Here is a 288,358-nt window from a genome sequence, read left to right as displayed (position 1 = left end):
TGCTTAAAGTAAAGCTTGAGTACAACCATGTGTCTTGAAGCCACCAGCTATCTGTTACCATGTAATATAGTCTGGTTTAGCTTTGCAACTGCATTGTTTGTTTCAGTGTAATCACTATGGAGAGATTGCTAACCAAACCTGGTTGTGTAGTTTTATGCTAAGAAGGAAAGAGTTGTTTAAAACTTATGGTCATCAAGGAGACTGTACAGTAGCTAAGGAGGCCATTGTATAGGTAACTGATGAAACAAATTTGAGTTCTCCTTGCGGTCTCCGTAGAAGGGAACTAAATAAGATTACATGATCAGTCAGCTGCAACTATAGGGTTGACTATTGTTTGACAGCCCTTAGAAGACTCAGAGATACCTGGAAGGAGCATGTGTGATGCTTAATTCACATAGTACTGCCTGTTGAATGAATATGTATGATTTTTCCAAGAAACATAATGCATAAGCATAAGTGTAGACAATATAATTTTGTTTGAATGAAACATGGCATTCACGTCAGGTGCAACGATCCCCCGTGCATCCAGTGCTGTAATAAAGAATGCCTGCTTCTTAATGCTACGTTGGTGTTAAGGAGTTTTCTTATTCCCAATTTCAGTGACATATCCAGGCGTTGAAAAGTAAAAAAGTGATGCAATTTCTTGTTCTGAAGTGCATTCTTCATTTCTATGGTGCTTTGGGAGCTAAAATGGGTAGTCACCACCTAAACATCTTAAGTCAGCTTTCCTGTCTTGATCCATGATCCCAGGAATGAGTCAGCAGTGCTAAAGACGTTACTGGCACTCGAGAAAGTCATGTTGCAGTGGGCTGTGTCTCTTCTTCAGAACTGCTTTGCTTTCAGGGTCCCTGCCAGTTGCTGACCTGGTGCTCCTGAAGCAGCAGCTGCCCTGACAGAAGCACACAAAGAGTACAAAATGTCTGGGTATGAGCTGAAAAATTTTAACTGAAAACAGAAGAAAACGTGGTAGAAAAAAATGACATGAATAGCTTCTTGAAGATTTCTTGCAGAAAGAAGATCTCATTTCCTAAAGATCCATATCAATCCAGCACTTCCCTATCATAAAAATTAAATTACTTTTCAAGGGTGCTTGTTTCTATAGCTGGTATTAGCAAAGTTTTCCAGCAGGATACTGTCATATTGTAGTATGACTTCCACTTTGCAGATAGTTAAATGAAACTGCCCGACAATAGAATGTTACAGCTAGGATAAGTTTCAGGTCTTCAGAAGAGGGTTGTATCCTGCTTAACTTTAGGTAGCTACAGCCACAACTGTTTTCAGTTTAGAGAATTTCAAAGAACACTTCTTAAATTTCAGAAGCAATACTCATAAACACAAATCCATCCAATAAGAAAGCCCAGCTCTAGAGTAAGTCAAAAACCTCTGAAGTGTATTGGGTTCCTTCCTATTATCAGCAACAGAAATATTAAAAGATCTTGTGGGAACATCTGAATTACACAAACAAAATATTTTCTTTTATATTCCAACACTGACAAATCTTCCGATTCATGCTTATGGAGTGCTCATTAACAAATGATCAGTGGGGATTCAAGGGCTTCAAAAGTGATTTTTTTCATTATCAGTGAAGCACAGCGACAGTAGGAAGAGCAATATGAATTGCTATTTGTTTATCAGAGCACTCAGATTTGCACAACAGGAACAATTCCACCAGAACTGCTAAACCAAAGACTGAGAATACAGATCCTAATGACCTGATCAAAAACAGGGGGCAAACAGGCATGGAAAAGAAACATAAATCAGAAAGAGAAAAACCAAAGTCACAACTTACACAGGTAGGAAAATACAGAAAACAAAAGTAACTTCAAAGCAGGGGACAGAAGGATTTTGTGATAAAGTCAAGATGAAGCATGAGATAATTACTTGAAATGCTCCTGCAATTTGATAAAATCAAGCAAAATTTGAATGAGGAAGAAGGTGCCTGTTTAGCCTTTGGTCAGTGCTCCATTATCTCTCAAAGTCTCCAGCAACCATTTTGCTGGAATTACACTTCCAAAGAGGACTAGGAGTGAAAAAATTTTCAGTAAATCTGTATTGAATATGGGGGTGGGGAGGCAGAGAATAACAAAAAAAAAAAAAGAAAAAAAAAAGATTTAAACATTTATTCTAAAAGGACTGAATTATATTTTAAAATGGGGACTTTAGGTGTCTATTTTGTTAAATGTATATTTTTGAAGTATTAATTTCTGATAATGTAGAGCTCTATATCTACATGAACTGCAGATGTTGAGCTGTATGGCAGTTTGGGCTGATATAAAGATACTGACATAATTGAACATACAAGAAGTATTTACATTTTAATTGCAGAAATACTGGAGCTAAAACTTTCACAAGATTTAAAAACTGATTTCTCCACGTTGGTACATTGGCTCTTGGAGGCTGACAAAATTTTGAAAAGCATCATTGCAGACGCCCTTTCAGGGAAATATTTTCTTGCCAAGCAATATGAGCATTATGAAACTTCCCATAATCTACTTCAATGACCCAGTCTGAAAAATAACATGAAATTAAAATTACATGGTAAAAAAAATAAAAACAGCTTTTAAGGCTGTTATTTTTTTAAGGAGTCATACAATTCTGTGAATATTAAAATGTTTTAATCTTGCTCCACAAACTAACCTTGCTTTATAAATAATAATTTGAATGCCATTACCCACAATTCTTTGCAGTAAGTTCTTGCAGTAACTCTGAGAAACTTTTGATTCTGATTATACCTGAGGTAATATTCAAGCCTGTCACTCCCATATATCTTGAAATATTTTCAGCAAGAAAAACAAATGATCAAATGTCCGTCTTAGCTTTGAGTGACAGTCCCTACACTTATTAACTATAATTCAGGATTTGTCAAAATTAGAATGAGTAATATTGGATCAATTTTTTTCTCATCTTTCAAATTGACAGAGCCCACACAGAAAATATCCATAAAAAGACTATGGAAAATGTCTTTCCCCCCCAACCATCTTTGTTGGCTTTTAAGGCAAGTCTGTTGAAGATGGAGACTACTTATTTCTCTGAACTGTATCTTTAAAAATAAGTTTGGAGAAGTAACTGTGTCATTGTGAAATTAAATATCTGAGCAAATACAAAGTGGAAACAATGTTGTGCAAAAATTTATGTTTAAATTTATTTCCTCTTCTGAATTTAGTATCTGTTTGTGAATACACTTTGATTTAAATAAATATACTAATTCAAAATTACTCAACAGTTCCATGCAGGTAAATTTCTTCCTATCATTGGCTCATAAAATGTGTTCACTAGAGTGTCACAGGTCATATGTATCTGAGAACAGAGTGAATCTGCATTGGGTGCTGCAAAACTCCTGGTTTATGTACAGCAGGTTGGTACTGGGCAGTGAGATAAAGCAGGTCTCTTGCAAATACATTGAACAGTGAAATCAGATTTCTTCTCCCTGGAGTTAAGATACCCAGCCCAAATACCCGAATTAGGAGCCATGACATAGGAATAGTGTGAGATTCTGTGAAGGGCTGTGCATTTCCATTTTTAAAGAGGAGGGGTCCACACTGCAGATGAGAATAACGTGGTAATTGCTATCTTATGGTCCAGCTCTCCCCCTTCAGAATACAGCCTTGAAACATAACCGGTACAAGAGTCGATAATGTTTATTGATTTAGCAACAAACTGCTAAGAAACTAAAAAATCAAAAAGTCAATAACCTAATTAACTAATGGATACACTGCTGTTATCAATTTACAATTACATCATTTTGCGCATTATTATACCCAATTATAAAGCTATTTATCACTCTTAAATCTTGTTAATGGCACACAGCTGCTATTAAAATACAATTCTGTCACCCTTTCCTCACCAGTCCACTTAGTATTAGGGTGCAATTCTGTCCATCTTTGCTCCACGCCCCCCACACCACCACCAAGCATTCCAGGCATGGAACTGATGGAGAGCCCAGGGGTTACCCATTGAGGTTCCCTCTGTCATCCTTGTCAGCTTGAGTCTGCAGGTCCACAGCACTGCTGCCAGTAGGTGTTCGCACCTCTGCCACCAGAAACTCCACCTTCCTTTCATGTTTGGTTGATTTTACACCTTATTCTTCATTTTCCCCCATATCCGCACACACCTTTTAATTGCTCTTCTTCCCTTTTTTTTGCCCAGTCTCCTCAGAAGTAAGCTATATCCTTCTAGTCAGTTTTCCCCCACTGATTCTAATTTTACTGCATCTATAACAAAATTTGGCATTTTGGCTACCTTTAGCTGGGCAATCTGCATCTTATATGATTAAAAGACTCCCCAGCTCCCTTTCAACTACCCATTTTGTGCTGGTCACATATGATTTATCTTACACATTTGACGGTAACCTTAATTCCTCTAACTCCTATTAAGTTTGGACACTTTCTCATCTTGTATGCAGACAAACCATACATCAGAGTGACATGTTTTTCTCACTCTGTGTATGAGAATACTCAAGCTCCTGCTCTTGCATAGCTGCTGAATTACAAATCATTGGCCTTGATATGTTCATCAGACAATCTCCTCTTTTCTTGCAGGGAACTTTGTGGTTTATGGAGTCCGATAGTCTGGTGGGAATCTCTTGCCCACAGCAATAAAGTCAAACAGAAAAATAGCATGCTCTCAACTTAGTGATTCAGGACTGTCATATGTGTTGTTTTGTTTACTTTCATATTACATTATGATTTTACTGCATTTGCTATAGAGCTCTTCTCCTTTTCTTTAGTTGTATTTTTTTAATGTATTTGATTATACAAATATAGGCTTCAAGATCTTCTCATTCAGTCAGTGACATGAATCGGACCTTAACAGATGAAACATCTTCCCGATACTTCTGACATCCCCACCGAGGGGTCTCTGCTGTTGACAGCTGCCCCAGAATCAAGCACGTGAGTGTGTGAGCTTGTTTCCTGGATGCAAACACAGCTTTAGCACCCTTGGTTAAATTTAAATGAAAAACAATTCTTGGAAGTGGCAGCAATCCAAAGGAGGAATCTTGGCAGAGGACAGCCATTTTGAGACAAGGGTGGTGATTCTCTAAAGGAGTATCAGTTCTACTCAGCAGACCTTGTACCACAGCAAATGTAGAGCCCTGTCTCTACCCACACTCTGCTGAGGAGAATAAATCATTTGATACAAAGAAGAATAAAGCGTGGGGCAATCTGGGCAACACAAATTGATGGAGCCAAATGTTTGGCTCTTGTACACCTCAGAAGTGCAGTTCATGCTATTTATCTGAATTGTTGCAGCTTTATGTACCCTTTAACAAGTTTTAGTGCAGGCATGCTGCTGTTGATGCTGATGAGAGCCATGAAATACTGTGCAGCCCCCACTAGCTGTAGCCAAGCCTGTACAGTGTTGAGAGAAAGCAGCGCAGGTGAAACAGCCGTGTTTTCCCCTGTAACTTCTGAAGCCACATTTCAGTATTTTATACCTCTGTGATCATGCAAGGCATTGAACTAGAGAACAGCTTTATCCTCCGCTAATGTCCTTTGTTACTGACTTTACATCTTTACGAGGCTGTAAACATTTAATTGACAGAAAAAGGAAACACCTCATTAAAAGAAACCTTACTTCAGATAAAAGACCCCACAGTTCCTCTGGTGTGGTTAACAGGGTTATGAATGGCCATATCTGGTTGGTTTACTGCAGTTGACAAGAATGAAGAACAGAAGCCATGAAACAGTTTTTCTAAAGGAAAGGGGATTCCTTGTTTCATTTGGTACTAGGATTAATTTTCTTTAACATTTCCTGGAGTATGTAAAGCTTCTGTGGGTAATCAGCATGCCATGTAGCTAACCCGCTGTGAAAGCTCTCTTTCTTGGATCTGTATTTCGTTTCCCTTTTCATTATTCATCAATGTGTCTCAGTCTGGAGTATTACTCTGTGTTCTTTTTTAATCAAGTACGGTGGTGCTGTTAGGAGCAGATTCCTTCCCCTTTGTACTGATAAACATAGACGTGCTTCGTTTAAAATCTGAATCAAAGCACTTGAATCCTTTGTCTCTTGAGAGCTTCTGAATATTACTGAAGACAAATATTCTCCACAGAAAACTTCAAGGAGGATCAAAAAAGAGGAAGACTGTACAGTTGTTCCTTAACAATTATTTTTTCTTTTTTTTTTCATTTTCTTTTTCTTTTTTCTTTCTCTTTTCTTTTTTTTCCTTCTTTTTCTTTTTCTTCTTCCTCTTCTTCTTTGTTTTCTAAATTTTTTTCTTTTGCTTTTTCTTCCTATTTTTCTTTTTCTGAGGATTCCAGAAAAGATAAGCTAAGGGATGGTTTGGGAGTTTTGCTACCACTATGTGACTTCAGAAACCTAAACTTCACTCTGTTGCAGCTTGCTAATACCTGACTTTCAAAGGTACATGGACAACTGTTGTGATTCTCAAAGGCTACTCAGGGGAATGAGTACTTGAATTAAAAGAGTTAAACATCATAAGTGTTTTCAAAAACATGTGAACATATTGAAGGTTGATTCCTGAAACTCCACATTGTCTTTTTCTTCATATCTGTATTTCACAGTCTCCAATTTATCATGTAGGTAAAACAGCAGTTCCTTATCTTGAGTGGGGGCTGGATATAAAGTTCTGTCCTATGTTTTTGACATCTTCTCAACACCGTGGTCATATGTAACACTTTCATGACATTGCAAGAGTCTTTCTGTAGCCCACATCGGGTTCTTAAATACATGACTTCTGTGCCAGTCACAGCTAGTGACAGATGCAACCTATTTCTAAAGATGCCAGCCATTTCTGAAGGCTTTGTGTTTGCTTTGAGGAATGTATACCTTTTTCACCAGTTTCCTTTGGGAAATTCAAAACAAAAATTGAATATTTATGGAATTTAATTTCTAACCAAAACCTTTCTCTGTGTTAATCAGACACTGGTTTTTGAAAGATGTAAAGATTCTTTAAAAATTGGACTGCAGCTTGGAAATAACAGTAGTGCAGACTATTAAGTCAAATGCAGATATCATAATTATGAGCTTCCAAGGCTAAGTCGTGGCTCCTTGTGCCATAGCATGTATGACATAATGCAATGTATATGCATAATTTGATATATCTATGTTTTCTCACTCAGTGCACAGTATCAATACTGGTAAGCTAGCGGATATATTCTTATCTTCCTTACTCAAAGGTTATTTAATACACACCATACAGAACTCCAACTCTGCAACAAATATAGACCTGAGGCTCAAGACTGATAAAGCATGCATGACAGAATCATTATGTAAGGCATATAAAACATGACTGATTAAAAATATTCCAGTACAGCAACATTTTCAGTATCCTGCAGACCTGGAAACTTAGAAGGACTCCTCAGTTCTGATACATCTTTTCTAACAAAGGACCCATAATGTATAAACAGATTATATCCCTGTTATCAAGTAATACTATGATTTTAAAAGTTAGTAAGTTTTAATACATGAACTAAAGGGTTAATTATTTCTTCATGTATATGCAGAAGATGTAATATTAGCAAAATGTGTTTGGGGTACTCAGAAGAATAAACTTTTTATCTGTTTGGACTGGCATTATTTTTTCTAAAGTCTTTCTTTTCTTGAAAAGTCTGCTTATCAGCCAGATAGCTGAAGGATAACGAGAGCTAGTCAGACTGCTGTATGGCTCTTATTTGCCACATACAAAGTCCTGTTCTTATTTATTATCAGTGAAGAAATTTTTTTGAGAAGCTTCTTTGTGCTGCTGCAGTGTATGATAGATAATTAAGTCACCGTGACGGAGAAAACACAAACATCTCTAGCAAAGCGACGGTAACATCCATAAACTTTAATCCAGATCAAACTAACAAACTAATCCATGTGTGACAGAGTTATAAATAAGATAGCCTGGGGATCTTTTCCCCCAGGAAGAATTAAACTTTGAATGAGGCAGTACAAAATAATAAAGAAAACTCAGTACAGAACTTGAAGCAAGTCTTTACTTTCTGATGTCCAGAGTCAACTTCTGCTTATACTAAGCTTCCTGAAGGAAAACTTTTATTTCATGTACTTGTGGTATAATCTCTCTTTCACAAGAGCTGAGCTTAATTGCCTTTGGTAGAAGTAAAACATGGGAATTATATGGTAGAATAAATTGTTTTTCTTTAGATGACATCCAGTCTTGAAGTGGTTTTGAATCGGAACAAAAACCTGCTGAAGAGCATTTTATGAGGGAAGTGTATGTTGGTCTTTCATTGTGACAGGTTGAATTAAGTAACAAGTTATGGTAGTAAGTATAAAAAAAACCAACAAACCTAGGTGAAAGGCTGGTTTTGTAACCCATACTCTAATTCAAAACCAGTTGAAATTACCAGAGAGCCTCCTTATGCCTTTATTAACCCTTGACTCTGTCTGTGAGGTAGGCCACTTATACTAAATTCCTCTCAGGGTATAGAATAGCACAGAGCAAAACCAGAATATTTCAGTTGTAAGGTACCTACAATGATCGTCTAGTCCAACTGCCTGACCACCTCAGGGCTGACCAAAAGTTAAAGTGTATTATTAAGGGCACGGTCCAAACGCCTCTTAAACACTGACAGGCATGATGTGGTCTGACACCCCAGGATGCAGTTTGCCCTCTTGGCTGCTAACTCATATTAAACTTGCGTTCATCCGGCACCCCCAGACCCTCTTCTGCAGGGCTACTCTCCAGCCACTCTTTTCCCAACTTATATTTGTGTCTGGAATGACTCCATCCCAGGTGCAGAATCCAGCATTTGTTCTTGTTAAATTTCACATAAGCTGATCGGATTTCATCTGTGGAAATTGATGAGAAAGGTAGAGATGAGAACCATATGAATTTAAAACTAATACTAAACCAATTAATCCTCATTTAATTTTTCACCTATATCAGGGAAAAGATAAACAGCCGCAAAACATGTTTTCAGCTACAAAACAGTTTTACATCTCCCAGTCAGTGGGACATCCTGTTAAATTTCAGGGATCACTTCCCCTTTCTTTCTCCTGTCAATCAGCTCAGAAGTGAAAGTGAGAGCTAGCAGAGCTGTTTAATACACTCAATTTCTTCAGTCCTGGCTAGATGGCTTGAGTACATCATGATGTCAGGTCATTCCCAAAGCAAGCACAGGACAACTCTAAACCTGTTCCCTCGTGCAGATAAGCCCAAACAACTCACCCTGGCTGAACAGACTACATGTTTGCCTCACACTGAATTCTGAAATGGACACTTCAAAAACAGTCAAAGGGGTCCGAGCCTAGATAGCTTGCTTACAAAGTGTTTTTGTTAAAAAATGGCTTATAATTCAAATAACAAAAGTGAGTGCTCTGTTTTAATAACTTGCTCCCTTTATTTGACATTCAAGACAAAAAATATAACAACACACTTTAATAAAACATTAATGAGAATACAGCACTAAAATTATCAAAAATAATGACAATAAAGCTATCCTGGGAAAATTCCAATTTGCTCCATTGTAGTATGTCCTTCAAGTTCATTGGCTTCTAGATAAGATTCCAAAAAGAAGTATGACCAAAGCATAAAAAGATATGTTAAAATGTTTGGGTTAACATCACCAATAGAAAATCACATTAGGTGGGAGAAAATAACAATAATTGCTATTTAAATGAGAAGCAGAAGTTAAACTGTAAGTCAAGTGTAAATTGTTTTCTTTTTTCATCCATTGTAATAGCAGCGAAATTGAGCCTAAATTTGTGAAACTTTTGAAATATTACGTGGTGCAATTACTGTGGCCAGAAAATCTCAGATGGGAAACCAGATCTTTTTGCTATTTTATCCCCCTCCCACAGCTAGCCCCTGGGCAGGAGGTGGAAGGAGCCAAAAGCTGGTTTGTCATTCTGCAAGGATGCTCATCCCAGTTGTGAACCCAAGGTGGGTGTCTGCAGTCAGTCCAGAAACAGAGATAGTGTGATGTTTCTATCACAAGGGTGATAGGAACTCCTGCTGATGATGCCCTGGAGGTTTTATGCGTGGGGTGAGAGAGTGCTATGCAAAAAGTTAGGCATCAAAACCAGAAGCGAGATGCAGAAAGCTTCTGCCCAGGGGTAAATTTCATTCTCCACTTGCATCTGATCAAGTCATATTCACAGATATTTCTGATGTGAATTTGTGTGAGTGAATTTAATTATTTGGGATGCTGTTGATGGAAACCACAAAACCAACAAAACAAATAGGGTGTAATATGATCAAAACAAATCCACCTGAAAATAAGGACAACATACTCATATACATATTTAAGAGATCATTTGCACGTTCCTAGTCAGTCTCTCATGTCTACATGTGCAATGAGTAGGTAGTAGCCTAGAGATTATTCAGACTTTCCTTCCTTTTACTCATCACATCCCTGAAATGGCAGCTGTGTCGGGCCAATGGCAACCCTGTAATGCAGTATATAAAGTACCTAACTCAAAAGAAATCCTGCAGCTCTTTTGCGCAGAGAAGACCAGCTCACTGAGGAGAATGGTGCCATACCTCTTCGAATCCCACTGCATGGGCAATGCTTCCTAGTGGTAATGCAAAGTAGAAAATAAAGTAGACTCAACCAGGACTCCAGCTGCTTTGCAATAATTACGTTGCCTACTTCTCAGTTATTTAACAAAAGACTACTCACTCAGGCATATTTCTTTTGCCACACTTCTCATTCCTAATTGTACTCTCTGGACCTGGTTATTAATTTGAGGTAGACACAATTATCCAGCAATGCAGGGGTACTGCAATTTCTTTACAACTCAATTTTATTAGATAACAATAAAGTTAACTGATGATCCTTGGGGGGTGGGGGGGCAGGGGGGTGGGCAGGATAAACCAAACACAAAAAAACAAGCAGTGATAATTATTGCCAGCAGTGCTATGTCTGTACCATTTCAATAGTTTGGATTAGCTGAGAGAGAAGAGGAAGAGCTACGTAAAAATAATAACAGGATAGACCTGGAGTCAGAGACTTGAACTGCAACAGCAATTGGGAAAGTAGCTAAACTGTCTCCTCATGGTAACACAGTAAGGAAGCAGCAACATGGCCTTTCTGTCCAACAGATGGTAGGTTTACATCCAAGCATAAGCAGATCGCACCATCCATCTCAAACATGTGGACTGCACCTTTGCTGTGCTCATTGAGATGTGTGACAGCTTACAGCCAGTTTCTGCATTAAACAGTCCTCTCCCCCAGAGGGCATGCCTTCTGCAGGATTTTCCTGCCTGACTACAAAGGATGTTATAAGCTGTGTCATCTATATATTTGCTTTCAATCCATTAAAAGTCATTATTTAATTCTGACTCTAAGGTTCTGTGCTACTGTGGAAGTGGAGTCCCTGCCTGCAGTAGAGGACAAAACCAAAGCCTAACAGACGGCAGTTGAGGAGACTCAGCCACGTGTGGGAAGCCACATGGATTCTTCACAAAGCAAACACTGGTATTGCCAAGTTAACAGCATCTTGCAGGCACATGGCACGCCTGCTGATGTAGTGTTTTTCATTCAGTCAAAAAGACAGTCAACAATTCTGAAACGTAATTTCTTCTTTGACCACTAATTTTCCTTCAGTAACTCATTCATACTAGCTCCTTATCTGTGTATCCCAGAGGCTTTTGGGGGTTGGATAATAGTGACAATGAAAAATCAGCCTGGTGTCGGCCACTTCCTCTAACAAACACTTATCACTTGGAATATGTCCACGCTTAACCCTCAGGAAATTCAGAGACATACAATTGTCTTCCAACTCATTGAAGTTACGCATGTAAGTCAGAATTTAGCCGCCTGACTCCACTATATTCTTTTGAAAATGTTTTCTCCATAAAAAAAGTACATAAAGGTCACAAAATTCCATACGCTTTCTGAAACTTCCCTTTGGTGTCCATCTCTGATGGCTCTCGTTTGATATTTATGAAGCTAAATTGTACACACAGACACAAGCCTGATCCTCTCACCAAAGCAGATAATATCCATAATTTCCTTTTATTCCTTAGAGTGGTAATTAATACTGTTCTGATAGGAGAAGAAAACAACACTCTTCTGGGTCGCCCTGATACTCTTGCTGAGAAAAGGTAAATTTTTTTTATCCCTTCAGCCTGCCTGGGCACTGGGGCCAAGGAAGGGACAAAGATGTGCAGAAATCATTTCTCATTTCCAGATCCTATGTCCATACAACTCACATAAGGCTTGATGGCTTTTATTCTTTTCTGTGGATAAATAGTCCAAGCTGTTCATTATTAGTTTTGACTTTAAAGTCCTTTAAAAAAGTAATAAAATGTACCAGTAGTATGATGTAAAAATATATTTATTGATACAGCACAGAAACAGATCAGGAGATACATCTCTTCTCATGACCACAGCCATGGCTGAAGATGAATATGAGCAACAACCACTGTTTCTCTCTACCCCAAACACCCATGAGAATGGAAGAGATTTGCTACTTTGCTCTGAAAGTGTACAACTCTAGTTATTTTCAGATGGCATTGGCAAGAATTCAAAAACAGGCCCTCACAGAGAATAGGTTTTGCAAAATAAAGTTCAGCAAGGTGCAGGGTGAAATTTAACTTCAGCTTTTTAATTGTCATAATCAAATAATAGTTATGCTCTTGGGCTTTCTCCTTGTAACTGTATGCACATACAGTACCGGCTAATTTTTGCAGCTTCTGAATTGTCAAACGTCTACTAATTGCTTGATTTTTACAGAGGATCTGTGTGCACTGTTCAGATAGACTTGTGTGTATTCATTGCCTTTGCAAATCCAGCCAGATGTTTCAAAGGATCAGACCAGCCATGCCTAATGGAGAGTACTCCCCCCAAAATACCTCCCATAAGGTTGTTATATCTCAACCATTTAACTGAAACCTCACATCAAGGGAATATTTATGTCTAAAAGTGAACATTACATATTGTACAAGAGAGAACAAATGTAACTGAGACACTGAAATACTTAAACTGAGAGTATGTATTCATTTTTTGTAACTGTGGTTTGGGGGACATGTCTAGAAAAACAGTGCAGTCCAGTCTGAAGTGAAACATGCATTGCATTTCTTTATCATTAATAAGAAATGTAATTTTAAAAATATTCAATTATTGATTTAAGCAATTCTAGCGCCAAAATACCTGAAGCTAGGGGACAATTAATTTGCACAGGTCCATTTTATTTACTCTGGTGGTGTCAGGTGGGTGTGAATTACATTTATGTGCACTTTAAAGCTGACGTGATTTGCTAGTGCTCTGCTCTGCACTGTGGCTGCAGAAAAGGCCTCAGAGGGTCAAGGAAGCTAATCTTTTGGACAGAAAGTCCCTTTGAATATTGAAGAGACAGTAAGTTTCAATTTGGACAGTTTAGGAGAGCCTGATTCTAAGTTTAGTTCGTCTGCTCTGTTGTTAGCCATTTTGACCTTCCCAGTGAAAGGGATAAAGAATCTGTTTACATATTTTCCCAATGATGCAAAAAGAGGTAAGGCTCCAATAAAGTCTCTAATCCGGGGGGCAGCAATATGCTATGAAGGAAAAAAAGAAACCTGTTTCTGCAGCTCTTTGAAGTTGTTAAAAGGTTTCAAATGCTAGAGGGTAAAGCTGCATCAGTGGGCAAGGTTGAGAGAAGGTGATCAAAGGTGGAAATTAAAGCACTTCATCATGTAATTCTAAAATTTATTATATTACTAATATCGCCACACTGCATCTCCCAACTGCAACGCAACTGAAGCTGGCAAAGAGCAGCAGTAGATATCATGTGTCATTCTAGAGCAGTGTGGATAGAAGAGAATTTTGGCAAGGGCAACAGGCAAGCCTTATTGCAGCAATGTTCAGAGATGTTCATTGGACAAAGCAAATGGACCTCAGTTACTGCAGGCTTGTCTGAAAGCATCTATGTATTCAATTTATCTGATCTGGGAGGAAAAGTGCCTAAGACAAGCCTGACAACATTTCAAACTGTGGTGAACAAAACTGATCTGGCAAACTTGCATGCGTACTTCCAGTCTGTGTGCTTTTGTTTATCGGTCTGATTTTTTATTTTATGGGAGATGTTGTAGCATGAAGTATTACTTCATAACCTATGCTAAGCTGCACTGAGCAACTTTGATACCTTTGTCTTCAGGTGATGATTTTTGAAAATGCTTGAGAATGGGCTCGCAAAGCTGATTAGGCTGGTAGTCAAAGGGTGGGCTGATGCACCCTGTGGTCAGTGGAAGCAGGGTAAGTCTTGGCATCTCAAATGCCTGGCAACATCTCTCTCTTATATCAGCATCATTCACCTTGTGAGCCACTAGAGCATTTCTCACTGGGTTATTCCACTTTTACATACCTTTTATTTGTTCTTTGTGCGAGATTAAACTTGTACACACTACTATGCTACATCCAAATGTTTCAAGTTCCTGAAAAGAATATTACCTCACTTGCAATGCATAGACTATAGTAGGAATACGGTCATTTGTGCTATTAAGTTAGGTTTTTTCTGCTGTTTTTCATGTTATAGTAGTTGTGGCAGTGTCCAAGAGAGTGAGGCAGTCCAACACCTTTTATTCCTTTTCCTCTTGGCAAGAAAACATGTGATCAGAATATAACAATCCTTTAACTCATATTAAACATTAGTAGACTGTCAAAATTACCACTGAAGTACTGTAGGTTAATTTACATGGAAATTATGTGTTCTACACTTAAGTGAGCCTTTTACATGGAAATTATGTGTTCTACACTTAAGTGAGCCTCTGGTCAACAGTGTGATGGTTAAGGAGTGGATGAGAACCAGTGATGGAGTTTAAGATTTCTGAAAAGCTGGATTAATTGAGGCAGCACTGAAGTCAGTGAAGGATCAGGTCACTTCCAAAGCTAAATATACAGAGAAGGAAAATAATTCTTCACTGTCACTCCAAGAAGGCTAACAAGCCATGTCGTCAGAAAGGGAGCTTCTCCTAGTGAAAGAGTCATCATGAGAAGGCCAGCTAGGGGAATTTATTCACAGAACAGTGAGCAGATTTGAAGATGCTATCTAATTCTGTCCTTATGACCCATGGGATCATGGGGACAGGTAGTTCTGCTGCACTAGAAATTCATACTCATTAGTTATCTACTCAATATGGAAATGAACAGTGATTTTTCTATTTCATTCAAAATGCAAACAAAACAATATATTTTAATTATTAAAAATGTTTAATGATTTTCAGTATTCAACACTGTTAATGTTTAATTTAGGTTATTAATCCATTTTTTTGTAACTCTCTGGTTTAGGGGATACCTCTAGCAAAATAAGGCAATCCAGATTTAATTGAAAAATAAAGCACATATTATTTGAAGATTCAACATTTGTTCTTAAGAAACTTTTGGAGTCTTAATGTAGCACATATTGACAGTGACAAACACGCAAAATTAATGGCATGAAAATAAGAAGTAAACATTTTAGTCAATTGGACTAGAAAGCCTTAAAAATTGAAAACATCGATAACATTCATCTGTGCTCTGCGTGACACTCACCTTAAGGAAGCTATTAATATATTTAGTGTAGGTGGTGTGTTGAAAATTACTTGCAGAGTTACAGGGTAATGTATTACATTCCTCACCATAGCTTCTCTTAAAATAAAAGGAAAATATTTGTAATACATTAATTTCCATGGCAGTTTGAAATACATATAAGTTTCTCTCTTCCTTTAAATAAATATTTTGAAGAATTCACATTAATCAATGACTGCGTTATCATTTCCCAATAAAGAAAGAAAACATCAAAACTCAAGCTTGTACTGCACAAGGCGATCACGTGAAGTAATTTATATTTTATCACATCTATCTCTTAGATTTAAAAGGAAATTAAGAATGTAAACATACCTTTTCAGTGTTGATTGGTGTTAGTGGGATCTTTTCATGGTCATCTCCTGACAAGTTCTTTGCTGTGGATAGGCTTGCATCAGACACCTGTCTTTTCTCCCCATTCTTCCTCATGTGTCCTGCAACTGTGCTAAAACATCAGAAGTCTGAGCCAAAGCAAGGTTCTTTGTCCAGAGAACTGGTCATGGCTAGAAGCAGCGCAATCTTCTCCATCTATGTCCCTGCACACCACACTGGACAGATATATTAGAGGAGTAAAGGCCAGAGGCAAGATTTATTAAGAAAATGAAGTGTTTTCTGCTGATTACAGTAGGCTTCATTAAGCCTGAAGAAAATAAATGTGGCAGGCTCTGAGTGTATTCCTTCCCCCATTCTATGCAGAAGCCACTCGGGTGCAACTGCCATCACTAGTGACACGACACGCTGCCTGCTTTTGGTCTCCTTTTTAACAGTTAATAGGAAACCTAGGGGCCAAACCTACAGCAGATCCACAGCGACAGCAGTGCTCTGCTCTTGGCCAGGAGTGTCTTCCACCACCCCCGGGTCTTCTGTACCCTGCAGCCATAGACCTGCAAAGCACCAGCTAGTTCTTGTAGACTGAACTGCAGAAGCACTTCAAAGTGTTGAAGATTGGGGTTGTAAAGAGTGGTGACAGCTGATTTACATTAAACAGTATGTCAATTTGCCTCGGCCTTCTGGCTTCCTTTCTGAGAAAAAAAAAAATTTAAAAGGGCAAAAAAATGTATTTCTCTCTTTCTCCCATGGGATATATATGGTCCATGAACACTGAAATATTTAAGTGAAACATTTCAAAAGACCAACCATTCTATAACAAGCTTTTAGCACCAGTTGAAAGTGGGTCTTACTCAGGGATACAATTGGAAGTCCCCAGATATATCCTATTAATTAACAAGAGAACATCATTGCCAGCCTCTCTGAATAATTGATCCACTCTATTAACTATTTTGATTCTAAAATTTTTGTAGGTATTCATCCTCTGTGAGTGATTGCAGGAAGAACCTTGATGCTTTAATAGTGGTATCGATCACTTTTATAGCACTCGGCAGTGATTCTTGGCACCAACTCATAAAACTGGTGGAACAAAATGATGAATAAGGACTTGCAAATTCAAAGAGCTGCACAGATATTAACTAATCACTGCAACATCATGGTGGATCACTGAGCCAATATGTTATTATGCTGATAGGAATATTAACATAGAGTGACTTTCTATATCTTGAAAATCAGAGCTCATGACTTCCCACTTTGTTCTCATTCTTTACCATGCTGCTTCTGCTTGACACATGCTAATATTCAACGATAACAACCCAGTACTGCTGAGTACATGCAATAATTTAAGGGATGTCCGCCATCTCTGAATCTCCCATGGACCTTGCAGAGTGTTTAAGCTCTCAGATGCTAGCAGCCATGCCAACTGAGGAACTGAAGCAATAGACAGTAGATTGTGTTGATTCCCCCAGACACACACACACACACACATATCACTTTGTTGCTCTCTCCCGTACCCGCATCACCTCACTTTTGATATAGAGGGAGGAGACGAACACTGCATTGCAGCAGCTGAAGCTGGAAGGGTGGGCATTGAGAGAGGAGGCAGCAGCATGTCTCCTTGTGGAGGTCTAGGAAAATCCCTTCTTATGCCACTGTGTTCAGCACATGTGATGGATTTGTAGGGTGCCCGGGGGGTGACCAGTGAACTGCCAAGGGCTTGAGGGCTCTGGACACTGCGGGGCACAGACCCCCAGAATGCTCACAGGCTGCTTTTCTTTAAACAAATGCTCTGCCAATTTGTCCTTACAGAGCCAACACCCAGAAATCAGACTAAAAATAGCATTAGTATAATATTCTCACTCATGAGGGTGCCTTCTTCATCACTGCTTATCCTTTTATCAATGATGAAAGTGATTCTGTCTTCACTGATCCTCCCCAGCTGGGACTGGTAGTAACAAAATTGAACCTATCATGAATATGACTGCAATCTGGAGTAAACAGAGTTGTCCTGGAAGGAACTGGCCTGTGTAGCAGGGTTGGTGGAAAACTTTATTCTCAAACAAAAAGTTATCTTGTTTTGCTAGCACAGTAATTAAAACAGAATCCACAGGATTAGAGTGTTAGAGATTGAAACTCTCAACACTTGCTGAAACATGTAATGTCCTTCGATGTCCCATGTCTGGATTCCCTCCACAGCAATGCCCAGGATATTGCTTGCTTCCTCACTTTATCACAAGAGGTACTGCAGGTTTCCTCAGACAGGGACAAATCAGGGCACTGACTGTGTGTTATGGTTTGTAATCAAAATGCACCTAGTTGTGGAAAAGACTAATCTACAAATTAAAGGCCTGAACTGTAGCCTCCTTAGGTGACTAGAAACCTTTACACTGGCTTTAGTAGATATTAAGTCAGGTCCTGTGGGACCAAGCTGTACAGATAAATATATATTCATTTCTCTGGGCTGTGGCAGATCTTGATTCCACAACCTTTCTTTGAAAGAGATTCAATAACTCAAGATGTTGTAACTCTAATGCTAAAACACTGTGTGAGTGGATGGTCTAATTGGCAACTCAACGTCATTGCTGATGTGAGGTGAACAGAGGTGAAACCATAAAGGAAGTGACATTTGTAAAAATGATATTTATACCTGTCTTCTGGTGGCAGATACTTCTGTCCTATGAAAGTTTTCAACTTCATATATGAATTTTCATATATGTAACCACTAATGATTAGTTATTGTGTTGGTGATTCGGTTTACCAAAAGATAATTCAGTGCTAGTTTAAGCCAGAGGAGGGAAACAGGACCTCTGGTTTTAAAAAAAGGGAACAATGCTCAAAACCGGCAGTGAAGTCAAATGCAGCAAGAGGTTTTCTCAATGGTCTACTGCATTTTACCTCATCCTAGATTGGGAGCTCTTCTCAGCTGAAGCTCTTTCTTAAAAGCCCAAGTCTGGTAAACATGGTAGAAGAACAACAGCTTGGCGGTGAGCTACACTGAGCCATAGAAACTCTACAGGCAAAGTATTTGCATATAAAACACACAGTCCCGTGGTGCACAAAACAGATTTTGATAGCATGAGGTTTTACAATAATAGAAAATTGGTTAAGGAGGTCATCTAATCCATCACTTGTCTCACATTCAAGCTAGCTTATTAATAATAAGTGGAATTGTTATGCATGAATAACTCAGATCACAGAATCTTTATGACACTCATCTATTTCCTCTGTGTTTCTCATATTTTTGCAGCCACAGGCTCACTTGGGGATCTGCAAAGCCAAGACAAGTGCTATACATTCTTTTAAAAAGGTAGGATGCATTTCTGTCCAATGGTTTAACATTTCCTTTATTGTAGTTATAAAATAAGATACAAATTTAAATATGTCCATCCTGCATATTGTACTATCCCACACATACAAATACAGTATGTAAAAGCACATCAAAAGATTTTTATTAAAGTGGGAAATTCATTACTCAAAATGTAATGTAGGTTGTCTTAACCTGGTCTATTTGCCCCCTTGTTTTATGGTACAACCTTCACTGCATGATAACATTCAATTTCTTTCTATGTGCCTGATTCATTGCTATGCAGAACATCATTTTATTTCCATTCAGCAGTTAAGTTTTGGTTAAAGAAGGGTTATAATAGGAAGTGTTTAGCAACTTTTACAGTAACGATCACTGCCAGCCCAGCCTGCAGGAAGGGGTGGCAGTTTGAGCAAACTTGGTGGTTAGCATTGTAAAAGTAAGTGCTGGGAGGAAAAATAAGTAAGCAGACTGCAGGGGATGTAGATTAAACAACATGAAAGGTGCACGGTTACAGCAGGCTCCCTAGTTGTCCTGTATCACTATCATCATTCCACGTGGCTAACATTCCCGTAATTGCCATGGCAGTAGTAATAAGTGTTGGATACATAAACCCCCCAACTGGTTAGAGCATAAAGCACTGCTTCTCTCAATACTTTCTCACATCTTTAAAAATGTGTGATTGGTTTTAAAGGCTTGGTGCACCTATTTACTTTTTTTATCACTGAGTGGAAATGGGAGCTTAATACCTGTCATGCATCCCAGGGTTCTTATACACAACAAAATAAGTCTCTGCTGCTCTTCTTATTTGTTTCCTTTTGTCTTTCAGTTAACTTTGCTCTTTGCACTAGATGTAAAATGAACCCAATAGGTGGACCACAGAAAACAGGATGACTTTGTTCAGTAGCCCTCTACATCTCATAGTGATAGTCATGACCAAGACGTTACTTTGCCAACTGCCAGCTTGCTAATATAGGCTAAGCATACACAAGCTATATTGCAAATCCTCAGGGAGGATCAGGGAAACAAAACAAAACAATATAGATAAAAAGGAAGAAAGAAAAGAAGATACATAGAAAAGAGAAAATATTACTAAAAAATCAGGCATCATGCAATAGATAGTAATGTCCTCTACTGTGAAATTGTGTCAGTTCCTACTGTCGCTGTCCACCAAATATTACTATTCTAATAACCTGTCAGATCTAATCAGAAAGAGCCAGTCAGCCTACCAAAATGTTCTGTGCAGCTGGGAGCTTCATGTCAGGACCAATCAGGCATTACTGTCTCTGTCACTTTATCATACATGTTGTAAATAAAGCAAAATAAACTCTCTAAGTTGTTTTTTTTTAAGATTTTGTTTGCTTCTTTGTTTGGGGTGGGGGGGGGGGGTGGGGGTGGGGCACAGGAAATAATTTGGTTTTGGTAGCCAAAAGTTCTGCTATTGGTCAGTAGCCTGAGTGTCATTAGTGAGGTAAAAAAGCGATGAGAATGAAAGGAATAGTGAGACTCCTTCTTAAAAAGTTTTGGTTTGTTTTGTTTTTTTCTCCAGAGTGGTACAACTCATTTGCATGGCTAGGGTGATACAACTCATTCGCACAGATGTATCTCCCTACACTGTTTAAAAAACCACCACATAGTAAGTAGAAATCAAATGTAATTTTTTTGGTGCTAAGGATAAACTTGATATAGTGGCCATTTTTATAAAAAACAAATATAAGCATGAAACCCGAAGTTCTGGCCAGGATGATAATATCTTCTTCTTGGTAAATAAGCATCTTAGAGCCACGGCACACGTAGACTCTAGGAGAGCATACTGAAGGGCATCGGCTGATACAATCACTATATTACCACTACCCCACACAGCTTTGGAACTGCTTGGCTGTGAAAGAAGCTAGCCAAAGTTCAGGCTCAATTCAGCTTTCTCTTAACGCCCTAGATACCCAAAGGACTGGAAATGTTAATAAATACACTGGTAAACTGTCCAAAAAAGCATAACATAAAGTAATGACTGGATAAAATAAGGCACAAAACAGGTGCAGGGGAAAGTATAAGCAGCAGAAAAATGAATTTCACTCTGTTCTTGTATGAAGACTTACCCTACCCCTCCTGAAGAACAGTTTCTGTAGCATTACAAGGTACATCATATCCATTCTTTTTTATTCTTGCTTCCATTTTAGAAAGTTGCCTCCTGAAGCTTCTCCAAGAAATACATTTTTGTCTGGAGTATCTCTTCCTTATAGTCTTGAGTCGTAGTATGAACATTTGGCCTAAAAACTGCTAATGGAAAAGTAGCCCATTGGCAAGAGAAGAAGGAATAATTTAAAACAATTAATGAAATTAATTTATTCCAACTTTTTTCTTCACCTATAGATTACAAAGTACTCAAACTTGCAATTGCTTTTGTTTTTTCACAGATTTTGGTAAACAATTTCTAGTGAAAAATTCATTTAGGAATAGTTAATTTTGAATATCTGAGCAGAAAAACAAAAACACAGCCCCTCCAGATTATTCAGCCACAGAAATATCATGCCATTATTCACGTTCCTGAGCTTCAAAATTTTCCTTTTTTAAAAACACCCTAGCACAGTAGCTGTCCTGTTCTAAGTAATCCATGAAGATTGTAAGCATATTAAACTGATAACAGATTGATTAATATTTATAGTCAGATATTTTTTTCTTTTCTCCAATGACTGTCTGTGGAAGGTTCAGGAGAAATATACAGGGTAAAAGTCAGTCTGGAAAAAACCTATTAAATATCCCTGTCTCCTGTGGATAAAAGATCACTTACTTTCTGAAGCTGTTTCCTACAAAGCCTAGAAGATGTCAAGAGCAGGTCTATATGAATATTTAAGCTCCAGAGGAGGTGGGTAGGAGTTGGGTACCTCAGCTATTCTTTTGCTACCTCAATGCACCAACCTTACAGAAACTCAATGTCATTTCTCCTTGAAGTAGTGCTAAGACATTTATTATTATCCCCTTGCCCTCAACAGCCAGAAAGGTATTTCTCCATGCCCTTGCCTTGCCCCTCAGCCCCTTCTTAATCCTACTTCAGGTATCAGTGAATACATAGGGTATTAGAACCCAGAAGTGTGTTACAGGAGCTCTTGTCTGCAAAGACTTCTGCACCTGACATATGAGTGAACTGAGCCATGCATGAATTTGGGAAAATAGCTCATTTGGAACAGTTGTGTCACCAAGTGTTCCTCAGATCTATACTACTTCAGAGAACCTTTTTTCAACTACATCATTAAAATGGAAGTATTTTATCCTCAAAAAATATGGATAATTTTTGCAGAAAGCTGACCTTCTAATCTTGCATAAGATGAACCCAACTCCTGATTGAAAATTGTACCTTCCATTTGACTCTGACTGTACAAGAAATCTCTCTTAATACTTTATCTGAGGGACCCTTAACCTCTCCTCTTTAAATATTACAGATGTTTCATTTATCAGCTTTCTGTCTTTGTACAAGGCAAAAATACTTCAACTGCTTCCTCTGATTACTTGGGGGAGATCAGATTTTATCTTTCTAATCTTACACAGAGCCTTTTATTTTATATTTCTTAAATATCTCTAGTAAGTTTCTGTAAATCAACACAAAAAACCTTTCCAAACAAAGCCTACAGAGGCTACATTTCCCTGCCTTTCCCCAAAACTCCTCTGAATTCTAGCAGGACAGCACACAGCCACACTTAGCTGTCCTCAGAATCACAGATGCTCTGTTTCCATGACAGTCTAGTAAACAGAGAACTTCAATCACAAAGGGGAAAAAAGTAAATTATCATCTAGCACTGCATAGCATTTCCATTTAGAAAAAACTGATATGCTCAAAAAACATCAGCTTAATGTTATCTGATAAATTTTCAGAATTCCTATAGAGTGTAGGAGCTTAACCTTCAATGTTCTTATATTCTTTGAAGCTTAGACGCCTTTGAAAATTTTCCTGGCTCTTGTAGGATTGTAAGAACTCTTTCTCCTATTTTGTCTATGAATGAACTCAGACAAAGCAAGATGAGAGATGGTTTTTTCCTTACAATCAGGCAGAACATGTAGGATTTCAAAGAATTTTCAAAGATGACTCTTAGTCTTACACCATTTCAAAAGATACTGACCCTTCAGAGGTTTGTGATCAGTCTTGAAACAGCTGATGTTAGTACCGTGAGGCATGAGCAGTCTGACAGTGAAGAACACACAGATCTCTCCTTCCTGAGTCCCTTCCTCACAAGCAGATGTTAATTGCATTGAAAAGGCTCAGAAAATGTATTTATGAAATCTCATTAAGGATTCTTGGTGGGTCATAAGACTGAACACTGAGCTCTCTATGGCATAAGCCCAAGTACAAAACTAGAGTATTGGCCTGGGAAAAATGTATTAAAATCTTTCTTTTCCAGATAGACCTGGGCAGGTGCTCAGAAATGAGTTATTCCAGGGCAGGATAACGGGGAGAGCCAGTGGGAGTGCTCCCATCCCAGCCTGGTGCTGAGTGCTCTGTAGCTGAGCTTCCTTAAGACAGTTACGCATGCTGTTGGAGGATTGCAGTTTATGGTGATCCTCCCTGTCAGGCTCATGTTGTTAACTTGTCATCTTTAATAGTCCCAATGTGGGGATTCCTGAAATAATTACACCAAGCTAATTATCTGAAGTCTGAATCACCGCAGATGATGCTTGACTGGTTAGAGTATAGCACAAACTCTTCTTTCCAGCAGCCCATTTGTCTAAGATGAGTCAAGAAAGCAGTGATCTCATTACCCTATTCTGGGATATGGTTTAGTCATAGGGATTATCTTTTTTTCTTTTTTTCTTTTTTTTCAGAAGGGTTAATATGAACAACAAAGACAGCATAAATGTGGTTTAATTTGGGTCCATGCCATCCGAAGAAAAGTCTTCAGGTAAACTTGTCAAAAAGAGGTAGAAAAAAGTAAACTTCTGAGTCACGCCCACGATTTTGGTTTCAGAAGCTTATCTCCACACACTTTCTTCAAGACGTTAGGTGTGAGTACCTTTCTACATCAGATTAGAAACATGTGAATTACTGATTTTTCAGCTCAATGAATGAACCACACACACACACAAGCCAAAAAAAAATCAAAACCACTGAAAAAGTACTCAATTTGAAAAAGGAAGTGTATCCACTAGGAAGTATCCATGTGAAACCCCATGAATTACTTGGTGGCACTTGGCTGACATCTGTGTGGTGGTCTGAATCCTGCATCACACTGAAGAGACTTAAGTGGACCAGGTAATAAGACAGGAAAAAAGATTTTCCTGCCTGTTCACATGTCCAATGCTTACATGCAGATGGTGAACAGTACATACAACTTCTCCAAGTCCCTTTGGAAAGGAGGTGATAGAGAGCAACGTCTAAGCCGAAGACTGAGTGAGTAGTAGAGACAGATCTAGTAACAGGCTGCTCTGCCTTTTTCCTTTGGCAGCCGGAGACTTCTTAATAGTGATAGCTGGGACAGAGAGCATTCCTTGGCATGGATAAAACTGCTGGTTCTGGGTGTTCTGGCAGTACCATGCATCTTCTTACCCCAGTGTTTGGCTTTCTGGATGTTTTGATACAAGCTAGAAGGGGTGCAAAGAAGAATGCCAACTCTGTGTGTGTGTGTGCACGATGTGTGTGCACGTGTTATGTGTTGTCACCACCCTGTTAATGGAATGATCACCAAGTTTTACAAAAAGTATTCACGTCTTCAAAGCATTGCTACCATGCAAGCAAACCTCACAGCTGATACTGTCAGATTTACTGAAGCTTACAGAAGCAATGAAAGGATTTCTTTCTCCTTCCTGAGTATTATCCACAACCTGCAGTACTCCAGTATTTGTACATCCCTTTGAAGTGATCCAGATTTGTCTCATTCTCTCCCACACTCCTTTTGGATCGCACTTCCTATTGCCAAGCATAAGAAAACAAACAATAACACAATTAAAAAGTGAGAGAGGGAACCAGATAAGAAATTGCACTTGGTGACCAGGTGAATTCCTGTAGCTACTGAATGGGTTTCTGATGAATACTTTAGTTGCATCAGTAGCTGTGCAAAACTGGAAGTTGTGCAGTATTTTAAAAACACTGTATTTTCCACTGCCAGGAACAGCACTCTGGGTAAACTTGGAGTAACGAAATCCATATAACGAATGATCTGAGTCATGATAGATTCTATGATACGGGTGTACATTATTGTCATTCCCTAACTGCCTTTTCCTCTTTTTAAAATTTTGATTCGGTACAGCTTTTGAAAGGTGTTAATGTAATTTAGGAGAAATTCCTGCAATTATCTGGTCTTCGGCAGCAGTAAGAATTCTCCCTATGAGATTCCACTGAGGTTAGAGTGGATATCAGCTACTCCTGCTCTTATGCACCACAGCTGGCCAAAAAACAGGTACAGGTTCTATAAAGCCATTGGCTCCAGATTCAGATTCAGAGAGAAGAAAATCACCATTTTAAAGGTTTTGTGGTTTTGGTTTTGCTTTCAACTACTTCTGATATATGCTTAATTTCAGGGCAGGCCCAAACCAAGAGACAATGATGTAAGATTTTAAGGCTCTAGTGGGAAATAGCTGGAAGAGGCTAAGCTCTGACTCCTAGCCAGTTTTGTTAGCTCTCCTGATAACACATCCAAGGCATCTGTAGACATAATATTTACAGAATACCATCTCCTTTGAATGGATAGCTGCGTAACCCTGACACTTAATTTAGAAGCAGCAGAGTAAAGCAGTGTTGAGTTCTCAAACTTAAGTTTTAAAACAGCTGCTATTTCCAGCTTTAATTTTCTATTGTTCATTCTTGCAGATACAAAAATTATCTTCTGTGTTTGTAGTTTTTTCTTTTTTCTTTCATTTTCTTCCAAGGGACTTCTACTTCTCAGAGCTGCAATAATTCAATTTCTCATCAGTCATGTAACTGGAGTCTTGCATGGCATCAGGACTAAATATAGACCCCACTCCTACTTGTCCCTCAAGTCCTAATCCCCATAGTTTTTAAAAAAAATCTGCTATTTTTCTCTGGAACATGCCAGTTCCAACAAAATTTTCACCCTGAAAGTTTCACTGTCTGGATAGTGGACGGAAGAACAGAGAATTGGTAAAAGGTGGCTATATCAGGTATTTGTGCTGAATACAATGGTTTGCAATCCCCATCTCTGACCTGCACTGTACTTCCACCCCATGCAAGGGGCCTTTCAGGCCATTGTCTGCTCTCAGCATCTCTCCACAGAGTGGTTTCAGTGTGTTTCACAGCATTTCATTCATGTGCAGCATTTGGTTGGCAACAGAGAGACCATCTCTGTGGTCTCTTGTTCTGCGCTTCATCTATGATGCAGAAACACGAAGGCTGCATCTCTCAACCAGGGAATATTATTGGGCAAGGACAGTAGCTGGAAGGGAGATGTAGCTGTAGGTCCAGGGAGCTGGGGATGGTATTTAGTCACTTGATGGCATTTTTCCATTTGAGTCAAAGGGAACGAATGGCATGTAAGGGTCTGTCAGCCCACAGTGGGAAGGGGAAAGGCCTTTGTCAAATCTCCTCAAAGGAAGAAAGAACCCACATCTAAAACATCATCATGGGACCAGGCCAAAACAAACATTTCACCAGCTGGTTTCATCCATTCTGCAGCAGCTAACCAGGCTACCAAAGTATGTAATTACAAACATCTGTTATAATTCTTGCCAGATCATTTCCCATGGCAGGATTTTAAGCACAAGCAGTTGTTCAATGACCTGAAAGTTCTTCATCACACACCAGCCTTATCTCAGATTTCAGTAGCTGCATGGTACACAGACTGATTTGTTTCCACCCACCTTGCCTTCCAGCAGCTCTGAGCTGGAACTAAAGGTTCTCACACATTTTACCCTTTTTGCCCGTATCTATGTTCGGTCTGAAACTGGAGCCTGCAGATCTTATGCTAGCTTCCATTTTTGGCCATGCATTCTCTTTGATGAAGTAACGCTTTGCTGCATTTTCTGATTCTCTGGTAGGTCCCTCCTTTTATAGCAAAGGGGTTTCAAGACAAATATTAATTTACAACATCACATTATGCGGTTGAAGAGCTTGTTAAATATTTAAAGAGTTGTCCCTGCTCCAAGAATGTCACAACCTACAAACATAAAAGGGATGATACATATTTTTTATCTTGTTAGAAAGATGTCCATTTAAATTATGTTTGCCTTATTCGGAATGACATTTTTTATACTGAACAAGAGAATATGAAAATCCACTATATATTAAGGAGCTTGTAATTGTTTATTTGCTGTATGAAAACCAACATTGAGACTATTCTGAAACTCATTGAATTCAACAAAAAAAGAGATTGAGGAACCTTGTGGACTTTTTCTCGTAACTTTTTCTGGGGTGGTAATGGTAATCTCCTAAAAATGAGATCTCAGTGTTCTGGATTCTGCAGTTCTGTTCCTTCACATGACCAGTTCCATCTCTCTCGAGTACCTGTGCTAAGCTAGGGTAGCACCCATGACAGTAGTAGTCCGCATTGCACCTGTATTCAAAGGGATGGTGAAAGACAAAAATCTGTTGAAATGGTAGCCCCACCTAACCTCTGCTGCATCAGAAGTAGGTGTTGTTCAGCAATCGAGTTGTCTAAATCTTGTTTACAGTCAGTGGATAGACACAGCTTCAGAGAGTGATTTATCTTACTTATCTAAACACCTACCAAACTCAGGCTGGGAGTCTTCCACCCATCAGCTATTCCTGTCACTTCAAGTGCTCCAGAGTTTTACTTACACAAGATATTCAGCTGAAATATCATTCTTAATAATTTTAAAGCAAATTGGCATCTTACCTTATTTCCACCTAAAAACCTAGTTTAACCTACAACACAGAGAAATTACACCAGTGTGCAACATAGAGCTGGTATTCCTCAGGGCTACAATAACTCACTCCCTTGTTCTATAAATAAGACCAGAGGCAAGGCAAGGTAATTTGTCTTTGCATTTGACAAGCACTGGTATTTTATAACTGGCAGAAGCTAAGGAAAACACCATTTGATTTGCATGATGAGTGACAGTGTTACTGGGGCTAACAAATTCATTTCAATAGAAGTACTCTGAGCTGAACAATACATTCATTAAAAGAGCAGTTTCCTGATTAGACAGTAGAGCAAATAGCGTTTTTTTCCCATTTTGCTATCAGAGCTGCTTTACATAAGCAATAACAGAGAACAGGGCGTATGTTTATTTGGCTGCCACTTGTTCTGTGGGTGTACAGTGACAGTGTTACAGCTTTTCGATTCCACAGCAGGGTGGAAGGGGTGATGACACTAGATCTGTGCACTCGCAAGTATACAGTAAACAAGGCTGAGTGATTTTACAGGCAAGGCTAATGATTCAGGTCAGCTGGATTTTTCACCCTTCCAAATTACTTGACAGGGCAATTTTAGCAACAAGAACATTGCTAGTATTGAAATGAATACAAGCAGGGTCTGGAAAAAGGAGTGTTTCACTTGGCTATACCCAGTATTTGCTGTTGCCCTTGCAGCCATGACCTCAGCATTAGGTGATTTGCTCACAGTATCTCTTGTGGGGATTTATCTGCCAAAAAACCCTAGGTGAATGGCAGATTCTTTACCCAAGACTATAAGAATCATCATTTGAGCTGATTACTTACTCAGGATTACCTGTGCTCACAGAACGTGTGAATCTTGCTTCATTTTGATGGGACGAAGACAGTCTGTCCATCTTTTAGTGCATTTTATTATAAGGAGTGAGTGAGGAAATAAAGACTTAATCCACCGTATTACTGACCTAATTTCTGCATTTCACTAAGCTAATTAAAGATGAAGCAACATAATAACCACATTTATATCAAATTTAAATCAATAGATTCAAATGATTAAATCTCCAAATTAATGCAAACTCTAATGAGACTGAATGATGTTGACAATTCAAAGAGAATGTTTTACATTCAACTTGTTTTGCAAAAAATTCAGAGCAGGATTCTTGTTATCCAAAAAACTAACAAGCGTCTGGACTTGTGGAAAGCATTTGACACCGTGCAGCACAACATCCTTGTATCTAAACTGGAGTGACATGGATTTGATGGATGGGCTACTCAGTGGATAAGAAATTGGCTGAATATCACATTCAAAGAGTTGTGGTCAACAGCTTAATGTCCAAGTGGAGGCCGGTGACAAAATGGTATTCCTTTGGGGTCAGTATTGGAACCAGTGCTGCTTAACATCTTTACTGGTAACATGGACACTAGGATTGGGTGCAGCCTCAGCAAGTTTGCCAACACCACCAAGCTCTGTGGTGTGGTCAACACGCTGGAGGGAAGGGATGCCATGCAGAGGGACCTTGACAGGTTTGAGAGGTGGGCCCATGTGAACCTCATGAAGTTCAACAAGGCCAAATGCAAGGTCCTGCACACAGGTTGGGGCAATACTAAGCACAAATACAGGCTGGGTGGAAAATGAATTGAGAGCAGCCCTGAGGAGAATAACTTGGGGGCAATGGTGGATGAGAAGCTCAACATGACCCGGCAACGTGCATTTGCAGCCCAGAAAGCCAACCATATCCTGGGCTGAGTCAAAAGAAGTATGACCAGCAGGTCAAGGGAGGTGATCCTCCCCCTCTGCTCCACTCTTGTGAGACCCCACCTGTAGCACTGCATTCAGCTCTGGGGCACCCAACATCAGAAGGACATGGAGTTGTTGGAGTGAGTCCAGAGGAGGGCCACAAAGATGATCGGAGAGCTGGAGCACCTCCCCTATGAAGGAATGCTGAGAGGGTTGTGGTTGTTCATCCTGGAGGAGAGAAGGCTCTGGGGAGCCCTTATGGCAGCCTTGAGTACCTCAAGGGGGCCTACAAGAAAGCTGGAGAGGGGCTTTGTACAAGGGCATGTAGTGATGGGACAAGGGGTAATGGTTTTAAACTGTAAGAGGGTAGATTAACTTTAGAGGAAGAAATTCTTTAGAGTGAGGGTGGTGAGGCACTGCAACAGGTTTCCTGCTGAAATTGCAGATGCCCCATCCCTGGAAGTGTTCAAGTCTGGGTTGGATGGGGCTTTGAGCAACCTGGTCTGGTGGAAGGTGTCCCTGACCATGGCAGGGGGGCTGGAACTCGATGATCTTTAAGGCCTCTTCCAACCTAAACCATTATACAGTTCTAGGATTCTATATGATGGATAGTATGATTCTAATCTTGCATACACAGCATGTTGACCTAATTAATGGGGTATAAAGATATTCATACAATCTATTTTTTACACGATAGAAATATTCATTTCAGTTGGGGCTGGGGGGGGGGGGGTGGGGGGGGTGGGGAGTGACCCAATGCAACTACTCAAGAACCACTACTTCTTTCACAATTACCACAGATCACCAATATCAGGAGGTCCAAGGTCATGCCAGTTGCTGAAATCTGTTGGTTTTCCACCCACATTAATATCTACTTATTTCAAACCAGTCTCTCAGAGCAAGATATTGTTTTTTAAAAATATTGAAAATGGGTAAAAACCCCATGAAAATTTACCACTCGGAATCAACATGATCAAGAAGGGAAAGAATCAGATAACAAGTGAACTAGCTTTCCTTGAGAAGCCTCAGAGTAAGCTATTTCCTTAGAAAGACAAAGAAGGACTGCAAGAGGAAAGAAAGCATGGAGTGCAGAAGAAGAAAATAAAAGGTTTAGAAAAATAAAGAATTTTTGTATGAAACCACTGAAGAAGGCAATAGAATAGGAGGAACAGAGAAATGGTAGTAGCAAATAGAAAGGAAAAGAATCCAAGGAAATTATAGGCCTGCAAAAGATATTTTTTTCTTAATTAAAACAAAAGAAAGTAAAAAAGGATAAACGGTGGCTGGAAAAAGAAAATTGCATTGCTACCTCACCAAAAGAAATAAAAAAAGAGAGAAAAGGGCAATGAGGAGAAAACATATGAAAGTGATAGAAAAAGAGTAAAAAGGTAATAAAGAGGTGTCTGCATTTTACTATATCTCCCATTTCTTCATGGACATCCATTGCTTCTGTTGTTCCCAGTGCTGACCCCAGAGCTGTCATCACCATCACCACAGGTTCTCCACAAGCCTTTATGGCACAGAAGTAGTTTCAGAGGTTTGGCAGTGGGATAGCATTGTGCAATTTTTTAAAAAGAAATGGAACGACCTGGGCAATTATAGATCTGCTTAGACTGATATAAAGCATTGACAGAATAGTGGAATGACGAGTAAGGTTCCCAACTGATAAACAAATTAAATAATTTAGAGAAGAAAAGATTCATCAAACTGACTAGACATGTTTTGACAGTACTATAAAGTTAGACAGCAAGAGCAAAAATGTTGATGTAACATACTATGGCAGAAAGAAAACATTTGACTTGAATCTGCAGATTTCTTAATTAATCAATTGGAATAATATAAAATCAACAAGTTAGATGTAAATGAATCAAAACCTGCTTAAATAATAGTTCTATAATATTCTTAGAAGCAGGAAATCTTGCTGAGCTGCTGTCTCTGCTGTGATCCCATAGGGCTTGGGTCTTAATTGATCACATTTAACATTTTTTCTCATATTTAAATAAATTAACCTTCTGTCATAATCTTGAAAGATACCTGTAAATCATGTTAATAAAGTTTTCAGGTGATATAAAATGAAAGAAAAGTAAAATAATGTCCAAAAGAAGTCAATGACATAAAATACTGAGATACAAACTTTACCATGAGGAGGCAAAAAATGCAAAGAAACAAAATTTCTTAGAATATGTCCAAGTATAAAATCATTCCTGTCATAAAAGAAGGATACAAGACATAACTGCAGAATAGAAGATCTTATCGTAGGAAACACTGATAAAGACTTGATGTTTATAATGGAGAACTACAGTTCCCAATATAACAAGAGTGGCCAAAATGGTTACCAACATCTTTAAATGTGCAGGTGGGGAAGTGCTGAGTAGGAGAATTTACATTCTTTCTTGCAATTAGCACTGAAGTGACTGCTATTGGATTACCACATCTTGGTATGGGCCATCCTTTAAAATGGGTACTTAAGAGGCTGGAGAGGGTTCAGAGAATATTAAGAAAAATTAATGAGTTAGAGGCATGTCTTGGGAGTTTAATCTATTTAGAATTCCAAAAAAACAGCTATGGGTAAATTGTTTACAGTCTATATACTTAGGAAACAGATCAAAATTAGTAGCAATTTGGCATTCCTATTAATTTTGCTTTCTTATGTTTCATCCAAAAGCAAGGAGCATCTTTTTTATAGTGTAGCAGGGAAGATTCGAGCAAGAACAAAAATGGTATTTTTAACAACAGAAGTATTCAGTCATTGTAGCAATGTATCCAAGCAGGTAATACATTCTGCATCACTGCAAATATATATAGGAATATTTGATTTGTTCCTCAAAGAGATATTCTAGCTCAAGGACAGCTAGTGGATGTGAAGTGGGCATTAATAAAGGGCAATCCAATGGCCAGTGTTAGGAGGAGGTCAGACTTGCAGAATGTGATGTGCTTTCCTGGCCCTGACATCTATTACACCCACATAAGCACATACTGCGGAAAAACTTGACATTGCCATTAATGCCTGTCTGCTAAAAGAAGTCAGATGATACATGTTTGTAACTCTGTAATACATGTATAGTGCTATAGATTAAGGAAATGCAGCAAAAGTCTGATAGAAAAGTAAAAAATAAAAAGGGAGGTGCAGTCTCCTTGTCCTTGAAGCTATCAATTCATTTTAAAACATGTTAAAAACAAAGGCTTCAAGGCAAAGGCATTTGTCAGACTTGGAGTAGTAAAGAAGTGCTGACATTCAGGACCAGTTCTGGGGATGCAGCATGGACCTCGTGCCCAGGCAGATGTCGATGGACCATGTACCTCTCAGAGTATCTTGAAGATCAGATCCCACTGTTAGAGCTTCCCCATCCACTCAAAAGTCATGGTAAAACCAATGTACATTTAAAATTTGAATCAGTAAATACTGCCTAAATCAAAGGTTCCATACCAACACTTCTGCTGCAGGGAGAAAAATAGGAAAAATATTTATATGGTATAAATAATGATACTTTGCATCACTGATTCTGAAGCTTTGCTTTGAGATTTGGGGGAAACATCCAGAACTTGCCGTGACTTTGCAATTAGGCAAGAGGGACATTTGCATGAGCCTGACGCTGAGAGGTAGTGCTGCTCTGCAAGGCTTCCTGCCTTCTGTCAGTGAGGAACAAGGATAAAGTATTCCCTATCTTTGTATCCCTGGGTGTCACTGGTCCCAAGCTCTCTCTGGGCATAGTTCTGAAATATTGAAATGAATAGTAACTTTTGTGCTTTGATTCATTTTCTCCTTGTAGCATGCGTGTGTCCTGTCTCCCTCCCTCCTCCCTGGGCAATTCCAGTGTTACTAACTATTGGGTTTATTTTCTGTCGGGATCTGGTGTCATTAAAATTAATTTGGACTTTTACATTGAATACTGTGGGCCCAAATGACAGACCCTCCTGCCTTCCCTGCCTCCTTTCTGCAGGGAAGGAGGCAATAATCATCTCTTTGCCGTGCACAACTTAGGCACAGACTGACTATATTTAAGAAGGGCAAGGGTTGTTCCGGTGTCATACCCTCGCAGGGAAAAGGGGTTTGACTTCAACTGTTAAATGACCTCCCATGCCTGTGGCTTTTTCTGTTCTCTCCCTTCACACTAAAGATTTAACTCCAGCCTGCATCACATCCAGCTGACTGGCAAGGCAGTCAGATAGCAAGCAGATATTGTGCTAATGTATCCTGCAGAGACAGTTTTCCATCTGTGACTGGTTTCACATCATTTGCTGAAGGTACTAAAACAAACCACAGCACCTCTCTGCCTTTTGCAAAAAGGTTTTATTCTGCTTTCTGTTAGTATGGTGTAGCAAGATGCCTTTTAAAAGACTGCAGGAGGAAGACAGGATGCTATGCAAACTTTTCCCAGAGACTGTAAAGCCATTTGTATCATTATTTAGGCACTGCCATTAGAGGTTATTCACTTGGAAAATTATTAGCTTCAGAGAAGCCTTAACATGGCATAAAAGTTCCTATAGTCAGCAAACTGTTAACCATATGTACTCCACCTTTTGATCTCATAACTGACAGCTGCTGCTAAGATTTTTGGTTATGTGATACTAGGAGTAGGGAAAATTGCCTGACTGAGGAAGACACATACACCAGTATGGTTTAGGTCCTAGAAGTCCAGAGGTGATCTAGCAAAACCAACTCTGTTCAGGAGTTAAATTCAGCTGCACAGCTGTGGAGGAGCCACTCTGTCTCTGGCCTCCTAATGTTATGTGAGGGACATTCAACTTAATGGCACACATCATAAAGTGTATCATTACTAGTGCTTCATTAATAGTTCCCACTCTTAGTAAATGCCATCCCTCATTTATGTCCAGTCACTGGTGTCTCCACAGGCATAAAGCTAGCAAGTCATTTCAGCATGAAAAGATCAAAGCGATGGAATTCGGAAACAAGCCACCCCTTCTCCTGGCTGGTGCCTATGGGGAGCTGCACCCCACTTCAGCATGCAGCTCCCCTTTCCAGTGTTGGCATGCAAACACATACAGAAGATTAAAGGACCATCTGGCTTCTGGCATCAGACAGAATTTTGTTTTGTTTTGTTTTGTTCTTCCCTGCACTGAATAAATCTTGAAAAAATTAAGAAGAGAACTTTTAGTTCACTGCTGTGAATCAGACACACCAGCCTCAGAAAACCAGACCCCCCGCAGCCCACCTGAGTGCTTCATTCACTCGGATAGAAAATCAGTTTTTCTCCAAGCCAATGAATATTAAATCATTTATTAAAATGTAACTGCTTCAGCAAGAAAGACAGAAAGGGGCACTCTGTAGTCTTGTAGTTTTGTCAGTTGCTTGGAGGTGGCAGAATCGCAGGTCTTGAAAACAAATCATCAAAACTTGAGAACAGCCTAAATAGTAGACTGTTGGCATTTACATCTTGAGACTCTCACTCTTTGATTTTTTTACTAGAAACATTATCTTCTACCATAGCAATCTTTTCCTGAGGACACTTTCATTGAAATAGTCACAATCTTACACAGGATTTTAATTGAATCAAATCAGTGTTTTCTGACAAAAAGCACTCTGTCAGGAAATGCTGACCCATTTTTGCAAAGACTATTTTTTTCAAGGTTGAGATTAAAGCCTTTTCTGTCAAAAGAAACCTGCTAGGAAATAAACCTTTAGTTGAAATCAAGTGAATCCAGAATCCCCCTAGCTTTAAAGAAATCTATGAAGTCTGGTTTCAAAAAGGACCCCACACCTCCATTATACTTCATTGAAACTATTTTCTACAGAAGAAACAACAACTAAGCCAACCAAACCAATACAAATTAACATTAAAACTTTCTTTAGATTTCCCTGGAAAATTGCTAATGCCACCTATTCTTTGTAAGTGTACTCATTTTTATATTTTTGTTTAGGAGTCTGCTAGTTCATCCCCTTATATCTGAGGATCCTGGTGCCACAGAGCTTCTATGTTTATGCTCTTCAGAAATCTTCCTAGGGAGCTGCTCTGAAGTCACTGGCTTTCCAGAGTTGAGTCTGGTCCTGACAGGATAAATGTCAAGGCTCCTCAGCTAAGCATGACATTTCTGTCTTATGTAAAAGTCACATTTCAAAATTTACTGCAGAACAGAAAAGACAATTTTTATAAAACCTTTGAAAACCAACAAGGTCTCCACAGTGCTGGTGATTTTGTGTAAATCATCAGTAAAGATGATGTTTAATGTATCTTTACTCTTGAGCATACAGCGGTATTACTTTAAATGAACATCAGAAAAGGGGAAATTTCTGCTCACCATTGGTCCCCACCTATGCAGATATTTGTACGTACCTGAGGCTCGCGGTAGATACCGTACAATGGGCATTTCTTGCATGCATCCACCGATCGCTGCCTGTGTAGTGGTTCAGAGGCTGTCAGAGATCATTCTTAACTGCCACAGCAGAACCGGAATTCAGCCCAGATGCTGGAGAAACCTCTGGGTTTATCATATAGCCTATAAATAATTTGCGCAAACACTGCCACATCGTCTGTGCACAATAGGATGTGGGAGAGCTGCTTTGCCACCGATGTAGCAACCATTTCTTGCACCAGGCACTGATTGTGCGGCATTTGGGGAGTGCTCTCATGAATGTCACTTGCTTTGCTTAAATCTGAAAGATGAAGCGCTGGGATTGCCCATACTTTTTCTGCTGCAGACTTTCCACTCCTGTGTCCTGCTTTTCCAGGCAGAGGGGCCTTATACTTCCCAGCAATCCCAACATAAATAGTCTAAAGACTTTCTGTTGCAGAATATGGTACAGAATACTGTGCCTAAATGCTATCATTCAGGCTAAACATGCTGTCTCACTTTGAAGCTCTGCTACCTAGTGAATGAAGGACCATAAAAGCTTCGTATGTAACCCTGATTCTTCTACTACTTCACTGTGTAGGTTTCAGCAAGCAGCTTATTTAATGTTTTTACTGTGCTGCCTATTAAATAGAGCTGGCAGTACTTGTATGTCTTAAAGACATGTGGTGAGGTTAATTAGCTGATGTTTGTGCAGTGTTTTGACAAATTAAAAGCACTATTTACAGTCTAAGTGGTGTTATTAGTGTGTGTTGAAATTTCTACATAAAAGACATTTTCACTGGAAAATACAATTTTGTTGAAAGAAACATTTTCCTTGAGAAGTTATTCTATTTCTTCTAGAGGATGTAACAAAAGAGAAGAACGTGGCCCTTTTCCTCTGTGATGAAAAACAGGGGGGAAAATCAGTGTGTGAACTACAAAACATGTTTCCTCCCTGCAGATCCTGCCCGTCTGCTCCCTGGATTACAGGTGGATCCGATCCTGTATCACACTCATAACCAGCCTCAGCTGAACCCGTTACAGAGACAAGCATCAGAGCCAGCCAGTGTGGGGAAGGTGCTGGAGAAAAGCCTCAATTACTTGCATAAATGGGATGGAAGATTAAAGTTTGCCTTCTCCAAAGCTGTGTGTGACTCTAGATATTTGAAGAGTGAGCTGGGGAAACAGTTTTCTGTTTATTACATAACTGTATTTGAAAGTCTGAAAAGCCCAAGTAAGAAAAATGGTGCCTCTCCAAATATGTGGCAATTCGTCACAGGTATCCCCACAATTTTTTGATGGGATGATGTAGCTACAGCTCATCATTTTCTTGTTCTAGTGTGGAAATGGAATAGAAAACAAAGTTATAAATGGATTTTCCACTGATAAAATGTTCACTAAAAGTTTGCCTTTGGCTGGCTTGAGTGGCTAATAATAGAAAAGAGCTACTTGTCTTGTTTACTTTTCAAAACCTAGAGGCAAACGTTGAATTCCTTCATGCTCCTCCTACCCTCACACTTTCTATTTTTACCTGCTTCAATGAGACTGGAGGGGAATCGTAATTTTTGGTGTGACAGGACAACAGTGCAAAGGTCTTTTGACCTATGAGAAGTTTGACTTCTGGTTATTATATTCAGTTTTACAGACATTAAAAGGATGCCTAATTTTATTCTGACTTCACATAGCTCTAATAGGGATTAAAAAAAAATGGGGGGTAATTTTTTATTTCATGTTTTGACTTTTACTGAAAATCCTTACTGAAATATAAGTAGGAATAAAAAGATAGTAAATTAGAAACTTTAAGAATGTTTCTCTGCTTCCCAAACAACTCTAACTCAGCTTTTCTGGCATATAAACATTCAAATGAAAGAAGAATCTGTTTCCAGCAGAGTTTGCTTCCAGGTTTTTTTCTCCATAACAAGTACGTTTTCAAGTGGATACAGGGAACAGATCAATCATAGACATCTTTATAACAACCTTTATGGATTTCAAGAAACTTCTTTCCCTTCAGCCTCAGAATTCTGTTTTCTGAGCCAAACACACATGTTCCTTTCTGGTTTTTCTCACAGGCTATGGCTGTTGAACTGCTTGTAAGATTTGTTGATCTCGAGAATCCCTCCAGTTTTTCTACAGCTTTTGTACTAATGATGCCCCAAAGAGGACATCCCACTCTAGCTGAGCCCTGTGCAGAATCGACAGGAGTCCATTAATTATTTTTTGTTTATGCATCTCAGAATGATGGTTGCTTTCTCTACCACAGCATCATTTTGTTGACTCCTGTTCAGTCTGGGATTCATTATAAGACCTCCATTACCTTTTTTTCTGTCCAAACAGCCTTTCTCCATTTCTCTTTGTGCATTAGTACTTCCTGAATATTGAGCACTTGTTTTTTGTTGAATCTCTATGCTAAGTTTAAACTAATATCTCAAGATAATTTTAATTTTAATTCCATCCTCCCAGGTGTTGACAGTCTCTTGCAGCTTGTCATTCACCCGCAGTTTTGTAAGCATGCTGTCTGTTCGGTTCTGCAACTGAATAGAAATATGGAATTCAGACTTAAATACATCCTTTCAACTCACAGCTAACAAGTCTTCCCAGTTTGTTTGTAAAGCACTTACGGTAACTCTGATACTGATAACCATTTTCAAACTCTTCTGTGTCCAGTGTTCATTTGATAAGACATATTATAGCCGTATCATTTGGCACATATTCTCTAGAATATGGACATAAAGACAGCAATTTGAGTGGCTCTTTTTTAAAAAATAAACCATGACATCTACACTTTCTTATGTAAAATATTATTCTATTAAGTATTTTTCATTAACTAATACATCTATTTGAGTTTTTCTTGTGGCTTAATTTATAGGGGGAGTCTATAATTCAGTTTTAGGATAAAGGAAACATTTTTTACAACTTCTGTTATCAATAATACTGCTATCACTCTGAGACCAAGGGGGTAAAAATCCTGGGGTCTGGGAGAGACTTTGAGTTAAATCTTGTTATTGGTCAGAGTCTCAAAGGCTTTGGTTCCCCTGCGTTTCAAAATTTGTTTTACAGCTGTATTTAAGAGCAGTAAAAATATGGCTACAGGTAAATTATTTTGCACTCTGTTTAACCTGTCAGGATGGACAGAGAGAAGCCTTATTAAAGCAGTATTTTCAAACCTCCCCTAGACTAGAGGTATATTCTTCACTGCTCCTCACCTTGTGCAGTCATCTGCATCTTTGTGCATGTTCTAATCCATCAACATTTCACTTCCATCTTGCACCCACTGAGACAAATCCTTAGCTGGGCATTATTGGTAATGCTTTATTGCCTTCAGCGGAATAAAACATCTGTTTTAAGCTGGCTGAGGATTCTCTGGCCCACTTCCTTTATATTTTGAAAGTAGCACCTATATCACTCCTTGCTGGGGCCAACACCCACCTATCCTAGCAGGTAATTTTGTTGTACAATCTGTTTAGTAGCGAAAGCAAAAGACTGAGTAACTTCTGATCATTGCTTTACATAAAAGGGAATAGAGTAGAGGAGAACACTACCTCTTTCAGTCCTAATTGCAGTGTAGATCACCTGGATTACTGCCTCTAGCTGAATCTCCTAATTACCAAAAACGTTTTAATCATTATTTTCTTTTGAAGTGAACACAATGTTATGACAACTGCTTCCAATACAATGAACGGCAGCTGAACTGAATAACCACTGCATGGAACAAATCCCTTCAATGACTTTGTTCCTTTCATCATTCCACTCCGTCCTTTACATCATGACTAGCTCAGGATATTTTTTTCCCCTCTGCCAGCTGCTGTTCACTTCCAGGAGGTAGTTGCTGGTGGGATTCGCAGACAGGTACGGTCACCTTTGTACAATTGACTGTCGCATTAATGCTGCCTGCTTGCGCTGCTAGTGGGGGAATGCAGGGAGGTGAAGGCTGAGATCTGCCTTGCTGGAGGGAAAAGTGCTGCTGCCGTTACCCAGAGTGGACCTTGGTTGTCTTGGAGAACTGTGTTAAAACCCACAGGCAAATATGGGAAAGATGTCTCTAAAGAGAGACAGCCCTCATGACTGCACTTTTAAGCATTGATTTATATATTGTTAGTGTTCAAAGCAACAATTGTGGACACAGTAGGTGGTTTATATCTCTTAAAAAAAATTTACGAAGGACGGATACATGCCCCCTTGTGCCAAGATCTACTACATGATACATCTATTTTTGCAACTCTGCTCCTGCAATTGTTGACCTGTATTTTCTTATAAGCACTATTAAATGTAACTGACATGTCTCTTATGACCAGAAAGGTATAAAAGTGTGGGAGCTGTTATTACAGAGCCATTCATGGTGTGCAAGCTGCAAGGATGAGGTAAAGACCTTTTAATTCTTCCCTTAAATAGAAACAAAATAATTTGTTTAATGGGAAAAAATTGTGTTTCTGGCAGAAATCTAGTTGCTTAATTAGGTGGTGAGAAAAGTACAGCTTGATTCACTAAAGGCACTGAACAGGCTGTGTACTGGGGATGTGTAACTTTACACCTGTAAATAGAACTGCTGAAACCAGTACTGACATAGACCTATCTACTGTGAAGTACAGGAACTTGTTTCATTTTTTAGAAAAGGTCATATGAAGGATTAGTGGAAACTGCTTAGTCACTTGCTTTATATCTAGGAGTTAAGTCTGCATGTGCGGTGCCTTTTCAAGCCTCCTTATTCTGATTGTCTGATGTGGAATTGCTCCTGTTTCTCTATAACCTGAGAACAGTGAGTACAGTGCACAGACTATCATTCTAACTACTGCCGACATTGTCTGAAACATATTTTATGCTTGTACTTTGAAACAGAAGTCCAGAGTCAAAGCATTAATCTGGAAGATTGTTCCCCAATAGATTTTACCAGGCAGTGTTTTACAAAGATGTCGCTGAAAGGTCAATTACCACATCATTCTGCTCTGGACCCATCATTGAGTAATATTTACTTTTACTGAGTGCTTCTCTGATCTAAGGGCTGCAAAGTCATCGTGGTTTGGTTGTCAGTAAAGTACAAAACATGTTAAACATCATCTGTGTATTTCATTTTTGGGGGGGAGTGCAGTGCCTCCAAGCAGATAGAAGGGAAAGGGGCAGACTGACTCTATGGCTTCACCCCTTCCCTAGCATCTGGGACAGGAAAATATCCTTGGCATTTCCACAGCAAAGGGAAGATGGTCTTCTCAGACTCCTGTGCAGCAAAGAAACCCCTTCTCATGCCTCTGTCTTTTACATGTTTTTTAAAAAAAAACCAATATGATTTGAGCTCAATCTTCCCAGAAAGCTGAGGAAAGCAATTAAGAAAACTAGCAGATTTTTGAAAAAGAAGGAGATAGCTTAACATTTAATAAAAGACAGTAAGTTGAGTTACTTGATATTTGCCACAGGCTAAGACTGTGTGGGCAGTCAGGTCCTGTGCTTCAGCTGACACATGCTAACTTGGTAACCCACTGTAATTCAGCAGCATATGGGGGTGAAAGGGAAGAGAGCAAGCAGTACTAGGAGCATGTGGAGGTCCCAGAAACTGGGGTGGAGCTGAAATTTGGTGCTATTAAGGTTAATAATAAAAAATCCCAGTGACCTATCTGCAGCCAGGATTTTCTTCTGGGTATTCAAAATCAATAACCCATGAGCCAGGGAGAAGGACTTCATGTTCATGCTTTTACAATGTTTATCTTTTGAAATTATGGCACTGACTGGATGTGTTGGCATGCTGGCTTCCTCCTGACACCAGGCCCGTGCCCATGTCCTGCTTTCGAGTGCATCACTGTCATGGTTTAACCCCAGCTGGCAACTAAGTACCACACAGCTGCTTGCTCACACAAACACATACGCACACTCACCTTCCATCCCCAGTAGAATGGGGAGGAGAATCAGAAAAAAAGTAAAAGCCATGGGCTGAGATAAGAACAATTTAATAATTAAAATAAAATGTAATAATAATAGTAATAATAGTAATAATAGTAATAATAGTAATAATAATATAATTTTAATGAAAATGGAGACAACAAAAAGCGAAATAAAATGCAAGAAAGACAAGTGTTGCGCAATACAATTGCTCACCATCCACCGACTGATGCCCAGCCAGTCCCTGAGCACAGATCAGCAGCATCTCCTGGCCAACTCCCTCCGGTTTATATACTGAGCATGACATTCTGTGGTATGGAATATCCCTTTGGCTAGTTTGGGTCAGCTGTCCTGGCTGTGCTCCCTCCCTGCTTCTTGTACATCTCCTCATTGGCAGAGCACAGGAAATGGAAAAGTTCTTGACTTAGAGTAAGCACTACTTAGCTACAACCTAAAACATTGGTGTGTTATCAACATTATTCTTGTACTGAATTCAAAACCACAGCACCGTACCAGCTACAAAGAAGAGAAAACTCTATCCCAGCTGAAACCAGGACAATTGCCTACAAACCACATGATCTTTCTTTACACTATTTTTGTATCTCTAAATTTTACTGACATTCACTAAGCCTCCACAAAGTATTAAGGCTTTGGATTTTCCTTTCAGAATCTGAACAAGGTGAGACAAAAGTGTCCTGAGACAGACAGAAAATAAGTTGTCTGCAGAGCCCAGGATAGAAATCAGGTCTGGGAAGTCTTGCTGCCCCCCTTCCTTGATCTCACTATATTTTCATTTATTGAAAAAAATGCTCATTGAAGCCGTCTGTGGAATTTGTTTAATTTGCACTATATTAATCATCTGGCAATATAAACAAAAAAGCTCTTGCAGAGGAGAATATTAGACTCTTAGAGAACAGCTCAGAGAGGAAATTTTGTCAGGGAATATGTGTAGACTTTTTTTAATTATTTCTGCAGAAGATTCTTGAAATTCTGAGACACTCAGTTTTTCTCCCTCTACCAGATACTCCGCAGCTCATGACCCAGATGCAGCATTGCAGACCCCCAAGGGTAGACAAGAAAAACTGTTTCTGAACCAGTTCATTTTGTAACTGCTTGAAAAATGTGTAATAACTACCCAAGCAAATCAGTTCCTGCTATCTACTACTCGCTGAATGAAGCACAACTACAGACTTAAGCCCCTTGAAATGTCAACACAGAATCTTAACAACAAGGTGTAGTGGCTTTCCAACTAAGCCCTCTGTGTATTTTCTCAGAACTGCTTTGATGGGCCCATTTTTGGGGAAAATGACTCTCTCAAACCTAGTCCTAGGAAGGGCAATGTTGTCTGACATTTTTGAAATAGCATTTAGACTTGAAGCTCTGGAAAAAATCTGTGCATTTGTTAAATTCTCACTGCTCTTCACAGAAGCATAATAGTTATATTCTGTTAAGTGATCTCTTACTACAGTGAAATCTACTCTTATTTATCAATTCATTTGTAATTATTATTTTTCTTGTACAAAATCATTCCAATACATACTCTTCACTTTTTTTGGTTGGTTTTGGGTTTTTTTTTTTCTGTTGTTTTCTTATAATAAACCATTAGATTTGAACGAATGACATGGTAAATGCCCAAACAGACAACCTGTGAACCCCAGAAGGCAGAGAACTGCGGGGACAGAATTTAGAGGCAGCAGCAAATTACAGGGAACTGAAGACCCGATCTTCTCACACGTGCTCATGCTCTTCAACTCCTCTTGACTTTAGTTAGGGTTGTAGGTGTTCAGTGTTTCTGAAACCCATCCTCACACATTTGTAGGCTGGGGATTTCAGTACTAGCTCAGCTCAGAATAGATCTCAGGAGGTCTGACTCATGGTCTTTTGCTCTAATTGCTAGATGTTGTAGAGTTTGCAGGGAAATTACTATTGTTATTCAGGAAGGCTGTATTTAACTGTATATATAGATCCACATGCTTGACTAGTGTAATTCCATTCACTTCCACCAGCTGAGAATCTTGTCTTTACATTTTAGTAACTATTCACATAAACTTCTGACTACTTTAACAGAAACTAGTTTTTTGGTTTATGATTCCCTCTCCCATCATTCTAACTCTCCAGCCACTGTAACCAGGTATAAATAAACACACCATCATGCTTACCAATTAATAACTGCCTTCTGAAATGAATTCACAGGTATGATTGGAATCTGATCTTGATATCACAGCTAATAATTACTATCAGAGAGTAATGAGTGTGTGAGTAAGAGGAATTACATAGGATATTTATTTTTTCTTTTCTTTTTTTGTTTTTTTGCACCTTGTGTGTGGATTGATTATTTAAAATATAAGGATGAATCTACAATGAGGAGGGCATTCTAGCTTATAGGACCACACACACATTTCTAGCAGTAGTTCTTTAAGTATACAAATAACTGTTTGCTGTTATTGATGTACCAGTTACAGAAATGAGGACTGATGCACTGAAGGGCTTTGGAAGGTGGAAGCCCAGAAATCATAATCATTTATTTGTATTTCCCATTGCACTAAAAAAATACACTGTTTTATATATATATTTTGTAATAAAATGTGGTTGTTTCTCCTTTATCTTGGATGGGATGCTTTCTGGTGTGATTCCCATTTCAAAATAAAAATCCAACCACATATTTTCTTTGAGACAATAATTAAGTTATTTTGTGCAACATGAAAGCAAATGCTTGCTACTGGCATAATGCAGATCACTGTTGCATGCAATATTTTGGGTTTGCTCATGTTAGTCCAGGAAACTTGGAATAAAAGACTAATTTTTAACAACTCTCTTAGCAAATACAAGCATAAGAAACTGCCCTGCAAGCAAATTCTGATTAACAAATTACTGCCAATTCTTCCCTCCTCCTCACATGTACAACTTCAGCAGAGATTGCATGGAGAACAGCTAAAGCAGCTGCCGAAGAAATGTCACACTCTCTTCAAAAAGGCCAAATGTTGAAGTGAGACCAGTTTCATCCTAGGTAAAAATACAACCCAACTATAAAGAAAGCAGTATTGTTTCCAGAAGGTATGGGTTACTGCTGTTCACTTTCCCTTTTTCATGTCAGCTTCAGTGTGCCAGTATAGCCTTCCTTTCTGCACCACCACCCCCACTCCCCCCATTTTACAACAAAAATGCAAGATGTACTCTGTACTGGCAATTGCTCTGAGAACTACAGTTACAGATTATTGTCGTTACAGCAGAGTCAAAGTTGGAGTGCAAAGATCCGCTTTATTGCAGGTGGAAGAACTGGCTTGGAGAAAATAAAAACAAGCTGACTTCTACATCGTAACCCAAACCAAATGCAAATTCTGATGTTGAAGAAAGCTAAAATACATTAAGATTTAAATATTGCCAGACCTGACCAGAAATAAATTCCTGAGGATTATTTTATTACTAATAAGAAGTATGTGTGACCGTGTGTAAGTATGTGTGTGTGTATGTGTGTAAAGGCAATAAATTAAAAAGTTAGTTTTAAAAAAAATTCATAACCATCCTGCTTTCTTCAAACCTTTTACTGAGTTTTGCTTATTCACAAGGTTTGGGTGAACAGCCTCACATTTTTCAGCATTAATCAGAATCAAGTATCCATGCCTTCTTACAATTCAGGCTATAATCACTTTTGAAGCAAAGAATGGGATCTAGGTGCCTGGGTAAGACCTCTGGGCTTCAGCGACCACTCAGTCTTGCATAGGTTATGTGTCACATCTGTCAGCCTTGTGGACATGTCTCAGACAGTGTGCAATGATGGCATGAGATGCCTATGTCCGGGCATCAGACTTGTTCTCAAGGTGTGCAGACATCAAGTGTCACTACTATTGTCTCCAGGGAAGGGGTTGTGATTTTTCAGGTTTTCCTCCCCTTTAATGTTCTCCACAGTTGTTTGATCAGTATGTCCTGATGTTTTTATGACATTTATTCTTGACGTATAGAATTTTCATTTCAATGCTGGCCTCAAACAGTTTCCTGTAAAAGGTCTCTCTGGATTTATTGTTTGACTTGTAAAAGCTGTTGCTGATCACTTCTACACCTTGACCCTGCAAGACAAAGCCTTGTTTCCGGCTGTAGTAAGTTTTTGTTTTGATTAATCTTGGAGATACATATATAAACATTTAAAAATACAAAGATTGGGGTTCAGTCCTTCAGCATTGGGCTGAGTGCTCAAGCTCAGTAAATTTCTCTTTCTCTTTTTGTTCATCAAGCCTCAGTGTTCAGCCTAGCACTACCTAACAAGCAGTCTTCAATTCCTTAGATAAGTCCTGAAAACTTGCACTTTAATCAGGGCATTGAGAGCACGGTGGTCTGAGAGCAAAATTAGTATCTGGGCTTTCCTAAATTTAACCCCAGCGGTGACACTGACTCCCTCTGTGACCTTGGAGAAGTCATTTGGATCAATGTGCCCTTGGATTCATAAGCATTTAGGTTATAAGAGGCAAGGCTAATGGCCCACATGTATCTGTCAAGAGCAAATGGTGCAAAGAAAATGAGCCATAATTTACTCTGACAAGGTACAGACTTTTGTTTAAAGGAGAAGCAAAAGATATCTTTGAGTCTGGTAGGAATATCAGGCAGACCGTCTAGACTGCCAGTAAGTTTGAAAGTTCACAAACAGCTATACTTGCAGAGTAATTACCAAGTAGGTTTCTGCAGAAATCTGTCCTGAACCTCATACTGATCCTTATTTTTATTCACATGCAGAGTGGTGACATAGGGCATATGAATTGGAGGAGGAGAGCAAATTAGGAAGAACTGTGAGTACATCAGAGGACAGGGGCCAAATTTAGAATGTTTTTGACTAACTAGAGAAAAATGATGTGATTCACCATGTACAAATACAATCTTCTGCACTTAGGAGTAACTGTTTGCCAAAATGCAGAGTGGGTAATGAGTCACTGGGAAGTAGTGTTTCATTAACCTGGAATATGGTGAGCAACACAACCTTAACACCATTTAACAATGTTGCAAAAAGGGCAAGCACTGTAAAAAAATATGTAAAATAAGTATCTGCTACAAGCTACCTGAGACATCCGTTCTTCTTGTGGTGCTGGTAAGGCATCATTTGGATCACTGTTCAGTTTCAGGCACAGGATGTGAAAAAAAGGATGTATGGGAGTAATCGGAGTCTAAATATTATTCCTATTCTAATTGATTGAAGTGACAAAGTGTAATGGATAAATATTTTAAAGATTTTAAGTTTCATCTCCTTGTAGCTAACTCAGATGCTTTCAAAAATTAGCAGATCTTGGAAGGAGAACTGGGAATTCTCCTCTGAATCTGCCCACGCTGCATAACAGGCCCTTTGGACTTTACCAAAATATGTAATTGATAACTTTGGGGAAAAGTGAAAATTCCATTTTAGGAACATTCACAATCCTTTTTCCACAGAGATACAACCGATCCCCAAAATGGAAAGCGGGTGTAATAATTTCATTTTTCAACATTTCCTTTTGATATGTATATTACTTTTCACATCTAGAGTTAATTGGTTTAAAGTGTGATTTTGGTCTCTGGCACCACAGGGACTCTGTGTTTATTGTCTCTCTTTAGTTCTAAAAGCAAATTTGAAAGGGAATGAACAAATAAAATAAAATAAAGAAATCTAGCTGTCAATCACACAAATTCATCTTCAGTTAAGATTGGCTCTTTTATTTCTTTCTGGCACATTATTACTGTTATCACTACAACTGTCAGTCTTCATCATGCTTCTTATTTACTTCTTAATTGCCCTGAAAGGTATTCAGTGTTTTGCAAGAAATCCTTTCCTTTGGTTATATCTCATCATGTACAGCTACCTTGACCTCTGGGTGATGCATAGCAAATGAAGTTGAGATGTAACCTTAGGAAAACCTTATGCTAACATCATAAGAACTATGAAGTACTAGCAGATATCTAGCAGAAATGGAAGAGTCTCCTTCTGTGACAAAAGAAAACAGACAAAATGGCTTAGGAAGAAGACATAGAGAAATCTTGGAGAAGAGTAACATTGGTACTCGCATTGCCTTTGCTATTAGCCTGAGGCTTATATTTTCATTGAAGATAGTCACACGGTCCTTGTACGACTTGTGTGCAAAGAACAAAAGCTGAATAAGGCAGAGAAAGGCTAGCGTCAGGCATGAGGCTCTCACGTCATTCCCGTGGCACTTCACTGGTAAGACCCTTGAGGTGGAATCATAGGAAAACACAATCTGGGTCTTGCCAAGTGCTGGAGACTTTCTGTGTGTCACTGACCAACAATCTTTCATGATGATGCAGGGCTAAACAATAGTGCAAAAAGGCAGAAATTTTTACAGCAACATATGAGGCAAATTTTAACAATATTAGATGCTTACTTTCCATGTGTTTTTTAATTACCTCTGAAAAACTCCTCTAAATCCCCATTGTGCCAGTTCTGAGCAAATTCACCTGAAACAGAAACGTTTCTATTTTTCATGGATCCCCTGAACCATTTAAGAAGCTTACTCTGGAGCTGTTTCAACATAGTATGTGACAAAATATCTTGATTATCTGACAGAGTATGCAGGGATATAGTACAAATGCATTTTCAGCTCTTGTGGTCAAATCAGAACCTCTTTCTTTCCTATTACTGGGAATATAAATTGCCTCTTCTGTGTAGTAAAAAGTATAAGTCTCAGGTAAAGTGGATCCAGGAATTTCTAGATGAAAGATGAATTAAAAGGGTATGTTGAATAGTGAGGAAGAGCTTAAGACCATTAGCTCCTAGGCAGTGGCTACGAAGCTTTTCTGAGCTGTCACTACCAACAATTTGAGAACACATGTTTTAATCTGAAATTCTTTTCAAACTGAATGTTTGCAAAGAGCAAGAACTTCTGTTAGTGCTACCATAGTGGAGATGAAACCAGGATAGCACTCAGTCAGTACACCTTGCAATTTCTAGTGTTACCATTGTCCAGTCACTTTTACTGCTGGCTGATGCCATACTGGATTCAGATGAAGGTGCCTGTGCCTGGTGTTGATAGTGCAGTGCAGTGCTGGGGGTGGTAGGGGTAGCTGCTGCACTGTAGGAAGACGAGTTGTTCAGAGGACATATTAAATTAAAGATTTGTTTGGTTGCCCATGTGGAAATTAAAGATCCCATGGCAAGTTTTGAAAAGAGTGGAAGACAAACCAAGAAATGATTTGCCTTCAGAGCCACTGGACTGTTCAGGCATCAAACTCATTTCTTTATAAAGCACATGGGAGTACTTGCACAGTGTATGAAATGCACTAATCTCTCCATTTTTTTCTATTTTTATTACCTGGAACTGTGTAGGTTACACAATCTCTCAGCTCAGTCAGTTTGTTAAGCTTAACTTCTTTCTGAGCAGACAGGAGCCCTGCTAGCACAACTCGTTCAGGGTCTCTCTGGAACATGGAGGAATGTTCAGGTTGAACCACTAGTTTTGCAGACATAATGGTCTCTTTTTTTTTTTTTTTTTTCTGTGTTTGTCATTTGAGAGCAGTGATACCCTCCATAATCACAGCCGCACTCTCATGACTGTCCTGTCTCACACGCCCTCCCACAGCAGGAGCGGTGGCCGATGTTCTAGAGCCACTTACAACTAGTTTCAGTTGCAGGTGCTGAGTACAAGCCAGACAGGTACTGCTCAGCTTCGTTTTCTATTGATTTTGTTTCAAGGCACCTACCCAAAAGAGACTGAAGCCTCACAACTGAAATAAGATGATATTGACCCTCCCTTTTTAGAAAATAAACTCCTATTTTTCTTATTTGTATCGCATTTTCTGGGGCAGGAAAGCTGGTCATTTCATAATTTTTGTCCACACTTTTAAATTTGGGGTTTTTTCCTTTTTCTGACATTATATTGGAGTACTGGTTCCAGACCATCAATATATTTCACTTCCACAGACTAAGATTTTGTATTGGAGATATATATGATGTATATGAAAGGCACATGAACGAACATCTCATAAACTGATAAACAAAACCTGTGGTCATAGTGAAAATGAGGGTAGCAATGGAAATGGAGCTAAGAAATGGAGGTAGGTTGATTCTGTGTACTCTTGAAGGCTCTAGTAAGAGAAAATAACCCTTGAGGGCCAGGGACAAAACATGGCAGCACACTTGCACTCCCTGATGCGTCAAAGCATAAAGGCAAGATGTTAACTGTTGCAAGGCACAGGCTGAAAACCAGGCTGGTTTGGAGAAACAAATGGCAGCAGGTTGTGAAGGATCCTGAACTCTAATCCTCATAAAGCCCACCCTCGTTTTTGTGGGTTGCTTTTAAGAAGGAATGTCGTATGTATTTGGAATGTCAAAGACTTTATTATCTGTCTCCTAAATTATGGAGATAGCTCTTGAGCAACTTAGGGACAAGTTTTAGTTTTACTATGCACTCCTTGAATTCTAACCTACAGAGATTTATGTAGTCATTCTAAGTTACACAACATTAAAGTACTTGACAATTTTCATCATAGAAAAGCATAGAAGTTGAACAAAAATACCATAAAAGTTAATTAAATGAAGAAAAATATTAAAATGAGAAGGCATCATGAATAAAATCATCAGGACCAGGGAAGCAGGTTAGTCACTATATGGAGACAAAACTCTTTAGAAGACATAAAAAATTAACTCATGAGTTACTGGAAAAGAGTTTCCTTCTTAGACAGGATGAAGAGATAACGACTGTACTCTAGGTCAGATCTTTTTGAACACAAATCAGAAAATTTTCTTTGGCTCAAGCTGAACTATAATTACTTGCTAGAACTGACAATCTGTTCCTAATATTTTTTGAAGTGAGCTAAGTATAACTTCTGAAACAAAATGAAATTATTTGTTGTATATATGCACAGTTTTATGAGTTTGATATTTTGTGAAAGTTTGTTTTCTAAAAGATGCAGCCAAAGGATCCCTAGGAATAACTGTGTGACCTCAGGACTGTCTAAATAGTTCCCATCATGTAAGAAATGACATGAAACTGTTTAACTCACTGGACTGACCCAGAAAGACATATTTGGATATTTTAGGATTGAAAGCATCGATCCTAATCATTGTCTTTGGTGAGATTTACACCGCTGAATAGGGAGCTGGAGCCACTGGCAGCATCCAAGAAAATACAGAGCAGAAGAAAGTAATGCCTTTTACACAAAACCCAAAATGTATTGCAGAGAAATAAAGGTATTGTTAATATTTTAGCTGCATCTAAACACTTACCAAAACAGCTAAAGGGACATGGTGGAAGGGACCTGTATTGTTGTACGCTGAAACAAGAAATTTCAGGGGACTATCCCCCTTAAATATCTTCTGAGCCCAAAGAAGTCTGACAAAGGTTGGATCCCACTGTACTCTGTACAAGAAGAATGCCAGCAGAGTAACTGTAGGGAGGTAGTTGCTCTTACACTTATTAAAATTACTCATGTTGTAGCGTAGTCACAGAAATAATAAGATATCTTGATGTGTGTTTATTTCCCACTGGTACGGTATGTTGTACTATGATAGCTTCGCAGTTGCAGTGTGCTTGTTCTGGTTGAAGAAGCGCATTCATTATAAACCCTTCTTTCAGATGCTTATAAACTTCTGGAAAAGACTAATCCTTTGGCCTGACGTTTCCTTTGTTCCTGTCAAACAAAAGATGCTGATTGTTTTCACTCCTTTTCTTCTGTATTTTTTAAGACAGATTTGTTGCTTTGGGGTTAAAAAGCCAATAAAAAATATCCAGTTTGCCATCACATATTCAAATAATATTTTTACCCATAAATAACCCCAAATTTTCTGTATTTTAATATATTATATTTCAAGTGAACATAATCATCAGGACAAGCTGTTTGGGAAAATCCAAAGAAAACTGAAACAAGGCTTGTAGTGATCAGAAAACCCTCATGCTAAATGTCATATAAACTTGATGGAGGATTCAGCCAGTTTCAGTCTTTCTTTCCAGTCATAAATATGACGTTTCCATTTTTACAGAGGACAAATTTTGTTGACTTAAATGAGCATTTAGCTTATAATCCCTACTAAATGGTTTTACTGAATAACTGAAGCAAGATTTTTGAGGCTGAGTATGGCTTTCAAGGTCTGTTTCTGTTGGCTATTATTCATCTGTGTTCACTAGCTACAGTGCTAAATTCCCAATATCCAGTATATGCTTTGTGTGCCTGCCACTGCTGACACGTCTGGAGCATTGCTCTCTGAAACACAACAGCAGCTCTTTAAGAGGTGCCATTTAGTCTGTCCTAATATTAGCCACTCTTGACCTTCTGCACACAGCCATCCTTCCTGTGAAGCCCCGCTAGGATGTTTAGATGAAAGCGTGATGATCATAGCTTTCGTTCCAATCAACTTTTTCATGCTTCAGGGCTCTGTATCCCACAGCATCCCACAGCCTACGCTGTATGTGCGTGCCTGCCTCAGACTTCACCTGGGCATTCAGCAGCAAAAGGGAATGAAAAAAAAAAAAAAAGCCTGGCAGATCTGTTTGGTCCACCATATCAATTCAAGACTAATCTGCCAATTTCCCCATGCTGCTGCTATGAACTGAGTAATGTTTATTAAAGCTGGTGGTATTTAGTAGACTGAGGACCAGCAGAGAGACTGAAGACCAGACCAAACAAAATCTGGACCCCTGTTTTAAAAGTTTCTGTGGTTTCCTGTGGGAAAAAAACAGGCACGTATGCAGTTCAGATTACTTTGTCCTTGAAATTTAGGACAGCAAATTTAAAATGCCTTGTATGTTGTACTTGCTCTTGAGATCCTAAAGGAAAGGTTTATATTCAAATACGTATGGCCGTGCCTGTTTAAAGACATTAGACATTTACCTTTTAACATGGGTTTCTGAATTGCACTTGTATTTAAATATGCTACCTCTCTTGTTTCTTGAAATATGCTGAAGACGTTTTCTTCGTAAATTCAGGGGTATTTCTATAGCTGGCATGAGCTGTCATAGCTTTTCTGAAGTGAAAGGGACTATGAAAATTTACAGCAGCTGTTCTGTAAATGTCAGTAGTACCTTTCAAAACTACGTTCCCTGGCCCAGATTTACAGTTACCTTGGGAACAATTATTCTGTATTGTATATTTAGATTCTCATTGTCACATCTTCAAGCACTGAATCCCAGAGGTCACTCCCACTGTAAAATCCCCAGTATGTAAAATGATAGCAGACATGTCCCACAGCATCGTCCATGAGCAACAGAATAAGGGGAAATTGCACAATCATTTAGAAAAGGCAGTTAGAAGGGTCTGACATGTAAGGACAGAACTCGCACAATTAAAGTAAGCAGATGTTCTATTATTTGCTTTAGTAGGAACAGGAACGTACTCCTTGTGAAAGATCTAAGGGTTTAAAGACATAATCAATATAACAGTACAAAAGGAGACAGAGACAGAGTCAGAATAAAAATGGAGAACGATGCGTTGTAGTGAATAATATGGATGTAATGATCTCCTCAAGGAAGGAATAAGGGGATGGTACCCCTGCTTCCCTCCTGCCTTCTGACATCAGAGCTCTGATACACAAGCCTGGTCTGACAACAGTATTTGAAATTATAATGAGGCTGAGTATTAATTTCAAGAAGTAGCTTTGAGAAAGCTTCCCACATTTGTGAAGTCCAGGAATCTGAAAAAAAGTGTGTGTATGTTTGCAACGTACATGGAGGTTCCCCTGCAGGATTGTGTCTAGCAAAAAGAGAGACTGGTCACACAACAAATGCAATGTACAACATTCTGCTGGCGCATAACTATAATAAAATACCCACTGCTCCAGGCTGCTTGGATGGGAGCTATGTCTTTTGAGACTATTGAGCTCTTTAACTGACTAAACCTGTTTGTACCTTACAGCCATGTTACAACATTCTGAATTTAATCGAGCCACCGGCTCTGTATCCTAATGTTCCACCATGAGACAGATACAAATTAAATAGTTGGGAGTTACCAATCTTGAATCTTTTAAAATTGGAAAGCATTCCCACAAAACTGCACCCCTGTTTCCTGTGTGGAACTTTGATATTTCTGGATGGCAGCTGCATCGCCTCATGGCCTCGTTACCTGAGTTATCTGGATCAATATACATATACTGCAGATTTATTTCATTATTCCACTACAGAAAGAGCCAAAAGGCTCAAGGGAAGAAAACACATTGCCACAGGTATAACACATGTTTAACACGGTTAAGTGTTAGAGTGTAGCTGTACCATTGCCCAGAGAAGTAAAGGACAAAGTTGGGGAAGCTGATATATTTGAATCCTATCCCAGAAATCAGTTTTAAGTAACCCTGGGTTATAATCTGTGACTGCCACCGTTTTTTGCCAGTATTATTAAATTTGATTTCTGTGGCTAATTGTTCTTTTTTTTTCCAATGTACTGGAGTAGCTTTTCTTTGAGCAAATCATGCCTGGTGTACATCTATCCAACTTTCAGAGCAAGTTAGCTTGATGATAGGGCCTTCTAGAGATGGGAAAATGTATTTGGAACACGAATTTCATGGTTTTCTGTCCCTGTTTTAAATGCCGTGGAAGTTAGAGGTAACTGATCTGTCACCAGATTGGTACAGCTTTAGATGCATATCAGGTGTCTGGTCTTTGTCTCAGTGTTAACACGAATTTTCAGAGCAGACCTGGATATCACCACTAAACTCGCAGCATCAGTTTTCTTTGTAGGTAGTGTAGAAGTGAGTATAGTTCCTTGCCAACTTCTGATCAGGGTGAGTTATGTTTATAAAGCTCTTTATAGATCAAATGAGCTATATGAGCTTCACAAGGGCTAAGGCAATGTTCCTTGACTGTGGATCCCCTCAGGAACTGGAGGAGTATGATAAAAACATCTCCTCTTTGTCACGGTAGTAGTTTTTGGTGCTGAAGCAGACAAATAAGAATGGTCTCTCTCTCCAGATCGTACTTGACTCTGGAGGTCTGGTATTAGAAATCCAGCCTAGAACTGGTATTTACAAAAAATTTCTCATGGATGCTGTGATTCTGTTTTCAATATGTAATTATAAAACACTGCTTACCCCCTGCCCACCCTGAGGACAGTGACAGGTAAGTTTCTGCCCTTGGAAGGACAATGGTGTGGCTTTTTACATTAAGGAAAACAGCCTATGACCTTTCCAACTGTCCTGTTTTGTGAAGTGGTACTGAATAGATCATCCACATCTGTGATGGTACTGGCAAGCAAAGGAGGGCCTGGCAGCCCTGGACAGTGATTTACTGTAATGCAAAAAAGTTGGATGTTTGCACTTCCAAACTGATTATACCATACATCCTTTCTACACAAACCTCATTTACATAATAGAATCATGAAGCATCTTTGTGCTAAAGAAAGCTATTGTAAAAGACCACCAGAAAATAGTTTTTGCCTACCTAGCTTGCTTTCCCTTTCTCTCTTCTTTTTGAATCTCTGAAATTAGTTGTGAATTAGTGTTATTTCCCAAACCCTTCTTCGGAGGCACAGTATCAGGAATACCACTCCTCATTCCCTTACTTTTCCTTTTCTGCCTGCCAGTGATTTTTCCTCTTCATAAGCTCCTTTTCCATCTTTGCTTTCTCGACACACCCCTTGAACAAAAAAAGCCTCAGTATTCTTCCCCTTGCTACGCAAGCAAATACCTTGCTTGGTTAATCATTTATCTGCAGACTTCCCGTCACAACACCTTTTTGGTTATTTATCCCCTAATAGCACTTTTATGAGATTTTATGTATCTTTCCAAGCATGAAATAAGTACATGCATTTCCAGGAAATACATTTTACAGACCAGTGGGACAGATATTCTCACTAGGGTTAACAGCTCTATTCCAATTTTGACTCACTGTTCGTATGGTACCAGACAGCTGGTTTTCATCACCACAGTTTGTTCTTCTTTTGTTGTTGTTATTTTTTAATGGCAGTAATATATGAATTTTTAATTTCACTGAAAATAGCTTGAGAATGGTCATTTTAACTTTAAATCCTAATGCCCTTAAATGTATGGTTCCTTATCTTTTTTTTTTAATAGAACAGTACTTGAAGGATTTAGAATTTAGTGAGGCTAAGCACTTTTTAGAAGTGCTTTTGTGATAAATGGGTCAAATACTCCTCTCTTTCCTATGTAAGAAGATACATCTGAGATATTTTCTTTAAAATGCATTCAAAATTTTTAAAGATGTTTTTAATAAACTACATGTCAGGATTTTCAAATCACTTGCCTAAAAATAATAATAATAATCATATATGACAGAATGCATCATAGATATCTCCTCCAGTGAAAGCAAAGCAATGATGGAATTTTCAATTTAATATACTAGTTGGAATTTTGTCTGCTGCAAATTTCAGGTTATCCTTCTGGAAACTAAGGGTCTACTCTTCAAATAGCAAAACCAGTAGAAAAGAAGCTTCCCATCAGAAAAGAATTTGAAACAGTCTGAGACAATTTTTACCTCCCAGAAAAAGCTCTATAGTTGTGCCCCTGATTGCCAAAAAAAATCAACCAAGTTACTGAAGAACAACTGTCTCAACTAATCCGTATCAAGTGCATATACTCGAAAGGAAGGGTAATCTGTGTTGTTTGCATCCTCTAAGAGACTGATAGTCAAATGCTGTTTGAAGTAGTCATTTACTTGCCTGCCTCACAAGGGGGAAGATGTGGCTTGAAATTATTTTTTCTTTTTATTGTCTGTTCTACTTATAACCCACATGAATTCTGGTGATGTTGCTACAGACAGTTAAATTTCTGTACTATGTGGAAAAGAATATAACACTTTTCTATCACGCAGCTGGTCCAAGAAAGCTGCCTGTTGACCTTATGCTACTTTAAAAAGTAACCACTCAGTCATCAGAGTCCATAATCCTGGAAAGCACCTTTTTTTATATGTTTAAGCATAAACTTAACTTACAACACAAGCTTAAGCCCTACTGTTTTCAATAGGATGAGAGCGTATCCCCACACAATTTAGTGAATAAGAGTTTTATCTCAGCTGACATTGTCATCAAAAACGCTTTTCCTGAGATGGGACACATTTCCTATTGGAGCTTTTCTTCATCTTTGCTGAGCCCAAACTACTATGCTACACAAAGCTTAGTTGTATACATTGCTTAGTTGTATACATGGATCTGATTCTTAAAGACTTTAAAAATATTTTCAACAGACTCTCACACACACCAAAAAAACAACAAACAAAAAACAAAAAAATCCCCAACAAAAACAAACTTAATGGTCTTTTGACTTTCAAATGACCTTTAGAGATATTTAGCCAGACTTTTAAATCCTATAAACAGAAATCAACAGAATTGTGCCACTTCACACCTCTTGGTGATCCAGCCCATGGTAGCAATGCTGTAATTCTTCAAATGTATGTTCTTAAGTATATGACTTCTTTGTTTGCTCATTCAGAAGCCTTTCTTTAGCCATTGTCATCTACAGCACACACCAACTTGCTTGGGGCACTACACAATTCAGAAGGAGAAAGATGCAGTTCTGCACAAAGCAAACGGGCACATGTTCACATGGTAGCCTCTGTCACTGCTGTGAGGTATGTCCAAACACAGATAAATTGATTTCAACCTTAACCCACCAGGCAGAGCTTTCTGTGAGCTTTGCATAGAAGGCAAAAATTTGTTACTTCTTTTACTTATCTGCTCTTTATTCTTAAATCCTGCTCTGTCTTCCCTTCATTTCAATGTTCTTGCTCCTTTTAAATCACTTCAGGGGCCTTCTGGTTATTAATTTTGAGTTAATTTAATACAATAGTTTGGATTTGATTATCTGAAAGGCTGTTACCTATGTATGTCTCCATGGTAAAGAGCAATGAAGCCCAAGTTTAAAATGGATTTGAATGAAGCACTACTGAATTGCTTTGAATAAACTTGGACTCTTTCCTAAAATGTTTGCTTACTACTAATGCCACATGTAACTGTGCTTTTTTAGAAAGATCCAAATTTTATGTAGGTACATCTGCATATGTATATATAATCATTTTTGTATACATACTCACAAATTTGTAGGTTTCTCATAATGACAAAATCAATTCTCTTGCTGTTTCCAGCTGGGATCACGAATAGAACTGCCAGGCAGCTTCCAGCAGATTGGTGAGATTTCAGGTCAGGCCTTACAGACCAGAGATTTATACCTTTGAGATATTTATTTAATTATATTAGAAGCACTAGCTGTCAGCAAAGCTATAGGGGGTCACAAATGTTTGCAATCTATTGCAGTTTAAGACTTCTCAACAGGCTGAGAAGGTGCACAAGTGCAAGTTTTGTTTCAAAGACATCATGTTTTATCCTCTGCAGACAACTCAGTTCTGAGTATGTCTAATGCCTGGAGGGATGTGAGTAGGACCATAACCCAGAACCAGAAAAGAGTGATGTAGTTGATGCCTTTTTGGAAAGAGAAAAATTGAGTGTCCAAGAGTTGCATTCTGCAAATTTCTGCAAGGACAGGAGAAGGGACAAAGAAAAAAATACTTGCCCAAAGGTTAGAGATGCAGACACCTACTTTAAGTCTGACTTTAAAAGCTTTACCACCTAGTGAGTGTTGATTAAGTCCTCACCTTCATGACATTCACTTCAAATAAAATAAAATATTGCATTAATTACTTTTCCAAGTTCACTACCAGGTAGTGCTGCCAAGGCAGCTCAGTCCCTGGCAACGTGCTCCAGCCTCCTGTTTTGGATCTTCTCCAGCGATCGTTATCGATTGTGCTGCACTTAGGTAGCAGCTCAGTGAGAAAATCATGGTTTGGACCTCGGTCACCCAGGCTGTGGGCTGAACCCAGCCTGCAGCGATTTCTGATTTAGCCCTGTGGTGCTTGCAGGGCTGAGGGTGAACAGTGAAATAGACACAAGCCCAGCCACTGGCACCTCTTCCCGTGCCTGTAGCCAGGCAGCTGTGGGGACTGCCCCGGCCCCTGCACTTGTGGCCGCGTCCCATACCAGCCACCGGCACCGGAGCGTGGACCAGCCAGGGCAGACCATCAAGCCGACTTGCACTCACTGCAGGATTCACAACCACTTTGTCAGATTTACAGCCTCCTTGATGCGACTGCTCTCTTGTTCCTCCTCGCTCTGCTGCCACCCAGCACACAGGAATCACCGTTAATGCTGTGGGAAACTACTCCCCAGCTCCTGCTGCCTGGAAAAGCTCTTTGCAACTCTTTGGCTTGGTTGACTCCTGTGTCTTCTCAGCTGATGTACGGTGTCAGCCCTCTTTCTGACACACCTAAACTTTGTAACATTTTGTACCTGCTTCTATTACTTATGTACTTGTTTTTATACTTCTACAAATAAGTTGTACTAAATGTCACTCTATAGCTACTTTTTTCATACCTGTGCCCAATAGTTACGTGCTGCCACCTCCCCATGAGATGTCTTTCACTTTTATTAATATTTTATTGTATTTTTGATACAGATACTCATCTTACAGATGCTCAGACCTCTGTCTGATTTCAATGGGACTTAACCTGAACTAAGTGGCACTAATGTCACTTACTTCTTTTGAGAAGAACTTTAATCTTAAACTGGAAAAGTCTTTTTCAAAGCGCAATACTTTTTTTTTTTTTTTTGGGGGGGGGGGGGGTGGTTGAGAGGGGCTCCTTTGTAACAATGTCAACAATAAAATCATTATGTTAAACAAAACCCCATGAGAAGTTATTTCGAAACGCAAGGTTATGTGAAGCACCATGAAGAGGCTACAAAGCATAAACAAAGCTCATCTACACATAGACAACCTCACAAGATGTAAAATAACTCTGTCTGATCTTGATTCTCTCCTATATAAGACCCAGGACTGCCTAAATGACACAGATGGTTATCAAAGCTGCTGGAGTCCCTGTCCCCCACGAGAGCTAACCATCCACCACAGGGAATTAGAAGCCCTATAAACCCCATGGAATTCCCTTTCCTAATAAAAAGGGGTATTTTTTGGGGTGGGTGGGTTTGGGTTTGGTTTGTTTTTTAACATTTGGTGCTACCCAACAAAGCATTGAGCTAATGTACAATTAATTGATTGATTTATTTTTCCAGTTTATGAATTATTTTTGTCTGCAACTTTTGTTGTCTGGAACTATTTCTATTCCCTGTGTATTCAGTGGATGTAAATGGCAAATACTGTGAATGACAAGAACCACTAAAACTGAGTGCCCAAAGTCAGTGTAATTCCTCTAATAACTTTCCTCCCAAATGGTATGTGACAGTCATACAGCATGTGTGCAATGGTGGATTTGCAGTCATTATCTCCTAAATGTGTTTGTTAACAGCTAGATTCTGGGCAAGCACCCCAATACATTTGCGTACCAGTTTATACTCTGGCTCAAGAACTACTCATGAATTTCATAAAAATATTATCCTCATTAATCTGAAAGATATTTTTTTTGCAATTTCATTTTCCATAATACCTTAAAGTCACCATTTTCACTTACATGTTTATTTGGGAGCTTGCAAGATTTGGAAGCAGAATGCTCAGTATGGGTAAGATCAATATGTAGTTTTTCCAGCATAGCAGTGTTGCATTTCTGTAACTGATGGTATCGCTGTGTTTGAACCTCTGATAGATGAAAATCACATTGCAACCTAGTAAACAATTTAAGGTTTTACTCCACTGTAAGGTCTGCCAGGGAATTAATTCCACAAGCAATTCACTGATGTCTGAAGAAAACAGGTATGATCATATAAATATATATACAAAGGCTTACAGAAACTAGACTAGATTCATTCTATGCAGGCCATGAGATTAGTTCCAAAGATAGCAGCTTTTTTTTGATAGGGAGGAGGGAGGCTGCTTTGAGGTTTTGGACAATAACTACATAAAAGCTGAAGATATTACCCTAGGTTTAAGCACATGAGAACAGGTTCAAAATCTGTGAATTTCGTTATCAGCCTTATGTAAGACCTAGATAATATATGTTTAAGGAAATCCAGATTAGTTTTATCTTAACGTGAAAGAGTTTCATACCTATAAATAAGAATATGGCATGCAAATTTGTCTCTCATAGCAATTAGTGAGACTTGAAGAAGTTTCAAGTCAGCAGTAAGAAATATCAGACGTTTCTTTTCAAATCACCTGGGGTTTTGATAACACTGCCTGATATTACAAGACTTTTTTGGATTCAGTACTTAGAGATATCTCTCCCACCATAAGGAGATGTGAAACCTCTTTCAAGGCATCCTTATTTATTCTTTCATAATAATCATAACTGTAATTGCCTGCATACACCTCTATGTACTTACATATGTATACATGGACAGGCAATGGATATGAACATGCATGCATGTAAGCACATGTACATATACACTCACTCATGAACTCATGCACTCACTAGGAACAGAGTATGCAAGTGTTTTATGACAGATAAACGCTTCAGTAATACATTTCTACAGGAAAATTTGAAATTACTTCCATTTCTTTGCATTAACATGCATCTAAAAAATGACGGAATTACTAACAATAATTGCATGAATTGTTAGGCATGTGCCTAAAGATGTTGCATTATTATGTCCCAGTAAAGAAGCAAGGAGAATTCCAGCTTTGCAGCAAAAGTGGGAGCAGAATATTAGGTCACTGTTTAATAACTGAGAGCCTGCCTGCCTAAGGAAAACTACAGAATAATAATAACCTGCAGACTGACTCTATTCCTGGTGAATTATTCTTATTATTTTTTAATTTACTGTAAGCCATAGAACTGATACTCCTTGTAATTAATCTCTCTGCAACTGAAAATGTCAACTTTTTGACGCAGAGAGATTTGGGATAGAATAACAGTGCTGAATTTCAAGTCTTAGATTTTAAAAAAGCCTTTTTTAATCTTCAAATATTGTTTTGATACATTTGTGTTATTTCCGCAGCAATTTTATTCAGCTGAACTTAAGAAAATGTTTAATACAAGGTAGGGCAGATGCCTTCTTTATGGCAGGCACTGTGCAAACACGTGATGAGAAAGAATAGCATCGCTAAGATGCTTTCAGTCCCAGCTGGAATTTCTGAAGAGATGGTTGGCTTCCCAACCATCCTGCAGCCATTTAGTATCTTCTGTCATCTTTTTATTTGAGCCCCCTGGCAAATTTCAGCCCAGATTTCTATTAAAAAGAGATAAAGAAGGGAAGAACAACAGGTTGGACATTGAGGCATAAAGATGTCTGATTAGAAGATTCTCTGTAACTGAAGAAGGACATCTAACTGCATGCCAGAGTGATTTCCTTGTAGCTTAGGAAGAGTTAAGATGCTGTTTCCAAAAGCAGTTCTCTCTCCTCATTTTCAGACAAACTATCACAGCTTCTACTGTGTTGGTTTTTGTGTTGTTTTTTTGGAGTAGTAGAGTAGTTTTGAAGCAGACTGCCTGGTCTGAACAAACTACATCCAGAAGCTCCACTTCAAGTTTTCACCAAACGCAGCCTGCTCCCACAGGGACAGGAGGGTCCAAAACAGGACCTGGACCTTTGGACATATGCAAACAATTTCTTCAGTGGTGATTTTCAATCCAGGAGACCAGATTAAAACTAGTCTGAAGCAAAAGTCTCAAACTGCGAACAATGGACTTGTAGGAAGGTCAGCAGGGGCTACGTCAACCTACTGCTTTGCTACTGTTGCAACTAATTATTTGGTAACATAGACACAGCCACGGGATGGGCACGTATCTGACCATAGCCTCTGGTGAAGTCCCACTGGTGCCCTGACTGAAATCTGGCCTGATCAGCCAAGTCCTTCCCAAACCAGCATCTATGAAGACAATGATTCAATGTGGCATTTAGCAGATATCCAACATTAAGTAAACAAGTAGAATCATTGATCAAATTATTTAAAAGTATTTAAATGTTTTGTTGACCTGAGGCCAAGCAAAACTGCTGAGGCCTCGAAAATATGACTGTTTCTTTTGGCTCAGGAGCTGAACCTTTTGGAAAACCTGGCTGCTGTTAACCTGATTGTTCTCATCAGGCTAGTGTCCTTCAAGGCCAGAGTTTGTTACTTAACCACAAAAACATTTCTTGTGTCTCCAACACAGGTTCCTCTTCATTCCCTTTCCTATTGCAAGTAACTGTGGCAGAGGCTTTCCCTAAGCAGAGCATCTCCTTGAAGGGACTGTGCTGGTTGAATCGCAGGTGAATTGTTTAAAATTACATGGAAAATTAAGCACATCAATTTTCTGCTTTCCAAAATAAAATGTGAGGGAATATAAAAGGAACAAAGCAAGACAATATATGTTACCTATCATATTTTGGTGGTTAGACTTCCTTAAATGGCACATTGCATTAATCTAATGGGCTTAACAGTGAGAAAAACTGTTTATGAAACAGGGAGATTCTTCATACTTTTTAAAAGACCGACCAGGGCATTTTTATGGCATTTATAGTATCATTAAGCGAGGATGGAATTTCTGAAATGAAATAACCATTCTTGACTTTCAATAGATAATTTTGTGCTATTCTATTATGTTCTTCTGTGTCTTAGCCATTGTCACCTAAAATGACTAGAAGTGGCTTTGGGTAGTAAGGGGACAATTTAAATAAATTATATCAGTGGCTATTTAATCTTCTGAATACCAAGTGCTTTATCAATTGAAATCAATTGGAATCAATTGGGCCAGTTGCAGAGCACTGGGGAGCCAGAGACAGGGGCGAGGGATACTGAGAAGCTGTCATGCACCTGTCAGAGAGGTCTCAGTTAGGAGACTCCAAAATGTCTAGTCTGAAACCCCTTGGACACTATCCTGTATTTCAAACATCTGTAAAAACACAGCCATGTATAGTATAGTGTCTTTTACTATGTCTAGGGAATCAGAAAACTGTCTGTATTTAATTTAAAGTGTTCTTTATGAGTAGGTTTTCAGCTATGCAACTTTGTAGCTAAATTCTCTGCCTTATATTTCAAAGGTGGAGAGCACAAAGCCCCAGGGGGTTTAGTTTATTGGGAAAGCTTCATATCTAGTATTCTCACAATTTCAAATAGATAGCTACATTTTCAACATATAATTAATTTTGGCATCTAAAAGTGTTCTCCACATTCAACAAAAATATTTAATCTTTCTGTTATTTAAGCACATAGTCATTGTAGTTACGAGTTCATGAAATCTGAAGAAAATGAAAATTGCTGCATCATATCAGGCACATCTGTATGAACCCAGTAGTCACAGAGGCCAACCAAAGGAGCTGGCTGGGTGCAGGCAGATGAGTACCTGACAGATACTTTGTATTGCCAAGAAGGAAACAGTAACTTTCTCAATTTGAGGAAAAAACCCAACACTCTTCCTGTAAATCCCTATGCATGTCCCACTTCTCAGAGAATGAAACCAAAGCCCCCCAGTGACATTGATGGAAAACTTCAAATTACATTTAAAGGGCTTTAAATTAGACCTTTAATCTTTTTCTTGCAGGTCATTGAAAGTCTCCTGTCAATCAGTTTGTGACTGTGAGCTTGTTTATCCTTTCCTGTTGTGGACTGCCACTTTAAAACTACCACGGCAACTAATTAGAGAATCTTACTCTTTCTCCAGCCAGCGGTCCTGGGAACAGAGCAAATGGCCTTGTGGCCAGAAAAGACAGAGTTTGCTTGAAGTTGATGCCTCCTGCTTTGTTTCTCCTACAAAAGAGTAAGGTGGGGTTTTTTCCTCACTCTTTGCTACAATCCATCTGTTGCAAGAAAGAGGGGCAAAGAAGAAAAAAGTGTCACAGTTCAGTATGGTGAGTCTTGAGCAAATGAATTCTAAATCAGTCCAGATAATGAGGAAAATGCACATGTTCCTGGTCTAGAGTCAGCCTAGACCTAAGTCCAGGTTGGCTGCAGTGGACAAAGGAGTATTTCACTGGGTTTGCTCTGTTTTACCATACCTGCCACTCTCCTGCAAGAGTGGGAGGAGGTATCTTTGTCCTGCATTGCTCTCAGAAGACTGTAGGTCACTTTGGGCCATGGAGCAGGTGCCCAGCATACTTAGGAACCTGTTAGGAATTATAGAATGTTTAGACCTGTTCTCACACCATGCCTTATTCTCCATTTCCCAATTCCCAGAGTGACAAGTCACTACATACAGTCCTAATGCAGGTGACTTTATCTGAGACAAATAAAAGAGACAGAGAGAGATGCAGTGTCAATGTATCAATATCAAATACTGCTATGTATGCCACAGCCACTTAGCAAGCTATTGCCTTTTTGAAAACATATTGATTCCATCCCTCCTTCAAAGGCATATCAGAGATCATAACCCACTAGTTATGCAGGGCTTCAAATCTGCAGGTGAAACCCATAGAGGAACCCTCCCAGAAGAAAGAGCCTCACATCACAGAGCATCACATCTCCAAAATGGGGAGCTGAAAGTGTTTGGTTTGGAGTTAGGGTGTTGTGGAGAGAAGAGATAAGATAGGATGTGTGCTTTACCAACATGGTACCATTTTAATTCACTTTAATTCTGCTGCAATATAAGAGCCCTGGCAAATACATAATTTGAAAAACACATTTACAGGTTCTATCAAGTTCTTAAGCACAGTTAAGGATTCATTTTTACAGAATACTCAATTCCTGCTGCACAGCTTGGTGTGGGGACTCCACTCCTGCACAGTGACAAGCAGCTCACCTCACTGCTCTGCGTCAGCTTTCCCATTCTCCACATGTGGTAAGATGAGGAGAGAAAAACTTCCTCCTTTTCATGTCATTTTGAGATCTCCTCATGACAAATGTTTTAGGGTAAGTAGGACTTGCCAAGGATTTTAGTGGTCACCCCCTCCATCTCAGTGCTTACAGCTGGAGTTGTAAAGAACAAAATAAGTTGAGGGAGATAATTAAAAAAAAAAAAAGTTACTATTAATCTATTTTAATGTTTAAATGTGAGCTAATCTTTTAACATAAGTCTTCAGTCACAGTGCTATCCTCTGTTACTAGTTGTGCCAGAGATATCTCTTGTAACCTGTGTCCCTTAGGTGTTTTAACTTCTATAGAAGTATCTTTAACCTGTAAGTAATGCTTGTAACAGCACAGGCTATCCTGAAAGCAGGGAAAGAGATAGGGAATGCATGCATTTGTTAAAAAAATCAGTTTAGTTTACAACCTTATGCTTGAAAGTCCACTTGAGCTAAAAGCTTCTTATGTTTTACCTGAATTGTAAGTTTTGTACAGTCGACTACTCTTCAGCTGATACGCACAAAAGTAGGAAAGACACAGGAAACCAAACCTGTGCTTGTTTATGAGTCTGTTTGCTCATTCCTAGTGATATTGGAGTTCGTTGGAAAATTTCAAAGTAAATTTAACAAGTGGGGAAAGACCTCACAGATATTCGGTTTTGGTAGGTTTCAGGGTTAAAAAAAAATAAATAAAATAAAAAAAAATAGGATGTGAGTGAAGGAAAAGACCCAGATAAATACCTCCAGCTGAGAGGAAGGTTGAAGAGTACAAATTAGACCTACATCACAGTATGGATGCACCAGTCTTCAGGAAAACTTGGAGCAGAGAAATATAGCACAAGCAAGAGACAAACACCAGAAGGAAATCAGTCTTCATTCATTCTGTTGCTTACAAAATTGTGTTTATCCATGCATGGCTAACAACAAGTGCATTGCAAAGGCACAGCACTGAAAAGACAGATCCATCTCCAGAACAGCTGAACATCAGAAGGAAGAGCAATATCACTTTGTCTTCCCCGGATCACCCCATCCTTTCTTTCAGCTTAGAGGCTGCATCTCAGAAGACTGTCAGTTGACAGCCCTCTTAAACATGATGGAGGTGACCTTGGGTGAGTCACTTAACTTCTTTGTTCCATTTTAAAAAGTGATATAATAATAAGATAATGATAATGACAATAATGATAATGATGATAATAATAATAATAATGCAATATGTACTTCACATGGGCAGGAGGCTTAATGTTTATGAATTGCTTTGAGATGAGATCTGAAGATGAAAGCACTATGCAAGTGCAAAGTATTATTATTTTTTATTATAGTTTACAGCTATATAATTGATGAAATATTCCAAACCTAATCCCACACAGAGTCACTTTAGTACTATAAAGCCTGATTAACTTCATGCAGACAGCTGATACTAACCTTGGCCTATTGACATTAACTGCATCAGTGGTCTCTTTTTGCTGCTGTTTCTACGGCCTAGTTGTTGACCTACTCCTCCGTTATTTTATTTGGCTTTAAATGCAAATTATTTTCTTCAGTTACCAATGAATACCAGGAAAGGCTGGTTTTGGTATTAAATCACATTTTAGTGACAGCTAACAAAGCGACCTTGTTTAATCATTAGAATTACCTGGGACCATAGAAATCATTTAAGCTTTCCTGAAATCTACGGGGCTGTGCCAACACAATCCAGTGGAGGGTTTAGGTACCTTTGCTTTTACCACGGTGTCTGCATGGGAGAGAGAGGCATTTGCCCCACTTTAGCTGTGGAAAATAAAATAAATGCAGGGGACAAGACAAATAAGTCCCTGTAGAGTTCCTGAGACCTAAGCAGTGAAGAACAGTGAGGACACTCTGCAGGACACAACTGGACTTAAACCAGCTAAGTCCAGAACTGAGCCTTGCCCTTGGTGTGAATGCACCAGCTTGCTCAGAAATAGCATGAAGATCTCTAATATAGAGGTCATAGATCAGCCATGCAAAAACCTTAAGCGGGGATATTTTTCAAGGGCTTTTTCAAGGGAAATAAAGATATGGAGAAAGAGAGACAATGATAAACTAATCAAGGTTGTGAGGGAAAGCAAACTTGAAGGCAGAGGGTGGTAGAATAAAAGCTCATCTTGACCTTTTGCCCAGTTTGCTTTGACACTGAAGAGCTTTCATAGGGATTTCTCTTAAGACAGTAGCAAACACAGACCTGTGAGGAAACTCCTGAGTGGCAAGCTGAGTTCCTGACCTGTGCCTGGTAGCTTTGCTGGCTTAGGGGTTCCAGCTGCTCTGTGTGAGCCTAGTACCATACAGGGATGTTATGGCAATTACAGAGCAGAGCATTTTAATTGGAGACCCTGACAGACATGCTTACAGTGGCTGAGTAATTCATTCTAGCAGAAAGGGAGGGTAAAGACTGCTATTAAAATTTCTATGCCAAAGCACCTGTAAGAGAAGTCACATTTTGCAGTGGAAATGAGACATACTCAGTTTTCCCTAAGTGCGACAATGAGGTCTCAAGATGGGTATTAGTCCTCCTGGGTTGGCCTTGTATGTGTGTGCCCACAGTAGACTGCACTAGGGGTGAGGGTAGACAAGCCTAGGCTAGAAAAACTTTATGGAGCTGCCACCAGATTGCTGGCACATCTGGGTTAGCTCTCCTGAAGCTGCCACAACATCTCTATGCTACCACAAACCAGTGGCCACTGGTACCAGGCAGTGGTGTAGACATAGCCATACATAGCGCCTTAGCCCTCTGACTTCTAAACACAAGTGGAGCAGCAAGTTAAAGAGCTTGACAAAAGCCCCTGGGTATCCTGTTTATTTAGAGGTCCTGAAACAAAGTCCAGGTGCTGACAGCACCCTTGTTGTAGGTGAGGGTAAGTTTCTTTAGGGGTCACAAGAATTTATACATCATCTTTACCTTACCACTTCTGTGTGCGAGGAAAAGTTTATCTCCTTGCTAAAAATATACAAACCAATCAAGTTTTGCAATCTTGGGAGTGACAGCAATATAGATTTTTACAGCCAGAGGTAATCACAAGGTTTGAGTTTGCTGGGAGTGGGGGTGTTGTTTGGTTAGTTTTGTATGGTTTTTTTAAGCCTTAGCCTCTGTTTAATTAGCCTCAGGTTTTACCGGGGGTCTTGTCAAACTGTTTTACAGTTTTCCTGATGCCCTTTGTTCTCAGTATTTTGGGGGCTCCTGGGCACTTTATTTCAGCTGCCCAAATGTTGGCTGACAGGGAATGAGGAAGGAAAAGGTGGTTCTTTGTAATCTCCAACAGCAAATAGTCCTCACCCCCTAAGAGAACCTCAAATATGACTAGAGGAAACAAAAAGTCTGAGTACATACAGACCATCACCCTCAGAGCTAATAATGTAAAAAGGGGACAGGGGTTTGCTAGGGGGGCTTAATGAGCAACTTGTTTCCATGGCAGCCAGTTTGGAAATCTGTATCTTGCTGCAACCCTTGTTAAGAATAACCTATTAATAAAGATCTGCCCTGAGATCAGTGAAGGTACCAAGAGGTAACAGCTTACAAAACAATTTTAACTGCAGAGATATTTTTCCCATTTAGTGTATCCTCTTGCCTTTTCCATCGCACTGATCTCCTGCCAATCTCACAGAAACTCCATTGGTTCAAAGTTCAAAAGATGCAGAAAAGGCTACAAATGGGTGCTACATGTCTGCTAGGCAGAAAACTGGGAGCTTAAAGAATCCATGATAAATCTTTCTCCATTCTACATGCCCTGTCTGACAGCACAATTTAAACTGACTGGCATTCGATGTCCCTTTCTTCCACAGATGCTAGGAGATTAAATATAATCTTCATTTCATAGCTGTGTCTGTATGTACCCCTCCCTCTTTATTGTTTTCTTGTCTTGCTGTTCCTCAGAGGAATTGCTAAATGTTTACATTCCCTATATCATCTGCTGCTTTTCAAAGTCAATTCCACTCCATTATCCCCAAATTAAACTGTCACAGGGAAATGCCCTATAAATTATGGGCTTCCAGTACTTAAGCACAAAACTGAAAGTTAGAAGTTAGAACAAGAATGCAGCAATGGATAGAGATTCGGACTACATACCTCTTACTCTGTGTGAGCTACCCCTGCCTCAGATTCCCCTACAGCAGAGGACATGTTCCCTTCCAGAAGGATGTGGGCAGGCCTAAGGTTATAGGCTGGAGAAGCCGAGGCCTTGCATGTTGTGCAGCTGCAGGGAGGTGTTGTAAACTTCTGTCTTGCCCCTGAAGAGGGGAAACGTGACTGGAGTCTGCCCTGGCATCTCAGGTCCAGAATAGCTCCCCTAGAAGTCTGCAGGTGGTCTTCCAGGGGCACATGCAGATCCATTTTTGTTCTTGCACAGGTTCATTTGGTACCTTCTGTCAGTGTTTGATTGATCAGTTGCAGCCACAGATACAAACAGCTTTTCATATGCTGCAGTAGACGGAGAGAGAAAATCCTCTGTCAAGTTTCCTTGCTCCATTCTCAGTGTGAATCTTTGCTTTCTGCTTTATTTATATGGGGAACTCCCCTTGGCATCAAAAGGGCTGCCATGCCAGCAGCTCCACTGACAGCAATCATATAGCAGTTGTGGAAGAAGCAGCTGAGCCTGGATGAGTATTAATCATTAATTGTAGTCTTACAATGAACATGGGAGCTGTTATGCTTCTGTAGGATGCTGTGCCAAGCTTTTTACTCTCTGCCAATCCAGCTGTGGAGCTCTTCCCTTCACAACCTAGTCTGTGGGATGATTTTTTCCCCTTGGGAAGGGAATCAGTTGGTCTTCATCCAGGTTTTGTTTCCTTTTCTTCTCTTTTTCTTTCTATGTGTATTAAAGCATGTGAATACTTCATGTTATTTCTGCAGGGAAGTACCTTGAAGTCTTGACTCTAGTGATCTCCACAATATTCTTGTGAGTTCTAAGACAAAGTTGCAGAATTTGTCTGAGAAGACAACCTAGTGGTGGTTATGGCATGTGAGGTGGGAAGACTACCCACATTAAGTGAACATGGCATGTCAATGGACATCTTGATGGCCATTCTTGCATCCTGTATCCCTTTTGTCTTGACTTCTGCTGTGGCCATTTCACCTGAGCTGATAGGACCACGTCCCTAACCCACAGCCACAGAGAAGTACCCACTTTTTCTTGCTTCAAAGTCCTACCTGCCAGGGGTCAGCAGGTCTTCCTTCTGAGTGTGACATATAGAGGAAGGGAGCCAGTGAGACAGACAGTCTGCAATATCCAGGGCTTGTACACCAGCATGGGGAGCTAGGATCAGTGCTGGGGCTTCCCCATAGCCTTAAATGTCTGCTTGCTAAAGTCACAGGAGTCAGAGAGAAAATCCATCATGAAGCAGAGATTTGAACTTACTTCTCCCACGCCTCAGAGTTATTGCCAACTGAAAGAGGATAAGCACTGAAAATGCCCCTTGACCTCGGTACCCACTCTTTTTCCAGATGGCCCCTTCCATGCCCCAGCATATTGAGAAATATTGTAAGCTACTCACAGTGTTTCTGTTTCGTGTAGGTATGAGAAAGCAGGGCTGCAGAGCTCTGCAAGCAACACCCTGTGGCCATTTTAGCCCATTCGCTGCAGGTTTTCTGCATGGGAGAAGTGTGTCACAATTAGGAAATTCAGGTTCATTTTTCTCCAGTCACACTAGACCAAGCTCACCACTCTGCACACCAGGCAGTGTCCTTGCAGTGGGACTGCCGTGACTGACTGGATTGAACCCAATACCATATTGACCTAGTGGTTTCTGATTAATTGACAAATTTAGCTATGACTTGGAGGTACATGATCATTTTTTGTGGGCCATTGAAATGTCTAGTGCAGGTCTGGCTTTGCAACAATATTTAACTGATAAATGTGTTTTCTAGAGACAAGCTGACTTCAGAGGCCAAGCTGATACCCAGATGAAGATAAAAACCATCAGTGCCAAGCAAAATTAACAGTGGCTGGGAAAAGAAAACCAGTCACAACTTTCCAGCATCTAAAATGCAATTACAGGATGGTGTGTTAAAAAAAATATTGGAACAACCTAGTGAATAAGAGAATTGACAGTGCACTGTCTTCATTTCATTTTTGCTTAATATATAGAGACTTATTTTACCAGGAAAAAAAACCAACCCTGTTTATAATGTTGGTTGCCTTTGCTCCTCTCCTTAGAAAAAGGAAACGTTTGGAAAAAAATCAACCTGATGATGTCTTGATTCAGTATTTGGAGGGGTGGGCTAGGCTGACGGTCCTCTTTGCAGAACAAAGAGGCAGACAAAACGCAATGAATACCCAAGATGGCTGAAGCCCAAGGTATTTTGGAATCAGAGGCAGGAATACGCCTCTAATTGGTGTTGAAAAATAAAGTGGGCAGAGAATAATAAATAATAAATATGCCTTGTGGCAGCACAGCAAGAGACTGCTTGTTTGCCTGCTTGCTTCCAAAGCGGGCCAGTACATAGTGTTCTCCCCGCACAAGTTCCAAACAACTTTGTTTGGACTGAGAAATTTAAATCCGCGTTTCTAAAACAAATCTATCTAAATATTTTTATATTAATAGCAGCACAAGCAAATCCAACCTGTCTGCACTTTCTACACAGCAATGATGTGTTATTGTTACTACTATTAATTACAGTTGCTATTATTACCAGTGATGGCAGAAGACTGCAGGAGACAGTCCGTGAACACTGCACCTAACCCCCTTGCAAGTGACAGACCGTCCCTGCTCCAAGCCGGCTGTATCATATAGATAGGATGGAAAATATTTAAAGATACGATATTAAGGGTACAATTAGTACCAGAGTAATTTACAGATGTTCAGACCTTTTTAAAAAACGATGACAGGACCCTCTCACTGGAAGCTGGAGGAACTTGTATCTTAGGACCACAAAGCTAATAGACACACAATAGTATTTGTACATGTGTCTAAATGACAGTTTCAGAGCTATTGCCTTTAGATACATGAAAACTTTGTAAATTTGGCCCAAAGCATTTAAATTGCTTTAACAATGAAATAATAATAATAATGTTTAGTCTTTCCACCCAAGAAACCAAAAAGTAAAAATAAATCTAGCTCTGGAGAGTCTTTAAGATCCCTGTAGAATCCAAACTGTATTTAGAAAAAATGTCATTTGCTGATCAGCTACATTTTTAACACACAAATTGGTAGCAGGAGCAACACTGAGTTAATCCAGTTGGTATAGTGAGGTGGGGAGCAATGGAGAAGTATCATTACATACTCAGGAGTCTTTTTACCTCTTCATTTTCCTGAAAGCCCATTTTCTCTCCAGTTATGGAAGTTCATCTGCTTCTTAATAAAGTCTGTAAATTAACAAGAATAATTCCATCTCCTTTATTAACAAAGCAGTAAGATATATTGTTTATCCTAAGTGTTGCAGGCATAAAGCTGAAGAAAATTTATTACAGGTGGTTGCATCTTTGGAACAAAGAGCTTTAATCTTGAAACACATGCTGTATTTTTCCAATTAAACATTTAGCAAAAAGCTGTTACTATTGTTATTATTTTTCATGCCTTCTGAATAGCATTACACCATTAAAATTTTAAGATTCTTAAAATGATTATTGAAAATTATTAGCAGGAGGAAAAAAAATCCATAGCCTTTTGACTCAATTTCTTAATAATGTTCACAGAGAACATTTGTAGGTAAAGGTTATGAAAATGTCTTGATGAGATTAAAAATGGCCCTAAACATGTCCAAAGATAATAATTTCTGTTCCTGAAGAATTGTGTGTGTGTGTGTGAGTGTGAGAAGAGCTAATGAACCTGTTGTTAATAGTTTCCTCAAGCTTTCTCCAGAAACATCATCTTGTTTTTTGAGCTAAGGGTAATTCCAGTCTTCCTTCACATCTAGAATGGTTATTCAATAAGGCAAACTATTTTTCAGGATAACAGGATGAGGGGGAAAAAAAAAAAAAAAGAGGAGGCTTATATGCATCCTGGGAGGCACCTGGTTATCAGAAATATACTGAGGAATCTGAAGCGTGTCTGGCATAGGGGTTCATCTCACTTGCTTTCAGACATCTTAGCTGAGGCAGCTAAATTCTGTCTATGGCCAATGGAGGGAGACAAGAGTCGTGGGCGGATGGTTCACGCTGTCCTCAGTTAGTGCCTGTGATAGATGGGATGTGCTTTCTTCAGGATATACCTACACTCCTAGCTTGGCTGTATCTGGAGCCTGGATAAATATAACTTTCAGATTAACCCTGCTCTGTCTGCTTCTGTCTAGTCATTTCTGCCCATTCAGCAGACAGGAACCTCTTCCTATTTCTAACATGGAAAAAATATTATCAAAGCTGATTGAAGAATGAAACAAAAAGGTGTTGCTTTGATGTGTACAGCAATAAAATGTGGATAAAAGTTTCTGACTGTGGACACAAGTGAATGCATATGTTTTATTTAGATGGTAGCAGTTTCCACTGACTCCACACAAGGGCACTGCTGAAGTGCACTTGTTCTTTGAAACACTGCTTTTTTTGGCTGTCACTCTAAATTTATGACAACTGGATATACAACTTGGTTTTCTCTGTAACTTTTCCAGCATATGCAGTAATTGAATTCTAAGGACTTTACATCCTAGATGGGATCATTGCTGAGGGCAACAGAGAAAGAAATAAAATGTCATAAATAGGAAAATCGCATGTAGTCTTAAAATGCACTCTTCCATTAATGAAAAGTTCTTACACGTGAAAACAGAAACCGTTCTTCACAAGATCATTCCAAATCATTTAGATCTTCCTATCTTGCAATATAATTCAGACAAGCCATGTCTGCCCACTTAGACTATCTTCTCCTCTGAAGAGGAATTTTGTTTGTGAAAGAGAAGCTGTAATAAAGTTATGCCTCGCCTTAAACTTACAGTTCATAATTGTGCAAGAGAACTGACATCAGCAGAAAAAGAATCCATCTCACTGCTTTTTATTTTAATTTTGTGCAACACTTGTTCCCTTTCCAGGCTCTGTGCAAGCAGATCTGGACAGAAACAATAGCCTTCTGGTTATTGCAGCTTCTGGTGCCATACAACAGTGACAAATTCTCAGCTTCAAAACACAAGCAGAACTGTAGCCTTTAACTTTCTGGAGTTCATGGTCACTAACCTGTGTGTAACTCTCCCAGTGTTATCCAGCTGAGTCTGCAGCTGGCTGCTGCTGGTGCTGCTTAGCTGCGTGGGAGATGGCATGAAGGTGTGGCGGTGGAGTTACTGCAGCCAGAGTCCTGTCTGATGGGGCGTGAAGTCAGCGGATTTCCACCCTGTGGGCCTCTGGAAGTGCTTTCCTCTAAAAATGTGATGAAAGAGCAGCAGTTCTGCTTCCGTAAACCTCAGCCAGATTTTTTTTACTTGCAAAAAGAAAAGTCTAATTAGCATTCAATAACATGGGCAAGAGTATTGAAAAGAAGAAAATCTTTGATGGTTGTGAGTGACCCTGGGATCTGTAGCCACACATTTTAAGCAAAGCTAAGCATTTGAATGCATGTGCCCGCTTTTAAACCAATAGCTACCAAGACTCACCTGGTTACCCCTACCCTGAGCTGAAAAACATGTCAAAGGGCATGATCAGAGACAGACACTGGTTTTAGACTTTCAGGCTGTTTGTGTTTCACTGTCTCCAGCCTGTGTGGAAGAAGCAATACTACTACTTGAATTTTTGGCCACGCAAGTCATTTATTTACCTCTCATCTTCCCTGATAGCTTTCAAAATATAACTTATTCAAATGTCTTAAAAAGCAGTCTTGAGTCTCCTTCATGTGTAAGGAGCCGATCATATAACGATGTGTGCATGACGTGTCTATAGTAACATCACAACAGCAGGTATTGTAAATCCTAGACAGATCTCCAGGAACATGAGAAAAATTTCATACCCATCTGTACTTTAACATTTCTGCTCTGCAAATTTTAATTTATGTTTTCAATACTTTATTTTCCTCTGATTTCCATACTCCTGCTGCTCACGTGAGACTAACATTTTCAGTCTTAAATGCTTGTGGAGTCATGAGGTATACTAGAAAATTACCTACAGAGGCACTGGGTGATGGGAGGGTGTGGTGGAGGGCATTTGCTCACTGCTTGCCAAGGAGTGACTTCAGAGCTGACCAGGTGGGGGACTGAGATGGGTTCAAGTCTGTTGGTAGCAGTAGGAATTGTCTGAGCACGTCTGAAAGTCAAATCTGTGACATTCCCCCTCAGAGAAATCTTGCTCAGTGAATGCTTCTGAAAAAATTGAATTAATGTTTTAGGAATTTCAGAGCCTCAAGGCCTGGCCATCTCACTCTCTTGCTCAGACAATGGCCAAGCTGCCTTTTATTTGTGACTGACTCTGACTCCACTTGTCACATCTGCATCTCAGAGAACATAATGTGCGCCTCAGAGGGGGTTGGTTGTTCCTTTCTTGTTATGTTTAGCTTCTGCCCTCCGCCCTTGAAACGCACGGGGATATACATGTGTGCATGTGTGTACGCCTGGGTTTCTGCTAGTAGATAACCTTACTGATAGTCTGGTAGCCCTCATGAAATTTTAATGTCTTTACAGAATAACAGCTGCTATTCTTTACTGGTCAGTGAGATTTCAAAATAGTAGATGCTTTGGTTTATCATTTGGCTAATCTTCCTAGTTAAAAGATCACTTTTAGACTAATATACCTCCACTTCTCCCTAAAAATCTGTATGAAAAACCCTATAAACTTATTAGCCAGCTGCAGAGAAAGAGGCAATAAACAACAGCTGTGTCTATTTCCAAATCCTCTTTCTTTGTATTACGCTGAAAACTATAACAGTAAGCAATTCAATGTGGATAGTATTAAGGTAGGCTAGAAACAGCTGTTGATAGGAGCTGAACCAGATTTTCAACTGATATAAATCAGGGTCAATCTAGTGATTTCAGCAGAGTGATATGGATATCCTCTGGTTTGGTGTGTTTCTCTTACAGCTTCCTTTCTTAATGGCTTATATATGGCTCATGCTGTAGAGAGAGAAGGGAGAAACAGTCAGCTGGTTTTGTTGGATAGAGTTTGTGCCAAGGCTATTAGCTTGAACAGCCTGCATCAGTAAATTTGGGAGGAGTTAATTTTAAGCAGTTACTATTGATGTCAAGCTTTTTTTACCACTTCCCAAGAAGTAAAGGTACTTTCCCTCTAAGCTACCTAATGAAGTTTCAAGCTGTTATTTTAATTAAATGGAAATAAATTTTGGGGATGATAACATACGTGAGAAAGATCTAATGTAAGAGAAGAAGGCCAAGTTCTTTGTCATTCAGAAAGCTGAAAGGCTTGCCAGACCACTTGTTTTTAGAGAGTAGCAAACAGGGGTCTGTTTTCACAGAAGACATCGGCTTAAAAGAGCCACCCCTGCTCTCTTCATCAGTGTGTATGCATTTTAATGTAAGTATAAAAAACAGCAAGCATTTCCTACAGCAGTAAGTGATAACTGTTTGTTTCTGTATGCTTTCCTCTTATGGTCCCTGATAGGATTAAAAAAACCTGTAAAGTGCAACTATAGCCATTTGTTGCTGCATTAGACTAAATATTTGCAAATCTTAATGTGTAGGCCAGATAGGTCTGAGAACAGGATTTCAGCATCTGATTTGTTTGTTTGGGTTTTGTTGGAGGTTTATTTGTTTGATTTTAGTGTCTTAAGGATTGGACTCTTAACCATGCATAACAGAACAGAATCTAAATGTTTCTACAAATCTTGGTCATGAGAGCCTGAGTCAGATGGCAAGTGTGTGCAACTGCAGCTTCTGAATCTCTGGTATAACTTTTCATAGGACAGTTTGGGTGGGAAGGGACCTGGGTGGGTCTGTAGCTGGACTTACTGCTTAGAGCAGCTTGTTCAGGGCTTAAACTGGGTGTCAGACTTCCAAGGATGGAGATTCTGCAAGCTCTGTGTTCAGCATTTCCTAATGGTTAATTAACCTCACAATGAAAAACTTGTCTAATATCCAGCGGCAGTTTCTCCTGGTTCAATTTAGCAGCCCTGTTGTTCACTTTCCTTTCATGCACCCTGGGCAGGGTAGGGTAGGACCAGGCTCCCTCTTTTTGGTAAACTCCTCCTCCTAGGCAGAAGGCTACTCCTAATTCTTCCCCAAACCTTCTCTGGTTCAGGATGGTGTTGATTCCTATGCACCCTCACTCTCAGTCCAGGAATCAAGCTGGTTTGTTTGGGGTTTTTTTGTTGTTCTTTGTTTGGGGGTTTGTGTTTTCTTTTGGTTGCAGGTTTGTTTGGGGTTTTTTTGGAGGGGGAGTGTGGTGGGGAGGAGTAGTTTCAAACTGAACAACCAAACTAAAATGTTCAGAAAACATAACCACATAGTGTCCTTTAAGTAAACTACTGTATATGCCTGTCTGTATATAAATACATTATGTATGTAATAAGCATCAGTAAGGTTTGTGACCCCTTAGCATATATTGTTACTCTATCTCACTTTTTTCCCCTGTACTTTGTTTTTCTTGTTTTGTTTTGATTGCATATTATTCAGAGGCTGAGTTTTCTCATTTGGTTCTATAAAACCTAAGAAAATGGCTAAGGAACTCATTTGTGGTGTTTAGGTGTTAGTACAATAGAGGTAATTATTAGATATATCAACATTGTTTATGTCAGCTAAATCCTGCCAAGAAAAAATAATAAGATTACTTCATTCTCTGCAACCATCTCCGGCTTCTGTCATTGCATATAACAAAAAGTGAGAGCTTATTTAGGCTGAAAAAGAATATTTAATCCAATTGTAGCTGAAGAGAGGATTTGAGGTAGGCAGAATAACTGCATTTCTCATAGCTATGTATTGTAGTCCTCATAGCAGTGAGAGGAGAAGCCCAGGGTATGTTTGCATAGTCGTTTTTGCATTACAAAGTCAATATTTGATATGATACAAAAGTAGCAAATATTCCTCGAAGACATCATCAGAGACAGAACATGAAAGCAATATGGACAGGTCCTTCATGGTGGCCGCCTTACAGCCATGCATAATGCAGAGCTATTTTATGTAAAAGTAACAACCAAAAATGTAATACATGGAAAGAATTTCTTCTCAGATGCACCTGTCAATATCCTTTGACCCAAAAAAGGAAGAGGTTCAAAATATTTAAAATTACCCAAAAGTTCTCATCTCTCATTTCCTGCTAAGTAGCTACCTGTCTTTGATGGGAGAGCTGGTAAAGACAGGAAACTTCACCTGCTGGCTGAAAATTCCTTCCTTCTATCAAAAACAAATAAATAAAATTGGCATTTCTTGTAAGCTCCCACTTCTAAGAAATTTTAACTTTAGAAACACCAATAGATGGCAATTCCTAGATTGGAAACCAGGTACCAGCTGTGGCCCTTCTGTCTTGAACTTACACATAACTCTGCCATGGTCTGTAGCAGGTCCTCTGGGTACAATAAAGCAGCTGACTTAATAGCAGTCTTCAGATGTTCTGCTGAATGAAGCCTGGAGCATAAGAGTTCACAACAAAAACAAATACAGCACAGAAGTAACCATCACTTGGAAGACCAACCTCAGCTAGCCAAGTTACTCTGTCAAATACTGAGCATGACATAAATGACATTTATGCCCAATACTTACCTATACTACCACTCAGTTCAGTATTGCAGTATTGAACATATACAAGGAATGCTTAAGGGCATCTGAGTATTATCAGAGGCCAGATTCTCTGCCAAAATTACTGCTGACAACTATTTAATCCCTTCTGATCATTACTACATGTAATACTGGCAGCCCAATGGCAAAACTTTCAGATAGGAAGGAAACAAAAGCACTGCACCTCACATCATCGACATGATCTGGAATAAATCTTACAGACTCATTAGGTAGCAAATTAGTGCTGTTTAGAAAAAACATGATGCAAATATGAAACACTATAATCAGCTAAGGCTAGTGAACTTGAATCCTCGGTTTAGCTAATTGAGGATATCTAGAGATTAGGCTTATATAGCCTGTTCTTTACTTTCTGCAGAGAAAAAATTCTCCTGTGCTTCAGCTGCACTGGAAAAGTCCTGTGACAGTCAGTTCTGTCCTAACTGAGGCCTGTGGTAGCAGTGGGGTGAAGTTACCTCAGCAATGTGTGCTTTTAGGGCTGGTCAAGCCTTTTGCAGGGGACTTTCCCAAGGGCAGGGTGCCTCGTCTTTAGAGGAAATTGGGTTTTCAGACCTCTGTGGGAGACAAGTTCCAGCTCGGCAAAGCACTTCAGCATTTGTGCAATAATGGGGACAATCAACCTGGTTTTCAAAGCAACAAGTCAGGCCTCACAGATCAATGAGCTTCTTCCACAAAGTGCTGTGAACAGATGTGATCTGCCTGATAGTGTACAGTGGGGTTTTCCCAATAGCTTCCTACCAAAAAGCTAATGAAGAAACTGACATTTCAAGAAAAAAAGTGGTCTCTATGATTTAATAACTGATTACATGCTGGGAAAGAAAGGGAGGAGTGAGATCTTTTCTGAGTTCCCAGAGGGTGGACATTGCCAGTGGAGCCCCAGAGGAACCTATGTTGAAGCTGATAGTGTATCTTGCTCTTACAGTTATGTGGCAAAATATCTGGCAAAATCTGATGACACCAAGTTAAGCAAGGTGACAAATCTACTATGTAGAGTAGTAGAACAACCTCACCATACTAAATGGCAGAAGAAATTTGGTGCTGGTAGATTTAGAGTAACGCAGAGAAAGCCTGTACTAAATGCACACTGACAGACTCCAGACTATCAAAAAAACTTCTTTGAGTTGTAGCGGATAATTTTATGAAAATGTTGGTTCATGACTCAGTTGTGAGTAAAGAAAAGAAATTACTAGGAAAGAAATGGGAAACAAAGCAGAAAACATTGTGTCGCAATATAAATCCAGTGTGCCCATATCATGGAGAGCAAAAGCATTTCTGATTGCAGCGTCTTGAATTGTTGCAGAACTAGAAAAGGTGCAGAGAGTGGTGATAAGAATGATCAGAGGTATGAATGTCTTCCATTTGAGGGAGATTAAATAAATTAGGGCTCATCTGCATGAGAAAAAGGGATAATTAAGCAGGGTAGAATATGGGCCTGTGAAATTATCAGTGGCAAGGAGATAATAAATGAGGAACCATTATTCACTGGTTTTGATAATGCACAAATGAAAGGCCATCAATTGAAATTACCAGCAGGCAAGTTCCTCCTAAATTATATTATTTTGGTTTTCCCCCCCACCTTTCAATTCATAAAGTGTTATTAAATTGAGAGATAGTACCTCTGGCTTAGGAGGGTTTTGAAGCAGTGTCATTCAAGCTGGGCCAGTAGGTAAAGAAGAAACATTACATGCTTGGCCTGCTTTTAAGGTTTTCCTTTGACTCTTTGCCTCTTGTTTATCAATAGTAGGTACCAACAAATACTGCAGTTGGACACATTTGCAGACTTTCCAGAACCAGAACTGTTGCCCTTGCTACAGAACCTCAAAATTAACTTTTCCATCCCAACATGGCTGGCTCATGTGGTGGAGACTTCCTGGTGTTCCTTTCAGCACTTACAACTTTCCAGATAACTGCTATAAAAGACCTAAAATCTTTATGCAATACAGAAACTTATTACCTGATTCTTTTCTACAAAGTAGGTAGTTAGTCTGGAGTTGAAGTAGCCATGAAGTACTGAAGGGAAAACCCTTAACAGAGATGCACTGAGTTTCAATCCCATTACTCTGGGGGTTTGTAGTCTACCAGCTCAGTATGAGGTCAAACTTGAAATTTAGACAATGTGAATACCTATAATGAAAACCAAGAAAGAATTTTAAAAACAGAGAATGTTACAAATAGTTAACAAAACATGGCCTTGGGAGAAGGGATAGATACCATAAATATGTCAAGCTGGGGCATAACAAGATGAGATCAAGGAGAACCAAATCGTTAATGAGAACAAACAGAAAATTACTTGAACTATGTGTGAACTGTTCTAATTGGCATACTAAAAGATCCACCCTGGAGCAAAGAAAGCCCCCTACTAACAAAGCCCCCTCCCCATAGAACACACACAGTGACAAAAAAAAAAAAAAGAATTCTGTACCTTTACATGGAGATGAGACTCCTAAAAAACAGTGAGAAATAAGTGTGACTAAAGGCAATTGTAAACAATTGCTCAAAGCATATAAAATGTTTTACTATGTGTTAAGAGGTGTGCTAGCTTTGTGGATTTACCACCTATCACCCATCTCTGCACAGATTTGCAGTAAATTATCTCTTGGCTCTGTGTGTGAGATTGGCCCTTTGTGCACAAGGTAACAAACTCTGTGAGACAACAGGTTTACTTCTTAATTTTATTTTTTAATGACAACTTTCGTTAATATCTATATGCAACTTTAGCACTGCTCCTGTATGCCTCCCAGTCCAGCTTTACCATGTAGGGCTGCGGAGAGCTAAAGTTCCCCTGTTAGTGGCATGTGCGATGTTGGGGTTCCATGTTACGTGCAGCAGAGCAGCAGTTCTTACTCCACCATCTGCTTTCCTTTCAAATTAAGAGATGTCTTACATCCAAGAACCTTGAAAACTGGAATCATTGCTGACACATATAATTTAGCATCAAAAGCACAATAGGAGCTCTTGAGTACCCTGACTGTACCCCATGTGCAGGTGCATGGCCAGGAAGAAAATACACATAATTAATGAACCAGGCTTCTATTTCTGGCATCTGTCATTAGCTATAAATGGAATAATAGTGGATTTATGCCGGAAAACAGCTTGACAGAACATGTTACTTCATTTTCCAAGCTGCTGTTTATATGGGCATTAAAAACATTAGTAGATATGAACTACTGAAAAATTCCATGAAAGCAGTATAATGCTATTACAACAGAGTAGATCATCTCACTACAATATAGCTTTACACTTAGCTTAAGGCCATGGTTCAGCTCTGCAAAATGACAAAGTTATGACTTCTTGATTTACAAATCTATTTCTTATGTGTATTCAAAGCTGCCTTTATTCTAGTGACAAAAGTTATCACTCCATTTAACACAGCCCAGATATGAAGAAAGGAAGGCTGGATTTTTCTCCTGACAAACCTGTCTTCAAGAGAATTGTTAACTAATTTTGAGCAATGAAGGTAGAGTCTGCCTTCAATCACAAACAGACGGTTCAGGATTACACAAGTTTTATGGCATGTGGTATCTTTATTATTGGTGATGAACAAGCTAGACAAAAAACAGCTGGGCTTTTAAACCCAGGTTGTTTGTAGAGCTGACAGAAAAAATATTTTTTTTTCCCTCTTCCAACCGAACAAATTGCTATGGGATTTACTAGGAGATAAAAAAACATTGAACAGAGGTTGATTTCCGCACACACACACACACACACACACCCCTGAAGTACATTTAAAGGCCAAACAAAATAAAAAATGTAAGAAAAGTCTCCTAGGTTACATGCAATCCTCCAAATCATCCTGATATCAAAATCTGTTTTTTGGACTGCTGTTACTTTTGGTCACTGCATGATCAGTTCCTAGAGACTGCTTTACCCACCAGCTAAATGTGGGCATCAGTAGGACTTCCTTGACCTCAGAGGACTCAAGGTGTCCTGAAAGTGCAGTGTCTGAAGCAAAGGGGAATATAAAGGAAAATCTAAACTTTCCTATTGGAAGTGAATGAGTGGAAGCAAAATTTAGAATTCAGTGGCTTCTTTTTGCTATTCTGTACTTTTCCATTCCCCTTTCTTATCTGAAGTGAAGCCAAAAAAATACTTAGAACTCTCTCCCATATATATTCTTGGTATTAAGATACAGACCCTTTTTGTTGTTGAGTGATCCCCTAATAGGTATCTTTCCTATTCTATTGCCAGGAGAATATTTTACCCTTAACATATGGTTCTTGTTATGCCGTAATTTATTGGTAATCAGCTATTTGGTTGTTTAAAAAAATCATTTTTATTACCTTTCAGAAAGGTCATGTACAATTATTCTTGTCACTCTCCATAACAAATTCAGGTGGCTGGGAACTGAGGCTAAATCTGAAAAGTAGCAGTTAAAACTTAATTCACTCAAACACAGAAGGAAGAAAGAGCATATTTGTCAAGACACAGCACAGCTCTGAGGCAGTTTGTCTGCTGTCAGCACACAGGCTACCTCTCAGACATTGTCCTGCATTGTATGGTATCAACAGTCAAAAGCTTTCGAGTGTCATGTTATGGTTTAATTTTACTTCTTGACTCAACAGTATTAGTTCTAAGATTTCTTTCTCTCTGTAATTTATGGTTTTTTGGATAAACAGAAGTTCACTTTTATACAGAGAGCTATTAAGTACACTATTAAGTTCTATTTAAGCCCCTTGTGCAATAATTTATATGCATCTGAATTCAAAAATCTATTTAGAATCCTAAATTCAATTAAAAATCCACCCTTTCTGGATAACATTTGCTCAGCAAATACAGATGTTTGCAGTGAAAACTCATGAATTCTTCAGAATATTTCACAAGTTTAAACTTAACAAAATGCCCGTTCAAGAAGCCTATCACATGAAACCTAGGTTAAAGAGCCAATTATAATATCTCAGTGCAGACACTGTTGTCTGAAAACAGAAATGTTCATTTCAGGTGTTCTATGTGTTTGATTTTGCACAGAGCATTTTTTATTCTTCATTTAAAATATGAGATATTTAGTGAGAAGCATCTTGATATCCCATCTTAGATAATAGAAAAAAGAATAGGGAAATGCCTGTGAAATGTCTTCAACGGCATGGAAGAACCATTTATACACTGTAGTTTTAACAAGAGTCACTATCACACAAGACAATCCGAATGCACACCTTATGGCAATGGCTACCTAATGACATTTCTCTAACCAAGATGTTTTTAATGATCCCACACAGGTAATATCACACTCTGTCATCCCCTGCAGACAAAAAAACAAACATAGCGCCAAGGTACGGATCACCATCTAACATATGTAGCTGAAAATTAACATACTTACTTCTTAAATGTGGTTAGGTGGACCTAACATCTATGACCTGTTCCATACTTTTATTACTCGTATATCATGGGAGCTCCTGCAAGAAGCCTAAATACCTACAGAGTAAGGCATGCTATGCGTGTCCTCGTTCAAGACTTTTAATAACAGTAGCCAATGTAAGGAGCAGCTTCTTCAGCTAAAAAGAGTAAGTATGTGAACAACTTTGCATGTGAATTTAGCATACACCACAGAAGGCTTTAGCAATGCACATCTATCCTCTTTGTAAGGCCAAGAGCAATTGGAGAGAGAAGATAGTGATGCAGGGAGACAACATCCACACTCTACATGACTGTATAGAAATTATGTCTTCACCTTAGCTGTTCACTGAGAAAAGTGTAATGGAAACCTGTTTTTTTTGAACAAAGCTCTTCCCAGATCTCAAAATCTGGCAGAGAAGCTGTGGCCACTATTATTTTTTAGTGTTATTGTATGCCAGAAACATGTTCTTCATAGATTCATAGAATCATAGACTCATTTAGGTTGGAAAAGACCTTTAAGATCATCAAGTCCAGCTGCTAACCTAACAGTGCCAAGTCCACCACTAAACCATGCCCCTAAGCACCACATCTACACGTCTTTTAAATACCTCCAGGGATGGTGACTCAACCACTTCCCTGGGCAGCTTGTTCCAATGCTTGACCACCCTTTCACAAAGTCAGGAAATTTCCCCTAATATCCAATCTAAACCTTCCCTGACACAACTTGAGGCCTTTCCCTCTTGTCCTGTCGCTTGTTACTTGGGAGAAGAGACCAATACTCCCACCTGCCTAAAACCTCCTTTCAGGCAGCTGTAGAGAGCAATAAGGTCTCCCCTGGACCTTCTTTTCTTCAGGCTAAACAACCCCGGCTCCCTCAGCCGCTCCTCATAACACTTGTGCTCCAGACCCTTCACCAGCTCCGTTGCCCGTCTCTGGACACGCTCCAGCACCTCAGTGTCCCTCTTGCAGTGAGGGGCCCAAAACCAAACTCACCATTCCAGGTGCAGCCTCACCAGTGCCGAGTACAGGGGGACGATCACTTCCCCTGTCCTGCTGGCCACACTAGTTCTGATACAAGCCACCACGATGCTGTTGGCCTTCTTGGCCACCTGGGCACACTGCTGGCTGATACTCACCCAGCTGTAGACCAACACCCCCAGGTCCTTTTCCTCCAGGCAGCTTCCCAGCCACTCTTCCCCAAGCCTGTACTGTTGCAAGTTGTGACCCGGGTGCAGGACCCAGCATTGAGCCGTGTTGAACCTCATACAATTGGCCTGTCCAGGGGGATCCCTGCAGAGGCTTCCTGCCCTCCAGCAGATCAACACTGCCACCCAACTTGGTCTCATTGGCAGTCTTACTGAGGGTGCACATGATATCCTCGTCCAGATCATGGATTAAGATATTAAACAGAACTGGTCCCAGTACTGAGCCCCGGGGGAACACCACTTGTGACCAGGCGCCAACTGAATTTAACTCCATTCACCACCGCTGTTTGGACTCAGACATCCAACAAAAAAACGAAAAACAAACCCAAAACCAACAAAACCAAAACCAAACAAAACACTCAAGCCATGAGCAGCCAGTTTCTCCGGGAGAATGCTGTGGGAAACAGTGACAAAAGCTTTACTAAAGTCTAGGTATACAACATCCACAGCTTTTCCCTTTTCCTTTAAGCAGGTCACCTTGTCATCGAGGCAGATCAGGTGAGTGGAGTAGGACATGCCTTTCATAAACCCCTGCTGTCTGGGCCTGATCACCTGGTTGTCCTGTACATGCCACAGAAAAAAACACTTTCCCCACAACACTACACACCATATGAGTGTTTCTCCATGTATCTTTCTAGTTCTTAAAGTCACAATGAGGAGTTTGCTCAGCTAAAGAAAGAAGGAATGAGACCACTGAATTTGTCCCAGTAGTTCTCTTCAGTGTTACACAAGTTACTTTTATGAGGTTCTTGTAGGCTGTGTGTTATTAGGTATCACAGAATGGTGTGGTCTTCTTGTCCAACCAACCTCCATAAGCAGGGCCACCTAGACCCAGTTGCCCAGTACCATGTTCAAATAGCTTTTGAATATCTCCAAGGATGGAGATGCCACAGCCTAACATATCCTCCAGCATATCCTCCTGCTGAAGTTGAAAAGACAAGAAAACCAAAAATAGAACAGTTTTGCTCCTGCATATAAGTATTTGTCAATCTCTTGCATCATGTCCTGCACACAGAATAAGACAACAAGAAAAATCAAAGCCAATGAATAGCACTACAAAATCTGGTGACAGCAAAATATTGGAACTGAAAATTGCACCCACAGCAATGGTTTAAATTCCTTTCCAGAATGATAATTTAAAAAGTAAATTTATGATTCTACAATGCTATGAAAGAGAGTCTAGAACATGTACTTCTAATCATTGAGGTGGGCTAGACAGATGTGTCCAAGCAGAAGTTTTTGATAGAAGATACTCGGGCTAGTCAGGGACCGAACAGAAATGAGTTTTTCTTTAGCATCAAAAAGATGTACTTGCTTGTCCCATTTCCCTTGATGAATAGGAGGAGAATCTGGTACCATAAATACTGGTTAGCTGTGAAATTGATGTGTTTGCCGCTTGATTTACACCAGGGAATATATTCTGGCTAATCTCTGTTTAAGTATTCCATCTGCATCCTTCTGGTCTGATAATAATAATAATAAGCTCTTCCCTGATTAATATTCTAACCTCTTAAATATGTAAAAGCTACCTAATTTTCTGCTGTTGCATACCTAAGCAGATATGGCACCTTAATTAAAGGGTTTGTCATCAACTAGCATTTATGGTGTTTTCCCCCAAAATACGCTTGCAAGTACATGTTATGGGAGGGTGGGTTTTTTTCCCCTGTTTCATTTAAAATAAATATTTTAAACTACTCCCAGTTTGCATTTCCAGTAGAACACTCTGATCTCTGTGATCAAAGTTAAAGCATTACATGAAAACTCCAAGATTTCTCCATGGTTCCCCTCAAGTTGACATTCTGTCAATCATCTGTGCTCTAATCTTTGAAATAGTATTTCCATTTTGCTGCAAGCGTGAACATCATCATAGGATCATATTTCATAAATGTGTCTAAATATCTAAAGTTCTGCACCACAGCCTTGAATAAAGTGATTTACAGACAGAGAATGCAACTAAAGTTTTTACTCAATGCTTGACGTTGTTTACATAAAACAGTATAAAGTGTTTCTTACTTTGTATCGGTCTGTTGCCAAATTATCTGGCAATAGACTTAATTTTAAAGAATTTTCAACATTTAGATCTTATTCCACTATTGATTCTTACTTTTAAAAGGATGAGACTAAAAAACACGCCCCCTCAAAAGAGCAACAAAACCCCTCAACTAACAAAACACAGCACATCGGGCCCAGTTCTAGACGTTTCTTCATGTAGTAACCAGTCAAAACATCACTGAGTAACACTGTCAGTCTCAGTGCAATCCTACACAAGTAATTTATTTATCCATTAAATATCAGTACCAAAACCAAGGAAAGAGAACGGTGGGAGAAACTTGGGAGGATAGGCTTCTACTGGTCTGACATTTATCACCTGCAGTAAATAGTGCAGGTTCCTTTTGTTAATTGAAAAGCCAGAAAGTATTCATTCAGATGGAAGAAAGTGTTTTGTTTAGTGGTACGGACTATTTCCATACAATAAATGAAAATAAATTTGAAACAGAATCCATTGCAAAGTGAAAGGCTGAGATTTTTTACCTCATAAATACCCAAAGGAAGCACTTTGGACTGAAAGCCCTGAAATGCTTGGCCTACGAAATACCAGATGGACGATTCACATTTTCTCTCATTCATCTTTGTTCTACAGTTTAACTGAAGCAATTTAGTACATCTGATATGAACTAGAGAAGATTTCTCAGTGCTTTTTTGGTAGGTTCCCTCTCCCCTTCAGATCTACCTCTCTGTAGGTTAAAGAACTTGAAAACATGCTATAACTTTCAAGAAGCTGATGTGCTTCTCCATGTAGTGATGAAAGTTTCATAGAATCAAAGAATGGTTTGGGTTGGAAGGGACAACTTCCACCAGACCAGGTTGCTCAAAGCCCCATCCAACCCAGACTTGAACACTTCCAGGGATGGGGCATCTGCAATTTCAGCAGGAAACCTGTTGCAGTGCCTCACCACCCTCACTCTAAAGAATTTCTTCCTCTAAAGTTAATCTACCCTCTTACAGTTTAAAACCATTACCCCTTGTCCCATCACTACATGCCCTTGTACAAAGCCCCTCTCCAGCTTTCTTGTAGGCCCCCTTGAGGTACTCAAGGCTGCCATAAGGGCTCCCCAGAGCCTTCTCTCCTCCAGGATGAACAACCACAACCCTCTCAGCATTCCTTCATAGGGGAGGTGCTCCAGCTCTCCGATCATCTTTGTGGCCCTCCTCTGGGCTCACTCCAACAGCTCCATGTCCTTCTGATGTTGGGTGCCCCAGAGCTGAATGCAGTGCTACAGGTGGGGTCTCACAAGAGTGGAGCAGAGGGGGAGGATCACCTCCCTTGACCTGCTGGTCATACTTCTTTTGACTCAGCCCAGGATATGGTTGGCTTTCTGGGCTGCAAATGCACGTTGCCGGGTCATGTTGAGCTTCTCATCCACCCTTGTCCCCAAGTTATTCTCCTCAGGGCTGCTCTCAATTCATTTTCCACCCAGCCTGTATTTGTGCTTAGTATTGCCCCAACCTGTGTGCAGGACCTTGCACTTGGCCTTGTTGAACTTCATGAGGTTCACATGGGCCCACCTCTCAAACCTGTCAAGGTCCCTCTGCATGGCATCCCTTCCCTCCAGCGTGTTGACCACACCACAGAGCTTGGTGGTGTTGGCAAACTTGCTGAGGCTGCACCCAATCCTAGTGTCCATGTTACCGGTAAAGATGTTAAACAGCACTGGTTCCAATACTGACCCCAGAGGAATGCCATTTTGTCACTGGTCTCCACTTGGACATTAAGCTGTTGACCACAACTCTTTGAATGTGACATTCAGCCAATTCCTTATCCACTGAATGGTCCATCCATCAAATCCATGTCACTCCAGTTTAGATACAAGGATGTCGTGCTGCACAGTGTCAAATGCTTTGCACAAGTCCCGGTGGATGATGTCAGTTGCTCTTCCATTATACACCAGTGCTGTAACCCCATCATAGAAGGCCATCAAATTTGTTAGACATGATTTGCCCTTAAAGAAGCCATGGTGGCTGTCACCAATCAGCTCCTCATTTTCCATGTGCCTTAGCGTAGTTTCCAGGTGGATCTGCTCTATGATCTTGCCAGGCACAGAGGTGAGAATGACTGGTCTGTAGTTCCCCAGGTCATCCTTTTTTCTCTCTTTAGAAATGGGAGTTATGTTTCCCCTTTTGAAGTCAGTGGAAACCACACCAGACTTCCACAACTTCTCAAATATGATGGGTAGTGGCTTAGCAACTTCATCCATCAGTTCTCTCAGGACCTGTGGATGCATCTCATCAGGTCCCATGGACCTGTGTAGCTTCATGTTCCTTAGACAGTCTCAAGCCTAATCTTATCCTATTATTCATTCTCCCAGTTATTCATTCTCCCAGTCCCTGACTTTGCTTTCTGTGACTTGGGTGGTGTGGCTGGAGCACTTGATGGTGAAGAGTGAGGTAAAAAAAAGTTGTTCAGTACCTCAGCCTTCTCTCTTTAGCTTGTCTTTTCAAGAAATGTCAGGCATCAATGAAGTCTTTAGTCAAGGAACTCTTTAGATGCCATTCTGGCGCTAAAAGTTTCTCTGAAGTTCTGGGATAGGAGCCATAGGAAGACACAGCTTCAGTGCTCTTCCCTTATTCCAGAAGGAGAGGTATAATTACCTCTTCTTCTGAGGCTGCTGGAAAAACTGCCTGTAAACAAAGCCCTAGTCAAAATGTACTACTCTCTGCCAAAAAGGACAAACACCCTCTTCAATCTCTTGGCTAGCAAGCCCATATGAAATTGGGTTAATTGCTCTGGCTGTCTGAAGGGAGAACAGTGTATAATTTAAACTGCTTCTTTTCCTTTCCTTTCAACAAGTTTCTCATCCATTGCTTTTGAAAGGCATAGCCCTCTTTAGATTGGTGAGGATTTTTTTCTTTTTTTTAAGTAGTTAATGGTTCTGCTAAGCAGTTAGGAAGCATCCAGCTGTTAAAAGCCTTTAATTGGTGAGTCTGCACTTCTTCAGCCCCTAGGGGCTGGCAACAAATAAATAATTCTGTCTTTTAGAAATACCAACAATAACTGCAGATGTTATTGAAGTCAAGGTGAAAACAGATAATTGTGCCTTACTAAAACAACCAATTCAGGGACTAAGCACACCTTGTTCTGTGAAATTGCAGTGGGATAGCCAGAATTTTTCATGCTGCAATCCAATGATTTGTTACTAACATCATTTTACACTTCTTCATTGGGACCCCAGCTATTTGAAACCAGTAACCCCCAAAATTGACCTGAATGTTGTGATTTATCTACTTTCATTACACTAGAGCTTGAAATACAGCTGTATCCATCACTACATTCCTAACGTTTCTTGGCATGATAATTTGAGACTTCTGTGAGTTTCAGTGCACTGAAACTGATACCCAGCTAGCTATGGCCATATTCCAGCTTATCTTCAATTTATTAAAATATTTTAACTACTTAAATTATTTCATAGTTTCAGTCTTTCTCTGAAAAATATGACATCAGTTCCACACCTGGAATCTGTATTCTTTCTCTTTATATTGCTACAAGTTGCAAATCCTGCAGCAGATTAATTTAAAGGCTTTAATGGAAGTTTGTGCTGCTGTCTGTTGTACAAGCATACAAGAGTACAATATTCTTCCTGCTGCCGAGCCTGACATTAAGTTCAATGTATTTTGTATTGTCCTCAGGTTTTCTCTGTGCTGTGGCTGCTTTAATTAGTTACCATCTAATGGCATTGCCAAGACTGCTTCGTGAAAGTGACTGACAGAAAGAAACGGAGTCTAAGTGCATAGAAGAAGGGATGAGAATCCTTTTAGTGTTATGGCAGTAATTAATCAGTGACGAGGTTTTGGAAGATGGGTGGTTAATTCCCCAGGAAAATGTCTCCCATAATCTCTCTTTGCCTCATGTTTCCTATAACAAGACTAGTGTTCACCCCGTGACATTGGCTTTCTTCAGCTCCTGCGTACTGCTTGCCAAAGAAGGACTGACTGTGGCCAGCCAGTGTAGGTGGTATGCAGGATTTCCATAGTACTGTCATGTGTTCCCTGGCTCCTGCAAGACAAAACAAAGGAATCTCCTATTTCTGCTCTCATTCCCTGAGGCACCTGAAGCCCAAGTCCCTGGGACATCAGTCTGGTCTGGGCAGACACATTGTCCACAGAGTCAGATTTGCCTAAATCAGATTCTCACCCAGTTCAGCCTTACTACCTGATGGTTTATAAATGAGGTCAGTAGATCAGGTGAGAGTTAAGCACCTATTTACAATATTTACTAGATTATGAAGAGATAAAACCATAAAATCTTGTTTTAATCACTGCATTCTTAGTTGAGAGGTAAGGATTTCTCCTTCAGGGAACTGCTGAGTCCTTATGCTAGAGGCATATCCCAGCAAACCTGACCTCTGCTAGGACAAAACTTCCTCAGTCTGCCCTCTTCCTTAAGTCTAGCTCACCATTTGGACACTTGTTTCATCAGAGCCATGAGGGAATGCGAACGGTGCCTCAGTGGGGACACCTCTGAAGACTATTTACTGCCTGGAAAATTCAAAGCATGTCTCAGCAACTCCCTTTGCTTGCAATATGCAGGACCTTTGTATGCAATGATCTTTATGTTATGTGGTGCTTTTGGGTGTCTGGAGACTGCTGCAGGAATAACATTTCTTTTATGTGAAAATTTATTTTAAATGAAGAAGGTTACTGATGTACTGATTCTTCTGTGCCTTTGTATTTAGATATCAGCTGCACTTGGTCACAAATCTACAATTTTGTAAATTCTTCTACATTCTGCAGTAATTTGCCTTTCACTTTTCCCCACCATGCTTCTCCTGTCCCTTAGCCAAAGCAAGACACAACACAAACCTTTTCACTTGTTTCACAGTAACCTTCCATGTACCATGCTTCATAAAAGAGCACTAGTAAAGTAACGTATCTGACAGACCTAACAGTGGTTTGTAATGGCAAAACTGTGCTTTCCATGGATGCCACTCAAAAAGTGCAAAGTTACATAAATAATTTGGCAGTTGAACTTTCTCTATCTCCCTGCTTTGGCATATCTAATCAGTTCTGTCATGTTTCCTACATAAAAAACAGTCATCCAACCTATATAAAGGCATTGTTAGAAAACTTTTAAAATTAAATATAAGGACACAAGGAATGTAGAAGTGTTCTCTTCACAAGTGCTGCCTTCCTCAAAGGCTTCTATGTTGTTACAAAGCAAATCGTAATGTAGCTAACTGCCAGTGTTGCAAACCCAAACCACAGTGGAAAATTGAACTGCATTCTTTCTCCATCATCAGAAACAGAAGCCCTGCAATCAGAGCTGAACTGACAGGTTTATTAATGATGTGTGAAGAAAGACTGAATTCATCTCAAACTTCCATGGCTATGTTGGCTCTGCCATGTTAAGCAGTAAAACCATCATTGCAGTTATCACTAAAAAAAAACCCAAATGCAATTCAAGGAACACAGAGGGAGCCAATGGTGCTGGCTTCTACAATCCCTCTGCTTGCTATAACATCATTTTAAGTCACAGTTTGTGTATGTGTTTAATTGCTGTTGTATTTATATAGAAATAAAATGTAATTTGATTACACTGGCTTCCTTAGAGAATGAAGTTACATTTATAATAAACTTGGAAGAAAGCAAAAAGGCTGTCTGAACAATAACTAGTCAGAATCAGTCTGTAACAAGAATTTAACATGCTGAGAAACTGGAGAAAACATCCAAATAGATTATCTTAATCTTCAAGAAGCAGGAAGCCATAAAGAAGCTGTGAAATTAAATGTGAAAAGACAAAACTCTTTTAATAGGTACAAGAAAGTCTGCATAATACTGGTAAATGGCTACGGCTCACAGGTTTGAGATTTTTGTGATAGAACATGTAAAAGAAAGAAAAGAACTGCATTCCTTGAAGAATGCCAGCCACAAAATAATACACAATGCAGTATGTTTTCTCATCTTGCCTTATGATGATGTGTTTAGGACTGACTTTGGAAGGAAAATCTTATGGAATTATTCTTCTCTTATTTTCTCTCCTTGGATTTATCTGTGAAACAGAACTGAATGTCAATGGCTGTTTGTTTGTCATTGAAGAAATAGTAGCAGACCATCTGAATTCACAGTTTTGCATTACAAAGCACAGTATTTAAAGGATTAAAATACAATTTCCAGATAATGTTTTTAAAAAGGGGCACTGGCAGTCCGAGAGGAATACACTAGATAGTGCTAATTTTTCTCCAGTTCTATCCCTAAATAAATGTCATACTGTGAATAAACAACTTGGACGTCATCCAAGTATAAAAGATCACTAACAGTAATTGTGCTATATAAGCAAACCAGAAAACCTGATTTTAATTTAAACAGGGTAAAATGTTATGCATGATCAGAAGTATAAGTTCACAAAGGAGCCTTTTTATATTTACGTTAATCTATCTTGTGATTTTGCTTCAAACAGAAATGCTTCATGATCACTGTATCTCTTTACTAAGGAAAGGGCACTACTTTGGGTAGTTTGCTACCATAGAAACCTAGTCCTTGAGCCGGGTCAACTTTCAATTATTTACTATTGAACAACATCCTTTTATTCTTACTGTGACAAATACTTTTGGTTCATTACATTACCCAATATACCTGATTGTCAATAGAAACACGCTTAGGGAATGTAAGATCCTATGTGTCGTTATGATTCTTTAGTCATACCAATCATATTTCTATTTCTATAATATTTCTATCATATTCATAGCAAAACTATTTCTAATTAAGAGCTTTCCAGGCAAAAGTACCTCCAGTTGCTCTCCTGAGTTAGAATCAAGGGTGTCAGAAGGTGTAAAAGTAAACACAGCTGAATATTCACCTGCTTATTACTTGTTTCTATTACAGCAGTGACCAGGCAGTTTCTAGATGGAAAGAGTCACAGACCATGGTTCAGCAATGCAGTAAATGCTTATTTAGGGCCCCTGGTGGTGTTGAATGGAAGATAATAATGGCACATACTATTCTACTGCTGTAAATTAGCACCAGTAGTTGAAATTTGTTCATTAACTTTGTACGTGTGATTATGATGCCAGATGAGGTACATTCTATGACATTCTACTGTTATGCTCTACCAAGTACTGCAGCTCCTTCCACAGCTGATATCACAGCAAAGAAGTCAGTATAAACTTTGTATTGTGTGTTTCTGCATATGACAGAAACTCAGCTGTATGCAAGACTTACTTGGATTAAGTTTATACTGGTAGAAAATTCCTGCAGTGGCTGATCAGACGTTCAGGACTGAATCACTGCCACAAGACTGTTCAGTGTTTGCCGTGGAAGAGCAGGGAGCCAAAGTGAAACCTCAGTCATTGACTGCAAAGTCAAAGTGAGCACTTGGACAAGCACAGAATAACATCAGTAAAGAGGCTGCCACCAGTGGGCTGCAACCCACAATCAGACAGACACGTACACCCCACCTCATCCCAGTAAAATGTTTTTTTGTGTATTGCACTTCACAAATAGAGTCAAAGACAGATTATTTAGGACTGAGTCTAGAAGTTCAGTCCCTCCTGTCCCAGGCAGCTGAAGCCATAGTTCTCTCTACATCTGAAGGCACGTAGTGTTTCCCTGCTCTGCTCCTCTAGGAACATTGCTCCTGAAGCTCACCCCTCTTGTGCTTAACAGCCTTTTAAGAGTAACCTGGATGTACTCATGGGTGATTTATCCTTATCTGTGTGCTAACATAATTCTTTAGTTCAAATGATGCTCCTTTTTCTCATTGTTTTTAGCTCATACTACATTTAAAATGAACAGTCATATCTTCCAGCACCTTCCAGTCTATTAAGCTTAAAATCCCAGCTCTCCAAGATTCTTCTGATAGAACAAGCTCTCCTTTCTTCTGCTCATCCTACAAACCCCATTCATCTGAGCTCATACTGGACTTGTCTGGGCAGGTGACCAAACTTGTACTATGTGGTCCACCAGCGCTTTCCCAGTAACATGATTCTTTGCTAAATATTCCCTGCCTTCAGTACTTGCAGACTGTGTTTACTCTTCTCAGTGCTACATCAAATTGGTGGCTTAGAGTCAGGCCTTCATCAGCCAAAGTACCCAGGTTTTTCTTCTCTTCTCGGTATTCTATTAGGCAAGACCCAGGTGGTAGTAGAAGTTCTTAGTATAATCCTTTCTGCATATGGCCTTGCATGTTGTGGTGTTAGCATTTCGCTCCATTTCTATTAACAAGGTCAACCTTTACTTTTTGTGATATGCTAAACCTTAACAATATCGATAGCTTCCAATGTGATGCTGTCAGCAAATCTCATGAAAGTACACTCCCACTCTAATGAATCACTAATGAAAAATAATAAGTAAAAGAAGTGAAGTTAAGCTCCAAATAATCATATCTGCCAGCTCTGTAAGACTGTATACACTCTGGTAATGTTTTACATAATTTACAAAGAACAGCAATGTTTATTTCCTAGTTTATTCAGTATGCAGTCTCTAAGATTGGAAGTGGATTCTCTAAGTGGAAGTAAATTGTGTACTTCTGCATGGTTGCGGGGCTCACAGGGCAGTGAAGAGGGTGGTCACTTACCTGAAGACTAATAGGTGCTGATTAAGTACTGAACTTTTTCATTAAGAATGAGATAAAAGGAATTTTTTTACAGTTTCTGCTTTTTAGTCAAGAGCCAACTCTTAGCTAGTCACCAAAGGCATTGGGTCTTCTCATATTTTGTAACATTAACCAGTAGACAGATACATAACATAAGGTGATCAGAACAACTAGCATTGGCAGTATAGAGGCTGGAATCTTATCTGAAAGACCAAGGAAAGAGGACTGGAGGTCTGCCATGCAGCCAGCAATCCACTCCTCTGCATCTGATTCAGGGGACTTAGAATATGGGTGATAACTGTAGCATAAACTCTGCTCCTCTTCTGGCACATTGGAAAAACAGGGAAAGTCAGTGGTGCTGTTTGTCCAGCAACAGTCTCTTCTGTGTTTGTGACACATGAACACTGTCTTTTCTCATTCAGAGTGGACATGGTAAGACTGACTGACCCATTCACCCTTCTTTACCTCTACATCTAAAGCAAACAGAACTCTGAAATGAATCAGTGGTTTAGGGGGATCTCAGAGGTGGATGCTGCAAAGACATTGCTGTGATTAACCTTTCTGTCTGATAAGTACCCCTGGTGCACCTTGTTAATCCAATACAACAAACAGAAACTCACAAACAAGCCTGGTGAAAGGAAGAAAGTCCAGTGACATTTCTGACAGGCAAAAAGAAAGATGTGACACTGTAGGACCAAGCTATTTTCACTGGCAAAAGAGACAGGTCTTATGTTGGTTCTCTGCTAGGACATGAAGGAAATAGAGGGGTGTTTCCTGTAGGATGTAATTTCTTTGTCCTCTGAAGATCCTTTAGATGTGTCTGCCTGAGGAAATGAGATCTGGTGGAGAAAATACTTGATGTTATTAATTTTGCCCCTGGGAACCTGTACACTTATTAATACTGCAGAAAATTCCAGCATGTTGGCATTGGTGGTTCTTTTTCTCCAAGTCACAGCAAAAGTCAAAAAAAGAGTGTGAAACAGAATATTCAAACATGGACTATGCTGCATTTACTTGCAGACTGACATTAGTCCAGCTTAAAATCTGCAGCCCTTCAGCACAGTTTGTTTCAAGACACTTGTGCCCATTTTCTGCCCTCTTGCTCCTTCATGCGCTATGATTTATTCATGATGCAACCCCATCAGGAACTGGAAACGAAATGTTTTCATTATGTTCCTCTGGTGAAAAATTCAGCTAAAATCATCTTATTTTCCAAACAGAAATGTGTTCAAACTGACAAAGCTGTGTTCTGACATATTGTTTCAGTATAGTGTTTCATGCAGTCCTAATTTGAGCCCATTCACATGGATTCATTTGAATGGCAAAGAACCAGATCACAGCTTTGGTACTGTATATATAAAACACATTACTTCTTTGGAAAGCACAGTGCCCTTTCCACAATGAAATGAGCGGTTTAGCATGATGCCAGAGACAAGGCAGAGCCAGCCATGTTCATCCACTGTAGCAGAATGAATATTGGTTTTGTCCCTGAAAACAGTCACGACATGATGTGTGCACGGTGAGTGGCAGGCATACTTGAGGAGCCTGGCTCCCTGTCCCATGGCTGAGACCCACCACCCCATTCCTCGCTCATTTGAGTAGTATTTTGTGTTTGTGCTTGGTCCAATTATGAGAATAAATTGCTATATTTCAACCTCATAAATACTCAAAGGGGGAAGTTTTACTGATGAGGTGTTCTTGTTCCAAGGCCCCTGTATGTGCTTTGGCAGTCTTTGGGGCCTGAAGCTTGCTTCTTGGGTGGTGCCTTTAGGTGAGCCACAAACTTAAGAAAGCTGCAACCATAAACCAAGTCCTACTATCAAACAACACATGATGTTGGCTAACCAAATCTCTAGGGAAGAAAGGAGTGAATTCTGCAAAATTAAATATGCATGAAGAGTCACTGTGAAGACAAAGGACTTGCTTGTGGGGGTTGTCCAAAAGCTTTGCAGTACCGCTACACTCATAAGTCCATCTCACTGTCAAACTGTAGGTATTAATATGTTATCCCTGTGACACAAAATAAAAAATGCCATTTTTTTTTACTTCTGATTGCAGATAAATGGAAATTCTGGAGGGATCATGAAGCATTTTGCTGTCACACATAGCTGGATAGCTGGATTCTCATTTTATATGTGTTTCTCCTGCTTCATCTTTGATGAAAAGCAGAGGCACCCACACTTGGCATGAATTTACGTTCTGAAGATGGTAAATTTACACAAAAAGCTGTACTGCCCTGTGCTGTTCCCACTTCAATACACCCAAAAGGAAATATCTAACTGCAAAGATTAGCGATGTTGATTTTTCCCAGGATTTAAAAGTCCAGAACAAATCATCAGCCTTGCACAAAGGTTAACACAATAACTTTTTTTTAAACCTGAAAGTGGGCCAGTATCTATTTGCCTTCTATATTTTGCTTTTCTAAAATCAAAGCCTCCAGAACTGAAGGCTGTCCTGAAAGTCTCCACCAGTGCAGAAAGGGAGCTCTAGCTGAAATGTTTCCTGAACATCAAGTGTAACTTCATTTTCGGAGAGAAAAATGAGATCACTAGTTACAAAGTTTCAGTCTGTTTCAAGATAGTCTGTGTCACCAACACCTTCCATTCCAATAGGATAATTCCTTGTCAATCCAAGAAAGTCCCAGTATAAGTAACTTAATAATCAGCCTTGTCATATATTCCAGTGTCAGTGCTACATTTCCCCACAGAGATCACGGAATGAATGCAATTTCCAGATACAAAAGCATACAAAGCTGTGGCTAGGTCTCTTCTCTAAAGGAAAAGTTCGTGCTCTCTTCCTCACTTCTAGCTGAATCTATCTGATCATTCAGAAAAGATTGGGAATCCATCACACATTTAGACAGTGTACGAACACAACAAAATTATAATCCCTAATTTGTCAGTTATGGGTGCCAGAATGAATCCTTAAAATGCTTCCAAAACTGGAAGAAATTGAATGCAGTTATTCCATTCCCACCCAAAACATCTTTCCACTGAGACACCTGCAATATAACACCAGGACAAATTTCTCCAGCAAAATGGATCAGAATTTAATTTTTCCTTTTGCCCTGTTCTGTAAATAGAGGGCACCAAGTATCTTGATTACCAGCTTCCAGTAATAATCCTAAGGCCTTGCTGGCTCAATGACATTGCCATTCAAAGACAGCTGAGTGGCAGCTCTTGAGCAATGACAGCTCTTCAGCAATTTATGGCAGTGTTTCAAGCTCTGAAGAAGTGAACCACTAAAGCTGTTCACCATCAGGTATGCCCTCAGTCCTCATTACCTTCAATCTTGGAAAAAATACTGTTCTTCCAAAGGGTTTAGCATGTGCTTGACATTCTTCTGGTAATTAGTAGCAAACTCTGCATTGACTAAAGTGTAGATGGCTTCAGCAAAATGAGCATTCCCAAAGTGAAACAGATCATGAACAACAGGTGGAGATATGAAATCATGGCACATCCCAGAATTAAAAGACAAAGTATTCTTAAGACCACTTCCTAGGCTACTGCTCTGCAGATCTGCAACAGCAAAGAGCTTTCTCTGTCACAGCAACTAACACCACCCACCCTCAAAAGCAACCTGCAGATCCCAGTGATAAAATTCAGTTTATTTTAATGAGGGAGAGAAAATAGGTGTTGTATTTTGGAAATAACCTTATAGAGTATATTTAGTGTGAACATAATTTTATGCCAGTAGAATGTGCTGTAAGCTTTTGCAGGGTTGTTTTGAAACCCAGGTATTTAAGCTGGTATTTACACATAACTGTGAACTAACTATGAAGGAAATTTGCTGGGACACAACCTTAGTATATTTTTCCTACTTCCTGTTAAATTATCTGCCAATGCACTAGCAGTGATCAGATCACCAAAGGTCTGCTAAGAACTCAACCTTCATGCTTATCCAAGTCCTGTCCTGCACAGAAATTACTCTTCTTCTCCTCTCTTCTCATAAGTATGTCATTTGTGAGTGCAGACATTGCTATTGTCATCTTCCTGATGACCAGATGAGTGCAAATGAACATAAGTAATTGGTGGCAGGAGCTTTTCTACTACTTTGATTACCACAAGAAGAAAACTCAGTCTGGGCCTGGTACTGGCAACAGTTTTTTCTTGTTTTCAGTCTGAAGAAGCATTCTATATTCAAATAATCTGCTATACTATGATCAGCTTCAGTAGAGAAACACACCAGGCTTCAGCAGGGAGTGACACCATTTTGGTCTTTTACAGCCTCCCACTGTATTTAAGATGGAATAGTTTAGATTTAAAAATTCCATTTATTTTTTTATATCTTGAGGCTAATTAAGAAACATCTCACAAAAACTAAATTACTTTTTAAAAAAGGGGGGGGAAAGCCTCTTTTGGAATTAACATTGTCATTAAGTAAATGAGAGAGGTTGTCAAGAGTTGCAAAAGATGTTCCTTACTTTTATTGCACCTCAGCTTCTAGCATTGCTGATGTGTCTCATTCTGGACATATTAGTGAGAATCTGTCCTGAAACTCCACCTGAGGCGAAGGAGGGGAATGGTTTGGATGCACACATTTGCTCAACATTTGGTCTATCTTCTGCTTACCAACAGTTCTTCACATAAACAAAGAAACTATCAATCCTGTCTTGTTATGGGCATTGCCTGGCAGGTATTAATAAATATTTTACATGCTATTATATTCCTTTTTACACATCCTGACTCTTTGGGTGGTGAAATTTTTTCTCAGTTGGTAGAAATAACCCCATAGGTTTAAAGACTTCCTTGCTGTGGAGTGACATTTTCCCCACGTTCGCATAAACAGAATAGTTGCACATTTTTCTTTTCTTCATTGTCTCCCTCCCATTGTATTTTGCTGACAATAGCAAGAGGGGGAGAGCTAGCAACATGCACAGAAACAGCCTCATTATTTGTGAACTGATTGTGTGGAAAACATCTGTTTTCTGCCTAGCTTCACTTGTTTGTACACACTCACTGCTTCCAATGATGCAGTGCTGAGAGGAAAAAGGACAACAAAACACAGGAAATATGCCTTACTTGTTGGTTGTCCTGGTGTCTCTCAGCCCCACCAGTGCAGTAGCTCTCAGTTCATCAACAAGAAATGATGAACCAGTAAATGAAGCATATTAGCTGAATTCAAGTCAGTACTGTACTGTCATCTAAGGAATCTCCTTTTGTGTATGAAGACTAGTTAGCTTTGTATTCACCTTTTTCCCTTGCCCTGTGGACTTCTGTCATTGCTCTGCTTACTGTTTGCCTGCTGGATATAACCATACGATGACATCAATGTGAATGGTAGATGACAGTCAGCCCTATTAAACTGTACACCAAGACTGGAATCAAGGCTATCAAATGGGAAAAACATTAATTATATTTATATAGATCTTCAGATTTACCACATTTTTAACCTATCATTTCTATCTCCCCCTTTGCAACTGAAATGGTAGATGAAGTTTCCTTAAAGTTTGACATTTGGTATTTGGCAAAGATACCAAAAGCCAATAGCATTATGCTTCCTAGCTGTTTCCAGTCACCAGCTTTTCTTTATTGCTAGGTTCTACTTTTCCTTATAGACCACCTTTCCTCTTTCAAACTGGGATGCTCATGGGTCTCATTGAGTAAGTTCAGCAAGGTCCCCTTTCCTCATAAGGTGACCTTTTTTTACACTGGCCATCCTCACTATAGCCTCACTTGAACCTGATTCTGAAGTCATTGTTTCCTCTGAATAATACTGAGTTGTGCTGGAAGTCCCAGACATGCCTGTACATTGTTCATGCAGTACAGTTTGACTCAACATGATAATATTTTCATGTTTTCTTACAGTGATATCAGAAGGTCTGAAGCAAGATCAGGAGTTCAGCTGCACACTATTCAATTATACAGCAAAAGAAAATATTGATCAGAGAACTAACAGTACAGGTATGAGGCTCTTACCTCCCTGGGCCAGTACTCTCACAAGCTTTACACTATTCATGCCCTCCAAGATTCTTTCATGCAGCAGCTCATGGCATCTTCTTTAATGGGATGAAATTCTGTGGCTGTAAGTCCCTATTATCTGTTCATTATGTATGTACTTCCTAGAGCAAACTTTTCTAAAATTTCCTATCCCAATGAGCACAAGTACTTGTACGTATTTTGTTGTTGCTAACAGACCTGATTTCTTTCTCATTTATTCACTTAAGAAAGCTTCTTTTTCTTCCCATGGCATTTTTCTGACAATCAAGGTTGGATAAGGAGAAGCCCTTAAAGTGTTCCTAAATGTTATTTTTGCTCAGACCTGCACTGTTTTAACTCAGTGTCAGAAAAAGCTGTTTTGCAGAAATCCCACGGGGAAATGCTGCCATACGTTTTAAATCTTCAGTGAAGACCAGGGCCTCCATGAAACGCAGCTGGGAAGGGAGCCAGGACATGGGACAGGCACACCCTGAAGCTGGCCCAGACCACTCCTTGTTGATCTAATTTTGTGCCCCTCTGGTATGGTGGTTTCCAACTGAAATAAAACCTGTTTTACAAAGGCACTGTGCTGTTTTCCCCAATGCTCCATCCTAGCCTCTTTGCTGCAGTGATCTGTGGTTTGCAGTGAAAGTGGTATAGTGGGAGAACCTCAGCAAGCGTAGCTCAATGTAGCTCTAGTAATGTCGGCAGTGCTGTATCAGCTTAAATTAGCTGAGGTCCTTGAGAGATGGTTTTGATTGACAGGTTTTGTTCCTTGGGAAAAAGATGGAATAATTAATGGCTCATGTTAGAATGGCTTAATATTAACAGCTTTTTAAGAGGCAAGCATCCCCAAAATTGACACTGGCTTTGTTCAAAGAAGAGAGAATTGTGTGGACCCTGGAGGATGGCTATAGTTGAACACAAAGAAAGCATAGTTTTTCTTGAGGAAATCTTCTTGCATTTGTTTCAAATAATTTCCATGTCATCCTCAAAAAGGGTTTTCTCATAATCCTCAGCTTTTGTAGGGGAGTCATATTAAAAAGTGTGGCTTGTTCTTTACCAAATGGAAAAAATTCTTGCAAACTGGAAGTGGAGGAATTCCTCTTCCCTGTCCACACCCAAAAATGAAGTCGGATCACCTACTCCTTCAGTTCTACCATCAATATCTCCTCCTTCATTTATCACCTAGAAATATGTTTGTGTTCAATGTCAGTTCAATATGCTTCTTTAAAAAAAGAAATCTTCTGTCTTTTAAATTATTGATTATTCTTGCCATGGTAAGAGGCAGCAGTCCAGCATCCACAAGTAATCCCAAACCAGAAAATAGCTATGCAAAATACACCACTACCAGACAACCTGCTCTTAGAATACCATGTTGTGCTAATAGTGAGTAAAAACTAAAAGGCAATGAGGATGCTTATTTCACTCACCTGAACCCACAGACCCTGCAAACAATACGAGAGATCCCTCAGACCCTGTAAACAGTATGGGAGCATTATTTTACTATCAGGAAAAACATCAATAAACATGCTGACAAAAATAATTTTGTAATTCAAGATGTTCTCTCTAATTTTTTAATTTGCATTAACATTTGGTAGTCTGAGCTGCTTACCTTACTAGTTGTTCTGCTCTCAGTTCATTTTTCTCCACTGCTCAGTCCCACGTAAGTTACCAGTCTGCAAAGAGTTGGCATTATTTCATGGTTCTTGCAGGACAGTACAGCTGGCTAGCTTTTGCCTCAATGCACTACTTATATCATTTCTCTTATGCAAGGCATGCAAACCACAGTGTCAAATACAATTGTATCACAGAACTAATAATAATGTTCTAGTGTTGGAAAGGGCAACGATCTGGGTTTTTTTTTCTTGGACACAAAGTATTTGGCTTTGTCAACTTTTCTATTTAGAAGTTGGATTAGTACCCATAAAGGAGTGCCCTTGAGCTCTTGTCACTTAATTATAGCTCACAGCCTCTGAAAGTAATTCTACTTGGAGTTCTGCAATCATGACAAGGAGCTCTTGCAGAATGCTTTTCTTGTGTAGATCTCAAAGCACTTTATGGGGGAAAACAGGGTCATTCTGCAGATGTAAAACCTGAGAAATGAAGAGATGGAGTAAGTTGCTGAAGTTTATCCAGAATTTGAACAGAACTAAAAAAAAAAAGGAATATTAGTCCTTAGTACTCTAGTCATTGCAATATAGCTATCTTGAAAGAAAAGTACAGTTTCAAATCTAGGGGGCAAGTAAAAAGATACTAAATTCAAAGTAATTAAAAACATCCATCAGAGTGGTTTTCTAAGTTTAAAACATGTCCTTTCTTTGTTTTACCTATTCCTACAGGAAAAGAAAATGTTCTGGTACAGAATCAGTTCCTCCTATCCCCACACTTTTTCATAGTAATGCTGTGGATCTGTATCTTATCAAGGTTTTCTTATCAAAATTTCTCACGCTTTCAGCATGAGTCTATGGTTCTGGAACGTGCTTTATTTCACTCAGTGTCTATACGGACTATGCAAAGAAACACAATAAAAGATGAAAAATCCCATGGAGAAAGAGAAACAGCTTTGGCCACTAGAAGCAAGACACGAAGATTTGAATGATTACCCCTCAAAAAACTTGAAATCTGATCACTAGAAATATGGTCTCCAAAGTCCATTGTGCAACATAATTCATATGCATTTTTTCAGCACAATTTCAGTTTGCTTGGTTGAAGCAGAAATTATTTCTGGGTATTAAGACAAAAACATGTAACATCAGCTGTCCAGGTTTAAAGGATTCATACAGTGATGATACAAATCCTAGCATTTTCAAACTGTCAAACACTTCTAACTTGGATAGGAGTCTCACAACTAGCTATATATCCACTGTCATTGATTCTAGCCCTAGCACAACTAGCATGTTCTGTATGAGTAGCCATATTTATTACACAGAGTTGGTTTAGATCCAAAGATTCTCCAAAACTTTGCAAGTAGTATAAATGAGAAACATACATTAAGAGTTTCCCATCTTTGTTGTCCAGGTCAGTCAACAAACAGGTTACCTGAAAACACCTTCACAGTGGTCTGTGAGCCTCATGGTATACTTCAGTAAGGTGTTAGATCAGTGTTCACACCAAAATCACAATAGCACTTGACATGCTAAGAAATCTTACCAGAAAGGTGAAAAAATTCATTAGCTGACAAATGGATGTGTCCTGTCATCAAGATCAGAAAACACAGACCTATGCAACTCCTCTCTTGAGTTTAGATTTCACATGAAAAAAAACAATAAACCAGACCATTAGATCTCATAATGTCCATCATCCTGACACGGCAGTCCACTTTGAAAGTAGGAAGCCTCGGACTCCATCTCAATATTTATTTTCTTTTTTTATACATGTTCTAGTAATAAGCCAAGTGTTTTATCATTGAATTCTGTTGATGTTGAAATGGAAGGTTATTCCAGGTAGATGGCTGTCAACATGTTCACATGCTTTTGCAGCACACTTTGATCACTGGGGCAACAGAAGAGGCATGATAGCCTCCAATCTCAGGCACGGGTCAAGATGTGGGAGGGACAGTTTCTGCATCCAAGTCATCTGGGAGTGGGGCATCTACATTCTGTTGGCTCCCTTTAAAAAATGTAGCTTGAGCCTTTCCCCAGCCTTGTTCCTTCTCTTTTAAAAGGGATTATTATCTCACTCTGCTTGTCTGCTTGGGTGTTACATACCATGGCGTCAAGGATCAACTTCTGTTATCGAGGGTTTGGTGCAATGGAGTTATATTCTTAAATAGGAAGCTCTCATTGTAACCATCCTGCAAATCTGTCTGGTACAGCAAAAATTTTCTCCTTTGGAATTTTGAACACAGTATTGTCTGTGACCATTTAGCCTCGATGCTTAAAAAAACACAACAAACTCCCCCAAAATGATTCCTAAATTTCAAGCTACTTTCCCCCTTTTTCCTGAGGAATACAGATTTTGAAGCAATAATTACTTTGAGATAAATAATAGCATCTTTGCTAAGAAACTTCCAGCGTGCTTTTAATTTGCAATGAAGTACTGATTTGACTCTAACAGGACGTTTACATGCTACACAGAGACGTCAAGTACAGGGATGTCATGTGGCCTCTGCATTTAATAGAATAAGAGGAAGAGGAAAAGGAAAATAAAGCACTTGAGTGATTAATACAATCATTACCTTCAAGATGCTTCTGTTTGATGGTACCTTGAAGAGGTTTACATCTTTCTGTATGGATGAATTTCTTGAGAACTTAAAGCAGAGCCTGTAAGGGCTCACCAACCATCTGAGAAGGGTCCAAGTCCAGAAAAAGCATAAAGTGCATGCAATGAGCATATTTTCATTAAAGATATTCATACTTAAGTGTCAATGCCAACACTTATATCTTTGTCACTTTGACTGAAAATCTATTTTTTCTGCTTGCTGACTCCTGTTTTAGCTATAGCTCGTAAATCAAGTCTGTCGCTAAATTCAGCTAGTGCTTTCACTGCAACATAACTGAAATCACATCCCTCTTCAGCTCCCACTAAAATAACATCTTATAATCTTTCATCACAGTTGCTTTTACCTAGTCCTCCTAATTCACAGTACACAAGAGTTACAGCAAATCCCATAAACTACTTGCTGTTTTTATCTGTTTATATCTAGCTCAGCTCCAAAAGCAATGTAGAAGCTTGACAGAAAAGCCTGGAACCACCCAGGTGGGCTCCATAACCTGGCAGGGTCCAGGTGTCAGGTATAAAAGGGGAAGGAAACCCTTTCAGGAGCTTTATGGGAGTAAGGCTGGTCCATGGAGGTGGTGTTGTTACTGCTGTTAGAAGAGCTTTTCCATTAAAACCCTAGGGAGGATATAGGAAGGTTATGGAAATCATTGCTAGTACTCTGTGAAGATGAAAGTGTCCTGCTGTTCAATGGGATGCTGGTTTGAGAAACTAGAATACAAGGAGAGCCCTCTCTTTCAAATATACCTTTCAGTCTATCATCAAAGTGGCAGTTACTAACCTTTTGGAAATACCTCCTAGGCTATATCACAGCCTGTCTATACTCCCTTACTGATTCCTTCTGATTTTAGCATCAAATTAATCTGTTTCATCTTCACTTTTAGTTCTCTGAGCATGGCTTCTGCTTTCTCTCTGTTCTGCTTTCTTATCAAACTGATTAACCTTGCCATATTTCTTTTCTATCTCATTACCTCCTCCCTCTCATCTACCTCACCTCTATCCTTATAACATTTTAGAGGCATGCAAATATTAGTTTACAGTGGTTGGTTAGGCAAGGGAAAAACGAACAGGAGTCTTGTAGTGCATCATATATTTGTAGATGAGCATCTTGATATTAACACATCACCACTAAAGATAAATGAATTAAGATCTTAACTGCCTCTGAAGTTGCAGCTGTTCTTATGCTGGATCATTAAGGAAAGGAGATGGTCACCTATACACAAATAATCTAAGATTAGGTAAGAATTTGGGCATCAGAATGAACTTCTGTGCTGGGATAGTATCTTATTCTTCACTTCACGTATTCACAGCAATGATTCTTCAGTATAAGAGAGGTGCACAGGTAAAGCACAAATAGGAAACTGAGAACAGGACTTGAGATTTTAGATTCCAATTCTCATTTTATTAGTATTTTATTTAACAAACAGAACTGAAGGAAAATATCAAAATTCAAAACTTCTGCTTATTTTTAAATACTCAGTATTGAATATGAGGGTGAAGAACTCAAGATAACTACAAAGGATGATATTATAATATATATTCTCCAGTTTAATAAGATAACACTGTCTTAACTTCTTTAATGCTTTCACAGAAGAAAATTGACTTATTTTTATATATTACGTGTGTGAGCTACCAGATTTGATGGACTGAAGGGGGCAGGTACCTGGACATCAGCATTGGTAGGCTGATCAAGTGCAAAATGTCAGAGTCCTTGCCATGTTTTGAAGTCAGAAACAATTATTTTTCTGTAATACAGATATCTGTAAGTTGTGGTTATGTGGAGTGATCTAGGTGATTCACATTTACCCACTCTTGTCAAAAGCTGATGCATTGGGAAAGGTTTTTTATGTTCTACAGAGGCTATCTGGAAAAATAGATAGGTATTGCCAGATATTATATAGTGTCCCCATGTAATTTTAACCATAAACTGAAGCTAATAATCCCTCAAAGAAGACAAAACACTCCCTGATTTGAAGGTTCCTTGTTATCTGGCAGGCACAGAAACTTTTCTTCATAGAGTAATAAAGATGGAAATACCACTTACTGGTCTATGTCTCTTCTTTAATTTTTTTTCAGTATGGGCTGTGGACTAAATAAACACATTTCCTAGTGCGTGCACGACCAGAGTGTTCACTACAATGCTTTTCTGAGAATGAATGTTGAGTCTGGAGTATGGAGACTCCAGTATGGAGAACAAGGCAGTGTGACTAAAAACTCCAACACACAAACAATTTTGAGTTCAGAAATACACTTTACCTCCTTCTGTTCCCAGCTCCCTGGGTTTTTCATGAGAGAATTTCTTCTGCATAGTGCACACTGTGTTCTTCCCTTCCTGTGTCCTCCCTATGGAGTCAGGCCACCATTACCATTTCAGTCTCCCTAAAGTTTGTTATGACCGCTGGTATCACTATATGAAATATTTGCTCTCTGCATTCTTGTCACACCTTGCGAGGAAGCACTGAGGCTGGAATTTAGCAGCCCTATAAAGGGAGTGTAATTCACAGACAATGTGCTGCAAACTGACAAATTCCCCGTGCCTTTATGGTGTGTAACCCTCAGTAGTTGTCTTTCCCCCACTTTATTTTGTTTATTATCTCAGTGCACATAGGGTTTCCACTGTGCATTGCCTGGGGCAGGTGAGTTTACAAGATGAAAGCACCATCAAACACTTGAAGTTTCCATCAGTTTTGCCCAGCAAACACTGAGAGTCTTGAACTGATTACAGTTTTGGATTTTTGAGGAACAATCAAGGTCATGCCACGTCGATTGATCCCTTGTTTTCTATTGAGGTTACAGTCTCCTGTCTACATTTTGGAGATAAACTATACAAGCAACAGAAGGTCACAGACTATGAATAAGGCTTACTTCAGGAAATAAATGAGAAAGTTAATGATTTTCAATTAATTTTAGAACTGCAAATTCATGCCTTTGTAAGGTTGCACTCCATGCAAAGGTTGAGTTCATTACATTTTAAATCCTGAAAATAAAAAATGGAAAGAAAACATCCACCCATAATTTACCAAAATAAAATGATCAAGACCTTTCAGCTGACATGAAGTGCTGTAATGCAATTTACCGTATGGAGACTTGAATTGTAATATCTACCTTTTCCCTGTGCAAAGACCTCAGTTTCATGTTAGAGTCATGGTAACAGGTCTCCCAATGCTTTCATTTCTATCAACAGTAGAGAGGGACAAGCTATGAAATGCTTTACATTATTTTTTTTATTCTGAGACATTAATGAGGCTTGTAGACACTGTGAAGTATTAAAATAAAGCATCTATCTTCATTGAGAGATTGACAAGAATATGCTCTCTGTTTTAGAATCATCTTATTGCCTACGAGAGAGAAATATCCAGATGTTGAAGTTGCAGGAGTCCAATGCTGTGGAAAGAAATTAATAAAATTTAATGAGATTCTTCATTAATTGAAACTGATTGGTTTATGGTTATCCTCTAGCTGACACGTACCACTAGCCTCCTTATAGAGTACTAAGCATTTTTTCCCCTGCTCTCATTATCAAAGCTAATACGAGTCAGCAAATGCAGAGGGCTATTTTCTGCTTCTTACTATGCTGAAAGAGCGATTTGTTACACATTTCCTGCTATGCCTGTGTAATCCGGCTGGTCAAGAATTATTAAGCGCTGTCATCAAAGGAACTGCTACGGTGGCTGCTCAAAGGCCTATCAGATATATAAATAGTAATCACGCAAAATAAGAGGTGGTGAGTTCATACTGAGCCAGCAGCACCTATCCCACTGAAAAAATCCAACAGGCTTTCCAAGACTACCCTCAGGGATTTCCTCTACTGATGTACAGCCCTGAGAACAGCAAAGACAGATGGGCTGCTAGACAGCTCGTCTGCAAGGATGAGCTCAGCAGTAATGGTGGTGTTTATCTATCCCCAGTGCCAAAAAGTGATAAGTCAGTTTTCAAAATAATAATGGAGCAGGTCCACACATTGTAAAATAAGAATATTTCTAAACATGTGTTTAATCATCAGGTTTTTACCCATCATTTGCGTGACACAAAAGTAGATGTATGAACATGTTATAAAAATGTGGGGCCTGAACTAGTGAAAACACAGGCTTGCTCATCTGCCTGCTCTCTGTTCTCTCACTTGCTAGGGATAAGCTACCAGTTCGCTTCCCTCACTTCTCACTAGTCTGCCTTTCTCCTTTATTCCACTGCCCATTTCCCACCTCATGTGCATTTCATCTCATGCCCTTTCTCTGTCATTTTGTCTTTTGCATAAAGTATACATTTCACACTGTTTCCCTGAGACAACTTTTTGTTCATAGTTTCCAAGCCTCTCCATGATATCCTAGACAATCGCCACCATCAAACTGAATGTCTTTGTTATTTATAAATGATCTATGAAGCATATGGAAGGAGCTAGTGAATGTGGCCAGAGTTTTCTTTTTCCCACGTACGTATTCTTTGTTTAATTTCACCTCGTCTAGCAAGTGACTAGTCTTGAAATGTCCAGTTGTATTGCTGTATGAGGGTAAAATGCAAAGAATTGTTTTCTTTTGTGATAAAATACCTGAAACAAATTAAAAATAAGAAAAAAAAAACCCAACAAAAAAAAAACCCAAAGAAAAATTGCATGAAAAGAGAAACGTCCTGCTGAAGATGTGTCTTACCTGCTTAAGGAAGGGTTTATTTAAGCACATAGAGCTTTGTTTCTCTAGCAAACTACAAAGGGTTTGGATTATGCTTGACGTTTCAAAAAGCAGGCATTTGCATAGTTTTACACAAAAGTGACAGCATTCGAAGATGAAGTATGGCTCATGTCACAGTCAAAAGAAGTAAAAGCTGCAACTAAACTACAGATTTAAACAAAATTAATGGATTAATTTCTCAAATTTCATACCCTCAGTCTTTTTCACAAAATCACTGATAAAGTTGTGGAAGGCTCTGCAGGGAAAGACAGTGTTAATTTCTTTTCTCTTAGCTCAGTTTTTTGCATTTAGGACTCAGCATATGCAAAAGCACCTATTGAATCCTCTATAGTGGATATCTAGTAATCAATAGGCAACTGTGCTCTTGCTGAGTCCAAATGGAAAATGATGCAGCACAAAACAAAATGTGCTAGACTAAAACTTGAAGTCCCTAGTTGTTCTCACATTTATTTAGTCACATCTCTAAATGAGCCACAGGAACTGCAGAATTTAGCTTCCTTCATTTCTCTTATTGGTGAGTTTATCTGGGAGGTTATTTCACCCTCTTACTTAGCAAACATGAAAGAGTCTGGTACCGAACTAAGATGACCTACCTTAACCAGCTTTTGTAAAGTTTGAAAGCATTAATAATTACATCAGTCTAGCAATCTGGATAATTGGTCTTTGGTAACAGACTTCAATAGGCATTAAAAAAACTCCAAACATTACCTTGGGTGCAGTATCAGTATTTCTGAACCAAATAATTTTCATTAGATTACAAAAAAATAAAACAAAGTTACTGAAGGGTAAGGCAGTTCAAAGTAGTTCTCCTCTGACCAGCCATGGATTTAAAAGAAAGGTTCAAGCATTGCTGTTCATCTTTCCACCCTCTTCACAAAATCTCAGATTAAAAAGTTGCGAGCCCTTGTTTTTCACAAGCTTCCTACAGCTCCTCTGAGGCTTAAAAAGGCTTTTTCAAAACCAGGAAGTTTTTGAAAACATTTTGTTGGGATTGAACTAACAATATGAAATTTTCTTCATGTCCTTTTGCAAAAAGCCTCTATAAGGAAAACGATTCTTCAGAGCTTTGAAGTTTTATCACCCTGTTTCTTCAGGTATTTCAGAAAACTTCAGTTCTTCAATTACGGCAGTCCTGAGCTTCCTTCAAAGATGAATAAAAATAATTTCAAATATTTTTTTTTTCCCCACCAGCATCTACCAACTAGTCCCTACAAGTGTGAGACATACAGGGTTACTGAAGCTTTATTGTAGCAGACAAAACGTGAGAGGGTGAGAGGAAAGTTCAAGTGAGACATGAAGATGATGGACCCGAGTATCAGCAGAAACTGCCACACTTCTGACTGCAGTTGCAGACAATGACCTAGATGCTTTGAGGCCATTAGAATGAGTGCAATAAAAGTGCTTTTTAAAGTGACTTGAAAGTGCTATTGTCCCTACAAATGTAAACTGTTCCTGCACAAGTCCTGAGATCCATGTATCAGGCAGACAACATGTAAATTCCCTTGATTCTATGTAATAAAACCATTTTAAAGAGAATAGGAGTGGGTATTTTGAGTTGGTCTATGCCAGTTCTGAGGAGAATACAAGAGCAGCAGCTCTCCAGTGCATATCTCCACTGGATCTTGCATATCTCATGTCTTAACCACATATCTCTTGCCTATCTCCACAGGGCAATATGTCTTTTTAGTATCTTCCCATACCCCACCTCAGGTACCTGTTCATGATTAATTTCCAGAATATGTGACCTTATGAAAAGCCTGCTTTTCAAACATGGGGACATAATTAAAACATCTGAATTTTGCATTTGTACACTCAAAACTGGCACTGGAGGAGTTAGCAGTTGCACTTGCAAATAAAAAGAACAGTTGTGCATTTTAGCACAGCACCTGTCTTTGGCAAAGGTATTTTTGCTATCCCAAGGAGAATTATTACACATAAGCAGAGAGTATGTTTGTGATTTGGAACCTTCTGTCTCTTCTGTCTGTCTCTTCCCATCTGTCTCTAATATAAACATAAACGTCTCTACTGGAATTTCTGAGCGTGGAAGTTTGTGGCCACTGTTTGTTGGTTAATAGTCACGATGAAACTGCCAAATACACCCAGAAGCTCAGCTCTTTCAGTTGGATTTAACACGTTTTTCTCAGTTTGGGATTCATCAGTGTGAAATACCTGCTTAAAGGCAAGGTATGCTAAAAGGGTCTACGCAGCCTCCTGTCAGCAGTTAACTTTCCCATGTGATGAATCACTACATCCCACATGGTCCAAAGTACCTGAGTGCAACCAGCTTTCCTGGGCAAGATAGAGAGGGCTTAACAAATCTAAATGATCCCCCAGACAAACACAATTTGCTTGTCACTGACAAATGCAGTGATTAGTGGGGTATTCAGAAGTGAAACCTCTCTGCCTCCTCTGACAGCTCTCCCCACTCAAGTTTACCTTCATTTCAAGCTCAAGCCATGTTTCCTGTCATAACGTCAGACCATGCTGTGGCACAGAGTTGGTCCAGATCAGAGCACACAGTCATGTTTCTGCCAAATTACCCAAGCACTGATCGAGTGGTGAAGCTGGCTTTCTTCTCTTATGTCAGCTGTGGGAGGGAAGACAAGACTTGATGAAGCACAAAGTCTGATCATATAAGGTGGTCCTGGCAATGTTGTTTTTACCAGGTAGTATAGTCTACTAGTCTTTATGGTGAGATATATATACATATATATGTATGTATATGTGTGTGTATATATATATATGGGTGATATTTTAAATACAAATCCATTCTATGTTGTGGTTTGCACATAAGCACACACAGAGTTGTGTTGGTATAACTCGTGGAGGTAGGGACAGCTGGGAATGTCCAAAGCTGGGATCCCCTCTCATGTCCCTATAGCCTACATTTATGACCTCAGTCTCTGTACAATAACAGCTTTAATAACCTCCAAAGAAGAACTAAGCTTTCCTCCACAGTTTAAAATAAGAAATCTCTTCTGCCACAGCAATCTGTCTGCCTGTATTTTAGTACACTGACAAACTCCCTAACCTCTGCTACTGAGTAGGGTAATTAACACAAGTGTGTTAATTGTACAGGTAGCATCTTATAGATCACAGCAAATACATTTACACAGTATATATGTTACTTATGTTTTTATATTCTAATGCAATAATAAGCATTTTAATACCAGCTTCTGCTTCAGGCTAACAATACATAATGGAGTCAGGGTAGAAATTAATGAGTAGTAATTTATGGCTTTGTACCTACAATTTCCATGAAGATTCGTAGATAATGGGGAGAAATCTGATATTTTTACAGCTGACGTTAGTAACTGAAGTTAAAGCATGTCCTAAATAGTTGTCTCATTAACCTTCTCCAGTTCATAGGCTGGACGGGATATGACTACAGCTGACATAAAACATCTAGTAAGGTGAAGAAAATTAGAAAATAATTTGCAGGCTTGACCTAAGAATCTTATAGTTGTTCTGACATATCAAAACAGGGATGTGTCAGTGGTAAAGGAGTTTTGTGAGGAGCTGGCTGCTACTGATTTCATTATGCCTTAAATTAGGGCTGAAGTGGCTTGGTTTTATGAGTAGAAGGAGGGTGAAAAAGAGTGATAGAGGAAGTGATTTAGCTAGTAGTAAAGTGGCCTTGAAACAGAATCCATCTATTTTAAATCTTCTGTGCAGCAGTATGACACATTGTCTTTATATCAATTACCATTTTTTCTCTTTTGCTTATACTTTTATGCTCTCCCTACCATGGTGTGAATTCCCATGCATCCCTGCTTTTCCCAGAGAAGGCAAAACCTGATGTCAGCCACACACTGCCACCTTCAAAGGACTTGAGCAAAAGATGCTACTTGCAAGGTGATGTACTGAAGGTCTGCTGACCACTGTCCAGGTCTGTCTGGTACTCAATTAATCTATGAGCCATTAAGTAAATAAAATCTAAAGCTGTTTCCCTGTTTCTCTGAAGTATCAATACATTTAGCACAGTCTGCTTAGGCTCCAAGACATTACAATAATAGAGTTAGGAGTACCCCACACACTCATCATTTTCAGGGAATTCAGCCTCATGCCCTGCTCTTCTCTTTAGAAAGAACACAGATCACATATGTCTTTTTTTGCCTCCCCCCACCCCCCACCCTCCCCCAGTCCTGTTTGTATTCCCCCATCCTTCCTTCTGGAAACCTTCCCAGAGTAGCCTCCCCTCTCCTTACCTGCCTTGCTCTAGAAAGCACCTCCGTGCCAGCTAGCTTGCCAGGGGAGTTGAAGCAGCCAGATTTATTGCAGCAAAATGACCCAAGCCACTCTTTTGTCTGGTCTGTGGGTGAACAGGAAGACCAAACCCTCTCTTACCACCTCTCTAGGCCACAAATGCATTTGGGACTTTCTGATCATGTAAGGTACCATTTAGCCAGTGCAAGATATTGCTAGTAGTGTCCTGAAAATTAACACTGACAGCCAAGACCAATTAATATAGCAGTATCTATGGTAGGTACTTATGTGTCCTCTGTGGCTGTTACATCCCTGCAACCCACAATCTGTCATTTACTTATCTTCAAATGGCTCACAATGCACTGAGAAGAAACTCCCAAATTTGTCTTTGTTACTTGCTTAATTTGGTGAGAGAGAAAAATTATTGAACTACTGTTAAACAATTGGGGTTTTTTTTCTATTGGAATACAAAAGATGAATCTGTGTGAAAAATCTGTATATTTTGATAATCTAACTCACTTCTTTTGATGAAGAAAACAAGGTTTGGGTTTTTCCTCTTCTGTTCTGTATGTTGCACGCTTCCTTCTTTGCACTGCATTACCTCTGGGGTAATGAGAAATTACTCACCCAATTCAGGCTTTGCCTGTAGCTTTCTTCATGCTCAGATTGCAAATATATCCTGGAGATTTCAGCCTGGACAGGAAAAGGTGCATGAACAGACATGAATGCCTATTTGTGGACTTGCAAATGCAGCACAACCCAATGGGAAATGGCTTCTATTCACTTGCTGTGTTGATTAAGTTACCTGGCTTTTCTGTGTCTCATTTATTCCTTCTATAGAATGAGAGGTGCTTACCTTCTTTGTCTGGAGCAAATTACTTCTTGTCCCAGTTCTGGTTCTTTTGAAGTTTTCCTGGATCATTTTTTCCGTGCTGCTTATAAAAACAAGTGCCTGTATTCTGTAGTCATGCCCCGAACCCCACTGAGAAACTACATTTCCATTGCTTCTGAACATGCAGTCAAGCTGCTTTTTGTTTACATTACTGAAAACCTTTAGCTCAAACTCCATTGTGATTTCTGCCAGCCCCTCCAGGCAAGTGCTGCTTCATACTATATGCAAACTAATGTCTTTAGATGGGCTGCCCTAAGCCTATTTATTTCATGTCTGGCTTAATAATTCTCTTCTTTAGGTCATTACAGGCTTCTTTTCTTTGGTTTGATTTTCTGATTCCCTGAGGCCACCACAATATGTCCTAGCATTCCCTCAAGACTTGGGTTCTGGTTTATAAGCTGTCAGGTGACTGCTCAAGCAATAAAAACCCCACAGTTTTGGTTTATGTATTGGTAACAGGTAGCTGAAATGTAGCTTACCTGTAGCTGTGCAAAAAATTGAGAAGAATTAACTTTAAAAGCAAAAAGTTTGCTTTCAAAAAAATAAAAATAAAAGCTTATCAATAAGCAAGGACTCATCCGTAATAATTAAAAGAGAGTCATGTTACACAGTACAGTTAGCCTCCAGTCCTGCTTTCTTTCACTGTCTCCCCCACGGTACTTTTGATAAAATTAGTTCCTTGGCTCTACCCCAGTGGTTGGCTTCCTCTCACTGACCATTTGAAATCGAGCCAGATACCTGAAACACTGGCTGTGGCAAATACAAACAATCTTCTATAAAACCCCAATATTTATTAGACCCTTAAAAATTACTTAATAAACACAATAGGGTTGCTACTTGTTTTGTTTTGTTTTGTTTTGTTTTGTTTTGTTTTGTTTTGTTTTGTTTTGTTTTGTTTTGTTTTGTTTTGTTTTGTTTTGTTTTGTTTTGTTTTGTTTTGTTTTGTTTTGTTTTGTTTTGTTTTGTTTTTAATGCAGAGAACAAGAGTTTGTGATGCTATCTTGAAGAGAAGATATCTGGGTGTGTCAGAATACAGGAGCTGACAGCAGAACATACATGTGTGTCAGCACGCTCACACTGAGGCTGTTCTCACTGTTCCCATGGAACACTAAGGTCTTTTCACTGGGTCACTACAGCTGTATTATGTCTAGGGATGGTGAAATTGGTACTTGCTTTCAAAAATAGCCCGATTCAAATTCTGTGCTCGTACCAGCATAACTACTAAGTGCGCCTGAAGGCAAAGGGAACGTTTCACAGCAAGTGAGGAGTGAGTGAAAGAGGATTTGGTTCAACCAGGGCCATTTGTAACCTACTTGGTAGTTTGCGAATTTGGTACTAACCATTGCAGCTCCTACTGACGACTGTTTTTTTACTGACAAATACATTTTGCTATAGGTACTGCTAGTCCCCAGAAGTCTCCACATAGCATTTTCCAGATGACACTTACTTTTAGGAACTTTCCATACCTGCTTCAGAACCTCCAACAACAAACTCCTCAAATTCTTTTTTTTTGTTGTTTGTTTTCTGTAAATTCATGCAACCCATTGTTACATCTCATTAGAGCCCTTTAAAGCATGTTATATCCATTATGATCTTTTATTTATTTTTACAGTTGAAATGTGAATTAGAACTTTAGTCTGTTCTTTCAAGTTACCTTAAAATAGTGTTAATTTTAGAATTACTTTGAATTACAAGTCAGATTAGAAATTATAAACTGAGTTCCCCTTTTAGAGTAGCTGATTGTCCTTCTGGAGCACAGAGCATCTAAAGACAGTTGTAGACTTCCTTATTAAAAAAGGGCTTTTTTTCACTCTGTAAACTGAATTTGTCACTGGTAGAAATGGTGGCCAATAGCACTGAATAGTAAATGTGCTGTTTATCTATAAAGTCCCATGAAACATTCCTGGCAGCCACTCTATAAGCTTTTCATCTATGCATAATGTTACATTCATCCAGGCGGGAAGGTCAGACCACATCTTGGAGTGCATGGGGAATTTTGCTTCACTAAAGGTACTGTTTCCATGAATTACTTTATCAGAACTCACCTTCTCTAGCTATTTCAGGTGTCCTCCTCACTCTGCCTATCTGGATGTTCAAGTGATTAGCCCTTTGAAAATCATGCATTTTTGGTTTGTGGGGTGGCTCTGTCTAAGAATGGACACACCAAACCACTCACAGAAGGAAGGCAATAGAAAGTCCCCATTGATTTCAGTGGGAATTGAGCTAGATCAGGTTGAAACAAATAATACCTTGAAGGCTTGAGACAGCTTGATTTTGTTTATTTTTGCCTTAATCTCACTGTGACTGAAAAAAAATCCTTACGGAATAACCTGGCTTCTGTTGGCAGGTATATTCACACAAGCAAAACGTGATACAATGCCAAAATATTATACTGATGTTTTATTTGAAGTGGACACCTGCACATCAGGAACTGGATTGCAACCAATAATTCATTTCTTAATTCAATTCAATTCAATTCAGAAAGTTCTAATGGCCATGATAAGCTATACAAGTGTAGCCAAAGGATTAAAGGGGAAGATCTTTCAGATACATGTTAGAGGATGGGTTTAATCTACCCAAGTAGGAGCTATATACTTGGAAGAGTTTGGTATTTGACACACATTTATCCACTAGAGTCCAACCCTAATCTGATATGAAATTAATATATCTTTTTCTCTACAGATGATGCAGAGTTTTCCTTGTTTTGTAGATAGATAGATAGATAGATAGATAGATAGATTTTTATGTGGACCTAAGTGTGAAGTTTATTCCTAACTACATCAGTAAAACTATTTTTTTGCAGTCCCTCGTGATATGGACATTACAATGGAAGTCACATCTTTGTCTTCCCACTGTCACTTTGTTTCCGAGGTCGGTAATAGCTGGGTTGGTCCTGTGGGTTTCCCTGTTTGAAGAAGTCATAGTCAAATGCATACATACAGAAGAGAGTATTTGAAACAAATGGCTCTGTTTCTAATGAAAACTTTTTGATATGGATAATCTTTTCCTAAAAAAATATGAATATCTAAATTCTAAGTTCTTCCCAAATGAGATTCACCTCTGAAACTTAAAATTTTACTTTTTTTAAAAAAAAAGTCAGTTTTAGCCTGGTAAAAGTGCTGAAATGTTTTTTTGGAATCCACAGTTACCATACGGCACAATACAGATGAAATGTCATTTTATTTTTCTCTTGGTAACAACTGCAATTTTGGAAGACTGCCCAGTACACAAAAAATTAGTGAGGCAAGAGGGTTTACATTTAGGTGTACTTAGTATTTCCCCTAGGTAAATAATTGTTTTCCCCTTTTCTACCTTTGCTGTGTCTCCAATGACTTCAGTGAAGCTTCTTCAAACACATATTGGTCAAGTACATTGGCTGCAGTATCTGCAAATATAACAACTCTTATTGCTGAACTTTAACCTTTCCATACTTTTTGAAGACACCGTCTCAGAAAAATCTGTCCCAGACACTTCAACTGGCCTGAGAGCAAACATGGGTACTATAAGAAAGAAACCCTTGGAAATAAGAAATAAGCAAAAGCCAAATGTGGAAAATACATTGAAACTGAATGCGAGACATGTTGCTGCAGAACTGACTACTAGATATTAAGACCAATCATGATGATCTCTAAGAGATGTACTCATAGCAGGAGAGTTGCTGAGACCATGTAACATCCTTGTATGTTACTCACTGTGGCCTCCCTACAAGAAGAAGTGGCTGAAACATGGTTGAGCTGTCAGCTTTCAAAATTTGGCCTTCAGCATAGGGTGGAGGGCCCTCACTCTCTTCCCAGGAGGATAAGCTCTACGTACATATTTCTTCTCATTCAAGTGAATGTGTTCTGTGGCTTTACTTTGTGAAAGTTGAAAGGCAGTGTGTTGGTTATTAAATCTTGTAAGGAAGACTACTGAAAGCAGCGTTCGTTATCTTCACACTTACGTTTATGTAATAGCTACACTGAATTCTACTTTTGAGATAGTTTGACTGAAACATCTCCTCTCCTTCATTTAAACATTTTTTCTGTCTGTTGTGGTAATGTCTGTAAGCTTCAGTCATGGATGAGAGTCCCACTCTGCTATGCTCTGTGTACATAAATAAGAGAAAAGGGAATTCCTTCTCCTATGGATTTAAACTTTACAGGTTTCCAGCCCTTGAAACAGCTTCTGCTTTAACAACACAGCTGATAAACTGAAGGAGAAAACTGTCCTTCAATCTGCTTTCATCTCAGGTTATCTGACTCTGACTGATGCCATCCAAAACTGAGTAGGAAATGATTTTTCACCCATGAACATTTTAAAGTCCTTTCTTCCTCTTTCCTGGGGAAAAAAAAATGGTGTTTCCTAGTACAGGAATGTTAATTTGGAAACACTGAAACTTGTAAGAGACATCACAGGCTTTGAAAGTTGCCTCTCAGACTGCTGGATGTGGGAGCTCTCCGCTTTATTAGCATTCTGATAACAACTCCTGCATCTGCCTTGGTAAATACTGCAGAGATTGGGCAGCTGCGAAATCCTATTGTATGCTGCTAAAGTGAATGCTAACGAGGATCCTGAGGCAGCCCTCCCAGTTCCAGCTGGGGATATTAAAGACATGAAACCTGTCCTGTAAATAAGAAAAAAGAAAAATCAAACAAAGGAGTAACTTAACAACCTTCTATTATGAAAAGTCAAAATATTGTTTCCCAAGGGATTTCCTCCATCTGATGTTTAGTTCAGCTTCCTAAGTACTGTTTCGATTGGAAGAATCAATGTATGTGGGTGGTGGAAGAAAACAAACAAGCCAGTTATCACCAACTATGTTGAGAACCAAATGTTGGAAATTTCCTTCATGCAGCAAGCTGTACTTAGTTTTCTTCAGAAACAAAATAAGTTTTAGATACCACAGAGGCAAGCTTAGAGCCTCATGTTCTGGTCTTACACCATTATTCCACAGGCACAGATGTAATTTTCTGACTGTTTCTCTGAAATAAGCTTCCTCCCCACACACCACACACACACCCCCCAAAATTACAACATCTATCTACATGCAGACATCCTAAACAACAGTTTCAAGGGAGTTGCTTCACCCTGTCACCTCAAAAGCTGTTCAGTCATGATCTCTCTCTTATTCCTTACCTCCCATCACCAGCAGACAGTTCAGCTTGGGGCAGAAATGAGGAAGGACAGTGAGCTCAACCAGCCCTACAGTCTGAACTGCCGGGGTTTCTCTTGCTGCCAGTGATCTTCACCAAGAAGAGAAAGGACAGAAAGGTCTCCAGCTACCATTCATAGGAACACCGAATCACAGATATCATAGACTCATTTAGGTTGGAAAAGACCTTTAAGATCATCAAGTCCAACTGCTAACCTAACAGTGCCAAGTCCACCACTAAACCATGCCCCTAAGCACCACATCTACACGTCTTTTAAATACCTCCAGGGATGGTGACTCAACCACTTCCCTGGGCAACTTGTTCCAATGCTTGACCACCCTTTCACAAAGTCAGGAAATTTCCCCTAATATCCAATCTAAACCTTCCCTGACACAACTTGAGGCCTTTCCCTCTTGTCCTGTCGCTTGTTACTTGGGAGAAGAGACCAATACTCCCACCTGCCTAAAACCTCCTTTCAGGCAGCTGTAGAGAGCAATAAGGTCTCCCCTGGACCTTCTTTTCTCCAGGCTAAACAACCCCAGCTCCCTCAGCCGCTCCTCATAACACTTGTGCTCCAGACCCTTCACCAGCTCCGTTGCCCGTCTCTGGACACGCTCCAGCACCTCAGTGTCCCTCTTGCAGTGAGGGGCCCAAAACCAAACTCACCATTCCAGGTGCAGCCTCACCAGTGCCGAGTACAGGGGGACGATCACTTCCCCTGTCCTGCTGGCCACACTAGTTCTGATACAAGCCACCACGATGCTGTTGGCCTTCTTGGCCACCTGGGCACACTGCTGGCTGATACTCACCCAGCTGTAGACCAACACCCCCAGGTCCTTTTCCTCCAGGCAGCTTCCCAGCCACTCTTCCCCAAGCCTGTACTGTTGCAAGTTGTGACCCGGGTGCAGGACCCAGCATTGAGCCGTGTTGAACCTCATACAATTGGCCTGTCCAGGGGGATCCCTGCAGAGGCTTCCTGCCCTCCAGCAGATCAACACTGCCACCCAACTTGGTCTCATCGGCAGTCTTACTGAGGGTGCACATGATATCCTCGTCCAGATCATGGATTAAGATATTAAACAGAACTGGTCCCAGTACTGAGCCCCGGGGGAACACCACTTGTGACCAGGTGCCAACTGAATTTAACTCCATTCACCACCGCTGTTTGGACTCAGACATCCAGCAATTTCTTACCCAGCACAGAGTACACCCATCCAAGCCATGAGCAGCCAGTTTCTCCGGGAGAATGCTGTGGGAAACAGTGACAAAAGCTTTACTAAAGTCTAGGTAGACAACATCCACAGTTTTTTCCCTTTTCCTCTAAGCAGGTCACCTTGTCATCGAGGCAGATCAGGTGAGAGGAGTAGGACATGCCTTTCATAAACCCCTGGTGACTCTGCCTGATCACCTAGTTGTCCTGTACATGCCACATGATAGCACTCAAGATGATCTGTGCCATAACCTTCCCTGGCACTGAAGTCAGAATGACAGGCCTGTAGCTCTCCAGTGATCCTTCCAGCCCTTCTTGTAGATAAGTGTCACATTTGCTAACTTTATGGGGGTTACTAAGAAAAAGTAAATTAATGAAGAGCAGAAAAACACTCAGTTGAGGTGTGAACACAGAGACCATGAGTAGCATGGATACTGATGTGATTAAAATCCAAAAGCATGTTCATTGGTGTGCTAATGGGTATCTTTTCCCTCTTTCTCTTGTAGGTGTTGTAGCTGAGAATCATTAAAAATGTCATCATTAAAAACCTTTTACTCAGCTCCATTGATTTAACTTGCAGTATTCTCAGAAGCCTGTGGATCAATGTATCTTCTGCTCTGATTCAAAAACCCAGTTGAAAATTTGAAGTCATTTGACTTTTGTTATGTGGCCATTGCAACCACTCACTATACTGCCAGACTTAAGCTGCCAGAACACCAAGACTCTGCTTAAAAATAGGCAGTGTGCTTTGACCTACTCTTAAAAATAAGTTTTTAACTAGAAGAGTCTTTGATCTTAGGTTAGAAGTCTGGCATTCCTAGCCTGGAAATCCCAGATCATATTCTCTTTCATTTATATGACTGTAATTCCATTAGCCTGATGGTTTACAATTACTGCAGCTAAGTGAGGGAGAATAAAGCTGCCAGAGATATGTATGTAATCCTTATTTACCTATAAATCATTCTGTGAATTGTCAGGTCTATCACTATGTAATGATTTCCAATGGCTAAAAAACTTGTGACAGAGAAACTCTTTCCGTCTATAGTGCTTTAATAATACCTCAAGAATCCTCTTTGCCTTCTGAGGGTATTTTGCAGTTTAAAGGTGTAATATGTTATCCAGAAAGACAGAAATATATGAAGACTGAGGCTTAGGGGGATCAAGAACAATAAAGTGAATTTTTGAGAATATCAGGATATAAGGTGGCATCCTGATCACCCCCTTTAAGTCATGCTGGAAAAAGAAAGGATGTGGGGATGGGCAGAGGTATGTTTTTGAAAATCTTCCAGCATCTCTGAATCTGCAGGGGGCTGTAGGTTTTGGGAGCATTTCCAGGAGATATGGGATTCCAATGAATGGATATTCAATGACAGCAGAAACAGGTTGATAACTTTCTGATATTGCGCTGCTGCATACTCCTTGTGGCATGTGTCCAGAAGAAGTCCTCTTCAATTGCATACTTCTCCCTAGAACATTGTGGGAACATCTGAATCATGCAATATGTGTCAAAGGCATGTTAGATGGACTAAAGGTTAATATCTGATCATTGTGGTAGTACTGACATAACTCAGATCTTCCCAGAAGTGTCATGGAATCCAACTGGTCTGATCACTCAAACACCCTTACAGAGCCCTCCAGCATATTGTGAATACAGTCACAATGAAACATCATGGGCAGAACTGCAGCACTATCTGCGCCACACAGGGCATGCTACATTACCTTCACACTCTACACAGGAAAGTTTTTAATGGGGAACAGTGTCCCAGGTGGCTAGTGCACACCCCACAAGGCCATGAAGCATGGCTCACACCACATTACTTTCTTGCCATGCACAGCATTTCTGCATCTTCTAATACCCTGGTCAAATTTCTCAACACATGTAGGATGTAAGTTTTTCTCATTTATACTATCATGATACTTAGCAGATTATACAGCAGGTCGTCACATTGTGGACTCTGAATCTGGGAAAAGAACCGATCTATGATATTGTATTGATATAATTAAGATATAAAGAATCACTAACAGAGACTGAAACTAAAACGATTAACCGGACTTATTGAATAAGCTCACGAAGATGTAGCAAGCTTCTGAGACACCTGGGATATAGCAATAGACAAGAGAAGTGGGATAACGGAGCACTGCAGTCAAAACCATATAGAACAGAGAACAAATGAAGTTCTGTAAGAACAGGTAGTGTGCATGTTCCCCAAGAAAGTTCAGCTGAAGTTTACCTTGTCGACCATCAGAGGTCTCAAAAGACCCCAAGAAAGACCCTTAAGGAGCAAAGTGGGCATACATAAGTGCCTTATGCATATGTAAATAATTTTGGGGAAGTAGTTATAATAAGTATTCGATTTCAGGGTTGTATGATGAATATATATGTTTTCTTATAATCAATGCATGAACACTGGTCAGATGGGTATACATGATTTGAGATGCCAATCTTTGTGTGCCCAGAGCTGCAATAAAGAATGCCTGTCTTCTAAACTTACAAAATGAAGTCTAGAGGGTTTTCTTTTTGCCATTGTTTTGGTATAAATGGGATAAAAACATCAAATCTCAAAAAAAGACATATGAATGAGGAAACTTTTTCCCTGCTGTCTCCGCATAAATACTAGTGCAGGACAAAAATTAATAACAAACAAAAATGAAAGAAGGCCTGTGACACAATGGCCGCTGCCACTTCGGGGGCAGGAAGCCATTGCTGCCCAGGATATGGAACATTCAAAGAGATTGTCAAGAGACTGTGCTCATGCAACACCATAAGACCCACCACAGACAGAAAGCTGTCTTTGGAGAGAAGGAAAGTGAGACATCTTACACATGTGTGGATGCTGGCCTCTTCTCATCACAGGCACGGCAATAACTACACTATCAGCAGAGCTGCGATCAGCCTATAGCTCCATTAGACCTGTAGTCTCACCACAACCAAAATTACTGTTCAGCATTATGACCCTGCTATCCCACAAAGATTTCTTTAGTACAAGGCTTCAGGGTTGACTTTTCCCTGGTAAATCCTCCTTCTCCTGCTTCTCTGACCAGCGTCAGGAAGTTTTTCAGGAAGTGAAGATAAACAACGTCTCTCCTAGAATGACCCTGTACAAGCCTTCCATGATTCTTCAGCCTCTCAGAGCATTCCAGACACTGAACTTCATTAGGTTGTTATTGAAAGGCCCTCAGGGGTGCCTGGATCTCTGGCAGACCAGGGTGTTGACAGAACTTTCTTCTCCCCTTGCACAGGTTGTATAGTGCCCAGTAGTCACTGGTGATCAGGAAGGATCTCTCCATCCTGAAAAACAAATGTGACAGCTTCAACAGTTTCCCAACTTCACCTCAGAACTGAAAGTCTGCACTGATGATGGTAAGCATTATTGTCTTTAGACTAGACAATAAGAATTGATTATGTACCACTGACATCCAAACTACCCTTAGGATGCACCCTCCTAAAAATGCCCCGGTATTTGATCCTAATATGGCCAGATTCCACCAACCTCCACCACAGTAGAACTGTATAATCTTATGATGAGACACCAGTTTCAGCACTGAACAGTCTTCTGAGAATATATCTGCTGAACAAGGACTGGAGAAGCGTAGGGGAAGGAAAATAACAGCCTGCAGGTGCATTCATCATTCTGTTTGCCTCTCTTAAAAGTGTTCATCTGAATACACATGTTGATGCACTCAGGCAGACTGATTTTGCATTGGTCATAGACCTCATGCTCTAATAAAAGATTAGATTCATTATTTGAGTGTTATTAACTCGGTGGATGCTTCATTTTACGCTCACCTTCAAAACTACTGGCAATCAGCCTGTCCCAGGTGGCTCTGTGCCAGGCCCAGCAGGTTGTTGGATTTATTGCCCACAACCACCACTTTTGTCCAGATTTATCACACCTCAATGTAACCATTAGCATCCTTGATTACCTTTTCATCTTCACAGGTTTGAAACATGAGTTTGATATATAAGATCTCCTCAAGCAAGGACATTTCCTCTCCAACAGGAATGCTGGATGGTACACAAACAACTAGAAATATCCCATCAGCTTTTTCAGATGCACAAGGTTTGTAGCAAGACTTTCACTCAGGCCTCTGAATTTCATTTTAAGAATATCAAGTGTTTGGGTTTTTTTCTGATGACTATTCCATTCCATCTAGTAGCCATCATTGTATGTCTATGTTGTTCCTTTAAGTTAGGATTTGCCTCAGCAAAGAGAGTTAGTGATATCGACCTTCCAGCATGAGGAAAAAAGCAAGATTTATCAGGTTTCTGCCCTCTCCAGTTGCAATGCATGAACCAGTTTCAATAGGTTTGTGAAGTGTGGACTTTTTCAGTCAGAATAATCCAGATCTGGGACAGCAATCTTAAATAATGAACAATGAAGGGAGCAGAAGCTTAGCTAGAAGCCATAGGACCTCTTTACTAATTCTTCAGATAAAAAACTCGTCCCATACAATCCCCCGTGCTTTTACAGACCTATCCAGAAATACCCGCAAAGCTCCTATACAATTGTCCATTCTCTCTCAAGCGAAAAACAGTAAAAGGCAGGCTGACTCTGGAATACTGAGGCTAGCGTTTATCCCACTGACACAGGGCTGTTGCAGGTTTTCCTTGCATTTCCTTGTCTGTGTCTCTTGCTGCAGGCTGCAAAACTGGAGCAGACAGCAAGTGGGTTTGCCCCGTGTTTAGACAACACCAAGTAAAAATTTGTGGAAGGCCATAGCTATGTATCCAATGATAACAGTGAAGATTTCTCTAAAGCATATTGCAGAACAAAAGGGATCATTTTACTGAGCTTGTTTTCTCCTCCAGTGGATTGTATTCCTGTTACAGCTGGCAGCAAACTTCATGGAAAGGATTCTGAGGGACTGAGAACTCCTGCTTCTCTGCCTGGCATTGATGACAAGTAAGCCTTTTCATAAGGCTCCTACAGGATTTGTGTTTGGATACTTTTGTTCCTGAGGGACGTGATTCATTGTATGTTATCCAGGATAAAACAGGTGGAGAACTATGAATGCTCAGAAGGTCTTGTGCCAGGTGGTACCGGGGCAACAGAACAGTTCAGTCCCCTTGCCTCAAACAACTTGCCCTCCTGCCTCATGGCACACCAAAACCCCCAATGACTTGTGGGCACTGAACTAGCTGTGAGCACAGCTAAATGCAGTCACAGTGCTCACAGAAGCAAAGCTATGGAGACAGCACGCTTCCCACCACTTTGCATTAAATGGTATGCACCGCATGAGGCGGTGCTAACACACAGGGGATACTAGTCTAGTAAATCCAACTTGGGTAAGAAGCAAAACCATAGGAAATATCACAGCATGACATCTGATGAACCTTCACTTTGCCAAGTTGAACTGTCTATGCCCTTTGAACTATAAAATTTCCTGCCTCTCTCTTGCAACAGTCAGGACCACAGGTTAAAAAACTGTTGTTTGAGAACAGTATTTCAATGAAACCTGGTGAAGAAAAGGAAGACACAAAGTCATCTTATTAGGATACAGTAAAAGGGAGAGGTGTTATAGAATGGGAACCCCAATGAAAGGAAACATGACAGAATAGGCTTCATCCTCACTATGCATCAGAAAATACAATTAAAAGCACAGTGCAATACAGATTCATTTGCAATAACACTTGGAGTGCTGGTTTCACCACCTGTTTACAAGGAGATCCTTGCACATCTTTCCTCTGTACACTTTACGTCCAGCATCCCAAATTGTTTTATTGTCTTTCTAAAACTCCTCTTCTGCCTTTGCTCCATTCCCTCTTTCCTAGCCTGGAAATTTCTTAAGTACATGCCTTCTTCATAACCATAAATAGTCACACAGAGGAGGGCTGTAATGGCCATTGTCCTGTTAGATGGAATAAAGATTACAGCTGATGGATAAGAAAGAGGTTCGAAATGGTAAAATTGTAGTAATGAGTCCCCCCAGTAGCCTACATTGTCTTAATTCACTTGCTGCTTGGATCCAAACAGCCACCAGATCACCTGCTTTCTGTCACTGCAGATCAGCTGTTGTTCACAAATTTCAAATGTTTGTGCCAGTAATTAAATTGTGCCAGCAAAGCACTATTAAATTTAGTTATTGCAGAAAGGAGCTAAAATAATTTATCAGATCTGAGTGGATCATCAATGAGTTTTTGCATATAATGAAAATGAGAATTGGGTCAGCAGGAGGAAGAGGAGACATCAATTAAAAAATACATCTATACTGGAGTCTCAAAAGCCATTAACATTGATTTCAATCCAGGACACAGGGCCTGGCTGGCAAAAAGAGTGGAAAGATAATTAAAGAGGCTTTTTTTTTTCTCCCTCTAGTGTCAGAATACAATAACAGAGCTTCAAGAAGTGGAAGTAAATAGGATGTAATTACTCTAGAGAGCTATAAAAGGTTATGGAAAGCTGTTGATGCTACTGCTTTTGTTTGGATTCCTTTCCTATCTCCATTTGCATTTTTAAGGTTGAATATTTGCTTTTAATGGACATGAATGCAGGACTGAAGCTGGAATTCCTTCTGCCCCCTCAAACTGTTCTTTCCACAGGCTCACCATTGCCCTGAAGTGTTGTGAGAGCTCCTCTTGCTGAAGATGATTCAGTCAGCCAGGTTCCTTACAGCTGGATCCTGTTCAGGTAGGGGTGGTAACATGGACTGGCTTGGATTAACAGTAGTTTGATGTCTGTAATATCCGTGCCATAAATAATGTAACTATTCTATTCTTGAATTCAAAGACGTGTCACTTCTGAGTCAGCCCAGTCCTGCAGAGACTATAGATGACATAGATGTGCTTCTTCCATCTTCCTGCAAGTAAGCGTTACTCCCCACTCTATTTTCAGGTCTGTATGGTCTGCTTTGAATGACCCAGGCTGGACAGATGTATCTGGAAAAAAATAGCACCAGAGCTGATAGATGTTCATAAGAACTTCATTGCACATTGGGTCCAAGAAGATTTTTCAGGTCTGCTATCAGCTATTCTTCTGCTTGTGTCTGAAACTTATATTTTTATACTCAAAGTCTGCAATTTTTTCCCCCTAATGCATCTTTCACCATTTGTGATAGCATTCACAGATTTTAATTGAGGTTTTGCACAATGCTTTCCAAAGAGCTTCAGGTATCAGAGCAGTTTTATTAACCCTATGGGATATAGATATCCAATGGGAACACTGAGAGCAATATTGTGATTTGCTCATTGTTCTATATGTCTTTCAAATCCTTCACCAGTATACCAAGCTTTTTTGTTTAGCAGCAGTTCCACGCACTTTCACCACCGTCATGCTCTGTCTCCTTTTCTGGAAGTAGTTCTGAGAAGGCTGAATTCAGAATATTTAACTCATACTTCTAGAAAACTAGTAATCCCTAAGAAATAGCACATGCATCACTGATGTAATTCTTATACCCTATTTTAGGAGTCTATGTGAACTTTAAGCCATGCACTGGTGTTTGCTGGGCTCTCATAGCTGGATAACACAAGGATGGAAGGTTTGTATTCTTCCTAAACTTACTGTAATCAGGTTAGAAAAATCAGAACAAAGCAATTCTGTGTGTTCTATGAATATGGCCTTGGTTGGCACATTATTAGGCCTGATTCCACTAATTAGTGGAAACCAGCTGTCCAAAGGCTCAGGGTGTACTGTTCTTTACTCAGGACAATACTTGAAAACCTTTTGGTGCTATACCAGGCACACAGGTTAGCTGGTTTACATGTGCCAAATCAAGTTACACATCAGAATATGTATGTGTTACATACAGAGACAAGTTTAATTTAAGATGCTGTTGGAGCATATAAGTCAACAATTTACATTAGAACTTGTTATCAGAAGACCACCACATCTTGATTGGAGATGTAGTTGATATAAAACCTCAGAAATGGTGGCCAAATGTCTTCTGGGAACACTTCACTTTCTTCCATTTGTTTTTCCTGTTGGCTGCCAGAATCCAAGCCAAACAGCTTTTAAGAAACACTGCATAACTCATAGATCTTGCCAGATTGCTGCCTCTAAGTATGGCAATTGAAGCTAGCTGTTATGTTTGTGACTAGTTATTTCATATGAGCAATGTAGTTAAAAAAATATATCTATCCTGAAATGCACATTCAAGACATTTAGAAGAAAAGCAATTCAAATGCAAGTGTAGTTTTGCAAGGCAAACATTCCCCAACGTCCACCTGGTGGATACATTTGCACCTGTATGTTACCCAAAACATTTCAATGTACGAATCCTGAATTACATGCCTATCTCTATCAAGCTGGCTTAAAAAAAAAAAAAAAAATCATAGAAATGACCTAAGGTATTACACTGATATTCTTTCTTCTCTTTGTTAGGTAAAAGAACCGTTATTACTACTGTCCTCTTTACATTATGAGTCAGTCAGTAACACATTGCATGTAACTGTTAGACATTGTTGGGAAACAAAACCAATTGCAGCATGAGCAGAGAAGGGAGGAAAATAGGGAGACAGATCTTCAAGAGAATGCCACACTTTGGCTGTCATTCTGGAAGTTAATTTTACCAGAGTGTGACTGCACTTTTTAGCAAAATCACTTGACAAATAGATGTCTCAGCAATTACAGTTTGACCATTTTAGCTGAAGTCTAATTAAAGCTAAACTCTCTGACAAAACAAAGAAGCATTTTGGTGCAGATTATGATGTGTACTTAATGTCGGGGGGGTGGGGGGGTGGGGGGGCAGTGTCTGCATATCAGTTGGAATTTGACTCCTTTTGTTCACTTGCATCCGCTTGCATCACATTTTGGCATGATTCCTTGTCTTACATTTACATCAGTCTGAGAGGAAGAGCAGATGAGTGATCTCTGAAACCTCTGGAGAAAAACAAATATGTTGATTGGTCAGTCTTGTTTTGTTTTGCTCTCTGAAAATTTGGGAAGTTCAAGGGACTGCTTTATTAACAATTTCCTAAGTCTTAGTAGAATTTTTATCTTTTGATCAAAATCAGAGGCTTAATTTAAAGCCTGTTGGCTTCATAGTAATGACTTTTACAGGTTTAGTGAGCATGAGACTGGCCCCCAGACCAACCGTTGGAGAAGCCATTCCATCTCTCTAAGTATTTGCTTAGGTAAATATAATCACTTTTAAACTCTTCTCTAGTTATTCTCTTGCACAGAAGATCTCATGAAGAATTTGAGAGTAAGGCTGGAATGGAGGAAGTGACGCAGAAATATTTGCCCTTCACTACTTCTGGAAAAATAAAATCTCATGAGGTCTCAGGCTCAATGGTACACCGTGTGATAACCCTTTGATCACAGGACTGAAATATTCTTCAGTGTTCAGATATAACCCCATCAGGACAGAACTAAGGCCAAATCAAACGTGCAACAGTCAGTGTTAGAAGACCAAAAAAAAAACCAAAAACAAAGTTTTAGGGGTCATGAGTAGTGAGGTCAGGGTTCATAGTTTGGAAAATAAACCTGCACAGCTTCTAACATCCCCTGGTTTTACATGGGGAGAACCAAGCATTGAACAAATCAGCTTGAGGGTATCGGTCATATTTGCCCATGTGCACAGCTGAATTTGTATGCTCAATATGTGTTGCCCTTAAAAGTGCAGATGTTAAAAGGGGAGTAATTTCTAAAACACAAAATGTCCAGAATATCTGTTTACTGTCCGCCTGACAGGATGCTGTCATAGGGAAACTACCAGGAGGGACAGGTCAGAGGCACAGCAGGAGTAGCAAGGGAATTTGAAGAGCCATGCCAGAGGAGTGGCCTTAAAGATCTGAGGGGATTTATTGGCATTTGGACCTATCCCTATGCAAACGGCACCTGGACTTCATAAATAAGTTATGTCTCAAGATAGAATAGAATTCAAAGTTTCTTTGATTTCATTATAGAGCCTCCCCTGGGCTTCTCTGCTTCTTGGCAGCAAGCAAAAGGCTGCCTACTGTCTTGTAATTGTCATACCAAAACCACTGGTTCATATCCCCTCTGTTTCCAGAGAAATCCCTGAGCCTCCCATTCATCTTGGGCACCGGCTGCAAAATACTTGCCTTAGCACACTTCCAGACCTTGCATTTGTCTCCCTCTCCTCCTGCCTCCACGTATTTAACACCAGCTTCCCCTCTTGTCCCTCCACATAAACTCTTGCCATCTGGAGCAGCTTTCCAGTATCTCTTTGCCTCATCAACACTCCATCTCTTTTAGATCTCATCTGCAAACATCTCTTCATTCCCCTGCCCCCACCTTTAAATTTCTTTCACCCTCTTCTTTCTGTTATTGGCCTTTATCTGTCCTTAATATATTCTACAGAAAGCATCTTTCTGTCACTGTTTGTATGCAATTTATACAATATAGTATTCATGCTCTTGTATTATTTAAATCTGTAAAGCATTTTAGGATACAGTTCATATGAAAGGAGATACGAAAAATAAAGTTGCATTGCATTATTGACAGACTGGTAAACTGAGATTGTTCTAGAGCCATCTTCTTTCCCCTCCCCTCCCCTCCCCTCCCCTCCCCTCCCCTCCCCTCCCCCTCTCCCTCTCCTCTCCTCTCCTCTCCTCTCCTCTCCTCTCCTCTCCTCTCCTCTCCTCTCCTCTCCTCTCCTCTCCTCTCCTCTCCTCTCCTCTCCTCTCCTCTCCTCTCCTCCCCTACCATCCCCTCCCTGCTCCCCTTCCCACTCCCCTTCCTTCTCTTTTTTCTTTGCTTCTTTTTCTTTTTCTTTTTTCTCTTTTTTCTTTTTCTTTTTCTTTTTCTATTTTTATTTTTATTTTTATTATTTTTTGCTTCTTCTTTCTTTTTCTTTTTCTTTTTCTTTTTCTTCTTCTTCCTCTTTTTCTTTTTTCTTTTTCTTCCCTTTAGTATCCCCCTAGGACAAAACACTTCTCAAAATATAGACAAGTATACATACAGTCACACACCCATACACTTTCTGATTTCCACTCGATGAACAAGAATGCAAATTTCAATGACTCCATTTCTAGGAAGCAGGGACAGGTATCCTGGGAAGAGTATAGGAATGCTTCCCAGTTGTGTAGGGATGATGCCAGGAAGGCCAAGGCACAGCTGGAACTGAACTTGTTAAGGGATGCAAAGAATAATAATAAGGGCTTCTATAGGTACGTCAGTCAGAAAAGTCAGTGTACCCCCCATGATAAACACACCTGACAAACTGGTAACAATGGATGAGAAGGCAGCTGAGGTACTCTAACACTTTTTTGCCTCAGTCTTCACCTGCGGCCTCTCTTCCCACATCTCTCAAGTGGATGGAATGCAAAACAGGGCTGGAAGAGCAAAGTCCCCAGCAGTGTAAGAGATTAGGTTTGTGAACACCTAAGGAATCTGAACAAACAGAAGTCTATGGGACCTGACAAGATGCATCCCAGCGTCCTGAGGGAATTGGCTAATGCAGTTACCAAGTCACCCTCCATGATATCTGAAATTTCATTGTAGTCAGGTAAAGTCCCCAATGACTGGAAAAAGGGAAGCATTGCACTTTTTAGAAAGGATAGAAAGAAGGACCCTGGGAGCTACTGACCTGTCAACCTTATTTCTTTGCCTGGGAAGATCATGGAATAGATCCTCCTACAAGTTATGCTAAGCCACATGGAGCACAGGGAGGTGATTTGAGACAGCCAACATGGCTTCACCAGTGGCAAGTCTTGCCTGACCAACTTAGTGGCCTATGATGGAGTGACTGTATCAGTGGACAAGGAAAGAGCTATAGATGTCAACTCTCCAGACATCTATAAGGCCTTTGACACTGTCCCCCACAGCATCCTTCTCTCTAAATTGGAGAGGTATGGATTTGATGGATGGACTGTTCGGTGGATAAGGAATTGATTGGATGGTCACATCCAGAAGGTAGTGCTCAGTTGCTCAATGTCCAGATGGAGATGATGAGCGGTGTCCCTCAGAGGTCTGTATTAGGACCAGTACTGTTTAATATCTTAATCAATTACATGGACAGTGGGATCAAGTGCACCCTCAGCAAGTCTGCAGATGACATCAAGCTGAGCAGTGCAGTTGATACACCTGTGGGATGAGATGCCACCCAGAGGGACCTCGGCAAGCTCAAGAAGTGAGCCTGTGAATCTCATGAGGTCCAACAAGGCCAAGTGCAAGATGATGCACCTGGGCTGGGGCAAACCCTGGTATCAGCAAAGGCTGGGGGATGAAGGAATTGAGAGGACCCCTGTGGAGAAGGACTTAAGGGTACTGGTAGATGAAAAATTGGACATAAGCTGACAATGTGTGCTCACAGCCCAGGAAGCCAATCATAACCTAAGCTGCATCAAAAGAAACATGGCCAGCAGGTCAAGGGACATGATTCTGCCCCTGTACTCTGCTCTGATGAGACTCCACCTGGAGTACTGCATCCAGCTCTGGAGTCCTCAACAGAGGAAAGACATGAACTTGTTGGAGTGGGTCCAGAGGAGGGCCACAAAAATTATCAGAGGGCAGGAGCATTTCTTCTGTGAGGAATTGCTGAGAGAGTTGGGTTTGTTCAACCTGGAGATGATAAGGCTGCAAGGAGACCTTATTGTGGCCTTTCGATACTTAAACTGGGCTTATAAGAAAGACAAGGACAAACGTTTTAGTGGGACCTGTTGCAATAGGACAAAGGGAAATGGTTTTATACTAAAAGAGGGTAGATTCAGACTGGATGTAATGAAGAAATTTTTTTTATGATGAGGGTGGTGAAACACTGGAACAGGTTGCTCAGAGAGGTGTAGATGCCCCAGCCCTGGAAATATTTAAGGTCAGGTTGGACAGGGCTCTAAGCAAGCAAACTGATCCAGTTGAAGATGTCCCTGCTCATTACGGGGAGGCTGGGCTAGATGACCTTTAAAAGTCCCTTCCAACCCAAACTATTCTATGATTCTGGTCAATAAAACTTCATTGGTTCTTACTCCCCTGTTGGTCTTCTACCCTTTGGACTGCTGGAGTCTGTCATGCACCCCAGAAAGGTATTTTGTCCAAGTCCTATATATATCCTATTATCTGAACAGTGATGACTTCGCATAGTTAAATATGTGTGATTGGTATGGTTTGAAAGCAATCCTGTCCAAACTGCTCCAAAGGATGACACTTTGAAACAAAAGTCACCAAAAGAAAATGGGAAAAATAATTTAATGCAATTCTCAGGTTTTTGTGGCCTTGGAGAATCAAAGTGCATAGTCACACTCCTGGGCACAGAGAAAGAAGAAAGCAGCAGGAGGCTCTGACAGTAAGATTTGTTAACTCACATATATACCAGCATCACAGACCTAATGTGAATGAGCTAGCAGGTTTGGCTGCACAAATAAGCACTAAGGAAAGATGCAGAGTACAAATCTCTTCCTCCTTCCTGAAGGTCATGTTTGGGGAGCATGGTGGAGGTGCTGGTGTCTGCAGAGCACAGCAGTCACCTGGCAGTTTTCACATCCAGAGTATTGGCCAAAAACTTTACAGTCACATTGTTGCCCACTGCAGTGCTGGGCCTTTAATAAGCTGGCAAAGGTCTGGTCTTACGGAAAGGGAGAACGTGGGAATGAAACTTGGGAATGAATCTTGTCCTTCTGGTCAAGTGAACAACCCAGCTGGATAATTATAAAGCGAGAGCAAAGGCAGCCAGGCAGAATAATTGAAAAATATATCTTAAATTTATTCTTTTAATTTCCTTTCCAATTCTTTCTTCACGAATTACATAAATATGAATATAAGTGATCAATTAGGGTAGAAGATCTTTAAAGTCTTTCATCAAGTTCTCATTTTAAGTCTTGATCTTCATTTTGCCTTTCTGTTTCTCTCTTGTGTGCTCTCTCTTTTTTTCCTATTTTGCTTGCAATTACCTGCATGAAACATATTTATATGTTTAATTTACTTTATGATTACAGGTACATTCTCATACTCTTTGGCAATTATCACTGGAGCAGGATGTGATTGGCATAGGTAAGGATGGCTAGTCTCAACAAAAGAGTCTGCAGCTCTCTCCCTTCCCCAAGAAATGATGTTCAGCTTTTCTTAAAGATTCACAATGAAAAGGGAGTAAGGTTGTCTTAGTCTAGAGGCCAGGTGTTATTGTAGGTTTTAAGTCAGGTCTTCAGCTGGGGCAAGTCATTGTAACTTTGGGTTACTGTGAGTTGCGATGCCTGAAGCTCCGCTCCCTTATTTTTACGTACTGCCTTTCCTGCACTGTTAAAATGGCAGAATATTTTATGGACAATTTTATATTCTGCAGGTAAATGAGATGTTCAAAGATGCTCAGGGAAACAAACAAACAAAAAAATTCTTTCATCAAGGTAACATTTATGGAGAGGAGAGTGCAGAAGTAGATGGTAGAAAGGCCAAATTACAGCCAAAAAGACTATCTGAGCAAAACATAATCTGAGATTTATTGTCTTAATGTAAAGAAGGCTAAGAGTTATTTCACTATGAAAATCATGTGGAGTAAACAGCACCACTGGCTGTACCTTGTGGCTGCTAGAGAGCAGCATAAGAGGAGAGTAGGCAGGGAAACAGAGAGGAGAGGAGGTCTGGTATTAAGGAGTTTGGGATTTGTAGGTCAAATACAAACTCGGCCAAGATAAGTGAGAGACATGCCAATGTCTTGGCCAGTACTGGGTCCAGACCTGGCTGAGCTGCCTCAGTTGCTACAGGCAGCAGGTCTCCTCATTCCAGGCAGTGCTGGACTGCTGCTGCAGTGGGGAGCAGCTGAAGTTCAGTTTAGGGGAACTGCCTTCAATAAAATCGGGTGGGATTTCTTTCCCAGTTGGGTAATACATTTAATGAATGAAGGAGCAGTAAGAGCAAATGATCTGCTATTTGCATTCAGTGTTGCTTGGAATAAATCAAGAAAAGGTCCTTGTTTATACCTCCCGACAAAGCACAGCCTAATCAGCACTACATCTTCTGAATTTGCATTTGAGGACAAAGATGAAGGATTTTTTTACCAATCATGTAACAGAAGTTGTGATGCAACAGATAAGAAACAGGACTACAAAACAGATTATTACAGATGAACTGCTGTGAGGACAAATTATTAGATGACATTTAACCTATGCTGACATTTCTGTTTGCCCTTAGAACATCACATAATTAAATGTGAATTTATTCTGACAAGCCAGATGGTTCTGTGGTTACTGCACAGGAGTCATGACATACCACATCTATTCCTGGCTCTGCCACTTATCTGTTCTACAACCTTGGCAAATCACTTAACCTCCTCACACTTCCAAATTTCATTTGTGATACCAGAAGAATAATGTGTTTTTCACTGTGCAGAGGCTTTCTACAGTTCAGTGCATTAAGATCGCTAGCTATTTCATGGTTAATGAGATGACAACAGCCTTAAGTTTGTGGAACTACATAATCAGCTGGCATTAACTGATCCTCCTCTCCTGACTTAAATAAACCCTGACAAATTCATACTGTCTGAGGATTTGCCTTATTTTGTGCTTTCATTTAATTTGCAGTCTGAATATTTCACTGGTTACATTTTTTCATTAAGGTCCCATTCTCTTATACTGATAAACTATTAACAAATTTATTAAAGGGTAATAAATTGTTATAAAGTCATACAAGTCAAATAAGACTTGCTTATTAGCATTGCTAATGGGTACCTCACATTTCAGCAGTGTGCTTCCAAAGTATTTTATTACAAGTAACTATTACTATGCCAGTCTTTATCAGTAGCCTTTAAAATGTTTTAGAAAGCAACACACAAGTTTATACAAGTATCAGACCCTGAACATTAATATGATTCTTTGATTAAAAAGATTATAATATTTCACCCTTAACTTTTTTAGTTAATACTGTGGAATACGTTTCAGATTAAGTATATTGGTAGATACAATGGAGATTTGGGTTTGATCACAGAGGAAACAAGTATCTCATCTTTATAAAGGATTTATTTCAAATTACCTTCTATCTCAACCCTGAAAATGCAGTGGTAATCTAAAAACAAGCAAAAGCTAGAAAAAAGAAAAGTGTTAACTGTAGTATGATGCATTTTTAGCAATGTTTTTCACCTTGGTACCTTTTTCTTAAGTAGTAAAGTTAAAATTTTGAAATTAGAAGTCATTTTAATGTCTTCTCAGCATTCAGTTTTTTATGAGATGCTTCTACACCTTTGAAACTTGGGGGGTTTTTTGCTTCAAAACTGGGACATTCATCAGAACCAAGAAAGCATCAAAACCTACCCTTCCACATTTCTCACATTTTCCAAGAAATACCAAACTTTGAAAATGACCAAATTTTGTGTCTAGAAACAAGCTAGTGTTAATATAGTCAGCATTCACTGAACAAGAGATATGTAAAGTGACTTTTTTAAGGAAGGAAATCTGGACAAAAATCTGTACCCATTACACGATGCAAGTACAGCATTTGATTAAAAATTCTCTCCATTCTTTCATAATTTGCTTTCCCTGGAAACACGGGCTCAGGGATATTCCTTAGGTTTACGTAAATGTAATCATTTCAATCAGACTAAATATACAGACATGTCAGAAAGAACTGATAGACTTGTACCCTTCTTTACTCCTTCCCTCATGTTCATCTCCTGCATTTTTTTGCATAACTTAAAATTCTGTTGCACATTTACAGATTATTCCTTTGATCTAGAAACTTCCTCAAATGACCTAGCATCACTCCAGCAATAAATTGGTCCTTCAAAGTATTCTGCATTAATTTATTTGCAGCCCTTCCAGTAAAGATGCATAGACTGCAAAGCAGAGGCAACTACTATTTTTCCCATGTTTTGTTGATGTGGAAACTTTAATTTTTCAATTTTAATAATAATAATTTACATATTTAATTATTTGCTTCTATACAATCAACTTTTGATGACATTGTGCCTACATCTGGAACCTGAGATCTCTGAGGCATGCACCTAATTGTTAACACTTCTCTTAAACACTTTTTTTGTTCATTTATTTACTTGTTAGAAGATGATGGTGATATGGATGTGTCTTTTGCATAACAAATAGCAATAGCAAAGTTCACACTCTTTCCGCAAGTGCTTCCTGCCTTCTTGATGTTATGGATATTTGCCTCAACCTCTTTAATAACAGAGGCAGGTTTTAATGTGTCTTTTTAAATAAAGGAATGCAAAGTGTGAGCAAAAGGTATTACAGCATCACTGATGCGTATGAGATACCTGCAAGAACATACCTCAGTTTATACCATATTGGACTGTAATTGGCTACTGGCACTTAAAGTAGACAAAAATTGGCAGGGTCCGTATCAGATTAGATATTTCTGTCAGAAACCTCTGTGCTTCATCAAGCAGACAGATGGCTACATTTCTGCAGGGGCCCAAGATGTATAATGGAGTTTTAGTAATATCCCCAGGAATTCAGTTTTAACACCCTGATTTAAAACTCTTGGGAAGGAGTCTTTCCATTGGCACTACCCGCTTTTCAATAGATGTGCTTACACCTCTAGAGAGCCTTCATTTACCCTGGACATACTACTAATGAGTCGCTACACTAGATCACGGGCACTGAGCCCAAACAGCAACATTTGGCTCTGGAACTAAATTCACCACAGGGTGACTGATGTGTAGATCTGGAGCTTTGACTCAAACTCCTACTTGAAATATTATTCCTTCTTATCTCTTAACTAGGATTTAAACTATTAAAAGCTGGCAATCTCATGGTCTCAGTGCCCTTCCTTAGCTATGCAGTAGCACACAATTGCAGCAGCACTGAGATCCCCCTGGCATGTGATTTCTCCCACCCAGCACCCGCAGGGACTCTCCCATCGCTTCAGCAGTGTGGGTGCTATTCGACGTGGTGCTTTCCCACAGCATTTCCCTGGCCTCTCAAAAGCCTTTCTCAAAGGCTTGCCTTTTACACCGTGCTTCGTTAAAGTAACCATGTGTTTCTGTTCCCCACCAACAGTGGCAACAATCCCACTTTCCCAGGGAAAGCTCTGAGGCTTGTGGAAGAGATGTGCTTTGGTGACCCCAGACGTGTTTCAGCAGGTACAAGAAGGGAGGGTCCTTCTAGGGCTCTCAGCTCTGTTCTGTTGGGCTGCGCAGCTCTGTATTGGAACTGATTGTAGGGTGTATAAACAACATCCAGACCATTCCATCTATTTATTAGAGATTTCTCAGTTCACTCATGTTTGCTTCTCTCATCTTTCATGCATTTCAATGGATGCTTGAGGCCTAACTGTTCATCACTTATATACCCACCCAGACACAAAAACTGGGCTCTTCCTGTGCAAACAAAAGTGTTCACTTTCTCATTTCCTATTTATTGCACATTATTTGCCAACTGTCAAATGTTCACTAATTCAATCGGAGAGCAGATATCTTGCCATGTGACTTAGCTATTTACCCCCTGTGAGCAACAAGCAATATGTAAATAAAGGCAACTATGTGTGGAGCTGCCATATGCTGAAATTTACTGCTAGAAATTACTTGATGAGAGCTGTAACGAACAGGCACTTGCAGTTCACTTCCCAGACAGAGCCAGGGGTAACATCTGTAGAATGAATATTTCTTACCAACATCTCTCATCTATACCTGGGTTTACAATAATACTTTCTATGGAAAATTTCTTTAGAAATCTCAAGTAGGACTTAAGTAAAAAAAAAATAAATAATCTAAAAAATCCTGTTACTTTTTATCTAGTTTAAATTCCAGTAGCCAAAAAAAAAAAAAAAAAAGCATTTAAAGTACAAAAAAAAAGAACACAAAACTTTCCCCATTTTCTATGGAAAGTTTCTTTACACATCTCAAGTAAGACTTCAAGTAAAAAAAACCAAAAAATCCTGAAAATCTAGCATATTGCTATTGGTGTGCTTTGTTTTTGTTGGGTTTTGGAGGTTTTTTTCAAAATAATGTATTCAACTAGTTTTCTAGATGGCTTCATTACTTTGAAAATGTGGGTCAAATACCAAGAAAAAGTTTGCAACAATATTCTGAGCAAAGACAACTGAACGTGGTGTTACTTGCTGAAACGTTTGCATGAATTTTAAGTCCTCCTAGTATGAGCAACACTCTGCAGGGTTATAAATAAATAGGTTGGCTTTGTTATGTTCCAAACTATATCTATGCAAAAAAAAGCAATGAGAGTGAACTCATCATGGTTTGGGGAGAAAAAAAAAAATGTATCTTCTGTTTTTGGAAACAGAACTGAAAGCAATCCCTTTCTGCAAAACTAAAAAAAATCAAGCGTCTTTTCCATGAGTATGGATGAGAACCTGACATTATATAAATCAATGACACGTTTGCAATTCACATTAACAGAGACAGGATTTGACCCTCTGACCACAGAGTCACAGAAGGTTGTCACAAGTTGGTCATATTGCTGCATGGTTTATTTTCTGCTTACCTGTAAAACCAAACAAAAAAAAAGAAAGGAGGGTGGGGGAGGGGGGAAGAAGCTAAAATCCCTTATTATTTTTACTTCTTTTTTAACAAATCAATTTTTTTTCTCTCTCTCCTTCTCTGAACAGAATACCCCTTGCCTTCGGTTTCATTTTTGGGTGTGTTTTGAATGTGGGCAGGAATCACCTCTCTTATAAGTGACTTTCTACACTGTGGAGTGTTTCCGTCTCCATACATAAGGTACCAAGTGCAAGAAAGAGTTTGTCTTCTGTTCACTGGTCCCAACACACAGAATTACACCTACCTGATACCATTTGAAGATGTTACCAGAATGTACTAACCTTTCAGCAGTACGTCAACTTTCATTTTTTATTAAATCTTCGAACATCTGTCCTGTTTTACTTATGGTTTGTGGTCGCTTCATACTTGTTTTGATGTTTGTCCCGTTTGACATGATGTTTGAATGAATTGAACTTTTAAAAAGATGCAAAGTAAAAGAATTTTCAAAAGGGTAAACGTAAAGTCTCATTATACAAGGCTGCATGTTAGTTATTATTTTCATGAGCCTTCATAAGATGTTTTGGTTTGGCAAAAGTGTTCTTGCAAATTGAAATAACAGTGGATACAATTAAGAAGAATCTAAAATGGCACCAAATGTCTTAGAACCCTATTTGAACTTACATAAAATACTTTGTATGGCAAGTTTCCAGCCCCTATTACAATCTTCTCTTCTTAGAACAAAGGCCATGATTCTCCTTTCACTCACATCAACACTAATAGAGAATAATTACCTTAAAATGCTTGGAGCTGCCCTAGTGCAAAACCAGTGTAATTGGGAGACAAATCAAGCTCCATAGATTTATGTTCATTGCTTGATAATAAAATTGCTTGATCTTTTAATTTCTGAATCTGTTTTCAAAGCTAGAATAAAATGACCCAATGTGTTTCCTCAGACACACAGCTACAAGCTTCTTAATTTGATCTCCACTTTGGTACAAGCTTCAGAAGCTTTACACTCATGCAGTGGAGAATACTCAACAAGGCCTTGGGAACATTCAGTATCTGCCTCAAACAAATCAGTCCCTTGGGAGAGAAGTATCCAACATCTTAGAATGAATTAAAACTTGTATTCAGTGAAGGACTTTATTGTCTGTTACTGTCCTTGTACAAGTTTACTCAAGAGAGCTGCCTAGAGGCCACTGACACTGCATTTTGTGCAGGTATTGATGTAATTTCTGGAATTCACAGGAAACTGCTGTAAATTTATAGAACATTGTGTTCTGGTCTGTCCTAGTCACACCCATGTGTATTCATGTCATGAGTAATTAGGCAGGCGCAGGAGGTGTGTATAACATCTTTAGTCCTCTTAACCAACAGTCTCTTTTCAAATTCCCTCCAGTTTTTTCCTCAGGAGGTGGCATGGAAGTTGCTGTCATCACATCTAATTAAGTAAAGCGGAGATTGGTTAAAATCCTTCTAGCTTCCTGAAATTAAAGCACATTCCTCCTAGGGGAGAGACCACAAATATTTTTCTAGACCTGGTCATAACTGCAACTTCTGAGTCCTAGAAACCTCATGAATTCCTCTGGTCTTTGTGTGCAAAGGCAAAGTTAGTTTGACTGGTGTGAGATGTATGGTGAGGGTCAATCACTCAAATGATGGCTGTTGATACTATTATCTCAAGTACTGCTGAAGAAGGGCTTAGCAGCACAGAATTTAGGTGTATCCTAGCTGGAGCCATCAGTTTCCAAACTGAGGTTATCATACCTGCTCCATGACCTGGAGTTGCTCTGGGGATCTGGGCAGCAGCATTCTTCCCTGGGAAGGTTTGTATCCACTCACCGCTGCCAGTGGTAGTTCATCCACAGAGGATACACTGCTGGGAGCTGCACTCTTCCAGCAGAACTTGCAGCTGGCCGAAGTATTTTCTTTTAGGAGGGCTGATTTCTGGACCTAGGAAATCACTGTTTATACTTCAACATCTTAAAAACACATGCTAACACAGAGGGAGCAGACAGTAGGTTGTGAAGCTCTGTTTCATGGGGTACTTTCAGCTTTACCATGGGGAGAGAAATGAAAGCAACAATGATACCTCAGATGTGAAAACTGCTTTCCTCTTCAGTAACCCAATGCTCAGACTTTTCACTCACCATGGGAGGCTATATCCTTTGGTTTTTAGCCAGAAGCAAGAAAAGGGCTAGTGCTTATTAGATACAATTAAGCACTATTTTAGTCTGGACACTCTAGAGTGAGTGGTCTATAGATTTTTTTTCTTTTCTTTTTTTTCCCCCCTTCTTTTACTTCTGTGTAGTCCATGAGAGATGAACAACAGGTAATCTAAACCAATCCAAATCCATCGCTGTTCCAAGTAGTGGAATAGTTCTACTAGATAAGCATGGGCTTCCTCCTTAGGGCTTTCTGAGCTGACTGACAAGATCAGTAGAGAGGCCGTTGCTGACAGATGAAGAAATACTGTTGTTAAGAATAGATTTTAATCTCTCTCCTTCGCTCAGGAGAAGCTGTTACAGTATTCGAAGTGTAAATCATTAGGCTTGCAGTAGGAGCGAATATAACACAAAGAAAATTAATCTAGAAAATTCTAGCACACCTAGTGGCATTTGCAAACAGGGAGAGCAACTGGTTCATGAGAGTGAGAGTGCCAGTGTCCCACTACAGCAACAACAGTCCTGTTGCTGCATCTTCACTACTTCTTCCTTTCACCTTAAGGAGAAAGTTCATACTGTCTGCACTGCTTTCCCATGAACGTGTCTCATTTCTTATGAAATTCACAAGGGAAACTCAGGGAAGTTCAGACAAGATCCAGCCTCAGAAACATCTACTGAAAAGTCAGGAGCAATTCAGAACTAGGAAAAATATAGAAGACATTAGGCCATAACATACATTTACCATTAAAAGAAAAAAAAAACACTTATCCATCCTCATGCAGACAACTGAAGTTATACGTGCATGTGTACATATGTAGAGAGATCCCACAATGATTTTATCCAAGGATCCTTCAGTGCATACATTTGCCACCCTGAATCCATTATTAAATAAGCCTGGAATTATTTATATAAATTTGATTTTAAAAAACCCAATAATTAAGTCTGTAAATCTCATTTTTAATTTCTATTGAGTCATAGTCACATTTAATCTTGAAGTGTGAGCTCTTTCTGAAAAGCAGATGCAAGTGATGCTTTTTTATATTCAGACATATGCTGAAATAAGAACAATAAACAGTCTTTTTCATAAATCTTTATCATGGCAAAAAGCCATCTTCAAAGGGTGATATCTAATTTATTTCTCAGCTGCTATTGTCACTGATATCCTATTGAGAAATGTAAATCTGAAATAATTAAATAAAAAAAATTATTATATGCAACATTTTTCAACAAGTGCTGGTCTTGCAACCAGTTAAAACACCATACACACACCTATGTGCAACTTCCACTGTATTTTTTCTGAAGGAAGTATCATAATGGACAGTATACTTTGGTTTAAAGAGCTGAGTCCCAAAAGGTATCCCTCGCTCTTCCAGTAAAGAAGAATTTTGTATATTATATTAGTGTATGTTGTCTACCTTGAGACATTGAGATCTGCTCCTGCCAGCTTAAAAAAGCCCTGTTATGCTCCTTAGTATAAAAATACTGTTTCTCTGTCTTTTCTTTTTACATGTTGGACTGCACCAACTCTCTTCCACAAGATATGTTTTGCTACCACAGCCCTACATACATGCTGCCAGAGGAGCCTTCTCAAGCCCAAAAGCTCTTAACATCCAAAATGTTACTTGACTCTAACCTCAAAGTACAGAAAACTCATCTTTTACGCCTCTGTTTTCCAGCTGCTCATTCACAGTCCCCTGGAGATACTTTGGTTATTTCTAGAGAAGGCAGGAAGTATGGCTAAGAAAAACAAATCTGTTCTTACTGGTCTTATATTTGCAGGTCCTTTAAGAATTGTTTTAGAATATATAAACCATGCAAGTTTGAAATTTTCTGTTCTAGGATCTTGCAGTCTAGACATTAGGCACTGGGCAGTGAATGGAAGGACAAGTAACAAGGGAACTAGGGAAAAAAGGTTGCAACTGGAGATCCAGCAATTTGTCACATTAGAAATGGACATCTCAGTGATGCTATCAAAGGGGTTGTGTTTTATCTCATGAAAAAAATATATGTAGCTTATTCTGTGTCCTTTTTAAAAGAATGAATATTTAATAAGGTTAGAATGTGTTGTGATTAAGTAGACTGTTGATTTTAGGTGGGGTTTCGCTCTTGCTTAGAAACAACTGTGTGCTTGAATCAGTACCATTTACCCAATTAATTAGATTTCCCTTTCCCCTAAGATATAAGAAAAAACACATAAATCCCTAGGAGTTTCAGGGTTGGGTGTGTGTGCTTTTGCTCATCCAGGAGGGTGGGGGTTTTACTGAAATTGCAGATGTTGACATGGGTGGCATTAGTATTATTGTTGTTGTTGTTATTGTTATTAATAACCTAAAAAGCAAACCATGATACTTATGCAGAAAAATATCAGTGCAGGAAAAGTGTTCCATATGCCAGTGTATAAATAGATCTGGCAGAGAACATAACAGTAGCTCTGCTGCTGCTCTCTCAGAGCTGGGCTAATCCTGATAAAAACAATGGGTGATTGTTTCTTGCTGTCTTTCACTGTAGATGAGAGGGAGCAAGTGTAACGGTACAGCCTATTAAAGAGGATGTAACTCAGTGAGGTAAACAGTAATTATACAACAGGAAGAACAGACCAGGTAGGTTTGAACACGTTCACAAATAGGTTTTCTCTGTTGGAAAGCAGTGGCAAGTTCTGCCTCTGCCCCCCAAATGCACACAAGGAAGCACAGAGTGCTTTATCACGGCAAGTAGTCATTGCCCTGTGCTGTGCTGTTAATCCCAGAATTACCACTTTCTGTGAGCAATGCCTGTAGGAACCACATCCTTGATCAGTACACCGCTACTTGGATGCTTTGATGCTGAATTGCCTTGCAGCTGCTGCCTAAAGGTTGCGTGGTCTGCCTAGCGATAGTGAACTTTAATAAAAGGCAGCACACCTAAACTAGCAAGGGCAGGCAAAAAATACAGTTGTTAGCACCAGCAACAATTTAGTTGTTGACCACAGTCCCCAGAAAAAATGTAATTCTGTGCTTTGCTATTTTGCTTTGTATTTTAAGAGGTTGTATAGCCTAAAGGCTTAAAATAAGGAGCAAATGTCACTTACCTGCCCTGTACAGTGGATATGCCAGTACTAGTTGCACAGTATACTGAACTCAGGCAGAATAAAGTAGTTCATCTTAGAACAGTTCTTTGAAACAATGCTTGAACCTGCTTACTATTGAGAATGTTTATCCCAAAAGCAATACGAGACTGGTCCTTCGTAGATCCACAAAGGCATGAGGAGCTCTGGAATCATGGTGCCATCGGCAACTTCCCTGGGCTAACCTGGTTAATCTGAGAGGGCCTCAGATCCTGGATGACGGGTGCTCAAATAAAGAATGCACAGATAAAAACATTACTCATCAAAGAGCTTTTCCAAATTCACTACACTGAGAGTGGAGGTCAAATAAACCTTGTAGCAAAGAGGGTACAAGCATCCAGGCCACAAAACATAGGTTGGACACAAAACTTCATCATACAGTTTAAGAGGAACTGAACCTGCCCTGTGACTTCAGAACCAAAGTAGCTCAAAAGATGCCAGTTAGCTGATGACTGTAAAAATAAAGAGGGAAACACACATCACATTTAACTTAAGCTAATGTTTTTTTTTTTTTCTCCTGGAAACAAATTATATCAAAATAACAACTGTTCTTGATCTTTTTATTTTTTTCTTTTCTTTATTTCTTTTTTTCTGTTTTTTTGTGGGGTTTTTTTGTTTGTTTGGTTGTTTGTTGTTTGGGTTGTTTTTTTTTTTTTTTGGCGTGTGCATTGTGTATTAATTACCTGTATCCTAGGATTCATGAATAGGAGTTCCTTGGAGTTCTTTTTGTGGTAATGACTCTGATTACACCATGCAGCGGACTATGCAACGGGTAGTATTTGTATGATTTAGGGACGACAAATATTTATCTTCCATAGAGGTGCTGTGGCTAAGCAGATCATACGCTCATTAAACAAACGACATTTGGGATCTGTTTCTCAATCAATCATTTTACCTGTTGCAGAATTGGAGTGCCAGCTCTGAGTTGTACTTTCTTCCCTGTCAGAGTCTGGAATACTAACACATCTAATTTTATACATATATATATCTGAGGATAGATAATGATAAGAATTATTACATCTCTTCAATTCTTCACCTCTTATTTTTACTCTCCTTACTTTTAATGGCCAGAGTCTATCATTTACATCTAATGGAAGTATCATGTGCAGAACATTTTTTTTATTATTTTTTTGGAGCACATTTTTATTTCTGTGTGTTTTCAAGGCAAATTGTTTTAGGGACATAAATCTTTCTGGTCACTATTGGTTAGGGAGAAAGACCCTTCCTCTGTCCTCCTCCTGAAAGGCTGACTTCTTAGATTCACAAATGGATGTTTTGACAGAGCTCTCTCAGAATAAACCTTTTTTTTAGTGTTTTCATCTTTGCCATGCAGAGGAAAAACAAATTGTGAAACACTGATTGATATCACCAAATGAAATTAGCATTCTCCAGCCAGCTTTAATTTCCACAGTAGACTCACATACGACTTATTTAGTCCTTTGTGAATTCGTCTAACTGTGACTCCCTATGTAGCCATTATTCCATGAGCTGCCACACACTGGTAGTTTGTCCTCAAATGACTTTAGTGCTGTCTACCTTCAAAAATTTTGTCCAGTACAAAGCTAACCTTAAGTCCAGATTATTTTCCCAAACAGAAACCCTGGACAAGCAATACAGTCCAATAATTACCTTAGTTTTGCCAGATTTTAAAATATTAGCATCGAAATTTTATTAAAAACAACAGAAAACAAACAGGAATTAGTGAATCCAGCCACTCTCCTGCTCATGGTCACTTCTACTAAAAAAAATCAGGTGTCCTACCCAAAGTCTGGACAACCTGAGCAAGTACATGAGCAGACATCACAAGTTTCACCTGTGTCCTCTCCCAGCTTCTTGCCCACCCCCAGCCCACTCACTGGTGGGGCAGAGGGGAAAGTAGAAAAGGCCTTGACACTGTGTAAACGATAGCTGTAACATCCCTGTGTTATCAAGGCTGTTGTCACCACAAATCCAAAACAGCACCATACATTCTACTATGAAGAAAATTAACTCTATCCCAGCCAAAATCAACACAGCTAGCTACCAACAGGACACAAATTGATCAGCGAAAAGACCCAAATCTCTGTGCCAATAGACAAACAAAAAGGCTAAAACTTAATCTAGTGGTATATAAATACCCAGAAAGACTGACTGCAAAGGATCATTCTCTGTCTGGATTCTTATTAGTCAGTTCATGCAATTGCCTGCTCACTGCTATCTTTTATGAATCTTAGGTTCTAAACCTCTACAGGAAGACTCAAGTACCTGGCTCAGGGCTGTGAAGTCTAGAAGTTAATGTGTCACGAACTATTTTGTTTTGCAGGGACTAGATCTAGCTGCTTATGCTTCAAAGCCCCAGAGGATGGCTTGGGATGACAAAAAGAGTTTCTGTTCTGTAAGTGTTTCCCTGTTTATGATTATTACATGGAAGTGAAGAGATTTTTGCCTTTGTTCTCCAGTATGTTTGTTTAGGTTCAGTTCAGATAAAAGTTCGTACAGAAAACCGGGATTGGAACTGATATAAGGAACATTTTTCTAGGTATTGCCATTTTCTTTTTTAAACATCATGCTCAAGATAGACCAGAAGTGGAAATCTATGTCAGAAAGGACGGTTAGAGAATAACACAAAGTCTGTAAAATGTGCTGATGTTCACCCATACATTAATATTGAGAAGACTCGGGGATGGGGGGGCAGTGGGGGGTGGGGGCGATAAAAAGGGTTAAAAGGGTAAAAAAAACCAAAACAAAAAAGACAACAAAGGTGGGGAGGGGAGGATGGAGGGACAGGGGGACAGGGGACACCAACAAGCCAGATAAACAAAAAACCAACAAATAAAAAACCAAAGCACCATAGTTCACAGTTTTAAAAGTATAGACATTTTCTGACACATTTTTGTTTGATTTTAAAGAACAATCCAAACCACATTATCCATGTTTCTGGTTACTGGTACAGTGGGTGAACCCTAATTCAAGGAAACACCAGTACAGAGATAAAATATTAATCATATGCTTGAATCTAACCCTATTTCATGAGTATTTATGCATATAAATTTTAACTTTGTTGAATCAGAAACATGAGTAGAAGGAATAACCCTCCATTAAATGAAATAGATACGTGCCTGATTGCTGCTTTTTTAATAATTTGTGCTATAGCACCTTTTCCACATGTACCTTTTCACATGTCACCTCCAAGACATTAATTAGTAATGTCTCATAAAACTCCTTTGTGGGAGATAATTACTGTAATGATTTTCCAGATTAGAAAAGGAAGCCAAGACAGATTGTAGCCTGTATTTTTGTTAAGTACTTCAGGTTTTTAGCAGATAACTTGAAATAACAAAGCCCTGGTTCTCAGTGATAGCTCTTCTGCACAACAGCCACACACGCATTAAACATTTAGCAGTACAGCTAGAGCAGCCTTGTGTCTGGAGCACAAGTGCTGTATACTTGAAGGAACTGTTTTGAAACGTCGCACATAAGTGATTCATTAAAGCAGTAATTCCAACTCCTGAGCTTGTTCTTTAGTAACTGAGGTCCAGTTGAGAACATTATATCCCTATTCAAGAAAGCAACCAAAGATCTGTTAACCTTTCAACCAACACTTTTGTGCTGAAGGCTGAGCACTCACTCAGGTGTTTTCATGAACTGATATTCTGATTACACTATTAGGAATCATCACAGAACATCACCAAGTGTTACAAATGTTTGCAATAAACACAGACCCTAGGTTTGTCTTTCAGATGGAATTGGGAATAGAATAAACATCACCCTCCTAGTTTACAAAAGTAGCCTTTTCATTAGGTCAGTTGTTGTGCACAAGTTCAGCTTTAATGGTAAATGTAGTGTTTCAAAATATAATATAGTGGGCTCAGGAGTTCAGGTCATCAGGTATGGTTGTTCCCTGAAGAGACAAATCAGGAGCGGAATATGAAGCCTCAGTATTTTATTGTTTCCACCAGGGAGTGACTTTTCTTAAAGGTTCTAAAAAACTGACATGTGGATATTCCAAGTGGCTCATAATTAAAGCACATAACTGAATACAATTAAATTTGCTTTGTGGTTGTCACCAATGTCAAAAATGGTCTGTCCACCTACTCTGGAGGAAAAAACATACTTTCTTCTTTCTAGAAGGCTTGTACAAAGTTCCACTGAATCATCTGTTGGCTATACAAGTGATGCAAGGAGTTGCTCTTAGCAAAGGCTACCCAGTTGTTGAAATATGTGTGGTGCAGTGAGGAAGAGTGTAAATTATAGTTATTTGGTATTGGTGCCAGACAAGATGGTTTGGTGAAAAGACAGTGTTTTGACCTAGCAGAAGTCTACACTGATAACTTGGAAGGTGAAAGAACATATGAGAAGTACATTTTAGTTATTTCTTATTCTAAAGGTTCATACAGGAATCAGACACTAATGGATCCAGATCTCTGTTTCTGTGTAAGATTACCTCATGTTGTGATCTATAGCCTTGATGGATCACCAAACAATATTAAAAGTGTTCCTGCAAGAAACAGTTCTAAAGTGCTCCAGAGCTCATTTGGTTTTCTGGCTGAACTTGACCACATGTGATTCATTGCTTTTAATAATCATTGCAGACTTCATCTGAGACCATTCTCTTTCTAATTTAAAGACTTATTAGAAAGGCTTCTTATGCTTGATTTAATACCAGCTTGAGCTACAAAACTATTGTCATGTCTTCTCAGGGGAGTCTGTTCCTTTCTATGAAAAGCAATTCAACCAATGAGCTACTTCACAGGAATGTGAAAACAGGTAATTTTAAGATGTAAAATACAAAACCACTGCCAGAGGGTCCATACATTCTGTTTGCTAAGTCAAACTGCAGCAGAAAGTGTTGTTGGTTTTATTCATATTATCATTATTAAATATATCCTATTGACAGGAAAAAAGCTAAAATAATAGAAGGAAGAATGACTTCTTATTGTCATGTTTCATAGGCATATTTCACCCTTTCTAGGTGGGAATAATACATACTTTTTAACAAAGGACACAAGTAAATTCTCCAGGATACTTAGGAATTTAAGTAAGTTATTTCTGTGATGACAATGAAGATGAGAAAGAAGAAAAGAGGCAGGATTTTTAACTTTTATGGAAAGATATTATTGACTGCATTTCAAAACTGCAGAGGAAAGAAAGTAAAAGAGTATTTAAGAGTAAAGAATTGAGTTAGGGAATATGTGACAGTAACTGTTACTAATCTTGATTTGCAAACTGAAGGTTGAGAAGCTGTAAGTACACAGCTAGTATGAGTCAGTACAACTTCATGGCAACTGCTAAAAATAGGAAGAAGGGGAAGTCTAAGCAACTCCATTTGGTGACCTTTTTTTTTCTTTCAAAGAATAAGCAGATGAGAGAGGAATGATAGAATAAAGCAAGTAAGAGTTGGAATTTAGCACTCAACCATCAGTAATAAAAGAGTTTACGAATTATTTCTGACAAAGCCACCCAGCAGCAGTTCAGAAGAGTTCAGTGAGTTGAGAAGGGGGTTTGTGCTGGACTGGAAGCAATAGAAAAACTGAAGAATGTTGAATTCATTTAACAAGTTTGGTGGCTGAACAACAGCACAGCAAATGAAGATCACTGTTGATAAATACAAAGCAGTAGATGCTGAAGAAGAAAAAGCATATGCTGATGTATTTTGCTGAATTTAAACATACCAGTGACACAGATATAATTCCAGACAGATTAGCAAAGATGTGCTCAGAGTTCAGCTAAATAAATAAGACAGAAGGATGTTAATCAACAAGTTTTAACTGATTTATGAAATAATATTAGGCAATCATATTAGAACATTATACAGACCATCTATCTAAGTGGTGTGGTTTCATCTAGAATAGCACCTGTTACAAAATTACCTTGTCTCAAGAAAGATGCCATAGAGGGGGACCAGAAAGGGAGAAAGAGTTGCCATGAAGCATGAAAAAACAGAGAAACTTGGCTGAACACAGGGTGAAGAAAAAAATATGGCATCCTTACCCTCAGAGAGTAGGAGCATAGGAAGAATATGGAAAAAGTAAAGATCCAGTGAATAATTCCAATATAAGAATTTGCTTCTCCAAGATGGGAAATTGCTGTTCTTGCTGCTTCAGACAAAAAAAAAACAAAAAACAAAAAAACAAAAAAACAACAACAACAAAAAAACACCACAAAAAAAACAAAAACACCCCAACAAACATGGTAGGGACCATTGGTTGAGGTAATAGGTAGCAAACCTCAAAACTAATAAAAGAAAATAAATTTTTCACAAGCTTATTTGAACTGTAGAACATGTAATTACACTGTAGTTCTCAAAATCAGGGAGTACCTGGGGCTTGAAAACTTCACAAGGTTCAAAGAACAGGTTGTTTCCAGACATACCAGCAATATCTTAAGTTTTAGTAGCTAATGCTAAGACAAACAGTAAAAAAGACAACAGAAAACATGCAGGAGAATTTATGCAACTGTAATTCTCCATGAATAGGAGAAGAGTTCTTGGAAGAGGCAGCTTATCTCATGCCTGGAGGAGAAACTGCCTTGCTCTTTCTATAGAAATACCTGATTCTGGCCACTGATGGAGAAAGGCTGCTAAATTTTTCAGTCTGCAGACTGGGGATTTTTTGCTTTCCTCGTGCTGTGAATCTGAGACACACAAAAAACTTCAGAAAGAATTCCAGCTGTGAAGGAGAGGAAGTGGAGAATGTAGAGGCAACAAGCACAGAACTCAGCTTAACGAGTAAGGCAAACAAGTAAAAGTTGCATTTCTAAGGCCATATCTACAGAGGACAGTGGAGTGTAACACAGAAACTACCAAGCTGGCTGTGAGAGAGCTGGCACACCATACAGTACACTACAATAGCTTGGGAGATACCAGTTCAGCTACTGAAAACAGAGCAGTCACAACAATATGGAGCTTCATCTGAGCCAGTAAGCCCTGCTCCACAGAATAGCTAATTAGAAAATATTGTGCCTAATTGCAGAAGAGCTTCTTTCTCTGATGGCTGAGCACTGCTGGCACTGGGTGGTGGAAAGCCTCAGTGCGTGTGTCACTTGTGTCACTACCAGTGGGTGAAAGGAAAAGGATAAGACGATGTGATATAGTTCCTGATTGTATTGAGTGATGTCTGTCACAGCACAGAAGACAAAAGGAGCTGCTTTCACTCTGATTCAAATCAGCAGCTCACCGGGCACTAAGGAGAAGGTGCTATCCAGCATAGTTAATGGCCAATTATTGTTAGTGTTTGGTTTTAAGTGAACTTGCTTTTGGTATATTGTTTGAATTCTCATCCCAGCTGAGTGTTTGTGTGACCACCATGAAATTAAATAATTCAAACACGCAATGTTCTTTTCCTGCAAGTGCCATTGCTCCAGTAAGTGGCAATAGGCACAAAATACAACACTTTCAGGAGGAGAAATCTAGAGAAACGTGTGTCCCATAGGAAAATGTTCACTGGGGATCTAGGAGGTGTGGGTTCCAATCCACTCCTCCCCAAAGAAACTATTCATTTTCCTGTTTGCATTTTCTATTAGGATGGATCTGAGCTGCCTGTGGAAATAGCCTGCTAAAAAAACTTCAGGAACTCTTTTTTGAACAGTTCTGATTCTGGATTTATGGGCTTTGAATAGGCTTCAAACGACCATCCGCTCCATATGTGTGTTTGGGTGAGTATTATCAGTACTAGAGAGACCTTGTACAAGCCCTGTGGCACAATCTTGAAGTGTTTAAAGAGCAGCCAAAGCCCTTGACTTCATGCATGATGAAGTCTTGAGTCTGTTTGTAAAGCAATATTTTGGGAAAATATTGCCCACGGAACTGTCACCCTTTTAAAATCTCTTCACCAAACCAAGAGTCCTCAGTGCTCCTCTGGAGTCTCTGGAGCTTTGCACATAAAGCTGCCAATGGTCTAGCTGCCCTGAGAAAAACTTGCATCTGAAATAGCTTTTGGTCTTTCCCCAACTGATTAAAATAGAAGGAAGTGCACGACACCTTTCTTCCTACGTCCCTATGTATAATGTGAGTGAAGCTGGCAGGTTTCCAGTGACTGAGGGTCTCTGCAGAAAAGTTCCACTGACACCTTTACACTAACACAACTATTTACTTTAGAGCCTGTACTGGAAGGAACTATTCGTACTCCTGAGCTTCAGGTTACTTTGTTCTTCAGTGCATGTTAGAGCTTCTCTGACACTTTTAAAGGACACAGTGAAATCTCCCTCTTTTCTAGCCACTGACTCCAGCTAATGGGTACATGCAATGCACAGAAGCAGCATTCTCCACCTTGCTGCAGGGAGTCATCTTCCAAGGAACGCAGCATTAAAAACAACAGATGTGACCTCAAAGAACATCACACCAAATATGCAGCTGATTGCTGGTTTGCATTTGCCTAAACAGCTGCAAACACACGTAAGAGCAATAGCCATATGTGCAAAAGTATGTGCACACACACACAGGCACATGGACACACAGACACACGGATGCATAGACACACAGACATGGATGTACAGACACATGGACACACAGATGCATAGACACATGGGCACACAGACACATGTACACACAGATGCACAGACACACACACGGATGTGTGGACACATGGATGCCGAGACGTAAACTCAGGTAGATGGACACACAAACAAACGGATGCATGGACATGCAGACACATGGACATGCAGACACATAGACATACAAACCCACAGATGCATGGACACATAGACACATGGACACAGACACATCGACAGACAAACCCACAGATGCATGGACACATGGATGCACAGACACACAGACACATGAACACATAAACACATGAACACATGGGCACATGGACACACAGACACATATACACATGAACACATAAACACATGGAAACATGGACACACAGACACATACACACATGGATACATGGATGCATGGACACACAGACATCACAGACACATAGACACACAGACATACAGACACATGTGCTCAGACACAGACTCACAGGCAGGTGGACAGACGACACACGGACTAGGTGAACAGACACACACATGGACACACAGATACACGGACAGACGGACACATGGACTAGATGGACAGACAGACACATGGACACACAGACACACAGACAGACACATGGAAACACAAACTAGACAGACACATGGACACACAGATGGACGGACACACGGATGCACAGACATATGGACAGATGGCCACATGGACACACAGACACACAGACACATGGACTAGACAGACACATGGACACACGGACAGATGGACAGTCGGACACACAGACACATGGACAGACGGGCACACGGACGCATGGACACATGGACACACAGATGCATAGGCATACGGACGCATGGATACATGGACAGATGGACACATGGACAAACGGACACATGGACAAACGGACACATGGACTAGACAGATACACAGACACACGGACAGATGGATGCATGGACACATGGACAGACAGATACATGGACTGAGAGACACACGGATGCACAGGCACACGGACGCAAGGGCACACAGATGGACGGACACACGGACAGATGGACGCACGGACACATGGACACATGGACAGACGGACACACAGACGCATGGATACATGGACACACAGATGCACGGACACACGGACAGACGGGCACACGGATGCACAGGCACACGGAGGCACGGACACACGGATGGACGGACACACAGATGGACGCATGGACACACGGACACACGGACGCACAGACACACGGACGCACAGACACACGGACGCACAGACACACGGACAGACGCACGGACGCACGGACACACGGACAGACGGGCACACGGATGCACAGGAACACGGACTCACGGCCACACGGACGGACGGACACACAGACAGATGGACGCACAGACACACGGACACACCGACACACGGACGCACGGACACACGGACAGAGGGACAGCCGCACGCACGCCCAGCGGCGGGCCGGCCGCTCTCCAAGGTGCTGCAGGCGGCGGCTCTGCGCTCCTCCCGCAGCTCCCGCGGCTCTGCCCGTTGCAGGATTTCCCTAGTTTCTCCCCATCAGAGGCACTTGAGGCTATAAATCACCGTGTCAGATCAAGGAGGGTCTGCGCTTCTATGGTCAACGTCAAGTAGAACTTTTACGCGGTAGATAAATCATTCCACGCAGAGGCACACACTTTAGGGAGGATTTTATTTAACTCTTGGTCTTCTAAGAGTTTTGTGACACAACTATAAAACACATCTTATCATAAACACAATCCTAAGATTGCTTGCCCCCTTGATAATGTTTTTTAACTCTGATATCCATAAATGAAGGCCCTATACTTCTAGTTGTTCTCTTTTTCCTGGAAGACACTTTTCTGCCTGTACTCAGAAGTACGTCTGACAGCCTTAAACATATGCTATACCATCATAGTTAGCAATTGTCTTTCCAAGTCTGGACGAAGGTGACAACGGTTCTTAGCAAATACATTTTGCATATTTTTCTGAGTCTGTTTTCAGATCTGCACACTTATATACTTACTCAACTGGGATACTGCAACATATGCAAAGAGCAATTATTCCTACACACACACACACACACACACAAAAGTGCAGATCTGCAATTTATAGGGCTTTATAGGGCTTTACTGATAGGCAAACTACTTGCATATTTACATTAAAAAGTGCCCCCTCAGCTTTGCTGTGCCTAGCAGGATGCTCTTCCAGATGCTGTGTTTATCCTTAATAAAACAGTAGATTTGATTTTCCAGTTCGCCACCTAGCTGCTCCACAAGAGAGGGGATCATTTTAGCTTTGAAAATTAGTTTCTGAGCCCCATCTAAACCTGCTGGGAATTTCCATTTCATCAGTGCAGTCTGTTTGGAATAAGACCTAGTATGTAGGGCTTTGAGAATGAAAGGGGCCACAAAACCACTGTTGTCATGCAGAGGGAAAGTGATTTTCTGTAAGGCAGTGCTTAATGCTGCTGGCAGATGAAAACAAGACACCTACTTGCTAGCTGTGCTGGAGGACTTAAAAGTTTCAACTAGGAAGAACAAACCAAGATGTTCTTAGTTCCCTAGCACTTGCAAATTCCAGGCTCTGATATGTCAATGTTTCTGTGCCTTCCCCTGGCAGATCTAACTGCTTTATAACACTCCTATGCTCTGGACACAGCTAAATGATTGCATGCCCTTTTCTGTTAAAGGTTTGACCATCAGTTTATTTAACTCATTTAATTTCCTCTGGTAAGTGTCTATTAGCAATTTATTTGCATGGAGCCTGGCTCGCTGTTGCCTTGGTTTGGATTTGTTCCTTCCTTTCTCCTGGCTCTCTGTGGTCTGCACCATCAGGATGATTTGCTGTTCCTTTGTCTCATTCTTGCCAACGTTTTCCCATCATCTGTCAGATGCCTGCCTCCCCCATGCACAAAGCCATTAAAATCAGCTGTCTGTTGCAGTGCTGGAGGTAAACAAGCTTGGAAGCCCCAGGGAGGGCAAAACAGCAGCAGAGCAGCAGGATGAGTGGTGGTGAGCACAGCCTGCAGCCAGGGTGCTTGGGGGGGGCATCGGGAGCAGCAGCCCCACAGCCTGCACTGGGCCCTGCTGGGAGTGAGGTGCCCAGCTCAGCTGGCTGAGCATGGCTGCCTCCTGCTTTCACTTTGCACTTGTGTAACAGCCTTGTGCCTCTTGGGTCAAGTGCCTCTTTGCAAGCATCTCTTTTTCCACAGAGATTAAGGCCTTCTCTCTGCTCTTCCCAGTCCCATTGGCCTAAAACTGGTGGCAAAAACTCTAAGGAAAGAGGTGCTCTGAGTAAAGTGGCTCTCAGAGCTACTTCTTTCCCCTTGGAGGCCATGCATCCACCTCCAGCAGGGGCCAGGGAGGGGACCAGAACTCTGAAGAGGAATCAATTGTCTCAGTTTGCAAGGCTGGCTGTGTCTCACACTTGCTTTCTCAGTCCCCCAAGAAAGACTTCTGCTGGATGGCAAGCTGATCATCTAAGCCGTGGCAAACAGGTTGGGAGGTAACCAAGCCATCAGGATACCCTCCACCAGGCATCCCTGCATCTAGGGGTGCTCCCTTCCTCCTAGGAAACTTGGCAAGTCAGAAACAGGTGAGGGGAGCCAGGCTACTTTCCTTGGCCATCCTTATCTGTCTGAGGATAGAAAGAAGCTAACAGAAGGGAAGTTCTCATCTGCCCTGGCTCCATGTGGATATGGGAGTGAGAAGGAAGCTGGCAGGTTTGCCTGGGGTCTGCCCTTTTCTCATATCCCCTCTAACTCCAATCCTGTTGCAGGGGGGTGAAGCAGGGGACAGTAGGCACCGTAGGAGCAGGGGGGCGACCCACCCAGGGCACTTTGCTCCTGGCCTCTTTGTATCCTCCCTGGACCTTGAGGGGACCTTGAGTCTCTGCAGATATCTCTGTGGCCCCCGGCTGCGGGTGAGGGCTGAACAGGAGAGAGACCGCACCCCCTGAGTATAAGAGGAAAGACCACCTTGGAAGTGGTCCCCATGGACACCCCTCCAGCTTCTCCACCCCTCGCCCACCCCAGCTATAAACCCCTGGGGACAGGGCAGTCAGTCCTGCCGGAGCACACCCTGATGAGCATCCCTAAGCCCGGGGGAAAGTGCCATTTGAGAGACGCTTGGCTGAAGGCAGTGATACGGCCCGCAGCAAAGTCTTGCTAGAAATCATTCAGCATCATTGGATACGGATGCGATTCCTTTTGGAAATCTCTGGCTAAAAGTTACTATCTTTGCCTCCCCTCCCCAGTAGTGCCTCTCGGTCCCTCCGCGGGAGGGGAAGATCATCATTAGCAAATATTCGCCTCCTCATGCGCTTTCCTTCTTTCTGGAGAGAAGGGCTGAGCGCTTTTTTCTGCATTTTTATGATGGGTTTCTCTCTACAGCTGTTTAGCACACTGTAAAAGACTCGGCTCTGCCACTCTCCCTTCTCTTGCACGAGCCTGGAGTGGGGAGGGGGATTTATTTTTAAATGTTTTAAGCTCAGGAGCAGGGTTTTTCCCCCTCAGGAGTTGCGTCTTGCATGGTAGTGCCCTAAAGAGAGGAGCCGCTAATAACAGATGCTCTGTTAAACTTAGAGGCGCTGCTTACCACAGAGTCACCGGGTGCCATCAAGATGTATCTGCTGAGATTGATGAAGAGCAAGGATTCCCGGGCTCGGGCGGGCAGCGCCACTCACACGTGCTTCGCTGGTGGGGGGAATCTCCGCTCCCCCCAAGCAGGCTGGAGACAGGGAATGTGGAGGTGGGGGACACACGGCAGGGTTTTCAACACTGGCCTTTTATTTCTGTGGGAGATCACAGAGGGGGGAGATGTGTGGGAGAAGCGGAGATGCTCCCGGGCTCGGGTGAGGTTTGCATGGCGGAGGATGCCCCTGCAGCCGTCCCAGCGCTGCAGCCCAGAGACCACTCGGCGCCGAGCAGCACGGCACTGGGGAGCCCCCTGCAGCTGGGTAGAGCTGCGCTGAGCCCCAGCCCCAGCCTGGAGGTATCTCCTGCTTTCCCTCCAGCCGTGGAGAGCAGCGAGCTGCTGGGAGCGGGTCCTGCCCCGAGACCTCTACCTCTCTCCTGCGATGGAGGGAGGGACAGTCCCGAAGACTGCCGTGTGGGGCCAGGGTCGCCCCGGGATACGGCCGCCCCCCCGGACCCCTCGCTCCGGGAAGGGCTGACTCGTGCTCCCGGTCATTAAATCTCTGGAAATGAGCGGGCATGATCAAACACTCGCGATGTCGCTGGGAGAGAAACCACCACCACCACCACTAATAATAATAATAATAATAATAACAACGACAACAACAACAACAATGATGGGAAGAGGAGGCAGGCATTGTCCCCTTTGATGTTGCTGATCATCTTGGTTAATGACTGTCAAAATATGTTAAGCACCAAGGTCTTGGAGGCAGCCCCTGGGAGATGCAGAGGGTGGCCGGGCCTGAGGCTGGGGCTCCATCTTGCAAAGGACTGGACAGCCAGGCTACGAGGGTGTCTGTCCCCTGGCCCGGTGTGACTGTGCTACAGCCTGCTCATGGCTTGCTTCCACACTCCTGGCGCCAGTTCTCATCAGAGTTGCCTGGATAGCTGTCTCGTAACTCTACTGTAAAGTCCAGCCAAAATTTTCTGTGAGAGCCAAGAAACCAAGAGGCAGACGTCAGGTCCCAGCTCTCTTGATGCTCACAAAGAGCTACAAGTGATCGAACCCTTAAACCCTGTGCAAGTGCTTTCAGGTAAAGAAATGCAAACTTGTGTAACACTGAAGCTTGAGTATCTCCAAAATCCAGAGCTCCCCACACCTCCAGATTTAACCCTGCCACCCAAAGCAGGAGAAATACCCACCCCAGGGCAGAGCAGAGGATCTGCTACTCTGCTACCTGCTACCCTGAAGGCACATCACCCTCTTCAGAGTAAATCCACCCCTGAGATCCTTCCAGGAGCAACAGCTAAATATATGGTGAGTAGCATAGGAAGCTCCTCTGCCTGGGGCAAGCCCAGGCCAAGAAGTACTTTCTGTGAATTGAAGAGGTCTTTGGAGTGGAGAGGAGGGGAGTGGTTGGGCCGTGGCTCGTCAGCCCTTCAAGAAGAGAGATGGGGCAGGGGAGGCAGCAGCCAGAAGCCAGGGTCACCTTCAGAAGGTGCTTCTCTCTCTCCTCTTCACTTATCACTTCTCCCTATCATTTTTCAGACAACAGGCAAGATGGGTTTCCCTGTCCCACTTCCCACGCTGACAGTCCCTATCCCAAGGGAAAAAGCATCACTGTAGACCACAAATCAATTTCGGTCCAGGAGAAAGGCAAACAAAGACAAAGCAAACCTAAAGATGTTTATATGTAGATTATTTTCATCGAACTGGCAAGTTCCCTTAAGCAAAGTAAATACTTCTCAGCCTAGTGACTATTAATTAAAGGGGAATGCTTTACACTCAAGGAGAATTAACTCTTGTTTGCCAAATGTAATCTGTTTCCCATAATTCATTTGTCATTGTGCTGGGGAAGCACCTTTCCATGAATATTTCCACACAATAATCAGTTTTAAAAACTAAACTGGATTTAATGTAACAACATTTTTCCACAGTGTGTGAAGACCCTGATGACTACAATAATCTAAAGGTAAGATCTCCTTCTCTCTTTCTTCTCCAGTACCTAGCTTTAGACTTACAGCTATCATGGAACTGCAAAAAAAAGTAACCAGAAATAAAAAGGAGAGCGTGGTGGGGAGAGATGGGGAAGAGGTTATGGGGGTGTGGGTGTGGGGGGTGTGGGGGGGAATCGGTTCTGATGTGCAAATTGTAGATAAAGACTTCCGATGAGGAAGAGGGGAGTGTCTGATGAGGAAGAGGGGAGAATGTGTTGAGAGATAACAAGAACCAGTGATTTCTGTTCAGCAAAGGCATCAAATCAGAGCGCGAGGCAGATCCCATTGGAGGAGAGCCTTCAACAGCCACTAATCCTGTCATATGGAAAGAAAATTGTAAATGTTCTCTGCAGAAACCGCCTGCCCATTGCAGCTAATCGAACCCACTTCACACTCACACACCCCCACCCACCACTACACCTCCCCCCCCGCCCCCGCAGGCGGGCAGCAAGCGGACCCGCAGCCGCAGCACCTCAGCAAGGACATTCACTCGAGATGCTCACCTAGGCGCCCGGTTTCCCCTCCCTCACCCCCACCCCCCCACACACACCACCCCCCCGAAGGTGGCAGCTTGCCCTCATTTCCTCAGAAGCGCTGAGGGAAGTATGAATTATTACCAGCTCACTCATGAGTCCCAGCTTCTGCTATTTTTAATTTCTCCAGCTTTACCTAAAGCGTTAAGCTCGGTTTGATAGCACTATTGCTGCACATTTTTTTATTTATTTTTTTTAAAAGCCTAACTTGGCTGAACTGAAGCAGAGACTCCCCAGGGCCAGAGCCACGGAGGGTGCGCGTGTAGATGTGTGTGCCTGTGTGTGTGGGAGGGAGAGAGCGAGCGAGAGACAAAAACTCCACCAGCCTGGACAATGCCAGTTCTTGTTTAAAGCTTCCAAACTGCTATCCTTGCCCCCCCGTTATCACGGTGCCAAGTAATCTGTCTTTCCCCTACCCCAGCCCCCCTCCCTCCCCTCGGAAGATATGGAAGGGAAAGATAAAGCGGCTGCCGCCGGGCGCTGACTGCGCGCAGCCCGCATGCCTCTGCGCCGGAGCCGGGGCCGCTCCGCAGCCGCCGCTTGCAACGAGCCGCTTCCAGCGGGATGGGATGCAACTTCTGGTAATTGGATCACAGGTAGGAAAGCTTTGGGTTTTACTGACGTTTTTGCTCTTTCTCTCTCTCTCTCTCTTTTTAAATTTCCTTTTTCGTTCCGTTTTCTTGTCTTCTTCTCCCCCCCTCCCATTTTTTTTTTCTTTCTCGTCCTCTACCCTCCGCCCCTTCTTCACTGCACCTTGAATTTCATCCGCTCCTGTCATAGGAAAGCTCCCGCCAAGAAAATAATGTCCAAGAAACTAGCTTACGTTTTGCTTCCTGGTAGAAGGAGCAGAACACAACACAGGGAAACTTTTGCTGAAAGGGTCCATAGCGGTGCGGGTCACCGGGGTAAGGCAGTGAGAGGAGAGAAGGCAAAGCGATTGCCCCCAGCACAGAGCCTTTCCCTGTTGAGTTACAGTTGCGATGCTAATCCCATAACCGAGCCTAGCATGGCATAGAGGGAGAGACGCAGCAGCCTGGTTTGGAGGAATCCTCACAATTTCCAAGCGCTGTCCACAGGGGTTTTATATAAATGCTGCATTCCGACACAGGGACATCTCCCGGACTACCCTTCCCAAATCCCTCTGTGACATGTTTGTTTGACGACTCCTGCAAAATGTCACCAGGAGCCGGGAGCGGAGCCTGCCCGCGGAGCGCGCTGACGGGCAGACACGGGGCGGGGGGTACCCCTGCCCTGCCGGGGACCATGCGGGGATGAGCGGTATAAGGGGAGGAGGCTTCCGCTGTGTCAGTGCGGTCCCTCGCCCCTCAGCATCCCTCCTGGGGACCGAGCGCCTGCCCGGGGTCAGCCCCCGTCTCCGCTGCCTCAGGTCTCCTGTCCTGCCTCGGGCAGGGGGAGCGCGGCCGGGGGGTGCCGCCGGGGGCGGGGAGGGTGCAGGGGTTTCCCCGGCTCGTTTCCGACCCCGCTTCCCCGGCTCGGTGCCCCTGCGGTCCGGACCCCGGTGCGGCCAGGGAGCCGGGGGTGGCGGCGCAGGATGCTCCGGGGCCTGGGCCGGCTCACCCCGCTGCCCCGGCCCGACCGAGCCCCCGGCAGGGCTGAGCCGGTCCCGGCCGTGCCTCCGGGCTCCTTTCCCTTTCGCCCGCGCCGCCGCGACGGGGTGCTTGTGGTCAGGAGGAGCGATCCCTTGCGGGGGAGCTCAGATCAAGCTGTGGCAGCAAAACCGCCTCCCAGAAGCGGCTGTGGGGCACAGAGGTGCCGCTGTCGCCCAGAGCCCAGCCACCTCGGAGGCTCTGGAGGGGCAAAGTGCTTTCCGGGACGCTGCTTCTCCGGTGCAAGTCGAGCAGGGCCGTCCCTCCGGGTAGGGCCGCGCTCCGCTCCGCGCCTGCCCCCCGCCCGCTGGCGGCTTCCCCGCGGCCGCCGGCGCCAGGGCGGTGGGGAGCGGGCGGTTGCGGGCGGCCGGGCCGGCCGGGGCTCCCGGGGGCAGCTTTGCTGCCATGGGGCTGCCAGGGGGAGGCTGCCGGGCCCTGTGACTCATTCCCACCGGCCTAGGGGCGAGTTCATCCCTTCGCTGGGGAACAGACGAGGGGCGCTTCCTCCCTGCTCCATAAGACTGTTTTTCCCTACCGTTTTCATGTGCTGAAGTTCCTTTAGGGCAAGGAGTGGTAGCTTTTATTTTCCAACTGGAAGACTCTGAGGAAGGGGTAATTCTTGTGAATGTAGCCAGAATAACAGCTCTCCACATTTTTATGGGGAGTGTGTCTGCACACATTGGCTCGTCCCTATCCTTTAAGGAAGATCTTCCCTTTGCAGGAGGGAAAAAGGCAAGGGGGAGGGTGGGAGAGTACAAGGGCCAACCTCTGCTTGACAGCCTGCCCTTGCAGCTTCAGGGGAAGGGAAAAAAAAGAAAAAAAGACCAACAATGAGGAAGGTTAATACAAGGATCAGAAGTATTGCACGCTGTCTGCTTTTATGGTATTGCATCGCCTGCAATCACAACCCCTGTCTAAATACACACCAGCCTTGATCGTATGGTTTATGACACCAGCGGCTCTCGATGACTCATCTATAAACCGCATTAAGCTACAAAGAGTACATTCCCTCTCTCCTTTAGGCTCTTTTTGATTATAACTTTGGTTGAACTTCCCCTCTTCAGGGTTCCTGGACCGCAAAAGCAGCCTTGTTTGCCTTTGCAGCAGCCGAGTGAGAAGCGCAGTGGGCTCATTGACTTGGCGAGCATGTACCCCACTGAGCTGCCCTCTCTGCCCCTGCCCGCAGTGCTCTGTGGTTTCTGCATTGCAGTCCACTTGGGAAAAGGGCTCAGTACATGTGGAGGGGGTGCCTAGAATGTCCCCGAGTTGCTTTAGATAGTGGTCAAAATAGTAAAAAAAGAGGTCATGCTCTTCTCCCATCCACAACCAAGATTATGAGTAATATCCTCTACCCAAAAGGTTGTAACTCTACATCTGGGTAGAGCTTGGGGAGATTTGGACCATGTGTGATTGGGAATGTCCTGAGGATGTGGAAGGGGCAGCAGGCATGCTGTGCTGTGCCATCGCCCAGGAGGGACACTAAGACACAGAAAGGGGGAAACTGGGGCCATCAGTGAAAAACATCATCTGTGAACAAAAGCTTTTTTTTTCTCTCTCTGTGTTCAGTCCCATGCCCCCATTGTCATTTTGGCTGTCACCTCTGTGCTGACTCCCTGTGTGTGTTTCATGGCTTTCAGTTGCTCTAACTGCTTGGATCTTTCAGACCACTGGGTGTCTAAATCAGTAGTCTTTTGAGGACATCTGCTATGAAATCTCCCACTGTTGTTGATACAATCCCAGGCAGTTACTCTGCCCCATCACTCCTGTAACCCACTCACCCATTCACCCAGACTTTCTCTTCTGCACTAATACCATGACCTACATGCAAAAGACTTATTTTCTGGTCTTGTTTCCATAGCAATACAGCATGGGGAACGCAGACAAGCAGATCCCTTTTCTGTGAAATCAAGACTTGTTTTAAACTTGAGTTCAATTTTAAGGAAAGTAGGGATCCACAGAGAGTTGAATTCCCAGCCCAAAGTCCAGATCTCCACACCCTCTAGCGCCAGAGGCAGGGGATGGAGAGCATCCTCAGGCACAGGGAATGTGAGGGCTCACAGAATTTTACAGGGGAGGGAGAGAAACAAGTGATGTTCCCTCAGTGTATGTTCCCAGCCAGCTATTTCCTCTTCTAAATCCCAAGCTGAAAAAAACAAAAAAAAAAAAAAAAAAAGAAGCAGATGGGGTTCAGCTGGTCCTGGTTTGGTCACCCAGAGTTTAATGTTGCAGTGGGTTAAACTATGAAGGAATAAATATGAAGAGATTGAGAAACAGAGGTGGGAAGCCCAGTCTATATCTAGCCATTTATTCACAAATTTTGGATCATTCTGGCTTTGAGCTTCACAGCTTGCAGCAACTTGCAGCTAATTCTGAGAGATTTGAAGGCACGGAAGAGGATTACTCACTTGTGAAAATGTTGCCCTGACCTTTTATGGGTTCTTTGGGTGGGTGGATGGGTAGACAACAGTAATCAGGCTAAGGAAAGCTGAAAGGACTTAGATCCATCCCATATGAATGGCAGGGATAACTTTTTCACAAATGCTTGTAGCTTTAAATCTTAAAAAGCTTAAATTGTATGGTAGCATTTCAAGCCCTGTTAAATCTGAGCCTGGGTTCCCATCTCTAGGAACCAGTCTGCACAAAGGACCAAGCACTGGGAACTGCTGTAATGAAATGAAACAATTAGCACACTTGCCACATGCCACCCTACCCATCTTTTCCAGTTCCTGTATTTTGGCAAAGATAGCTTTAAGTTTTGCCAGGGTCGCCATAGCTTTTCCTGGGTCAGAGCTGTCCAAAAGATGCAGTTACCTACTTGCTTGTCCTTGATCCACCAGCTGAACACCAACTGCCTGTGCCTAGCAGACTGCATTCCCTAGCCCTCTCTACCAAGTTGAGCTAGGATCTCTTGTGGACTTCCTACATCTCCCTGATACAAGTGGGCAGAATTAAAAGATGAGGCTGCCCCTGGAGTTGTATTAAAATGCTGCATTCCTTTCCCTTTGGTCCCGAGTTGTTTCTACGTAAAAATGTTTTAGGCTGCGGACATGCCTGTCATTTTGGACCATCTGTCCTACCTTTAAAGCTGTATCATTACCTATATCTAGCATCATTTGTTCCCTGTAGAGGGAGATACATAATAGGAGGTGTTCCAAAGACATATGTCTCTCATATAACAAGATTTTAAGTCCTAAAAGGATGGGACAGTGTGGTGAGTTTCATCTCATTTCTATCAAGAACTTCCTAAAGAATGTTTGCCAGTGAGTCTAAGACATGCAATGAGATTTTAGTGGTCCGTGTGCTTCATGTATTCCTTTTTAAGAGTATGATAAGGATAAAATGAAACAGACCATCATTTAGGGCCAGCTGCTTTGCTGAGGGCGTTCTGCATGTTTTCTTTTTGACGAGATGATCCTCTGATTCCTGTCTTTCCAGTATCTCTTTTGACTCTGATCTTAATTACATTCTTTCAAATCAGGGGTGACTCCACTGACTTTAATTACTTCTGGTTTATTGCAGTGTAACTGAGCTCAGAATTTGACTTTCACAGAAACATAGTAAGTGTTGTAATTAGAATATGCCAGTGTTTTGTCAACTGCTCATGTAAGAGCTCTGTTTCGTCAGCCTCTGCCGAAAGGGAAATGCAATGTGATAATGTATGGGGCACCTCTGACAGCGACGACAATGAAAGATGTCTAGAAGCAGCCACAATACAAATAAGTGAGAAATTCTGTAAACCAGCATCTGACAGGGTTTTCCTTAAGCTCTCGCAAAAGCTCTGAGCAAACTGTGGGCAGGTGTAGGGTTTTTTTAGTTTTTTGTTCTTTTTTGGGGAAAGAAGTGGAATGAGACAAAAAATATCTTCATAGATCTTTCTTCTGAATCATTGTGAAAATTAGTGTTGGAAACCAAGGAGATAACATAAACCTAGTAATTTAAAAGAATTCTCTTGCTTAGTAATTGCTCCAGGTCAATTTTTTTTACATAGCCTGAATATATAAACCTGTCTTGATTTTGGTGAAGATAGGATGATCAACAAACTGAGGATCAGACCCTTCATTTTTATAATCCATTCCAACATGTGAGAAATAAAAATTAGCAAAAATCTGTCCATGAAAAAAAAATAAGTCTCTGGTATAGGCTATAGCATTTTCATGGATTCCTGGTAAATTTTCTCTCATCTTTGCAATGAATTACTGATGTCTATTTCATACTCATCTATCTCATATTTAGTCAATTAGAAAGCAGAGTGTTCATATATTGAAAATGATTCACGACTTTGCTCATGAATAATGGCAACAGGTTCATTCCACTATGATTTCTGAGGTCATTTAGTGCAAGCCAGTGACCGATGATTTATTAATGAAAATATTCATACATCTCAGAAGTTTCATGAACGTTAGCATGAATAATTAATGGAAATTGTGTTATTTGTTATCATTACTCATTATTTTTTTATTCAAAAAGGCATCAGTCATCCAGTTAAAGAACGTTAGAATGTAATGATTGCAACATTGGATCAGGCAGGTGTTTTGTCTTGTCCAGTTTAGTGTCTTTATCAATGTCCCTTGCCACATGATTCAGAGGCAGGTGCAGGGAAAGCTGCACAAGGTATATGCTCTGCTCTGAAATAAAATGTTTTAATGCTCACCAGCTTGTATTTGCTCACTGCCCGGAGACCATTTCCAAATGAAAACAGATACCTGCTTTCCTCACCAAATGGAAACCTCTAGCCATTCTAGACAAACTGCAGATATGCTCACTGGCCGGATAAACAGCTAATCTGGATTTGCCTCCCCGTGAGTTCACTACCTTAGTGATTGCATGTAGCAGCAAGTTCAGTAGGTTAATTACATATTTTCTCGGGAAAACCACACTTCAAGCAACCCTTGATTTATTTAAATTAGTTGTCTTGCAATGTTATTGCTACCTCTCTGTTATATGACATGAAAAGGGCAACAGAAGCACCCAGTTCATTGTACAGGTGCCATTCACTTACTCAACCATGAACCCTCTTGTTCTTTTCTTCTCTCAGTTAGACAGTCCCAGGGTTCCCAGTCACTTTGCGTGTCTTAAAAGCTACTAATTCTTCTACCTCCTTTTTTGGTGATGGACTGACCAATCTGGACACTATTTTCCAGGTGAGGACTATCGGCTTATACAATAAAACTGTTTTCATTTTAACACCTTTTACTCCTTCTGTACACTAATGGACATTTTGTTTTGTTTGTTGGGTCTGAGGTTTTTTTGAACCGCTGCTGTAGTTGAGCAGAATTTGCAACTGGGTTGTCCACAGTGATGCCAATATCCTTCCTTGAGTAGTCACAGCTGGCTTAGAATCCACAAAGGTTTCTAAGTATTTCACTCCATCGATGATTGTTCTGCATTGGCCAACACTTATTTCCATTTGTGATCTGAATGCTAGGTTCACGCAACTTAATTAGCACACTCTGAAATACTTCAATCCTTATTCCTGTTTTCTAACAGCAATAATTTCATTAAAGAAGTTATACATGGTATAGAATCTTGGACAGCTCACCTGTTAAACTTTTACAATTAAAAATGGTCATTCATGTGTAGTTCCTGCATTCTCTCCCTTGAACAGTTTCCAACTTGTAATAATAAGGTACTTATTCTATGATGACTTAAATTCTTCAAAGAAAATTAGTCAAAGAATTTTAGAAGATATACAAATACTTATATACACACACTTATCAAGTTTTTTTTTCTTGCTGTATTAGCTTTATGCTTCAAAGAATATATAGAAGAGACAGCATTTCTTTGAAAGAAGCTATGATTTTTAATTTTTTTTTGTCTGTCCTGTATGTAATTCTAGTTTTCGCTAGTTTCAATTTACCTGGAAGTGAAATCAGATTTGTCAGTACATAATACCTAAAATCAGTCCAGCGCCTGTCCTAAAGATAGGTGTGCTAGCTGCTGTCCTCCAGTCCTTCTGTAGCATATCTGACTTCAGCAACAGCTTGCATATTTTTGCTATCAGCGTAGCCACTTAATTTTAAATGCTTTCCAAACCCTTGCATATATAACTACGATGTCCTTGTGACATGCTGCTGTTTAGTTTATCAGTTTGTTCCAGTGTTTACCTTTTCAATGTTTCATATTCTGAAAGCTCATGTCCTTTCTTGTGTTGAAAAAAGTAGGTCTAGTGTGCACATTGGCACAGCATCATTTGTGGGGAAGATTTACCCGAATGAATCATTTGGAACCTCTGCAAAGTCCTCTTGCTCATTAATTATTCCTGTTACCCCCTGGATGTGTAGCAGATCACATTGGTTCCCTCCTAAACTGGATGAATTCAAGGCCTTTCAGAAATGCCCTGCAGTTCCCCCTTCTGCCCCCCCACTAAAGCTCTCATGCGAACTCATCCTTGGCCCTCTTGATTTACAGCTGACATTCTGTTTGTCCTTTATTATAATTTCCCTCCCTCAGCCAGGGGTTTCACCAAAGCTGAAGTGTCATTTCCTGAAAGCTGCTTGCTTGACTCAAACAACCTCTTGGACCTTAACATTTCACATTACCTTTTTTTTTTTTTTCCCCTATCTTGCCTTTCAGTTTGCTTTCTGCATGACTTCACTGAATCAGAAACTGTCTAATAATATACCTGTTGTTTTGAATCTATGGATTTTATTTTCTTTTTCTTTCATTCTTTGCTTTTCTTTCTCCCCCTCCCTATTTTATTTCTATGTACCTCCATTATTTTTTAAGCAGTTCACTAATTATTATCAGTTTTATCCTCACACCCGTAATGTAGTAATAAGTTCATTACTATTCAGTGGCTGACTGTATCATTTCTTCAGCTACTTCAGACTAAGTTAAAAACACGTGTTGTTATGTTCTCCAGCTATTTTAAAAATCACCTAGAAATTGGGATTTTTGTTTTTTAATCCATTTGTACCAGCTGACCTACCAATATACAGGTGGGTGAAGTCACCCATGATTATCATTTTTATTAGACTTAGGTACCTCTTTGATCTCTCTCCATATAGCCCACTGAATATCAGACATTTCCTAGACTAAATGTGCTAATGCTTTGTGTAAGCATCAGGATTTAATTAAAGAAGGATATTTTTATGCTTTGCACACTGGACCAAGACCAAGGAGATCGCGGATAAGATTCTGATCATGCCACCTCCTGCCTGATCTTTGACACATTCCTATGGTCTGACACAAAGCCTGCTGGGGTCAGGGGCAAACTCTTGTTACCTTTGGGTAGGCTTTGTCTCAGCATCCTGAAGCGGGAAACTCTTCCTGGTCTCATGACAGGGTTGTGAGGGTTCACTCACCACGTGTTGTCAGGTATTGAGGTTCAGATGTGGTGCTGCACATAAAAACAGGAACAGACAGACTCCATGCACAGGGGCTTTCTTTGCACTGGGGTGTTGGAGAATTGAGCCTTTAGGAGCTGATTATCAGGAAAGTTTCTGTTCAGAACAGATAATAAGCTAAAATGTTCAACATCCCTCAAACAAAAAGGTAACGAAGCTCCTCATTGCTCCAGACCTTGGTGAGGAGTAAAAGAAAAAAATGGCTAATAAGGTCAGTTTTACATGGAATAAAGTAGATCTTATAACCTGGTTTTATTTGAAAAAATGAAAGGAGAGAAGTAAACTGAAGGTAATGTTTAATGACTGGATCTAGGTCTGGGGCTTTACTCAGTTCTTTGTGTTTTCAGCTTAGCCAATGTTAAGTGGGGGTAAAATTGCCAAAGTAGAGTTTACAATGCAATGACTTTGCTCAGATCATATACTGCATCAGAGTTGTGTGTAAAAGTTATAAGGACTTGCTGGTTCTCCTGCTCCCCCCTGCCCCAACACTGATTTCTCATGTAAAACAGAGCTAGTGGACTCTGAGAGCAGGGCACACGAGTGCAGCAATGTCCATATGTAGACAGAGAGGGTACATTTTTCTCCTCCACCATTATCTAGGGTCCTTGAGGACTTGCATTATCGTTACTGTGGTAGATTAAATGTAGTGCTTCACACTTCAGTTGATATCAAGGCCAGATGATGTATTAAAAATTGTTCCCTCCGATACTCACTTTCCCATGTGTCCAGCAGCGTTCTGCCATGGTGGGAAATTCAGTTTATTCCATTTTATATCTAATATTGCATGACAGTAAATTAATACGTGTGTGGAAAATGAAAATAGGTGAGGGCTGGTGGTGGGAACCTTGGTGAGGGTTGGTATGGAACAAGTACATGGACGGTTTGCTCCTCACTGAACTTTAGAACTGCTGCTCAACATGGATGTTGGGGTAAGACTGGCTTTCAGGGGAAGGGGACTAGCCAGGGAGATATCTTCTTTGCTGTTGCGTTTCTGTGCTTAGGCTAAGCTGCAAACTGATCTCCTGAGCTGTTACTGGGATCTTTCACCCACACTAATTTCACTTTTCTAGCAGTGTATTCTCAGCTGACGAAAGCTGTCAGAATATGAGTGACATGAAAGGAGAGGCCATCACCAAACAAAGTGCTATATTTAACCTGGCAATGTCATGCCTTCTCAGGTCTGACCTTGAGCCCTAGCAGTGAGGATATAAACAGGCCATCTTGTTTGTAAAGCTTCTTCCTTTAGCCAAACACCGAAGGCTCTTAAATATATCTATATATATATATAAAAAAAAAAAAAAAAAAAAAAGCAGGGAAGAAAGAAGTTAATACAAGTTACTCTTCTGCTTTTGACATTTGTGATAGCCGGCACACTTAACTGCCACTAGAAGGAAAGAATACATGAAGGGCTCACTGTTAAGTTCTCATTATAAGTGTCTGTTTGATGTCTGCAAGTCATTTTCACAATCTTACCCACTGGGAGTAAATGTAAGGATCTTTACTGAAAGGTTTTGGCATCAGAAGCAGTTACCTGCAAGGAATATCCTACTGTTATTAATCATTTTGTGATGTGATTCAATAAAGGGAAAAAACCCCAAAAGTATACAATTGGAAAGAAGCAAGGAAGGAAAAAGAAAGAAGATGAAGGAAACTGTTTGGTCTGTTTCATCTGAAGAAAAATTGTAACTATCTCTCTTCCTTCCTTTAGCAGAGAGTGAGACTGTAAATGTCCTACTTTGAAGCACAAGGGAATGCAAAATATCTGGTTTTTAAAAAAACAGATAGCTCAAGTATTGCCATTCTTTCGAATGACAAATTTGGCAATTAATATTCCACATTATTGTCTTTAATACCTCTTAGAAATCAAAGTGGGGTGTGGAAATGACACATAACTAAAAAGATGAGGAGCAATTTTCTTGTTACTTCTTTCAGAAAATAGTGACACGAGCTGAATTCCTAGTTTCACCATACATTGCTGATGTGGCCTTGGACAAACTCAGCAGCCTCCTGTACCTCAGCTTCTAACATGGACATTGTATACAATAGCGTTTGCATTCTTACATCTTTCTTTGCCCTTTCTCTTTAGATTTTAAAGTGTCTGGCAGCACTTCTGTGACAGTCTGCACAGAGGAACCTTACTTAAATTTGAGTATCCATAGAAAGAAATGTTTGATACAGTATCTTTCAAAATCTCAGTTGTTTTTTATTCCATATAAAAATTGGCTTATAATATGGACCTGATCTTTCTCCCCTTTAGGGAGTAAGAGCCTTTCCATTCCCCCCTGGGTGTTGCTGGCACAGGCAGCTATACACGGGATACCTCTCATCAGCCTCTGTCTGGAGCAGGTCTGAGATAGATCTTCTTAAACCCTGAGACCATATCTGCCCATGCATGTGCTGCAGCCATACAGAGGAACTTGGAAAGGTACAGAGGAAGGTGACAAAGACGGTGAGAATTACTTGCCTTCCAGAGAAGAAGTGTTCAATAGACTAGGACTTCTCATCCATCAAATGATGTGACTCATAAGAAATGCCTGTAGGTCTAAGCAACCTTGAAGAAAGGGAAAAGGTAACAGGGGGCTGTTTCATTTTTTTCACATCAGACCCAGAGCTCTCAGGTGGACATTAACAGGCATAAATTTAGAAAATCACTGCATGCTTGAGCTGTATGATGTTTTGCTGATTCTAAAGGCATAAATGCATAAAAACCATTCAAGACAGAATACTGCAAGAAAAACACTACCAAAATCTTTGTAATGCAAATACAGTCACAGGGAGCTCCCCACACCACCAGCTGCTTCAATCTAAGAAATGTATGTTGGGGAGGTATCACTGTATACCTGTTCCCTTTGCTTGCTTTTTGCTACTGGTCACTTTTGAGAGAGGACAGCGGGTGAGCTGGCTTAGGGAGAGTTGCTCTTGCACTCAGAGCATCACTTGGAGCCATCGGGGTAGTCATCTTCTTTGGAAGATGCTCAACTTGTTTTGCTTTTGCTGCTCACCAGAAATGTGCTGTCTTTCTGCCTGGGTGCTTTTCAAAACAACCATAAGACATTTTGGAAAGCTGTTTAATTAGCCCCTGACTCCTCAGAAAGACCTCCTACAAATAAATCCAAAGATTCTTTGTTTTATTGGTTCATTATAACAGTTGGAGATTTTTGATATACACGTGGTTTCCAGGCAGATCTCAATGCCAGCCGCAGAGTCTGCTTTCCTGACCCACTGTCTGAAACTCTGATATAACAGCCTGAGATAACCTCCTTGCAGACACACTTCTCTTTCAGCTTAATGCCTTTGTGTTCCCTTTATAGGCGTTCCTTTTACAGGGGAACAGTGAGTTGAGAAAGGGAAAATGTGGTCGTAGTTATGCCTTTAGTCTCTCTTCTCATTTAGTCTTCTACTTCCAGCAAGCAAACTGGAACAAACAGGCTATACGTGCCAAAAATGAGGAAGGATGTTGCAGGCTTTAGAAGACCTTTGCATCCCTGTAAAAGTGACAGGAGAGAGCCTCCCTTGGCAGTTGCATGTGTACAATTTCTTACCTCGTTACAGCAGACCTGCCCCTCCCAAATGCCAAAGAGAGATGATTCCTCCTTCTTGCTTTTCACTTGAAAGCTGCAAAATCACAGCCTCCTCAAAGCTCTGTATCATTTTGTGTGCTGTACCAGGATTTAGACAATAGGTTTTTAACTAGTGAGTCCTAAGGAAAAAAACAATTTTACAGAATAGAAAACTAAATCTGAACTTATGATGAAGGAGATACTTCCTGAAGATGATCTCTGCTTCACTGATGTCTTTTATTTCTGTAGGTGGTGGGACATAGGTTCATTGGAAAGCTCTCTAGGTTAAAGTCCTCCTGTTATGACCATGGTCCTGTGGGAACCGCACCATTCTTTCACCTACGCAGGATTGCTCTGTACTGCAACTACATGTCAATTTAAAGGCATGAACTTAAATGTGAGTTGAAAAGCTTTGAAATGAGCAGAAGTCAAGCTTTCTGTTTATTAAGAAACCCACACAACAGCAGTGTTAAATTACATTTCCAAGCTCTTAATAGCTGAGGCCCCCACATTTTCTACTAAATAACTGTAAAAAAAAATCTGGGTGCTTTGCTTGCTTAAAAATCAAGCTGTTAGTGTATGTTCTTGACTATGGCTTTAGAAATCCAAGTTTAGGTACAATATTTTTAACTCTAAGCCAAAATCTTTAACTAGCAAAGCAAAATAAATCTCAAGGAAAATGCGGGTTTGGTTCCATTCCATCTGGAACCTAATTTCTTTCCTTGCTACCCACAAGGCTGTAAAAAACTGCAGCTCTGCTTGGGCTACACTTCAAAGCTATTTTATATACATAAGGATGACTGCAAAATACAGGAAGGAAAGGAAAGACAGGCTGATACCACAAAAATTGGCAATGTATTTTTTTCTGGAAGCAGTGTTTGTGGGTTTTAGAAACCACTGGGCAACTTTACAGGTAGGTGATGTAATATTAAGACAGGCCCCAGTGAACTGGAGTTTTTCTCTTGACAAATATTTCAATGGCATTCTCCAAGTTATTGTGAAAAGAGGACAAGGGAAAGAAGTTAGGTTTGGGGATGCTCACCCTTACTTTGTCAGGGCTGGCTAGGCTGTTTAACAGTTTAGCACTGCCTTTCATTTGTGAGTTATCAGTTCCCATGATCTGTCACCAGGTCTATTTTTTTTTTTTTTCACTTTTCCCAACCCATTTCATTCATTTGGTGATTTCCTCAACATATTTGGTGATACATACATAAACCAACACATGATATATGTTAGTGTAATAGAAATTCCCCCCCCATTATGGCTGGTTTGCACAGATGATGTTGAGACAGATTCACATGCATGAAGATTTATTAGTGGAGTCCCAAGTTGATGGCCTAGATTGTTTCTAACTGTGAAAAAATGGGGAAAACATAAGCCAGGGAGAAATAAAATAAAGGAGAGACAGAAGGGAAAAGGAAAGCTATCCTTGTGGCACTCAGCTGGGAAAAGAAGCAGCCAGGGATTCCAGACCTGTCCTGGGCATCCTCTGCTGTGCAGCAGCTGGTTCCCTCATAGTACTCTGCCCACAGTAACTGTACAGTTTCCACCAGGACATGTTCAAACCCTGAGCTGGTTGTCACTGCTTATCATTTGCGGTGACTGGAGCATGTGTTGATCTATGTTGTGGTTTAACCTGGCAGGCAGCTAAACACCTGCTTGGCTCACCACCCCACCTCCACCCCAGTGGAATGGGCAAGACAACTGGGAAAACTAAAAGTAAAAACTGTAGGCTGAGATAAAGACAGTGTAATAGGACAGAAAAGGAAGGGATGATGATGATAATAATAAATAATTAGAATACACAAAACAAGTGATGCACAATGCAATTACTCACCACTTGCTGACCAATGCCCAGCCACTTCCCAAGCAGCGGCCCCCAGCCAGCTTTCCCTCTAGTTTATATGGTGAACACGATGTCATATGGTATGGAATATCCCTTTGGCCAATTTGGATCAGCTGTCCTGGTTGTGTCTTGCTGTGGTGTAACCCCAGCCAGCAACCAAGCACCACGCAGCTGCTCACTCACTGCCCCCTTACCCAGAGGGATGGGGAGGACAATCGGAAAAGAATGTAAAACTTGAGGGTTGAGATAAGAACAGTTTAATAGGTCAAGCAAAAGCTGCACACACACCCAAAGCAAAACAAGGAATTAATTCACTACTTTCCATTGGCAGGCAGGTGTTGAGCCATCACCAGCAAAGCAGGGATTCATCAAGTGTAACGGTTACTCAGGAAGAGTCCCCCCCCTTCCTTCTTCTTCCCCCAGCTTATATACTCAGCATAACGTCATATGGCATGAATACCTCTTTGGCTAGTTTGGGTCAGCCGTCCTGGCTGTGTCCCCTCCCAATTTCCCGTGCCCCTCCAGCCCTCTCGCTGGCAGGGCCCAAGGAACTGAGAAGTCCTTGACTTAGTATAAACATTACCCAGCAACAACTAAAACCATTAGTGCCTTATCAACATTATTCTCACACCAAACCCAAAACACAGCACTGCACCAGCTACTAAGAAGAAAATTAATTCTATCCCAGCAGAAACCAGGATGTCTCCTCCTAGCTTCTGGTGCCCCCCAGCCTACTTGCTGGTGGGGTGGTGTGAGATGCTGAACAGTCCTTGACTTAGTCTAAACACTGCTTAGCAACAACTAAAACGTCAGTGTGTTATCAACATTATTCTTATCCTAAATCCAAAGCATAGCATTGTACCAGCTACTAGGAAGAAAATTAACTCTGTCCCACTGAAATCAGGACATCTGGGGCAGGACCTGCATGCCCAGTGCTTGTGTGCACGTTGAACATTATTGTGTTTGTTTTCATAAATCACCAAAAGCCATAACCACAATGTAACAAAAGTGGGGAAAAAAGTCTGATTCTCTCATTGGTGGCAATCACTGCCCATGACAACCCACCTCAGAACTATTGGGGTGTGCAGGTGCAAGGCTGTAAGAATAGCAGCATGAGAATTTACAGAATGGGAACAGTGAGTGGAAAACACTGCCCCAGGGGCTCTGAATACATTGCCCCAGCAGGAGCTCCCAGTATGGGAGCGTGCAGAGCTGTGAGGGAAAGGCAGACTGCAAAGTTGCAGAGAGAAGGCCCTTAGCCACACAAACCAGCAACAGCAGTATTTCCCTAGTATGGGAAGATGTGACAAGGCGACAGAGTGGCACCCTAGAACTGAAATGTGCTGCTGTTCAGGGAGAGGCACTGGATCTGGCTACTTCGGGCAAAAGGTGCAGTTTCTGAAGACACTTCTGCTGGAGGCTGTCTGAATCATCTTTTCCTTGGGTGGTCACAGGCTGGCTGGCCCTTTCCTCTCTCAAAGGAGATCTTCCTGCTAGAGACTTGAATATAAGTACCAAGCCCTTCTTTTTCCACAATTTAACAGTTGAAGCATCAAGTTTCCCCATGGCAGGTCAGCAGACAAGACCAACAGAGGATATGTTGATTCTGTATTAAGGATGATAGCATAACAAATGCCTACAGTATAACAGCAAAGGAGAAATGCATCATTTGCATTTTCTGATACATTTTAAATGCTATGTTCAGTTGAGTCAGCTGGAAGGAGCAGAGACACCTGATTGCATGTCTTAGCAGGTGAAAAGCTCTCAATTCAACTGTTATTCCAGCTTGAGTAGAAGCAACAAAGAAAAAAGTCTTCAGCTCTTTCCTTCAAGGCCTGAGGAGGCTGTGGTTGAGCTTGTTTCCTAACCCTCTGGCAGCGTTTGTTAATGCAACACAACAATGAGAACAAGGAGAAAAACACGGGAGAGCTCTCCTGGTTTGTTTGAGGGGTTTATTTTTGTTTGGTTTGTGTTTTTTTTTAAATTATTTATTACACAATAAAAGCTCCATATCAAGATTTCATTTGTTGCACCTCATTGCTTCACAAACCAAGGAAGAAAACTAAACGCACAACAGCCAGGAAGGAAGGAATTTTTTGCAGCTGAGCACGTAGACAGAAAAGAGCTAATAACTAAGTAAATAGAAATCATTCACTTATTTTGAAAGTCTGTTAAGACCTCTGTGGTCAGGATTACACCAGTTTATTTATTTTTGTTGCACTGGCAAACACCCCATCTCTTCGCCCTACTGTGCTCTGCCACAAAGCCAGTTTCTGCACTGCAGCATTAAGAAGGTAATTATTACCCTTTACTGTGTAATGATTAGTTACTGCACAGACCACTGTGGATGACTTCTGCAGTCGTCATGCCAACTCTCTCCTCCATCCTGATTTAACCCACTCTGCTGCAACAATCAGCCACAAGTGTGCACGGGGGACATTCTGGCTGTGCACATCCCGTTCTGATTTCACTGCATCCTGGACACTAGAAGAGCACATGGTCTCACCTGGTGTGTATGGGCACAGGGATTTTAAAGACTGTTACCTCCTGCTTAGCCCGAGCTTCCCTGCCATGATCTGAGAGGATTAATATGTACCCTGAGTGCCACACCTCTTGCTGCTCTACACTGAACCCCTCTGGGTGCTTAAAGTGCAGCCTCAGAAGGAGCCTAATCCAGTCCTTGTCAGCTGGCAGCACGTTTCCTCTGATACCGGGGCTTGGCAAGCTGGGGCTTGATGGGTGTTTAGGAGAGCTGCATGAAAGGAGGGGGAGAGGTGGTAAACAAAGCTGTATCTTACAGAGAACCCAGATGCACTTATTTACTCTGATAGAAGCCAAGGTGTTTTTCCAGCTACCTCTCAGAGCTGCTGCTGCTAGGATCTTAAAGTGGCTGTTGGTCCTTCTTTTGGGGGGACAACTGCTAAACTAGAAAGTGAGAACATCACTGTCTTGGCTTTAAAGCAATGCAACGTGCCAGTGGGGAGAAGGGCTGCATGTTGTCTGCTCTCCCACTGCTCCTTAAACTCTGATGTGAATTGCACAGTGAGGAAAGTGAGAGCTAGTCTTTGCTTAGATAAGCATTCTCAGAGCAAATTTACAAAATAATGACATAGCTGTTTGCATTCCTGCAGGAAATTATGTACATGAAATTCCAGCTTTGGGTTCAGTCCTCCAGTCCTGTGTGCTGAAGAGTACAGGACCAGACCCTTTGTAGCTAGCTCAGTTCATGAATAGCTAGGATTCGATGCAATACCGATATTTAATGCATTTTTTTCTTCTGATGCTTGCTGAAATTAATACCTACGGTCCCTCAAGGGGAAAAGGAAAAAAAATCTGCAAAAAACTTCCACATTCTCCACAACAAAGCACATCATGTCATGCAGTTGCTCTTACTCTTATTTATACATAGATGATGGTGCTATCTGCCACACAGTAAAGGATGAATGTCTTAATTGGAGAAATAATCTGAAAATCAAAATAATTCTTTTTTTGATGTTTCTTCAAATCATAGATTTTTCCAACATTGCTCCACATTGTTGTTTGTTTTTTTGTTTTTTGGGTTTTCTTTAATAATCTATCAGTTCTGTAATTAAACATCTAACTGATGGGAGCAATACTTTTCTGAAAAGAAGTGAAAGACATTATTTCATGGAAAGGAGCACTCTGGTAACCAGAGCTGATGGGTGATGAGCAAAGGATGGGGAGAGGAGAGAGGAAAGTTTCTCTCTTCAGTATACATCCAATGCACTAAAACCCAAGGACTCTCCCATTCAGTTTCTGTCCTTCTTACTACCCTCTCCTCCATACACTTCTCCCTTCTGTCATGCACTTCTCATCACTCTTCAAAAAGAGACAGCCCAGAGAGTTGTCAAATGACATAACGTGCTGTTTAAGTCTTTGAGTCAATGGGTTACATGACCATCGAAGATGCCCCAGTCACACACAGAGTTACTGTTCTGCTTGGTACTGCACATTCACTGTGGGAGAGCATTGCTGCATGAACAGTTTGCAATCTGTCTCTTTCAGGGGGGTTATCTGCTCTAAGAAGGAGAGGGCAGGACACAAAATGTTGTCAAGATGTAGGTAAAGAATAGATGCAGGACAAAACCTCACAATTGCCTTATATTTCGGCCTGCCACTTTCCCCACTCAGCCTTGCTCATGTGGTCGGTGTAGGCTTGTGCCATCCTCTGGGGTAATGATGAAGAAATTTGTTTGCAAGCAAGTAATCTGATCAGGCTGGTGTGCTGGAGCACAGTGCCAACACAAATGGTTATTATGGGACATAATTAGTGGGCTTCTATACAGGAAAATGGCTGTAAATGATTGATTGCCATTAACCTGAAAGACATGAGAAAATTATTGGCTTTCCAAAAGCCCCAAAGACAGTTGTGTGAAGACGGGCTTTTCTGAGAACAGACATTCACTCTGTCCTGAGTGACTGGTCACTGGTCTCATCAGACAGCTGATGCTCTGCTTTCAGATCACTGAAAATAAAATGACCTATGCTGAACTATCTGTTAATTGTCATTAATTTGTCCACTGGATATTTTCCCCCTATATTTTGAATTGTCCATCTGCAAGTGTGCTGGCTAAGCTTGGCAGTCTGATTAATAGTTTCAATGATCATGTCAAGGCCAAGAGGTTCTTCTAAGTTTTTCATGTTCAAACATTGAGAATTTGGTATTTTTGCATGTGATTGTTCATTTAACTCAAGTGACATGGCTTCCACCTCTAATTTAATGACCTGATATTTAATAAGCAGAAGCTGAAGGTGCTCTAGATGGTGGAACAGACAGATAAGCTGGTCAATAACTGTTCCTTTTTGCTCTAAGAAGGGCTCAAGAGCAGCACAGATGAGAGGACAGATACCAAACCAGAAGAATTTTGAAGAAGAGACAAAAAAAGAGGGGCAGGCTGTTCAGCAGGGGCTGTGTTTATTGCCCCTTTTCCCACATCAGATAATTATTGCAAATCTCTGGTGGCTGACTCCACACCTCAGCTTGTTTTCAATGATGGTTTGCAGCAGGATCTTGTGGTTCAATACCTCTGAACATAATGCTGATATGTTACAGTTTAAGGCAAGAAGGGGCGTTATTTTGTATCATCCACTCATCTTTTTGAAGGGAAAGGTAAGGGCCTTTAAAGAGGCATTAAAGTCAAGCACAGGTCCATGCTGTGAGTATCTTTGGGGCAATGGTGGGCAGCACTGGAAACTGCCTTTGAGGACATTTTTATGGCTTGCATCAGGACTGCCACCACATGGGATAGAAACTGTGCTGCATCAACTCTACCCTGGCAGTAACACAGGGTTCAGTCCACTCCAAAAGTACAAACCTGGTTACCTGTGTGTGTCCCAAAGGAAAGTGTACCATCCCAAGACAGGCCTGGCTTCTCTGGGAAGCTGATTTCTGTCTCATGGTTTCCTTCACTTCAGCATCTGGCTGCTTCATCATCCCCTTTCTTGAATGCTTTGGACCTGCAAAGCAAGCAAAGTGATTCCAGTCTTATAACTTTTCTGCTAGTTTAGCATTGCCATTTTTTATATCATCTGCTGTCTCCTGCTCATTGTAGGATGCTACTGCTCTTTTATGAACTTAGAGTAGTATATCATTGCTGAAGACACATCCCAGAAATGTTTGTCATATTGAGTGCTACATACTGTAAGTCACAGTCCCTGGGTCTGGGGATACCAAAATACCAAAGGAATGGAATGGTATTCAGTCTGAGCAAACACTACAAAATCTTGCACAATCTTTCTCACATCTTAGCATCTCTTCTCCCCCACATATGACCTGTTCACACATGCTGAAAGTACAGGGCAGCACATTTGAAAATGTTGCAAGGGATATTTTATTCACTGGCTTTCATGCTGTTAGATGGCGCACTACAGACAGTTTCTGAACTAAACAGTGTAAGGTGTTTTTGAGAAGCATTGGTCAGTCGTGGAAATAAGCATCACCTCCAGGTATACTAGTTGTTATGCCTTCTATGATTAAAATTACAGATGGTATCTTTTCTTGTGTGCCTGTTTTGCATTGATTACCAAGTCAGAGTTCAAAAAGGTATCCTTCCATTTAAGAAAGTACTGCTGAGGGATGAGCAAAGTGCATGGTTTTCCCTTGAAGCATGAAATAAATATAAATAACTATATGTCAGCATGTATAATTACTGTACTTTTGGGTAGGGGCATCAGTGATCTCTGCCTACATGGAAAGTCATGTTACAAAAATGTCTCAGATTCATGAAAGAATGACCAAAAGGAACATGGGATATGCACAGGGCATCAGGGACCTGTAAATAGACAGTTTCTCAGCTAGCATGGTTAAAAAATTTTATTTGAGATGTCACTTCTAAAAAGTCTGTTCTTGATTTGATGCACTTTGTTAGTAAAGCAGAGCTTATAAAAATTTGTTTCCCCGCATCAGAGTAAACAAAGGCAGAAGGAAAACTAAATGGCTTCTGTCTAGTCTCATCTTCATGCCAAGGGGACCAGAACCCATATGTCCCAACTCTGAATTCAGCACCATGCTCTTAGTATTGGACCATCATTTTACATGGAGCTTTTTTTGGGGGGAGGTGGGGGGTTAGATAGGGGAGGTATGTATTTCTTCACATCAGCCAGGACTGAAGAAAAAATATTATGTATAATTATTACATAGCAAGACAGGCTGAGACGTCACCCATCAGAATAATTTAATCTCTGATATTATTCTGTTCCTACTCACCCTCCTGTCAGCGCTGCCTCTCCCGTCACCTAGAATCCTTAACTCCTCCCTCCTCTGACAGGAGGTACAATAGCCAGAGCAGTATAAATCAAAGCCTAGAATCAGGAAAATTAGAATAGATTGGAAGTGCCAGTTCCTCAAGAAGGAAGAGAAAGAAACAAGACTGCAGGAGATCAGAAGAGTGATTGCAGCTTCATTACGAGGGCCATTGTGCCGTCGGAACAGGTTATTGCCTGTCACAAGTTGTTTTTATTTTCCAGCTCCTGACTGATGCAGAGCTTGATCTGAAATAAATGCCATCTATCCACTTACTTTATAAATCTCCTTGCTGTACTCCCATTTAAGGTCCACAGGTCTTCACATTTTTCAAGTGAGATATAATTTTATAGTTGTGGTATCTTTATTGTAAAGCAGCAGGAGAGAGGCTAGGGGCTACATAGGAGATCCTACTGATCCATGCTGAGGTGGGACTGACAGGGCATGAACTCAACCGTGTTAAAAGGCAGGATAACCATGGTGGGACTTCCATGCTGTTGAGTGGTCAAAATACTCTAGTACTGAATTTTCAAAGATCTCTTTCATGAATTTACTTAGCAGTTAAAAAAAACCACCAAAACCCATAAACTTCTTCCCAGCAATTCCATAATATCAAGGTTTTGATAACAGAAGAGTTTCAACAGCATGTTTTTAAGAGTTTCACATTTCAAAAGAGCAGTAAAAAAACCCCACACCTGGAGCAGAAAGTGGTAAAGATGGTCACTGTGTGAATGCTGGCCGTGAATGCTGGCCATGAATGCTGGCTCTTTCTTTGATAAGAACTTTCACTGAGAGCAGATCTTCATACCAATTTTCTTCTGGGGGGGGAGGAAAATCTCTTTAGGATAAAGATTTTTATTTTAAAACCTATGTGTAAAACAATAACTGATCTTTATATTAGCAACAGCTAACAGTTGTTAGACCTGCTACTTAACACAGACCACACAATATACCTGGGGATGTTATTTAGCAGTTGCACTTGGTGATAACTGTAGCAACATTTGCAGTATAGCTCACAAATTCGTGGGAAGGTTTATTCTCCCTGTACTCTGTAAACAGCAAAGTGCTTTGCGTTATACTTTGTGAGTAGCTGCAGTCTTTAAAGCAGCCTCAGTGTCCTTAACCTGAGGTAGAGTGGGTGTTTTTCTCCCATTGACAGTTTTGAAACTGTCACTCTCACAAGTGGGTCCCTCGGATGTAGGTGGGAGATTTGCATGAGTTTAAGGGAGGACTGCAGGACTGGCCTCCCTAACTGGGAATAAGGAGCTGTCTTTGCATGAGCAGCAGCTGTCTCCCAACAGCGAGGGAGTGATCCAGCTCTGATTTGCCGCCTGTGTGTTATAACTCTGTGGAGGAAGGCTGCTAATGACACGGCACAGGAGTTACTGTTTTTAGAAAATGCAGAATGTAAGTGTACGTGTACAAGCATGAGAAAATCGGCTAGTATTCAGTATCAACCCTCTGTAAAAGCTGGTAATGAACAAACTGGTTAGGTTAGTTATGCATTGGTGCCGCTGCACTTTGCTGCAGCTGAAGTTTTGTCCCCTGATCCCATTAATCATGTTTTTAGCACATAGCTAGTCTTGGAAGAGAAAATGTTCACTCCATGTTTTACAATAGGTTTTTGGAGACCAAAATGATCTTATATTGGTACTTTAATGAAGTATCATTACACTGTTGCTTTAATTAACAGGAGGCAACAACAGGAGTAAAAAAAAAAAATCATCAAGTTTCTTTCATGTACCTGTTTATCTCCTGATTTGCGTTTTCACTACAGTGGAATTTAAGGGTAAGATTTCAGCTGTGTTTGCTTCTGTTGAATGGTCAGATTTAGGCCTAAGGGTTACCATTTTAGTTCGCTTTTTTGACCCTTTCTCTTTATAATCCCTAATTAATAATTAAAACTGTGAGCTGACACCAGAGTTGCAAGGAGCTTCAATTTCAGACTCAGTCTTTTTTTAAATGTTCTGCTTCTTTCATTTTCAGTCATTATAGTGTTTCTTAATGTATTAAACTTCTTTACTTGTATATGTGTTATAGAACTACCTCTGTCTCTAACGAAAGAAAGTATTTGAGCAGAGGAGCTTTATTTCTTTTAAGATACAGTAATTTCCTATGTATAAGCACTAGAAAACACCTGATAGGAGAGGAAGATAAAAAATAAACAGCTCAAACTGCCAGTAACTGCCAATAACTGCCATTTATCTGTATTTTAAAAAAAGAAGGTAAAAATACAGAAAATCAAGAAAATTATTAATAAATATACTTCTTAAAGACTTCTCAGTTAAATACTTGATTTTCTATTAGCTAAAAATTCTAGTAGAAAATATCTGTTTGAATTAAAAGATCAACAACAACAATAAAAATAACCCCCTAATTGCTTCATCAGAAATTCAAAACAATACATTTTCTCAAGTTTTGCCCAGCTCATTGAAACTGTTTGCTTTTAATTGCTTTCATTTTAAAACAAAATTTAAAAACCTTGCTGATCTTTTTTGCTTGATATTGTTGTAAGAGATGACAGTACCAGCTCAGCAGTGTGCAAGGTATATGTGGAGAAATCAAATACAATGACAGATCAAATTAGTGGAGGCAAAGAAGTAGAGAAAAAGGACATAGAAGCATTAGAAGATAATGGTAATTTTATAAAAATATATTTGTTACTACTGTAATATAGCCCATGAAATGATAAGACTGTGGCCCAAAGGCTTGGCCTTTTTTTTGAGTAAAATAGAGTACGTGTTTTATTTGACTGAATCCATTTATGTTTGAAATGCCTTGTAGTCTCCTATACAATAGGTAATTTTATCTGTTTTTTTTGTGAACAGGCTACTGTGAGAATTTCTTAGAACAGACTGCATTGATTTGCTACATATACACTTTCTGAACCTGAAAACACTTTTTCATGTTTATCTTTAACAGAAATACTTTTTTGTGCCTTCTGTGGGACTGTTCATGTGTTTGGGCAAAGTGGATATTTACAAGTTTGAAAGTAACCCTTTCTTCTATCTTTTCCTGTTAAAAGTGCTGCAAGGTGATCACCTTTCTATCAGTATGACTGTAAAACATAAGTACTTGCACAGGATGAAGTATGGTCGCAGTTGTTTGTGAGTGCCTAACTGTATCAGAGCTTTGACTACAAGGCAATTGCATTGCAGGTTAATTTTCTTCAAATTGTCACCTGTCACTCAGTTTCTTTCACTACATGGAGACTTGGAGTGGGGTGAAGTAGTGTTTTGGGGTTGTTATTTTCTTCCAATAAGTTTTCTGTTTATAGACACCTGCTTATATCCTACTAAATTTTAACAACACCCTCAACTGACAGTCGCAAGGGGATTCCTGTGGGTGATGTATTTTGGACAGAGACTAGTGAATATAGGAGAAAACTGAGCAGTCTGACAAGCCACTGCTTGCACCGAAGCTTGTAGGAGCATGTGGGCAGGCAGGTGTTTGGCAGATGGTGGGACATGCCCACCTCGGTGCAGGCATGAAGATACAAGGAGCACTCGAGGTGTGCAGTGCTGGCAAGTGGAATTTTGACAAATGGTTGGGGAGCAATGGGACAAAATGAAACTGATTGCTGGCTTACACTGATACCAGCAGGAGCACATGTCATTGCAAGAGATGAACAGGACAGACTACAGAGCTGGAGGGAATAATGCTGAGACAGCACTTTTTTGGCCAGGCTAAATCCAAAGCCACCCCTATGGGGTGGGTGGGATAAAATCCTATTAATGACATTGCTGGTTTATGGTTTCTACTATTTCATCAGCTCTGGAATAGAAGGTAAGAGCAAGATGGAAAGGAGAAAGCCTGAAACAATAATCTCTGCTTCTTCAGGAAATAACTCAGTCTTGAAATCTGTTTTCTGTTTGCAGCTGAAAGAAAATCATTATAGGAACCAGAGGAGGTCACACAAACAGATATATATATAAAATTATACCTCCATAAAAGTTATGCAGCTTACACAATTTTTTAAACATGATTCCAAACCAATTAATTATTCCTCTCTATTCTGAGCTAAAATGAGTAACAGATGCCTTTCTTATTTTTATTGTATGCAAAAATGTATGGGAAAATAAATAAAAACATCAAAATCCTTCCCAATATCTGGCCACAGAGATGAAGGAATGGGTTAAGAAGACAGTTTGAGATAACCACCGTATCCCTCCAACAAAACACAGGCAAACCAGTTAAGTGAGAAATGAATGATGTTAGCAAATTATGCTCGTTTTCTTAGCTAAATGAATTGGTGATGGAACCATCCCAGTGCTTTGGGCCAAACTCTGATTTGCCTCTTAAACTGTTTAGCTGTCAGTCATTCTTCCTTCAGCTGTTTTCCTCCCTATCCCAGTGTTTTTTAAACTAACATAGATTTTTCACTGGGATTCAGAAGGAGGTTGTATATTTTACTTCATTTACTACAGGTTGCCTTCATTTTTCCTTTCTTTTTAATTTCTTCTGTTACATTTCCTTTTTAAGTTTCTTTTCCATCCTTTTTTATTTTTCAAGAGGGTTTTTTGCACTTACACAGAGGGATTTTTACAACTTTTTCTGCCTCTGCTTTCTCTTCTTGACCTTCCTACCTCACATCTTATTCCCTATAGATGTACGTTCATCTGTAGTGATTTTGCAGAGTGAATGATGGCACCATTCTGACCTCTGATTGTTTGCAAGCTATGAGCGTCACAGAGGGTATCCTAAACCCAAGTGAAATAGCTAGGATTTGGTTCACAAATCTGGGACTTGTTTTTTTATTTTACTTCTAATGTATACACTTGAAAGTACAATACAAACTTCTTTTTCATTTCCTGGCTCTTTTTTTCTACCAGCACAGAGGGTGTCAGTGTTCCAGCTCCTGTCACGCAAGGTTATTAAACAGACCTATCCCAGGATTATTTATATCTTGGTTTCCATTCTTTGGTTTATGTATCTTGGTTTATATTCTTGGTATATTATACCATGCCCTTCCGTTATACCCACAGGTAGGTGCTGGAAAAGAGAGTCCAGCCTCAAACCCATTGACATTACTAATCTCCACAGTGCTTGGAGCAGGCTCACCCCAGCACCTGAACAGCAGGTCATGCTGCTGTGGCAGCTTCTGTCAGAGCACTTACATTTGTATGTCTTTTAGAAATATCTGGCTACAAGAAGAGGGTAAAAGCAATCTGTCTTCTGTCACACCGTCAGCTACCAGTAACGACAATTATTTCAGGGGCACCAGATGCCAGATGAACACCCTTTTCCTGCCTGCTCCCACCACCCTTACACCTGCAGAGAACAGCCTACCAGCAGCGGCCACAATTGCAATAATACAATGAATGCTAACTTAAGACAGACTGGCAATTGCAGGCCGGAGGGACTTCAAAGGTCTCCTACATTAAGCACTTCATATGAGCCCTGAGGAGTGGTCAGTGCCTGGAACAGAAGTGGGAACACACGTGTGCCAGCTCCATTTGTGCCGTATCACCTTAGCAGAGCTTTTGATCCAGGGTATTTCCAGGTTCTCTGGGCTGCCCAGGTGTATTTTATCCACCTGAGCACCTCTAAGTTACCCTGCTTAGATCAATGACCTGACTGATCAGAATGTGCCACAGCAGAGCTGGTAGAGGGTGAATTCTTCCTGGTCACAGTCCCCTGGGGTGAAAAGAAGCATTTCTCAGCTGTAGAGATGGGAGAGAAATTCTTCTCAAAGCCTAGGCTGCTCTGGAAAGAAAAGAGGACAGCTCTATTCTCTATGTTTTTATCGCTTGTAATCTTAATGTTTTCTACAGCAAGATACGTTTTCTGTGTATTTATAAGCAGATCTAAAACAAAAAATAGCCAAACAAACAAGCAAAGAAACCCTAGCTCCTTATTCTGCATATGTGTATGGATTTTCTCTGAGTTTTACTGAAGAAGCTCCTGGAAGGCTTAGGCGAAGTAAAAAGATTAATCTTAAAGCACCGCTTGCTGTTCACTCAGTAGTGCTCTTCAGGAGACTTTTCCTTCTTAATGCTAATGTTTGAATAAAAACATTTTTGTCATCCACAGCTGCTTGCAGCTAGCATCCAGTTTACCCTGAAACTATTTAGGAAGTAGTTTGGTCTTTTGACTGGAGAAGGAAAATATCTCCCATGATAACTGCAGTCCATAGGTGATACAGAACCTATGTAGTTTTACAGAGAGCCCTCTACTGAGGAGAATAGCTTTGTGGTACGTTGGGAAATCATCAGACAGCTGGTAAATGGTGCTTCTGTGTGACATGTTATCCTGCTGTTTATTAAAGTGAAAAGTCCAGAAAATAACTTAAAGCCTGGGATAACAAAAAGTCCCACAAGAGTAAGGATAATTAAAATACGTTTAAAAAGTCTCTTGTTATAGGATATTACCATGAGGTTTCTTGCTGTCCATTACCTGCTTTCTAACAAGATGCAAAATATTCATGGTGCTGCTTAACTAACTGTGCAATACAGTTCTTCTAGGAATTAACATGACAGTGGCAGAAGCAATGAACATCTGCTCTGGTTTTTGTGTTGGTGCACACTGAGCTGAGTTGCATTCTGCATTTCTCAGTGATATCCTGTACTCTACCAGCCTGTTCTACCCAGTTACCTCTGATATGCACAGCAGCCTGTTCCAAAAATACCGTATTTCTTGGGAGCTGCAGCAGTCAGAGAGGAAACCAGGTCTCCATCCATTCAACTGGGTAAAATCAGTTCTTCAAAAACAATGTTTTGACTGGTAGGAAGAACAATCATCATTTTCTCAAAGCAAAAAGTAAGAAACTGCTCATCTTCCAGGGTTTTGTTCTGTTGTTGGATTTTTCTGGGGTTTTTTGTTTGTGTTGTTTGTTTTTCCTGCAACACATCACAGCCCTTTAATGAAATTTTGTTTTCTCCATTTAATAAGTTTATCTTTTAACTATGACATCTGCCTGCCTGCCTGCCTTTTCCTTTTACGAAGGAATATATATATATATATAATTTAGACAAAATTATTACAAACTAGGAAAACCAAAAGAAAAACATACCAAACCAAAGTTGGATTTCCAATTAAGCCTCCAAATAAGACCATCTCTAAATGAGAGCATCCTGCTGGAGATATCTCTGTTTTGAAAGTGCAACTTTCCCATTAGAGAAACGTTTAATTTTCTGTTTAGTTTGGTCAGTATCATTGTACTCTACATATCCATTTTTTCATTTAATGCATTCTGTAGTAATGCAGCGTATGACTTTTACTGGGTAGGACTGCTGCCCCTTAGATTGTTCTTTGTGCTTTAATAAGTGTTCTTTCTCTTCGCTATTTGTCATGTATGATGTGTAGCAGACTTACAGAAATTAGGAGCTTTCAGACACTGGGAAAGTAACACATCTCCCTGAAAATTAACCTGATTTCTTGAGGCTGGCATTACAGCAGAATCACAAGGCTGTGACACAAGAGAATGAGATGTGCTCTCTTACCTTCCCCTTACTGTCACCACTTTCTTTCTGGCAGCATGACTATTTACCCAGTTAAACAAACAAGGAAACAAGTGTCAAAAATAGCATAAGAAACAAAACTCCAAAGCCATTAATAAAAATTTTACTAATAAAGCCACTTGCTGTAACAAGACAAGATCATTTATTTCTACAAAAGGTAACGCTAAAATCTTAGTAGGTCAGGACTCTTGCAAAAACTATGGTTGTTCTGAGGTCACCACTATGTTCCTGTGAAAAACTGTCCTCTGCATGTGAAGATTGACATCCTACCTAAAAAAGCGTTATGAAACTCACTATTCCTATAACAGCACTATGAAAAATAACTACTTCTGTCAGGCCAAAGTTTTTGAGAGAGCAATGGATGGATTATAGTTTGTTAAAATACCATGTGGCTATCCTCAATTCGAAGTTCAGCCTTTTAGCGCACAAAACGGCTTGTGCTGTGCTTGAGATTTTCCCATACATAGATGACTTGGACTCTGGCATTAAGCAAAAGATTAGCACATTGAGAAGCAAGCTGGCAATGAGTTAAAAATCTGAATATGGAAGATAAGCTCTCTTCTCTTGAAAATACCAGGAGTACCATGGTATTCCTTGTCCTAACTGATTAAGATTAAACATCCCATATTTCTCACAGGAGAAGATAAACTCATCAATCCAGACAATTTTTTGTAGCCAACCCCCAGCAGGCTATTTGTTTTTCAATATGTAATGATACATCTGGTAGGAGGGTTTTTTTCAAAGAGCTGACTGATTGAAGTCCCTAAGGGAAATGACTACCATGGGCTGGGGTAGGATTGTCTCAGGTGCAGACAGGTAGACTCTTATTTAGCAAACAGATTCGTCCAGTGCCTGAAGCCTCTGATTTTCCTATGGATAACTAATGTTTTAGAATACTGCCCTGTGCAAAACTCCTCAGGACCCAGATTCTCTTCTCTCCTTTTATGGATACATCCAATGAGCAAATTGTTTCACAATGATGTTGTCTTTAATTACACATCCCAGCGTAGATGAAATTATTTCAGACCTCACTTTTCTCTTGGTTTCAGCCACAGTGTTGCCAGATAGTTGCTTGGTTTTATAAGACAATTAAAGCAATTGTAGTAAACCATTCATCATTTCAGCATCTGTTGTAACCGTCTGAAGGAAGACGGCATGTGGCAGTTTTTGGGGACAGGCATTTTGCATGGTCAGTTGTTAAGATATTGGATCATGTCAAAATCATGCCTGAAATGGATTGTGTTGTCCCTTAAAAAGATTTCAGCTGTGTGTTGGTCTTTATTTGTCTTCAGAAAAATGCTGGCCCTTAGAAGAATCATTTCATTTTTGACATACTGCAAAAAGTATATGACTCAGCAGAGTGAAATGCCCTCTAGATAGAATATCCATCAGCAACTATTCATTAGTTCAATAGTACACAGTGTACAGTTCACATAAAAAAAAATCTGCCTGGCTTTCCCCATTAGGTAGAGATCTCAGGTCACAAGCAGCTGTCACAGGAGAAATCTTGTTTCCACTGAGGTCAAAGTAGATTTTCTTTCCCTTCTGTCATCACAAAACCTTATCTTATGCCTTTGTGGATATGTAGTATTAGACAACATCTTATTTCAAATCAAAATGAACCAGCAAAGACACCCAGCCTGAGCTCCTAAGAGATAAGGGATTTTTTTTAAAAAAAAACATACCTGTCTTGATCAAATTACCCACAGAAATTAGTGGAAATTCTTTACTCGAGTTCACTCAGCCAAGATTCCACCCTGGTAGAAATTGTAAACAAATACTAATTCCTCTGACATGTCCCTTTGACTAGTAACTACACAGGAAAAGCGTTGACTTGGCAGGACTTTCATCTTATATGCATAACTTCCACCCAGGATCTTTCACTTCTGTGGTGATTATAAAAATTACTATCTAACCAGAGCTTTCATCTTTTCTGTGCTGCATTCTCTCATGTTAGTAGCAATCATTACAGGAAAGTCTTCAGTAGCGTTTTAGGGAAGCCTATGAAGTTGTTTTTCTGAGATTTTGAGAATCTCTTGCTTTCAGAGCCTTCAGTTGGAGCTGTTAGAGCTCAACACTTCCAAAAATCATGTTAGATCCTCCATTATGTTTAGTCAGATGCTACTGGAAATGGTTTACACTTTCATGTTATCTATCACTTTAAGGGAGTAATAAAATATATTACCAATTAATTGGACTTGAGTATACTGAAAACTCTCCACTGCATCATATTCAGTACACTCCTGGGCTGAAACATGCCAACTGGTTCAGAGTATTTAGCAGAATTACATGTTACCAAAGGATAGGAAATAGAGTATGGTATCCCATTGCAATGCCAGGTAGAATTTTAAATATTGGAATTTAATTACCTAAGTCACATTAGGGTAGCAGTTCTCTATCTCATTTAATCCAGCTCATTATCATTTGAGATCCGAGTCAAGCACAATTGCTGGTAATTAACTGCTGGTGATACCAGTGGTCTCTGGAGGCCGTTTTATCCAGCCCTTGTAATGTTAAAAGAGAATGACCCAAAACCAGAACTGTTTAAAGGAAAGAGTGAGGAATAAAGGAAAATCTACTTTTAGGAATGTCTTTCATATAACTTCAAATCAATCACTGAAAGACTTTGCAATAACATACAGCTGAGCCTAGTATTTTGCAGACAATATTATTTTGCAACATTATAACAATAAATCTGAACCCAAACCAAAACCACTAACAGAATTCATGTGTTTTGGGAGGAATAGACTCTCTTTAAACTCCTCTTTGCCTCCTGAGGAGAAAGAAAATCACAGAAACTAGGTTATCTTGTGAGATTTGCAGAAGAGCTTTGTTCCCTTCTCCATAGCAGCGAATTCTGCTTAATACTGGAGATGGACAGTGATCAGTCATCCAGCAGTTATTATGTATAATTAAGCATGTTAAAGAAATCTTGAAACAGATCCACAGCTAGGATGTTTGCCACAAGCCAAAACAAAATCTAAACATTTTCTGTATCCCATTCCCAAGAAAGAACATTTCAAGCTTTTTATCAGTACATTTATCAGTATACTCTGTTGTTGACAGTCAGGAAGTTCTTAAGAAACTTTCTCTGCTGGTGCACTGGAATTTACTGTTATAGAGATAATATCATAAGGTAAAGAAACTGAATGCAACATCAATTACCATTCCACAGTACTATGGTATCTTGCTGTCAGTCATGACTGCAGCATATTTGAAGTGTAGTTTACAGTCCAACAGGAGCAGTGGAGAAGGCAGGTGAGGTAAGCAAAAATGAAAAGAGCATTGAAAGGTGGGACTACAAATTTAATCCTTCTTTTACCTTCCCTAGTACTTTATGGCAGCTCTCTATCCCCATTCTTTAAAGATTTTCTCATACCAATTGCTTTAGTAAAACCCTGTTCAGATTCATGCTTGTTAGAAATGAGAGAACAATAAATCTGCAGTGCCATTACATAGTAAAGTGATCAAAGGGCTCCTGATGCCTTGTAGGAAACTTTCAGAAACACACAGTGTTGTACTTTACTCCATGTACCAGATACTGTGTCTTTTATTTATTTTTTCTTTGCAGTTAGATTCTGCCACATTTTTTCATTCTAAGAAGAGCTGTTCTTCCCATCAGACTCACATGTTTCTGTGGGTTTGCTCAACAGCAGTCCATATACTCCAGCTGGGCTATTTGAAGAATAATGTGTTAGTAAGCAGGAATCCCATACATTTCTGCACAGCAACTGAGGAAGTAATGTACTATTCACTATATAAACTGAATATATGTCATCAACATAATTTGAATTACTGTGCATATATTTGCTTGAAATGACTATTGGCAAGTGCATGAAAACAAAGAATAAGAGTTCATTTGTCCTTTCTGCTTATATTAATTGTTTGTCCCTGCTGTGATATCATGAGCATCTCTGCTGCAACTAAAGTTAATGGCACAAACAGCCCTGTAATTTCAGATTATGAGTAAGCAGCAAAGAACAGATACACATGCCTAAAACCCCTCAGCTTTAGCTCATGTATTTTACATCTGTGCAAATATTAATTGCAATACATTGCAGAAGGAAACAAACACCAAATACATCCATTGCAGAAACCAGAAATTTCTTCAAATCAAATATTTTAAAGACATCTATGTGAGGCAACTTTATAGGAATGCATTGCAAGATGCAGCAATAATTTCTTTGCTTTAAGCCGTACTTTCTTGATGCAGTGTAGTTTTAAAAACTAAATTGTCACTGGCAGCTATTTATATATTTTTAGAAATATGTATCATATATAGCAATAGTAAATATTAGATCCTGCTTTCCTGTTATGGTAATGTAGCATCTTTTTCTATAGTTCTAGGAAAAAAGAGGATTAGAGAGTAACTTTTACTATGCTGTTGAACAGGAACCTAAGTGTGCGTAGGTTTCCTCTTAAGCTTCCTGAGTTATCCAAGCTTTTATAAGGTGAGCCGGTTGTGTTTGTTTCTTCCCTGTTCGTTGGTGGGGTTGGTGGAGCATGCATGAGAAGTCTTCTCTACCCACCAGGAAATGCTGTCATGTGTTGTCATTATATATCAGTAATGAATAAATTACTCCTTCTTCCCCTGCCCTCCCCCTCCCCCCCCCCCCCCCCCAAAAAAAAAGATGATTCAGGACACAGAAAAAATAGTGACTACCCTACCTGCAACTTACAGGTGTCAAGGCTTTCTAGTGCCTGCTTTTCTGTGTGCAGTTGACTTGTTTGTGTACAGCTGCACAATTTATCCTAAGTCTACCTCTCAAGGTTTTCCTGTACACTCATGTATCCATAACCTCAGAAAATATCTGTGAGGCATGAAGTCTCTAGCAATTACCCCTTGGGGTGATTTTTTTTCCCCTTCTTTTGCATTATATTTCACTCATTTAAAAAAAAAAAAAAACACCAAAAACGAAAAACAAACAGAAAAGAAAAGAAAAAAGAAAAAAAAAACCCAAACAACAACAACTTAAACAGAATGCCTTTGCACAGGCATTGAAAAATTAAGAAACACAGGTTGCAAATCAGTAGGGGAGGTGAGTTCCAAAATAGATGCCTATTTGTTAAAAATGTCCTGCTATCACTCCCCAGTGAAGCCAGCTTAAGACTCTTGCCAAGAGTGTATCACCACACAATTTAATCAACACATTGGTCAGCTGTTTGCATAAAATAGTAATGTGGCATTTAGTCTTCCTGTGGACCTCAGCATATTCACCTGTAAAATGCATAGTGTGTTGTAAAATTCATATAATACCTTGCAGGGGTTTTGTAAAGCTAAGCTAATTAATGTCAAGCAGTCAGCTGAAATTTGGTCTTTAAGTGAAATTAATTTATCTAAACCTTCACAGGAAGAAGATTTCCTAATACTTTTTCATAAAGCTTCTATAGCCATCATGCTGACCATTTGTTATTTATACATCAAAACCAAACCATAGGAGAGAAAATGGGCAAGCCAGAAAGCTTGAAAATAATAGCCATAGCTTGTAAGAAAGGTCTCATTAGGGACACAAAAGGGAAGTATAGAGTAAGTGGAAGGAAAGGACAGTTTATGGCATTGTACTTGCGTATTTGGCAACGGTAAGAAATGATATTGGAAGATCATCATCATCAGTCTGCCATAGAATCTAATCTTCTTTGGACATAAGCATGTGATTTGGGGTTGGAAAGACTCTTGTTTAGCAGGTAGAAAGACAATCCAGAATCTGACCATCTTTGAGAAACACTGAGAAACCTCCTTCTTTCACAAAACTTTCTCAGTCAACCAATTATACCTTTCATAACAAATTATCACTTCCTTCACCATCCCTGCAAAACAAAGCACTCACCCAACAAACTTATTCAGAGATGGTTAGGACGTGAAAGAAATCAAAGATTTTGTAATTCCTGCTGAGGGTCCCCACCTTGATATTCTAATCAATACAGAAGCTAGTGAGTATGGAAAATGTAGAGTAACTGCCACTTACCAAATGCTGAAATGAAAACCATGCGTCGCCTCTTGTCCATGTGTATTAAACTGTACAATGGTGGAAAAGGTGTAGTAAAAGAAACTAAAAAAGCTTGCCTGTCATAGAAGGGATGATATAGAATTCACAATTCCTGGACTGTTCGACGCACTGAGGATGAAGAGGAGCTCCCCCACCCACTGGAGGCAGTACTGTCATCATAAGTTCATGGTTCGACACCATGGATCTCCAGGTGGGTCAAGATTATAGAGATACACCAACCTGGAGGACTCCATGCTGTTGAGCTGTTCATGAGCAGCGGAAGCCAATAAACTCTTCTCAGCTACCAGGTTGTTTTCCCTGTCTGCCTTTGGAGCTCTTCTGACTGCACTGTTTATGCTCACTTTGGAGGATATTACCCGTGGAGAAAACCAAAAACCTTCCACAAGTGACAAGCAGGAGCAAACCATCTCTCTGTCGGGGACTAAAGCACTATCCATACTGACACACAGCTAAGGAGATTTCCAGGTTGTTACAAAGTGTGTGCATGTGCATGCACATATATGTACTTTCTTCTGCAGTGGATTTTGTTACATCTTTCTGTGAATGCTGTAAATTTCCATTCATTGTCAAAGTGAGAGGCTGAATGGGCAGATGATGTCCTTGGTGAAGCAGTTAAAACACTAAGTAGATAGCTATCTAAAGCAAAGCAATGAGGCATGTTCTGAAAAGGTATGCCTACACTATCAAAAATCTATGGGTATGAGCCCATTCTCAAACCCTTACCTGCATTCCATCCACAGTGATTGCCTGCAGGGGTGTTAACAGCTCTGGATGTAGGTTATTCTACGATTTTTCTGAGAGGAGAGCCTGAGCCCATTGCCAGCCTCTGCATGAACCCAAATCCTTGGTTAAGTGATATAGACAGACCAGGCTATGGTGGGGCAGAGCATGTTACACTCCCACAGCAGCAGCAGATATGTGACATACATCCTTTTCCGTGTATAGTGTGAACATTTGAGCTATAAATACTGGTATGGATGGAAAGCTTTTAGGTCTGAGGTCATGGGGAATGACATCCTTGCATCTGCTTTTGAGCCCTCTTTTCACCTGGAAGTGTAGACATACCTACAGAGGATCATGTCTTCTGCATGACCTTAAGTATTGTTATGCATTAGTATAATTCAACGTTAAGTCCTCTGTTGTTCACTTGGGTAAAGGCAAGTCTTGTCATACTGGAAAAGTGGAATCACCTTGAAGCAGAAGACAGCTGCTCAGGTAAAAGACCTTGGTGCTGTTGGGTCACTCACTTGTTGCACCTGGGAGCAGTTAGGCTCTTCAAGGAGGCTGACAATGAAAACCTTTGCAAATACTTTTGCTTTCAGGAATTTTTAGTGGTAAATCTTAGCCCACTGCCTACTGCACTTATTTACGTTTTGTGTTTACTATATGGTATTTCTGTTTAAGGGTTGAGTAGGAGGCTGCAAGACAATAGATGTGAGCAAAAGCTCGATAAAGCAGGATGTATCCTTATGCATGCTGCACTGCACTGTAATTTAAATATATCTGGGCTGCCACTGATGAGCACTGTAAAAGTGATGGAATTTTCACAGACCTTGTTTGCTTCCCATAAGGCTTTTCTATTGTCCTTAGGAAAAAACAAAACAACAAAAAAACCCAACCATCCAAAAAAACCCAAAAACAAACACCCAAAACCCAAACCAATGAAAAGAAAGAAAGAGAGAGAAAGAATTATTTGGGCAAAAAAATGACTTTTGGAGATGAAAAATATATTTAAACAACAATGAACAATACATGAACAACAAATTATAAAGTATTGATTGTAACATGGCCGTGAGTTCCATGGAATTACAAGCTCGCTTGCTCTCTGTTTCACTAGGGCTATTCCATGTCTCACAAATCCATATGGGACCCACAGCAGAGTGGCCATTTTTTAAATTCTTTTACTGAGGAGCCCATAAAGCTGATGATAATGACTGGGAAGAGGGGAGAGCTGATAACCAGGGAGAGTGGACTGTGTACTACTCACCCTCAAGTGCCCTGCTAGCATACTCCTGAGCTGACACGGGGTAGCAGCCCACTCCAAAGCAACCTGCAGTAGTGCCACTTGCCAGCAGTAGACAGACAGCAAGAAAGTACATGGGAGTGCATGGGTGTCATTTATTTGCTCCTCACCTAATGTCATAAAAGAAACTTTTTGGATTCCAAAGTGGCCGGGGATCACCAGATCATTGTTACTAAGCAAAATGCATTTCATCGGGAACAAGTGAATACTCCCCCTTATTCAAAAGTCCTTTTTGGTGTAGTGTGTTAAATTCTAGCTGTGTGAGTGGGTTGTGCTCAAGCGGATCCCTGATGTTTTTGAAAATGATATTCACCCAGTAATGTATCTTTTATCATCCTCAAACAACTCCTGGAGCAAAGCGGGACCCTGCCGAGGCAGAGGGGCTCAGATCTGTCTGTACCCATCTGTCTAGACATGCCGGGAGATAGTAGGGTGTAATCATTGTCACTGTTTTTCCCTTGCCCTCTGAAGAAGGAAATGTATTCCTACTCCCTCAGGTTCCTTTAAAAAACTCTGTGCTAACTTTTATGGGTTTAAGGCCTTTCCCCCTTATTTATGGCTTTTATTTTTAGACTGTGATTGGTGCTGAATTACAATGCACCATGACAGCTGCTTATTCACGTGTTATAGCTGTAGCTTTAACTCCAGTTGCTCTCTGTCTCATTACAAATCTCTTAAAAATGCAAACATACTTAAAAAGTAGATTACATTTTGAACTCAAGGGAAAAAAATGACCATTTTCATTGTTTATGAAATTTCTTGGCATATGGGTATTTGTTAGCAGGCTAAGTAGTTCCAGCTGGTGCGTTTAGTTTGCACAGTGTAAGGCGTACTGCAAACTGGCTAATCAAGTTGCTCTTTTCAACCTGCTGATTTTATAAGGGTTATAAATCTATCCTTTCCATTCTGGTATGGCTGGATAAACAATGTAGCAAGTGTTTGAAGCTGGTCCAGATAAAACTGGGTAGAACCAATTGCAAAACCGATCCATCAGACTAATCCAGTTTAATATGGCAAGGGTAATGCTTCTAAATCTGTTCAGCATAGTGCACCTTAATACACATTAGGATTTGCTTTCTCCCTTCCACCTTTTCATCATACACACATGGAAAGAAAAAGGAGTAGAGGCAAGTGAAGGAAATCCTACCTTCTAGCATCTAAGTCAACCGAGTATAGATTTTAAATTATGCCACCATCACCACAGTAAGGGTAGCTCTTTCCTCACTAGAAGCATCAGCTACTTCATGTATAGGACACTAGAGAGCAACACAGGAACCTTTACACAGTGTTAAGGTTTCATCTAACATTAGATGGCTCCTTTGCTATTCCTTTCTACAAACTTCAGATATGGACTCAGCCTCGACTCAGCCCTGGAGATCTCCCCAGGTCAATGCTGACTGCCCTTCACCAAGCATCTTTTAAAATAAAACATTTTGGTTGTTCTCAATTCATTCCAGATGTCAGAATATTTTGATAGAGCAGAATGAGGACTGGAAACTTACCTTCTTTCAAAATACTAGATACTATCATTACCTAATTCACAGAACTGGAGTTTTAGGGGGAAAAAAACCCAAAAGGAACAAACATATGACTCATGTTAAAATTACAGGATCCGGCAGTACAGGATTTTGCATCTGATTCATAGAGACTTTTTTTTCCTACTGGATCATTATTGTCATTTTCAAGAAAAAAAATGAACCACCGAACAACCAAAACCATAAATAAAGATGAGTTCTCAGTAATGGCTTCTTCTTCCAGCTGGAGCTGCTGAGATTAAAGTTCTGTTTGTTGTTCAATATTATTTTATTGGATAAGGAAATTAACACTCTTTTCAAGGACTTCAGTAAGATGAAAGCCAGTTTTAAATAGGAACAGAACCTATTCACAAGTTGGATTATTCCTTTCTTTCTATAGTTGCTTGAAGGATGTAGCCATCTCATTGCTGTGTTTTCTAGTGTAGAGAGTAGAAACCATGACCATCATGCGTGTTCCTTCCTGCTCCTTATTACAGCATCTGTGACACAGGTTGTTTCTTTCATGGCTAGGTGACAGAAGAAATCCTGCACTAAATTCCCAGCCTGAGCTAACATCAGGGCACTCATGCTTATACTGCTTGCTGCCTCCTTGAAGATGTACAGGAGAAGCTTTCTTGCTCCTCTGCATCAAAGATCTTCATTATGGGCACTCCTTAGCAGGTGCTTTTGATGGCCTGTGGTGGAGCAATACCATTACCAATGCCATGAACGAACAGCAGAGCACAAGTCTGCACAGTTAATGCACTCTCAGTTTAAAGTGTGTAAAAGACATTTCTTGGTCCACATTATGTATGTGTCCTTGAATATTTCTGCTTCATTTACTGACCAAACTAAGATTTTCTATTGTTAGCAATGCAGAGCTATTGCAATCTGAAAGAACAAGCTGTGTTCTGTTCTGATGTATGCACCGTCAGCAAAATTGTCAGCTATGTCTTACTCACTGCACTTTTATTATAGGAGGTTTTAGGCATGAGGCTGGGTTTGCAGGGCTTGTAGACACTCAGATTATCTTTTTACTTGTGCACTGAACAGAAGTGGCATAGAAATCTCTGTAAGCCAGCAAACATGGAGTAGAAACCTATTTGATACTTCCACAGTTTTGCTTTTGTGGTTACTACTTATCTAATGAGTGAGGGTAAAAAAATGCCATTATTACTCTGTTTTGTTTCCAGAATTCCCTTCCATCTCATTTCCACCAACTGTGAGTTCTGTCTCACACACATAATGGAAAGAAGGAAATAATACCTTTAGCTTGAAATCTTTCTAATCACAGGCTAGAGGATTGACATTTTACCTAACAATAGCCAAAGAAATCTGTACTCTAAGAGGCCTTGCTAATGTCAAAGAAAATGAATAATAGCTTTACGATTTAGTAAGCACCAAAACTTTCATAGCACAGTTGTGATGTTGTCTCCTCTTTGTAGTGGGAAGCTCCACAAATGAAATCTGCTCAGTCCAGTAAGATACTCCAGTTTAGTACTGGAGGTGGGATTCCTTCCAGTTAGGTTTCAGTCTACTTACAAGTTTGTCTTCCAGTTTGCAAGGTCTGGATAGGGTTTCTCTATAGTACAGGAACATCCCCTGGTAGCAATTAGTTCCATCGTATGGTGATGCTAAGAAAGAGAGGATGAATTCCCATCTAGAGGCATCTCTGTGTTATCCTTTACTGTAGAGAGACCCTAGATAAGGGTCTAGTTTTGATAAGGTATATAATTTTCAGAACAGTAAAATCACACAAACAGCATCCCACTGAAGGAGAAGGAAAATCACATTTGAATTCTGTTTTGCATGTTGTCTTCTCTTTCCAGCATGAAATCCCAGTGAAGATTTGTTTCAACTGGAAAAGGGTACCTTCCTACAGCCCTTGATATAAGGCTTATGATGAAGAGCAAGGAATGGTGGGCAGAATACCCTAGTGACAAGAGCCCTGCTGATCATTGTAGCCCAACAGACAGTGGGTAGTAATGGCAACTCAGCTGCCAACAGACCACAATGTCCATCACGGTGTTTTGCACAGCAGTTCTGAGGGTGAGATAAGAGACTTGAGCTCTGTGGTCCATATGCTCCCATTTGTCCCGTACACCCTCAAAAGGCCTTGGATTGGGTCAGGGCGCAGATGATAGCATGACTGCTTGAAGCTACACAGAGTGAAGATACAACAGGGCTGTTGTTGCTAATGGACTGTCTCTGGTGGCATCTGAAGGTCTCCTTCAGAAAACAATGGATTTTGATAGAAGTGGAGAAGATAACTGCTCTGCCTCCAACAAACTCTGGCCTTAAAGATCTCTGTGCTTGCCTGCTCAAAGGGCATAGCAAACTGTTTTGTTAGGACTGAAATATGGTTTATAAGGATGCTCTTTGCAAGCATCTGTGAGGAGTTACTTTTGGCTAGATATTAAGACGAAGGGGCACCCTTTTAGGTGACTAATATGGTTTCTAGGGAAGCCTTGTCCTGCCTAACTTCTTAGATGCTGAGTGGGAACTGGCTTCTAGGCAGAAAATGAGGATGGTCAGCTGAAGTTACTCTATCTTCAGATAGGTTTGAGTGCCTGCATAGGATATTGTCAAGGAGACAGAGATTTCTGGTGGTATGCAGGATATGCATCTCTCCCTTGGTACTTGAAAGAAGAGACTGAGCTTGTTCTTCTACCTTGCCACCTTGTTGAGACTAGGTTGTGGAAGTTATTGGGAGCTGATTTGTTGCTTTCAGCAGGAGTTTTACCAACACCGCAAGGTGTGTCTGTGAAGAAGTTTTTATGCATTTGCACTGTGGCAAGCATTTTAGTAACCTCTGTTTTTGAAAAATAAAATGTCTATCATCTGGGACCATGAGCCTGGAACATATCGTAACCCCCAGCACAATATTTGGTAATACTCTGTCTTAGTTGTAAGATACAGAGCAAGCTACTTCTGTGTATTAGGTTTTTTTCTAACAAATAAAGGTATGCTCAAAATTGCCACACCTAATTTCACATAGTTAATGGTGCCACTAGAGGAGGATTCAAAGTTCCCAAGAAAATTTCCTTTATACCAGATACTGAACCAACAGTTAGTTCCAGCTCAGCTCCACACAGCTTAATTCCCTGAACGTTAAAGCTCCACACACAAATTATTTTCAGAAATAAGCAGATAATCAATGTCCTACTAAGATACTGCTGTCAATGATCTTAGTCCCCCTTTCTAACTTAAAGTTCTCTGTGCCTCTGAGATGTTTATTGTGAAAACTTACCTTCTGGAGAGGGAAGAAGTCTTGGTTATTTTTGGGGTGTGTATGTGTACTTCTTTTTCTAATTCATGTTATTTTATAAAACTAAGACATGCTGTAGTTGCATTTGTACTGATTATCAACTACAATTATATTTATGTATGTATAAAACTCTCTGATGTGTCAAACAAACTTTTTTCCCAGCAGAGAAACTAGATTTCAAATTACTACATTCCATTTAAGGTTTTTATTTTGGTCACATATTACTTTTAAAACAAATCCATCCAAGCAAGATTTCAGGCAGTGGAGCTGGATTTCTAACTTTTTTTTTTTTCTGATGCCAGGCAAAAAAAAAAACCCACCACACCAATGAATGAGTCATTTTCTCCCTTTTGAAATGTACAGATTTTTTTTTTAAAAAAAGCCATTTAAATTGGGTCAATAGTTTGTGTAGTTCCATTTTTATCTATCCCTTCTTTTGAATTAGCTGAAGCTTGCCTCAGTGCTAAGATTTCAGACTGCTTTTTCTCCATGTGGTTTTAGGTTATCGCAACATGAAATCGCTGTAATATAAAATATTGCAGAATTACTAAAGCCTACAAAATGCCACCTTCTGCATACTCCACAACAAGTGAGTTCCATGTTTCAAAGCCATACAGACTTAATTTTGTAGTGTAGTTGTTCCATGCACTCTATTAATGTATCCATACCGACAATTTCTGGATTTTACAGTTTTTCTTCTGCTGTGAAGGATTGCTTTGAACTCCTAATTCTCCTGACAGCCCTTCCAAAATAGGCATATATTTGAATGTAATGACCAGATGAATATGTTTTCAGGTGTTTTATCAGCAAAGAACTGAATCTTAAAATATAAAAGTATGGGGGGTGGGGGTGGCTTTGCTTTACTCTGAGGTCACTCACCTTTGTTGCCATGCCCTGTGGCATTTTACAAGTATTGGAACTGACATTTGATTTCATATTACAAAGAACTATGCAGGAAGTTTTATATTATTTCCTTTAACTCTTTGACTCATTGAATTCTTTATTTGATCTTGGCAAATGTATTAAGGGAGCCCAGTGAAAGTACAAAGTGACTTGATTTAGGAAACATAAATGGATAAATGCTTGTATTTTTAGATTGTATGTAAAGCTAAATGACTGTAAGTAGAAATCACATTATGTCAAAAGACATTATATCTTTAGCCAGTCCTAATGTCAGAGTCTCAGAAAATGTTAGATGACATTGCTCCATTACAGTCAATAGAAGGACAATTTGCTGTAGCCAAGAAACAATCCCATTATATTTCCAGCAGCTCAGAAACTACAGGGGGACCTATGCAGAGAATTCTTCTTCCAGTGACTGCAAGTTATTTAAGTTACCTTTTAGAAGATGCATGCAAGTAAATTCCTCAAATTATGTCAGTGTGGATAACAAACTCAATCATACTCAAACCAGAAATACTTGTTCCAGTCTCCTCACATTTACAGACTCCACCACCTCATCTGTGCATCTTCTACCACTGGTTGCTCTTATTTATCCTTCCTGAGTTCATTCTAGGATTTTCTAGGAAAAAAGGTGCATACAGATAGTGTTACATAGCTACACTGAAATTTTGAGAGATATCTTTGTTTCTTCCCATATATTCACATTATATGACCTTCTTCATATGGAATAATTACTATTTTTATATAATTTAACCCACTCTGATATAGAATAGTATTGTTGTTCTGTGTAATCACAGACATTCACAGTGCTAAAATTGTGTGTGAATTTGTTAGTCATTCTTAAGGATGCCAAACAATCTCAACAAGATAAAGTTGAAAATCACAGTGAGTAAAAATGGAAAAGAGCTATTAAACCACCCACTGGTGTATGCCTCTTCTCTTTCAGGGTTTTCCTGCAAGTATTATTTTAATAGTGTTATGATTAGACTTTTTAGAAATTGTACCAGTAGATGTTAGAAGGGGACTCATGATGCCTTTACTCTTCCTCCCTGGAAGCAGAATCAAATATATCTTGATTATCCTTAATAGGTGCTTTATGATATGGACGGAGATGTTATAAAACTCTTTTGGTACACTAATGCAGTGTTTAACTGTCCTTTTAGCTAGAACCTTTTCCTAATTAGGAACCAAAATCTTTTTTTGCTGCAGGTCAAAGTAATTATTCCTTGCACTGTTGCTTATGAGTGTAGAGAACAGTTCCTCACCCTTTGAAACAGCCTTCTGAAATTCAAGTTTCTGTAGAATAAAAAAAACCCAATTCTCCCAACTTTCCCTCTATGGCATGATTTCTTGACCTCTGCTAAGTTTAATTTTACTGTCCTGGACCCCTGATAATACATCTGTGCATTTCTGAAAGTGATGTACTAAATAGAATGTAGCATTCCAGTTAAGTACTCACGACTGTAAGGTACTGGAATAATTATTTTCCTCAATTTGCAGATTACACATTCCATAATCGTATTTATCTTTACATAGCAACATTACATACTGTCTCTTACCAATATCCAGATCTTCTTCTCCACAAACACTTTAATCTCCATTTTGTGTTTATCCATCTAATTTTCACTTGCTTTATGTAACACTTTGTTCTTGGCTTTATTAAATTTTATTTTATTCCCCCCCCCCTCCCCCCAGTGTACTGGATCATTTGAATTCTGATCCTTATGCTAGGTGCTTATCATTCCTGCCCACATACTAACATTGGCGAAGCCTGTGAGTGATTAGTTCTCATTAACATACCTAGGGTTTTTGCAGGGTGAGACTGTCATCTTTGCGAAGCCCTCTGTAGTCTGTCTCCACCTGGCTCACTGAAAAAAATATGCTAGTCCATACTGTGGTTTCGTCACAGTGGTGTGGGAGGGCAACTGCTGCTTTTTCTTTGGTAAATGACTTTTCTAAGGAAAGTGTTAAATCACACAGTTCTTTGGAATCTGTAATGCAGTGCAATATACTATCTCAATGTTCCCTATTCCTCAGGACTCTCTTAATATATTCTTTTTCTCATTTTCATTGCATATTTAGATTCTGATTATTTTTCTTCGAATTTGACAATTGATATAGATTTTCTCCTGTTCTGGTTCCAAATCTCCTGAGAACCTAGCTCATTAAAATATCCCCTTGAAGAAAGTGTTTCAAAATATGTTTAATAGTAATCCTGAGTTTTAAATCAAAATTAAAGCATCAGATTTCACAGCTAAAGGGAAAACAACTCCTCTCCTCTTCTCATTCCTATAGTATAATGCACTCATGAGGACATATGACAAAAAGAGGTGTCATTGTTCAATGTCTTCCATCAATATCCTGGTCGCCACCAGCTCTAGAGATATATTCCTAAAATTTCACATGTAATTTTAAGCATTTTCCTGAATAAGTGACTGCTTAAGTGTTTTCCCAGATCAGAGATCAAGCCAATTTGTATTATTTTTTCCATCTGCTCTATTATTTCCTATAATATATTCACATCGTTTAATTTCTAAACTGTTTATGTTCTTGTATTAATGAATCTGTTAAATAAAATTAAATCAAACAGCTTTCCCAGTAGCCATATTAGAGGCTATCACTCCCCAGATCAGACGTAACACAGAACTGTTATCTTTCTTTGCAGTCTTTTGCCTTTTCTCAGTTCATGGACAGTACTGTTGCTGTTTAAGTCATATGGTGTTCTAGGGGGAGCAACATTTCATGGAAATCTGCATTAGATACTTTAACATAATAAGCCTTCATTTTAAAAAGCATTCTGTCTCCTACAGCACTATGTGCGAAATGAATATACTGAATATGAATGCAAATTAAAAAATCAATCTATTACTAATTTATCTTTTAGCACCTATAGATACTGAACTGAAGGTTCTGGTATGCATCAAACACACTGTGATCTTTCAGTGAAGCTACATGGTGTTGATGTATATAATTCAGAGCTGTGTTATAGCTTCTCAGTTGAGACCAAAACTTGCTACCTCTAACACAGGGGCCAGGATCAGGCAGAGAAAAAAGGCTTGACTAGGAGAGAGAGGCAGAGGCTGGGAGCGTCAGGGAAGCACCCAGCAACTACTGCTTATGTCAGGAACCATTGCTGCAGCAGTACCTGGTTTTAGGTGCCTTCTGCTCTTTCCCCTGGCAGCAGCAACCAGGGATTTCCAGAGCTGTGGCACCAGCAAAGCAGGCAACAAGACCTGGGCTGTGTTACTGCTCTGTTTATCTGACACTGCACATAGTGAGTGGTGGTTCTGCCCATCACAACGCCTGTCCCCAAGACTACTGGGACCAAACACTTGTCAGACCTTTACTGAGCTGATTAAAACAATACCACTCTCTAGTATAGACAGGATCCATCCCAGATTGCAGCACATGAAGCATCCAGCTTCTCATACGGCTGGCAAAACACAGGGCCCTGGTGGCACTGCTGTGATGTGCTCTAGCAGGCTGGGAATGTGCAGTCAATCTCATTTTATTGTGATCACCAGATGCTACCCCTCAGCTCAGGCTATGGAGGTCATAAGGCAGCGTACCAGGAGGTCTATTTATAATTGTAACCTTTAGAGAGTTTATTTTCAGGACTAAGCTCAACAACGAGATAACACCAGGGGGCTGCATCCCAGTTTGGTGGTGGTGTAACACAGTGTCACAGTGGCATGGTATAATGCAGTGTTCTCATGTCATATACTGGCTTATATCAGTTACAGATAGAAAGCACAATACCGCTAAGTGCTCTGGGGGCAGGATTCAGTCTCCGTTTAGAGTTACTATCTGACATTAATATGGTACTACACTCAATTTTACTTAAAAGCATTAGGATGAGCAGAAGCATCCTGAAGCACAGTGAGAAAGCAAGTTTTTAATGGTGTTTCATTCTTCCATCAATATCCTCTATCAAGATTTACTGTATACCTTTCCTAAGGTAGAATTTATGGTGATCTGCTGAAAGTAGACATAGATGACAGAGCCCTGTTATTTGATGATGTGCCTGCAATAGCAATTTTTGTCTTTAATTTTTATTAGCTTAAAGAAAAGGCAAAGGAAAAAAATCATCAGTCTTCCTCATCAACAAGCTCAAGCCTTCCTTCTCACACATTAAAAGAACAAGGACCTTCACTAATCTTAGGCTGCTTCCAGCTATTGTGTGGCCAGAAACCAGCTGAAACTTCTGAAGCTTTAAATATGGGGTAGTTCACCAAGAACAACCACTGGACAAATCCTCCAGGGAAAACCTGTGCTGTATCTGTAAAAGCTTCAGAACATCTCATTTTCCTTTTTTTCCTGGTTTTCATTATTCTCTCTCCATTTTCATGCCTTACATCTGCCCCTTTTTTTCTCCTTTTTTCCGTGGTCTTCCTTCCTCTCTCCTCTTTCCATTCCTCTGTTGTCATACACTTCCCATCATTGCCTTCACTTTTTATGTGTAGGTTTCAGTCCTGTGATAGGGATGGAGCAGATGCTCTCACAGAAGGTAATCCAAACTGCTTAGAGACATCCAGCGTGCTGTAAGGGAAAATCTCTCAGATGCCAGTATTCAGTCAGGACCAGGGAGCTACTCATTGCTATTCAGTTCCTGAGACTCCAGAGACCCCCAGGGACTTCAGTGTCCGTATCCCTGGTGGGGACCTGATAAGGTACAGTCAGGGACCTCAGGAGTTTGCTGTGAGGTTTTGTTAATCAATAGACATAGAAAATTCCAGAGATGTAATTGCAGAATAAAGTTCCACTTATTGCAGGAAAGTAAACCTGTATTCAAATCTGCCAGGGGCTGCAGAAGGCTTTCAACAGGAATGTTTTTACATTGCAAGGAGATTTGTATTCATTAGGTAGCCTCTAGGACCACTGGTCCACTCTAATAAGTGTTTTGATAAAAGAGGTCATGTCCCCAAAGGTTGTCTGATTGGGAAGTGTCATTTCTCCTGTAAAAGATGATTACAACAGGCAGGCGCTGACTGTCTTCTAACATTCTTAAGGTGACAATCTTTTTTTTTAAAAAAAAAAACAACTAAACAAATGACACTTTCAAGGTTGTTCAGTGCTGATGAAAGTTATTAGACTGATGACTCTGAGAAACAAAGTCCTCCACCTCATAGCATAAGTACTTTCAGTGAAACAAAATTTTGCATATTTAGCAGTATTGCATGACCAGCAGCATTGAAACCATCATCCAGGGACAATCGTCAAAGTCAATGATAATATGACTCAGTTTTTCTACTCCGGCTAATGCAAGGAGCCACTGCCATGGTGCGTTCCATGATATCTACATAGGCTTAGCAGAGCATGGCCATTAGAGTGGATAACAGCCTGCAATTTAGTCCTAAGAGATTTCAGAAAGGAATGTGGAGTGAGGTGGAATATTGCTAAATTATTTCTGGAAGCCTCTTCTTTGCTGCACTCTTCCCGTATCACCTGACTAGAAGTGGATCCTCTTGTCTCCTGCTTGTATGTTGTGCATGTCACACAATCAAGATATCGTAGGATTGGGCATGAGCCTTGTGTGTGAGGAGGCCGTGTCTGCTGTGGGTCTCAGGAGGAAAGGCCAGTGTGCCCAGTCCTCACACGCTTTCATTAGAGGCAGTGGTGCCTCCACCACTGCCTTCACAAAATTAAAGGTTTTTGAGCCATACCTTCAGAAATTATGAGACCAAACATGGAATCTGAGACTTAGTAAGCAACAGAGTTGGAAAAAGGATCTAGAAAGCAGAGGCCGCAAATTCTTTATTGATTCTTCCACAGTAGACTGCATTCAGGAGAACACAGCCCAATAGAAAATGTCAAATGTAAATAAAGCAAAATTTGCTCCAAGCGTTTATTCAGGGCATACACGGTAATGTCAAAATTTAACTACATAAAGCCAAAAAAGACAGTGAATAGTTCACTGTGCTCTCTTCTCCAGCTTTTTCATTTCCACTGTCCAGTTAAGTTTTCATCACTCAATTTTAAGGAGCGTGCTAGGATGAAGTAATTAATTTTATGGTGAGGCTATGAAGTGTTCAGGTAACAGTCACACAGAGACTACACAAAACACAGATGCCCATCTTTCTTCTGCTTCTTCCTTCACATTTGCAACTTCCTCACACTCCCAATTAGTGACATTTTCAGTGTCAGTGTCCTAAATTCTCATTTACCCTCACTGGTCAGTCTCTGGGATTTTGTATCAGTACTCTCAAATCTACATGGGTTTTACTACACCATACTACTCATGCAAACAAGAGGGACAAATCAGAGTCTAATGGCCTAAAGCATCATTTTTCTTTCTTTCTTCCTCTGTGATGTTTTTATTTCTTTCCTAATATTGTATCATTTTGAAACTCATATGTGGATGCTAAAGATGTTTACAGCAGTCAAACCTTTAAACTAAATGACAGTAAAAAGAAAAAAGGAGAAAAGACACCTTTTTAGACTAACACAGCTGTTTAAATGAAATAACTGCAGGAAAATAGCTATACACTAGCATAAGTAACATTTCCAAATGAGCCCTATTCCATGAGATGAAGAAATGTAGGAACCCAAATGTCGTTTGGAACTCAATGAGAATTGCAGACGCCCTAGTGATTTTTTAAATTTGCAGCCTTCTGAAACAGCTAGGCATGCTTTAAAGTTTTCTTTTTTTCTGCTGCTAATATGATTCATCTAATCTTTAACTGGAGGTGAAAAGACTATAGTCACTCCAGGCACTCTTACTGGGAGTCACCAGGCTGGTGCAAGGTGCTGTGCCATTTAGTGGCATTAGGATGGGGCTCACTGTAGTCCTGCTGCCAGACAAGTCCAAATTCCCCTACAGTAAAAACTTGGATCCTCATTTACAAACATAGCTGAAATACAATGCTTATTCCCATCACTCTTAGACAATATTAGAGAATAAAAGCGTAGCAGAAGAAGGACCTGGAACATATTTTTTCTTTCAGTTGTCTCCTCAGATTTACAGGTGTCCAACATATTCTTTATTGAATTAGAATATTGAAAAAAGTCATACAACTAAATAAGACATTTGCTTGGGGGTAGAGCAGAAATAATTGCTGACATTTCAGCTTAAATTAACACCAAATTCTTTACTTCAATATTGTGTGGACCTTCTGGAAGGACTTTATTCTCAGACATGCCACATTTCTGTTATTAAAAGGGGTAATTCCCAATTCTATGAACAATAGTTAACATTTCCCTTCCTCTCCATCCAGAAAGTTCTCCTTGTCCTGTGCAATTCCATGAAATTAAAAGCATTGTCCCTCCTTTTCTCCTTTTAAATATTTACTTATTAATCCATTCCTTCTAGGTTTAAATAAACAAAAGATATTAAAATGCCTATCTAAAATAGCTGCATTACTTCTAGTGCTGCACTTTGATAACCTCTCTTATCCTGGGCACACCTCAGAAATTGCAATTACATCTGTTTATGACTGGGGATTATGAGCCAAGCTTTCTGCTCATATAACCAATGGATTTCTCCAATTGCGTAGTGGAATTTTGCCAACAGGAGATTTGGCAGACAGTCAGGCTGCCACAGCTAGAGAGAAATCAGAATGGAATATAACAGAATTTCTTTGTATTTATTGTTAGAGAAGAAGGGAGGAGAAAAATGGCCAGCTATAAGATCTGATTTCATTTCACCCACAATCTCTCAGATAGAAAGCTAAACTTCCTTTTTTATGAGATTCAATTTGTCAGAAAAGGAACATACAAGTTCCACAACCAACTCATTCTAGTGACCTTCTAGAATTTTGTGTAGCCTTGAAATGTTGGCATTGGTGGTGCAGAGAGTTTGCAACATGCTCGTTACCATTAAGACATTTTGTCCCCTGTGCTTCCACAGCAGGGTCTCAGCCCATCCACCTCATTCCTAATGCAGAACCAGCAATCAGGTTGTCAGTCACATCACATTTACGTGCCTCTGGCAGGAAAAGAGAAGCAATGTTTTCTTTGAAAAATTCCTACAACACTGTTGCTAAATATAAATTAGCCAGAACAGCATCTTTCATTTGCTTAAACAAATTAGACTTCTAATGTCAGGTCATGGCATACAGACCTAAGTATAGGGAAAACAATGTAATTAGATCTTTAATCACATAGCTTTCCGGAGAAAGGGTCTGTGACCAGAAGCACTAAGCTCAGTTATGATGCAGTGCCAGCACCCTTTTAGGCCATGGTTATGAGCTGCCTTTTCCAGGCATCGCAGCTCATTGAATAGGCAATTCTTTGCCCTCCTTAGAGCTGCTGTTGGTTGCAGCCACATTTTTTTTGACGACTTTTGGGGACACATAAAGGGACAAAGGAATTGGCTGCTTATAATGAAGCCTTATCTTGATAAGGCTATTTCCTTAGCTTTATGTAAGGTATGACCCCTATTGTACAAACACTGTTGTCTTACCCAAGGCCTAGAGTGCAAGGCTTTGGACAGAGGTGGCCTTCAGCTTTGCCAATGCAAACAGGAAGGTTTCACAGTCTGGATGAAGCCCCCCTGCATAATTCAGCTGGAATGAAAAAGTCATGAAAAATGAATGAATATTTTGCTAGAAACTGCAAGTAGAAACCTGCTTTGAAGCATGCCAACTCTGTCACCCACCATGGTCTTAGGGCCAAGCTGGTAACTGAGAGGATTGCAGAGAAACGAAGTGCACAGAACCAGCCTTCCACTGCTAGAAGTATATTAAACAGGGTTCAGATGATGCTCAATTTGCATATTACATACCCACAGATCCCTGAATGTTAAACTTCCCCAGATTCACCCATCCTTTATCATCCTCTGTAGCAAAAGGCTGGAAGAACAAATAATTCCCAAGTGCTTCCTTGCTTTTAGTATGTAGCTTCTCCTCAGTCAACCACCACATGTGTGTTTAAGACATGACAGTTGAGAATTATTTCTGCTGGAAAAACAGCCTCCACAGGCAACATTGTTTTCCACAGGGAACATGAAGTCTTCTCACATTTCTCTGTTACCCACATATTGTCTGGAAGGGGACTTCAAATACTTGGACCTAACATGAAAAACAACACATCAACATTTACATTATCAAAATCCCAAATTCTGCATCTTGATGAAGATTTAAAAAGTAACAGAAACAGGGGGTTTCATTTTATGTTAAATTCAGTGTGGGGGTTTCCTCCACAATTTTGTTTTGCATGGTCAAATTTTTTTTTCAAATATCTTTTTAAAAAATTATAATATATTTTACCCTTTTAAACAGGGAATTTACACTTCAGTCCTGTAAATACTTATATAAATCTAAACCATTAAAATAAGCCCTTCAACATCTCCTAACTGAAAACTACTTCAAAATACTTTCTGAATGTTTAGGATAATTCTGTCATAGCAATATTCAAGGACTTTGTCCCTTATTACATTATTGGGTTCTTTGGTTACTTATGTCCAATGAATACTTTGAAGACAGATATTTATTGCAAGATAACAGTTCTCCTAATATATCAATTATGCAGAAATGTGAATAATATTAATTTTTCTGAAAGCAATATAATCTGCAAAATACACCTTAACTACTTATACTTCATTAATTCCAAATGCTTAAGCCTTCGTAAACTAGAGCTGAATTTGACAATTGCTGTAAACAGTGGAATTAACAAGGATACCTCCATGAAATGGGCTGTGTGAAACTTCTGTTTCTCTAACGTTGTCAAGAATCCAAGCAATATATTTGCCCTTTTGGGCCAGATGCAGTGTCTGGCATTGTACTGAATTTCATAATTCGAGGAACTTTTGCCAATGTTGATTGTATTTTCCTTGACAAATACAAAGCCATCCATAAACAGTGACTATGACTTCAAGACTGACTTCAAGAAATCCAATAGTCTGGAAGAGTAGTTCAGTCTTTTACATCTTTAATGATCAGTGTAGTAGTACAGAAACACTTTTTACTTATAAAACACCTTTTAGCTAGGATCTACAAAGTCTCTTACATGTAAAGATTTGCCCTGGGGTGCTTTAAAATGCAAACTTCATATAGGGGATGATGTGCTGTTCTCTTTATACTTTAGTAGTTTCATAGTTTCAGCAATACCATGCAACAATTTAAAATACTACTTTTTGTATTCAATATGTGATGCAGAGAGTCTGATCTTTCATTCTTCCTCCCTGATAACACTTCCTCTGTTTTTAAAAAGCTGATAGATGTCTATGCAGGGAGTGTTTGCTATAGCCAAGCCATGCAGGTGATTAACTTTGGCATTGTCCCATGTCTCTCAGTGTAAAATTTTCACTGAGCAGATGTCAGGTAAATCATCCAGCCCACTTCACTTGATAGTACCTCTTTAACATGCTCTGCAATTATAATTTGTGCTGTTGAGCTTGGCCATTTTCCTTCTTCATTATTCATTTCTCCCCAAGGGTGGCAGTTTAACAGACATTCCCAGTGAGGTAGGCAGTTAAACGAGGCAGTGAGTTATCTCACTGACCATAGGGTTTCTCTCACAGCAACGACTGCAGCCTGGTGTCATCTTCTTTCCAGGAAGAAATCATCGTCCAACCTAGGCCACTTTGGAAGACTGATAGAGATGGTCCCTTCCCTGCAATTATTAAGCAGAAGGCTGGACAGAGTGGCCTATGTTTTGTGCTCCATTCTGTTGTTCTGGTAGCGTACCTATCCAGCCTCCAGAGACCCCAGCAGCAACGCTATGCAACAGTTGGCAGAAGGAACCAGAGGGATGCTCTGGCTTATGCAGGTCATCAGCCATCCACAGCTGCCCCACTGGACTTTGGTTTTGCAGTTTCCAAATCTCTGCAAACAGGTTGCAGAGAATGTCACAATTCCAAACCTCATTTTTTTACATCGGGTACCTGCACATTTTGATTAGCATATTCTTTCCTCTTCCTGTAGTGGGAACAGTCAGCATGAGGCAGAACACAAAACTATACTTACCTTACCCCAGCTCAGATTCAGCTCCTAGCAACTCTGGGTCACTGACAGGGCCATGGTAGCTCTTTGCCCTTGTGCTTAGCTGGTCTTATTTTTCTGTTGGAAAGAGGCTTTCCTTCCCATTCTTCTCTTTTCCTTCCTCACCTTGGTTCTTTTAAATTATGTGGTCATTGAAAAAGTAGGTTTCTTACACAGCATGGGCAATCATACAGCTGACACTCTCAAAACACTGCCACCTTTAGGTTACCTCTTCATTGTGGCCTCATTTTTGCAGTACCAAGATCCAAAATATTTTGAAATCTACTGATAGGCAAAACCAGCCTCCTGTTCATAGCAAGAAGAGAGACTACATTCTTGGGCAAGAAGGAGTGTTGACAGGGGTGTTGTTGCCATCATTTCCAATGCACACTGCAGTGAGGGGTTCTGGTGGGATGGTGAAATAGCATTAGGGTTCTCATACCTGTCCATATTTGAAAAGGAGTATTACCTTGTGGTTCACTATGTGTTTTATCTGTGACTCCACAGGGTCACATAATAGCCCCATAATGTCAGCAGCTAGGATTATAAAGGGAAAATAGTTAATATACTTAGCAGGCTTCCTGAATCAAAGCCATCCTGGTCTGATAATAGCTATTTTGGCGCAGCTTCACTTCTGTAGGAACATTTGAAGAGTCCCAGTTCTGTTTCAGCACAGAATAAAAACCAGTGTTAAGACCATCAAAGCTGCCCTCAAACAGAATGGTTTCCTTCTGAGAAGTGGGAAATAATATGCCAGACACAGATCCTGTGTACAATAAATGGATGTATGTGAACTGAAATTCAGAAAGTGTCATCTCCTTTAGGGTGGGATTCTATATGTTTAGGAACATGATACTGTGGCAGGATCAAGTGTATATAGATGTGGAATAGTCAAAATATAATTCAGTTTTAGTGAGGTATTTCAGATAGCCATAAAGAATGCATTTATCAGTGCATAAACTGACCTTGATAACAGGGTCAGTGACTGGAAGTATAAGGAAAAGGGGAAGTAAAGAGGAAATTTAAGAGTTTACACAGAGTAAAGACAAAATCTTTTAAATATAAGCAAACATACACAAACCAAAAGATTAACAGGAAAAGTATGTAGCAGAGATCAAAATCTGTGTTCCTGTGATATAAACTGAAGGAGAAGTTGCATTGAAGAATATCAAGATACAAATACAGTAGTGGCTAAGAAATCTTTAAATGTGTCATAGAATTATTTTTGTAACAACTGGTTCCATATTTGATTGACAAAATGTCATCGTGCATTTATTTATTTTGACAAAAATATTTTGGAGAATGCCAATGTACTCACATAACCAGGAACGAAGATGATAAAAGTTAAATAAGAAGGAATGGCAATTTCATGAACAGGAGAGTTAGGAACATCCTGGGTTCGAAACCATACTCTGTCATTAACTTCTTAATGACAATACAAATGACATACAAAACTGGGTTCGAAACCATACTCTGTCATTAACTTCTTAAGCTTTCCTTTCGTAAAAAGTTCAGAGCAAAGTTTTTTGTTGTATTTTAATTCACACTACCTGTGAAAAAGATTGGTGTCCTTGTTGCTCATACCCAAAGGGAATTTCTCAGTGCAAATGAACTGTAATGGCAGTTTGCATCTGTCACCTTCCTTCTCCACTTCAAGGAGGAAGCAGACAACAATTTTTTTTTATACAAGCCTTCCAGCAATGGAAAGTCCTTTTAGGGGACACCAAACACAAGAGCTATTCTAAGATACTGCTTGTCTGTGACTGTCCATGTAAATTAGTATGCTTCCTGATGTGCAACCATGTTCCTGATGTCTTCCTGTCACAGAATGAGTGACACACTTCACTCGTAAGAGAGAAGCAGCAATATATTTATTGGTATAAAACAGCAATTTAAGGAAGTTTGATAGTAAATGCAATAGTGGTTTAACAAGAGTCAATGGCAAGTTACACTTGATTATTTACTGCATAGAGAACAAGGTCAAACAAAGCTGTCCGAAAGACCCTTCTGTTTAGTCATGAGGTTCAGAAAGGACACCCTTGTGTTCTAAACTTCTCAGAGGGAAGTTTAGGTGCAGCTAGATCCAGACTTAGTCCTAGACTCGATCAATGGTTTATGTCTGAAGGATTATATATACACAATCAATGCTTTATACCACTTAGTTAAGATTTTAAACTTTAGCATGCTATTAATCACTTACTAAGACTGTTGCGGCAAAGAATCTCTCAGCCGCAAGGAGTAACCTTGAGAGGCATCCCTACTCAAGGGGACATCCTGGCACACAGCCTGCTGCCCTGCAGGAGAGCTCAATGGGCACAGGGCTGTCCACTATTTAAGGAGTAAGATAATTGAGTTACAGTCATTTTTGCATACTGACTACAGAACTGAGTTGCTTTCAAACTGGCCTGAGTTGGACCTTGACCAGCAGTGTGGTTAGGTAGGCACAATGTTCAAATTAGCCCTTGGATATTGTGTTGTTATCTCTCTCTCCCTAACCCACTTTGAGTCACATCTAGCATCATGACCAGATGCATCCATTAGGACCACCACTGATGGTTATCACTTGACAATTGTTACAGAAATAAAAGTTGGGGCAGGGGGCACACAGCACTTCCCCAACTCTGCTGCAGAGATTTTATGATGAAGAAGAAAATGTCGCTCTCTATGACTTTATCCCTTAATTATTTGCTTGTAATAAATAAGTTTTATTACAGACAGTAATATTTCCTTTCTTCCACCCTATCTATCTAGTTGATAAACTCATTGAGAGGGAAGAGCTTCCTTCTTCAAATATTCAAGGGCAATATGCTCAGGCACTGGTACAATTGAATTAAAGCCACAATGGAATTATACTGATTTATCTGAACTGGTGGTTTTGCCTTGAAGATTTTAAAGGAGCACATGCAGTTCCTGCTAGATCTCTGATCTCAAAGTGAGGAAGAAATTTGTTCTGCCCTGAAACAGATTTAGGAAGTACTGCCATCAGTTCAGACAAGCAGTGTGTTGAAAATTCCTTTTTTAGGCCTTTGATGTGTCTAATATCATCTTCTGCAGTCACCCTGCACCTCCTCACCTTGTTGCTTTCCATTTAGATTCTGAAAAGTTAGTAACTTTTGTTAAGATTTGTCAAGACAATCATGCAGTTACTAGACAGTGTCAGTTCCTATGCCTTTCCCCTACCCTGTTTTAGTTTCAGAGCAAGTGTACTGTCTATATACATTGGAAACTTAGATTAATCTCTCTGTTAGAATCATTGTTTGTCCATGAACTGTGTTACATGAAAGTAATTGAAACTTGGAGAAAGTTGTCGTTGTGAATACAGGAGAACACTAATGAACCTCAGCTCCTTCTCAAGCATAAGCTCCCAGAAAAGTTATTCTCATTGAGAGAAAAGCTCACATTCAGATTAGGTTTTGGCTGAAGCTGATTGGTGCTTGGTTAGTGGAAATAGTTTATCAAAACCGAGAAATGACCTTAATATTAACTAAATCTCAAACTAAATCTATTTTCAATTTTGAAAACTTTTGGTTCATGTGTGCGTCGGTCCTTTTGTTATATATCCACACAGGAAAATACCAAAGGAGCAAAATAAAGACTGTTCTCATCAATTTAGTTCAAAGAACAGAAGAAATAGGAACTTTCAGATACATCAAGGAAATATGTGATCAAAATTTCAAGGAATGAGGTCAGCAACATTTCAAATTCTGGTAAACAAAGTGGAAAACTATTCCACAAATGAGTTTCTGTTGCATTTTGGTTCATTATGACAAAATAAGTGATTTTCATGAGATGTTCAGTGGGATTTGTTTACCAAGGTTCAGAGAAAGTCATTTTCTTTCAGGCAGAACTCTGAACTCCTGGATGCTTATCTGCATTCAGTTAAGCACTCAGAGGGTCATGTACTGCAAATGTAGCCCAAAACCTTAAAAAAAACCCAAAGAAGTCGATTAAATGTTCAAACAGTTCACCTGCTCTGTGTGACCCTACTTGAGCAGGAGGATACACAAGATGACCTCCAGAGGTCAGTTCCAACTTCAGCCATTCTGTGATTCTATGATTACTCTTTAAAATGCTAGTAACCTAAGCTCACCCTGTTCTTTAAAAAAAGGTACAGTATTTTGTCTTTTTTATTCAGATATTGGCACTGAAAATTAAGACGACTGTAATATAGCTATCTGGCAACTTCACTGGTGATATATTAATGTGTCTCATTATTTTGAAAGTTAAGGTCATATGTGCATCTGTGTGCTTCTAATTTTGTGTGCAAACCCTCAATTTTTCTTTGTCGAAACACTTATGGATTGTTGAAGTTGCAGGACCATAAAGCAGCCTCAGAGTTGCTAAATCTGTTTGTCACATTTCTTCTTTGAGTGAAACTCCATGAAGGACAGGAGTGCCACCCTTCTCCCAACAGCCCTTCCAGGCAGTGTGGCTATGCAAGGAGCGTGTGAGCTGGAACCCCGGACTCTGGTAGTATTTGGCCATCATTCAGATGGACTTCAGAGACCAAAGCCTCGGTGTCAGGGGGATATGGGTCTTAAGAAATAGCAAAACACACTTCTATCTCCTCTTTTTTTTAGTAGGTTTCAATCATTTTAGGCTACAGGTCTAGGACTTCTATGTCCAGAAACCTCTCATCTTGACTACACATCATTGCCTTTCAAGCATGGCCAAAACCCAACTACTCATTTAGGTTCACTGTGGGTTCACAGAGTTTGAGTCCAGCTATATTGACCAGTAGAGTTGAGGAAATGTTCAAGGCACAGCAGCAATGAATGACTGAAGACTTGAACTCTGTTTATCCCTCAGTGTAGGCCTAAATATGCCATGCCTGCATTGTGAGTGGGGAGATACAGGCACAGGTTAACCTCTTCAGTAGGTTCTTCTGCCATGTTATCTCAAAAGCCAAAGCTCAGTAGACAAAACATATCTTGGGTGGCTCTAAGCAGGTATGAAACAAGGTACGATGTGTGTTATTGACAAGTGCTATGTAAAAATCATCACTGTTGTAATACAGGCAAATGAGGCACAGAATTTGGATATTAAGTGTTCTTCTCCATAAGTATCAATTAGAATAGTGTGTCCAACCTAATCTCATGCCTGCTGCTAGTGATAGCATAGAGATAGCCCCTGCAAGCATTGATGGGTGTACTCATTCATGTCTCATTTCCATGCAAAAGTGTCTGAATATCTTTGTATGATAGTATCAGTTGCAACTGTGCACCTTTCCACTGTTAGAGAGCTGTCAACACTGGCTAACTGAAACAAAGACAAACAAGCAGAAAGATTTCAGCAGTCAAAACACTAACAGCAAATGTGTGAGAACCCATCATTGCAACGCATTTGCAGAGAAACAGTGACTTCCATAGGATCATTTAGGGGATACCTATCTGAACTGTGCTGTTAAATATTTTCTGGAGTTTATGTGTATGGATTTTATTATAACTGACAGCCTCTACTGCTCCTACTAAGTTCTTGGTTTAAGACTTCCTTGAAACAGTCATATATGAACAAAATGCCTCTCATCCTAAACCAGAGAAAAAGAGACGAAAGAATTATGGGCCCAGCTCAAACAGTGGACACATGGAAGAATCACAAATATATGTATTTTGTAATAAGACTGTCCTAACTTTAACTTTGGTATATTTTTCCTTATAAAGTATTCACACTAGAAAAGCACGCAAATATTTCTGTGCAGAGTCAAATACACACACACTATAGGCATGTATAGGTGCATATATATGTGCACACAGACATACATAACTTGAGTTATGAGGTATGAAACCTGGCTCACCACTGCTTTATTTCAGTGTTATGCTGTTGTAAGATAATTTACTTTCCTGTAGGCCAATACAGAAGTGGATTAATATAGAAAGCACCTATATGCTGTGTGTTACAGCTACAGAGGAAGGGCACAGTGGTCATGGCGTTCACTTCAGGAGTCTGATACCTGTCTGCCAGTCCTAGGTTTTCGCTAGGAATTCTGCACCATGATTCCCACGAGAGCACTCATGGCACTGACAGGTATTCACAACACATAGCAGAGCAGCAGTTAGTGTGAGGAGGTAGGAGTCACTGTACCTAACACTGATACAGTAGTCATAGGCTGTAGACTATGGGAGCAGCAGACGTTTATTTCCTGTATGGTCTCTGTCAAAAGACAGTTCAGATGTTGAAGTGTGTTGGTCAGAAAAAGGGATCCACATTGCTCTCCTTATCAGCAGGCTGAGGCAGGAATAACTTCACCTGGGGGTTACAGGAGTTCCCCCTTCTCTCAATATCTCCTACCTTTTACACAGCTGAAAAGTCTGGAGTTTAATGGCAAAGAATTTTAATCAAACTGCTTAATCTGCAGAACCACTGAAGAGAAACTGCAGTAATAGAGTTAGAGAATAGAATTGCTGCCAGGAAAAAGAAAACAGTTTTTAAAAAGAGAAACACTAGGAGTGGAAAAACAGCTTTGGAGGGAACTATGTTGCACTGACCAGCCCTCCCTTGCCAGATTTTAGCAATTCAATTAGAAGTCTTTACAGGTTTAGCAGCTGGTTGTTGAAAATACACCTCCATCCTACAATGCCTGCTGTTGACACATAATATCTGGTTCTGTATAATCAGGATTTCTCTGTGGCTCAGAGGGCAAGAGAGCCTGAGGCTCTCACATCTGCTGAAGAGCACTCGAGGCTTTAAAAGTGAAGCATGGATAATCCATGGAGAGAAATGGTGAACACCAGCATCTAGTAGCGGTAGGGGAGAAGGGAAACAATCATGCATAGGAATTAGAACTAAAGGGACTTGCCCCCAGAGGAGAAGCTGTCTCGCAGGACATATGGTTGAGCTTCTGGGGTAAAGAAGTTCCAATTTTTGCTTTTTTAGCCTTTGAAATGTGCTGCATGGAACTGCAGGGAGGCAGGTGAGAAGGAGACAAGGGAGGAGGCTGGGGTTTGGGACTGAAGCGATTGACTAAACCAACAGATGGTCAACTTGCAATGTTTTCCTCAAGCAAATTCCCATAGAGGATAATTTAGCTTCAGTTTGAACAATAATAAAAAAGTGTTATGAAATGAAGTCTGATTTGGGCAGGGGAGAGGGGCATTATTTGTCTCTTAAGTACCTGGAGAGTCTATCTATGCTGATAAAACTGACATTTCTCAAGTGGCAATGTGGCTAGAGATCTGTTTGTTTTTCACAGAGACAGCAAGAAGTGAGGCACCAGGATTTAGTTCAGTATATGAATTTTTCATTTGTGAGCTATGGCAGAGCTCTCAATTTCAATTTACTATAGTTTAATTTTAAATGTAACAGTTAAATGTCCCAGAAAATCAAAATGGAACCGTATATTTCACCCAGTTTTCACTGGGAAATCTAGTTTTCTTGAAAAAGGCTCCATATTTGCAAAAACAGAATATGAGAGATGATGAGTAGGAATCAGGCTTTGGAAACATCGTGAAAAATAGTCAGATGCATGTTGCATGGCTAGGGCTTTGCAGAGAACTGCTTACATTGCTGTTAAAATTCCTCTAACCCATCCTGGGTTACCCTGACTTTCACCAGTTCCCTTAACTTGGCTGCAAAATGTGTAAATTTAAACCCATCTACCTCATGCAGTTACAGAAGAGCTTTCAGAATTGATATTTGTGAAAGTGATTTTCTAAACTGTAGTATATAGTGATATTCCACACAGTCATCACTAAGAGCAACCAAAACGAAACCACGAAAGCACAGTTGTACTGACTTTCCAATTACACAAACAATGAAGGGGGGCAGAAGCAAGACAGACAAACGCTTCCAATATGAAATTGGGAAACCCAAGAGGACAGAAACATGAATGAAAGGCCAATACTAATTTAGGAAATAAAGGATTTTTGATGTTATTTCATTGCGCAGTCTGGTAATGTTTGAAAGTACAGTAGCTGCAGCCTGCTGGTGGAAGAAAATAAAAGCAAAATACTAATTATAGTTTACTCTGTGACCAAATTCTTCAGTCATATGTGATCTGGTTTCCCTGATCTGATGTCTTATATTTCATCACTAAAAAATGAAAGATCACCTTCCAGTGTCTCAGATGGCTCTGCTAGAGGGCAGCCCTGTGGGGTATCCTTGTGCCTTGTCTGGTGCCATTCATTCCCACTATTAACAAGCAGCATGAAACTGTGGGCCAGCATGAAACACTTCAGAGTTTTGTAAAGGCCAAATTTAGGCAGAGAAAAAAAAAGGGGGAGGGGGGGGGAGAGGTAAAAAACCACATAATAAACATAATAAATTTCTGTCAAATGCAAAAGGTCACTGTAATTAAACCAAAACCTATGAATACATACACATGGAGCCTCTGCTGGCATCAGACCCCAACTTATGGGGGAGATATCTATTGTTCGTTGGCAGAGAAGACACATATGGCAATGTTTTCCAAAACTCTACTTTCCATTCTATGTTGGCACAACATCCAAAAGAAACATTTGTGCCTAAATTAGCTGGCTATTCTTCCTAATAACTTCTGTGATCAATGCAGAGAGGTAAGGTCCTCCAGACAGAAACTCCGAGGAAGAGCCTAATTCATGTGCTCAAAGTCACCTCGCAGAGGCTCCTCTTCCCTTTGGCTCTAGAGATGACCAGAGACACGTGACTGGCAGTGGGAGCAATGAATCCCCCTCCTCCCTATTCATGTCTCTCCGCTCATGTATTACCATAGTTTCTCAGGAAACACCGCTATTGCAGGGTTAACTCAGGCTACCAAAGATGGAGACATGCAATTAAAAGCAATAAAATCTCTGTGTCTTATTGAGTTACAGCTCATCAACTGATTAGAGGTAAGTTGTTAAGCTTCAGTAACTCAATTGCTTCCAGTCATGTGCATGTACCCTTAGAGGCAGCTTGATTCCTCTGGAGCTGGCCTCCCTTGGGCAAACACGGTCACGCCACAAACATTGAAGCTGTGGTGGAAGACTGGCTAGTGACACACTCTGTGCAGGAATTAGCAGCAAGTGGCTGAATCCCCCCTTATTGGTACGACAATAAGCATTACTCAACCTTTAGCTGGGGCTGGTGACAAACCAGCTAACCCAGCTCTGTTGCAGAATGTCAGACTGGGCGCCAGCTGCTAGCAAGCCTCCACACCCAGGCAAGCAAGACACCAGGCACTTCAGCTCATCCGCCAGCACAGGTGTAAAACACAGCAAAGGTGTCTAAGTCATTGTGTCATTCAAGTTAGAGACTGCTTTGCATGTGCAGGTCAGCTGGGAACGACACTGGAGTTACACCTTGTGCTAATGTTTCACTGAGGACAAGCCCTCCTCAGAAAAACGTTACACTGCAGTGACATACAGCTTCTTAACACTCAAAAGAGAGCACCCGCGGGATTTTTAACGCAGTTTAATTCACTCCATTAACTGATTCACTTTGCCTTTACTGCACCCCCCCCAGGTAGCCAAGCCTGCAGCGAGGGTTAGCACACCATCAGCTACCTGACTGCGGTGGCAGAGATGAGAAGAAACACTTTTGATATCTGAAAGGCGGCATGTATTTTGCCACAGAACTCTCTCATCCAAATAATCCAAGATAATTCAAATAAGGCAACTGGAACATTTAATTTAATCAGCTTTCTTTTTCTGTGGTTGTTGTTAAAACAGATATTCCAGTTCCACAGGTGTCTGTGTGCAATCAAAACCAACATTTTGGTTCTGATCACCAGGCTATTAGGCTCCATTTCCACACTGAAATAAGATTTTCTCCTTTATTTCGCCCAGTATTAAATTAACAACAGCAAATAAAGACAGCACTACTATAATTTATCACAGGTTATTTTGATGAAAATGAAAACTGGCCACAGTTAAGAAAATGTGTTAACCAGGATGTCAGCAATAATCCCTGGCCCAAGATTATTAAATGAAAACAAGTGAATTTCTGAGTTCACGCAGAAAGATGTGGTGTCTTTCTAAAATGCACATCTCTTCAAAATGCCCCTTCCCTGGCACACTGCAGGAAGAGTGCCTGAATGGATGTGCCTGCATGGATGTTCTCTATATCTTCAGTGAGCCATGTGAGAGTCCTGGCAAAGATGCTCCTTCCATTTTTTTCTGTGAAAAAATAATTAGACAGTAGGAGAGAAGAGAGAAATCTAAAAACTTCTGACAGAAATTTTTCCTTAAATATCTAGAATCTCAATGAAATACAAGTAAATAAATACACCACCCCCACCCTCCCAAAAAACCCCCAACAAACCAAGGTGGTTTTTGTATAACACCAGTTACAGAAATTTCAAATAGAACATTTAAAACAAAGCCTTTCTTTTAAATCTAAAAAAACCCAAACAACCCAATGCTGATATTGCTAATTTTCAGGATTGCACAAATTTTTAAGCATCAAATACATCAGCCTTTTGAGATTAATAATCTTCTCTTTGATCAAAAGAGTAAATATTTTGTCCAATATTTTCAAATTGAGATTCTTTTCCACTTTCTTTGATGTGAGAATAGTTGAGATGTCAAAATTTCAACAGTGTGTGTTCAAAACAAACTCATATTTCCTACAGGAAGACCATTTAATTTTCCACATTTCTCTGACTGAAAATCTATCCAGACCAATGTGTATTTTTATAGCATGCAAGCGTTGAAGTACCTGAATACCCTTCTGTCCTATTAAGACATGGTTTATGTTCTGTGTAAGCAAAGTCTCTTCACCTCCATCCTTCAGCTTTCCTCAGAGCCCATACTCTCAAGGAAAAAAAATTCTCAGAGATATAGTAAGCCAACAGTAATAATATTACGTCAAGCCTCAGTATAAGACTGGAAAGATAAATGGACTACTACCTAGATTAGTTGGTCTTAGTTGAAATTATTAACAACCTGAAGAAGTCAAGAGGCCAAAGGGAAATGCTGAGTTGGCAAAATAAGCTGATGGCAGTGGTTAGGTTAGCCATGACAGAATATGTAGGGTTCCAAAGTACTCCTAAAGAATTATATTAACATACCAAGGTGTTAAATATGAGCACACCTGAAACTACCTGTGTACATTGATAGGCTTTGAAATCAAAGTAACCTTTCCAGGGAAAGAAAATAACAATTAAGGACCTCTAGTTAATCAGAAACAATACACTGAAGAGGGAGGAAGTGAATAAAAAAGAATGTGAAGTGTCTCATCCAGAGTGGCTTCAGCCCTCTTGTTTTTGGTTTCAGTTGTCTTGTCTTTGGGAAAGACAAGACAGAAATGGGGAAGTCTAAAGGCACTGATGGCAAACATCAATATAAGAAGACACTGAAGAGGTTAGGAGAGTCTACTCCAAGAAGAAGGGAGTTGCATCAATCATGATAGAGTTATAAAAACAAATGTATTGCATAGATAAGGCCAAACAGAGATGTCTGTTTACCTTGAGTCTAATGATACAGGATACATTAATAGGCAGCAAATGTACAACAGGGGAAAACAAATACAGTTTCATGCAACATTTAATTAAATTGGATCTTCTCACTGCAAGAAAAATTTACTGGCACTAAAAGCTTGGCAAGATTTACAAAAAGATTGTATTTGTATGAATTACATGGAGTATACATGCCTATGTTTTATAAATTGGTTGATTACAGAAGATGCATTATTGGTAAATGAGGTACGTGGCTGGAAACCTGGGGCTTGATCCCATTATCAGTAAAGTATGTGTAGAGCTTTTAGGACAGGAAGAATTTCAAGCCCCTATCCTGCTATGACCCCACTACTATAAATGTCAAGAGTACTTTGTTATTGACCTCAAATGATAACAGAATAAAGCAAATTCTAGGCAATTTTTGGAAGTCTCTTTAATTCTCACTCTGAAACATTCAATGGCAACCAAGGTGGCAGAGAAATTATTTACCTCTTCCAGTATGCACCAAGGGCCAGCTAAACACTTTACTTCTCATCTTTATTCCTTCATTACAATCCACCTCAGCAGTATGAGGACACTGCAGTCTATAACACTAACTGACAAGAAAGGAAATAAAATTGTTTAACCCAGTTTGCTATTTTTGATTCTCTAGCACATCTCCTACCATGACAGTTAGAAGATAAGCCACCAGTAACGAATCAGCAGTCATACATAAAAAGCAATACTAGGTTTGCACTGGAGACAAAATGATCTTAACAACCCTTAACAAGTTCTGTTTTACACAATATAAAAATAATAATATATAAAGAAGCAGAAGATGAGCAGTATAATGATCAACAACCCTATTCTGCAATATGCCCTCTTATATCTTACAGTTTCACAAGGCCCCGATCTCAAAACTATTGAAACACAGTAAAGAAAAACCTTCTGACTTTAGTAAGCTTGTATTCAGCTCCAGAAATAAATTTAATTTATGACATAGCCTTTTCATTTGATCAGAAAGCCAGTTTTCTATGCTCCTTTACCAATCTCAGGTACCATTCATTAGCATTTCTAGACACTTATACTCTATAAATATAGTTTGGGGAAGCTAGGGATAAATGCTTGGAGAACATCTACTAGTCTGGAGAATATTTACCAACGGAAATTTTTGCTGCAGTGAGTTAACTCAGCTGTTATGTGTCCAGTGGTATCTTGTAGTATTGTCCCATATTGAATTTGCATAAAGCAAAGAGTTAATAAAACATGAAAATCATCCTATCCTTTTTTCCAGAATACTTACTGTTTTCTAGGAAGTTTTTTCTTTTCCACATCTGACCTCAAGCAAGGAAGTGCTCTCCAAAAGGTTTGTGGTGTTCTGCCACTCTTCATTCTTATACTGGGTTTTCTCTTGTTTTACTTCTTAGCTTCTGGAAATTTAGTCTTTGTACCCAAGTGCATTTTTTAATAATAAATAAATTTAGACTGGGATAAATTCCCCAAATGAAGCTGGTGAAGGAAGAGAGCTTTTATCTCTTGTGATGTACTTCTGACAAAATATAATTAAAATATTTTCATGCTGGCTTGCCTGCTCTGTCTGCCTTTCATGAATGATGAAGTCTATCAAGCTATTATTTGTCTACACATTGTGTGAGGAAGGATTAAGCCACTGAAGTGTTCAATATCAGTAAATGATCTGGAACTCCATAAAAACATCAATTATTGTGCAGTTGAAGATGTCTTAGTGCTCTCTCAGGAAGCTGGAGTTTTATCTTCATTCCTCTGGTGATGGACTGTGGGAATGACAGTCTCCAGAGAGAGAGCCATGACAAAGAGAGCATGTACAACTAAAATGTAAGCTATGGGACTGTGCAGAAGAGAGGTCATTTTCTGTTATTTATTCGGATATACTGCAAGAAAAATGGAACCTAAGGCAGTGCAGAAAAAATTGCCCTACTTACACCTCTGAAAAGTTGGGCTTCTCTGCCTAAGACCCTTCATTTTGGGCTGATACAACATCAAATCATTTATATTGGAAAGAGCCTTTAAGATCATTGACTGCGTTAACCTAGCACTGCCAAATTCACCACTAAACTATGTCTTTAAGCACCACTTCCACATGCCTTTTAAATACCTCTAGGGATGGTGACTCATCCACTTCCCTGGGCAGCCTGTTCCAATGCTTGACAGTGGTACCATGTCCTGGGGTCACATACTCTTTGACATTTTTTGATGTAGTAACCAAAAAAAAATTGTAACTAATTTGAATGTAGTTGTGTTTGGCTGAGTGGTAGGCAGTCTGGAAACCCACTGAGTGGGGGATGGAGCCCTGCTCAAACCCATACTGGTGCTTTTTATTTTTTTAGCTAGTAGGACTCTACTAGTTTTAATGCAGCTCTGCCTATTTACAGCCAAAGAGGATCTGAAAATCACGCGGGCAGATGTATCACTAACTTCTCTCTGATGTCTCAGCATCATGGCTTTCAGACCTGGTGGTACGGGAATGGTACACTTCATATGCAGCTGGGGACATACCACAGTCTTCACCTTTAAGACTCTCCACCATTTCCAAAGTCTTTTCTCTAAGTATAAGAAGAGTTTGAACTAAAACAACTAATATATTTGTTTCTGGTGGGAATTGCATATAGGCCTCAATGTAAATATAACATACAAAAAAAAATAATACTGGTGACCTTAAAATACACAACAAAGTAACAGAGGACATCTTAAAAATAATTCCAACTCATTAAAAGCATCATTCAGTTAATGAATGATTCGTATTGCTCAGAGTGTGAAATGTTACCTCAAGTTATAGATTGGGCATATTCTTCCACCACTACTACTAACCGCAATTATGTCAGTGTAAGCACCTTCAGCTACAAAAGCCAGTATGTTATCCCCTCCAAGCCTTCCTGCCTCATCCTCAGAGTAGGACTAAGCTAAGGTCTCTAGAGCACACAAGGGTGCAGAGAGAGAGAGTACATTTTTTCAAGAAAACAGCATCTTTGGGAGATCTAATGCTCTAACAAGGGCTGAAAGATGTGCATGGTCAGGAGTGATCCTCAGCATGCCCCGTGCTATCCAAATAGTGTTGGACTGTAGGAACGTAGGACTTGCCCAGTGAGTTTCTAATCCTCTCTGTGTCAGTGTCTGATTGTGCTTCAAATAATCTTATCAGAGATATCAGAAGCTCCCTAAACAAGTACCAGAATTAATAGCTGTTACTAGGAAAAAAAAAAAAAAAAGATCTGTGCAAGTCAGACTGGTTAGAAATTGTCCTAACCTGAAATCCAGCCACAGGTGAGTTAGGATGCCATCTCCCCCTGCACCTTGCAATCTTATACTATGAATATTTTATTTATACTTGTTTTTAGCACATACATTCACTCCTTTTTAAATGATGCTGAGTCATTGATCACAAACCTCTCTTGTGGCAGTGAGCTCTGAAGCTGCCTGTGCAGTACATGAAAGTCCATCTCCTTGTACAAGACTTGTATCTGTGGAATTTCAGATTTCTCTGAAGTCCCCCTGTCTGAGAGGCATGCAGCAAGATCAACACCCAGTTTAACCTCCATGTGACACAGACTGCTTTTCATGTGATCACTGCATTCCCTCCTTTTTTTCCTCCAAGGTAGACAGTGGCAGTTTGATGTCTCAGTAGGTCAACTAAATAAACCCTGGTAGAGACAGCAAAGATGAAAGACTTTTCTATTTGCAATGTTCAGGAAAAGAACCTTAACTCAGTGTAGCCATTATACAAGTTGGAAACAATTGCTTAAAGTACTTTGTGGTGAATGCTTTTATTTCCCTTGTAGTTAAATTGCTTCTTTATTTATTTATTTACTCACTCACTTGTTGGACAACAGGGAGCAGTTGAGCTAACTTTTCAGATAATGAAAACCATAATTGAACCAGGATATGAAAAGTATGTTGTATTTGGATCTTTTCTAGCAGTGAATTTTTCATGACTCAACAGAAAAACAATGAGAAGGAAAGCTTCTTCTATAGTAAAGAACAAAGAGCCTCTGCTTGCTGTAGTGCCAGGATTAGAAGATGTAATATTACGGAGTTGTAGAAGTATCTGCTTTAGGATTTCAGATAAGCTAAATGGTTCAATTTGCGTTTCTAAAATCTATTAACCAGAGAAGTTTATTGACCTTTCTAGAGCTGGGCATGGTTTAGTTTCATTAAGTACTGAAACTCAAGGCACTCTTTCTTCATGTCAAAAGATCGAAGAGGGCAAAGACAGTTTGGTGCTTATTAAAATAGATACCGAACTGCTATCACGGCTGCCATCACTGCATTCACTGACCTTTTGCCTCAGGTTGACTCAGGGTGAGAAATTGAGCAACTTCTTTCATGGAAATTTCCACTATTATTTTCTACAGCAATGTGCTTGAATTTTTCTCATTTCTTTGTTCCCCCTTCCCTCACAAAACACACAAATATACCCTTTTCTATCCCTGGTGAATGTTACCACACTAGTGCAGTGCTGGCAGATTTACACTGCTCAGTTTACTAAGAGGTAAACTCCCATTATCTTGTATCTGCCATTAACTACGTTACCACTGCACACTGCTTAGTTAGACTATACCATAGTTTTTATTCCCCACCCTGAATCCCTCTGCCATTGCTCTGGCATCTCAAATAAACAACGCAGAGCTGCCTGACATGCCAAGGCAATGCATTTGAGGAATGCCCAGTGGCAGTCCCCTACTCCATAGCAACAAAATAAAAAGTCAAAAGAAAAAATAATGGGGCAACACTTGCAGTTTTATGACACAGTTTATTTGTCATGAGCTGGCCACTGCTGGATCTCTCCACCCCCAAGAGCGCACGAGTGCATGCAGATTTGACTTGTAACTCAGCACAAGATGAATGGGCAGCATTAGGGGAATGACACTTGCAGTTGAACATAATAAAAAGTATCTCACAAGGGAGGCTGGCTGGTCAGTTTTATTGTCATGCTGTTTACTCCACTCATTTCAAGGTATTTATAACACACTTAATTGACTGCCATTTTTCTCCATATGAGTTTGCACAGTAAGTTGTGGAGGGGGGATGAAACAAAGATGAGAGACTGAAACACGCCCTAAGATTAAACTGAATAACAGAGACTAAATGGCACAGTTCACTCCTTGGCATGATGGGGATTCATGATTCACATCCTTGGGCACCTGGATGGGGGGCTTGGGTTAAAGGTCTAAGACAGCATATAGAAAGACTTCAAGAGGCTAATTCAGAGCTCTGAAGACCCAAATCATAGTGAAAGAACCTCTGCCTTCATTCATTGCAGAGCTTAAGATGAGGATGATAACTTAGGTTTCACAATGAAACATCAACTGCTATAGTTATGAAAACACTCTCCTCTATTCTTCTTTTGTCCTGCAGTAATTAACTGGCAAATCAGTAACTATCACTAGCAGCTGGGTACTGAACTGCACACTGACACAACAAGGCCCTTATACTTTTGTTATGATACCATTCCACCTGCATGGCTTTCATTCTTATCCATGGACAAGGACTTTTTCCTATTTTATCCCCTCTTTGACTGTCACATTTTCTCACTCCTTATTTCTTTACTTCCTACAACTTGGTTGCATAATCCTGGAGTGGAGAATCCTGAGTAGGCTCATGAAATTTCAGAAGAGGGAAATGCTCATCTCTCACCCTTCACAAGGCTGAAAATATCAGTGAAGGTTGTTATCATAACCATTACAGTCAATGAGAAGTGATTTCAAAGTATGAATGTAGTAGGCTCAGTCCTACTTACCCACAGAGGCGAAATCTCCTCTAGGCTGATATATGTCACACAGATCACTTGCAACGTCCTGCCCTGTACATTCGTCTCTATTTCCAACTAGGTTTGAAAGTAATTTTAATTGCAGTTTATAAGACTCCGTATACAGTTCTGAGGAACAAAAAAGCAAGTCAACAGAACTATGAGCTGACCAGATCAGGCCAGAGTTCGGAAGTCTTAGACGCTTGTCAAATGCTCTCCAAATGTCAACCCCCCAGTAGACCTTATTCTATTATCAATCTGTTTCCAGTTTTATCCTGGAAATGTCTTATAAGCCAATCATGCCATTGACAGTAATAGTGAACGTGAGTTATCACTCCATGGATTTTTCTGAAGACAGGCATCACTCCATTTCTTAAAAATATGACTCCTGTTTGCAGGCATGTGATGAACACAGCACATTACACTTTTCTGGGACAATCCAGAATGGATTCTTTCCTGTTAACTCTGAAGTTCACCACACTGAAAAAAATGAGACCAGAATGGCCAAAAATCTCTGTTGTGGTTGCTTGTGTCCCTTGGAAATGCACTAAACAGAATTACCCTGCCCATTCTTGTGCACAGTGTATCATCAGTATTTTCATGAAAAAAGAAACTGTTGTTACTGGCAACACAGGCTTGCATTTTTATTCTTTTCCTCACGGGGTCTCTGATGCAGTTTCTGTTCTTTCTAAAGTTGCTGTTACTCTGGGTCCCAATAACAAGAACAGGGCAATCTGTGTAACAGTCATGTGAAGCTGCTAAAGAAGTACCTGGATAGCCGTGGTTCAGCTGCTTCTTCTCAGGCAAATTTTCCTTCACTTTCTTGGGTGCTTTATTGTCAAGAAGGAATATGAATACTAATAACAACTCTTCCATACACAATTTGGGCCACTCAGACACAAGGGGGTTCAGGAAACCATAGAAGTGTTAATTTGTGAAGTGAAAGAACCAGTGTTACTATTAACTGGCACGTTCTTTGCAGAAAGCTGCTCAGTTCCTATAGAATATTATCAGATATGCCAGGACAAGAAAATAATGAAGTTATACTACTCTGGGTACCCATACCTTGGCTTCTTTTACAGGATTCAAATTAGTTACCATAATGTACAGGTTCTTGCAAGGAATGTGATAATTGTAGCTTTCTTTAAAGCTGTGAGCTTCTCCATTTAAGGTATACTTGAAAGTGGTGTTTCAAGTATTTATGATGTTGTTAAGGAATGAAATAATCTAAGTGTCATAAAGGAGATTTTAGACCATGAGTTTAGCAAGTTTTATGAGCAACAATCAAATATTTTTAGGTTATGTAAAACAAAGTGGTGAATATCTGGAGCAATTCTTGAGACCCTGAGAATATATAAAATGTGAATAAGCATGGAAAGAATAGGATCTGTGGTAGTCATAGACTGTTCATGGTAAAGAGCACTTCAATTGCTTCAACTCCTTCTGACATATCAAGTAGTAAAGAGCATGAATGCTAGACAATGAAATTGTTGAGGCATCTCAGCTGGTAGACTCCCAGCAGAGGCTGGCAGACTGCTGAGTAACAGCAGAAGAGCAAGGCATGGTAAACCCTCTGCTCACACAATACCAGACAGGCCAGAAGAGGTGGCAGGAGGAAAGAGCCAAGTAGTTTTCTACTAGGCACCTGCTAATTGATGTGACAAAGATCTAAGGGAGTAATCAGAGAACACCACTTGCACTGCTGAGTGCTGCTGCCACGTGCTTGCAGATAACTGAGGGGTTACAGGTGACAGATTCCTTCAGATATCTGGTACCTCAGTTGACTTGTTTCAGTAACAGGTGGAAAGTGTGTTTGAACAGGGCTGGCATGATCTGAGAGCTCAGCAAATTTGGGACACAAGTATCATTTTGCAAAAAGCTACCTTTGTTCACTGGGGCACCACTAACGGTGGAGGACTGGAACTGGAGACACAGCATTGAACAGTTACAAGTGACAGACTGGAGCACTTGCTGCTAGAGTCTTTCTCTGGACTTGGAGAACTCCTCATAAAGTTTGTACAAATATTTGCAGGAGGAACGGCCAAATGTAGGGGGCTTGCTCTGAAACCAAAGAATGTTAGCCATTTGACAAGATATTTCTTAAACACCTTCAAAGCACCACAGCCCTTCAGGTTTCAGAACTGTCACTTTTATTTCCTGAATGTCTACAAAATTGGAGGTAAGGATTAACAGGAAAAGCAAATAACAGGCAGAATGCATTTCTGAAGTTTGTTTCAGAACGAAAGATATTGCCTCTGAGTAGAAAAAATGAACATCAAAAAAAGCGCCACTTTGTAAGCTGCCCTGTGGAGTCATCAAAACCGAAATAACTTATCTTTGCTAATATCCAGGGAGGATGGCAAACAACAGAACAGAAAGAACCAGTGCACAGCTTAGTGGATACTAACAATGGAACACACTGTGATGTGCATCAAACAGTCTTTAGGGAAGCAAATGTGTTTGGAATATTTTCAGCAGTTTTATTTCAAATGTCATCAGAGGACCAGTTAGCGAAATGGATGAATTAATGAGTCAGAATGTATAGACATTCATGGGAGTTCTTCTGTAACTGGATTTACTGATCTTTTAAAGCAAAAGATAGGTGGTTATGGTGACACGGTCTACTTGGTATCCATGTTAAAAACTACCAAACCACTGCTGTCAAAACATGTTCTAATGGATTCCTTGAGATTCCTTCAGATGTTTCTGATCTTCTGTGTTGTGCATTATGCTTTCCAATATCTTTGCTAAAGTATAGAAAATGTGAATAAGTAATGATGAAAACAAGTTTTGCAAGCATCATACTAGGTGTAGAGCTAGGGGTTTGTTGCATGAATACCAGGTGGTCTCCCAACACCAATTCCTACACACTTAAGTTTTGATCTAGGGTTACTCTGGTCGTCAGCATAAACATATAGGAACACCGCATAAAACAATATCCCTGTGTATGTCTGCATGTGGCCTGACTACAAGATGTGCAGACAGGCTTGATTCCAGAAATTATTTATTCATTAAATTAAATTAAATTAATTATCTTAAACATATTAGCACAAGGTAAGGGTATGGCATATTTTTTATTTTATTTTTTGGAGTGAGGGAATTAAGAATTTGTTCATCTGTGCAACTACCATCCATCACCTTGCTATGATCAGGAATAGCAGCATACCCTGCCTGCTCTACAAACGGCCCATAAGTCAATAACGCAGCTTTAAAATCTATTTTATAGCTGTGTCTCACTCTGAATTTTCTTTCCTATTCTTTCTCTTTGTGTGTCACAGATACACAGCTTTCGGCTCTGGTTTACTGTACCTTTCCTTGTTGCCCTGGTTTGTTTTTTTTTCTGTTATTTCTTTGTATTCTATGATATTCCTATTTTGTCCTTCTATTGTCTAGCATATTCCTTATAATTTCTCTCATTTTTATCCTAAGATTACTGCTCTTTACCATACCTGTGCTTCCCTCCTCTGAACAGTTCAAGCTCCTCGCTGCAGTTTCACGTCTGGTAATGAATCATCCCAAATTATCTCTGCCCTATGGAGGCACAATCATTCCTCACATTCTTTCTATCATGTTACTGGCTCCATCTTTCACACCACTCTCTGATCACCAGCTGCTGTTTGACACATGCACTGTGCATGGTAGCAGTATTTTGTCAGGAAAACAATACACAAATACTTCACCAAAACATGGTTAAGAAATAAATTCCAATATATATTAAACAATAACTGAATATGATTTATGAGCAAATAATTCAGTGATAAAAGTACATGGGCGAAACAAGAAAGATGAGCACATGATCCTGTAGGAAAGAAAGTCACCAATGCAAACTGTAGAAAGTTACTTCTTCCACAGTACCTGCCCTGGAAGAGAGATAATTTTCTCAAAATAAATGAGAAATGATAAATCAGACACCCTATAGCAAACAGGAACAGTGATTTTTAGAGGCGTTAAGCCTGTAAGTCTCTTCTGGGATGGGAGACTGTATGATGTGATTCACTCGCATTGTGGCTGAAGAGGGACCACTTTTAGGGTTGTTTTCCACCTTTGGAAGGATGCAGCTCTTCTGGAAACAATGATCTTTAGGACTGGAATAGTGACATGTTATAATGTACTGACTATAACATTCAAATTGGCAGCATTTGTACAACATCCACCCATTGCCTCAGTACTTTTTCTTTTTTCCTCTTCATATGAACAACTCGGCCAATTTCAAAACTCTTTAGTGAAATACAAGATTAAGCTAAAAGCATGTTTGCAATTTTTACAGGGGCTGAAAGTCCAGTAGAAAGGTTCTAAGAAGAAACTGTTTTAAAACACCTGTATACCATACAGACTTACCTGTGAATACACAATAACACAAAAAAAGACATAAATCCATGTTTTCATTAGAGCTATCTTATGGAGCACTCATGAAAACTGCAATGGAAAGGCCTGCATGAAGTAATGAGGTATTTTCTGGATGAGTCATGAGCTGACCTCCTAAAACACCACCTGAGACGTGCTGTCATCAGGGAGAAAAATCTTCCCTGGATTTGTGCGCCTGTGTCATTACAATAATATTCAAATAGTTCCTCAAAATGAAACCTTGATAATTAGCTAGCCTACTTCTGTAAATACACAGAAGTAATCTTTTCTCAGTATTCAGGATGAGCTGAGTGTTAATACTGGACACTAGATCTACAGTTTAAAGATGAATTAAAACTAAAAAGACACTTAAACTAACAATACATTTATGTGGTAAAAGTCCTCACTTACAACGCAGTTAGAGAAAGCAGGATATTTTTAAGTTTGTGGGGGGAAGGTCCCACCACAGAATCTTCCTTCTGGTATTCTCCAGTCCTTTTTGCCTGAATGAAAATATCCCAGAATACTTCCATCTTGTACTTTTACAGATATTATATTTATGCAGATCTTGTGGGGCAGACTGAAATGAGACTCTGCTCATAAGAAATCATGTTGACATCACTGGGATTATTTTCAGGCTTAGGACCACATATTACTGATGTACCCCAAGATGTATATAGTCATTTAATGAGGCTTACAAAAATGCCTAAGCAGGCTAGACATCTTACACATAGAAAAGCTAAGAGATGCTAGAATCTGGCTGTGATGATGGAAGTTCACCTCTAAAATTAGGATTTGCTAGGGCTCAAATTTACAGTAGACTCATCAAACTGTGGTACTGGCATAATTTCACCCTGACAAGGGTGGGAAGAGACACCCCCCCCACACCTCCAATGGCCATCTCTGCAGGAGGCTAAATTCCCCTTGCAGTGATTCACTGGGAATTAAATTGCTGCAGAGTTACAAAGCTGCATATTGGCTGAGGATACAGGAGCTTTAAAGAAGCTACAGTGAATATCAGCAACTTTACAGTCCATTTATCAACATGCCAATGGCTCCATTTTAAGGCAGGTGAAGCAATAATATATAAGGATTGAAGAGATTTTCTGTTTCCAGAGTAGTTTAATATATAAAGAAGATGATGGCAGTTGAGGGTGGTGGGTTCCTTGTTTTTGCTTGCTGTTTTTGGGGAAAATACTGCAAACCTGTCAGGCTCTTGCCAGTTCTTGTTATTACAACTGGAGCTCAGCACTTGCTTTTTTACTGTTTCACTGAACATGGTAATATGGAATAAGGGCTCACTTACCTTCAGCGTGTAAAGATGAAAGAGAAGGGGAATGATAAGCATGAATCACTTATTATTTAGCATCCTTACTTGGGCTAGGTCTGCTAGGTCACACCAACTTCACGGTATCATTTCAAGGTTTTGATACAGGTTTTAGCTCAGCTCCACTGCATTAAATGAATCATCTTATCTTCCCTTGCTCCTTTCTCAGACTCTGTTTTCTCCTTTATCTTTGAGCATTGTTCTAGTCCTCCCTTAGCAAAAGCTCTGTGTATGTACATGGAAATGCCCACCATCAGCGATGTGCCCCAAAATCCCACCACTTCCCATCAAGCACAGGTTCTGTGTAACAACAAGGAAGAACAGAGCTAAAAATAAATTCATTATCTGCCCATTTCACTGGATGTCCTGTCTGACATCAAACAAGCAAGTCAAAAAGTAAACAAATGGCCAGGTCCCTCCCTTACCTTGAACTGGGGTATGCTGTGTGGTTATACACTAGCTCTAGTGTCTTGAAGACCTTTTGTGCCTGGCATTGCTCAAATGTGAGTAAGATCACCCACACCCTGTAGATCTTTCAGCTCTGAGTTGCAAGATAAACTTGGAGCAGGAGAAAGGGACAAAATGGACAGACAGGAGACTGAAATGGAGAAACAGATTACTATAAGCAATAGTATTTGGGTGCCTGAGATGCCTTTGAGGTCAGGGGTGATGTGCTGTGCACACATTTTTCAGAAACAGACACTGATTCCAGACCAGTTCAATCTAAGATGTTGGGTTTTATGGCAAAACCCTTGTTCCTTCAATGCTATGTGTCACTGTGTGCAGGATCATCATCACTTCTAGTGCAATGGTTCTGCCTTAACACATCTTTCCAGGTCTTTCACACTCAAGTATTTTGCAAAGTAAATTTCTGATACTATTACAACAGCCAAAAAAAAAAGAGAACTGATCTGGCTGGGTTGTAATTAGAGCTGGACTAATTATGGCGGTAACTATTCAGTGAACATCAGTACCATTTTTAGACTATTCTTCAAATGGAGTGAATCTGTATACCCTCATCCCTTTTGACAATGGATGAAAATCAGGACCACCATGTTAACAGCTGAAATGATAATACAATGACCCTGGATACTTTCCTGCAAGCCTTTATGGTTGAACTGTATGTGATTAATCTCCTTGACGTTTCTGTACTGAGCCTTTACACTGTAAAATGAATCCAAGCTGAATCGTCATTGCAGACTGCATTTGTGTCAAGGCTATTGTACCTAAAGTGGTAACAGCTGCTCCTTCAAGGCCTACAGGCTTGGGACCAGAGATGGACAACCGTCATTATTGCTGGTAAAAGCAGTTTTCAGGGGAGGGAAAAGATACACATCATGCAATAGAGATGGAAAGGCTTACCCCTCTGTGATCGTGTTCACTAGTCTGTGGGTCTGATAGGGCCTGCTAAAACAGTCTTTTCTCCAGCTTATGCATAAGCTAGTGCTTGCTTGGGAGACAGCTTGGGATCTTCTCATTCACTTTACTACAACAGATACGTGAGCTTGTGGTAGGGAAAGGAAAGAAATAACGGTCAAGGGCAAAATGGGGCTTGATCCGCCTGTGCTTAAAGGCCTCTTACTTTGATAGGAGCTGAGATACACACCTGAGTAATCACTCTTGTGGCTGGGTTTCTCCAGCATACAGCTTTGTTCCCAACATAGGTGTCCTGCTCATGTTGTGCCAGGAAAGTTCACTGGAAGAGGCTGATCTGTGCTCCTTGAGCTACTCTCCATGGGCCCTTCCATCCATCCTTGGGGTCTCTTTCTTTCTGGTTGCAAAGGGTACCTGGTGGTCAACAGCAGGTCAGAGCTGTGGATATTGGGGCAGAGGGGGATTTCTTTCTGATTCTCTGGGGCAATCTCTTAACTTCAGCTCCTGGGAAGCAGCAGACATCCCACGTTGCAGGCTACAGGATGGTGACTCCCCCTGGGCAAGCCCTGGGGCAGTAGTTCTAGTGCAGATCAGATGCTGCAGGATCCTTGGCTTGTATGTGTCACCTCTGAGTAAGAAGCCAAGGATCTGCACTATGCTGATTCCTTTTTCTCTCCAGTGTGCTTTTGCCAGATTCCCAGACTGCTCTTTGCACAATCATGTGGGTTGGTTTCATAATATCTGACTCCATATCAAACAAAGGTATAGGTGTTCCTGCTTCCCTGGTCCATAGTACCTGCAAACTCCATGGCGTAAGCTAGAACCACAGAAGCAAAGAGTAGTCTGGGTGGAAGGAGCCTCAGGAGGCCTTTACTCCAACTTTCTGCTCAGAGCAGGGTCAGTGTCGAGCTCACACCAGGTTGCTCAGGGTTTTATAAATCGTATCTTGAAAAACTCCAAGGATAGAGCCTGTACACGTTCTCTGGACAACCTGGTCCACTGCTTTGCTGTCTTCATGGTGAAAGAATTTTCTTAAATCCCTTCAAAACCTTATGTCTGTTTTCTTTCATCCTTCCACCACACACCACTATAGAAAACATCTGGCTCCATCTCGTCTGTAGCTTCCTTGTAGGCACTGACAGGCTGCTATCAGGAAACCCCAAAGCCATTTCTCCTTCAGGTTAACTGATCATTAAGGTCCCTTCCAACTCAAGCCATTCTATGATTCTACGATTTGCCTCACCCTTTCCTCACAGGCCATATACTTCAGGTTATCAAATAGTACATCCTCTATTGTTGATCTTGGACCTATGGTTTGCTCTCAGACTACTTTTCAAGATGCATCAGTCACCAGACAAAAGCATTTTTTCTATCAGAAATCCCTGCTAGGGTACAGATATTTCTGATCTGCTGGACACAGCCCCCCCTGACATACCTTCCGTCTCATGGCTGATGTGAAATGAGGAGATATTCAAAGCCACTGCCCATTGGATGACATCCACTGCCACCACAGTGGTAACACTATGAGAATCAGGGCAGAAAGCAATGTGAGTTGGAGGAAACACCACATTTCTCCCAATAGTGATTCTTACCCCTAGTCTTGCAGGCAGAGCCCAGTTGCCCCTGAGAATACTGCATTGCTTCTGCCACTCTGTACGGGTTCAGTAACTGAACTGAAAGAACCAATCTTCCATCCAACAGTTCTTTTAAGAAATTTCCTGTAGTTTCCATTGATTTTTTTTTTGGAGACAGCAATATATATATAGCACTGCCTTTTGCCTTTCCTTTTACACAGAGAAGACTTTAATTAGTACCCTTTGTGTTAAACCATTAGATGTGGCCACCTGTGGTATCTTGAAGTTATTCACATTTTTAACTGTTTTTAAATGTTGGGTCTAGGCCACCCAGAGATTTTCCAGCAGGGGGAAAAGATTCAATTGCCTGGAAGCTTTTCCATTACCTTACACCACAGGAGTGACATAAAGGAGCTAAAGAAAAGTCTGAATCTAGTACTAATGTTTCTACTATAAGGAACACATTTTCTTAGGAGATGGGAGGGCAAATGTGAGGGATTGTTTTGCTGATATTTATTTATTTATTCTTTTGTATTATTCACTCAGTGACAAGCCCAGAGTAAAAATGGTGATGATTTAGATGTGTTGTTTTACTCAGAGAAACACTTGCTCATGGCAGTCATGTAATTCCTTTCCCCTCCTGTCTGCAGCATGATGACATCCTCTTTGCCAGGACCTCCCCTGTGCCAAGCTATGCCATACCATGCCACCCCATCCCATCAACTCTTCTCCCTGCAACCATTTCCACAGTTTTAATTTCCAGTATATAAAGGAATGTCTGTTATCCACATCTTCTCCATAGAACAGGTGAATGGAAAAGATGGAATTTATTCCTTAGTTGTTCTGCTGCTTATTGTGTCTGTTCATAATATTAATATTATGCTCTTTGTTACAATGCTTTTGCTAGCCTCTGTCATTTACAAAATGCTTTTATCAGTTAAAGATTGCATGCTACTTTATGAACTTCAAAGGGTTATATACATAGAGATCCATTTGGCCATAAACAGAATGTGTTGGGTGAACTACAGCAGTGGGGAAGCACTTGTCCAGTAAAACATCTGGAAAAAAGTCTGCAAAGCAGACTGCTTTACAGCTTTGGGATACTCAGAAACCCATTAGGCTCCAACCCTAAACTGAGCGTTACACTTTTTAGATGTCTTCTGCAATAAATTATGTGTGCCAACTGTCTGGCGACAGTCACAGCCCCAGGTAGTTTTGCATGACCATTTGATAAGCAGAGAAAAGGGAAGGGGTGTCCTTCAGAAGGAGGAAACGCTTGGTTAGGCTCTCTGAATGTTACAAAGGAGCACTGAAGACAGACTTTTCTCCTAAGTGATGAATAGCAAGCATGATCCCAGGACAGTTTACAGCAGGGAACAGAAGAATATAATTCTGGAATTAATAAAACAATGAACTGGGACTGGTCCCCAGACACCAATCCTGGTTTTTTCCTGTTTTTGCAGAAAAGTCCTGAACCTACCATGAGCAACAGAGGTTTTGCCATTGGCATACGCAGGGCTTTTGACCTATTGATTTTTTTCAGAGCAATTTACCATGGGATTTCAGACTCTGAAACTGGAGTTTGGATGAGTAATGTAGCTTATACAGTAGACCCCTGCTCTCAGTGCTCTCTGAATTTGGCTTCTACTTCCAATGCTGTTGTGTGGAAATTCACAACTCTTCACAAAAATTCTGTGATTCTCTCCCGGTGGTTGCTGTTCTCATGAGCAACCTGATATTTAATTCATTCTTAAGAATATAAACATGCACAAAAGTAGCATGTTTGCATAGCAGATGAAGTGAATCTAACACAAGCAAATATTATCTGTGCGTTTTTGTCACGAATAGATAGCTTTGTTAGTTACAGCAGGAGCTCAGATTAATTCTGTGAATCTCAAAACCAAACAGTATAGAGGAAGAGACATCGGAGATACTGCACATTCAACGGGTGTGCACTTTCTGACAGAAACGCTGGTTATTGTTGATTAGCCTGTATAATTTGGATTATATTGGATTTACTGTCCTTTGTCTAATACTCACAGTTCTGTCCAAAATCCTTGTGTATACCATGACAAGAAGACAGATAAACAGGAAAAAATGCAATACAGTTCAACTATATCGAGAAATACATCAGTAAAGAACAAGGACAGGAAATAGCAAGGCTGCAATAGGCTACAATAGAACATAAATATGCATTCCCTACATACACGCACGGAGAAAGAGAGAGTACAATTTGCAAACATCATAGGATTTTGATTTTCTACCCTTTGCAGAGCAGATTCCTTTTAAGGAAGCAGCAAAAATAATTGCTTGAATAGTGATTACCGCTAACCACCTTTTGTATTTTCTGAAGTAGCTGCTGTCACTGTTGGTGATATAACAGATCCTTGAATAAAAAAAGGAGGACAAAAGGAGATAACCAAGACAACATAGTAAGAATAAAGCATCAGGGTCCAGGTTGTAAGAGGAAGGAAAGGAAGGAAAACACTCAACTCCCTTCCTTAAAAAAAAGGAAACAATACTGAATTAGGGTCGCGTCAGCTGAGCTGAGTAGGATCAGATATAAAATGCACAAGTGAGCCTTCATGCTGTGTGAAAGAGTAGATGCCAGAGATATCTGATATTGGGATGCATTTGCTTTTTATTCACAGGCTTCCTATGTGTGTTCTGCAAGAGAAAAAGGCACACAAGTATCTTCTGAATATTCTCGAAGTAGGGGGACGCAAGCTACGCTGCTCAGATAGCTGTGCTGGTTGGATTATACTGAAAGTTCCTCACACGTACCTGTTTAGGATTGCTTCTTCTGTCCTACTGATGTTTGCCACAGTGAAAATAGGAAGTGAGGGAAAACTTGGAGGGTAACTGTTGCCCAATATGAGTAATAATCTAAGTGAAACTGTACAAGTAATGAAGTCTAATCTGCCAGAAGTATTCAACAGACAAATAATGGATGCTTTTAAGAACTGTATCTAAACCTACTCTGACAAAAGTACATTTGCAGCTCTTTTGGAGACCAGAGCTCTCCATACACCTTTGCTATGATTTTATTATATGCCCATTACAAACAGAATTATTCCCTAAAGAACACCTTGGTTATGGCAAAAGGTTTCAGACAGGGCAGGGATCTTGCTGTGCTGGGCACTGCACAGCTGCTCCAGAAACAATCCCAGCTGAAACTCACTCATCATTTCGGTGAAACTGTACAGTGGCTCACCAGACTATGCTTAGTTCACATTAAGGTATCAAGAGCTAACAGTTCCTAAAGGAAGCCAGCAGATGCCCATTGTCCCCAAAGATAACAACAAACATGTTAATGATAACAGGGATGAGATATAATCTTTTAAGTTCATTGGATGGGGCACAGCAGCCTACTTGGTTAGTGGGGTCCTTCCCCAGGGCTCCCAGCTAGAGTATATAAGGGGGAAATACAGGTGTGAGGCACATGATTTTTGTGGAAATCAAGGAGAGGGCTTCTGGGGCACAGAGGCCCCTGCAGGGTGCCTGCCAGGGACAGACATTGTTAGAGCCTGGGGAGGGGGATGGAAAGGGCTACCATAAATAAGGAAATTTCACTAGCAAATGGTTGCCTTGTGTCACCAGTTTCTCACTCTCAAGGAAATAGTCCCATCAGAGTCAGAATGGTGTTGACCACCCAGGCTGGCAAGGCAAAATCATGGGGGCTGATTCTCTCTTAACTGACAAAAGCATTTAGAAAAAAAACTTCAGAATAATTCAAAACATTTCTTAAATCTCAACACTGGTTTTAACCTGCCTAGGCAGGGGGAGACAAACATGCGTTATTCATGGCAAGCACTTATTCAAGGTGTTCTTTTGAGGCTGGAGAGGGCTTTCATTTAATTTTTCTCCCAGGAGACTTTTCACAGTCACTTTCCTGGGCTCCAAAGCCATGAAAGAGAGGAAGCTCCAAACTGTGTGTCTTGTCTGCCCAGGAAATAGAAATGCCACATTCTTATGAGCAGTCTTGAATTCATAGACTTAAGAAAGTCATGTATGAGCATCCTAGAAATCATTTGTCAGTCTGCTTGTAACTCTCAAAACACCTTCACAAACTTTATTCTTAGAAAAAGAAAAAACCTCAAACACCATTTGTCACTTCCTGTGTAGAGTCTTGCAAAACCAAAACTTTTGGGTCACGTATCCAAATTTACTACATAAGCTTTATTTTTATACTGATCATAACAAACTCAGATAGACTGAACTGCTTTCTGACCACAAAAGCACAATGTGCATCACAAGCTCGCAAAAGAGAAACTATGAAACCTATGAACTTTTCCTCTTTTTTTTTTTTTATGTTGTCTTTATTCTCAGCCAAATACCAGCACACTCTTTGCATCAGAATAGAGTGGATCATTATTTACTTGTTCCCAAACATCACCCTGTTTCCCAATACTGAAAGAACAGAAGGTATTGCAAGCTACGTGCAGCAGATTCATGACAAAATTCCTAAAACGCCTGAAACTCAAAATGTCTATTTGTGTTTGAAGTCCATGTGTATTTACATGGGGGTTTTAAGGTATATTGGCTCTGCCTAGTTCAAGGTAAATTGCTAAATTGCTTCAGTTTCTTGCTATCTGGGGCACTAAACCAGTCCATTGATGTAAAGCAACAAACTCCCTTCACCTGTGGACACTACAAGGCAGCAAGAAGAGATCATCCTAGAAAAAGTGTAAGAGTTCAGTTCTCTTAAATCTCTCTGCTAAATCTCTAGTAGAAAATAACTGTGAACTGTGTTACGTTCAGTTATAAACAGATTGTGCGGAAGTATGGGGTATGAATTAAGTAAATCACAAGACCCAGCAGGAGTAGCCAGAAAAGACATTTGCCTGATTACCAGATATAATTGTGTTATTTGGGAATGCCATCTTTTGAATGCTAGATCTTCTTTGCACAGATGATGCAATTCAAATGTGCTATCTTTGATCTAAATTGATTATACATTTGCAATGCCTAACTTGGAGGTAACAAAAAAAAGAATTAATACTTCTGTGTAAGATGGAAGTAAGGAATTGTTCTGTATTTTTCCACATTCCTCACATTTTTCTGTCCCTTGCACATTTCCAGCCTGTGTGGATAACTGAGACATTCTAACGTCAGGTGTTAGAAGCATAAGCCAGGTTGTTGATGGAAATGAAGCAGCAATGGTACCATTCTTCACTTTCTGTCTCAGCAGAGGGTTCCCAGGCTCCCATGAAGCCTCTTATTACTGTATGCAGGAGTATGAGAAGTGGAAGATATCCAGTTATTTTTTTACCTAATTGTGCTGTTATTGTCCATTGACCACTTAGCTGATGATAGTGGTCAGCCTGGATCATGTTGGCTGATACTACGAGGCAGGGTGTTTGATACCATTGGACACTGTGTTGATAAATATCTCCTTGCTATCTATTCTAAAAGGGCCCATCCTTATCACATATTTAAACTAATATTATTTTCAAATTTCTGTTGCAACTGACAGTCACAATGGCAACTGTTTTCTAAAACAGCAGACCCCGACTTTATCCCCTATGAAAAAGAAAGTAAAAAATAGCTGCCTGCTCTTCCAAATATTTGAGAAATTGGTACGAAGATATAGATAATGTACTGGCATACATTATTTTACATTTTTATTTTATGTAGAATCTATACTAAGTTACATCTTGAGTTTTCTTCTCTGTTTGTCAAAACACTAATAATTTAGACCTTTTACTGGAATGCCTCTTCTCAGAACGATTCTACCTATCCTCAATTGGTTACTGAGATTTTTATTACCTGGGTTACTAAAAGGCTTTTCATTTAGATGCAAAAACATAATCTGTTAAGATTTGAAATGCTTCTAGTATATGGTGGGGTAACAGAGAAAGCACACTCCCCCTTGAATTTCATGGTCTGAGATATGCAAACCTTGGACAATTATGAAGAGAATACGTGGTTCTGTCAGTGGCATGGTAGGTTGGATGGCATTTGCTTAAGATGACCAGCATCATTATGAGTGATATAAAAATATCATAGATCTCTGTAGAGAGATGACTGACATTTTTCAATGTTCATTTGCAAAGCAGCAAATGTAAAGAAGCAGATAATTAAATTTAAAGGGCATTTTCCATCCATAACATTAGAAAGATTAAGAGGTTAAACATTAACCTGACTGCAAATCCTCCCATTATGTCTCTTTCTATAAACAAGAGTATCTGCATTTTTACTATTCAGTGTTGTTCAGTGCATGAAATATTCAGTGTGGTTGCATTGGGTATCACAAACTAAACCAAAAAGATCCAAATTAACTCATTTAAAATGTAAATAAATAAGTAAATCTAATCTTACTTTACATATATTTTTATACACACATGCCACACACACACACACACACCACCAAAAAAAAATACACTTCAGAAACTTCATGAAAGCCATTCAGGACTTCATGTATGTGGAGAGCATTCATGTTATGATCATATGTTTAAAGCTTTGAAATAGACTGAATTTAGAACTAAACCTCATTTATATTCAGAAATAAGAGAAAATATTGTCTTAGTGATATTGCCTACAGCCTGAAAGGACACAACCAGACCTCAGAGATTTTTTTTACTTACTTTATGACTGGATATGCAGTAGGGAGCAGTATATGCTTTTGTGTGTACTACTACTGGAAGTCCTCATATGAAAAAGTCTGAGAATTGCTGTCTTGGACATCACTCCAGCTCTACCCAAGGAGCCTGCTTAGAGATGGAAAGTTGCTTGCCTGCTTCTTGACAAACCCACTCTAAGATGACAGCATCTGGATTGGGATCACACAGCTGTTTTCTTCCTCAGTGCCAATTTCTTTTTGTGGTCTTTGTAAAGTAAGAAGGAAAAAATAACCCACTGAGAAGCAGCTATACCAAAGAATCTTAAGCCTGTTATATCATGAGCAGAAAAAAAAGGACAAGCAGACAATCTTTCTTTCTTCCCCCCCCCCCCCCCCTTTTTTTCCTCCAAACATTTCCTTTCAGATGTCCCTTTGAAGTCACAGGCTTATAGTGTGAGTGACTGAGAGCAAGGAGCTGTGAAATGCGCCTTTGAGCCATAGACTCCTCAAAGAGTATCACAAGGTATGTATGACTGGGGTACACGACATCTGCAAATCAGCATGGCGTTATCGAGGCTTTGTTCAGCCTCAAACTCTGGAAGCTGCAAAGAAACAAAAACTTCAGAGAGAGAAAATAATTTATCCTGTCCTGATTCTACCTTTTTTCTTAGGTGGGGTGTGGGGTGTAGGGGTGTGGGTGTCTGTTACTGAATGCAGTGATTGCGCTGGTGTAATTTGCTTATGAAGAAATAATTGAACATACATATACATTGTATATAGAATATAAGTGTGTTATATGTGCATAAATTTGGTATAGTTACCATCTTTTGTTCCACTCAACCTTGTTATGTTCTACTACTACTGGATACTTGCATTGTTAAAAATTTACTACCACTTCTCTGCTGTTGTAAGGTCGTCCCTTCAAACTACCCTGACAAATACATCAATCTTCACACTCACTAAAACCAATTCCTGTTCAGATGGATCTGATTCACTTCATAATCACATGCACAGATCAGCAAAACACCTTAGTCCTGACCGGTTACATCTCCTGATTCTCATGGGTCTTCTGCATTTCTCATCCAAAGCAATGTTCATTACTTCTCTTACATGAAGGATATTATATAAAGGATACTCTGCCCCACTGGTGGTTCTCAAACAGGGAGCAAAACTGGCTTTCATGATTTTGAAACAGTCAGAATTGACATAACAGTTTCTTACAAACTTCAGAGAAAGCTTATGATGGTTAAGACTATTTCTGTAAGCTGTCAGGTGGAGCCACTGATCAGTGTCACCCAATATTAATCTTGAGTGGGAGGGCAGCACCATAGTGTGTCATTACGGCATTGCTTCCTACCAGACCCGCTAGGAGATTTATATGAGATTGCATAAATCTTTTTTGCCTTTCTGCAGTTTAAAGTGTCAGAGAAATGGGAGCTGAGCACTGCCAGAAAAAAGGAGTAACTGTCAGACCAGAAGATGAGAAAACCAACACGGTGTAACCTCAGGAAAATGATAGCCAGAAGACTGATCTAAACAGCAGAAAGGTGGGGAACAAGATGAGAAAGACCAGAAAGCTGAAGGGTAGCCAGGTGCTGCACTAGGCAGCAAGGAAAAATGAAAGAGGAATGAATGGGAAGTGATGTGAGTTTGTTCCAGACCCACAGGTTTCTGATCATATCCTGCTTCTCCCTAAAGCAGAGCCACTGCAAAGATCTGAGGGAGGAGCGTCACTGTTAAGGCAAGGAGATGTGGAGGCAACACTTAGTAATACAACCAGGAGCAGGGGAAAAAAAAGATACCAAGACAACTCAAATCCCCAAGATGTGACTTCACAGAGAGCCATGGATGTTCCATGGCACTGAGCTGTGCCTCTCCCAGTTCAGCTGAGACAGCAGGGACATGGTGTGCTGGACACCAGCATCCAAGGGTCCCCAGAGTTCAGTCACAGTTTCCCTTTGTTGCTCACTTTAATTCTTTCCATTGTATTTTTGAACAGCTTACCTTCCCCAGGGACCACAGGCAGAAATATAGAAACCCTATGAGAAATGCCAGCTTTGCCCAGAGATAAACATCTGAATCCTGCTCGGCTGTCTGAATCTCATACCTTTCAGAGGCAGAGCCATCATGGAATTGATTGTAAATGGTCCTAGACCCAAGGTCACGGCTTTGATCCAGAACTGAGCAAGAAAGGAATTATAGAGAGAGGGGGAAATAAGGTCATGTCCACAACATAGATAATAGCAGAGGAAACAACAAAAGCCATCTATGGGGGAAAAAATCATCTCTATAAGAAAGCTGAAAACACTGGAATTCCTAATTAGGGAAGAAAGGATAACTTTTTGAAAAAATCATTCCTGTCCTTTTCTCCAAATAGGTTATGGAGGCCAAGTCTCAGTGAATGGCAGCAGGATTTAAGAAATTAAATTTTTGAATGGCTATTGGAGATGAGATTTCAGATCTTCAGGTCACTTTGGTGTTTTTACAATACTGCTCAGTGCTAGCTGGTCTCTGTGGGCTGGCATGGGATAATACAGACAGATACTGAAACTAGGGTAGGTGAGGAATTTCTATTTCTATGAGGCAATTTATTTCTATGAGGCAATAAGGGATGACAATTCAAAGAGCCCAGGTGAATGCTCTCACAGAACTATTTGTTTCTCTTGTAGTCACTCTTGCTTTCTCTTCATTAATTTCTTCTCTTTTTCACCCACACCTCAGTCTCATCCCCATTTCTTCCCTCTTGCTTTCACCCCATTTTTTTATTTTCTCTTTCCCCTTGCCCCACACCTCCTGATGTATCTGTCTTTAGGCATGACGGAGGCACGATGCAACACAGCAATCACTGCTGAGCGATTCTGCTGCTGCTGCATGGCACAGTAGGAGTGATTTAATCTCTGACATGACACCCCAGGGACTCAGCGGTTTGATGGAGGAGATTGTTCCCTAGGTACATTGCTAGACAGTATTTCACTTCCCATAAGTTTGCTTTACCATCAAGTTCCAATTTAAAGAGTTAAGTAAAGACAGGATTAGATCGAGAGAACCAGACCATGTAGGTGACACTGCAGAAGATGAGGGTAAAGTAAAACCTTAAGAAGCAAAATATATTAGTTAGTGGTCTTTTTCTCCTTGGACATGTTTTCTGTGGAAAGGTAGTCTGAAATAGAGAAGCAGAAACATCAAACTTGCAGACAATAAGAGATAAGCCTGCCAAAGGAAGGGAGGGAGTAAGCTACAGCGTAATTGTGGAATTTCAGGTTATTAATATAAACAGTTCGAGGTCCTGAATACCAGAAATAGGAAAACAACTGATTTCACACCAGCCAAGTCATTCTAGCAACAGTCTTGGTGAAGCTGACTTGGTGCTTCTGCTGTGATGTGAACTAAGTTCCCATGCAGTAAAATATAATGGCGCAGTCTCTAGAAGCCTGAATTTCAATATCAACCTATTTGTCTCAAAAATATTTTTGTTTGTTTGTTTGCTTGCTTGTTTTTTAACTCATATTTGAATTACAATGAAATGTGCAAGGGACGTCAAGTATATTCATCATCATCACCCTGTAGAAGCTTTGCGTCTCATAGACTTCATTGCCAAGGTGACAAGATCAGTTTGCAAACCGCCATGTGAAGATAACAGTTTTTAATCTGCACACTTGCGACCAAGCAGTTCTTGTGACAGGGGCATAAGGTTTTGTGTTTAATAATCATAGCAAACTGTCTCTTATGAGGGAGAAGCTGAGCTGAAGCCTCCTCTGCACCTGGGGACAACATTCTGTGTAGCCTTTTCATGCCTCACAGAGCAGAACTATGCATACAATAACTGCCTGCTTGTCTCTATCCCATGTTATTTAATGCCTCTCAGGCTTTTAATGGTTTTGGTTTCAAATAATCCCAATTAGCACTTCCGAAACCTTGCATTTTAAATGTTCCCATTATTTTCTTTTTGCAAACATGCAAGAGAGGTCAAAGTTTGATGTGAACAACCTTTGCAATGTCTTTTAAAAAATCAAAATGAATAGAGAGCTTGAGAATACTTGCTGGTGCATTTAGTCTTCCTGGCCCAGTGAGGCTGACTATATTTTTAACAGGTGTATCATAAGAGACTAGTCCCCAGTATCCTGTTATTAAGTTAACCTTGTTAAACATTGTATTATGGTTTAACTTAGGATAGGGTCTTCTTTTAATGCCATGGTGAATTATTCATACACAGAGCTTAAGTATTTTACCTTGTCAAGTGTAACAGCAGTGTGTCAAGACCAGTATCTGGAGCCATGCATCAGTGGCAGAATTACACACAGATTCCTTAAACCTGTAGTGGAGTAAAAACGCAATTAGTCTACAACTACGATCTATGTAATTAAAGTAGGTAGCAGTCATTTAATGAAACATAACACAGCCAGAGACTTAGAGAGCCTATAATAACACAGTAACCGTGAACATAAATGCTGCAGAAAACTGCTGAATAAATATTTCCTTCCTTTGGCAAGGAATATGTAATCTTTGATGTTCTCTGTCCACAAAAGGGAAGATGATCGTACAGACTCACAGTAAACATACATAGCTGTGATTAACATGTTTATAATTAGCTATAGCAAACCCTTTGTTTGAGATTTTCAAACATTTTATGAGCATTTTGTTAAGTATTGTTAGCATCTTGCCATCTTTCACACACTTCTCTTAAGACTGCAGAGTGAGTTGGGAAATGTGGATTCTCATTTGGGAATTTAGGTACCATTCCCTTCTAGGAAGGTAAAGAACTATTTAGGTTCTTTCACTATTTCATTGTTGCTGCCTTAAATGTGGTCTGCAGAAATACAGGCATAAAAAAAGATTTAGCTGCCCCCTCAGAAATTATTTTGCACTTCAGTTCAATATAGGCTTAAATTCTTGCAAAGAATTTGTGCCAGCTCCTTTTATATCTGAGTCAGCTTTCTTCTCTGTGCTTCTAATCTATGTCTTAGGTAAGCTGTTAAGTGAAACGGAAGATGTGTAAAAATTACCAAGATTAATGGACACAGAAGCAGAACAGACTAGGTTTTCAAGCTCTAGAGAATGTCATGTAAGGGTGACCATGATGAACATAACAAGAATTTTAAAAGCATTTACTGAGTAAAGAAACTAGGTACTTTCCAAAGTAGATTTGAGGATCATCTAGAGGTATCACAAGTGAGTCTGCTAGATCATAAGTGAGTGAATAAGGAAATCACTGATAAAAGCAATGTACTAACACCATTTCCAACCAAGGGAAAAGGAAAGATTTTCTTTAACTTCAGTAAGAGTCCCTTTGGGCCCTCAGTACATTAATATTCCTGTCAGAGGCACTACTGAAGGCTGAAAAATCTCTGAGGAACAATGAGAGTCTCTGTGGGTTTATTCAGGATCCCAAAAGAACCTTCATGTCTTGGAGGGGTTTGTGGAGATTCACTGAAATACCACAGCAGCTTTGCTGGACTCACCGGCAGGTTGAGGGGGCTAATCAGCGCTTCTTTGAGACACCCTCTTGTACTGTATTATAGTTCTTTGTTATTACTTCATCACCAATATTCCTTCAGGCTTTGGCAAAAAAAAAATCATTTAAACCAGGAAAAAAACAGAGTGTATTTTGGGGTGTTTATTTGTTTGATATTTTTTTTTTAGATCTACCTGTACATGTTTTAAATAAGAGATGAATTTCTGTTGTGCATTAGCTCCAGGTATTTAGAATAAATTGTGAGCTGGTTTCAGTCAGCCTTCTGAACCCTCTGCTCTTTCACTAGCTTTGCCACTTGTCACCCAGGGACTTTGCATAGCTCTCATAAGGTTTTTCTATTTAATAGCACAGGCATGATAGCTGATACAAGGATAATGAAGTACTGTGCCTCCTATTTGTGCTGGGCTGCAGAGGGAGTACTTACCTATCACGGCACTGCTCCTTCAGAGAATATAACCTGAAAGCTAATGATCTTCAATTCAGTCTTAACAGAAGCTTAAAGAACTCTTCTGCTGAGGTAACCTTTCTCATGGATGAGGATATTTATAAATTTAGTCCAAGTTCTAGTATGAGTATTTTGCCTAAAGTGCTTGAAGAAGATAGTTACAGTCAGATAAAACTTGTTGGGGTTAACTGGTGTGAGGAGCTTCAGTCGACTTCCAGCAGCACTGGTGCAGTGCAAGGAGGAAAAGAGAGGTGACTTACTGCAATCTGTCACTTGGATCGCCCTTTTCTAGCTAGCCTATAACCTCTGCAAGTGAAATCATCACAAGTCCACTGATTAAATGTGTGTGGCATGAGCTAGTCCCTAGTTTTGCTGCCTTTGGGTGACACCAGCCACTCTTCTGACCCACTTATGAACTACTCTGAAACACCACTTTGAATTGAATCATGCCCGAAGTGGTGACGATGTAATACTGGGTGCAGTGGATAATCTCAGGCCTGAGCGTGCGTGTCTGTGCAGCGGCTACCCCAGTCTGATTTCAGCTCAGTGCTGAGACTGTTTGCTACAAGAATATCTAACCATAATGGTTTCAGAATTTCTTCAAATTGTATTTCTGCTCCTCAATTATAATAAAAATTAAATTGTAATAAATTGTGGGGTTCCTTCATGTAAGATATATGTAAGTAAATTTTCAACATATTGAAGGCACCCTACTGGTGGACAAGCCTGCTTTATGTGGTACCTGCCTTTCTGTGCCTCTAGATGGAGATCCTATCCATTTAACTCAGCCCTTTAGAGGTAACTGTGGGATGCTTCAATAGGAGCTCCATTTTGCTTTTCATACTCTATAGACCAAAAATTACTTTGTTCTCCGATTCCTGAGTTATAAAACTATTTTGATCTTAACAACTGGAGTTCTGGACACACACTCCTCTTAAAACTTACCTGAAAAAAGGAAAGAAAATGCTATTCTGGTCTAGCTTTCTACAAAGTGTCCTGAATTATTTACTTTGCCTGGAATGTAGTGGTGAAACCCTCTGTCCTTTCAGTTGCCATTCTGCAAACCCACTCCAAGAAGTAAGCACCTCTGACAAGCTGTGTGCACTGTTGCAGGTGGGACTCAGAAGGAATTATATGAACTGTTGTATTCAGTCACCTTTGCCATACGGGCAACCATATGATATGGTTCCATCAGAGCACAGAGGAAAGCTTTGCCATAACTTCACCAAGACACTTGACTATTTGCTTGCTGGTTTGAGACCAAGGGTTCTTTACACACAATCCTAGCAAGAATAAGGAGACACATAAGTGGAAGTATATCCTCTAGTCCAGGAGGTAAAACCCCCTTTTTGTAGATCAAAACCAGTTAGATAAAAACATGCCTATTAAGCATATTTTTCAGGTTTGCCCAATGCATCAAGATGCTGAATTTAGCTTGTAATGATGTCAGCTGCCCAAAGACAGAATGCAAATTCTTTCTTGATTACACAGGTCCTGAAAAACAAAGACATATCTGTAGCCAAGACCATACTTACAGAAAGATAATTAAGTGCCCTAGTACCAGTGGGCAACTAATAGCATAGCAAGAGTAGTAGTAATGACAACAGCACCAATATAGTAGAAATACATAATTATCAAGACCATAGAGGAAAAACTGCTTCTTTTTTTGCTATTTCCTGAAACGAGATGTATTATGCTGTGGTTGTTTGGTTTGTTTTTTGGGTTTTTTTTTTCTATGCTGCTTATAATTTTCTCTGTGTAATTTGGAATACAAACCAGTTGGGCTTGTGGCACTGTATTTGTCAGTTTTAGACTATAAGAAGAGCAGTGAGTAGGATTTAGTTAATAGCTGTACAAATCCTCAGACCCTAACAATAGCACTGAGGCAGCGATATTGATGCTAGCACTGCCACCTACTCATGTACAGTTCCCTGCTGACTTTGGGTGGGTATTTTTATTTTTGCTTTATTTCAGTTGTTGTTAGTGGCACAATGTTAGTTTGCTTTTGTTAATTCTCTACAACTCTGATCTACTTGTTTCAAGATTTATTTTGCCCTTAGGTACCCTTCAGGATGAGATGGGGGAAAGTAGATCCAGACAGGCCCACAGAATATCTTTTTTTGTAGGATATGTGTTGATTGAGAAAAACAAAAATACATGAAAATAAGAAGAATAGACCACACCAAGGCAGCAACACTTTGCAAAGATGTTTCTAGTTTCAAACAGATTGTAGAAAGTAGCTCATGTGGTGAAGATTTTAGTCTGGTATTTGGGAATTTTCTGAAATGCATTTTTTACTAAAAGCCCAGACTAGATCTGTAATCTCTCTTAAAGTCTGTAATAAATCCTAACTAATGTACCTAGTATATTTGTCACAAGCTTAGAGGTTTTGTTTCTCTCTTTTTTTTCACACCATGGCTTTAAATGGTGCCAGGAAGGAATTTAGAATCAAACCCAGTACAGTTCAGGATGAAAATCAGTTCAGGAACAAAAATTAAACCTATTATTGCTACAGCAAAAGTCAAATCCATTTTACATAGATTCAGACTGGAGAGGAACTGGATCAAAGAGGGGAAGTTAAAAAAGCAAAATTTACTTCTGTTTGAGATTTGAGTGCTGAAAAGCGTTGAGTAGCAATGTACATAGGTTCCTGGGTTAATGCCATTTAAATCACAAATATAACTTTCAGGTACAGATCATTTGTTGTTTCTTTCATGTCTTGACCTTTATATGCTTTCAGAGGATTAAAAAAAAACATTAAATCCTTACCATATTTAACTTGGCAATAGGCACAATACAGAGGAAGGATTTGTCTAACAAACTTTGACAGGCATGGTGTATCAGCCATTTTTAAAAAAACATATACAACATTTCTACAGTTTGTTTTGTGACAAATGCTGGAGATCTATTCCAAATTTGAAATTACAATGATTGCTACAAGATTCATCTGTACCAAAGGGGTGGGATCCTGTCAGGGCAAGTAGAAAGCACAGTCAGCAGAATGCAATACCTAAGTAGCTACTGTTTGATTTTTTAGCCAGTGTCCAAGAAACAAAAGATGAAGAAATAGATCCATTTGACGTTGACTCAGGAAAAGAATTTTCTAATTTTGAGGATCATGATCCTAAGGGATCATGCAGTCCTTGTCCCTTCTCCTTGTCCTCCCATTTCTGCAGGCCTCCTCCTCAGGGTCTGCAATAGAATAGGATGAATAACCTCGATGGCATCATTTTGCTTTCTCACACTCACCACGGTTCCCTTTTACAATGAACCAGCCTACAGATGTCAACCACCAGACCTCTGTTTTGCTGTTCCAAGCAACTACTAGGGAGGTAAATGAAGGAAAGTAAAGCAGATCGTGGCTGCCAGCACGATCTGTGAAGGTTTACTACAGCCTGTGGCCATCCGGGACTACATTTCTCATTGTGAGTGGTAAAGGGGGTCAGGTCAACCCACCCATGCCCTGCTTCTGCCTGTCTACTAGTCACTGCAAAAAGACCTGGCATCACACCAGGCCAAAAGTGCATGTAACACGTAGCTCACCAAATCCCCCAGTTCTGCCCCAAGACCTTCTCTAAGTCAAAAGAAGGGAAGGGAACGGTTTTCATCACTATGAATTCTTTAGAGGGGAGAAACTACTGCACTGGAAGTGTTTCCCAACTACATATAAAATACCAAACTGTGAATTATTTTATATGTGGATTTCTTGGCTTTGGACATTTTCCATGCAGTGATTATGGTGTTTGTATTCCACAGAGTCATATATGTTTTAAAATATATTTCAGAAGATGAACTCAGTTGATTTTCAGGTCACAAGAGAAATTTCTTGCCTTTTCTGGGTATTTTCTGTTTAGCAAGAATGCACTTAGTATAGCAGGATAAATTATAGTAGCCCACAGGAGTCAGTGCCGTGTTGTGCAACTCACACAAACACCCATGGGCTTGCAGCAGAGAGCTCTGTTTCTTCAAGAATAAGATCTGGTATGTCTCATAATGGGAGGTCATTTTACCTTAAAATGCCTCTGCCCCATAGGTCTGCCTGATGAATACCATCTGTTCCCGTAACAAATGCCTCTCCAGCAAGACAGATGGGCTCCATGGCATGACAAAAACAAAAGTACTTCACAGGCAGTCCTGTACCAAGGGAGCAAGTGGCCACAATAAGAAACAGAATCCTCACTACAGGCCTGATTCAGACCCTACTGGAGCCAACAGGAAAGAGTCCAGCAGATTTCAGGTGGTCTTGGGTTAGGAAGTATACATACTCCTGTCTCTGCTCATATAGCGGCAGTACTAGAGGCAGAGATGTTACATGTCGATTGAAAAGAAATGCTTCTCCAGCCCTGTACCTTCTCGTTAACACACAGAGCAAAACACAGTTCACTTTACAATCATATTGATGCAAGCAAAGGAAGATTTTACTGGAGTGAGTGATAACAGGTGTGTTTCTCCATACTTAAGAAAGCCATAGCTGTCAATGTAACTTGCAGTCCAGGACTACCAGCCTTCTCATGGCGGGAAAGTTTTTTGCAAAGAGAGATCACTGGGAAAGGGACTGCTCTGCTTTGCTTCTATTCAAAAGAACACAGTGGAATCCTATTCCTAACAAGTAAAATTACCTTTTAGCCTTCATCCAGCTTCTTGCAGCCCAGATAATAAAATCAGGGGAATTAATATAGAATTACCAATATTTCCACTGGAACTGGAAATGTGTCCCTGCCCTTGCAGGTGGGTTGGAACTAGACAGTCTTTAAGGTCCCTTAACCAACCCAAACCATTCTATGATTCTAAGTGGGTAAAAATTCAGATGAAAAGACTTCGGAACAAAGTTAGCTGGGAGATGGCAATTTGGTTTCACAATGAGTTTCAAGGTTTTAAAATAAATATCAGTTCTTCAGTGGAATGAAAAAAGAAAACCAACCAAAAACCTGAACGTTTTGTTGAAATGGAATTGTAGAGAAACACTTGGTTTTTTATCATAAAGCACAATTTTTTCAGCTCGGATCCTCTCTCACTCTCTTCCCTTCTTGCTCCCCCTCTCACTCTGTCACCAGAGGTAGCTGCAGAGCCCTGGATCGCAAACTATTTTCAGCTGAATTTTTTTTTAAGTCAGTTCACCTCTGTGAGTTATTTTGTCTTTTTGTCAAAAATGCATTCTGTTAGGAATGTTCATGAACAACTCTGCTTGGGAGGAGTTCTTAGCTTGTCCCAAAAAATTGATATCTTACACATCTAACTGGACAGCCAGCTGCTCAGCTGTGAGGCTGTGGGTGAAAAGCACACAGTGAATTGCTGAAATGACAGTCCTATATATTAAAGATATACTCCTGGCTATACTCCTGGCTATTTTTTGCACACAGTATAAATTCTGTTATATTCCACTCAGCCTATTCTTACTGTACAAAGCATATATTTAATTAAAACATTCCTCATCACAGTTTTGTTCTCTTGAACCTGATCACAAGGATTTTAGGGATGTACCTGTGAATAGATTGTAGGAAAACTGTCTGTCCAACCTTATGTTCCTCTGTTCTCTTCAACATGGAATTCATAAACAAATCAGCTGTTTTTACAAGCAAAGGCAAATGCGTGAGCCCCACCTTCTGCCAGTTGTATTTCTTTAAGTGTAAATTACAAGATTACAAAACTGCTTCAGAATAAAAACCTTTACAGTGGTATAGCATTTTGACTTTTCCACAGAGACAGACTTGCTTACTTTTCTTAGAGGTCAGAAGGAGTTTTGCTGTTGTGCTGACATTTTGCATCATCTTCTTCCTTTTGCATCTGAAAGAAAATATGCAGTGCTGAAATGACAGTGAGAATGCATTGCTCTGTTTATGTGACACAGACTGTATATGTCTGTGCATCAGCAGGTTAGTCACAAGGGCCAGAGGAGGATTCCTTAATCCCTGATGTGTAGAGGAGCCAAACATCACTGAACTTTCTGTCTTCCTTTGATTGCACCACCACTTCTAGAAGCTCTGCCTTAAAGAAGTGATGCCTTATGGGTGGGGAAAAAAGGAGAGTATTCCAGTTATAAAGAGCCTAACTTCTCTGTTACATCTGGCCTTCATGCCTCAATAATCACTCGAGCACAGCTCATAAATAATGAGCGCTTGGAGACTGGCTGTACAATTCCAGTGCATTCTATTGACTTCCAGGGGATGCACAAAAGGATAGTACATATCCTGAAGGCAAAAGCATGTGCGTTTTTCTTGGTCTTCTATCAAATGCATATTGCCAGTAGTTTAATTACTATTTATTGAGTACTGCCAGCAGGCTATACGGGTTACAAAAAGAATTGCTGTATATAAACTGAACTGATTTTTATCTGTTTTTTTCTCTATCATTACCCTGCTATCCATTTCAGACTTTTTCTCGTAGCTTTATATGATAAAGATTAAAAATATTGTAATTTGAAAGAAATGAGAAAAGTACAAGCAAGCAAGCATCAAGAGATAACTTTATAACATTGAAAAACCCAAACAAACAACAACCCCTTTTCCAGTTACAAATAGTCAAATCACACTGAAATGGAAAAATATAAATAAAAATTGTACACATCTAACCAGATTGTCAGATGCTCAACTGAGGTATGTTTACTAACTCTATTGACTTCAACAGATCTACATTTGTTTTGTTTATTTGCGGACTAATAACTTTAGTTTGATGCAGTGCCAAAATCTTTTCAAGTGTTGACAATAAAAGTAACAGCAGTGTAAGAAAATCAGAGGGACACATGGCACAAACTTGTTCCCTAAACCTCATAGAAACATACCCAGATGGAACATGAAGGAAAGATGGAAACATAAGACACCTTCATGTGATCTGGCTCCTGGTAAACCACATCTTCACCTCAGGTTAGAAGAATGGCATACCCTCAGGACTAGACTTAGGAATAGGGCTTGAAATGAGCAAAGTGAACTATTTTATTGGTAGGAAAGAAATCCAAATGCAGATCCAGTTCCAAGTTGTTAAGGTCAATATTAATTTTATAACAGGATAAAGAGAAAAATGCATCTGAGAACTTAAAAATCTAGATGTGGATTCATATGTCTTTGCCACATATTTAGAGGTATCTTACTGGTATGTTACTCCTAAAGCGATATTATATGTTGTAAGGTGTTTTCATCAGCCAAAGCCGACTGGTCCTTCTGAATACATCTTCTACCTTTAAACTCTTTCCAAGTAGAATTTTTGGGATCCATTTCCTAAAAGCAAAGTGACTAATTTAATGGTGATACCTGTTTTGGTTTCTTTCCTCTGCAGGCTTAAGTGATAACTGGGTATCTTGTTAGCAGAGCAGAAATGAATAACTCAACATATATAAACTCTTCCACTGAAAATGTGATGGCTTTGGAGAGCCCCTATAAAACTGTTGAGGTGGTCTTCATCGTCCTGGTAGCAGGGTCTCTCAGTCTAGTCACCATAATTGGCAACATCCTGGTCATGGTGTCGATCAAAGTCAACAGGCACCTGCAGACTGTCAACAACTATTTCCTGTTCAGCTTGGCTTGCGCTGACTTGATCATCGGCATCTTTTCCATGAACCTGTACACCCTCTACACTGTGATAGGCTACTGGCCCTTGGGGCCTGTGGTGTGTGACCTCTGGCTGGCTCTTGACTATGTGGTCAGCAATGCCTCTGTAATGAACCTCCTCATTATCAGCTTTGACAGATACTTCTGTGTCACCAAACCTCTGACATATCCTGTAAAGCGGACCACCAAGATGGCAGGCATGATGATTGCAGCTGCATGGGTGCTGTCCTTCATTCTGTGGGCCCCTGCAATTCTCTTCTGGCAGTTCATTGTGGGAGGAAGGACTGTCCCAGATGGAGATTGCTACATCCAGTTTTTTTCTAATGCTGCTGTCACTTTTGGTACTGCCATTGCAGCTTTCTATTTGCCTGTTATCATCATGACTGTCCTTTACTGGCAAATCTCTCGAGCCAGTAAGAGTCGGATAAAGAAAGGGAAAAAGGAAGCTGCCCAAAACCAAGATACAGTTTCCCCCAGCCTTGTCCAAGGTAAAATAGTGAAACCAAACAATAACAACCTCCCAACCAGTGGGGATGGGTTGGAGCACAGCAAAATTCAGAATGGAAAAACCACTGGAGAGACTGTGACAGAGAACTGTGTTCAAGGGGAGGAGAAGGAGAGCTCCAATGACTCCACCTCTGTCAGTGTGGTTGCTTCCAACATGAAAGAGGATGAAGCTGCCAAAGATGCCAGCCAGGCTTCCGCATCCCAAGACCATCTCAAAGCAGAGAACTCCAAGCTGACGTGCATCAGGATAGTCACCAAGTCCCAAAAGAGTGACTGCTGTGCACCCACCAACACTACCGTGGAGATTGTAGGCACCAACGGGGAGGAGAAGCAGAATAGTGTAGCACGGAAAATCGTCAAGATGACAAAGCAGCCAGCCAAAAAGAAACCACCTCCTTCTAGAGAGAAAAAAGTGACAAGGACTATTTTGGCTATCCTCCTGGCCTTCATCATCACCTGGACCCCATACAACGTGATGGTGCTCATCAACAGCTTCTGCACATCCTGCATCCCCGGCACTGTGTGGACCATAGGTTATTGGCTTTGCTATATCAACAGCACCATCAACCCTGCTTGCTATGCCCTCTGCAATGCTACTTTCAAGAAGACGTTTAAGCACCTTCTTATGTGTCATTACAAGAATATAGGAGCTACAAGGTAAAAATAATAATAAAAATAATAATGAAAAGGGTGAAGAAGTTCCAAATTAATTTAAAAAAAAAATGCCATAGCACTTTATGCTCTTCTATGGAATGTGCAATCCAGGATGTTAGTGGAAATATTGACGTGGGGCATCAGCTCCACCCCTGAGAACTACATTTAAAAACATTTTTTTAATTATTGAAATTAATCTTGAGGATGTGGGGATGCTTGAGGAAGTATTCAAGTATGTGGACTGGAAGCACAGTTCCTTGCTTTCTGAGAGTATTCTGCAGAAAGGCTTTAGAGTGTAAAAAGTTTTGGTCATTCTGTGTAAAATACTTGGGGGGGGGGGGGGGGGGGGTTGGTTTTTTTTTTTCGCTCCCCCCCCCCCCCCCGTGTCTGTTTAATATGTCTTCATCTAGGAGGAAAAAAAAAAGGAATTTTAACAATGACTGTGTGAAAGAGGCATAGGAGTTTGGAGGTTTATTACATAATCCAAATGAATCATAGTAGAAGGTTTCTGTTGTCTAAAGCTTTTTTGTCACTGTTATGTAAGAATGTTAATGTTAGGTAAATCATGGTGAAAGTTATTTTATGTTGTTTATAACACTACCATTTCTAAAACTGCATCAGTTCCAAAATTTATGTTCAACTTGTAACCGTTGCCTAATACTTGTATCATTCAAAGTCTGCCTCTAGCCCCCTTCTAGGGGCTTTTGTTCCATGATTCTTTCATCATGTCAAGGTAAAAGTGAAAAAAGACCGTCTTTTCCAGACTGCTACATCCCAAGACTATTTCAGCATTCATGTAAACCAAAGCTTTTGAGACAATTTTGTTCACTTTGTTTGTTGTATAACATCTACCTGTGGATTTGTCATTTACCTCCATCAGCCTTTCCTTCCTTTTTGTAGCTTTCTTGTCCAGGGCACAAAGACTGAATATCAAAGGAAGTTGTAAATTCGAAGAAAGGTCTCATCCAGTCAGCCACTACAGTGGCCAAACAGAGGGCCTCAGGTGAAGAATAAGAACAAGGTTATTACTAGGAAAATGGAGGGAAGCTAAATCCTTTTAAAATCTGATGTACAAATGAAGAGGTTTGCTGAGGCTCCACAGAATGAATAGTTAATATTGGATGACCGTGCTCTTGAGCAGTCAAAAGATGATTCACATTTATTGAGGAAATGAACAAGACGGACTGACATGCCCACATGGATCAAGCTCTGCCTAAGTCCTCAGTGTGAAACCAGTGTCCTTCCTGGGTGTATCCTGGACAAGATGTTTACTTTGTGGAAAAGATATTGGCTATATTGCCTTTTGTACCAGCTGGGAGCAATATTTTGACTGTAAGCCAAGGGATAACACTAATAAAAAGGCAGAGAGGAAAACAGTGAATTCACAAAACCAGATACTGAAATAGTCTGGATGGGAGGCTGGCAGGGGTCAAGTTCAAATATTACCTGCTACTCCAACCAGTTCAAATTCAGATTCTCTCTGCCTGGTAACGAATTTACTATTTCAATATTTGATATTTACTGTAGCACTGAGCGGACAGAAGAAAGTGTATCAGATGACTGAAAATAGCAATTGTCTGCGAGTTATGCATATTCTAGTTACCTCCTTCTTAGTAACTCTAACTTCCAGGCACTAGGGAAGGTAGACCTACAGGTTTTATTACCCAAAAAAGTAGCTTGCTGCATAGACAGTGTCCTAAGAGACTGTCTTCTGGATTGAAAGCCACCTACCAAGTAGGACACCAAATCATTCTGTTATTTCATGCTACCACTTTAGAGTCTTCCAAAATGCACTGCAAAATAGCAGCCTTCAAGATTACAGGGAAATTAATCTTGCAGACTTAACTTTTACATTTGACGAGCTTATTGAAACACAGTGTCAAAGCACTTTGGCAATATGACAATTTTCATGTTTCGAAGTACAAATTCCTAGCAGAAGGTGAAAATGAGGAGGATTAAACTGCAGTAAATTAAGGCCACATTAATCTCAGGATTAATGTGTCTTAATATGCATTCATTGATTTTAGACCCCTAGTGATTTCATTCTAATATATCTAAGTGTCTCCATACAGCCAAGGGTCTAATTTTGCAATCCTTACTCACCTTGAGTCATATCTACTATACTATTTTCATCTTCCTGCTTGTAAGGAAGAATAATTCAATGATAAGGCTTGCAAAATTGAGTGCTGCTTGTCTTTTAAAACTACATTCACCAGGCTTATCTTGACAGGTCAGAGGAAAGATTTACATGATCATTTCTACTTCATTCATCCTTCTACAGTGTTAAAAAATTCAGATAAAAACCAAAGATAAAATGAAATCTGTTCATCTGTTAATTTCATTTTCTTTAGAAAAGTTTCATAAAAGGAACACACCTGCTTCTTTCTTTCAGCAAGTGCTATGGGTATCAATAGTACAGGTACTCAAATTGGGAAATAATGGTTTGTATATTCTTATCTAATCTTTTAGGTCCAGTTTTCCAACAGGTGTGCAAAGCCTTTATTCTGACCTTTGAAACTGTCACTTGTTTATAAGTTATGAAACCTTCTAACAGCTAGGGACACTTCTACAAGTTAAAAAGTGCAAATTAGAGATTACAATTATACGTTTTCGACACTCAAAATAGCATGCAAAAAAAAAATAAATTTGGGGCCAATATTATGAAACAAACAAAAAAACCCCCAAACCTTGAGTTTGAAGCTTTCAAGCACTTTTCTCTAGCACCATTCCCCACTTTTGATCCTAAAGGATAGCATGCTTTGGTTTGTGTTATAGTACATTTAAAAGGCTCGCAGGACACACAATTGTGAGTTTCCACCTTGTACCAGTTCAATAAAAAAATATTCCCATGGTACATCCACATTCACAGCCAACTACACAATGTAAAAGTAGATGACATAATGCACCTACACATGTATGCACAGGCATGCAAACACACACCCCAAAGTGATTTATATACATGGAAAATATTCACATAACTCTCAAGATATTGCATGGGGTTTTGTCTGTGTTGCACTCGTTGGGAACTGGTGGGAGGTGCAGAGCCAACAGTTACTCATGACACTGTCTACCCCTTCCACAAGGCAGAGAGGAGGCAGAGCCTGCCCTGAGATACTGGGAACCTCGTGGGTCTTCAGCTGATTGTGGCTTATTAAAAAAAAAAAAAAAAGGGGGGGGGATAATCTTTCCAAGATGCAAAATAGTTTGTTCTTTTGAACATCTTTTGAGCTTTCATGTCTTTCCTTTGTGTCCCAAACCACGTTCACCAGGTTTCACTTCCCTTCTGAGTGATAGTTCTGCAAGATCTAGATGTCGGTCTTGAAGAGCAGCGCTCCCTGGGTACCTCCTCCAGCTTCCCCAGCTGTCACCTGCGCCCCGTCGCCCACAAGGCCCCAGGTGCTGCTGGTGCTGCCACATCTTCACCTTGGGCTTGGCCGGAGGATCCCAGCGGCATGTCCACACCATGTGCTGTGCTGGCCACTTTTGTTTCACACAGAAATTGAGCAAACTGTGCAGGTGATGCATGAGAAAAATAACAGAAAACAATGACAAAAAACTACAGCTAGCACTTCTTGCCCTTTCCTTTTCTTCCTCTTAATTATTTCCAGAAACAAGCTAAAACGGAAAAGGCCCACCCAATCTTTGGCAGCAACCCTGCTGCAGCAGGATCTGTCATGTCGGCAGCTCATGGGGAGTGACTGGTACTGTCACGGGCTGGTCCTACCTTCACTCTCCAGGGAGAGAACAACAGCCTGAAGATAAGTCCATCCAGCTGGCACCTTTTCTGAGCCTGAAAGGCATCTGTGGTTTAAAAAATAAAAAGAGAGGGAGGAAAAGAGAAAGAAAGAGAAAACCTGAAGTAATGTTGAGGAATCTGTTTTCCAGCGAGGACTAAACCTAACAAAAATTTTTGTCAGACTTCTTTCTGTTTGGGATTTTCATTTGATTTACTAGGATTCATGAGGATCTGTTCAGAGATAGCAAAGTGTTTGAACATTGCCTGATGAAAAATCATCCAAAGGCAACAAACACTTCTATATAGGTCAGATTACTTTTCTTTCTTTCTTACCTCACAAACGCTCATGGGGATAGAAGTAATCAAATAGACCCCAGGGATCAGTTGTTTGACATCTACAAAGCACGAAGGGGGCAAAAGCAAGTGTTAAATCTATCACACCTCTGTTTTATATTTTTCTGGTGGAGGAAAATGTATTTACAGAGGAGGCATCTTTAGTGAGCGTGGCCATGGTGAGAACAGCCCACACATCGGTGAGAAAACCTTCAGGGTGGCCCAGCTGCTCCTGGCCATCCCGGCCAGGCCAGGAGCACAAGGGAATGGGCATTTTTTTTGTTTGTGTTCTTATCTCCTGATGGATTTGAATGTGTCCATGTGTCTGCTTTGCAGTGGGCCTTCCTAGTAAACTCACTGCCCCCTTCTCCAGTTTTGACTGATTTTGATCCCAGTTCTTCATTCCTATGGATGCAACAGCTGCCCCAGTGCTGCCTGGGGATACAGGTCCTGGTTTCGCCTGTGGTGCTGAGGTGGCACACTTTGAATTTTTCACTTCCACTGACACCACTTCCCCTTGCCACTTCTGTTGCCAAAAAATGGTCCTGGCCTTGCAGTATAAATGGGTAAAGCATCCTCACAGCCGTCATGCTGCAAAGCTGATGTGATGCAGCTGGGGCAGGCAGGAAGAGTGCTGCTGATTTTTGTTTTCCCTTCCTCCCCTTACAATAATTCCTAAAAATCTTTATTTTTTTTGACAAATCAGGATGCTTCTTGTGAGAAGCTAAAGTCTTAGGAAAGAAACAGCAAGAAAACAAACTTTCTTTCTCTGTGTGGGGAGTGTTTGCTGACAGGTAGTGGGTTTGGACTCTAATGCTTTTGATATTTTTTAAAGATCACTTCCTAGATGGCTCTGTGCTCTCAACTGACAGCAGTGCAAGTGGTAAAAGTTGAGAAGCAAAAAGTAGGTGTTTTACATCCCTGGCTCTACAGATGTTTTATATAACATGTCCAGAGACATTTGCTAGGGTGCAATTTCGATACAGTATTGCTTTTATTTCTCTTGTATATCATGAAAAGCTCTAGACTTTAAAGATTTTTTTTTTTTAAATTTATAGAAAATCTTTCTCTGAGGGAAGCTGAGAGATGGTCCTTAATTTGCTGTGGCTCCTTTTTTCATTTCTTTGCCTGTCTTTCCTCTTTTGTCATAGTCTTGACAAAAAGCTTTCCTCCTCCCTCACTTTAACAAGTATGTTGCCTGCATTTCAGCTACAGGTGTGCAATTTCTCTTGCCTTTCAGGCACTGAATGCTGGCATTCAGATTCCTAAACCCCACCAAAATATTGCCTTCTCTAGCACGCGGATCCCCCTCCACTGAAGCCCGCACTACTGTATGGAGTGAGAAGTTCCATAAATCCTTTCTGCATGGGTTTTAAATTGGAAGTAAGAAACCCACCAGCCCTTGTGTGAAACAGACAAGTCAATTCTCTTCTTCCCCAGTTTTGTCACCTCCATATTAGAAAGAACAGTGGATAGCAGCAAAGAGTGAATGTTCTTGTACTGGAATATCATGCAGCAACCTGCACAGATTAATTTCATGCCCTGTGCAACAGTAAAGCAGCCCTCCCTTCCCCTGTATACCCTTCCATTCCTGTGCTTACTAGCAGAGCGTTCACTGAGAAACCAAGCTTAAGAATGTAATTATAGCAAGGCTGAGTTGGACATGAATCATTTACCACAACCAGTGCAATTATTTCTCCAGTATTTTTACTTCACGCCTTTTTCTATGGCCTGTTTTGCTACATTATGGAACTTGTGGGTTACACGAGCATATCAGTCCTTCCAGGCCTCCTATTTTAGGATACTGGGTAGACTTGTTGTACATGATTCATTCTGGTATTAACCAAATAAAGGGAAACAAATTCTGGTGTCTTTTTGCCTTCCAAAGCTCTGCATAACCTGAAAAGTGCCATTAGGTAACTACTCTTTTTCATTTTTTATAGTGACTTTTTTTTATTATTCTTGCCAAGAAGCACACAGAAACTGTTTTCTTTGAGATGCCCCAAAGTGCTCTGAGTCTCTGGGAGAAGCAGCTGTGGGTGGTATGGGAGGCAGCATGATCACAGTCTGTGTTACAGCGGCCTTTGGAAGGAAGGATTTTGCTGGGTATTTAACATTTGGACTGACTCACCTGACAGCACTGAAGAAAGCACAGCACAAGCTTGGTGTGCCCCAGCTTGCAAGGGGACAGATGGGTCACGGCTGGATTGCTTTTCTGTTCCCCCCAGCTCCTGTAGGCTGGGAGAAGGGAGGGAAGTTTTCTGCCCCCTCCAGCAGCTCTGTCTCTGCACCTGTACCCCAAAGACAGACCTTCTCTGAAGCACATCATGGTAGTAGTGATAGTAATAATAATAATAAAAACACTAGTGAGAGTGCCATGGTTGCCAGTAAACACACCTTATATCTTATCCCTTAATTCTGGTGCCACTTTGCAGAGGTGGTTGGCAAGTTAGAGAGTAGCAGTTTGTAAATACCTTTAGATAGTGTGTTTTAACATGACCAACACCATATCTTGACTGTGTAAAAAATACATTGTGTGTAATAATATCCAGATAAGGTTATAATGTAAATATAGCTACAATGAATGTCCAATTACTCTTCAAGCTCTATGTATGAGGAAAAACCTCATGTCTTCTTGAGACTTTTTTTTTAACTTAAGGGTATGGAAAACCTGTTACTCATTTGTATAAATAAACCAACTGCATTCTTTTCTTCAAAAGAAAATACTCTGCAAGAGAGAAGGGAATGCATTATATGTATGTGATATCCAAATTCATATGGTAAAAGTGGGAACTGAGGATCTTACAAGTCGGGGACTGGTCAAATTCTTGATGCCGTACATTTGATCTCATATAAATAAGATAAGCACAAGTTTATGGTTAGCTGAGTAAAGCTGACCCACTTGATTATATACATTATAGATATATATTTATATATGCTGTATCGATGTATACACATTATACACAACATTCATACAGTGAAAGCAAGGTCTGACAAAGTCATATTAACTGGGAATTTGGATGTAGTGTTGTGCTCCATTTGGAAGAAAAACATCTGTGTTATTCAGCAACATTCAAATATATTATGCAGGATGAAGGAAGGTGTTTCACCAAAACAACTCATGAAGGACTGAGGCAATGAGGGTTTGAAATATCCAGAAGACAATTAAAATTACATGCAATATATGTGTATGTACTTCTGCTGAGTTGTATTCCTAGTTAAAGCATTGCATTAAACAGCAAATTATAATAAAAATGTTTTTGTATGTGGTATCTGTTCATTTTTTTCTTTTTACTGAATGAGCTACCGTGTGAAATGTAAAACTGGGTTAATAAGTGGAGAAAAATAGTTTCCCTGCAGTAGCGACAGGGCTGTGAGACTGACTGTAGTACTCCAGAGAAGAAATCTTTCTCTTTCCTGGCTTTCTTGGCAAGTGTGAAGTTCAAGAGAGATCTGGAGTACCACTTTACTCATCTTTGTCTTGTCCACGTCTCCCTTCCTCACTTCACCTCTTCCAGTGACTCTGCTTCCTTTAGAAGATTTCACCTTTAGCTGCAAGGTCCCTTCAGCAATCTGATAAGGGCCTTCCAATAAGACATTCCTCCACATATTTCTGTCATCCAAGTGTTAAATGGGAATAGGTAAGACTCTTGTAGCCATGCTGTTTTATCAAAGCAAAATGCATTTTTAGTTAATTATCAGGGGAGATGACACCACTAACAATCAAGTGTATTTTGAGCTACCTAGAAAGCATTTGGGAGTAGGAATAAAGAACAGAGGTTGCATACCTTCAACACCTCATGGTCTCAGGATACTGTCTCACCCCCACTTCAGGAGTAGACAGGGCTCAGATGCAGCAGAGGAAGCAAGTAGCAGTGACTGGGGAACCATTCCTGCCCAGGTAAACTGGGCATTCAGTGCACAGCCAGTCTAGCAATTCGACAAGTGGGTCTCTCCATATAGCGGGTGCATCAGCTCTGTCAGGATCAGGATACTTCATCCCAGCCACCCCAGAATGGAAAGAAGTAATTTTAATAAGATGGTCTATACTAACTTCTTCTAAATTTTTCCTTTCATAATATCTGAGGCTTTTCAGTGTTTCCACCTTTTCAGGACTTTACACCTGTCCTTACCCTCCCTGTTTAGGGCTTCCCACTATTGACATTTGCTTCAGATCAAGCTCATCTTCAGCCATCTCATCCCCTTCCTTGTCCATAATCCTTCCACAATGAAAGTCAGAAAAGTCAGGGTTTAATCTGACTTTCTCAAAACAGTCAGATAAATGTGCTGTAATATGTCCCCTTGCTCGCCTTGTATTTAAGTCCCTTGCACTCTGCAGAGCATATGCTCTACTGATAGACTGCAAGGTGGGAAAATGCTATTACATCTCTTTTTCAGGTAGATCCTGATTGTCAAGACACTTGTCAAGATCACAATAGAGACATGAATAGGTACCTGAACTCTGTTTTCCCCAGCCACAGTTTACTTATTTCTGATTTATCTCTTCCCTTCAAAGAACAGATTACCACTTTCAGACCCCACTATGCTAACCATCACATCACAGACCATAGATGGAACTCAAATTGCCAGTATACTGCTACAGTCCAAGTAATTCTTTCTCTCACACACTACACCATCCTATAATGGCCAACATATGGCTTCAGGGGGGCCTTGAGATGCCGATGGTGAGAGTTTTAACAGACAGAAAAGGTTTCTGCAAATACCATGATTAACTTCCAAATGGGTGGAGTTGCCAATCCCATTTGAAACACAGCACGGCAGGCCAAAACTTAACCCCTGGTCAATATATTTTGGAAAGCAGAGTCCAAAAAAATCCATTTTTCCAGCATGCACTTTATTTGTATGTGTATTTAAGGTCACTTAACATTACAGAAAGCCTACAACTAAGGGTACCTGTAAATTCAGAGCACTGACACTAAACATTTTTTGTCTTCCCAGAGGAGGTTTAGGCACATTTCACTGACTACACACATTTTTTGAAAACTTTGTTGCCGGAGTTGATCATAAACAGGGGAAAAGGGATGCAAATTGTGCCAAACTACTCATCTCCCTGCTTAAGCCATTTGCTCAGACTCAGTTTCACCACTGGGCTGTGAACAAGGATACCTTTTTGTTTAAAGGAGTAAAAACCACACTCGAGGGCAATAAAAATTGCCACCTCAATTTCCACATACAGTGATACTTACAGCTAATGTAACATCTAATAATATTCATCCTCTCCCCTCTAAAGAGATGTCTTTAGAGAATGTCCCCCAGACCAGAAGGGTCTTTATTAAGAACCTCCCTCTGAGGACTTTTATTAGCAGAAAAAATTGTAAAGTGTAGCTACCTACTTTTCCCAGAGTTCTGGAAATACCCTGAAAAAAATCAATAGAGAAATGCTGCTATTTTGTAAAAATCCATTAACTCTGTTTCTGGCCTTTTGCCAACCATTGTATGCACCGTCTAGACATGGGAACCTACTTGGCAGGACTAGGAAATTGACTTTGCCACCTTCTTCTCAATGGAGCTTGCCAACTTCATTTGTACCGACACACAGAACCAGGGAGAATAATAAAATTGGCAAGAACAATACCAAAGAAATGGAGAGACAAAACCACCCCTTTCCTTCTTCCCTCAATCATTGCTCTGTCTTCATCCCTCTCTCCCTTGCTCCTTCCTCCCTCCCCCTGTCCCTGAAGTGTCCTGGCAAGCCTCTCCAGGTTTCACTCTCTCATTAACAGCTTGCTAAAAGTGCTAAATAAATCACTAAAAGCAAAGCCTTTGGCTGAAAACTGTGAAGCAGTGTATGAGGGAAGGCGGCAAGAAGGAATGCCTCAAAAACCTCTTGAGTTAATTCAGGTTTAGAGACCAAAGGCTTTCCTTAACTCCCACCATAATCGCTACCATGACTTTACCTGGAGTTGAAAAACGCTCAGGAGCAGGGCTGAGCAGAGGTGATTGGATCCATATGGCACAGGAGAAATATTCCCAAATGGAAGAATTACTGGTGGCAGCTGCACCAAATCATTTTCTGGGAGTATGGGCACAATGGATCTGTGGCACTGTAAAATTCTTCCTGCTAAAACTCCAGCCTAGAAAAGAATAGGGAGCTAGGCCAAAGCAGTTAAATCCCTCCAGCACAGAAGATACAGCTCAGCTCCCCTTACCGATGGAAGAGTAAGTGCCAGTAGCAAGTACTTCCCTCTCTAAAAGTCACATTCTTTGGCACAAATTAAGATACTCCTGGGTCACCTGGCCACACTCACTTTGGGTAACAAGGGCTAAGCTAGTGCCAATGATTGCATGTGTTACAGCAGGAGGGTTAGGCTTCAACTTTTCTGCCAGTAGCCAACAGATAAGGATGACAGTAAAATTCAGTGTATACAGGCTTAGGTATTAGAATAGTGGATGTTCCATAAAAAAATAGAAGCGAGACTTTTCAAACATGGACATCAAACCCCAGACTTTGTGATGCTGTCTTGCTAAAATAAAGAAACCAAAAGTTTCAAGTGGTTTTAACAAGCATATTTTCCATCAAATGTATGGGAAAAGCCCCTTAATTTTATACAAGGGAGGGGTAATGTCTTCTGTTTCGTGGCTTTCACATCATGCTGAGCTAGACAACTAAAAATAATGGAGTTGGCTGGGAACTGCTCAGTGAAAATTTTTTCCACTATAAAATGCTGATTTGTTATTTTTTTTTTTTTGAGGGGTAGTAAGAGAAGGGATCGATTTCAATGGATTACTGGGTTTTGAAATATTCTAGGAAAAAATCAAACTTCTCTTAAGAAACTATTGTGACACTTTAAAGAGTTCATTTTTTGGTTTAAATAAGCTTTCATTCTGAAAGCTTAAGTACCAAAAAAATCAACATGAAACAGCTTTTTAAAAACTGTATACTGGTTTATCCATTCTTACCTGGGCAGAAGGAAAGAAGGCATAAAACTCTTCAGAGATTGACTATCTGCCAAGATTTTGGAGGGGAACAGGAAAATTTCTGTCATTCAATTGGCTTTTACCAGTTTCACTTGTGCAGTGGACACAAGGGCTGGGATCTGCCATCAGCAGACATGCAACGGTGCCTGTACAAGCAGTCTGGGAGATATTTACTAGTAAAAATACCTCTCAGGCATGTGCTTGCAACAGATCTGTCTCCACATTGATCTAAAGTCCTCTCCAAACCTTGTTTTCCCATGTTACTACCTTGTTGGAGAGGATGTTTTTGGTGGCTAGGTGCAGGGTGTCAGGCAGGGCTACACACCAGGGCAGTGCGCCAAAATCAGTCCTACTTAGGCAACCCCTGGAGAAAACACATATAACAATGCTATGAATAGATTTTGGTGACAAAGCCAGCTGAGTGCTGCTACTCAAACACCTCATTGTAAATTTGCACAAGGCAGGGAGAAGCTGTATGACTTATGCACAGCCTTGAGCAAAGGACATCAAAGAGATGCACCGTACTGAAACAAGCATAAGCAGATTTCCGTAGCGCTTCACAGGGAACAAATTACCATGTTTTTTGTCCTGGGCATGCTTCTGTCATACTCTAAAGCAGACAATCAGCGTGATTATGTTTTTAGGAACATTTATAAATGTGCTACTCTAATACTTTGGACCCTGCAAATGGGATCTATAAAAGAGGAATATATGTATTAAAAGATCAATACTAAAATATATGTTAATACCTGGACAGACCCAGTTCAGAGTGAAAAGGGCTGAAAACTGGAAGTCAATGGTGTTTGCAAAGAACTGTAAAACAGGAAGAAACGAAGACAAGGCATGCCACACTTCATCTGTCAGAAGTAGGACACCCTCCTAGGGGCAATTAGAAAGACACTTTTCCCTAGAACAGCTTCCTTGTTTAAATGGGTTGGAGGCCTCTTTGGATACAGTTGTTTCTGCCTGTACCGATGATAGGGAGAGCTAGGGGGACTAGTTTAGAAGACCTTTTGAACAGCTCCAGTTAAATGAGATTCTTCCCAGCCCAGGTGTGCACAGCCCCAGGGTTTCAGTCTGTTAGATTTTATAGATGCAGCTGTAACAATAATTATAGTAACTGGTATTATGCTGGGGAAAAAAAAAATACTGCTTAATGATTAATTAGTTGCTGGTGCTCACAGTCAGAATCATATGCATTGTGCAAGGGATGAGACGAAAAGTAGAGATGGGAGGAAAAGACAGAAAGACATTATGCAAAGTTGCAAACTGCATGGTAGAAGAAAACAAAATTAATTGGTTCTTATGCCTTTGCTCTGCATCCAGGAGTGTCTTTAGCCTGCATCCCTCCGGGAGAACATTTGGCTCTTGTAACAGCTATTGCTGATTCTGTGATGTCCAGTTTTGCATGTCCTTAGATGCAGCAGAGTCACCTTTCAGATAAGTTTCCCAAGAGCATAGAACAGTCATTTTCCTGCTCTGGCTGCAGTGGTCACAGCTGACATGGAGCTGCCATTCTCATCCCCCACAAAGTCTCTTCATGTGAACTGAAGAAAGAAATATGGCAGAGAACTCTGGCTCTGGTGCAGCACAGGCTGGAAAGAGGCAGAGCAGCACTGCTCTGCTAATGCTGTCTGACATCCCCATCATCATAGCTCCTCTCCATCACCCCCTGTTAGCATGCATCTTACTGAAGGTGCGAGGAAAGTCACTTTGCAATAACATTGCCACATATGAATACTAACCTGGAAGGAGAGGAGATTTACAAAGGAAACTGCTAATATGATTGCAAAGGCCTAATGTGACAAAGCCCCAAAGGGGAAGGAAGAGACAGACAGTAGTTTCCATGCACTTTTTCCATTTCCATCCTCCCCCTCCCTCTCCTACTTCACATTTTGTGCAAAAGGACAAAAAAATAACAGATTTGGATTCAATTTGATGCAAGCCACTGCTCTGCCTGTTAAGCTGGACACTTAGGTTGTGTCTGTGATGGATAAGCAATAAATATACTGGAAACAAAAAACATTCACCCTTGGTTGTTCATTTGCCAGGAGAAGCCCTGAGACTCTGGTTTAAAGTAGCTTCAGTTGCACAGCCTATCTACTACTTTTTTTTATTACCTTTCGTCTACTGTTCAAAGTTACCTCCTCCAAGGGGCTTATTTTCCATTAGGTTATGAGCCTAATCATGAAACAGTAATTCTTCAGGGGCCCAGATAGTGCTGATTATCTTCTAATGAGATAAAGTACCTCTCATCTCTAGGTCACTGGTTTGAAATCATATCTAGGTCCTCAGTGGCTAAGAGTGATCACAATCTGTGATGACAAAATATGTTAATGGTGGCAGCTACTGCTTCCCCAAAGCAAAGCACTTACAGGAAGAACCTGGATGAAGATTTATAACTTAGGGTGGGCTATGATTTTTATCTTTGGTTTCTGCTGGCCTTCATCAGGTCAGCAGTTCATTGAGACAAATTCAAAACTAACCTTCAACTCGGAGAAAATATGAGCCCAGTAACAATTTGTGAACACATCTTAGACATGTATTTTTCAGGAAATTCTATTAGGTTGAAACTGTGTTTTTTTCAGTATCATACCCATAGTGATATAAACATCAGAAAAGCAATGCTAAAGCATAAATTTAAAATATCAGTAAAAATGAAAATTTAACATAATTCCATCATTATTCATTACTTTTTGTATATAGTTCTATATGGTGTTATGACAAATCAGTGGAAGTCATGCAGCATATAACATTTTGAAAACAGATTTTTTTCAGGATTTCTCATTTCATAGGAAGTTGTAGGAACAAGGGGTTTTTTCCAAGCCTAAGCACAACAAACAAAAATTCCTAGTTTTCCATGAGTCAAAAGCTATAGTTCAATGCCTGCAATATTTGCATGTCTTCTTCATATGTCTGTGTATATGCATATGTACAACTGAAAATATTTTTCAGTCTCATTGAAAAACTGAAGACCAGGAAGAAATGCTAGACATTATACAACAGCAGGTGCAGAAGCTCAAATATAAATAACTTCCATTTCCTTAGTACATACATTTATTTCAAGATTTATATTAAAATTTGTATTCAGCATAACTGTGCAGTGAATAGGTTTTGAACAGACAAAAAAACCCCTACTATTCTAAACCTCAGGAAACTGAAAGGAAAACTGAGAAGCAGTAGTTTTCCCCAGTCTAGAGCATGGATGCTTGCTGTCCCATTTGTATCCTGTTCCTCAGCTGGGAGGAGGTGGCTGAGCACCAACACACAGCCTGTGCAAACATGCCTCTCCAAACACCTGGGAGTGATGGACCCCTGTGAGGGTTTAAGCCAGCTGAACAAGGGCAAGAAAGACCCTTGTAAGACAAAAAGGGAACCCTGCTCTCGCTGCACAGCCTGGGTGCCAAGTTCCCTGCACCCTTCTGTTTCAGGAGCGCAGTTCTGTGAATTGATCAGCACAATACAGCTGTCCACCCACGTGGTTATTAATGGATACTAAACAGCTCAAGCACCCACAAACGCCATTTTTCTTAGTAAGCACCAGCCTAGAATCAATTAAATAACAAGGGCTCTAAGAAGTGCTATCAATTGCAGAAGTTATTACACTCTCAGGATGTTTCACTGAGAACTCCCACACAAAGCAATTAGATGTCAGAATCTGATGTGTCTTAATCATGAGTTTTCAGCAGGTCCGGCATCCCTTATGGGCACTGCCTGGAGTGGAGCAGCCGTCCTGTGCAGACCCATTGGCTCCAAGGTCCGTCCTTGTTTAGCAACCTAGGCTGACTACTGTGTGGTCCTCAAAAAGTGAGAGAACAGCCTGGAAGGAGCATGGAGAACAAAGCACAGAAAAAAAATGATCTATAGCTGGCTTCCAGTAAGGAGCAGACCCTGGATGCTGGCCAAAAAAAACCTGGAATGCTGTGTGCCTTCCAGGGGAGCTGTGAGGAAACGTGTAGCACCCCATTTTCACTGCTTCATGTAAGAGCTTACTACTGGTGTATGTGAAAAGGCAAGAATACCAACACAGGGGAAAGTCACCTGATTTTTAGGCCAGTGGAAAAAAAGAGCTAGATAGATATAAAATTTATGCTTAGGAAAAGCAAGACAAGGTTTCTTTTCCTGGTTGTTTTCCTTAGCAATAAAAAAATTACATGAAGTAGCCCCAGCTATGTTCTATACCATAAAGCAACTTCCATCCTGGCTTTATCACATTTCTCATACTGAGACTGTAGTGGGCAAAGCAGAAAGGAAAATTGATTAGTTGCAACGTGAGTTAAGAGAGACAACAAATGTTGCAATACACCCATATTGATTAGTTGTCAACAGCTTACCTCTCACTGTGTCTGTTATGGGTCGCAGGGTCTCCCACTTGTCTCCACTACATTGGGCACCAGTTGTTGGAGTTGGAGTCCAAGTCAGTCACCCTCACACAAGGCACCAGTTGTTGCAGCACAAGCAAGCTATCACGCTGCACCAAGGCTTTACCATCAGTCAGAGTCTACTCACCATGCCGTTTCTCCTCCCTCCAGATGCCAGGCCAGACCACACTGCTCCTCCTCCATCCAGCCACCTCTCCCACCATCCTCAGGGCTATTTAACCACTTAACAGAAACGAGCTACAGCTGCACATCATCCATGTCAATCCACCCACTGCCTTCGTGGCAAGGCCACAGCTGCATATTATCAATGCTAATCAACCTGCTGCCTTCACTCCCCTAGAGTGATTGACTTCAGGTCACTAGTTCACAAGGGGAAAAACTGAGCAAGCACCTTCAGCAGAAGTCAGCAATACTGAATAGGTCTCAATTCCCTTGTGCCCACACTTCTGACTTAAGAAACAAATAGTCCAAAATTTTCAGCAAGACTTACAACAAAACATACACAACATACCCATACTTTTTTTGCCATCAGGACAGAGAAGCAGCCATACAAAATGACACAGAAAAATACTCAAAGGACCTAAGAAGAACTTACATGGTAGCTGAGCAGGGACTTCAAGTATGCAAGTACTGGGCACAGGGTCCCCATGCAGTAGTAGGACCACAAGCAGAGGACTAAGTAGAAGACTGGTAGAACATCCCTAGTGCCTAAATACTTGCAGCTGCATTGCTAGAGCTGCCTCTGTCTGCTGAGTGCTGACAAGGAAGGGTCTCTGCTCATCCCCAACCTCTGCTGGGATTCAGAAGCTCATAAATAATCCTCTGCCTGTCTGGCCCGAGGCAATATGCATTTTTAGAGCAAATTTGCCAGGTGGGCTCTGATGGGCACTGCCAACAGAGCAGCACAACCCACCTTTAGCAGCCCTCCCCCATGGTCATGGCACTTGGGCAGAGCATACCAGCCTAGGTTCCCGCATCCCTGCAGTGGTGCAGGATGGTGTCTCCCCAACATGCTCCACAATGGCAGTGTAACCGGGCTGTCAGCAGTGTCTCCTTGTATCTCCTGGCTGAACTTTTCCTACTTTTCAAGATCTACTTAAATTAGTCTGGAGCAAAAGAATGACTCCTTACTCACTTGAGAGCTGGCATTAGGACACTCAGCTGGGGCAGCAGATAGTTGTGCATGCCTAGATATCAGCTGGGCCAGCTACCAGCACTGACTTTTTCCCCTTTTTTGTCAGTGTTCCAACCACAATGTTAGGTGGTTGCTCTGCTTAGCTCAATAAGCAGAAGAGTTTTAGCTGAATCAATTGCTCTTACAGCTTCAAATCAAAGATGTATGTTTGAATCTTCTTGGACATAACAGGCAGGGACGTGAACTAAGGGTTTCTACACCTAGGCAATCATTCCTGGGCCACTAAAGTACTGCTTCAAGTCTGAGAAACAAGCAGCAATCTGGGGCAAAGTTGCATCTAGGAATACAAAGTAGAAGTTTTCAGAAGTTTTATTAAGGCTTCCCCCCACACACATGCCCCCCCCCCCCCCCCCCGCCCCCACTGTCTCATTAACCAGAAAAAGCAGCTCCTTCCCAGCAACCAGCTTTCAGGCTTCCCTCTCCAAGGCACCCAGTTCCTTACAAAGGGAGCTTTTCAGGGCCCTGTCATTGAAGGGAAGCATATCAAAAGGTCTGGCAGTGCAGTGCCCAACTCCTTATGTGGCTCTGAGTTTGTTAATGATGTGGATATTTTGAAGGTCTGCATCTCAACACATGCCAGAAGGTCCAGTCCTATCTATGACATATACTGGGAGCAATTCAAACCCAACAGAATAACTACAGCAGTAGCCTAGGAAAAAGCTACGCTTCCTTTCAGTTCTCTGAGAAGGCACTATATTCCTCATGACACATTCATCATTACAAATGTGTCTGCAGCTGATGATTGTTGTCTGCTGTTTAATCAGAGGGAAATGCATTGCAATGATAAATCATTCCTGTGGAGGAGTTTCACAGGTGGCACTCCCAGCTGGGGACACAAGGCTGCCACCCAAGATGCTCTGCCACCTGCCCAGTGCTTCAGATCCAAAGGGGTTTCTTCTTTCCAGCCCTAGAAGAGGGATGTTTTGTATGCAGCTCAGTAACCTGATTTGCCAGCCAACCACAAACACAAAGTAGGCTAATAAGAATTCCACACATAAACAGGCCTGGTAACTGAGATGACGAATCAACTCAGATTTCATTGCTCAGCATTATTTTTTGAATTAAAATTAAGCTCTTGATCTCACTCAGTCCTCCCCAGATCTGCTACTCTTTCCTCTCCTCCTACCCCTCAGCTTTCACCTTGGGGAAAGACCTAACAGTGATCCTTTGCCTTGTGCTGAGGGGCACAGGCTTCTGAAGTCATGGAGATGCTCTCACTGTGCAAGAGGCTGGATCTGAATATGAACTTGCATCCTTGTAGGCAGCAATCTTCCTTGAAAACTAAGTTTCAGGGGTATTAGACCCCTGTTCATCTTTGGGACTGTCTGAAATGGGATACTGAAACAAATGTAGGTGGATTGTGAACCCTTTTTCTCTTCTGAAGTAACAGCATGCAAATTTTTGAAAATAATGAGATTAGGTGATTACCATAGTCTTCCATCTGAGAGGTTTTTCAGATTGTGCTATTTATTTTTGAAATAAAACAACAGTTTGGGCAGAGACTCAGATAATCCAAAGCATGTACTGAAGTTTCTTTGAAACTTAATCCATTTGCAAGCTTCTCATTTTACACAAAATGAAGGAACATTCAAAAGAAATGTATATTTAACAGTGCATTAGATTCACCACACAGTAAGAAACCATCAGGGATGCCATTCCAGAATGCCATCTCTGTGTTTTAGGTACACCACCTCTCCATATTCTTGGGAGTTTTCCTCATCTATGGCATGTTTAGCAGAAAATGAAGAGGAGGATGTTTTCAAAGCAAATTATTATACATACATGATTAAAATCTTCTTATAAACTTTCTCTTTCATCTCTGGGGAAAGTTGCATGGGTACCTCTCTGCGTAACCTTTGGAATTGTCCTATAGAATCTCAGTGAAAAGAAAGTGAAATTGGGCAGGGTAATTAATTCCTGTGCAGAAATCACCACTAACAGTGGTGAGATCCATCATTACTGTTCTCTTGTAGCCATCTATAACTATTCAGCAGTGAGGTGATCTGATACTACATCAGCCTCTGTCAGGTATCAGTCTGCCTCAATCACGGCAATTTGCAACTCTTTATTAAGCATGATTAGTGAACATCCATATAAACAAGAATCTGTAAATCTATCATCTTTCTAGAGCTTAGACTGCTGCTTAGCCAATCTTCCAGGGAGAAAGCTGGCATGTAAACCCAGCTCCTGCGTGCCCTTCAGAACAGGAAAAAGTACCAGAGAGTGAATTCAGATTATTTTCTCAAAATTGTGTCACTTGAGCTTAGATGACAAGGTACAGACTCTTTCAGAAAGAGTCTGTTTCAGAAAATTTCAAGAAAATTGCATATTTAAGTCAAGCACAGCTATTTGTCTAAAGTTTCACAAAAATTATGCCTGGGAAAGAATAAACCCAAAGTTTTAGAATGAATAATTGAAATATTTCCATGGAAATGTCAAAAGAAAGCAATATTTTTTAAAATTCATCTGAATTACATTTCAGCAAGTGGAAAATTTAAGGAAAGGGATGGAAAAATAAGCTTTGTTTCATTTAAATAGATTTTGACAGGATGTGAGACATAATTTTGACCTAATATTTTTTATTATTATCGTTCACAGTAACTTATGAGACAGAAAAAGTGATTGCAAAAGTTTACCTAGAAAGTTCAATATGATCACCTTGTCTGACCTGTGTAAGACAGACCATGGCATAACATCAAGTGAATCCTACAGCAGGTTCAAAAAATCCATTTGAATTAAAACTTATTTTATAGAAAAACTTTCTGCTGAATCTTGAGATAGTTTTAAAATAATCCTGGTTTAATGACAGCAGTTGCTGGCAGGTATAATCCATTTCTCTAAAAGATGCTTCAGTGATTGATTACCCTTATCTTAAACGTTTGCCATTGATTTCTGTTCCAAATTTGAGTAGCTTCAGCTCCCAGCCACAAGAGCCTTTTTACAGTTTTTTTATACCTTCAGAAGGTTAAAATGTTGTCTCCTAGTAAATCTGCTCCTCTTATAGGCACTTATCTACTGTGAACAGGCACCATTTACCTTCAAAGATAAACTAAAAAGACTCAATGTCATGAGTTTTTGTAATACAGAAGATTTTTCAGGATTCCAGTATTTCTTGTAGCTCTTTTTGAGACATTTCAGTTTGCCAATATGTTTTTTAAAATATGAAATACAGTTGATTGTGAATACTCTTTTATTTGAAACACCTTTTGTCAATGAAAGCCAAAGCTTTCCATGGAAACATATTGAGTTACAGATTTCTGAACTGCCTCAGAAATAGACCAACAATGAAAATATTTTCCAGGGATGTGGCTGACACATGTTCAAGTCATCCCATTTCAAAGCAGCAATCTTGAATCTTTAACTCCCATAATCCAAGAGATTGACCTAATCACTAAGACAGAAGTGCTCTATGTTGATTGTCTCCAGTTGGAGTTATTGCAGTTTTTGTAACTCACTGAAGCTCAGTAGACCCAAACTGAGAAAACAGTAGTCCATAACGTGTTGCAAAAGACCTCTCCTGGAACCACTTCTTGCATGAAAATTTTGGGTTCAAATCCCTGATCCAAATCCAGCAAAGCAGACGTCCTGCAAAGCTTGAGCCATGACGTGGTAGGAAGCACCACCAGCCTGGACGTCCTTCTGAGGCTCAGTCCAAAAGGACAAACATGCCCAGGCCCTGCTGCAGCACTCCCATGGGATGGACCTCTGTGGTGGCAGGGAAAAGGGGCAGCTGCAGCCTGCAACTATCAATGATGTCCAAATGCACCAGATGCCAGGATGCACTGAGGCTCTGAGGCATCCCGTGGGCACTCAATCCAGCCACTTGAATTTACGTCCATGATGCCCCAGGAGAGTAGTACCTCTGCTTGTCACAGGCTAGCTTAACTTCCTTTGTGTTCTCTAGCTTTCACACAATAAAAAAGAAAAAAAAAATCAATTTCAGTTTGCAGGGCTAAAACCAACTACTCCTTGAAACACCTTGCAAAACAGAATTCCTGCTTTTCAGATAGCCTTGGTTTAAATACAAGAGCTGCATACATTCTCGCTACGTATGGTGGTTAACACCACATCTGCTTCTGATTGTTCTTTATTTACTCAATCAAGGACTGCATGGACCCTTGTCTTGCTACTACATCACCCTTAGAGCTCATGTTGCAATGATTATCCACTCTGATCATTCAGTCTTTATCTCAATCATGCTTTTTAAAATAAAGCCTTCATCTTATATAAATATGGCCTACAATTTTCATTCCTAGTTGAATAACCTTACATTTAGCTGTATTAGAAAAAGATGTCTGTTGTTCAGCTGAACCCCCTATGCTGTCATCGACATACAGCTTTGCAAAGTTTCCATGCACCTCATCCTTCCAGCTGGAGACAAGATTTCCACAGCAGATGTGACTGAGGGGACTGAGCAAAGGGAAAGGGATCAGGACAGAGAGATGAAAACGGGAAAGCTAGGGAGATTTGCTCTTTACTTGCACATAGAAAGGCAACTCTGAAAACTGCAGTGAAAAGACTTCTGGTTCTCAATCACCTACCAGCTATCCTTCTTATCCAGGAAAACCAGGCCTTTGAGAAATGTTGAGCATCCCACACGTTCTAGAGTCTTCTCTCTGTCTGCAAACTGTCATTAATACTATTCATCCCTTCTTCTGCTTCAGTCCACATACAGGCAATCAGTTTTGAAAGCTAGTCATGCCCTTCTCCCTCTCTCTGTGACAATAAATATAATAAATAAATAAAAACAGACCGGAGATGTTATGTGTCTCTGTGAGGGTCTGTGTGCGTTTTCCCAAAATACAGGCATAATTACTGGGCCTCAAGCAAAGAGAAAGAGTGACAGAGAAAGAATATGTGCCCAAAGGTACCCTGCTTCACAACTTAACTAGGTCCTGCACAACTCTTCCTGTTAAAGGTACTGTTCAGCTGAATTGTTGCATGCCCGAGTACACATTAGACCTTGTTTTTTCTGAAGCACAGGGTAGAATGTAATGTTTGGTGTGTGGGGTTTTTAATGACTATCCAATATATGCTGTGTATTCTAGTAGTTCCAGCCTCCTAATACAGAGCAACTTTCCCAGAAGAATGGTAGGAACTAGTGAAGTGACTGTCTCTGTTCCAGGCAACACGAGCGTACAAAGGAGTCTTTTCTGTTTGGCCTGTACTTTATGAAACTCTGTTCCCAGCTCCCTCTATATAAAGTGTAGCTTTTCAAAGATGTGCATGAGCACTCTAGTAGGACTACACCTTATACATGCAAGTTTGCCTGTGGAGTTTGTCTTTTCAATATACTCATATATAGTAGATTATTTGTAATTCATCACTGTGAATGGACTGCTCTTATCAGTATCTGTTTTTCCTATTTATCTTTGGATAAACACAAGGGATTTATTCACCCCAGCTTTATTCCCAAGACAACTAACCCCATCTTCTCAAGAAAGGGATCCCTGAAGCCTTCAGTATGCTGTTGAGGCTCCCAAATTACCTCTCCATTTCAGAACACAATAATTTTCTGTCTTTTTTTGATTTGTAGGCACTCAAAAATTTTTCGTTAGAAATGCAGCCTCCTACAAAGCTCATTTTTGCCAGCCAGAAATAAGCTTTCTTTTCTAGTCTACCCTTCATTTATCTCCCCAAAGCCAATGGATTTACAGGGCCCAGAGTGCACAGCTTGAAGAGGCAGGGTATATCCCTGCATGGAAAACATAGTGTGGGTGAACAGGACAATGTGTTTAATATATGCAAGTGTTATGACTACAGGTTAATCCAGGCTCTCCCAGTGTCTACTGGTAAAACAGTTCCATTTCTCATTAAATACATTTCCGGTTAGTTACACCATCCAAATTCCAAAGTAATAATCTCTGGGAAAAAACTTAAAATCTCACAGTTAAGAAATGTCTATCCAAAGCTGCCCAACACTCTCACCCTTTAACTATAATGAAAACGCAATCTTTTGGATTTTAAAGTTTCTAAATATAAGCCAATAAAATTCCCAAAGAAAATAGACAGCTTTTATGAGAGCAATGTTTAAGGGAGAGAGCTAACATACCTATAAAATTATATTTCAATAGGAAGATTCTCATTAACTATAATTGTATTTTTTTTAAATTGTAATATAACCTTGGTCTCGCAAACCACTGCATGTGCAAAAAGAAAACACAGACAGCTGGATCTTCCCTGAGGCAGTGGTCAAAGGGAGGGCTTCTATTGCAATGTCTTTAAAAGACACCTGGACAGCTTGTGTCAAACAGGAGTAGCTCTCTACCACCCATTTCACAAACACCCCTGTGAGCCTCCAGGCATGGCAGCGAGGTGGCATGGGCTGCAGCTGCTGTCACACAGCTACACAGGCACGTCGTTTCACACTAGGAAAACAATCAGTGTCACAGCAGATTAACATAAAACCCTTTTCTTTTCCAGATTGGGGAATTTCTTGATTACCATAAGCTGCAAACTCATTAAAATATCACAAGGAAAAGCATATTTCTGACATTTCCAGTGCTTTTGGTTTTTTAATTCACTCATCCTCACCAGGAGCAGTTCTCAAGAGTGTGGGAGGACAACTCCTGCTAACCAGAAGCACCCTTCAAGGGCAAACAGCTCTGATCCAGGCTCTTGAGGATGAAGGAGAGACAATCCCCAAATGAAGTAAATCTTCAAAGGGTAGCATGAAGGCTATTCTGGGTGAAAGAAATGGGTGTATCCCCTTCAAGTTTAATATCCCTTTTTTCCTTGACTTTCAGCTTCCAAACCAGTTAAGAATATAAACTGACATCTTTTTTCTTTTTTTCTGAGATACTGCTTTTGGACTCCATTGGGTAACACTTTACAAAAAAACCCAAAACAGGTATTGATGAATGCTGCAGAAAAAGAACAGTGTATGAGTTAGGGTGAATACAAAATATGGGTAAAATACTGGAACCCTGTGAAAGGTGAGATGGCAACAGAGCAGTGGAAGCCATCACACAGAGCTACTAGTTTACCACTTTGCAGTTGTTATGAAGTCTGTGGGGAGCGGCACTGGAAAAGCATTTGATATATCTCCAGCTGAGTTTAACCAAATAACTCCTGTTTACTTCAGAGAGCTTGTTTCAAGCTTTCACAGAAAACAGGTGCCAGCTTAGGAAGAAATGTGATGGATTTTTAGTAGCAATGTAAGTACAGGTGTCCCTCCATTTAAAGCAACTCTTGGCTGCTTTTTCTAAGCATTATATAAATTACTGGGCAGACTGAGCTGAGGAGGGTGGTGGAATCCAGCCTCACAGTACTTCATTTCCTCCAGCAATGCTCTCCTGATGACTAGAATGTGTGGGACTAGATTAGTATCAAACAGGAATTGCATTTGAGAAAATAGATGAAGCTTTACCGCTTGTTTCCTTCTGCACTGGATTAAAGGCCAGGACTCTTTGAGATATACAGTAAAATCAGACAAATTTTGCTCGGAAATCAGTACAGGACAGAGAGTGCTCAAGTTCATGTCCCTGCTGCTTTGGAATTTGCTTTGTCCCAAGCACAAGCACCCCACAGCAAGCTATAATGTCAGTCTCCATGGGGTTATCCATTTGGCAATGCTGTACATTCCTTGCACATGCAACAAATCAGTTTTGAATAAAAGAGAATGTGAACCAGACAGGTTCTGTCACTCTCACATGTTGACATTAGCTGAGAACCAAAAGAGTTCAAGTAACCCACCCCAAGCAACTGCAAGGGATAAAAAGAACTTTTGTTTGAAAATGCAATGCGATGACTAAAAAGTAAATAGTACTTTTTACATATCCTGTCACACAGAGATATAAAGGGTATGCAGCCAACAATTACACCAAAAAGTGCATATGATATGAAGGACTATATAAAGCAAATGTGAAGATTAAATCTAAAGAAATTAACTTACTAAGGCAGAAATCTAACTGAGGTTACCTAAATTCATAAGCTAAAGTCACAGAGGTATTTGTACAGTATGAATAGATGAGAATCTCTACAGCAGCATAGGCTTAATAGAAGAAAAGCACCTTCCTCATGATGGACTTTCTTTTGTTTTAATTATTTGCATGAAGTTATTTCAGTATATACCTTAATAAGGGTGGTCAAATGTTACAACTTCTTTATCTGAATCTAAGTAAGTTATAAAATGGGTTTATCAGCTGCTTTGTGATGAGACTAAGCCTGTGTCTCTATAGTTACCCAGTGATCTGAGTTCTTAATATACTAACTTAAGTTAAACAGGCATGAGCTGCCTCTATTGTTACTCATTGCTGCAAAATTACTATCCACATTTTAATTTTGTTCCATCCCTGATGGTTTCCATATACTATTTCCTACACTGTTTTATGCAAGATCTTACACTTAGGTCTACCAAAAGACTTAGAACTGAATGGTAGCTCTACTACTGCACATGTGCACTTCGACCAGAAGTCCACTCAGTCTAATGTGCCATGTTGGCAAATATGCAGTATCCTAAAAAAAAAAAAAAAAAAAAAAAAAAAAAAGTTTCCTCTGTTATAGAAGGAATATTGTGAATATCATTTATTACTAAAAAATCACAAATTAGTAAAATAACATTCTTTGTTCTGCTGTAATTAGACTTTGAATTTTTAAGTAAAAGAAAATCACAGAAAGAAATAGCATCATTTTTTTTAAAACAGATTGCTAACTTAATGAATACTTCTAATCCAGCATCTAGGACATTTCATTCTGAATTACTTAGCACAAAGGCTCCAAGACAGGTCCTCTCTAGGATCCCTCGAGGCTTTTATTGTCCTAAGTACACAATCAAAGAATAAATCCAGGTGCCTCCAAGTAATCTAAAAATCATTTCAGGGACAACCTGTGATTTTGCTTTTCATGCAAAGTGCACCACTACATTAACTGTGAATGGAAATTTATGCATATTCAAATCCCAAATAGCTGACAAGCTTTGGCTGACTTTTCTTTTGTCCCCTACATTAAGCAATCTTGAAAATTTTAGAAGCTCAGATTTTCATAAGAAGTCAGGTCTTTATTGATTAATGAACCGACAGTGAATTGCCAAGGTGCACATGTTACTCCTCGGAAGAGAACATGCCCTTCCATCATCATGAGCTAGATCGCCAGTTAATTCCATGCAAGGGCAGAGAAGGCTCCAGCTTCCAGATTCCTCCAACACGCAGAACAAGGACTCGTTTCCCTGAAGAAAGAAGTTGCTCACCTCTGTTTTACACTCAGATTG

General features: G+C 40.2%; 1 protein-coding gene across 9 annotated transcripts; it reads left to right on the top strand.

Annotated features, from left to right (window-relative positions):
- The first annotated feature begins 162,548 nt into the window (after window positions 1–162,548).
- Window positions 162,549–269,904, top strand: CHRM2 (cholinergic receptor muscarinic 2). 9 transcript variants are annotated; one of them, XM_027792975.2, is made up of 6 exons: window positions 245,950–246,070; window positions 248,370–248,468; window positions 249,359–249,492; window positions 253,765–253,935; window positions 261,133–262,568; window positions 263,466–269,904. In XM_027792975.2, exons 5-6 carry the CDS (start codon window positions 261,172–261,174, stop codon window positions 263,509–263,511), a joined length of 1,443 nt encoding a protein of 480 aa, XP_027648776.1. In that variant the 5' UTR covers window positions 245,950–246,070; window positions 248,370–248,468; window positions 249,359–249,492; window positions 253,765–253,935; window positions 261,133–261,171; the 3' UTR covers window positions 263,512–269,904. The 9 variants fall into 9 exon arrangements, with proteins under 9 accessions (XP_055663850.1, XP_027648776.1, XP_027648778.1 ...); XM_027792977.2 differs by lacking the exon at window positions 249,359–249,492; XM_027792976.2 differs by lacking the exon at window positions 253,765–253,935.
- Window positions 269,905–288,358: the final 18,454 nt, after the last annotated feature.

Source organism: Falco peregrinus, chromosome 6, assembly GCF_023634155.1.
Source record: "Falco peregrinus isolate bFalPer1 chromosome 6, bFalPer1.pri, whole genome shotgun sequence".
NCBI classification, from domain to species: Eukaryota; Metazoa; Chordata; class Aves; order Falconiformes; family Falconidae; genus Falco; species Falco peregrinus.
This window is presented reverse-complemented; position numbering and strand designations above follow the sequence as displayed.

Bases quoted from the DNA above. Each gene is read 5' to 3' on its own strand.
- CHRM2 (XM_055807875.1), top strand. From the start codon at position 261,172: ATGAATAACTCAACATATATAAACTCTTCCACTGAAAATGTGATGGCT. The intron at 262,569-263,465 runs GTAAAAATAATA...TCCTTTTTGTAG, and splicing joins AAGAATATAGGAGCTACAAG to CTTTCTTGTCCAGGGCACAA.